General features: G+C 33.0%; 10 protein-coding genes across 19 annotated transcripts; 4 read left to right on the forward strand and 6 right to left on the reverse strand.

Annotated features, from left to right (window-relative positions):
* Positions 1-49,457: 49,457 nt before the first annotated feature.
* LOC124533642 (7SK snRNA methylphosphate capping enzyme bin3-like) lies at positions 49,458-53,071 on the reverse strand. Its single transcript, XM_047109048.1, has 5 exons — positions 51,703-53,071; positions 51,327-51,517; positions 50,724-51,079; positions 50,342-50,566; positions 49,458-50,105 (listed from the first exon to the last, which is right to left on the reverse strand). Exons 1-5 carry the CDS (start codon positions 52,752-52,754, stop codon positions 49,560-49,562), a joined length of 2,370 nt encoding a protein of 789 aa, XP_046965004.1. The 5' UTR covers positions 52,755-53,071; the 3' UTR covers positions 49,458-49,559.
* A 593-nt stretch (positions 53,072-53,664) lies between these two features.
* LOC124533861 (protein claret segregational) lies at positions 53,665-56,880 on the forward strand. The gene is made up of 2 exons (XM_047109409.1): positions 53,665-53,770; positions 54,005-56,880. The coding sequence occupies exons 1-2, from the start codon at positions 53,762-53,764 to the stop codon at positions 55,895-55,897; spliced, it is 1,902 nt and encodes a 633-aa protein (XP_046965365.1). The 5' UTR covers positions 53,665-53,761; the 3' UTR covers positions 55,898-56,880.
* Positions 56,881-57,842: 962 nt separating this feature from the next.
* Positions 57,843-128,120, reverse strand: LOC124533585 (inositol-trisphosphate 3-kinase homolog). 4 transcript variants are annotated; one of them, XM_047108960.1, is made up of 5 exons: positions 127,767-128,120; positions 125,824-125,925; positions 125,473-125,526; positions 59,216-59,377; positions 57,843-58,975 (listed from the first exon to the last, which is right to left on the reverse strand). In XM_047108960.1, the coding sequence occupies exons 1-5, from the start codon at positions 127,839-127,841 to the stop codon at positions 58,055-58,057; spliced, it is 1,314 nt and encodes a 437-aa protein (XP_046964916.1). In that variant the 5' UTR covers positions 127,842-128,120; the 3' UTR covers positions 57,843-58,054. The 4 variants fall into 4 exon arrangements, with proteins under 4 accessions (XP_046964916.1, XP_046964919.1, XP_046964917.1 ...); XM_047108963.1 differs by lacking the exons at positions 125,473-125,526; positions 125,824-125,925; positions 127,767-128,120 and adding an exon at positions 80,027-80,235; XM_047108961.1 differs by lacking the exons at positions 125,473-125,526; positions 125,824-125,925; positions 127,767-128,120 and adding an exon at positions 78,181-78,440.
* A 1,591-nt stretch (positions 128,121-129,711) lies between these two features.
* On the reverse strand, positions 129,712-162,559 carry LOC124533573 (rotatin-like). Its single transcript, XM_047108944.1, is given in 33 exon segments — positions 129,712-130,051; positions 130,292-130,395; positions 130,778-130,979; positions 131,472-131,641; positions 131,921-132,119; positions 132,530-132,708; positions 133,982-134,251; positions 135,432-135,596; positions 135,891-136,045; positions 136,922-137,144; positions 137,690-137,798; positions 149,097-149,227; positions 150,148-150,310; positions 150,907-151,127; positions 152,379-152,648; positions 153,586-153,758; positions 153,878-154,118; positions 154,619-154,831; positions 155,184-155,320; positions 156,180-156,397; positions 156,921-157,045; positions 157,382-157,531; positions 158,018-158,162; positions 159,106-159,564; positions 159,674-159,881; positions 160,091-160,260; positions 160,584-160,799; positions 160,873-161,010; positions 161,178-161,431; positions 161,489-161,550; positions 161,659-161,855; positions 162,041-162,228; positions 162,306-162,559. Coding segments are annotated over 33 exon segments (6,042 nt in total). The 5' UTR covers positions 162,349-162,559; the 3' UTR covers positions 129,712-129,907.
* Positions 140,296-143,679, reverse strand: LOC124533572 (probable cytochrome P450 6a13). The gene is made up of 2 exons (XM_047108943.1): positions 142,188-143,679; positions 140,296-141,130 (listed from the first exon to the last, which is right to left on the reverse strand). The coding sequence occupies exons 1-2, from the start codon at positions 143,500-143,502 to the stop codon at positions 140,964-140,966; spliced, it is 1,482 nt and encodes a 493-aa protein (XP_046964899.1). The 5' UTR covers positions 143,503-143,679; the 3' UTR covers positions 140,296-140,963.
* A 614-nt stretch (positions 162,560-163,173) lies between the features above and the next one.
* Positions 163,174-167,457, forward strand: LOC124533903 (tetratricopeptide repeat protein 37). Its single transcript, XM_047109479.1, has 2 exons — positions 163,174-163,334; positions 163,428-167,457. Exon 2 carries the CDS (start codon positions 163,428-163,430, stop codon positions 167,244-167,246), a length of 3,819 nt encoding a protein of 1,272 aa, XP_046965435.1. The 5' UTR covers positions 163,174-163,334; the 3' UTR covers positions 167,247-167,457.
* Positions 167,458-173,486: 6,029 nt separating this feature from the next.
* On the reverse strand, positions 173,487-175,198 carry LOC124533904 (tRNA (guanine-N(7)-)-methyltransferase). The gene is made up of 6 exons (XM_047109480.1): positions 175,002-175,198; positions 174,458-174,576; positions 174,164-174,348; positions 173,961-174,074; positions 173,767-173,868; positions 173,487-173,684 (listed from the first exon to the last, which is right to left on the reverse strand). Exons 1-6 carry the CDS (start codon positions 175,073-175,075, stop codon positions 173,559-173,561), a joined length of 720 nt encoding a protein of 239 aa, XP_046965436.1. The 5' UTR covers positions 175,076-175,198; the 3' UTR covers positions 173,487-173,558.
* A 353-nt stretch (positions 175,199-175,551) lies between these two features.
* On the forward strand, positions 175,552-229,359 carry LOC124533677 (kinase D-interacting substrate of 220 kDa). 7 transcript variants are annotated; one of them, XM_047109101.1, is made up of 28 exons: positions 175,552-175,755; positions 177,010-177,314; positions 207,422-207,556; positions 208,258-208,455; positions 210,172-210,281; positions 210,835-211,055; positions 212,794-212,951; positions 213,580-213,783; positions 214,422-214,565; positions 214,713-215,010; positions 215,809-216,016; positions 216,535-216,672; positions 217,773-217,943; positions 218,075-218,191; positions 218,454-218,661; positions 218,738-218,917; positions 219,572-219,766; positions 220,367-220,649; positions 221,301-221,466; positions 221,578-221,756; positions 222,288-222,403; positions 222,545-222,835; positions 223,811-223,975; positions 224,285-224,387; positions 224,469-224,566; positions 225,098-225,115; positions 226,366-226,480; positions 228,191-229,359. In XM_047109101.1, coding segments are annotated over exons 1-28 (5,337 nt in total). In that variant the 5' UTR covers positions 175,552-175,754; the 3' UTR covers positions 229,003-229,359. The 7 variants fall into 7 exon arrangements, with proteins under 7 accessions (XP_046965057.1, XP_046965061.1, XP_046965058.1 ...); XM_047109105.1 differs by lacking the exon at positions 177,010-177,314; XM_047109102.1 differs by lacking the exon at positions 175,552-175,755 and having other exon boundaries at positions 176,833-177,314.
* A 612-nt stretch (positions 229,360-229,971) lies between these two features.
* On the reverse strand, positions 229,972-235,304 carry LOC124533679 (late secretory pathway protein AVL9 homolog). The gene is made up of 7 exons (XM_047109107.1): positions 235,093-235,304; positions 234,672-234,869; positions 234,345-234,561; positions 234,070-234,259; positions 231,919-232,637; positions 231,662-231,845; positions 229,972-231,511 (listed from the first exon to the last, which is right to left on the reverse strand). The coding sequence occupies exons 1-7, from the start codon at positions 235,159-235,161 to the stop codon at positions 231,187-231,189; spliced, it is 1,902 nt and encodes a 633-aa protein (XP_046965063.1). The 5' UTR covers positions 235,162-235,304; the 3' UTR covers positions 229,972-231,186.
* An 811-nt stretch (positions 235,305-236,115) lies between these two features.
* LOC124533925 lies at positions 236,116-241,045 on the forward strand. The gene is made up of 4 exons (XM_047109520.1): positions 236,116-236,512; positions 237,541-237,597; positions 238,977-239,418; positions 240,366-241,045. Exons 3-4 carry the CDS (start codon positions 239,071-239,073, stop codon positions 240,966-240,968), a joined length of 951 nt encoding a protein of 316 aa, XP_046965476.1. The 5' UTR covers positions 236,116-236,512; positions 237,541-237,597; positions 238,977-239,070; the 3' UTR covers positions 240,969-241,045.
* Positions 241,046-243,793: the final 2,748 nt, after the last annotated feature.

The raw sequence follows: 243,793 nt of genomic DNA on the forward strand, positions 1-243,793 counted from the left end.
TAACGCCTAATGGTGGCCGTTATCAACACGTGTCGACCCCTGACCCTATCCCTCTTTATACAAGTGTTCGAACGAATCGTTTCTTAAAAACCGTTACGTAATAAAATTTATATAAAAACAAATTGCTTAGTATTTAACAAAGTCAAGTTGACGTGACGGATACTGAAACTTGTACCATAAACAAACGACACGGTTTTGAAACTCGAAGGCAGGCTCTGAGTTTCACAATTTATCTTACACGAAAGGAGCTTTTGCAAAGAAAACGTGAAGCGAATTAAATTTGTTATATATTCACCAATTCGTATTTTGAAGTGTCGGTTTCTCCGTGGAGGTAAAATTGATATAAGTAAATTTTAAGCTCATGTTTTCACTAAGAACTACTTTAAGAGGTTACATTTGTGTGATATTAAAGTAAGAGAAACTGCTTAGGAATTTAAGAACGTAAAACAAATGTGTTTAATGAAAGGTACATTTTTTTATACACTTTTCACTTGATATATGCCACTACTAATAATATTAAAAACAAGTCACATGTCAAAATTCATAATAATCAAAATCATTATAATATAATAAAACCTCCAAAACTTCTGCCTTGCTTAAATATTTTGTATGTGGTTAAGTTTTTTTATTTTCAGGATAAAAATATCATGCTATTTATAGGTGTAGAAGTCAAAAGTCTAAATTAGAAACAAGTATTACTTTTTCAACACATAATGATGTCATCTTACGAAATTTTCTCAATTTCAGTTAATTCTCAAGTACATTTGTTTTCTCAAGTAATCTTTTGATAACATTGTTTAATTAGATTTGTGAGTGATCCAATTTGAAATTATTAATTATAGCCATATTTCATTTTCAATCAAGACTTTATTCAAGAGTAGAAATATTTTAAATTAACATGCCAATTCGACAACCGTGCGCGTAAACTAGTCAGAAAGTTAATTGGTCACTCGTTTGAATGCATTTATTTTTATAGTAGTTATTGTTTATAATACGTGTGTTATTATATATAATAATTTACCTTTTTATTTAGCTAGGATATAAAGAAATTCAAGATAAAATAAAATAAACATACACAATATGTCCATTAAATGCACAATACTACACGTTAGAAGACACACACGTCCACGACTTAATCTGTGTTCATACTCAAAAAACAACAACAACAGCCTGTAAATTCCCACTGCTGAGCTAAAGGCCTCCTCTCCCTTTGAGGAGAAGGTTTGGAACATATTCCACCACGCTGTTCCAATGCGGGTTGGTGCAATACACATGTGGCAGAATTTCTATGAAATTTGTCACATGCAGGTTTCCTCACGATATTTTCCTTCACCGCTGAGCACAAGATGAATTATAAAGACAAATTAAGCACATGAATCAGCGGTGCTTGCCTGGGTTTGAACCCGCAATCATCGGTTAAGATGCACGCGTTCTAACCACTGGGCCATCTCGATTCAGAATCAAACTGAAAATCAATTTCCTTTATTCAGTATGGAAACATTTTACTTATTGATAGTCAAATTGAACAGTATTACCGGTACGAAAAAGATAAATATCCTGAACTGACATGAACCGGCGATAGAATCTCAGCGTTTGTTAATAAGTATATTTGATTATTTTTTTTAAATTTAGACATCCATCTTTTATTATTCGCACTAATATAAATAATATTACTAAATCTTATCGTATTATCTTGGAAAGTTTATATATGTATAAATAATTCGGTTTTTTTCATAAACTAGTAAAAAAGTAAGCAAACCAGAAGTAAGTAACTTTTACAATATTTTTTTTAAATACCCTTTCAGTTGAACTAAAATAACGCGCAAAAAATATTAATCAAATTCCGACAGTCGTGTAATTCGTGTGCATTTTGTTTGCACTTTCCCAGCGACATTAAAAGCACATTTATTATTAAAAGTACCGCGAATGAACGTTGGATTTAACCAGAAACCCAACTTTACTGTAAAACTTGTAGTAAGTCGAAATATCAACAGCAGTGTTAACTTTAGAACACAATGTGTTAAAAATATTTGATTCAATATAAAAATAAATAATCTTAAATACAGGAACAATGTATTTATTTACTATCATAGATTAATACAGTATATACACATATTCGAAAAATATTTCCATAAAAACTTAACTACAACGAACGAAAATCAAAATGAAAAATAGTTACGGTTATCGTGATCGCATGTTATTGTGACATGAATGCATCATTTAATAATCGAATTGCAATACCGATAAAAAAGTATTACCATCAATTGTGAAAATTAGAGCGTTAAGCTGCTTATAAATTTATATATACCGATATTCTATTAGAGTGATCTATTATATTTGCTTACATTTCTAAAAAAGCAATCTGTATCTAAAAGTACCAAAACATATATAATTCTATAGAATATCACAATCAAGGTATTTGAGGTATACTGATATGTCATATAGGACACTGATTCTATTCGGATAAGGTAAACCAACAATCTCGGACCGACGAAAACTCGGGTCCCATTCATCCCGTATCACACAATAATTGTGTCAATCGAAATTTATTGTCAGCATAATATACTTAAATGTGAAAAAACATGTCGGAAAAATACGACTACGTTTGTCAGAGAGAAAAGCTATATATTTATATATACGATTTATGCAAATTCATCGATATATGCGATCATACTTTATCGTGATAATTTCAATTACGTCATACGTCAAACGCATGATCGCTCTCATGCCTGTGTATGAATCATGAAACCAATTTTAGGTTTAGCATATAATAAAAGGAACATTTTTATTCGAATCGCTATCACGTTAAGCCCGCATGGTTTTGGCAGCGTAAAATAGAGCTAACTCTCAACAAATGGGTGTCGTAAGAACGTACTAAAATTTTCCTGAGCGCATTTATTATTCGAGTACTACAGTGCCTTGCATGTATGTGTAGGTAGAGCACAAGCTCTACCTGTGTTGAGGTTAAGAACCATTCCACCAGCGAAAGCATCCAAAGAAATGTTCGTGTCGTAGCTGGCAGTTATTTGTAAAATAAATCAATTAATAATATTTTTTCAACTGTTAAAACAACGCAGCAGCTGATATATTTATTTTATTTAAGATTATAAATTAACATATCCATACTCAATTTGAAAACCCATTCTAAAATTGGAATGATACGCGTTATAATAATATTTCTCAACCAGACCGCTCATACCAAAATTCCAATATTACGTGTGTGTTCTATTCTATCTGTACCTATCTGTACGTATGTAGATGAAGAAGATCCTACGAAATAAATTAAGGTATTACGAATTTACGCACGATGTGTAAAATCGGCCTAATATTAGTTACATTTGTGTGACCTTTAAAAGTTATCGAGCGACGAAAGTGGGACGCGAGCAGGTAAAGTTAAAATTTCAAAAATCTGAAAATACAATATATTTTAGTCCATAATTGTGTTATGTTTTTTACATAAAAAAAATAATAAACTTAAAAAAATATAAAAAAAATATCGAATACTAGCGACCGCCCCGACTTCACACAGGGGCAATATTAAATAGTCTACAGAATTTGAAGAACATCTAAAATTATCAGTGTTTCTTTACTATACTGTCCATGTGTTATATACAAAAACCCTCCTCTCGAATCACTCTATCTATTTAAAAAACCGCACCAAAAAGCATTGCGTAATTTCAAAGATCTAAGCATACATAGGGACAGACAACGGTAAGCGACTTTGGTTTATACTATGTAATGATATAATGGAATCTAGTCAAAAGGCAAAAGAAGTAGAAATATATCTGTTTTGCAACGGACTTAGTGATATATCATTATATTTTTATGATTGTAACGCCAAAAGACTAAAAATTAGGTATTAATTTATTCCCGAGTTTCGTGAGGTTGTATGATTATGGTTACGTGTCTAGAACAACTATCAGATTACAAGCGCATGCACTCTTATCTCTGTTTGTTTTGAGATAAACCTCTGAACAGCAAATATCGAAGCAAGATCACAAAGCGACGCCAGGATGTTATATCTCAAACACTATCGCTGATTTAATAAAAATGTAGTTGATAAAATGAAATTAATCAATACTTATATCACTGTCGTAGAATAATGAATGGCTTAAAAAGGATATGACGTAAATACCTTTTTAAATGATAATAATCTGGCAAATGTTCATTAAATTTTACATTTACTTTTGTCGTCAATATTTGCGATATTAAAAATTAAAGGTATCTCTTTCTCGCAGCGATAATGAATTTTCTCTGTATTTGTATTCAACGTTTACACAGACTAAAACCAATTAAAAGTGTCCAAGAAAGAGGACTAACATTTCTTGTTTGACAAAGGCAAGACAGAGTTTTTAAATTGTCTGTTTCAGTTGACTAACCTGTACCATTTAAACTTAATGTCAAAAATTATTTGGAAAATCTCTTTTATAACATTTTTTTCAGAATGTTATATCATGGTAAGTGGCAAGCCATTGCCTAGACCATACGCATTGGTAGCATAAAAAAGGTTGATCATGTGCCATTTTTCTTGGTAGTAGGGTATAGCTAAGTCGTCTGAGCAGGTACCTTTTTTATTATGGAATAGGTTGGCGGACGAGCATATGGGCTACCTGATGGTAAGTGGTCACCATCACCCATAAACAATAACGCTGTAAGAAATATCAACTATTCTTTACATCGTCAATGTGCCACCAACCTTGGGAGCTAAGATGTTATGTCCCTCTTACCTACAGTTACACTCGCTCACTCACCCTTCAAACCGGAACACAACAATACAGTAACAAGTAAACCTCATTGGTTATTTTTCCACTGTCGCTTTATTATTTGTATCCCAGTTTTAAGGGTGAGTGAGTAAACGTAACCATAGGCACAAAATGCATCTTAGTTCCTAATGTAAGGAATGGTTAATATTACTTACAACACCAATGTCTACGGACGGTGATGACTGCTTATTAATCCCTGTCCACAAACCAATGTATATAAAACAATCCTATATTTGCCGCCAACGCACCGCATAGGGAACAAAAGTGGTATGTCGTTCTAATTTTATTTGTTCACCCCTTTAACCGGAACACAAGTTATTGCAATTTAGCGGTAGAATGAATATTGATTAGGTACGTCGGACACAAAGCGCTTCCGAGTATTAAAAACAACCAGGCGAGTCTCTTGCTACGAACCCCACTTGGGCTACCCGATTGTCAATTTTTCGATGTATTCCTTTGTGTGCTACGATGCGAGCCAGTACAGGCCGATGTATTGTATCGTACTCGAACGTATTGCTTTGGATTTCTACCTAATCTCTACTATCCGTGTCTGACCTATGTACAACGATGCTTGAAGGTTTATAGACGCTACAAATAATTAGACTATTTACCGATGTTTAAATGACTCGCTTATATTTGAGTTACTTTTACGGTATTATGAATTACGGAATTGTACATTGGGGTAAGGCAGCTGCTATCCATAGAATTTTCTATGGATAGCAGCTGCCTATGTATGTACTGCAGAATGGCTATTCACGCAAACTTGATCTAAAAATTCATGGAGGCATAAATTTAAATAAATCAAGATAACTCATGACTCTCAATACATACATGTATGTTTAAAAAAATGTTAATGGTACAAGGCTAAACAAACTTATTATTCCTGTAACTCGACTGCATCGAGTCTGTAACCCTTTTGAAGGAAAATGTATACAGTTTTAAAACAGGATGCCAGAAAGCTTTAAAAATGCCCCTGTTGCCAATTTAAAAAAAATGTTATAGCAACGCTTGTGTGCAAAAGGTTATTATACAATTAGTAACTTTGTGTAATATGGTGTGTATTTCGCGAATATTACACTATGAATACAATCAATCGTTACGATCTTTTTTTGAATAATAAATCCAGAATATGCAAAAGTATCCTACTTCCGGTATTTTTCCCTTACCAAGTTCTTTATTTTAAGACAGTCGATAAGAAAACATTTAGTTCATATCTAACACATAGATTTCAAGCGTGTGACCTGCTTTCTAGGTATGTACGTTCTAATAAGAAATGTTCTTATTGTTAACGATTTTCATAAGAATTCCTTACATTTCCGATGAAGACTGTGTATCCATACTTGTAATAACAAATTAAGTTTTATATTTGAAATATTAAATAATATTAGGTTGGGGAAAAAGTCTTTTCGCATATAGTATGTATGAACTTGTAATAAAATCTCTTTGGCTATACCATTTGTATCTGGCTGGTTTTGGTATCATTAAAAAGTTTTAATTTTAAAGAAGGCACTTCCAAATTCAAATTAGGAATTTGTGTGATTTTCATTCGTTTTTGTTGTTGTTAAAATGAGTGAATCTAAAGAAGAAATTCGATACATTTTAAAATTTTACTACAAAAAAGGTAAAAATGCAACTCAAGCCGCGAAAAAAATTTGTCATGTTTATGGACCTAAGCAGTATCTGTGAGAGTAGCGCAAGTTTGGTTTAAGCGTTTTCAAGCCGGAAATTTTGATATCAAAGATGTATCTCGCTCTGGTCGCCCTGTTACGGACAAAATTGATGCCATTTTTGAAAAAGTGGAGCAAGATCGGCATATTAGTAGTTACGATGTAGCTGAAGAACTGGCAATTGACCACAAAACGGTTTTGACTCATTTGAATAAAGCTGGGTACACCAAAAAGCTCGATATATGGGTGCCTCATGAACTCACTGAAAGAAACCTAATGAACCGTGTACTCATTTGTGATTCTTTATTACGACGTAATGAAACCGAACCATTTTTGAAGAAGCTGATAACTGGTGATGAAAAGTGGATCACATACGACAAGAACGTGCGAAAAAGATCGTGGTCAAAGGCCGGTCAAGCTTCACCGACTGTGGCAAAACCCGGATTAACTCGCAACAAGGTAATGCTGTGTGTATGGTGGGATTGGAAGGGCATCATTCATTATGAGCTGTTACCGCCCGGCATGACCATCGATTCAGAACTGTATTGCGAACAATTGATGAGATTGAAGCAAGAAATTGAGAGAAAGCGGCCAGAATTGATCAACAGAAGGGGTGTGGTTTTTCATCATGACAAAGCTAGACCTCACACATCTTTAGCCACTCAACTAAAATTACGAGAGTTTGGCTGGGAGGTATTAATGCATCCGCCGTATAGTCCTGACCTTGCACCTTCAGATTTTCATCTGTTACGGTCTCTGTAGAATTCCTTAGGCAGTGTCAGGTTAACATCACGAGAGGACTGCCAAAGCCACTTGTCGCAGTTTTTCGATCAGAAGCCCCAAAATTTTTACAGCAATGGGATCATGTCACTACCAACAAGATGGCAAAAAGTTATGGAACAAAATGGCACCTACATACTTTAGTCAAATGTAAATAAACTATAAAAAAAAAACTTTTTGAATTTTCATATAAAATACGAAGAAACTTTTTCCCCAACCTATTATGATACGATCATTGTGTATAACGTATCTCAGAAATTACTGAATGGAATGAATGTAATATATGAACGGAATGACAGATAAATGAAGAAATACATCATGTTACGGGTCATTGGTGCAATATATAAAACAGTCTAGGAAAGGTTATAAAAATGTTCCAAGAGGATATTCATAAACTGTAAATCCATTTTCAATATCTACTACGATAAAATCGGGAACAAAAAGGTTCGAAATTTATTTCATGGACCAACTGATTACTGTGTAAAATATTCGTCGGAACCAATATATTGGATTCGTTTAAAGGCTACAGATATTCGGTTAAGGCTTTTTTTAAATATTTCACTGTATGAGATTTATTACTATGCAATTCTCGGACGAGGGCACTTTATAAAGCAGCGGGCATGACACATTATTTATTGCTTCCGTACGAGATACGGAGAAGTAAATCCTTGCGTCGGTTGTCTGGTTGAGGTTGATCAAGCCACACTAAATCAGGGGTTAGCCATCACTATAAATTAGCACACTAACACTAAAATGTAGTATTCTACACGAACACTTCACATACAACCAACTTGCAGCTAAACGTCTCTCTCCTGCCATTTATTTCCTCTATCTACAAAAAGCAACATCACACTACCTAGAAGTAAAATGATACAAATAATTACAGGTTGATTTTTGTTTTGGCGGACAGGCATATAGGCTTCCCAATGGTTAGTGATCACGCGGTCATAGACGACAGCGTCTTTTTGTAATAATTTCTTACATCTTCAATGCATCACAAATTGAAAACTATGATTTGATGCCTGTACCACTGACTTATTTACCTTTCAAACTGGAACAAAACTGTAGTAAATATTACTGCTTTGAGGTATCATATATGATTAGAGTAGGTAGGTACCCAGACGGATTTGCACAAAACACTAAGTTTAGCTTGAATAGTTTGATTAAGTTTAGACTCTTAAAAAAGTTCGAATAGAATAGAGTTGTCAAAAATATAATGAAATATCCATGCATATTATTTTATCTATAGAAAGATAAACAAATGTACAACAACAAAGAAAGCAGCTTATTGGTGCTATTTTCGGTATAAATCTATTATGTAAAATATACATTTATATTATATGATTCGTTATTTATCTACGTTTGTATATAATCGTATGTGTGTGTTTCCGGACCGCAAGCGAGAGCAAAGCGTTGTTAGAAGTTTCTAGATTTACCCGATATTCACTCATTCGAAGGAAGGGCATACGAACGTTTCAGCCTTATTATTGAGCCTTAACTTTGAAACGTAGTTCGCTTTAGTTAAATATTCTGCCGATACTCTATTCGATATGAACTTTGATAAATGCTGTATGACTATTTTATACTTCCCATATATATAGAATTGTTATGTTATGGTATGTACGATCAAATGGACACATATTATTATACGTTTATCCGTACTGCAAAGTTGTCAAATAACTATATCAAGAAAAAGGTATAAGTATTACACACTCGTGTGCTATATGGTTATTAAGCTGCCATGGCACAAACCAGTCAGAGGAAACCAACATTACCATAATATGACTTAAAACGAATATTTGCTCATTTAAATAAAACTAATTATAACGGGTAGACCCGTGACCACGAACACTGCAAAGTGCTCGAAACGTCGGGATGTTTAAAAATAATTAATATACGCGATTCATCCGTTATTATAATTAGTTTTATTTAAATGTGTAATAATCGCGAAAATTTAAGACAACATTACGAATATTTGCTTTCATTTTATAAGTTTTATTTAGGTTAGATTTTTATTATATGGGTAGTGTCTCTGTACTAGGCTATATTTATTATATCCTCGTACTTATACGTTACATACCTTAAAGTAGATAGGAATATTACTTCAAAAATTTGTTTATTTATATTTTGGGTAAATTTTGTACAAAAACTCATAACAATAAATATTTTTTTACTCATACATAATGTTGTAATGCAATCTGATTATTTAAAATTTGAGGTACATACATATGTTATGTTATATATATATATATATATATATATATATATATGTTATATAATACAGTTAATACCACAGCAAGCGAGTATTTTCTGATGAAAACAGTCATTTATAACGACAGTGGAGTCTCTAACTAATTATAAAGTTAGTTAAAAATCAATTATAAATATCCACTTTCACGGATTTCGCCCAAAGCGAAATAAATAAGGGATTGATGAAAATGAAACTTATCTTATTACAATTAACCGTTACATTCCGAATTTAAATATAAATGAACAGTTTAAACTTATAAAAAGCTATATCGAATGTTAATAAACGTACTTTTAAACTATTTTCAAGTGAATTCGAAAAGTAGAATAAAAAGAAGGAATCTCAAAAAAATTTAAATACAGATTTAGATACAGATTAAATACATATTTAGATTTTCATATTTAATCATAATTTATTAAAGATGTAAATCTATTATGATTAAAGATGTAAATCTAACTCTTTTACTAGCATTCAATTCCATAGATCCGGGATAAATCGTTATATAAATCAACCAGCTCAAACCGTTAATGCGCTACTCCGAAAAATTGGCCGATTTACGAACCAGACTTAGCACATACATTCATGTTATCTAAGAAAGTGTTATTCATTCGTTTTTACGAATAGCTTGAAGGAATGGGAGCAGCTGGGCGGCATGAAGGTAAGTGGCCACTTCTGTGCTAGAATATTGCTTTTAAAAACCAATACACATATTACGTTTTTATATATGTGACCTGCATTATATAAGATCGTCAGTGCTCCCGTTAAAGCAAGACTTTAGCAAATAAATAATCTTAGACCATAATAGGGTTAATAAAAATCATTACAAAATAAAGAAAAATTATCGATTTAAATTATGAAAAAGATTTTTTCTAAGATAATATAGTTGATACATTCGAAAAAGAAATAAATAAAAAGCAGCGCCATTTATAAGATTAAACAATTGTGTGACTGTGATAGCGAGTGTACTTTAAAACTCCTTTTTAAACTGTTAAGTTAGTATCTCCTTCGAACTTATTACATTGCAGTTTTAAAGTAAAAATCGACCATTCATTCTTTAAAAAAAAAACAGTATGTTTTATACTTATACTAACTAATACATGTAAATGTTATTTTTAATGATTATAAACCTACTATTTGTAATTGTTATTTACTATTTCTTTGTAAATTGTACATGCTGGTTCCTTTTAAGTTCATAGTAATATTGGGAAATACTAATAAATAGGAAATAGAAATACTTAATTAACAGATGTAATTTCAGTAGTTCGGGATGGCCAAAATAATATTATCGTTTTACATTGATGCTTCAATGTCTCTATCTTTCGTTAGAATGCCCCACGCTATAGTCCAATTGTTTTATAATGACAGCTCAATAATATTTTAAATAAGAAATAGTGTTACATGCCAGTATTAAATGCTATGCCATATAAATAATATTAATTACAGTTTTACAAATTATTGATCAATTAATTACAATAATAATTGTAATTAAATATAATAAAGTAAATTCAATAGCTCCTGCTATATTAATAATGTGATATAAATTATGATATAGAATTAAATGTCATCAAACCGTATTGAAGGCTAAGGTTACTCTCGTAACACAGATTAACAAATGAATCTTGCATAAACTCCTGAGTTTTGTGAGTAGTTACGTGTATCTATATGTAGTTGTGAACCTGTTTATATGCATTAGCGAGCGAGTGAACGAGTGAGTGAGTAGGTGTTTTAATTTACCTTTAGTACATACTATCTATATCAAAGAGAGGGTTAGCGTAAAAATAATTTTAAATAAGACTGATAGATACTAAGGTAATCAATTTCAAACAAACCAACAACCTTTTTATATTCTGAACATCCGACATTTTATTTTTTTATTGAATGGATAAACAATTTGAACAAGTCAATGCTTATTGCATAATGCTGTAATATATACCTTATATATTATTAATATTTCTTTTATGCAAGTTTATAACTTGAATACAACAACTACTCAAAGAAAAGTATTGAGTTTCTCAGTGGCTTTTGCAAAAGGTCAGCTTACTGCGAAACAAAGCGATCTTCGAGTTTATTTTGCCACTTACTGTTATTTCAAAACATATATTGTATACGAGTACAACAATTATATATCTAAGTTAAATAATGCTGATGATTTTAGTCTATTTATAATTTTAAAATACATTTTTATATTTCGCACATCTTCATTTAATATTAAACGTTCAATTTAAACATTTCAACAATAAATCAGTAGTCAGATAACATTCAAGTACAAACATTTTACTTGCTTTCCTACGATAATAATAAGGGGCTTGAACTGAAGTGAGGTCTCGTAGATGAAAGGTTTTCATACTGTTAGTAGACAAAGGTGCCTATACTTCAGCGCGTCGTAGTCCGGCTTTATTAGGCCCGGTACTGGAAGATTCTTATAATCTTGAAGACAAGTACTACACGAAGATGAGACAGATAAAAACGACTTTGGCTCATGAGGGTTGCGCCATGCCGCACGTAATACCCACTGAAACAATCCCCTTCGTTATATTCGTAAATGGATTACCATCAATCAGACTTGCTGGAATCGGTTAGGGTCATTCATTGGTTTCTCTACCTGTTGCCCTGACCTCCAGCCGTCTTGCCTATATGCTGGGGTAAACTTCCGGCCGCTGCAAATATTTCTTTATGTAATTAATATGTGCTATTGACCGTCGAAATTCGACTGTAATCAACGATAATAAAATATTAAATGCGTTTTTTTTTAAAATATATTCAGTGAAAATTATGCTCAACCAAAAAATCTAATCTAATATTAAATAAAAATCTCATTGTATTTCATTTTTAATATGACGTGTTGTCATTGGCAGTATGAATACGTAAACTTTGACAGTTTCGTATTAAATATTATCTTGATAAACGTGTACGAGTTAAAAGTATTGCAGTGTGTGTAATGTTTTTTGTTTTAAATTATTTTAATGTATTTCTAATCCATATTTTATTAAAATATTATCTTCTTTTATAAAAACCTTAACATTATATAAGAGCGTAAAAATTATAGGGGTCTTCAAAATTTCTACGAAAAGTCAGAAAATGTATGCAACTACTCTATTTAATAGGCAACTCTATTTAATATGGTATCCCTTTCCGATATCTTCGGAATCTCTGGCTAGTGTACACTTCTGTCTTCGATTTTGCCTCGTAACCCTTTACTATGTAAGTCTTACTACATGATGTCTAAATAGGCTCGTAAAAATATACCTAAATTGATTCTCCTCAAAGCTGGTTACCACGATTTCATGGTTTTGAAAACACACACATAAATGGACACCGTGTAAAGCACGGTAACAAACATTGCTTCAATTTTAAAAATAATTTATTTCCGATCACATAATTTACAATTAATATTTAAAAGCAGAATAACTTCTGCCGGGTTTCACTAATATTTTCTCATAATGTAATGTAATATATTAATTCATATACGGAAGGGTGTTATTTTTTAACAAATTATTTACCCCGAAACTATCGTATATACAAAAGTACGATCTGAACCCTATTTAATATTCATGTCAAGACCTGCTATCAATCAGATGGTAACTTTAGCTTTAATTTTGGATCGGATACTCACAAGGCTACCCAAAGTTTATAATTAAACGTTAAAGCCTTGCTCTATCTCTCGATAAATTGTATATAATTTCTATTGACCTATTCGTCTCGCATGTACTCCACAGAGTCGAGATGGCCCAGTGGTTAGAACGCGTGCATCTTAACCGATGATTGCGGGTTCAAACCCAGGCAAGCACCGCTGTTTCATGTGCTTAATATGTCTTTATAATTCATCTCGTGCTCAGCGGTGAAGGAAAACATCGTGAGGAAACCTGCATGTGACAAATTTCATAGAAATTCTGCCACATGTGTATTCCACCAACCCGCATTGGAACAGCGTGGTGGAATATGTTCCAAACCTTCTCCTCAAAGGGAGAGGAGGCCTTTAACCCAGCAGTGGGAATTTACAGGCTATTGTTGTACTCCACAATGTATTGGAAATACCATAATTATTTTCAAATGGTAAAATATAATTTAAAATCAGTAAGTTCCATAAATATAAAATGAGGAACGTGTTCTCTAATAGTATGTAAATAAGAATTCTTCGTCTTAATAAATTTACGTTTAGCAATGTCGCAAAAAAATTCAACCGCCGTTACTTGAAGTCATTTAGAAGATTGATGTCGGCTTCGTGACTATTCGAATGGAGGGTAACAAATAACAGAAGTTTTCAAAGACAGGCTAGTGTTGAAAATACATTCGACAGTTAACCTTATCGAAAACCATCAACCCATTTTTGATTATATTAGGATATTATGGTGACATCTTGTTTTTTATTGACAACAAACAAAATGGCGCATCTGCTTGGACGATTTAATTTGCGTTATCAATTTAGTTTTTCTTCGAATTTACTCTTTATTCTGATATTTTAATTTCGGGTTATTTTTCCATCTCATACATGTTAACTTTTTAAATATTTCTAAGGTTGTTGTCTGATGGTGGTTAGGATATAACTAATTTCCATATTGAAATAAAACTAGTTATAACGGATTTGAATCGCGTATGTTAATTATTTTTAATATCCCGACGTTTCGAGCACTTTACAGCGTTCGTGGTCACGGGTAGACTGACGTCGGTATGTTAAAAATAATTAATATACGCGATTCAAATCCGTTATAACTAGTTTTATTTCAATGTGTAGTAATAATCGCGAAAATTTAATTTCCATATTATTTTTCCTCACGTAAGTTTTCAATTAATATGATAATAATAGTTCACGATGACGGGATTTAAAGTAGGTGTTCCGTGGGTAAAATGAACATAGCTATTATCATCGTACATAATAGTAATATATTAATAATGTAATATAATAGAACTAGGGTTAGAATGACTTAAATATATATTTTATGTTTTTTATTTATCTAACATTTAAAGTAATACAAAAAAAGTTATCAAATATCATCTGGCAGTTTACGATTGTCCAGTGGTCAGTATGTTCTTATATGTATTACTTAATTAATTCAGTTTTACTAAAAATTACACGATGAATGTTCAAGTAATAAAAATATAATAAAATCGGTTACCTAAGTTAACAGTATTGGGATCTACTTTAAATATAATATGAAATTAAATTTATATACCCAACTCACGATAATTATAAAATATGATAAAATCAACAATCAATTTTGCTTAAAACGGGATTGTGTCCGACAGCTGCGGGATTATACTCATATGTATTTGTGTATTTATATACACTTGCATGTACTTAGCGGGCATTCGGCTACGCATTATTCAATACCATTTCATAATCAGATTTATGATTTCCAGCCCTCTCTATATAGGCAAATTTAATGTCGGTTTATATATATACATATACCATTTCAACGTTTTAGTCAAACCAAATTAAAAAAGAAACGAAATACTTTTCATTGATCAAACTTTTTTACTTTTTTGTTTTAAGAATAACTCTGATCGAAATAATAACCACCAAACTTAGTACATTTATTACAATTTCCGTAATAAGATAGAATAATTCATTACGGCCCATTATTCTCTTTATTTAATAAGCTTTAATGTATATATAAAACAAAGCCATTTTGTTCCACTCGGGAAAAATGTAATCACTCGTAATAATATCTCGACATTATGTATTCTTTAATGTACCGAGAGAATAAAGTAAGCATAAAAAGTGAGTACCTAAACGACATAATGGCTATTTCGTTTCTTAAATTAAGAAATAGAGATTAAATTATATGATTTAGGAAACAAAACATTACCTTCGAAAGTTAAAAGTGCAATACAAACACGTATCACATTTGTTTGGTAACAACCTGATGTTCTACTAAAGTTATTAATTTCGGGATATTTACCATGTTTTTTTATTTTTATTTGGTGGAGCTCGATATTTCGACATTATCTACGAATGTCTTGTTCACGAGACTCTATATAATATAACTTTATAAACCTGATGTACTAAATTTGAAAGAATAGCTTGCAAGACATTTTTTTTAGTGTGTTACGTGTACCAGGAATGTATAACGTCCACGACAGTTTCAAACTTAAAAACTACTAAAACAAAATGATAAGTGAATCCTAGTCAAACACCGCATGCAATAAAATTAACAATTAAATTTAATTAATAATTAAAATAACTTAAACAACTATTAAATGAAAATGAAAAATCATATTGAAAAAAACACAGAAATAATATAAAAACCTATAAAAATCGACACAAAATAAAAAAGTACGTAAAAATGTTGTTTTTATTCAAAGCATCCATTAGCAAACGTGGGCGAGAATATACATGTATGAAAAATACATGAAGCCTAAAAAAATAAGTTACTTGCACTTCTGATTATTATATGATCCTCGCGGTCGGCCGCAGCATTAATCCCTATCTGCATTTCATAAAGATCAATATACTACTCTTTATAGTATATCATTGAAATAAATATTTTCGAAAATATTATAGATTTAAAATGCAGAGACGTTTTGTATAGTCTAATAACAAAAAACTATGCTTTATTTGTAATACCTGTAGTATATTCAGCATCAAAATTCCGCCCATGCGAAACCAGGGCTGGTCGCTAGTATATTATATAATAAGGATAGCGCCTGAAAAATGCTTTTCTAATGTTATAGCTAGAATGACTACAGTTCCTCCATTTCAGTTAAGAAAAAAAAAATAAGTGTAAAGTGTGTAGTGATGATGATAACAACATATTCACGATACATGCGAGAGAACGAGTTTACTAACACATTTTTGTTGTAAAAAAATGAGTCGAGCTGTGAACACACTTTTTTTCCATTTTATTCGTCGTTAGCGCCGCGTCTTCTTTTAATAAAGCAACCCTTGAAACATATTTACGAAGGCCAGGGGAAACATTGTTAATAATACACAAAAAAGTCTGTATATTTTATACATATATGTTTATTACAGTTATACTAACAATTTGACATTGTCTTTACATAAATTATATCATTTTGTAATATATTTTTTCATTGGCACGTTGCCCAATTCAATTTTGTCAATATTGGAATATCGTTGTAGGCCAAAGAGAGCTTTGGCAGAAGGGTTTGGAAATATTATTATAATTCAAGATTTTCAAGCAAAAAATTATTTGTTTTTAAATCTTTTAATAAAATTTAATAAATATAGTGTACTTGAATTGGACCAACAGTTAAGTCTTAACTTGTAATAGTAGTCGACTATATATATAATAGCGATTGCTATATATACTTAATGTAACTAGCTACCCGTCCCGACTTCGCAAGGGTTGAATAAGGGTCAACATGAAACTCTTGTATTGAGGGACAAATATACAAAGAAAATGACCTTTTTTGGACCAGTACCCAGTTCCCTGACATAATGACTCACAAAAGGTTCATGACAATCGGGCGAATGATTTAAATTTACTTATTTATATCTTATCAATTCTTAGAAAACGCTAGTAGATACCGAGTACTAATGTTCAGATTTAAAAAAATTCTTCCAGGTTAGATGGCCTATTTATCGAGGAAGACTTTAAACGCTATATCAACATGCGGAGCGGAATAGAAGGGAAAAATGTTACAGAAATGGTAATATTCTTTTCAGTTCTGTTGCGTGCACAATGTAATTTAGCAAAAAATCGTTTATGACACAATTGTTCCCATTTATAAAGGTATAAAGCTATGTCTATCTTTCAAGGTTTACTCACTATAACCTTAGTTGTTTTAAATTTTATAACTAATTACAGGTGATTTATGAACATACATATGTTCGGGCCCACAGCCACAAGCTGGTTCCGGTAAATCCTATATCCCGATTGTTGCAGCAAAACCCATAAATATGTTTTTCAAGTGGAAAAGTAACGTTATCGAGTACTTCTAAATAATAGTTACCCTATATAATACGGTTAAAAGACCCATAGCCATACACGTAACGTCCCACTCTGACTTATAATAGCATGATGTACCTTAAACAACATAGTAATATACTGAGACGTTACATATCTTCAACTTATACACAAAGTCACCGGCAAAAGCTAGTAAAATATCTATTCCATCATTCATCAAAGCGATCATGAATAAAAGTTTATTATTATAGATTACGAATTCATCAAATAGATTAGCATTGGCACTTAAAAGCTTGGATACATGCCAAATTTAAGAAATTTTATAAATAGCTTACTATTCACGTAAATCCTAAGATAGAGTAAAATCTCACTGTGATGACTTGTATAATTAATTATATACTTATGATAAAAACAAATTATATTTATTTTCTAGGCTTCATTTTGTCGCCATATGCATGTGATATATTGAGATACAGGGCTTAAAATAGCATTAAATCTTTTTAAATCTATGAAGCTTCATTTCTTCACACGAAAAGAAATTTGTACATTTCTTTTACAAACCAAATCGTGCTCATATAATGTTCAGCTTTGCATTGTTTTATTTTAAAGAATAATAGAAAAAATATAAATTTTCTGTAGTTCGTATATTATACAATACAAAGTTATTAAAGTAATACAGGCATAATTTTAAACTTAAAAACAAAAAAAAAAACGCTTTTATTTTAAAACCACCGAATAATAGCCACCGACTTAAATTACCTTTCTGGAATAAACACCTTTTGATAAATCAAACAAGTGTAGACAAAACGTCTTAAAAATACATGAGCAATCTTTTAATGGTATATTCATGTTATTGTTACTATAATCTCGTAAGAAAGCTAGCCTCGCAGTCCCGTTTCCAATTTCCACTTTGTATAATCTCACTTCCGTAAATACAAACAGTGCAATTGAAATATTATATAAACAACTACAGACTTGAAATGGAATCTCTTTGCTGAATTACCTTACTTGTATTGCATCGTTGAATTATATTTTAAAATTCCACACAGATTAAATGAATCCATCAGTTTCGGATTATAACAAGCCACGAACATCAAAGAAATATTATCTCGAACATATTTTCAAAGTAAGATTATCTGTAGAGAATAATTTAGTATTCTACAGCATATGTGAAAAATATGCGCTTATAAACTTGTACTGGTTTTATTAACATTTTAACTTTTCCAAACTAATTTTAATTGTTTTATCTAGTACATCCAAATAATGCACTTCTAAGCCTTCCGATTGTTAAATATTAATAAATATTGACGCAAATTCTAGGCACTAAACACAATTACTATTTATAACTTATTACTCATTAGACATAGATTTTTGCTCACTCGTGCTTGCATAGGAGCAGAATATATTTAGATAACTAATTAAGCCATAAATATACTACGCTCGCTTGCTAACCGCACTCGCAGTAAAGATCTACAAACAATCTGTTGCAATCGTTTTCAATTATATACGTAGCACAGTTATGATCGAATAGTTATCCATTAATGTTTATAATATGCATAGACCACTTTCCCGGAAAAATTTGAAATATTTTTCTCGTGGATATTGAAATATTTATAGAAGAGATCACTTTTTAGTGATAGGATTGCCCTTTCTATATTAATAATAATAATTCTTAAAATAACCTTTTCCGAAATTTGAGTATACTTTTGAAATACTCTTAGTAAGAGAACTAAGTTTATTATTAACTCTGATACGTGGGTAGTATTAATAGGATAGCAAGTATTTAATTCCTATTAAATCAATTCAATAATAGATCAATCAGAAACTAAATTATTATTAATAATAATAATTTACGGATAAAATAAAAATATTCCAATGTCTCTTCTTTTCTCATATATGTATATCTTATTAGGTTAAACGAGATTACTGTAATAGAACATTGACTTTACCTGTGATATTCTTTATATAGTCCAGTTATAAGGATGATTTTATTTATTTTAATTAAGAGTCCCCAACAAAAAATACACACTAAATACGCATTCTTAAAATAAAACTATATAAGGGTTACACAAGTTATGTGCTCCTTCAATTATAGGAGACCACAGCATGCATAGCAAAAAATATTTTATCACAATTAAAATAGAAAGTGAGTAAATAATACATAGCAATAAAAATACAAATTAGAATCTTAAAATTAAGACCGAGCTTATTTAATAAATTTTTATATTAACATACGTTCAGAACTAATTCAGTACATCCGACTTTTCCCTTTCGTGTAATTTCATTAAACAATAACACACAGTTGAAATTCCATCAAATCTCAAACTATCACATTGACGTACAGCATGCATTTCCAGATCTTATAAATAACACCAACATGAGCTTGTACGTCATAATATATTATGAGGCTACACTAGCGATACGTCGAATATAAACTCACTGTATACATATTCGTTGTACAATATCATATACAACAACAACAACAACAACCACAGCCTGTAAATTCCCACTGCTGGGCTAAAGGCCTCCTCTCCCTTTGAGGAAAAGGTTTTGGAACATGTTCCACCACACTGTTCCAATGCGGGTTGGTGGAATACACATGTGGCAGAATTTCTATGAAATTTGTCACATGCAGGTTTCCTCACGATGTTGTCCTTCACCGCTGAGCACGAGATGAATTATAAAGACAAATTAAGCACATGTATCAGCGGTGCCTGCCTGGGTTTGAACCCGCAATCATCGGTTAAGATGTACGCGTTCTAACCACTGGGCCATCTTGACTCACAATATCATATGCCTCATTCTAATTAATCTGTTGAATAGTAAAAGCATGAACAAAGCGCTTTCTTTTTTAACATTTTAACCCACAATGGTCTAACGGAAACGCTTAATAAAGCATTTTTTTACCATGAAACCTAACGGTAAAAAACATTGCTACAAATACATTGTTTTATTGTAACAAATTTTATATAGCAAAAATCTTTTATTCGAATTGTTTTGCAAATAGCTTGTATTATTCTGGTAACTGGACACGCGATGCTATATGATCACCATAGCCCATAGACATTGGCGCCGTGAGAAATACCTTACCCACGAACCTTGGAAAATAAGATGTTGAGTCCGTTATGCCTATGAACACACTGGCTCACTAGCCCTTTAATAAATTCACAGAAATATTGAGTATTTCTGTTTAGCGGCAGAATGTTGGCCTTTGGTTTTTATTAATTTTATCTTTTCATTTTTGAATAACCTATATTCGACGATCATGCATGTTCACTCTGGTGTTTTAAGTTTCATTTTCAAATTCGCCTTGTTAAATTTGTGCACATCTGTCTTTCTTGAAGGGATATTATTCGTCTTGGTAAATTGGCCGTTTGACGCTATTGCAGTATCGCACAGATAACTTTCGTATTGTTAAAATATTTTTACGTATATATACGTTCTTAAAAAGTGTACATAAGGACTAAGCCTGTAAATATGTCAAAAAAGCAACGTAGAATTTCAACTCATTATAAAGTAAACACTAATGCTTGTATCGCTTACATTCTGATACCTAATTAAGATGATCAATCATCAACGTACTGTGCTCGTTGGCTAACTTTGCGCACGCACTCACAACTCGCAACGAAGATCGACAAACTATTGGTTGCAATCGTTTTTCAATTACTCGAGCAACGCAATTATGTTCGAATCGTTGTTTCATTTTTAATCCAATCGATTCTTACTATTGTGATTGAGAGAGTATTCGAACATGGTGGCGAATAGCAAATTGTATCCTATTATCATAAATAAATACTAAAATTGCGCTACAAATTGAACGTTGTCGATTAAACTAACAAAGCGTTAAATACTAGTCTAAAGAAATAATTACTAGAAAGTAAAGATCATTTTATCTTAAATTAAAACGAATATCACCAAACTAAATTACAATTTCGAGAGAGCGCTATGTCAGCGCACATTACAGCAAAAGTCATAGTAACAGTCAACGCTTCAGAAACGGAATAGGATTTCGTACAGACGAGAGACGAAACAAAAACAGAGAAGAGTAGGTACTTTAGGTATTCGTGTGTCAAACACACGCGCAATATATTATAGGAGCACTATTTTATACGGGCTCTCTAACCTTTGTATATAAACTTACTACTCCGTAACAATTCTCGGTAGATGGAATGTTGCCATTTATATTATATTATTATTTATATTATATTATGTTATTTCTATTACTTCTTTGAATCAAAATATAAATTAAAACATTTTTTTGTGATTTCTTACGCTTAAAATATATTTTTGGACTGTTTTGAATAATTTATGAGAAAGTTCGTGCTAAAATTTTTAAGTACTTTTAACAAGTTTTTCTCATTTACGACATCCTTTTAATAATCTTTCTTTTCGAAATCTGAGTTTATTTCGACAAACTTTGCGAATAAATACTTATAAATATTTTCCTTCATATAGTAACAATTTTTATATTGCTAAGATAGGAATTAAGCTTATTTACTTTCCAAAAACATATAATATCTTACTCTTATTATAAATATACTATTTATATGAATACATAAAAATACACCTATCGTTTGTTCTCTGAGTTTATTGGAAATACGAATTAATCTGTAACGTAATTACTAAATGTCATTTCAATTAAACCAATGTTATATTTTACGTACTTATAAAAGAAAATATATATATATACCCAGTACCAATACACAAGATTTAAATTTGCAAATACTCTTTTCCAAAACTATATTTCACTATTCTGTTTGGAGGTTACTGGCATTCTGAATTAACAATGGCGGTTAGGTTATTAGATGACCACAGTTGCGTTGGTAGCCATTTTGAATTTATGAGAGATTGTTTCTGTTCTGTGTAATATTCAACTTTTTCATGATAACAATGTTCTATCTACACTACAAATTGCGTCTAATTTTGAGTTGATATGATTTTGAAAAAAGTCTCCAATTAAAACTAACGAAAAATTTCGTTTAATTTTTATTATCTATTAAAAAAAAATGAAAGAAAGTTGAATAAATATATAATGGCCGGGTAAATGGTACTTCCTAGATAAAATTCAGTAAAACTTTGTAATTGTGTTTAATCGATATCATAAAAAATGTTCAGTGTAGATTTGCTTTATTTTTTTCTGTTATAATATATTTGTGTCTTTGACGTCTAACTTACCGTTTTTCTGATATTCAAAGAACCTTTTATTACATACAGAGATTCTTTTGAAAACATGTAATCGAACTCTGTGTAATGGAAATTCCAATAATAAAAATCACTTCAACTACGTCCAAATGTTAAATGAAATGAACGTTTTTCACACTAAAGAATTTGTAGGACTGCGTTGATTTTGTAAATTATTTTTTTAATTTCTTATTCGAGCTCTAACAGACGATACATCATTTCACCCAATTTGCGTTTTGCTGAGATCTTAAACATTTCTCATTATTGCGGTATTCTAAACATGTTTTGTTGTGAGTACTTTTTCGACTTCCAGACCACTCCAAAACTGTAGTGCACTAGATATCCGCGCTGCCTACTGATTAGTCTTGATTACTTAGCTAGCAACAAATATTGCCATATTGTTGGTTACATTGCAGATATTATTTGCAGCAACATACCGTGACAGTGGTGTATCGATAACATTGATTTATTTTTGTATAATTTGTTCATGACTGCATTAGGTACTATTTTCGAAATTTACAAAATCCAAGAAGTACTTATTACTGACGTTTTTGTAATATTTTTATATGAATTTTTGGTATAGATAACATTAATGTTTCTTTAAGGATAATGACAGCCGTGCAGGAGGCTCAACTGATCGAAAGTGACTATTACCGCTGATCGATATCTGCAACACTGGAGGACTTACCGGCCCTAAAGAAATGTAAAGAATTAGAAACCTTATAAGTGTTTAGTAAGTATCGGTAAGATAAACATTAACTTGATAAAAATGGGAGCCTGTATCAAGTTTAGCTGATTTAGTAAAATCTTCGTCTTCTTCTGCCTAGCATATATAAATCCTGACTGTTGCCAGGGTCTGCCTTCCTACTAAATCTACTCTACTTTGGACAGTTTTTAGTGTCGCACTGTTTAAGTCAATTAACTCCCTCGTCCTTGCACCACCTCATCCAGCTATCACTTCTAAAGGAGTCCATGAGGCCCAGTTCCAGGTAGAATGATATCAAGATACTTTCGTCTGATAAAAAACGTTAAATCCACCTATTACTCAATACAATTAAGGTTACATGACATCATCATTTCTTAATAAACATGATATGATTTTTTTAAAGCAAAATTCTAATTTAATATACATGAGTGAGTATTATATTACTTTTTCTTTATTCAAAGAGATTAATATATATTGGAATTGACAAATTACTTGAAGAGGTTTTTTTCTCGACTGTATCACATACGGCCCGATAAAATATGCCACGTTATATTTTCTTCTTTTAAAGATTATTAACTTAAGTAGGAGATTATAACAATAAAAAACAAAAACCCAAATTTGAAACGCTGCATTTACTCAATAGACTGGATTAAATCAAACCGTAAAGATATAAACTTTGTTTCTGTATGAAAGGTGAGTATTCATATAAATATATATAATATAAATTATATTCAAAAATTCTTGGTCGAGGAGGAGAAGGTCGAGAAGGAGAGCCTCAAGCATAAAACATGATTATTTTTTAACGAAAATCAGTGTACTTACTACTTTAGGTGTCTGAGTTTAGCAATTTGAAAATGACTATTTACTGGTAACAGTAAAATTAGATTACTGGGTCAGTCGGACGGACATATTTGTGGCAGACGAGTGCGCCGAGTTGCAATTACTAAAGAATATGGTATGTTGTATATGTTATAAGTACTCATATAGCTCGAAATAATCTGATATCCTTTTGGTAACCGTTTATATTGAATATAAGATAATTAAAAATATCATATACCTTAAACGTGTAGCATGGAAAGAGATGGTTATTGAAAAGCTATATAAATAATAATAATTTAATAATAATAATAATATGAAACAACATCACATACATTACTCTGATCCCAATGTAAGTAGCTAAAGTTCTTGTGTTATGGATAAATAAAATTTTAACAAAAAGAAAAACCGACTTCAAACAAAACAGTATTTTAAAACAAATTAAAATGCACTAAAAAGTAATAAAAATAATTGCTTATTTAACATATTTTTGAGAGTCCTCCTAGGTAAAATGAAATGAAAAATATTAGACTACTTAAAAGTCGATTTACGATTATATAACGTAGTTATAGTTATTGTTATATTTGGAGCCGGTGATCCATGATCCAGAACCTTACCAAACTTTCACCAAACTACCCTTAAAGTATATCCTTTATAGTAAAAAAAGAATCATCAAAATTGGTTAACGTGATTTTGAGTTATTCGCCTATTTGTCGCGCATATACATAATGCAAATTTAAGACTTATGTCGTTTTCATACGGATACCATCATCGGAAAAAAATAAAAAAAATGGGACCCCACGGGAAGCACTACCTTCAAACAAAAAAAAATTATCAAAATCGGTCCACCCAGTAAAAAGTTATGAGGTAACAAACATAAAAAAAATAAAAAAAAATACAGACGAATTGATAACCTCCTCCTTTTTGAAGTCGGTTGAAAATCAGAAGTAACGAAAGTACCACAAACACCTGGGTGTTTGTGGTACCTTCGTACGTACATCTTGGTGGTGGTGGTTTTGGTCTGGACCCAAGATAAAATAGAAAACTAATGATAATCTATATCGACTCGGCCGGGAATCGAAGCCGGGACCTCGGAGTGGCGTACCCTTGAAAACCGGTGTACACACCACTCGACCACGGAGGTCGCCAAATAATCAAAGAAAACCATAAATAATGAATGATAAATTACCTTCTTTTTAAAATCATTTTAATATTAATAATTACCTTTTGTACAAACGCAAAGGACGAGAAAAACAGGAGAGCAATAAGGCATAAGAGAGCGTCATTCCCTTTGAAGTCAAGCCATACAAGTATTTCTTACCCCCGAGGCGAGTCAATGTTTAATATCTATACTATAATAAAATTCGAGTGTCTGTTTGTAATATGAAAATAACTGCTTTTTATTAAATACACGGCACATATACCAAACAAACAGTTTTCAATTTTTTTTCGGCTGGACCGATTTTGACGGTATTTTCCCTGACAAAATGCCAATATAATAAGATGTAACTTAGGCTACAACAATAACTTAACAGCTTGTTAAAATATAAAATTTTCTTATATAAGAATCTTTTATACCTATATGTGAATAGTGTCAAATTTAAAATCTCTTTACAAATATTTCACCTAAACTATTGAGATAATGCTTTGATGATGCATGATGATGTTTACATGAGTAATTTTACTATTATTAAAAACGCTTTTGTTTTGCTAGGACAAAAATAAGATCTATACACATTCTGTTTCATGTGTACGTTGTTTTTATCGTATCCATTAAATAATTGACGCACGCGTTGTGAGACATACGATATTTATAAAACTCTGTACTGCATATTCTATAAAAAAATTTCATTACAAAATATATGATGTTACTAGATTTTTATATGATCTTATAATAATGTTAAATTGTACCTGTTACCTACATATGTATTGTAATAAAGTATGGTAGATAGCTTAACATCTATATATTTCCATATGTTATAAGGTAAGCAAGAAATTAATACACTTTTTCGTTACATTGAAATATTGTAAGAGCTCTTATTACTTTAGACTTACTGGCATATACGAATAGAACCTACTGGCATTTAAAATAAAGGGAGTTTTCATTTGTAATTAGTGAATTGTTATATTGTTTTATGTTAGTATTAGCCGCCTACCCTCTACGTGTCACTGTACCTTAACATGATATATTACATTAAATTATCGTTCCGTTGGACGGTAGGACCGACATTAAACTGTATTCAAACACGCACAATATCGTTAGCAGTATTCCATGATCAAGATCGCAGAAAACACGTTAAGTGAAACTCAAAAGTAATTATTATTACTCTTTTAATTGGTTTAGTCTACCTCTGAATCTTGTCACTCGGTTTATCGTCGAGGAGTTTTTAACGAGAGTTATATAATTAATCAGAGCTCAGCCCAGCACTCACATCGAGCTTTATAAAACATAAAGTGTTATATTAGTGTGATAAGAGCAATTTGCTCCGTAGCAAATTAACTGCTAATTTAATAATTTTCTCCGTCTAAGTAAAACGAGGTTGTCTCTAAATTAAATGATACACGATTCATAAGTTCATTTAATTTGAATTAGGAACGTTCCAATTTACGTTATTATTGTTAATGTAATAACTTAAGAGCGAGTATAAAGCAAAATTGATAATCTTTAACTAGATTTCGGGCCGATATAGTTAAAGATTATTATCAATGTTATTATCAAAGTTACAAATGAAACAATGTATTTACGAGTTTAAGTACATAAATCTCTATGGACGGTGACGGTGGTAACTAATTATCATCAAGTGTCCCATTTGCAACGTAAAAAAAATTTTATTCTTTTTCTCTTTCGCTCATTTTTTCGTTTTTGTGTCTTTTTTTTCACTTTTGTTATTATAGTAATCAACATTAATTAATAGTTTAATAAGCATGTCGTGTTTCTATTACATTATCCATGGATAATTGATTATTTATATAAAAATAACAAATGTAAAAATCGCTAACAAACCTCATAAATGAATAAATCATTGAGGCAAAACCAGATAAATGTTTTAAAAATAATAACTGAGCTGAACTTAGGTTTATTTTTTGTAAATCCCGCTATGGCTCTGTTAAAGAGACTACGGAAAAAATATGACAGTCCGGCCCTCACCGTTGCTATATAGCGTGTTACTAAAGCGTCAACGTAATTCACTCTCTCGAAGCTCGTAGAACTTCGAGGAAATACGTCGTTGATTTTCATCATATCCGTAATTGGGTACAAATTGCTATTAGCTCTATGTAAGATGACCCCTCAGGGCTATTTATAATATGACAATGAAAATGCGTAACTTAATTTGTACCCGGTTTGTACGTATGGTTCATATTATTCAAAATTAATTCAAGCAGTACGAATTCCCTCAAAATTGTATAGACCTAACAATTGATGAATTATATTAGAAGATAATTTAAAAAACATACATTGCTACAATTTTAAAATAATATTTCAAGATAATAGAGACTCGTGATAGTAGGGTCGAGAAAGAGTGCTTTATTTATATTTCTAAATTATCTAGGGTTCGGCGTTGAATTAAAAATTAAATTGATTTCAACTTAATTATAACACATCTGAAGCCACCAAGACCAACCAACTCATGCGGATCAGCGTTATGAAATAAACCGCAAAATTTCTGAACAGGAGAGACGTCTTATCCCAGGGGATAGGAGTGGAACATTTACTGACTTTTGCTTATGGTGTATCAAAAATAACCGATTATTTATTAAAGAAAGTATTAAAAAAGTTCAAAGTAATCAAACAAAAGAAAAACGTCCTTTACGAAGTACTTCAACTAATTTGAAAAAAAATTATGTTTGCATAATGTAAGTCAAATTATGGTTAAACCGATAGAGCAAAGTTCAAACAAGTTTGTCGACTTCTTGTAACTTTATACGTTCTATTGCCAAAAAATACATACTTACATAGCAAACATGTAACTTAAGAATAAAAAATGAAGATTTCAAACCGCAGTACTTGGAGTTTCTTAGCTATATCTAAGCTAAATTATTAATAAAAATGCTCATAGGATTGGAATAATAAGTACATTTTAAAAATAAACTCCAGTGGTGAAAATTATATCTTTTTCTAAACTTCTACATATCAAAGACACGGAAAAGAGAATGTCATAAATATTAAAATAAAATTTTTATTGCTTACAGCTCGTTTTTACCTGAACTTTTCTCTTCAAATATAAAATATTTTCCCCTGGCAAAAATTCAGTTCGACCGGAATTGACGTATAAATTACATATCAACTGAACCATTTTGTTTTAATTATAGCCGAAACCATAACATTAAAAAAATAAATCAGGTAAATTTGAAAAATGAAGACATTGAAAACTTAGGGCGTGTACTCAAAAGGGTCTGAAGCCGCGCTCTACTTTTATCGAAACAGCGAACGCGCAATTTCATTGAAGCATTCGTTACTTGAGAGCCTACTTCGAAATAATTATACTCGTCAAAGAACACAACGGTATTACAACACATATCTTTTTACAAATCTTTTATAAAAAAAAAAATATACCCAAAGTTCTTAGATTTAAAAAATAAATCAAACAAGAATAAACACGTAAGTACAGTTAGGTACCTACATTTAAACTTTAATGTTATTTCTTCGTTATACTTTAAGTGCCAGTGAAGTTTACGAGTTCGACGTAACTACTATTAAAGTATGACTTGCAATTTTAAAAAAACTTTCGCACTATTCAAGCTATTTTCATAATAAAACCTTGGTGAATCTATTGACTTATAAAGCAGATTTTTTTCAGTTGAAATTAACAGTGTTACTACACCGTAGCCCGTAAAACACGTAATAAAAACAGTGTAACGAATTATTATTATTAGTCTGTGTTTGCACACAGACTCATGTGATCTCAAATCTGTCTAGAGAAAACTTCTAATGAATATTTTGAAAATAAATAAAGCTAACGTAGTCAATATGCAGTTTGGAGATTATTTGTCAATACACAGAAAGATTTTCGTAACATTTTTATCAAAGTCAGAGTTTCTACAGTTTCTACCTGATTTTAGAAAATGAATATAAATAATTATAATATTAATATTATATAATAAAGGATTTATTATATAAATAGAAACCTATTCTTTCGTGGAATTTCAACACAGCTAATATGTTTATATATTTACTCATGTGGTAATAGTTTCCTTGTTTGAGTACATGGTTAACATTAAATACCGCTCTAAAGTTCTTCAAGAGGAATAATCGGTAAATTGTTAGATTATACAGATAAGGTCGACCAGACCCTTAATTTGCAATTTAATTTAGGTACTATCTATTTATGTTTGCAGAACGAGAGACAGTTTATGCAAATTAAATTTGACAATAATGCTACCGTTACTTCGCGTGATAATTTGATTATTTTTTTTATTTTAATTTAGTGTTACTTTTATTTTAAGTCGTCAATTTTATTAGTTATAATATATAATATCGTTTTAACAAATAATACATTTGTATTGCAAGCTAACATTTCATACTCATGCCTCTCATAAAAAACACATATACTTGCAAAAACTAAACACGAATATTAAATTTGTTTTTTGTAGCACTTATCAAATCGATTGAATCGATAAACCTTTTAACACCACACACATCCTTCAGCTTTCCAGGGCCGCCGTAAGCGGGGGTGCGACGCGTGCACCGCACGCGGGCGGCACGTCCAGGGGGCGGCAAATTGAGCAATACATCACGTACCTAATTTAAGTCATTATTATAATTCCCACAAATCCTTAAGTAAAATAAATTATTCAAAGCATCGAAAAATATCGCACTCAGTAAAGTTAAAAGTCCGTCGTCTGTTATCCTATGAAAAACAATACTGTCGAAGTTACGAGAATCCCCTTTAGCTTCCTTATTAATCGGTAGATTAGGTATCCGTTACTTGTAGTAGGGCGTTGTCGTAGGGCGGCTTGAAGGGTATCACGCCGTAAGTTATATTGGTGGTCGCTCGAAATAGCAGAGCTACGGGCACCGTTAAACCGGGCGCGGAGGGCATACGTTCGCTGTCGCAGGCGCAACGTGCTCAACGCAAACTTAGAGGTACAGCTGTGGGCTGCACATCGTCAGTTGAAAAAAGAGTTAGAAAAGGCGTTAAGTAAACAGAGAGCAAAGGGGCGCCCTATCGTGGTTTGCGAGGGAAGCTCCGAACATACGGCGCTCCTGTTACGGAATAACACTGATCTGACTGATCGGGGAGCTATTTCCGGGGAAAAGGGCGGGTCATTCAACCATCGATGCCCTAAAACACCCTGAAGACCCGGACAATGGAGGCGGTGGTCCAAGGGAACGTATTCCTAACGGTATCACCGGACGTGACGAACGACTTCAATAGTCTTCCTTTCTTTTTTTCTTAATTTAATTTACGGCATCCACGGGCTCATAGGCCCATGCCTTTTTTATATTTAACATTTATACACTTTGGCGTTTTATACTTTTTATTTTTACTTAACATCAGCAGATATTCGCTAGACTTCAAGCTCGCCGTCTTTCTTTCGAGACCATAGGACCATTTCGATATCACGAGTTGCCTAGGAAGGCAACTCGTGATAGCGATATAGGAATCTCAGAAAGCCGTTGGGGCATACCTCCAGGATCAGGTGATCCTTTGGGAGGGGGCGATGGACGACTTGTCCGGCGTTTGAAGTTGGTTTGACTGTGGCTCCTGCGGGCACCGACCTCGCCCGGGATGGGTGTGTTGTGTCACGGTGACGGGGCGAACCTTTCAGGTGGCGGCTCTGAAGTCGGAGTGTCGCTCACAGTGGATCGAATCGAGATGCTGGTCTTGATGGTTTCTCTAACTAAAACGGAGGACCTCCTAATCCACGGTCCTTGCTGAGGTCTCCTCGAGGAGCGTCTACCGCCCTCCAAGAGACGGCAATTAAGGCGCAGACACATATGAAGGATCAGGGCCTCATCCTGGATGGAGCTTCGTGCAACATTTTGTCCAACTCAGCTTAAAGCTCATCAACGTTGGCATTGATGAGCAAACCAAACACCTTGCCTGCGTGCGCTCTATGGTATTGTATTTTTTATTTATTGTAAATAAATAAATCTAATCCAATCCAGCCCATTTCCGGTCACTGCTGGATATGTCCAGTCCTCTCCAATTGCACGCCACTGAGATCGTTCTTGGGCTCCTCGCATCCAGCTCCTACTAGCCGTCTTGCGTAAGTCGTCACTCCACCGTGCCCGAGGACGTCCTACACTACGTTTGCCGAGACGCGGTCTCCACTCTAGAACACGTTTTCCGCAACGGTTATCGGTTCTGCGACAAATATGGCCCGCCCACTGCCACTTCAGCTTATTAATCCGGTGGGCTATGTCGATGACTTTGGTTCTCTGGCGGGTCGCCTCATTTCTTCCGATGCGATCCCGCAGAGAAACGCCGAGCATAGCCCTTGCCATAGCACGCTGAGCGACTTTAAACTGGTGGACCGGCCTTGCCGTGAGTTTCCACGTTTCAGCTCCGTATGTCATGACGGGTAGGACGCACTGGTTGAAGACTTTCGTCTTAAGGCACTGTAGGATCGACGATGTAAAGATTCGACGTAATTTTCCAAACGCTGCCCAACCCAGCTGAATTCTTCTATTCACCTCGTCCTCAAGGTTGTTTCTACCTAATCGCAAAGTGTGCCCATGGTAGATATATTTTTGAACAACTTCGAGGACGGTACCGTGTATCGCAATCGCTTCCGGTAGAACATATTCATTGAACACGACCTTGGTTTTATCTAAGTTCATCCGTAGGTCGATACGCATAAAAGAATCAGCAAGCGTCTGCAAATCTTAAGTGAGAGATGTATTCACCATTGATGTTGATGCCATGTCCTTTCCAGTTCAGCGTCCTGAACATATCCTCCATTGAATTAGTAAACAATTTGGGGGAAATAACGTCCCCTCGTCTCACACCTTGACGCAATGGTATGAGATTTGTTTGCTGATTCTGTACTTGGACGGAAAATACACCTATTTGGTTGGACTCCCTTAATGCTCGTAACAAGGCTCTTATCTTACGGGACCGTGGGAACAGTGCTGCTGACCCGAAGAAGACCAGTAGAAGGGGTCTTCACTATGGATGTCTTCTCCTCCCGCTATAAGTGTCCCGGGGTTAAGGGTTTCTGTACCCTGAGAACTCCCTAGGAAGTGGAACTCCGCAGAGGCGAGCCTACCGTTAGGACGTCACGGTAGTATGCACAAAAGATTTCGTAACATCCTCCAAAAAGACAAAGTGGGTCGCTAACGTTGGTTTTTTAGCAGGTATACACAAATGTGGAGGAATAGTGGTATGCGTTTTTGCAGCGAAAAAAGGGCGGCATAATAGGTATTGCACGCGGGCGACAAAACAGCTAGCGGCGGGCCTGCAGCTTTCTGATATCAAAATATCATATAATTAATACAGTTTCTACTTTCTTAATATCAGCTATAATTTTTTTACAAAAGTGAATATTACTTTTCATAATTGTCGTATAATACTGGAATAATTTATTTTCGAACTATTTTCTTTTAGCTTCAACGATTACCATCAATGCTTTGCTTTTTTTGTTTGGTTAAGTAGCAATTACTTTAAAAAGTACTGAATAAAATACGCAGTTTCACAAAGGATTGAAAGTAACGCAATAAAATAATTAAAATAGCAATCTGTTGGATAACGACGAGGCCTCGTGCTTCCTGCGACGCTTGCGTGTGGGTGGTACGTCAGTTATCAACTTGCAAATTAAAAATACGTTTCATTGCGAAGTACAAGATATTTTTTTTTTAAATACTAAACATTTTAACATCACATTTTCAAGACACGCGACAGGTTGTTAAAATTGGAAATGATTTTAGCGCTACACAGAATGTTACATGAGGAATTCCTCAAGGTTCGATTATCGACCCTTTTTATTTATGATTTACGTAGATTATTAAGGTTGAGTGGAAGGAGACCTCACAATATAATATATTGTATGAAAGATATTTTTTTATTAATATTATTTTTTATATGAAACGTATTTTATAAGCAAACAATTAATAAAAAAAATCGTTTTGTTTTCAATCTTTTTATGTGCTTAGTAATTTATTCTCATTTCAAGAAACTTTATTTGCTTTTATTTTTTTATTTTAATATTTTGATTGTGCATCAGAGATTAAAAAACAATATAAATGTGTGTTTCGTTGCAAATGAAACCTTTGTTTTTATGTGAAACAAATTCTTTAAACCTTAATAACGTTAATAACATAAATGCTTTTAACATTCCGGGAATTACAAATTAATAATACGCCATGTTTATGTTGCTTTCGTTAATATCAGTAAGAGGTTTTACCCGATGGTGCTTTATAGTACTATAGTACTAGTGATCAACTTGTCGCTTATTTATTAAATATTTATTGGTAATCAAATAACTTTCTAATATTACTAAAGTGATTAATTTCGTGTCTTGTCTCTTGATCAAGACATTCGTAGATAATGCCGAAATATCGAACTCCAACGAATAAAAACAAAAAACATGGTGAATATCCCGAAATTAATAACTTTAGTAATAAAAATAACCATGTTAATTTAAAATTTCTGATATTAATCTGTAAATTAATTAATTATTTTCTGCAGTAATAAATAATAATTATTACGTTAGTATTATACATATAGTACATATAGTAAATACAATTCATCAAGATGAGATGAGATATCTAAGCTTATTTACATAATTCTACCACCAAGCATCTATTCAATGTATTCTAGCTCAAAGGTTGATAAACCCAGTAATATTGCGGATTAACGTCAATATATATCGTTTAGTCATATACAAAACAACAAACAAAAGGACTAAAGCAGACTTATACCAAAATACATCTCGTCCACAAAATACAGAGTACTAGATGGTATTTTTTTGTAAGATAAAGTTTGGAGCTTATGCCGCCGCGTTGTTCCAATGTGCATTGATGGATACACATATGACTTACATCCGACACATGAAGGTTTTCTTACGATATTTTCCGTCACTGCCCAACACGAATAATAACATAAAAACACAATTTAAGTACACGAAATGCAGTAATGTTTTAACAAAGTTTTTACTGTTTTTATGAATACGTTTATTGTTTTTTCATCAACAACAGTAAGTAAAAGTAAAGTAAAGTAACAGCCTGTAAATAACCCACAGCTGGGCTAAGGCCTCCTCTCCCATTCAGAGGGTTTGGAACATATTCCACCACGCTGTACCAATGCGGGTTGGTGGAATGCACATGTGGCTCAATTTCCATGAAATTAGATGTTTTCCTCTTCTTCACCGCGCAACACGAGATGAATTATAAACACAAATTAAGCACATATATATAGTGGTGCTTGCCTGACTTTGAACCCGAAAACATCGGTTAAGATGCATGCGTTCTAACCACTGGGCCATCTCATTCCAGTATTCGTATAATCATACATTGCATAAATAAAAAACAAAAACGAAAATCCAATAGTTTTAGTTATGTGTTAAAACAAATCACAAAATTTTGCATAATAATATCGAATAATAGTCTAACCTCAAACCGAATTATTAGATTATTATTTGCCTAAATAGAAGCGACTATTGATTTTACCTGAAACCCGCATAATGAAGAGTCATTACATTCGTAGAACACATACATATAATATGTATAAGCGTATTGTATCCGCTTATAAAGTCAGAGCTTCAGATATCTCTGTATCTATCTTATATTAATTTATTTATAGATCCAAGAGACATACACGTTAAATATATTATGATATTGCTATTTTCTCTATCAGCTCACGCACACTTGGTAGTAGAGCTTTTGTGAGCTTTTTGTGAACTTAACAAACAGTGTTAGCTGTAACTAAAAGCCGATTTTTGCCTCTTGTGTCTGAATTTTATATATGCTATATAGAGGCTATATAAAGGATAGTTAATATATCACAAACACTTGGTTGTTGTGACCACTTACCATCCTATGATAAAAGAACGGTATACATATTACATATAAATATATAAGTATATTACCATTACATTACAGCAGTATTCTCGATCAGCTTTTTTTATTTAGCAATCGTTTATCACATAACACCATAAAATATAAATCTTTGTTGCACACTAATTACTCTATAAAATACAGATAAGGAAGATTTACTAGAGGCGGTACCACGGACCACGGTAATTGGTGTCGTTATATAGCACCGTATTCACGACGGTTGCTACGGATAGCATTTACATAGTCTGGTGAATAATGTCTAGGTACTCCTGTTAGAATACTAAATTGAAATATTTTGTAAATATTTAAGGCAATTTCTAGTCACTTGTTTGTAAAAACTCGGAAAATCCGAAGCGTTTTTTATTTAGCCATTATTGATTGTACTATCATGACTAATGATAAAAAAATGTTGTATTTTACACAGTATAAAACAGAGACGTTTACCGCTGTCTCTCCCTATATATGCTTAGATCTTTGAAATTGCGCAAATGAATCTGAAGTGGTATTTTTTAATAGATAGATTGATTCGAGAGGAAGGTTTACATGTATAAAACATGCAAAATATAGTAAATAATGACTGACAAACTGTGAACATTGTAAGACATTCTGAAGTATATTTTGTATGAGCACTGCCACCGTGCAAAGCCGGGCGGATCGCTTTTTATGTTAGAAATTGGTGGACAAGCAAATGGTCCATCTGATGTTAAGTGGCCCACCGCCCACGAGCAATAGCGTTGTAAGGATAATTAACTTATACCTTACATAACCAATACGCATCCAACCTGGGGAACTGAGATGTGAGACCTTGTGCCTATAGTAACACTACTACTAGGTACTGCTGTTTGGTGGTAGAATATCTGATGAGTCAGTAGTATCTACCCAGACGGGCACAAAGCCCGACGACCACCAAGTAATTATATTCTTTCTTTTATTACAGCTATAGATTTCCCATGTATATAATCTATATTGATATATGTGAAAATGTAAAAAAACCTTGCTTAAAATTGGAATGGAACTTATGGAAAATTAGAAGTAAAGACAGTACCACTAACATCTAGACCCAAAAAAAGACATAAAAACTAAGGAACATTTTCTACATCAACTCGATGGGGACTCGAACCCGAGACCTCAGAGTGGCGTACCTATGAAAACCGGCGTACACACCACTCGACCACTGAGGTAACATTAATTGATGAATTAGATTGGATTAAATCTAAAAGAAAAAAAGAACAATATATAAAATTTGACATTATTCGAAGTTAAATATGTTTTAATATAATTACAAAAGACACACACAAATGTACATCGAGGCGATGATATGCTTAAACGACCCGACACGCCCAATTATGACTTAGAAGGGTTTTTCTGACTCAGTACCTACATTTTCGTAAGTTCGTAACGTTATATAATAGAGGATAATAGACCCCTTTTAATTAATGCGAATGAATTTTGCTTTCTACAATATATCACATTAATATTATTTTATCAGCTTACGTGAAAACTCCGCACAATTCATTGATTTATTGTTTATCTATATATATAAAAATAAGTTGCTGTTCGTTAGTCTCGCTAAAACTCCAGAACGGCTGGACCGATTTGGCTAATTTTGGTCTTGAATTATTGGTGGAAGTCCAGGGAAGGTTTAGAAGTAGAGTAAGTATGATAAAAATGCTAGGAATATAATAAAAAAAACAACTTTGTTTTTCCTTAGAAATAGGTTAATTAGAGAATTACCATTGATTTTCTATGATTATCGATGTTAGACAATAAAACATGGATGTTTTAAAATTGATTTTGCATTATTTAAAACATCTCTACGTCTATTTTTCGGATCTATTTCTATAAAAATAAGTGGCATTTTTCGATGTCACTTTATAACTCAAGAACGGGCTCATCTATCCAAACTAAATTTTCAGGGTTTGTTTGATCTATTTAGTAGATGGTTTATGTGAAGTTTGCTCAAAATCGGTCGAGTGGTTCTTCATTAATCACATTTTTTGTAACAAATGAATTCAATAAATGGCGGGTGATTTTGTTAATGGAGATTTTTCAAACGAGGAATTGTGCTGTTAAATTAAAAGTAAGTAGAAATTAAAAAATGAGTACAGTCAACCACCAGTTTCAATAGGTAATACGTCTTATTTCAATTTATTATTTAAAAGTAGAGTGTTTGCATTTATTTTCATGTCTAAATATACAGAATAGAGTTACTGCCATGAATTTTTATTTGTATCGATTGATGGTTCGTCCACAAGCACAAAATTATATTTCGAGATGTGGTAAACTGTATCATCAGTACATCGTTGATATGTATGCCAAAATAGAAACTGGATGTCTTAATATTAATCATTTTAACCAAGCAAAATTAAGATCCAAATAGGTATATGCATTTGCAAGATGCGATAGCGAATGATGCTAATGTAAATGACATCGGGCGATTGACTTTATTGCCATCTTCGTTTATTGGTTGCCCACGGCATATGAACGAATATGCACAAGACGCAATTTCTTATGTACGAAAAATGGTCGACCGGATCTATTCATTACATTTACATGTAATCCGCAGTGGGATGATAACACTAAAAACAATTTATTTGAAGAACAGTCGACAACTGACCGGCATGGCATTACAGCACGTGTTTTTCGGCAAAAATTTAAAGCACTTATAAAAATAATGTATATTTGGAGAGGTGCGTTGTCATATTTACTCCAATGGCAAAAAAGCGGATTGCCGCATGCACATGTATTAATTTGGCTGGTACATAAAATTACTCCGGATCAAATCGATAACATTATATCAGCTGAAATTCCCGATGAAACTCTTGATCCAGAGTTATTTCACGTTGTCTTTAAAAATATGATACATGGTCTATGCGGTGAGCTACATATGAGTTTGTTACATCTATTTCTCAATTTTAATAATTTCTTCCAGTCGCAAAAAAATATCGATGTTATCGATTAAAGATTATTGTTCCATAAACATCAATAATCAATGTTCGGTATTGATGTCATTATCAACGCCATAATCATGCTTTTGTAACATGAATCATCCCTACTTTGTCAAACATTTGATGCTGCCCCCGTAATGCAGAAATCAAATTGAAAGAATAGTTATATCTTTATAAGTACATGTTTAGGAGGTACAAAAAGAACCTTAATTTTAACTAACTTCAGTTGTTTACTGCCTATCAAATCAATTTTATGTAGATAGATTGTTTGATAAATCTTAAGTTTTGTCACATATTACATTTATGAACGCCAACATAGAAGTTTCCCTGTTTCACGCATGGACATGGATACGCCAGAAATCATTTTTGTTTATTTACGCACCACAAAACAAAACAAAAAAAAAAAGTTTATCAGTCTTCTTTAAATTGATTAACAAAGTGTATTGTTACTGTGTGTGTCAATATCACTGTAATTAAAAACTTTTAAATAGCCAGTATTTTAGACAAACTTTGTTTTATAAGTATCTACGTAATTGTTGTTATGTGACTATTTTTGAGCAATATAAAGTAGAGTCATTAGGGCCAAGTGCACACACTGTTTTCAGCCTCACTGCGCAGAACTAAAGCAAAATTTGAGCAATAAAATAGTGTCGAAAAGAATACTTATTCAGCTATTCAATTTATACCCGAATAAGTATTCTTTTTCATAAAATATCAAACATCCCGTTCAAAAAATATCCCGTAGCAAAAAAATTTACATTTTGATAATAAGTCGGAATGCGGACAGTTGACCCACATTGAGGGTAAGTGTGCGGGCACCCGTGGGGTAAGTAAACGCAACAGGTTAAAAGCGCATTCTATAACTAATCAACTTATAACAGAGAAAGCTGAAATTAAACAGTTTATCCAAAAAAAAATTATAAAGACATTATCACAAATATTTAGTTTTCTTTTAAAATCAGTCAAACTAAATTATCTTTCAGGTCCCCAACGTCGTTTCTTTACTCCTTCTACCACGATTCGCAGTCTTGCGCAAGCGCACAACGAAAGATAGCAGTGGGGACTTGAAATCATTAGACTGAGGAACTCTATTTTATCCAATATATATAAACAAAACCCTGCTGAAAAACTATCGTCCCATATCCCTTCCGAGCCACGTCTATAAGCTGTTTTCAAGAGTGATCACGAACCGTCTTGACCGCAGATTCGACCAATTCCAACCCCCGGAACAGGCCGGGTTTCGGACCGGATACGGCACCATATACCACATCATCATACACTATGGTAGATTATACAGAAGTCCCATGAGTATAATCGGCCCCTGTGTCATGCATTCATGGTCTGTAAGTAGGACTTTGACTCGATTGAAATCTGGGCTGTTCTGAGGTTCCTGCAACGTTTCCAAGTTGATTAGTGACACATCCAAGTGATGAGATGTCTCGAAGCTACCACCGAGTACAGAATCAGCAAACAAATCCCATAATATTGCATGGAGGAGTGAGACAAGGGACGTTATTTCCCCAAAATTGTTTACTAATGCAATGGATGATATGTTCAAGGCGCTGAATTGGAAAGGACGTGGCATCAACATCAATGGCGAATTCATCTCTCACTTGATATTCGCAGACGACATCGTCATCGTGGTAGAAACGCTGCAGGACCTACAACAAATGCTGAACGAGCTAGCTGATTCTTCTATGCGTATCAGCCTACGGATAAACTTGAATAAAACCAAGATCATGTTCAATGAACCGTCCTCGAAGTTGTTCATATGTATGTCTACCTCGAGCAGACTTTGCGATTAGTTGGAAACAACCTTGAGGACGAGGTGAATAGAAGAATTCAACTGGATTGGGCAGTGTTTGGGAGGTTACGTCAAACCTTTACATTGTCGATCCCACAGTGCCTTAAGACGAAAGACTTCAACCAGTGCGTCCTACCCGTCATGACATACGGAGCCGAATGTCTGAACGGGCTGATGATGATGATAATGATGATGTTGTAAGCGTGTGCATGCGCACATTTACCCACGCACACTTTACCCAGAAAGCCTAATATCAAACAAATGACGGCCAATTCCCAAACGCTCAACATAACCTCTAAACACACTACAATCGAAAGAAGAATGTATATTTGATAAACGAAAGCGTAATTTATCGTAATTACAGAATAGTTTGAGACGTATCAGTGTTTTCCAAAACACTAAAAAGTTGAAAGTAAATCAACGAAAATACTTTTTTAGCAATTACTACAAACAACACATAGTGCGGCGCGCAGGCATGTCGCAACTAATTTACCATTTAGGCCCCACTGATTGGTCGAAACAAACCCTTCGCCTCCCGCACCTTATTCCGGAGTGCGCTCGCTTACCCACTGCGTTCGGTTACCACCTACTACTATATACACCATAATAAAACTTGACCACCAATATTTTATCTGTGTTGTATTTAGTGAAATTATATTGATTGGTATTGTAAATGAGTTTCAAATTAAAACTTATGGTATAGCCAGTTTATTATAATTGGTTTTGCAAATTTTATGTTGTAAGGACTTAATCATAGCAACATGGCAATTTATCACGCAACCTCATGATTCCTGTGTCATTGAAAATATAGAAAAAAATATTGACAGTGTCGTTTTTAATGTATCAGTTGTTTATTGTTACAGTTCAGATCACCAGTTTCGCTGCGTGCAATGGTTTCTATGCACATCACATTTGGACCAATTTAAGCATTTCGATTATGGCAGTACGAAGTTTGCCGGGTCAGCTAGTATTTAATAAAATAAATATATAATAAATATTAGAGTACATCACACACATTACACTGATACCATTGTATGTGATCTGATCTGTAAGTAAGCTAAAGCACTTGCGTTATGGTAAAAGTAACGATGGTACCACAAACACCCAAACTCAAGACATAGAAAACTAATGAACTTTGTGTGGCGTACCCATGAAAATCGACCCACCACTCGACCGGCTGTCAAATATATGCTGTCGATTAAAAAAATATTTTTATAATTGGTTTCGACGAGTCTCGGCTTGGACGAAATTATTATAATGTTCATCCAACAAGGCCAATACAGTTTGTTTTTAAATTTAATCAGATCAGCAGTATTGTTCAAATATATCACGAGTATTACCACAGATTCATAAAATTCAGTATAATAACCTTAAGTATTTTGTATAATATTTATATCTATATTTATATCATGCTTAAAGGAAATTTATTAATTATTTTTTCGTAATATATTAAACATATATCCATCATTCTTTTTTATGCCAAATTTGATCTCAAAATCAAAAAAATCTAAATAAACTTTATTCAAGTAGGTTTTTACAAGCACCTTTGAATCGTCATTTTACAGTTAAGTGAAGCTATCACCGGTTCGGAGAGCAGATTCTACCGAGAAGAACCGGCAAGAAACTCAATAGTTTATTTTAAAAGGCCAATAATTAACTGGCACATGTTTCATTTTGATGAAAAGCTATCAATAATGATACCCACAAGTAAACTACAAGTACAGTACAAGTAGTAATTATGTCTTCTTTGGATAAAAATCTTTTTAAGGGTGAATGTAAATAACAGACTTAAAAGGATTGCCTACCTACACCTATTTGTCGCTATAATAATTTCAACGATGAGTAGGTATTTTTGAATAAAACAGATAGGTTCGTAGCAAGTGTACCATCAGTTATTGAGAATATTTTTTTGTCAAATTTGAATTACTAAAAACCTCTAAACTTATCCTAAATCATCAAAAGGCTTATCCCAAATTATCAGTCAAGAGTTCAACGAAGTTCACGGTGACCAATCTTATCAGAGTCTCCGGGCGATAATGCAATATTGCGGATTCCGATCTATGTATTAAGAATTTCTGAGCGCACTACTTTTTACTGGCCTCTCTTGGAAATCGAACTCAGGACCAAAATTATACATAGACGATGCCCTATTTAATATTTACTATTGTGAAAAAAAATTAACTGTAGAATTAGTTTAATTAATAAACTTGAATTCCATTTCGTTTAAATAGCAATATTATGTTTACATTTTTGTATTAGTACTCTTGAAAAAAAAATTATTTTAGAGTAATTTACTAAACGTGTATGGAAAAGCTCAAGCTCGATAACTCAAAATCGATTTTTTTTTATGGTATAGATTGGCGGACGAGCATATGTGCCACCTGATGGTAAGTGGTCACCATCAGGCATAGACAATGACGCTGTAAGAAATATTAACTATTCCTTACATCGTCAATGTGCCACCAACCTTGGGAACTAAGATGTTACGTCCCAGTTACACTGGCTCACTCACCCTTCAAACCGGAACACAACAATACTAAGTACTGTTATTGAATACTGAATTAACTGAGTACTGAATTAACAATACAGATTTTTGTTCAGCAGAAACATTTGTTACTTTATTTTAATTTCATTTACTTCGTAAGATATTTTCTTAATGTCACTTTTTTCCATTAAATAAATGCTCAAATTATTCAGAAAACAAAATTAGTCGGGTACTTCCTCATGCAAAACTCATTTTGGTCACCGATATGCAAATATCAAGCTTAGAGCTGATCACCGCAGTAATTGGAAGATTTACGTGTCATACCTTTTTTTGTCTCGTCAAATCCCATTACAAAATAAAAATTATTCAATAAGAAATCACTTTTCTGTACTATTACAAAATTAAAACAGCCTATAAATGTCCCACTGATAGGTTTAGAACTCCTTTACTTTTGAGGAGAAGGTTTGAAGCCAATTCCATATCCAATATAAATCATATGAAGTTTGAATTCTATTATAATACAAAGTAGTAACAAGAGTTTTAAAACCCCGTTTTTAAACAACATAGGCAAAATTGGGATATAACATAAAATAATATAAATGTACAGTATAGAAAAACGTATTAACTTGAATCATAGAATATATTGAACGTAGTTCAAAATGCAATTTTCAAAGTGCTATTATGAAAAATCAAAGAAAATATGGTGAAACAACAAAAAACTCGCTGCTTTGCCTCAACGTAGAAGATAAAACTAGACATCAGAATCATAAAAGGTTAAGTAAAGTAGGAAGTAAGACTGTTTTAAAAAAATATAATTTATACATTTAATATTCAGCAAAGATTTTCTTGCCTTGATTATTTTTAAAAGATAGAATAAACGTTCTTTCTAACTTCCGTTTCAGACGAGATGTTAGATACAAAGAATAATAAATAATAGACGATAATAAGACGTTAGATTAATTATTTTTCTTATTCCTTCATCAATACTTAGATACTTATTTTGGTTAGGCTTGAAATGTGAGTTAACCGGTGTCTATGAGCGTTACGCACACCTTCTCAATGCCTCGCCTAAATAGGAAGGGACTAGGGGAGTTTTAAGCACTAGGGATCCCCCTACTAATTGGAGCCGCTCATAGATGGGCCGGCCGTCAGGATGGTAGCAAGCGAAAGGTATCCAGATCCAGACCGCCTAAAAGAGGTAATTGCCGCTGGATTTTTAGTGGATATTCCGGTATACTAGGACGCACTAGGCTTCGCCTGGACACTAGCGAGTCCCACATGGCTACCATTTACCATTGTGTAGCCCATTTGCCAGTACCCTATATACATTTTTTATACAAAAAGAAATATATTTTAATGATATATTTTATTTACTTCGATTAAATATGTACTTAAATATTACAAAAGGTTGGTACATTTCAATTTAAAAATGTACTGAAAATCTATTACGATAGAGTTTATTTTCATAGTGCGCTCAATATTGTTGAATATACTGGATGCTTAGAAATCACTGGAGCTGCACTTGTTACCAATTTAATGACGGTTTGAAAGAACTCATACATTTTTCGATGTTTGCACTGCGATATATTTTTGCGAAATGGATAGTTTAAATAATTCGACGACTTTGGCTGAACGAAAATTATTGATCACTTTATATGTATTTGAAAATCTTATTTATGTTGATAAACATACGTTGCCTGACCTTAACATAAATATTACTCGAAAACCTTTAAAAAAGAGGCTTATTATTCAAGCCTGCAAGCAATTTGATCTTAAAACTTAGTAACAAAAGGTGATTTGTGTTAGTTGTTAGGTGGCCGTACTTTCCGTCTAAATTGACGCGTGCCCGTCTGTCCACTATTCCAAACAATACTACAATAACTATTTCAAAACTGTCTCCTAGATTTAAACACTTTTGGTAAATAGGTATAAATTACTAATTTTGTAAAGAGAAGTAAAATTGTCTATTGAAATCAAAATGAAATTGCCTTTGATCCTTTGACAGTACGCCAGGCTATGTATGAGCAGGGCCTTTGTCGGAGGACTTTGTAATAAAAGTGTAAAGTGTAATAAGTAGTTAAATAAAAAGAATAACTTAATAGTGAAATAATAAAAATACTAACGTAACTTAAAACAATACACATTTATACATAAATCCGACCAATTAATACGTAATTCAAGAGATTAGCGTAACAGCCAGAACAACACATATTTTATTTATCAAAACTATCTTTTGAAACCGGTCGAAATCGATCGAATCGATTTTGGGGCTACCCTTGCATTTTTACTATCACAAATTCATTTTTAAATTTCACTTAACTTTTAATAGTTATAGTTACTTAGATTAGACGCATGGGAGATTACCTTTATAAAAAATAAAAATAAATTATATACAGGACATTTTACGTAACATATAATATATATTTCTATTATATTCTTCCTGTTATACGACATATCGAATATACTTTATATCCTTTTGTTCTTCCTCTGAATTAATGAATCTGTGTACCTGATTGCACATTCTTAACCCACCTGAATTCTTTTAATATAACATTCACTCACCTTCTCACTTTAGCTTTTGTTTCTAAAGCTATTTTTAAATTTAATTTCATGTTTAAAAAAAGACAAAGTGAACATAGTCATTGACTGTGTGATTTTAGGACGTATATTTTATTTTTATGTCGTAGGTTTCTTACAAACAATAAACATGTCTATCGGACCTCTAAAATAAAATTATTTAATATAAAGGAATAGGTAGCATTTAATGTCGTTTTCAGCCCAATACTGTTGTAGGTTAACCAGCCGTTACTAATAGATTTTCGCAAGGGTGCGATTAAGGTTTATCCCTTCCATAATAAACGAACACAACATATGGTGTTATCGATCAATAACATAATATTTATAATGCAATTAGTAACGCGTCAATAGATCTTCACATCCATCCGGTAACTCTAATACGTATCAATACGTCAGGAGAAGATTATCTGTATTCAGTTTGGCTTAATCTTTTCCTAGGTATTATTTCAACAAAACGTTCTTGGGACTATAAAAGTCGAAGCTTTATGTAATGATTTTGTGGACATTCCGGTACATATTTAGAAGACCTTAACATACATAATGATAAGGTCTTCTAAATATGGCCTTGATTAAAAAAAAGGAACTGAACTATTATTATTATAACTAAATGTAAATGAAGAATTAAAAATCAAACCTAAAGTTTTGATGATTGTAAGATGCTTCAATATAGATAATAATAGCCCACCATCTTGCCGTGCTTCAATCACAATATGTATGTTACGGACGATAGCGCAAGGTGACGAAATGAAAGAGGCGTCAGGCCGCAGGCGTGGGCGACATAGGCCGCCTACGACCTTGCAGTCCACGCATACAATAAGTAGACAACTCATCTCAAAGCCCACCGACTAGCAAACATCTGGCAAAAAAGGAACACAAGATCATTATTTCTTTAAACTAAATACACTCGTCTGATATTTGCGTGCACATCTTTAGTGTATAAACAATAGTTTTGTTTTACTCTTACATGACGTAAGTTGAAAAAACACATGAAATACTTTAACAACAAATAATCCGAGCATAATTTATACCATATCTAAATCTATAATAACTATCATAAAATAATTATAAATAAAATGATTCGTGGAGTATAAGTGACAAAATATATTCTATTTCGCTCGACTGCAAATACACAACATTGTCGCAGCCGAAATGATCGGTTTGGAATTATACTAGAAAATTATGGCAATCTGCAAATAAGCTCAAACCACGTTTGTATAATGTCTGCCTAGACGCGATGAATTATAAAGACAAATTAAGCACATGAATCAGCGGTGCTTGCCTGGGTTTAAACCCGCAATCATCGGTTAAGATGCATGCGATCTAACCACTGGGCCATCTCTGCTCATTCATCATTCAATGTCTGTCTGAAACTGGACAATTTATTGAACAGCTTTTCCGATTCAAAAAGGAAATTAGATTATGACAGTAGCGATAAATAAACAAATCAACAAAATCATAATACCTTTAAATAAAACTATTTATAACGGATGAATCGCGTATATTAATTATTTTTAAACATCCCGACGTTTCGAGCACTTTGCAGTGTTCGTGGTCACGGGCAGACTAAGATGACATTTGTCTATTTGAAGAACAAAGGAAATATTATTAACAACTACCGCCAACGATTTCTCAATTGATATCTTGAGTAACGTTCCGGTTGCACGCAGAAGGCACTAACTGTATCTTTAGGTCTTGCAGTCTGTTGGATTTGGGATTTTAAATTTTTAATAAGTGGATCCCAGGTGTTAGAAAGTCTCCAACCATCTTCTCTATTGAAGTTCGGATGTTTTTGAATTTCAATAGCCTCGCGTATCATTCTAGGAATGAATCTGTGTTCTCTAGCGAGGATCTGTGGTTTATCAAAATCGGATAAAATGGTTAGGTTTATCCAGAGCATGTTCACAGACTGCAGACTTAGAAGAACGCCTATTTTTGACATCTCCTATATGTTCCTTGACCCTGGTACCGATACTTCTCTTTGTTTGGCCTATGTAAGATAAACCACAGATCCTCGCTAGAGAACACAGATTCATTCCTAGAATGATACGCGAGGCTATTGAAATTCAAAAACATCCGAACTTCAATAGAGAAGATGGTTGGACACTTTCTAACACCTGGGATCCACTTATTAAAAATTTAAAATCCCAAATCCAACAGACTGCAAGACCTAAAGATACAGTTAGTGCCTTCTGCGTGCAACCGGAACGTTACTCAAGATATCAATTGAGAAATCGTTGGCGGTAGTTGTTAATAATATTTCCTTTGTTCTTCAAATAGACAAATGTCATCTTAGTCTGCCCGTGACCACGAACACTGCAAAGTGCTCGAAACGTCGGGATGTTTAAAAATAATTAATATACGCGATTCATCCGTTATAAATAGTTTTATTTAAATGTATAATCATCGCGAAAATTTAAGACTACATTATCATAATACCTACTCTTTATTATTGTACACAATGAAAGTTGAGACACATAGCTTTGTCACTTTTAAGATGGATAAGAGTTGGCTTTATCGCTAAAGCAGCTATCTCTTCCAGGCAACCTTAAGGTGGAGGAAAGAAACAGATATAGAAAGAGCGTACAGATGCTTGTATTGTACATTGCTTGTACATTTTTTTTATCATTTAATCAGTGATCCGAAATATGGATTGAAGATTTATAACTTTTCAACATTACTTTTGACTTTTCCACTACGTAAAACATCGAATTTGGTGGTTATAGAAATAAAATATCGCCGTCACACGGAGATCGATGTTTGAAAACATCAAATCTAATGTGAATATATATTTTGAAAGGTATCATCGGACCTTTAGTTTTGCACGTGTAAGTTTATATGTAACCCTTTGTCGTTGTTTGAAAGGAAAAAACATACTAAGAATATGCTATACAAAATACATTTTATTGTCATGCGTAAGTAGCCTGTAGACCTTGAAAGCTTTATAAAAATAACTATTGAAGACGACTCAGTGCTTGAAATGTATTTAGACAGACATAATACATATGTGTCCCTTGAAAGGGTTAAAGCGACAGTTTTATGGTAATAAGATTTAAGGACCGGATTCAATTTTGAAATGAGAACGACGTACTAAACTAGGCCTAACGAATCTTAAACGACAAAATCCTCATAAACGTTAAGCCCTTATTATGTATTATATTTACTGAACACACGTAACCTTTACCAATTTAAAACGGTACACTTGAATAGTTGGCTGATAATGCCTTTAATATTGTATTAATAATATATAATAAAGAGGATACACATTATAATGATTGAATTTACACATTTTACCAGAACTCAGAACTGTATTCTATCTCAAACACATTATAGTCTCAGTAATCTATCACTATCCCTCCCGTGAACTCTCCCACGAAGAGACCTTTTTGTTGCATTTACACTATAAATCATTTACCGATACTTGGGAGATACGCCAGCAAATTAGTATTGTAATGATTCAAATTAATCTCTCGTAATATTTTTTATTATGAATATGGAAATTTGCTACAAGCATGGAAGAAGATGTACTTTACATCTCGTTCGTCTAAGATAAAATATGAGAACGAATGTTGACGATGTACATTTTGGATATCTTTGGATTTTAGAATTATTTAATAATTATACTATATAACTGTTTTCTTTTAAACGATTTTATTGTTATCAAACTAATTTCGTATATAAAAGTAATCGCGGTTTTGGTGATAATAAAACCAACATACCATAAAAATTTTGTTTTCTTGGGCGAACCCATAATTTTTGCTGACCACCTTAATCAAAGTTTCATCACAATCCTATTAATAGTTAAGGACCGCATAAAAAAGCAACAAAATAAACATTCGCTGATTATTAAGAATATGATAATTTTCAATATAAATATAGGATTATCTGACCATATTTCTTTATACATATTTTAATAAAGAAACGTGCGAAACGTGTATAAAATGTTAAGTAATATTTATATATAACGACATCCTGAAAAAAAATTGTGATAGAAACGAAGAGGCGTAGTACCAGTGGTTTTACGTTTCTGTAACTTCCAACTTACAAGACTCTGGCCTGCTACTAAGTACTTTTTTACAAAAACCATAATAATACCCGTAGATTTTTATTGGCCAGACCTCTACAGTTTGAAGTGAGGACCTCGGAATCAGCGGCCTTTTATATAAATACACAACTCCAGAGGCCATCAATCCATCGCCGTAGGTGACCACCGTATTGCCGCTTTAGTCTGCTAATCATACAAGCTGTGTTAACTTATCTGTATGACATAATCTCTAATATTATCTTCCAAAGAAAATCCACATATAGCTCGCTCTATTGAAACCTTTCATTTCAGGACTATTTTTAAGGTTACTCTAATTAATCCCCCACATGTTTAGAACGTACGATAAGTCAATAGATAGTTATTTTTATGAAAGTCTAATTTTATTGCTGAGACAGATAGTGATAGTGAAACAAAAACTGTTAGTCTGTATGACTAATTAGGACAATCAGCGGCTTTACCCGTTTTGTAAAATCCGCTCTTAGTGGATGTCTAAATCCTATAAGAAAGCTTCTGAGGTTTCATAATTAATCAGTGAGTTACATTTACAGAAAGATGGGAAATAAAACACATCAGTAGCTTAATACGTTACGAATATAATATTATAAAATATTTTCAGCCTATCGAAACATAATCTTAGGGGATCTACAATTATTTACATAAACGAGAGGCGGACGTTCAGTCGTCGTGCGTCGGGAAGCCGCGCGCCGACAGCGGGTCGGGCGCGGGCGACGCGTGCGGCGCGGGGGACGCGGCCGGCGACGCGGCGGGCGACGCGCTGCCCAGCGGCGACGGCAGCGTGGCGTACACCGTCGGCCGCTGCGGCTGGTACGACGGCGCGTACGAGTCGCTGCGCGGGTTGTAGAACGGCGAGTCGTCGGCGTAGCACTCCAGGTTGGGCGAGTACGGCGTCACGGCGCCGCAGGACGGCGCGTCGTCGCTGGGCCGGTAGGCGGGCGCGACCGGCGCGTACACCGTCCGGCGCGGCGGCTCCGCCTCGGGCCGGTGGTGCGACGACGGCGCGTACGCGTCCGACCAGCGCGCCTTGCTCGGGGTGAAATCGCCCTTGATGTACAGCTGTATAGGCCTCCGGAAACCTTTGCTTGCGTGTTGTGGTACTCCCAAAATGCAACATTTGCTGAACCCGACTTCCGGCGAGAGGAGATATTCTCGAAATTTGTTAGGAAAAAGCTCGATTGAATTGAAATTTTCATAAATCGTTGGCTGTAACAAGCAGAATAGTAATATTATTTTTAGATATTATAGTACCATAATCATTAAGCTTATAATTACATAGATTGAAAAAGTATACAAAAGCCAGTATATATTTCAGTTTGGATAAACTTTATCTCACTTACTCTTAATACATTTGTTTTCAAATTCATAATGTTTTCAATTCTAACTATGAAAACCTTCAATCCTATCTTTCCTATTATGATCAATGATGAAGGATTACTTACTGTTAAGCGCTTCTTCTTCTTATAGCTAGCCCAGTTCTGGGCTTCTAGCACAAGTTTGCCTCCAGGACGAAGATCGGCAAACATTCGTCGAAACGCGCGTTTCAGGCCCGAGTCACCCCAATTGAGGTGAAGCCATTTTGTGGTAGACAGGCATAGAATCAGGTCAAACTGTGGGCTCTCCATTCCAGATCCTAATGCTACATCCTCACGAGGTACATAGTTACCCTGAAAGTTAGAAATATTTAATTAATTAATTAAAAAATATATATTTCTGTAGTATCCATAAAAACTGAAGGTTGAGAGTTGGAAGAGAGACAAAGTCATAGTTAATTCTATACAATTCCGTAAAAAGAATATATAATGACATAACATATGTACATACCTGTTTAAATGTGACGTTATAGGGAAACCCAGGCATAGAATCTTCGGCCTTTGGGTCGCCAAGTGGACCAAACATCATGGACATTGACATAGGGAAGAAACATTGCCCATGATCTTGTTTATGAATTGATTTTCTATTCTTTCTCGGCTTTCGTAATTTTCTCCCGGTTAAAGTCTTCTTAGGATCATCTTCCTTATCATGTTTCTGATCAGTAGAAATACAATCTTCACATTTCTTTTCTTCGCATTTATCACAATCAACCTTTTTTTCATCTCCTTCAGTTTTCTTATCATCTTCTGTCTTTGGTTGTTCTGATGGAACTGGTATAAAAGATCTTAGGTTTTTTCTCGCCCTCCCTGTAAAGATAATTATAGAATAAATTTAGTATGAAGCATATTATAGACGGTTAAAAAAATTAAATATTTAAACAAAACAAACAGTGTTTATTTTAAAAAACTCAGATCCTTCAGTTTCAATTCAATTTTTGAAACCTATTTTAGAAAGCAACTTATACTAAAAAAAAAAAACAAAAGTTATAAATAATTATAATATTCCAATTGATATTAATAATAAAAATAATATTTTGACAAAAATTATACAAACCAATAAGAACTGGGTCGATATCCATTCCAACGACTGATTTAGCACCAAGTGTGCGTGCTACCGCTATAGAAATATGTCCTACATTGCACCCAATGTCTAGAACATCCTTGTTCTGAAATAGATGCCGGTGCATTTCAAACACTTGCAGCCTTATATCCATCATGGCATTCAAGTTACGATATCCATAATACCTGTAATGATCAAATCACATTTTAAATAACATTGCTATGGCTAATTAAATTTTTAATTAAATTAGTTTTTTAAAGAAATTAATTTTATTTAATTGTTTTGTAAATTTATCTCTATATATCGAATAATTGCATAATATATATTGTATTTTTTTTTTATATTAAATGACAACAAATTTTCTCATTACCTATCATAATTTCCATATTGATATCTTGAATTTTTTGGATGAAATGTTGGCATCTTCTGTTCTTCTTCTGATACACTTTTAAGCTTAGTTCTATGGGGTGAAGCGGGTCTTTCTTGTGTACCTGCCCTCTGTTGTGGTCGAGCCCGCATCCAAGCACCAGGCTGTGGAACTACAGGACTAACAATTTTATCCAACGAGTCCATCCGTCGCAACTTTTTGCCATCTTTTCCCTTCTGTAAGCTATTTTCACTTTCACTGCAAGATCTTTTCCGTGATTTTGAAATAGACGCAGATGTAGATGGTTCAGGTGGTAGTGGCTCTTTAATGCCTTCTTCTTTTTCTGTTACTACTTCCACTGTCGGTAGGGTTGTCTCAGTTGTACGGCGTCTTATTCGTGGTTTCTTACGAGGCTTCCGTTGCTGCATTTCCAGTCTTTTCTCATATTCTTCATTATCTAAGGGTTCCATTAGATTAAGAGGATCTCTAATATTAGGTGGTATAATAACATCTATCTTAGCCTTGTGCCTTGGTGGTGTTGGAAGAGGTGAAGATTCTGGTGTAACAGCATTCATTGCTCTATTCACGTCTTCATCTTGCAAGCTATTAAGATTTAGAGGATCAGATATGTTACCACCGAGGAGAAATTTAGTAGGAGGAATAAAAGCTTCCTTGCGCGGCCTTTTGTAAGGTAGAAAGAATTTTGATATAGAAGGAAAACTTTGTGCTCGTTTCTTACTTTGTTTAAATTTTGTGCCAGAATGATGAAGCCTTCGTACGGTGCATCTCTCCTGATTGTCCTTAGAAGGAACGTGACCTTTTTTACCGTGTCTGAATTTCTTTTTCGTTTTCTTTGAGCTTCCAGCAGCAGAATTATCTATCTCTTTTGAAGAATTAGCATCGTTTGGAGGTACATTTGATGATGCACTCATATTTAGGGATTGTTCCGTAATGTCTGTGTTATCATTTTCAGAAATATCACCGGCGTCATTTTCGACGACTTCACACTCACTTTTATTTTCACTAGTAATAACATTTTCTTCTGAGCTACCCATTTTTATTCAAAATAAAAAAAAATTACATGTTAAGTCTAGATAAAAAGTAAAACTTAAATTTACCGCCACTTCGTTTCTTGCAAAATGTACAAGGACATCCGTCAATGGTGATAAACAGGTCTAACGAATGTATATATGCTTGATGTAAAATATAATACGGGATTGATACATCACAAATATCATTCGCTTAAACTTTACCTGACGACAATATTTTTCCTATTAGACAAAATATAAAAACAATATGATTTCGTCAATTATTCGCCACACTACACACACCGAAACAAATAGGAAAATGGCAATTTGACTTTCGTAAAGTGTTGCAAAGTTAAATAATCTCATGTTTACATAGATTACATATGTAATTATACAGTAGTCTACAGATAAAATAAATTTGCAAAATAAAGATATTAACAAATTATAAAATACACTACGTTAATTATAGTGTATAATAACCAATATTTTACGACAATCATATTATCATTATATTGTATCCAATAATATCACAGTCTTGTCAAAATTTTGATAACAACGTCATTATACACGTGCAATATGGGAAATATATAATTGAATATAGTGAAATAATTATATTTGTAATTTCTGACTACTGTATTTTGCATTATAGAAGTCGTATGGTCAATATTTCTTTATAAATTACTGAGAATATTTCTATTTGTAGAACAATGTATGTCTTTTAAAATAAAATAAGTAGGAAATGATAATACTTAGGTTATAAATGTAAGAATATTTTAACAACAATACCAAATAAAATATATATTTAAAGGAAATGAAATTAAACATCAATTTTATAGAAAACGTAAATTTAATACATGAAATAGTAAAATTTTAAATTAATAAACATCTATTTATTTTAATAATGGCAACACATACACGAACAAGCGTAAATATTCGAATTTTAAATTATTGCGTCCGTTTACTAATCTGACAAACGAAACAATTGTTCGTGTTTCAAGTGAATGTTATTTTAATTTAATGTAATATTTAAATAAATGAATAAGGTATGTGTCAAGTGAAAGAAAGTTCTTTAAGTGTTTTCAATGATGCTGTAAAAGTGATTAGTTTTATTGAATGCTACAGTTATATAGATTTTTTATTCGTTAACTTCAATTTAGTATCGTCATATTTTGTAGCTATGAAATGAAAATAAAGACTTACTATGAATAAAGAATTAATAGTAATAGGAATAGATAGTAAGTACTTATACTATTTTAAAGTAATTTCATTTTTTTCAGATGTCTCGCATTCCGAAATTTCCTTCTGCTACAAAAGAAAATAAACCAACATTTACAAATGGTCGCAATACAACCCGAACATTGGGTATTGGGCTCAGTGATGCTGATAAAAAAAGTTTAATATTAAATCATACAAAACCGATGCGAAATACAGCATCCGCTACCGTACCAGCGCCCCGCCTTAAAAGATCAGCTACAGCACCTTCCTCGGCTACGGTACCTAATAAAACAGCTAAAGTCGAAAAAAAGACAACAACTGTAGCACCTAGAATTGCTCCTTATGATTACAAAGCTAGATTCAATGACTTGGTGGAAAAACATAAAGCTATGAAAAGTGAATTGAATGATTTGAGGGACAAACATTTGGAAGTATCAGACGAATATGAAAAAGTTAAAGAAACAGTTGAAGGAAGTATTACTGAAAGAGATACACTGAAGGATAAATTACTAAACACTCTCAAAGACTTGAGACAGAAGTCTAGCGAATATGAAAGCCTAAAGCTGGATTATGAAATACAGAAACGAGAGAATGAGGAACTACATAATAAAAGTAAACTTTTAGATGATGTAACTAAAAGCTTGAAGTTAAAAATCATGGAATTTGATAAACTTAAAACTGATTTTGACGACTTAACTCGACGTCACAAAAGTCTTAATGAAGAAACTGAGGCCTTAAGGGTTTTGACTGATCATCTTAAGAAAATATCTGTAGAATATGACAAATTGCAATTAGATTATAAGGATGCAGTATCCACAATCACAAAAAATAAAACTGACTCTGAGGCTTTGCAAAATATTTTAGCTACAATGTATAGAGATCAAAGAGTTTTACGGAACACAGTGCAAGATTTAAAGGGTAATATTCGAGTCTACTGTAGAGTACGTCCTCCACTTGAGTCTGAAGCATCCAAGCCTTTGTACAATCTTAATGTCCTCGACGCATGTTCTATAGAAGTTGAAAAAATTGAACTTTTAAATTCTGCAAGAAAAGGAAAATCACAACATTCTTTCACATTTGATGGAATATTTACTCCACACTCGTCTCAAGAGGATGTTTTTGCTGAAGTATCTCCAATGGTCCAATCTGCACTGGATGGTTATAATGTGTGTATTTTTGCATATGGCCAAACTGGCTCTGGTAAAACATACACCATGGAAGGTGGTTGTGGAGTTGAACAGTATGGTATTATACCACGAGCTATAAATATGATATTCACATGTATGGAAGATCTTAAAAGAATGGGATGGGAATTGACAATTAAAGCTTCCTTTTTAGAAATTTACAATGAAATAATTTATGATTTGTTAAACTCAAGTAAGGAACAAGAAAGTCATGACATAAAAATGGTTAATTCGAAAGGCACAGATTTGTATGTATCCAACTTGAAAGAAGAAGAAGTAAAGAGCTCTCATGATTTCATCAGATTGTTGATATTTGCTCAACGTAACAGACAAACTGCGGCTACATTGAACAACGAGAGGAGCTCCAGATCTCATTCAGTTGCACAAATTAAAATAGCAGCTATAAATGAAAAACGTAAGGAAAAGTTCACTAGTAATTTAAATTTGGTGGACCTAGCTGGGTCTGAGAGTGGAAAAACCACTCAAAGAATGGATGAAACAAAACATATCAACAGATCACTCTCAGAACTTTCAAAGGTGATATTATCTCTACAGACTAATCAGTCCCATATCCCATACAGAAATTCTAAGCTTACACATCTACTAATGCCAAGTCTAGGTGGCAATTCAAAAACTCTTATGTTGGTTAATGTTAATCAATTTGATGAAAGTTTCAATGAGACTCTTAACTCCTTAAGATTTGCCACAAAGGTTAACAGCTGCCGAACTGTAAAAGCCAAGAAAAATCTAACAATGGTTGACTCATTATAATTTTTTCGTTGACAATATTTTGCTTTAGAATGTAGTACACATGAACACTTATAGTTATACCATCTACTGTGAATTTAATATTATCAGTATTCTGCTTTAACATACATATTTGTATTGAATACTATTAATAAGTGGTATAACTAAATGTGCGTTACTATTTTGTTTTATAGTTAATTTTTACATGTAGTACTAACTTCCCACTGAATATTCCACCGAGAATTTTTTTTACTGTTGCTCTATAGTATTTTGAAATATTGTGGGATTTTAAATAGCTCTTATATTACGAATTTCTCATAATTTTTTTTACAAAAGTTATATTAAAGTAACTTTTTGGAATTGTTTAACTATAATTGTGAAATTAGATATTATTAAATAAAATGAATAATGTGAAAGTACATATATTTTCTACAGAAATTTGTGAGTTGATATTGAAACAATTTTTTGAACTATTGTTTTAACTGAACTGAAATAATGTCAAATAAATTTCCTTCCTAGTTTTATAAATACTATGGCAATAAAATAATATAAGTTTACAGATTGCCATAATTTGAATTTGATCCCATTAGGGCAGGTTTTGGAGTGGCAAATGCAGTGTTACAGTTGACTTTGTTCACTTTAAATTTCGTGCTTAGAAAATGCCTTATTGACTTATTAAGTAGATATTGTTATTTTTTTTTTTTACAAATTGGTAGGCTGGATTTGTTATATTAAAATTTAAACTATTGGCTTGATCAAAAAATACCAAATGTGCTTCTATGAAATCTATTAGGTACCTTAAAAACTACGTATCTTTTTTTCCTATTAAATTCAATTTAATATTAATTCTTAAAAGATTAATTTGAAGCAATCTGTTTAGTAAGGTGTTATTTTTAATTTTCTACTTATGTACATGTAAGAATTTAAAAATGTAATCTGATAATAATGTAGTATGTTAATTTAATCTGTAATTATAACAATTTTCAATGAATATACATTTCTTTTTATTCTTTTAATTATTTATACTATATCTGAACAAGTCTTGAAAATCGTCTGGAAATACAACAATAAAATACTTATTCCATTAAAATAGGCTAATGTTGAGCATGTGTTACGTTTTCGCTGTTTTCTTTTGTTTATCCTATGCTTTTCCGCTTCCGGTTCTTTGACGGTATTACCCAAAAATGTTCACGCAAGTATCAACGTCAAATAAGGTTTCAGAGCCATCGTATATTTGAAGCGTGAACATACAGATAAATAGAAAAACATCTGTGCATAAAATATAGGTAGTTTTGATTGGATTTAAGCCAATCTAAATATGTAAATATATTCTTCGTACGGTCCTTAAATGTAGAGCAGTTAAATTTGCGTTTAAATATTTCATTTGTTAAATTAACCTACAATATAATAATCTTGTTTAATATAAAGCGTAAACGAAATACCATGTTCGAATTTTGGATTTCCTATACAGATACTAAATCGCAGATAAAATACTTTATGCTGAAACCATTTGGATAGTCATTAAAATTATTATAGAAGAATTGTAATAATTTGTGTCTACCGAGCATTTCAGATATTCTTATTATAACTACAAGCATAAATTTAGGCAACTTTGATACCCACTCAAAGTAATTAATATGATAATAAAGATAACTGAGTACACTCATAAAAAAATATTAATTAGTATTTTGCTCAGGTTAATATTTCGACTGCTAATGCCATCTTATGCTATTAGAGGAAACCATTGTTTTTCTAAAAATATTCTAGATGGCGCTGCTAACTTAAACTTTCAAATTTATCTGTTAATTCATAGATATTTTTTTTATTTAATCTTACTATTTAGCATAACTTTATCGTTACTTTAAGGGTTACTTACTAAGATTATGACTAAATAATTGTTATATAAATTAGTTAAAATAAAGTCTTTTACTATTTTACGCCTCGCAAGGAAATTTTAAAAACAACACAATTTAAATCAAAAACGTATAATTAAATATTTTAGGACTAGATCAAATTAATAAATAATACATCGCATTCTCTTTCATATGAACAAACACAAACGTAGTTTTTCTGTACATCTCCAAGCTTCAGCTTTGGCGCTATGGGAGTGGCACTGGGCACTAAGGCCAAGCAAATGGTGCAGTCAATGCAGGGCGAGTCCAACTTCCTCTCGCCGAATGTTCAACGTGACACATCCGGTTCTGTCATCGCTTCAGAAAGTCTCGCTGTTTCTATCGTATTTATTAGCCTATCTAATCCATATAAGAAACCTTCTTCATGATTTCCCTGTTGCCAGGGTTCCCTGTGGGTCACTTTTATTTCATTTGGTACACGTCGAGTCTTGGCGAAATCGATAAGCCATGCGCCAACTCGCTCGTCGTCGTAAATAATAAAAATGCTGCTACCAACAATTTCATGTGTCCGAAAGAACTCAGACTTTTCAAACAGACTTCTAATCTCACGAAGACGAGTAGCTATTGCGCGACGAGCTCGTTCGTCGTTGCCAAAGAAACGAGCGACTGCCGCAGTCAGTTGTTTTGGTTCTTTCACCTTTTGGAGATCTGTGAGTGGCGGTTGGCCAGGGAGTTTCACAGCTTCAATGCGAAAACCTTGTTCCGCGGACGATGAACACTGTTCACGGAATTGCATGTAACGTAACTTGGTGACTGCACGTGCGACGTGTTCAGCTTCGGTGGGTGCGTTAGGATCTAGGCGAACCATTTTCTCATAAAGGTCTGTTCTAGCACGAGCGTTACTGACTTCGTCTTCTAAAAACGTGCGAGTGCCCATTTTGATATCCATTACATGAGGATCGCGGAAACCATGGAGAAGATCTTGCAACTCAATAAAATGTTCGCCGCCATATTCTAGTTCTCTGTAGAAGCGAGGAATAGCGGAACGCATATGAGGACACGCCGCTAGAGCTTCATAGGCGTCGCGCTCAGGGTTGTGTGCGGGGTGATCGCCAGCTGCCCTTCGCTTCCAAACCGTACCGGGACCAGCGGGTGCCAAGGACCCTGGGTGTCCGGACAATTGGAACCATTCCGATGATCGCGACTTAAGTAGCGCATCAGATGCTGGCGCTGAGAGCTCTAATGCATTCTGTAACAAAGAAAAACACGAATTAAAAACAAAATAAGAAAAAGAAAAATATTTCGTCAAAAGTAACGTATTTTTATTTCTAAGTTATTAAAAATATTGATATTTTGCATTACTCTGATTTTTTTAACTGAAACAGTATTTAGTACATGTAATTTAGCAATATTTTTTTGTAATTTAAATAACGAATTCATTCTCTTGTATTTTTTTTAGTTATAACATTAAATAAAAAAAGATACTTACAATAGCTAAGAATTTGAGCAAATCAGAAGGTTGTGACGATGGGGTGGTTGGTGCAGGAGCGGCAGGAGTGGTCTCCACAGAAGAAGTAGTGCGCTTCCAGCGCTTGAACAAAGCTCCTTCGTTCTTACTACGCCAACGGTCTTCATCTTTACCAGCGGCAACCTGAGAATAATGGAAAACACAAATTGAAAACACCAATCGCACACAAACACATATTATCACTATAAAATATCGTCACTTCCATATAAGATAATAAAAACACCACACAATGCGATGACGTACCGCTAGGATTTTATTTGCGGCATAGAGTAGCCCGCCAGGGCCGAGCCGGCTCAGCACCGACTGGCGGGAAACACTGTTCATCTTGCTGGTGACGGTCATGATGTACGAGTGCGTGCGGAGGAAGTACTAACACGAATGAGCGAATGAGCGATAACGAGTAACGCGCGAGGAGCGATCGACGTGCGTGACTTGACGTCTATTGCTAGCTTGCGAGTAGTGCCAGCGGGAGGGTTATGCGTGCTTATATAGAGACCTCGGCTTTCTCGTGACGTCGGCGCCGCGCCCGCGCCCTCACCGCTTTCCTTCCTCAGGCCGATACATTAAGTTTTCTTGGCGCCGTTTTTCACTAAGCCTAAATTCAGTAAATGACAACATTTGTCGTTCGGTGATCAGTACAGCAACTTGTGCCCGGTTTGGTAATAGAGAGACTTACTATGAAATTTGTTTGTTTCTGTTTAGCAAACGTGCCCATTAATAATAGCCGAAAGTGAAAGTATGTTTAATTGTAAGTCGTTATTAGTCATTAAGATGATACATAGATATTCATTTCATATAAGTATATATCGATATTAGAACATAATCGTAAATAAGTATCAACAAAACATTATTTTCTCACGTAGGCCAAAAATATTGATTATTTTTTTAGGCTACACGAGGAAAAAATAATAAACACATCCTTCCAAAGCATAACAGGTAGGTATTTAAATATCATTAAGTATCGCATAACAAAAAGTATTTGTAACTATAAAAATAATTTATATAAACACATATAATAAAGCTTATGAACCTGTGTATGTATCATAATTCCTCGTAATCGGTTTTAATAATTTTGATAATTTTTTGTGTGTATTTGATTGAATCCCTGGAGGGTTTAGAAAGACCTTTTGGGATAAATAAATTCTTATTTGCAAGAGGACGGTCTAGACGGCCATTTAGTTTTTATATATGATGTATTTATCATTAGGCTAAAAATATTTTTTATATTTATTGGTGTATTGTGTGGTGTGTACAATGTGTTGAGTAACATTACTTAATCATTTTAACAATAATAAGTTAGAAATATGAATAGTTGTATTCCATATTTTATTCGCTATATGAAATTGTTATTTATATTTTTTATGTAATTAAAAATAAGCAGAGAATAGAAGCGAATATTTCAAGATAGTTGCTTATGTAATATCGAGAACATTGATTTAGTTGTATTAAGGTTCAACTAATCCATAAGTATGACATGATTGTTATGTTAAAAAAGCTATATAAATACAAGTATATATAAGTACTTGTAATTATACTTTCATAGGGCCTACAACACAATACAATGGATTCATTAAAATTACGCAATATTAAATGTGTTAACAAGTAATTATCGCCTAATTGACTAAGTGTTTTATTAATAAGTAAACTCTAGATGTTTAGTTAAGTTTTGTTTATTTACTTACGTGGGTCATCACTTGAATAATTTGAAACATTAACATATAAATAATATTAGTTTATTAGATCCGTTATAACAGATGTCAAAAAAACAAACCTAACCTTCAATCCGAGATTATGGTACTTATAAATGATTATAACGATGGAATCATTACTTTATATCTTTGCAATAGATAACTTGTTAATATTTTTTTATCCAATACAACCAAAAAAACAAACGGTCTACAGTCAACAGCTTCAATAATAAAACATATGACGTTATTATTTTGGACTTTTAGGATACCTTCTGGTATACATTAAGTATTACGTATTAAAGTTATTGAAACGGAGCATTAACGTGTGACGTAAGGCCGTGTCCTTAGAATATTATGACGTAAAGGGAAGATACGAGTCCGCTCGCATCCAAACATGACGCCCTAACTTCTGAGGCTCGACTTTGGCGTGCACATATGACGTACCTCACTCACATTTGGACATAAGCGTGTATATAAGCACTTATGAATAGATTTTTCGGACCCATGACGTATTTCTGATTGTAATGCCGCTGCCTTAAACGTGACTGGTCTTTGAAATGATTCGTTTGAAGGCTGCACAATGCAACTACTTTATAAACGCTTATGGCTTAGACGGCTATCTCTACTAATTCAAATATTTTTTTCTATATTTTTTATATTGACATTTATAAATCACACCTTCACTTTGTTCGATTGTACCTAATTTAACTATAAATATAAAAAAATAAAAACATGTTCGTTTTTCTCTATCGTTTTAAGGTCGGAGAAGTGTGTACAAAATAAGTACTTAGCAAAATTTCACATAACTCAAGATATATATATATATTATGTATAAGAAAAATGTTTATTTTCAACATATAATAAGTATAACGGTTGGCAGCTGTTATAGTTTATATGATGCGATAATGTTACGTTAACGAGAACAAATTTTACGATAAGGTTATTAAATAAACATAAATATGTTAAAAGACAGCTATTGGCGAATATTTGATATGTTTAAAACAGATTCTCTTGACCACGTGGATCATACTTAGCAAATATTATGATAAATATAATAGAAAAAAGAATAATCGATGTGATAGAGTGATTTTCACCCCCCATAAGATATTCTACCCCCATACAGTAATATGTATTGTTGTGTTCCGGTTGGAAGGGTGAGTGAGTCAGTGTAACATTCACAAGGGACAAAGCATCTTTCTTCCCAGAATTTGTGCATTGATGTTGTTAGACATGGTTAATATTTCTTACAATACCAATTTCTATCAGCCCCATTGGCACATAGCTAGCTATTGTTTTCTAATTTTAAAATTTTTGATATCCTATAAAGATATTAATCCCATGCTTTGTATGCAACTGCCCTAAAGGAGTTTAATGTCTTCAGGGGTCATGCATGTATGTAGGTTTATTAATTCCGCTATAACAATAACAGGTTCGGATGTATGTAGTATCATTAGATTCTTACTTCATACACGAGCGACACTTAGATTTAAATTAATTAATTTATTAATTCATTCCACGAGTATTGCTTTATATAGGTAAAAAATTATCAGCTTAAAGCCTTATCAATCAATATTTTTTTGAATTTCAACACGTATTTTTTGCCACTGTTCACAAAAAAAAGCCGGATGACGATAATGTCTTCGACTACCTTATCTCCAACAATTACAATGTCTAAATTAACATAATAATAAGGATATATCTATGGTATTACAAAATAGTCACTCTTCCGTAAATTTTGAATAATCAGAAAAAACAAAGCGTGCCTCCTTATAGTTCAAGTATGATTATAATAGAGACAAATGATATCACGCTCTGCAGACGTTAAGATCATTACGTATAAATAGAGAACACCTACATGGACGGTCATCACACGACATTAAGAATCATTACACTCGTTATAATAGTGTGAGGCAGCCATAACATACTAACAGAAACTGACAGGGTAAATCGTGAAGAAAGAAGATATTTTAATGACTTCAATATCATATCGTCTTATTAAAGCGTTGAAATATTAAGTACTGGTGCGATAGTCACTTCATTCCTTAATAAAATAATAAAAGTAATTACTTATTCCTATAACGCCCATTGAGAATTTTTAGTACTATATTTAAAGTGTTAAATTTTTTTTTTAAATTCTAAAACGAATTAATTTTGATTACAACGCTTTGTAACATGCCAGTAATCATAGAAATAAATGTGAATTGAAACTGACTCTAATATAATCAGCTGCAAAAGTTGTAGAAATCGTTCAAATCAAACCAATAAAATACATCGTACCTAGCAAATAAAGGAATCAAGTGTTAACTGTTAGTAACCGCAACGTCTACTTATGTAAAACAAGGAACAATGAGTAAGTTGTTTACTTGATACACCGTCCCCTGTTGAACAGCTTAGTCAGGTCAGGGTCACCACAAGAAAGTTACATAGTTGCAGAATGCATATATTGCCTTTGCGCAGTGCATTATGCACAGACAGCGCGTGGATTTAATGCACTTCTGAAGGCCAAAATTGCATATCGATTTCGCTGCACTATATAAATTCACGTCCATACATTTGATATGCTTATCGAGTTTTATCGGCTAGTAGGTCAAATAAAACATGAATAACATATCCTTGAAAAATATATATAAGTTTAATCGTATTAAAACAAACAATAAGCGATTACTTATAATATAAACATAAATTTCTCTTTACGTTAAATTAAGCTATTACAAACGCACACGACATTAATGATATATACACACTTATGTATATGATTATTATACGTTCACAAACTCCAGTGCATATTTGAAGCGTTCGTCAGACGATGATCTAAACTAAACTAGAACAAAATGAATGCACGATGCCCTCCTGTTTGAAAGGATTGGGTAACAAAAGATGCGCGAATGCATTGTCATAATGCGCCCGTACTTTTCCGATGTTTATAATGGTCGTGGTCGTGTCGGTATGTTCAAATCAAATATGTTTAGCACCAGCTAATAGATTATGCCAGTTTGCTCTCGCAACATATATGAGAAGTGATAATATATTAAATCTCAAAATGTCACAAACATCCGAAAGGCGCCAGCGATCTTCAATTATTTTTGTACTAATTATTTTTAAATAATTAAGATTTTATGTGCCATGAGGTGTGATAACAATCTACTTATCTAACTAATATGACGTAGGCATTATTAAAGTACATATTTTTACCGGTCACTGCTCATGGTCACTTGTGTATTTATGTCATTAATATTGTAAGGTTAAAATGATACCTAATGATTGCTTGAATATAAAATACGTACACGCAATATTAAATGCGAGAAAAGAAACCGTACCAATACGTTCAAGTTGTCTTATTTTGAATCAATTATTTAATTAGTAAATCCGAAACAGGTATTTATGAATTATAATTTTAATATATACATGTATATAGTTGTTGTTAACCGCTGATCATATGACGACAGCAGATTCATTATTATTTCCTGCTAATTTATGTGTGAATGATAAGAGTTATTTGCGCTGGCAACATTTTAATGAAAACCGTTAATAGTTTTTGCACAAGATATGGAAAAAACATTATCCCACTATTGCATATTATACACATTATGTTTGTACACCGATTTTGCTTGTTAGCTATTGACTTTAGTGTTAATAATAAATATAGATATGATTGGTAAATAAAACCAAAAAATACCGTGTTTATATAGGGCAAATTAAAAAAGGCACGGGTGGGAATTATAAGCGATTTATTACTAAAACGTCATCGTTAATATATTCTTTACCATTACATGTATAATATTGATCCAATCGATAAACCCACGTCGTCATAATATTTGCATCACCACTAACCGAACGCTCCAATTTCAACCAACTAACCAAACGTACCAAACGCTCTACATGGCGTGAAGGCGTCGCAATGCTGTGTCACCATCTCTATTTATGTCAAATGTACGAACTTATTTTCAGACAGGCAGAAAGGCATTATTTTTAAAACTTAGACAAGGTATTACATTGGAATATAATGTATATCATGAAGGAACTATGATCAGCTTCATATGTGTGTTTAAGCTGACGATTACCCAATATGATTTTCGAAATTTAAAATTCACGATATTATTAAAAAATATAATTGTACAATCGCATTCATAAGCTAATTTTGTTAACAAATAAAAAGTTTCTATAACGTCAGAGCGATTGTTTTGGCGAAAACCTCTTACAATAATATATTTACTTACTGAGAGGCTGATATTGAATGGGACTGTTGTAGATGTCGAAATATGACGCAGGATAATCTGGGTACGCAGGTGGTCCTTGTTGACACAGCTGAACAATCGTTCCCAACAACCATATTAATAAACATTTATAAACGTTTTAGTCTTTTGCTGTGACTCATTTTGTAATAACACATATGAATAGCATTCAAATACGAGTATTAACTTTGAACTACATTACTAATAACGAAAATAAAACCTTTAACCTAGAAATAATGCGGATTTAACTGTTCATTATTTCTATAATTAAAAATGATTTGTCATTTGTAAAAAATCTTTTTAATGTATAAAGTAAGTAAAGTAACAGCCTGTAAAGCTAAGGCCTCCTCTTCCATTAAGGAGAGGGTTTGGAACATATGTATTTCACTACGCTGTTCCAATGCGGGTTGGTGGAATGTACATATGGCAGAATTTTGATGAAATTTGACGCATGCAGGTTTCACTCACGATGTTTTCCTTCACCGCCGAGCACGAGATGAATTATAAACACAAATTAAGCACATATATATAGTGGCGCTAGCCTGGGTTTGAACCTAAAATCATCGATAAAGATGCACGCGTTCTAACCACTGGGCCATCTCAGCTCTGTCATAATAATGTATAACGTATCATTAAATAATGGAACTTAGAAATTTGCTATTTTTTCCTAATATATGTTATTGTGTTATAACTCTAACCAAATCGTAAATATTATACATTAAAAAGATTAACATAAAAATCGGATAATAGCAATAATGGTCACAATGAGACAATATGTAAATTTAACAAATTTAAAGCAACAACAAAAGGATGAAAAGTTTAAACAATGGGCATATAGCCGGTAGGAAGCGAGCGTGCAAGAATGCACGAAAACGAAATAAATTATAAATACATATATTAGGTAGGTTTTGTTTTGACATGAGAAGACTCTGACTCTGTAATACTAAATCTCTGTCAATAATAACTAGATTGTACCCAAGTGCGTGTGACTGAGAAACAGCACTAAAATCGTTACTACATTAATATTTTAATGTACTTCTGCTTCGCAGAAACAGGATAATGATCATCCTGTTTCTGCGAAGCAAAGTCAAATAGGGAGGAGTATTTTACATTATTGAATGAAGTCCTCCAACATATAAGGAAAACTATTAGAGGTCTATGCCACGACTTTATTACCCTCGTGTGATCGGATGTGAAACTGTTGGATTCTCTTATAAATCTTTTAAGTTTCCACACAACATTTTCCTTCTTCAACGATCGCCTCAAGTTAGTGGGCTTGATGGTTGGGCTACACTTATGACCTTTTCTACGTGAATATTTTAACATTATATGAAATACGTTCGGGCTGATTTATTGCTATATTTGGCACGCTATTTTACCACATCCTTAAAAGATAATAAAATGAACTGAACATCATTAAAGTTAATGAATGCAGCCTATAACGTCTTTATTTGATAATATTAACAAGCAAGATTGATCTCTTATCGTTCGAGGATAACCATCACGACTTGGTTTGTCAGCTCATTCAATTCGGGGTCAAATGTTAATGATATCGGCAAGCGGAAACCCGCACTGGCGAATACAAAATAACAGACCAAGTGTTGTACTGCTGCTCGAAGCGGAACTCTATAGTACCATGGCTTTGGCGTGAGGACACGCCGCACGCCGCACGCACCAGTAACCAAGTCAAGGCACTGGGGACAGTTGCAATGTTACCTTATAAATTCTCTATACATGTAACACAAACGATAGGAAAGATCTTGTCGTTTTAAGTATGTATGAAGTATGCATATTTTGTCATTAATTAATTCCATCTATGATCAAAACAACCTCTTCTGAGCCTTAGAACAACTTTTTTTTTTATTTAATTTCTTGCATAATTCTAAATCATTTGTTACAATGATTATAGCAGCTAAATACGTATGGTGTTATTTGTCTGGGTTTAACCACGAAATGATTTATCCTTTAATGAGATATCCTTACGATTAAATATAACATAAAATTTATTAAAGTCTTTAGTAATTCAACTGATGCTGTCGTGTTAACACAAGCCCCATTAAAACGTATAACACACGCAAACACACACAAATACACATATTTCGATTTGGACTGTAGGACATGTTCTTTGTTTCCAATAGTTTATTTATCGTGTATGTATTATGATTGAGATAGATGTCGAAAATATCATCGATATTTGATATTGACAAAGAGAATCACTAAACATAGGCGCAGTATATGGCGGTATTACCATATTTTAAAAATTAAAACAATAATATAAAGAAAAATAAATTGTTAAATAAACATATTCTTAATCCTTCAAAAATTGGCAACTCATAATTGGCATGTTTACTTATATGAAACATAAAATAATTCAATCAAAATTCAGGATACGTAGCGGAAGAGGAAGCAATGTTCATGTTTATCCTATGTGTCCTGTTGATCACCTCCAATATATATAAAGAGACAGTTTACCTCCTAGCTCATTGTCCGATCAAGCCTTACACGACAACTTAACTAAACTAAACGTAAAATATATTTAAATATTATGAAAAAACGCGTAAGTTTATAGTGGATAACTCATTATTTCCCATTTATATGTACGAGTAATTATATAAACTTTATTTACCTACATAAAAATTATTAACATTATGCCCTTAACTAAACACAAGTTTTTAATTATAAAAACAGTAACTGTACAAATCATGACCGCGCGGATGAGGCAAGATAACTAGCAGCATTTCCCTGTCAAATCACAAGTATCTTGACAAAATAATGATCCCCGCCCTGCTGTCACCAATGGAGCAGTAGGGCGAGAATAATAAAAGTGACAGTTATGGTTTGAAAAAGCCTTTCTTATGTCATTAAAAAGATTATCTCTTTCTAAATGTAAATTCTGTAGTTGACGTTATAAATTCCTGGACTAGGAACACAAACTATTAATACTATACCGTGTTTTTTTTCAACACTTTTCAGTCTATAAGAAGATTCATCGTATCTCACTCGTGTTTATTTATCGAAAGGTGATTTATAGTTATATGCTTATATGCTTTTTTCTTGCATGCAGTTTTCGAATGTTACTATAAAGACTCCTCCCCATATGATTTTCACCATTTGGAAAATTATATCTGCGATGTATTTCGAGTTTATTCGCGAATAATAATTGTGATTTAATAAAGGATAAATAAAAAATTGAGAACTGCTTTTATCTGCCCCGGTCTAGTCTTGTCTGATCTGATCTAGTTTGATCTTACGGTCTGTTGGTAAGTTTTTTTACATCAGCTCCATTATTCATTATCCATTGTTTCGCAATTATTCTTGTATTTATATCATCGCTTAATACATATTATATTAAAATGAATATACAATGTACTTTTTTAACAATGCGCTACTATTAATTCACTTTAAATTGAAATTTCCATAAAATATTTTTTATTCATTATTAATTAAAACTTTTTATTAAAAGATTTAGTTAACAATGCCATTATTGGGCTTGACGCACACAACGTAGAAAATATTATAACTTCATCCTAACCCAAATTTGTACAGGCCTTAGAGACCACCACAAAATCCTGACTTCGCCAATGTCAAAAATATTATGTAAGTTGTATTATGATTACTTATATAATATTGTCTTCTTCTTTCGAATGTCAAATCAACTGCGTAAGAAAGAGAAAAATCAGTAATACAACGTTTACAAGCAATGCTGTCAATGTACAAGATGTTATTAATGCCAGTACGTAGCAGGTAAACTGCTTTGTCAATGCCCATTCAATACAAGAATGTATAATTTACTATTACAAAAGTAATGTTCCCGTGCCTCGGTGATCACGTGGAAACTACTGGACTGATTTTGATATTGTTTGACTTAAATCAATTGGAACATTATAAATTGTTGATTTTGATACAGAGTTTATTTATCTTAGAAAACGGATTATTTTGTTCTACGAACCTAAAAAATATACGCTAATAATTAAATAAACTAAACCTCTCCTAAGATACAAATACGAAGAGGATTTCGGTTATGCAGATATAATTTAGTATACATATCTGCATATAATGTGTCGTCAAGACAGCCTGTTTTTTTAAATGAATGCCTATGTATATATTTTTCTTTGTCTTTGTACAATTGCTTGTTATGAAATAGAGCGCATCTCCGCAAGGCTATAAAGTGCGTCACTTTTCAATAATTCAAAACTTGTTTCGACATTTTCAGACTTAAATTTATTGACTGGGCTCATATAAAGGTTATAAATATTTATTTGTTTTTTTATCCCTAAAGGCTTCTTCATAACGTCGATCTAATGTTGAAGATTCCACAAGATACATGTTATGGTGTATGTATGTAGATATTGAACATTTAGCATCACTACGTGAAATTTAGCTTGTGGCGTGTTAATTACATTTTGAATTGTCATAAGTTAGCTGTCGCGAGAAGCTCTTTAGAAATAAATTACTTTAAGTCTAAATTTACTATTATTATCCGGTTTGATAATATTATTTTAAAACCAGTAAAGTGATAATATTTTAAAAGTTTTTATGCTGTGTTATATTACGAAAAATTATAATAAGTAATTCAAAAGGTAGTTAAAGATAAAGTTTTACAAAAAAACACATTTCATGTCATCTTTTTGGACGAACCTAGTATAAATATAAAAACAATATGTTTTTATGGTATTGTGTAATATGCTTTACTTTTTTGGAATGTGATATTTCGTAACATTTTTTTTGGTGTTTTTCTTCAAAGTCGTAAAATATTCAATTGATCGGTAAAACCACTCTGCTGTATAGCTTATGTTATTTTGATTGTGTAATGGGTACACTTGTCGCGTCCTTCAAACGTGATTGCACAACCCATGGGTGCCGCTGACATGCTTAATACCTACAAATCTTCTACACAAGTGACTGACTGATTGCACTGTTTTGGAATGATCTCATTTTTAAAAAGTTTTAATGCTCAACAAAAACTATCGACACTTAATCTTTTTTTAAAGCATTTTCTGTTATTCAAAGTAGAGTTATTTTTATAAGTACTACAATGAAACAGCAGAAATGACGTGTGATAAATGACCTAAATGAATCCATCCGTTTCAACGGCACGACCACAAGCTTACTCGAGGGTATTATTTCTTGAATCGTTGACCCATTTTATAATTTCATTGAGTGACTTGTTAGTTTACATGAAATTGATTCCGTGATTTAATGGTAGACGCTATTAAATCTTCGTACGGTTAAAATTAACAGAAATCATTGTAACTGTACAATGCTTATTTTATATATATAAGTTTAAAAGAAAAGATTATGATTTTTCTACAACATCGATAACCAACAATACAATAATAGATATACGTGAGTATTTCTGACACGTCTGAGAGAAGTGAACACGGCGCGTCATAAACCACAGATGTGAAATTACAGTTATAACTTATCGACGTCGTTTGTCTTGTGTAAATCACCTACTTATCGAGATTATAATCAAACCTTATCATAGGAGTCGTGACTTGTATCTAGTATTAATCAATGACGTACGTATTTAACGACTGAAACGAAAACAAAGCCTCAACCAATACTAATCATGGTCGCCTTGCGATGTGAAAGTCATGTGTTCGAAACTGACTTCTAATCGATTTCGGCTCTCCAACTTATGTTTACTATTTTGCCAAATAATTGTTGTTATTTAATACGGGATATTTATACCCTGTTTTTTTTTTATTTTTATTTTGGTGGAGCGCGATATTTCGACATTATCCACGAACGAAAATAATTCAAAATCTTATTTTGCCAATAATTAAATCTTAAGGAAATACATACAACAGCAGTAACTTTTACTCATTATAAAATATAAGTATAATATTTAGTATTGACTACTGTTATATTTATAGTCATGTTTATTATAAATATATTTAATAAAAAGGGAGTTCTAGCTTTGTTTGAGATCTATGAGTAGTATCTTATATTATTATTCATAGGTTATATAATGAAGTATTTTTTGTCATTTAAAAAGTTGTTGAAGTATATACCTCAACAGCTAACAAAAAAATGTAAAGCTCTTAATGTAATGAGTCACTATATCGGAGCATTGGCAACCATACTCTATTGAACTCTTAAGTGATACGTAATACTTTACGGTCGCAAACATTTTTATCACCATAAATATTATGGTGATATACAATATTTTAAAGCATGCTCGATAAATATGTACAGATAAAGTCTGCAAACGTTCTTTTTTAAATATTTATCCGTCATTTTTGACATTTAATTTTTTCCTTTACCTAATATGCAAATAATTATGTATATATCATATTAACGGTATACAATGAATATATTTTTTTTTATAATATTTAATATACATAGTAAACTTTGTTATCCATGCATACATGCGTATGTATATATCATATGTTACAGTTAGATAACGTCATGATAAAACCCGGGAAGTATCGGTAATGTGACTTCCGTTATTTATATTTCTATAATGTAAAGCCGTAGAGACAAATATATTTTTAAATGATTTACACGTGTATTTTAAATTGTCGGCTATTTATGCTAAGAAATGCAGTTTCATTCGTCTTAATACATGACATATTATGTACATTGCATACGTAACTCTTTTGTAATATGCCTTGCAAGTACTTGAACAATAATTGTTAGAAGTAGAATTGTATATTACATAAAGGTCGAAGTTTGAATGTATAATATGTTTTTTTTAAATTAAATCCTAGGGTAAGGACATATTAGTTTATATTGCTTTGAAAAAAAGTGATATGCTAAAATATGTTTTTTTATATTTTAATTAAGTATGTACATCTCTTAGCATGGGCAATGTAACGAGGCGATAATAGTAATTAATTAAATAGGAAATGTAAACATTAACTTAACGCCCGCACCGCCGTCTTATACCTTCCCTATTATGACGACAGTCATACTCATTTTCACTTAACCAACGATAGTCATTATTTTCTTTTTATTGTATAGTTTGGCGGATGAGCATATGGGCCACCTGATGGTAAGTGGTCACCATCGCCCATAGACAATGACGCTGTAAGAAATATTAACTATTCCTTAAATCGTCAATGTGCACCAACCTTGGGAACTAAGATGTTATGTCCCTTGTGCCTGTAGTTACACTGGCTCACTCACCCTTCAGACCGGCAGTGTTGGGCAAATTTTAATTGCAATTAAAATTAAAGATTACCAATTAATTAATTGTTAATTGTTACTACTACAGTTAACAATTAATCAATTGTAATTGTGGAAAATCACAACTAACAATTATTTAATTGTTAACTGTATTAGTAACAATTAACAATTAATTAATTTTTAATTGTTTTGTTAATTTTAATTAAAAATAACAATTAAAAATACTGCTGTAAAATATAAAGACTTGAGCGAAAACGACGACTTGAAATGTTTTTGTTTTATACCTACGCTGAAGAAATATTTATCAATGCAACTTTATATTATATAATATAAAAATAAACACTTTTTTTCTGTGGAAAGAGACATTTAGAAAAAATAAGCTTAAAACTTAGAGTCTTTGACCACATTTTTATTCGTCTGAAGTCCAATACTTATAGCTTAATTTTCCTAAAAATTTACTAATTACATTTTGATGTATAAAGTTAATTGTTAGTTTTAATTGTTTTATAAAACAACTAAAAAAGTTAATTGCAATTATTTTAATTGTAAGTTGCAATTGACATACGTTAATCAAATTAATTTAATTGCAAGGTGCAATTAAAAGTGTAATTGCGATTAATTTAATTGTAATTAATTTAATTGCAATTACTTTTTTAGTCAATTAATAAAATAATTAACAATTGCTTGATTAATGCCCAACAATGCAGACCGGAACACAACAATACTGAATATTGTTATTTGGCAGTAAAACATTTTAAGACATTTTCACTTTTTCAAACGAGTTTTACCAACTTTTGTTCTCATTTATAAGTAGTCATGTGAAACTTTCAAGTTAATTACTAAGTTAGAACATGATTCATTAAAATTGAAATTAGTCTTAGATCATTATTCTCCTTAAAAACTGTGACCTCAGTATGTTTTCAGAAACTAGATTGTAGGTAGTCAAAAACAATATCTTATTCTCTTGTATTATCCGTTTTATCTCTGCATGAAATAAAAATTCTTTGTAGATAATATCAAAAACGTACGTCATCGAATGCATTATAACGATATAAAAATCGGTGTTACCTAAACCGCAGGTAAAAACATTTTTAAAAAGTATATTTTTATTACAATTGAACGCGTAAGACGGATAAATATGTTTTAATTTGATTAAAGACACTTAAGACTATGCTAATCAAACAATGGTAATTAATTGACGTCATCTCGTTTTATATTTAGTACATATCAGAGGTTATCTTAAATTTTAATTCGTTTTTAAAGAATTGAAACTGGTCTATTTTAGTCGATAAGTTATATCACCACGCTTTACATTATCGCGTGATGTTTTATTACATAAACAGAAAAGTTCTTTAACACTTCTGGCTGATGAAATTAATTATTTTCATTGTGACAATCCTAGATAACATTTTCAGGTATAAATGTATAAATTATAAACAATATTTACTTATTTATATTTATAAGGTGAATAATAAGAAAAAACATTTAGCTAGCGAACGATTAAGACAGGATAAAACTGGTTTTATTCGTAATATAAATGAATATTAATCAAGTTGCTTAGTAATACATACTATAATTTATTCACTCAAATTATATATCTCAATAATCAATTTTTCAAGCTGCACCCTCATAATAATGTTCTGAGCATCACTTGTTAGACTATGAAGTAATTAAAAGTGGTTTCACTATAAATAAAATCAGCATAAACGTGTTTTTATTCACGTCGACGACTTGCGATTCGCGAGACAAAGATGATTTTTGGGAAGTAGAACAAAATGTTAATGCTTCTTTGTATTTAAAACAAGTCTTAATTCCACACAGCGAAAAAATTTTGTGAATTTTTTTGGAGACATGACTATAGACTACTATTAATTTTGAAACTGCGATCAAAATTATAAACGTCTATGCTAAGGTATAATATAGTTATATTATTATGTTAGAGATTCATCTGTAGTTTAATTTATTTAAAATGTTTTGTTGATGTCAATGTGTATGGGGTGGTCATCATCTTACTATCAGTAGCATAGTAGTGTAAAATAGCAAGATTTGCAATACTGATTGTTCGAAAATGTCTTTGAAATAAATACTTCATAAATGCAAATGTATTCGGTAGTATGAGTTCAGCATTATACGATTGCGTTCTCACCATAACAAGTGTCGAGACGCTCGAAATAGATAACTTCACACCTTATATCTCCATCTCTCTTACACATGCAAAAAAAAGCGAGAAACTTATATTCGGCCATTTTAATTGTATTTGACATTTGTCTCAATGTGTCTATCTTCAAAGGTTCTCATTTTACAAGGCTTATTGTAAAATAAGATTTGATCTGGTGACCGATTTGTAAACCGCATATTTATTATCATAGTAAGTTATATCGTCGAATGCTGTCAAAAGACGTTTAAAGTTATTAATAATAAATAAGTTTACATTCGACTTTTAATAAAGATGCATTCATCTGAATGAAATACACATTATTCAGAATGATATAACCTAAATTGAATCAAACTCAAAGCGAGCATGAAATCACAAAAAGACCATAAAATTACACATCGTCACAACGAAATTTCAGTCTACTTTATCCAAAATAAAAATAATCAAAAATAACGGTAGAGCTAAAAATAAAGTAACGTCGTATCTGTTCCGAATTTAATATTTTTAGTTCATGTAAATGACATAAGCATAAATTACCTCAATAAATAACATATCGACTATAAAAGTGTTTCACTTTAGTTTTAGTGACGAATATGTACAAATATTTATTTCGGTATTGTTCGATTAATACAATGCGGTAATCGATAACATTTACGTTATTCTTATTTGATATGTTGAGGTAGCTTCGGAACTGGGTAAGGCTGCAATACTTGTCGATTTTTGATCAATGCTACATATAATAACTTGTTTTAAAACACTTTCTTGACAAAATTCGTTTAGTTGGAAAAATATATATAAAGATATTATTAATAAAAACAATATTAACCTTTCGAGTTATTGTCGCGGTGACAGGTTAAGTAGGTTTTTTAAGTCATTAATCGATTTTATGTACAGTAAAATGTTAATTTAAAATTAAAATATCTAAAATGTTTTATGTGCTTAACGATCTATCGCTTGACGAATGTCAAAAAAAATATTGTAGTCTATGGTCATCTATTGCTCCACTGATTGAGATTGATCAATCTTCACCTCTCGTTTATCCATAGAAGCTTATTTACTAACACACTAACTGACATCTAATATATCGGAAATATAAAGCTCATGTTTCGACGAGTAAATTGCTTAACGTGTATGTAAAATATTCAATGACCTTAAGGCTGGCCTTTCCTGTTAAAACAAATGTAGAGCATATTCATCTACTCTGAACGTCAGTTTAAAAGGAATAATATTTATAAATGCGAAATTTGAAAATAAACATCAACAATAATGTTTTTAATTTGCAGTGAAAATATGTATTGCAGTTACAAATATCTTAAAAGAAAAGAGAGTACTTTATTTTGCATTTGCGTCACAAGTGAAAATAACGGCGTGTACTTTCTAAACGATAAGAATAATAAGTCGAAAGCTGCAGGACAGAGTCAGGAGGCGTACCTAGTGGACGCAAGTGTTCTCGCGCCTTTATTTATCACCTCGCCTCATTTATACTAAATGATTTCGCTAACTTTAATAATTATGATAATTACATATACATGATCGAATTTTGAATGGCAACGTTACGCACTTACGTTAAAAACTTATTGAAATTCATTCATTACACATACATTGTATGCTAAAATGTCTAGTGAATAGTAAGTATTAACAACTAGACATTCCTTACTAGTTTTCGTAATAAGGGTTTTATATATAAACTGGCCGAGTGGTAAACGAATTAGCAGACACAAACAGGCTAGACTGGAAGCCAATTCTATTAAAAAAATTGTCACTTAATCGCAATCGAATCGGAATGTAACCGTCACCGTTCAATAGTTTTCCTAATGTACAAATATAACAATCCCTTAGTAAAGAATAATCCCTAATAGAATAAAGAAATAATAATCCAGTTGCTGTTTGATCGAAATTGAATCAGAATGGGATCGTATCCTAGCCGATATAAATAAGTTAAATTGACCTTCAGTTTTGATTAATCTGATTTATATTTCTGTGATTATTAGTCAAAAAAGATCGGAATCGGGAACGTATCATAATCGTTATAATAGTAGAATTGCCTCCAAGTCCAAGTTAATTCATTGAAATAAATATGTATAGTTATTTAAAAAATGACGCAACTTATGAGATTATAGAATAAGAAAGTGTAAAGGGTACAAAGATTCCGCGATATACAATCGAAAGTTTAATGTACAAAGCTCAACATTATAATAACCTGTCGTTGACATCGGTCAGTATACGATTAACAAACAAATGTTCGTATGATATGCGTCTCGCGCTTTCATTCGCGTATATTTATTTAGATTACTATTAATGTCTGTTTCATACATATATTCTAATTTAACGTTATTAATAACGTTATTTTATAGAAATGAATACAAGTGGGCCAATGAGTGTATCTTTAGAAGAAGAAAGAATGACTTCCCTGTAATTTTTTTTAAATATTTTATTATGTTGCCATAACACGTACGTTCAATAAGTTTTTACTGATTATATAAAACGAAACTGGACGTGTGTATAGGGCAATACTGTAAAGTATTATTGATTATATTTCTAAAAAGAAACCGTCGCAAATCTACTGTACTGTTCGATTACCCTAAAATTGCTTGAAATAAAAAAAACTACGCATAAAATTATTCTTTCGATATATAAGGTCATCTGTTATCGTAAGCTTATGGAGCCTCAGAGGCGTCTGTCCGCCGACGCTTACAACCTTGACTACGTACGGCTCAGTACAGTGCTGGACTCTCATTGCAACGTGGACCTAATCCCTTAGGTAATAAGAGTTACATTTCCATAGATGCCTACGAGAGGCAAAGCTGTGTGGTAATCCTCCTTGATAGTATACTATCTTAAAACCTAAAAATTACATACACAAATACTATGTACATACATATATCCTTAATAAGTTTGTATGTTTCCTTTTAATTATGCATAAGACTCATTAAAGTTATTAAAACACAGTCTACCATTAATATTTAATGGACGTAAAAACCTTTATATATTTCTGCATAGATTACATTACATACCGACGTAAAATAAATAATTGAATAAAATTTAACTGAAAACTCATTTTCATAGTGTTGTTTGTCTATGTTAATTGATACATATATGCAAATATAAATAACATTATATTCGTATAAAGTTACTGTGCACTATGTTGATAGGGTTTGATTAATTAATTTAAATTATTATTATGATGACATACTGAATGTTTAAATCAATCAATTTTTTTTTGTTTTTAATTAAAATTCGATTATACATACAGTTTTATTAAGCTGGTAATAAATAATACATATAGACATACATAATACATGTACAAATCGTTTAGTTACACATAAATTGTAAACGGCAACCATTAAATAAATCAAAATGCGTACAATTACTCATATAGTGTAAGAATTTATTAATTTATATATTGCGATTGTGTTGTCACAAACAGACCAGACTTTGTAATGTTCGTTAGTATGGTTAGTCTTATCAAAACATTTACAAGAGATAAAAATGAAAACATTATGGTAATACAAAATTATAAAGTACTAAGCTAATCAAACAACACGGGAGAAGTACTCAAATATACTGCAGCCGAGGCTTATTTGAATAGTTTCAACCTAAATTACTTATGAATACGAGGTTACTGAACTACCGATGAAATTCCATTAAATCAGGCACGTCCCGACTCCAAATGTATAAGCGATGCAACTTATAATATGCAACGACATTTCCGCTTACTTTTTCCTGGGAGAATCGCTTTAAGTCGATCAGCTTCTGATATTGACGGAGCGCGCGCATGTACAGCCGGACGGGGAGGTCGGTCGGCATGGACACTGTCTCGGCGCCCCGGGACTTCACACCCGTACCACTCATTGTCAACAACACGCACACAAACACTTTTTATCCATAAGTACATCCAAGAGCGCTAACATGGATCCCCGGCGCTATTTGCGCGTCCGAAGTGAACGTAGGTTCCACGCAACACTGACGTATCGTACGCCCCGCGCATGCGTACCCGATATGCCGCGTTTGCAAAAAGAAACTATACAATTATTTACCCACGCTCGACTGACTTTCCCTGCCCGTCCGACAGGCCACCGACCTGACCCGCTTTTACTATAAATAAATGTTGTAATGCAATACTATGTATACTTACTCACACCGATAGTAGCTTAATTCATAACTTTTTGCCTACAATACGAGTAGCTTTCGATAGTCACCCGCAATTCATAAACGTAGTCAAAAAAATCTATGACATAGAATATTAATAGTTGCCGTTTCAAAAGTGTAGTAACTAATTACATTGAGGTGAACTCGTTTTGATTTTAAATATTCAGGAAGAAATAGAATATTATACGACATAATTACTAACTAATTATACTACATAAGTACAACATTTATTTTTCGAAAATGATTGTTGTTTGGTAATATTCAATGAGTACTTATTTATCGCCAACCAAAAGATAAAACATAATTACTTTAAAAATTAACGTTTATTTTGATACAAAAATAAAACAACAATATAATTTCTTATAGATAGTAAAATAAAGCATTACTTAACCTACGACGACTTCTATTTTGCCGCTTTTATTTTTTCTCATTGACCATTGCACATTTAGTTAAGCAATTTAAATTAATGACATCATTACTGTACCGAGGAAAAACACTTAAAAAGATAAATATACTCTACGATACGCCTAATATGATACGTTTAAACGTAAATTTATTTTTAAATTTAAAAATAAATGTAGATGTTGTAAATTTTTAAAATCAGTTTGCAAATAAAATTCTATATACGATAACTTCTAGAACTTTACGTCACACATAAATACCTAAGCGTTTATACTATAGAATAAGACTGGTTTTTACTCGTGAGCTAAAATTTGATTAGAATACAAACATTTTAGATAGACTCGTGGCAGATAAGTATTTAAAAATTAAGTAATATCACACAATCGAAATTAAATAATAATGTGTTTTGATTGTTCTTTACTGTGTTATATTAAATACGTAATCCTAAATGTGAAAGTTAGTTTGATTGGGTGTTTGTCGATTTTGTCCTTCAAACACGTTCGAATGGCTGGACTAAATTCTAATAAAATTTGGCAAAGTTATGTTATTTAGTTGATGTCGCGAAACAGGTCATATGTATACTTTTATGTCTCATTTGTACAAAGAATATTATTTTTAATGTTGTTTACCGAGAAGGATATCAAAGAACACTGCTTGAACATAATTTAGAAAACAATAAATATTCGAAACGATAAATACTTGGTAACTTATTGCTCCTTCTAGAAATAACACTATTCTCAGTATTTATAAGGATCGGAAATTTTGAAACAATTTGTTTTAAAATAACAAAAAGTAAATTTAAAATAAGAGGCAATTATTTTAATATGTGTTTTAAAACTCAATTATTCTAAATATGGAACAAAAACAATGATTCGTGGCGGACTTCTCATTATACTAAGTAATAAACGTTGAGTATTGAATGTTCCAGAAATACATAATCACAAAGCATTATGACTAATATCGTAATTTTAAAACTATATAGTCCGAAAAATCATTAAATGAGTTTACTTACTGTCACACACAAATCCTTTGTCAACATAACCTCTTGCGTATTGCGTTGATAGTTGACAGCGTTTACGTTTTGTGTACAACACAATTACCTACATAAGATAATATCACTAAGTCAAACTACTAATGAGTATTAGAATTATGTATAGGACTTTTAGATAAATCTAGAAACGACGAACACTTCTATAACGTCTAAATAACCCGTTTATCCCTCCCCCGCTTGTCGGAAGCGTCCTGCGTACTATGGCGGTAATTCTTATTATAGAGATACGAATACTCTGTGGGTGAGACTTGCCAGCAACACAAATTCAGCGAAATTAATCTGTATCCTTAAAACGGAAAGGGCTAATTTTGCCTGTATTCATCTTATGATGCATTCTCAGTTCTATCGGTCAAATTTCAAGAGGGAGAATTTATATGATGGATTCATATTTAATTTTCTAAACGTTTTATCTAATCTTGGTTAACATAATGAGTGTTTGGTAGGTCATGGCTGTTGACGTCACAGGTTTAATGGCCGTTTAGGGAAAGTGACAAGCAGATCATTAAGATAAGTACACAAAAGGAAATGTAATGCAAGTACATTATAATCTTATTATATTTTAACATGATAAATAGTTGTTTACGACCTTAAAAAATAATGTTCATTTAAAGAAAATTTTCTATTTATTTGTGTAAGTTTGGCAGCATTTTATAAATAATATTCTAGCATCAAACAGTAATTTGTTAGCTTTATTTTGATGTCCCCGTACTGAAAAGCATTTAGTATTGTACTATAAAACCAGAATACCAGATACTTAAATGCGTCGAAAAAAATGGTTTGAACGCAATAAATTTTCGACGCATTTATGATGTTAGCTTTTTTATTCGCATTATTGAATTGCCAGTGACTATGAAAGGCGATTGCTTAGTAGCCAGAGTCAGTCTTTATTTTAAAGATAAAAAACGTACGCAAATTTCTCTATGCATATAAAAAAAATTCTATCAGTAAGAATTTTACCACTGAAAATTAATTCGTTTTGGTGAATTTATAATATGTAAAGTAAAGCAATGTTTTCAAGAAAGCAAGTTTTTATCGCTTATAGCATGCAAAGCGATATTAAATTAATGATGATATATTATGTAGTGTCGGAAATATAATTAATAACCATGTCAGATGCACGTCAAAATGAACAATAATGAAGATTCTGATCCCAAGTACAGTGTAATTTTACCAACGAGCATAAAAATATAGGTATCTTATGGTATACAATTAAACGTTTAAAGAGGGATCCCTTCGTTACCTTTAAATACCATAGAATTCAATAAAGTTAAACTTATTTTATTACTTACGACGTCCAGCCTAAACTGGATGATAAAAATCATATTTTAAAACATAGGAGCATCTTAAATGATACAGATAAGCAATATAGTACCATTGTCGACTTTCATCCCTTCAATTATGGAGAGTTAGATAGGAGACGAACGTTTTTACGGATGATCGCCAATTTTTTTATTACAATTTTGATGGAAATTGGTGATGAAATACAAGTTAGTTTTGTAAATACGTTTGGATTTATTTTCGTAATTTCTTCACTTAAACCTTTGATCTTTTAAATATATATTTGCCTATGCGAACCGATCTTACAACTGATACAAAAGGTTAAGTAAGATGGCAAACGCAAAGCAGGTTTTTCAACAACTCAGATAACTCCTGAGATATTGCATACGATCACTATCTACACATTTATTAGAATGTGTAGATAGAGATTAAAAATATAGAATTGAATTGTATTAAAATTATCTAACAAACTTCAGAATAAACCGGAACCATTATTAAAAATAATATTAAATACAAAAAAAACACTGCGACTAATACACCCCTTAGTGCTATTTAAATACCACCCGTATTTGAATTGGATCAAGTTACCGAAATACTAAAGAACATAGTTACGTAAAAAAATACAACCGAAAAAGAAACGCCTTTTAAAACTGTATCAATAGAATCATATTTTATTTATTACTAGCAACTCTGCTTCGCACAGGTAAAATAAGGGGGCTATATAAAACATTTACACAAACAAGGTATATTGAAGTACAAAAATAGGATTGTTTTTAACAGCACAACTTACCAAACTTTCATCGAAATTGGATGAATGGTTAAGGAATAATAAGTCCACGGGATTAATCGTAGCACCAAAATACCACGTCTAATAAAAATAAATTTTTAACCTATTATATTAAGGCTTTCATTATGGATATTCAGAATCTAATACGGGTAGGTATTCCTAAGTGATTATAATTTGTATAGGTTATTGTTATATGAAATTTATTGAAGTGTTTTTAAATACGTTACGAATTCCCTTACTCGATGACTTATTAACGACGTCTACCGATTATTGATTGAAACTCACGACTTCTAAATAGCAATGACAATATTTTTTAATAAATACATTTTGCAATTAAATAAAAGGCCACGCGAAACGTGGAATTTCATGAGCGCCAAGACAATGTGGAATACAAATAACTTTTATTGCACAGCGGCGACAATACGAGTATGGGTGTGTTATGTGACCGATAGTTGCGTACTTGCGAGTATACAGCGACCCTGTAGCTGCTTACGTCAATAGCTCGTGATCCTCCTTTGAGATAAGTACGGTCGCTAGTATCAAATTATTTGAAACTATATACAGCTGTTGCTTTGTTAGCGAAAACAATTACGAGAGACCTTAAGGCCAATGGCTTTAATCCTTTTGTATATTTATTTCAATTAATAAACACATTAAATATAAAAATGGGCCATGTCGACCATGAACAGATCCGGTTTATAGTAAATTATATATTTTTTTTATGTGTTTAGTTCGAGATTGTATGCTAATACTTATAACAATAGTAGATAGACAAGATGACTTGTGAAGGTATTTACATAAAATAAGTAAAACAAATAACAAAATAGCCATTAAAATTATGGCAGTTAAAAAAAGCTATATATTTTTTAAATACCCAATTTGTGAAAAGTCGTACCCCATCCGTGAGCAAGCCACGTTGCGTCGTTTCCGATTTTTTTTGTTTAATTATTATTTATTATATATAACATCGTTATTTTACATGTTTATTTATTTATATTTTTTACGTGCACTGCATACTTATTCCATTTTTAACATACCCTGGACCCAATTACAATTCAAATCGAGAAGTAATCGTTGCTGTTCAGTCATTTTCGAATTTAATACGACGGGGCAGTTGAGTTCGGTCGAAGTGAGATCGAAATATAATATATATTCGATAGGAAAATGTTATACATAAGTACTTCTTTCTCCAATTTAACAGAGATTTATGTTTGTGAGAAATATCTGAAATTGTTTCAGAATAGAATCGAGAACGTATACCGTAAGATTCTAAGAAATAGTGTAAATTAATAGTTTAAAAATCGTTATCATGTTATTAATATTACGGTAATTTTGAGGTGTCAGTAAATTATTTATAACAAAGAAGTGTAATGATCACTTTGGCCTGTCGCATTATATAGTTGCACTGGCTTACTTATTCATTAAACGGGAACTACAATACAAAGTTATAGTAGTGTTGTTTGGCGGTTGAGTATACATAATTATGTATGTTGTGGATTAGTGGTACTTACTTAAACGGAATTCTACAAATCTGTATGTCTTAAAAATGTTTCTACGCAATTAAGTTTTTTGATATACCTATACCGAAAAAAGTGATCCAGGATGTGACGATCGATCTATAAAGTGCCTGATGTAAGAAGAAAATACATTTTCATATAATGTTTCAGTTTACAGAGTTTTGACCTGTTTCGACGACTTTCGAGTTTCTATGCATATTTCAATCAAAACATTGGAATTATTCAACATAATATAATAATTATTATCTTGGTTAAAAATATGTTGAAAAATGTTTTTGGCAGCGAACGAATTCTATCTGAGAAGCATGAAGTTAATAATATTGAGAAAAAGCTTTAGTTTTAATTGAAAGATTAACTTGAACAGCTTGACGAAGCACGGGAATGTAATAACAAATTACTACAACTAACAGTTAGACTTGTGCCTACCTGCTACTGATAATCTTTCGAATGACCTACCGAAAAGGCAATTATAAAATAGTACATGTGTATGTACTTTACTATTTTATATATTACTATTACAAAAAAAAAAAACAAACAACAACCTCTAAATTCCCACTGCTGGGCTAAAGGCCTCCTCGCCCATTTAGGAGAATGTTTGGAACATATTCCACCACGCTGTTCCAATGCGTGTTGGTGGAATACACTTGTGGCAGAATTTCTATGAAATTTGTCACATGCAGGTTTCCTCACGATGTTTTCCTTCACCGCTGAGCATGAGATTAATTATAAAAACAAATTAAGCACATGAATCAGCGGTGTTTGCCTGGGCTTGAACCCGCAATCATCGGTTAAGATGCACGCGTTCTAGCCGCTAGGCCATCTCGACTCCCACTAGGCCATCTCGACTCATTACTATTACAATTCACAAAATATTAATTTGTGCTATTAAAGAAGTATTCATGACAACAAGTGCTGTCAACAAACCCCTTTCGTATCTTTGACGTATTTTTGTCACGTACCGTCGAGCGTCAAGAAGTATCATAGAAAATTGCAAAATAATTTAATATTATCGTTTTCTAGCTCTGTTTTTAGAAAACGTTTCGTGGTTTATCTTTTACGTTTAAGCAATAGTCTCACATACATATTCATATCAACGTCGTTGCGGTAACTATTTACGTGGTCGTTTAAGTAAAGTTTAAGTATCAGTTCAGTCATTAAAAATATGAAAACGGTGCCTCTACACTTACTGCACCGATACATTAATTTAAAAAAAGAAATAATAAATCCTTTAATGATAAATTCCTTTAAATAGATATAATAAATAATATTAGGTGTCATATTCACACATTTTTTTATATTTGATCTGTAGTTTAATTGTAAAAAAGTGTCTTCTAAATAAATAATCAATAATAATTAGCGTACGTTCACTACGTACGTGTTTTTATGTAGCTTGATTTATTGCAGTAATCGAACGATATAGCAATTAAAAATTAAAATAATAATAATAAAAACAATGCTCCTATATGTTGATTGTATCATTTGAAATGGTTACCTGTGGACAGGATATTTTTAAACCAAAATTTTCGTCAGTCTTAGAAGTTGGCTAGACCTGATAACTTGATTTATGTTTTGGGACGAAGATGAGGCAGACGCATAAGGTCACTTTGTTTATATTTTTTCAATCCCCTGATAGAGGTATGTGTACGTAATCGCATGATCTAATTTTATGCACGCAATAACAATGGTCTGTTTAATATTGATCGGGAAAACAACAATTAAAAAACGTTGTTGTTCATTGTTCAGTAGTTGTATTTTTCCAGGGAGCACATTGTCCTGTACGCTTATTAAAATATTTGTGGAAATAAACTAATAAGCTTAGTAATACATAATAAAAATGCGAAAGTAATTGTCTGTCTGTTAGGTATGTTGTCACGAGAAAACCAGTAATACTAGGTGATTTATAAAGAAGGAACATTGGGGGGTTACAATTGTAGTGTTTGTGTTAAAGCTTTTGGCCGTTGGCTTTTGTTAGTTGTTCTTATTTAAGTTTTTATTGTTTAATGAAAGAATATATAACCTTTTTTATTGTAAATTAATAGTTTTGTAAATACCTGCAGTGGTATATAACACTGGATAGGTCCGTATATTTTTGATTCCATTGGTTTTTAAATAAATAAAAAAAAATAAGTTAAGTGTTCATGTTTACTATTTTCAGAATTTACGAAGAAAGTAAATTTAGTATATATAAAGTCACATTAAAAATACAGTTTTTATTATAACAGTCGTTAACGTAAGACAACAATGGCATACAAATATTAAAGGAAGCACAATTTGGATAAAAATTGAATAAAATTAAAAAAATAGAACGTAGATTATAGATTATAACTTAAAATTTTAAGAAATCATAATACTTTGCATATTTACAACAGATATTATTTTTTTCTCTTCGTACGAAAGCCCTTTAATTGTTATAAAAAAATATATATATAGATCTGACTGCAGAAAAGGGTACTGAACTGTTTTGCCTTTGCCTATTTCTTATGAATTAAAAAAAAAATACAAACGTGTCGAGTCTATCATAATAACACAGATCGCTTGTACATATTTAAAATAAACAAAAGCATTCCTACAAAGTAGATAAAACCGGTTGTCTATCATCATTTATTATTGCATATAAGTGACCGCACGATCTGAGGTTCAAATCTTAATGTCCGTACTATTATGTATAACTAATATTTATCCTCATGTTATTACCCTTTAATAGCCGTTGATATTATTAATTAAAATATTTATTAAAGTTTGTGAAAATATCCTCCTATGAATATGAGACGATCCATTGCTTATAATACGTGTTCAAACCCGGGATCCATTAAATTGTCATGTGGTTAATTTATATTTATTTATTCGCGTAAATCCAGAGCGGCGCTATTCTACCCGGTAAATAAAATGTCTTGAGGAAAACTCTATAGGGCGGATGAGCGAGAAATTTGTACTCGTATTGGACCTTCTCGAAAATGTTATAAATAATTGCACATGTTTTTATATAAATAATTTTTCCTCAAAGTAATTTGAGTGAAACAGTTGTAAATTCCCGTTTTTTTTTCCGTGTTTTACAATTCTTAGAACATATTGAAGTCGGAGTCAGATATACATACGAGACGAACATCTGGTAATATCTTTCTCATGTAATGGAAGTAATTATAATTATAGTCAACCGTATCATAAAAAGAAATATCCTACACTTAGTGTTAACGATACTTGCCATTACATAATACTTTAACAAAGTTGTAGATAAAGTGATTATTAACTTAATTGTTTTTATAGGTTGATCTCGTTGTTCAAGTGACTAGCCTATATGGTTGCAGATTCAGAAGTCATGGCCAAGCGAATATTTTATAGGGTTGATTGAGTACTTTTTTTATACTGGGTCCATCCATTTCCCACCACTAATATTTTTAACCTAATAAGTATCAATTTAATTTTTTAGTACTTAGTATTTATGCAAGAATGGAGTGGAGACACACTCCGAATTCGTCATCCCTCGTTTACACTATTTCTAACACAACTATTGCTGAAAACAAAATATAACCTAGGTTGAATTCGGCTTATCTTTTATATTATGTGTGTGCTTGCTTACAGTCCTTACCCTAACGTAAGTTTTAAAATATTTAAAAAACTCTTTCGTCATGTATTTCGGTCAACTTCAAAACTCCATACTTTCTGAAATAATGGGAATTGTCAGCGATCGATAAAAGTACACAAATTGTATAATTGAAAAAAAAAACAGCATTAGCTCGAAATTTGAATTTTGGCAGTATTTACAATTCCTTCTAGGTTAAGCCGTTGATCATTTTCAAGTCCTTCTGGTCAATCACTGGTGTGATATAATGTCTCCTGCACAATCGTCGGCAGCAGTCATTGTTACGGATGAAAAGGGACTACAAAACTTTGATAATATCTAATATTCATAAAATAAAGCATGTTAAAAAAATTATGCAATCATTCCTAAATATAAATTCATTAATATTTTTAATAATTGTAATTTACATAATTTTACATTCACATAAATCTCTACACTGTTCTATTTTAATTTTAAATGTTACATTGTAATTTTCCATCCGATAAAATATTTGTACTTTGAATCGTCAATAAAATGTTATCGTAAAAACTCCTAAATAATTCCATTTATTTAATGTCATTAAAAAACGAGGGAGATAGATTTTATCATATATGAATAAATCATTCGGTTAATTTTACGATGGAGTCCAAGAATGATCCAGAATGTGAGGTAAACGTCCGCTTAAAGCAGGGTGGCGCATGGCGTAGCGAGACGCAGTACGAATCGCCGAAGCGGCCGGCCGGGAACGGATGCGGCAAGTGCGCAGCGCGCCTCGCACGCGGACGCGGGGCAGGCGCGGCGCACAAGCTCCTAGCGCGCCACGCTAAGGCCGTTGACGTCAATCGGTCACCTCGCTATACATATTTATTAAAGAGCACGTAATTATTCGTTTCGGCTTCCTAAATAAATGTCGCGGAGTTCTGTGTGACAGGTAAATTTACATGGCATGCAACTTGTATAGACTAATTCATGTCGTGTTTTCATTGAATGTTTTGGAGAATATCTATGAATAACATAGTAGTGGATAGTAGTGTTGCAGATATATGGATACATATAATAGGTATACAATTTTAATTGCCTCAGCTTTCATTTAACTTAACTTACATATTTATTTTTGTTTTCTCGGAGTCAAGTTTTGGAGCTGAATTTTAAATAAATTCCGTCGGTTATTGATTTTTCAAAATTTAGAATATTTTTTTTTGTTGCCTGGAGTTTCCTTTATACGCATAAAGGAATAGTTTTGATTTAAGGAACTTACTAAAATTGTCATTCTTTCAGAAGACCGAGATAAAATAATTTACTCAGATTGAACAAATGTGCCTTGCTAAAAACTTACTAAGTATAATAATAAATATAATGTAATTTATGCAAAATAGCTATTCACATAATAGCCCATTTTTATTTATTTTTTGTTATCACTTAGATATATTCCGATTTAAATCCTAGCCTCTCAACATGCTGAGATATATGCTATGTGATTAACATTTAAGACGTATACACACAATTAACATTAAAAGCTCAAATAGGTATAAGTATTAAAAAACGTCAATTGATAGAAAAATAAAATATAAAGGCACTTTGATTATTATTACAGTAGTATTATACTGAAATCGTAATATTTTATTCCTAAAGCAGTGGGACCAGCTTACTATGTGGAACATTATTTGACATGACCAAAACAGTTCAGTTGAAGTTTCAGTTCAAGTGAAAGAGCGCCGGAAAACTCAAGAATGTTTGGAGTTGGAAGACACGTTGCTTTTTACAGACCCCAGGCTGCTTACATATTATATATTTCACGACATTTTGAATATTAATGTAACCGCTTAATGAATTCCTTTCGACAACATAAATAAATGTACATTGGCAAAATATGTGTAATCCTATTGTAATTTCACACATAATAAAATTGTTATTTCTGTTTATAATATTGAAGTAACCGCTTTTTAAGAAATGCATATGTACACGGTACACATACCAATATAATTTATTTTACACTCTTTGCCTGTCTATCTATTGGTTTGTTCCGGCTAATCTCTGGAAGGGCTGGATTGACATTGACGAGACTTTAACTGACAGATAGCTGATGTAATAAGGAGTAACTTAGGCTATTTTTATTTTTGAATTATATACATAATAGTTATAAATTATAGTAACATTTGCTAACTAAACAATATATTTTTAGTTAAATAGAAACGCGCTCAAAGTCGCGGGCACAGCTATTATAATAAATAAAATGACTATACAAACTAATTGGTCATGGCATTATCAACTTGCATTATAAATCAAGTTATGATTTGATCAAGACCGGTTTATTAATTTAATCGCACTATAATAAGAGATATTGTATATTATATCACTTTGGTTATTTCTGGAATCTTATAAGTTATAACGATTGATTTATTTGACGTTTGAACATATAATTTACAATGCTTATACCGTTACTTATCATTACATCTACCTATAATGTATATGCACATATATATGTACATATGTATATACATAAAGCTATCCGCTCATACATACTTTATATGTATGACAAGATTACATAAAATCATTAAAAATTGTAGCTTACGTTTTATTCTGATTTATATCTAATAATACAGTAAAATTTCACCAAAGTCCGGCTAATAGTTTTTTGCTGAAAGAGTAGCGAACATACATCCTCACAAACTTTCGCATTTATAATATTACTACTTATCCCCCGATTAGTAGGATAGAGAAAAAATAAACATATGTAGTAAAAACGTGCAACACGTTTGCAATTAAACGTTACGCAAAACGTCATTTAATTATTATTTAGTTAGTTATCTTTTAGTTAGATAGAAATTTTAAGTTTAATCTGTAAATCACTAAGGACGTTAAATTAATTTACAAGTTATTTATAGTTGAACAACTTTCGTGCAATACGAAATATAAGCAACATCCAAAATTAATATTTACGTTTTATATTAAAGTTATGACGTTCACGATTTATGATAATTTTTGGTTTTGACTTTAGAAGTGGAGTTGATAAACGCGTCCTGTGTTTAGGCCGTTTAACTATTATCACTAATGTTACATAGATAACAATCTATATTTAAAAGAAAGTTACATCGTGGCTTCGTTTCTGAATCATATATAAAAAAGGAGTTTTTATACTTATATATTTTTATTTTTAAAGAAAGCAGATTCACTATAAATAAAATACATAAGTGTAAACCTAATTTTAAAAAAAATAATTAAATAATTCAGTGAACATTCTTGCATGTCGGAGTCTTATTCGACATATCTTTAATTATTTATTTAACAATAACGTGATTTTAAAAACAAAGTAATATTTAGATAACACTACCGTCTCAATAGTGCAAAATCCATTTTTATTATAATTTAAGGAATAATATTTCTATCGTTCATTGAATACACGATGAAGAAAAACAATCTTAGGTTTATAATTTGTGGAAATCGACGTTAACTTATACAATCGTTTTTTTGTGTGGGAATTTAAATGTCTTTACTTTTGCCATTCCTGGTCGCGTTCCATTTCACGTGAATCGACAGTTTAATTGAAACGTCCGCTTGCGATTACTCATTATCGAGTCGATAGCCTGCATTTCTCACGTTTTGAACGCATTGTGAGTGGGGTGACCAAATGTCTCGTGTTTCCTAGTAGTTTCTGTATATGTGTATATGTATTTTACTTTTCTATATGCCAGAAAAGAGTTACTAACTAGAGAAATATATTTTTGGAATGAAATTGCAAAGGCAATAATTATAATTATATTATAGAATGGATAAGAGCAAAAACGAACACTATAGCCGCATTCGTGGTCACAATCAATTAATACGTCCGCGTCGTACGTAAACATACAACGTGCAAACGGAAGATGTGCACAATAAAGCGTGCGAATGTTTATTGTTGACAAAGACTTCAACCACGTCGGTAAAGTCAGAATTTAATTTATCTACTATATTTTATAGCTAACATTCGGTTTGTTATAAAATGTTGCCTTCGTGGACCCCTGAACTATAATCCTAAACACAATCAGTACAATACTACAGAGCCACGTATATTGCACAATAGCCTCACAGCACAGGATCTTGTAATGATCCCACACAAGTCTTATAAGTAAGCTGAGTAAATAAAATACTCTTATAAAAGTAAATAGTGTTATGGCAGTCACTGCAGTAGGGAAATGCACTCTCAACTATGCTAAGTTTTTTACTACAGAATAATTTAGCCAATAATATTGTGTTGTGTCATTTAATATAATGTTTAATATACCAATAACGGTCACTATGGCAACAAAGTTACAAACGCAGAAAACCACATTTGCACAACCTGTTTCTAACCTGTCAGATACACAAGGGTCAATTTCATGCACTTTTAAAGGTGTTAAGGTAATAATGTCACATTTCTATAATGTGTATGACATTAGCTGTCGGATAATGTCATGATAATATACATAAAGTGTATGGCAACGGTACATTCTATGCACATTTTTACACACAATTCCGACGGTTTTGTTCCTGCATTTCATACACGAAGGTATACAATATTTTACTGTAAATGTAAATTTAATGTTTAGTTGCGCCCAACAATAAATTTATAAGGCAAATTCAATAGCCGTCCAACGATGGAAACTTATGCCTTACTGGACATTATAGTGTCACAACAAAAATGATAAAATCACACGTCACATTTTTTATACATATGATAAAGCTTGTCGTAGGTCATCGTGACAGTAACTACCAGTTCTATTTGAATATTTGTCTTTGTATTTGAAATTCCTTTTGAGGAAGTTTAAGCCATGTCACTGCACTGTTTCACTCATAGAAGCGGTCTAATATAAACGTCGATCAATATGTATATGTGTAGGGTCCGCAGCGAATAGTTTATCAACAATGCTGATGCAATCGCTACCTATGAAATAGTACATTGGTATAGTTAGTTAATAATCTAATATTGTTTGTAATTTTACTATCTATTCCGAATGTTTAAAAAGAAATGTATGTAATTTTAAATTGAGAAACATTTATTTTTTTAGAAACAACAGAATCTCTAGTTAAAAGATTGTAAGCTTCACTGGGCCTCTCATATACTGTAGAATGGAATGAGCTCTGCAATCATCGCGGCAAAAAATTAACGTATGACCGATGTAAATACGGCTCGCCATATTTGTTTTATTAATTTTCACATTAACATGAATTTATGACCTTTTACTTTGGGGTAAGGTAACCAATACGAACAAGATTTTGTTCTTCAAAAGAAAACTATTCCTGAGAAAACGGAGACAAAAGGTTTTACGTCACGACTGCCGCTTCTCAATATAATTTTAATAATGTAGGTGCATAAAAACATAAAAGATTTTTCTAGAAATTGTTAACACTAGACACAGACAATCTTGTAACTACCTACTGTTACCCGGTCACATCGAGTCAATAACTCTTTTGTGGGATAATGTATACGCTTTTATAACAGGCCATGCCAGACAACGATCAATCAAAAGATATTAAACTATTAAATTTAAAAGAATAGTGAAAAATAGTCAGTGTGCTGAAGAATATTAAAAACTAATTACTTTTTAGAAAATTGGAAATCTTGGATTCGAAATATCGCCTCCAAGCTATTTCAAATAAAAAAATGAGTGCTATTGAAAGGAAACCTGTATTTGTTAAATTTGAGTTTCATTCGCTTGTGCTTTTCTGGACCGAGGTTCTTATTTTTGAAGAGGTGGTAGATTTTAAAGGCAATAAGAAAGTTTATATTGGTTTTTTTTTTTGGATTTTCGGGTTGGTACAACAAATAGCCATTAATATAAAATTGAATTGAGATTTTCATTTCTGAAAAAAATTATATCGTCTTCCTTGATGGAAGGTAATGATATCAACGACCGACCGAAGTCACACATCCGAGTATTATATCGAAGTACAAGTAATTACGCAATTATTTTTTTCGATGTGTGTAGACCAATTAATGCTATATTAAAGCTTTTTGTACACAAGCAAGGTAACTGACGGGTTTTTATTTCATTTAAAAATAATTACGGTCGTAACCGTAACTAAAAATTATTGATAATTCCCGTACAACGATAAAAAAGAACAAAGCAAACGTAAAGCAAGAAACACGTGATTATATAAATTAGGAGTTTATTCATTAATATTTAAAAATAAACTCTTTTATACTCAGTTTTATTCATATCATACCTAAACCTTTCCGATGTTACAGCGAGTGAAATCGCGCAACACACATAACATAAAAATATAGCAGAAACATTTTTACGTACAATTTTACATCTGTATTTTGATTTATTTATTTTTAAAAACCGCCAATACCCTGAAATACACCAATGCCAAAAAAATGATTGGTAAGTAGGTAATATACAATAGGTAGGAAAAAATATATTTTAACCAAAATAACTAACCCTAATAAGGACAGTTCCATATTTAATATATAAATAGGGCACCAGGCTACTAAGATTAGTTGCAGTGATAGAATTCTGAGACGATGCATTGAAAAGAGCCCAGACCAGCCTGATAACCCACGTATAAGTCTGTCGTAAGCGCCGGGTCACTGAGTACACGCAGCTGGCGCCTGGGCACTTGTACAATAAAAATATGCTAATAATGTATGTCTGTTAACATATCGTTTACCTTTAATGTCGCAAATAATAAATCGATATCTATCGAGTCGGCAAAGGATTTATAAGAGTCCCTTTTGCAGTCGCAATTATATTACGCAAGACAACATTTTGACAAAATAATTTTTATTATAGGTATTTTATTCATACATAATAAAACTGTACAAAGATAGAAGAAAGAAGAAAGGATAACGTGATAAAAACTGTTGTTGTGTAATTAATTAATATTAATAATTATTACATAACTTAAAATTGATTGTTCAGCGATTGGACTGCAGTTGGCATTTATAAGAACAGATATAATTTAGATAATGAATTATATAATGATAAGTGGTAAAATCATGCTGATTGCCTTTGTGGAACATGTCAACCGCTATTCGAAAACTTTAAAATTAGTTTGTCTTCACGCTAAATCTATTTATATAACAAATAAAATTCCACATGCAGATGATAAAATCACGGCTACTTGCGAGGTAGCTAACAGTCTTTGTTGTAAACCTAAAAATATAATTTTGCTAATGGAATAAATTTTAAAAATAGATATGTACATTTCGCTTTGGAAGTAGCAAATTCCTATGTAATTTATTTCGATATAATACTTACCGAAATAACTTCCCATATAAAATCATCTGCTTTAAGAGCCAATTACTAACAAATAATCTTTGCAAATGTAGCGTTGAATTTACATTTGAATGATGTTCTGCATTATATATTATAAAGATGATAACTTATTATTGTTTTAAAGTTGAAAGAAGGTAATTACAAAAAATATACGAAATGTGTTACATAAGAAAGCAAAATTTAAAATTTTAAACTACTTTGATACAAAAGTAACTGATACTACAGTATTTCTAGGAATCACTTCAGTGGAATTTATCATTCCTGGCATTCCTGTCAGGAACTGGACTCAGCTTTGCAGCTTACGCGGTTAGAAAAAATCAATAGTGCCTGTATGAACCAACTTAATAAATAACAATTTTATTTGATTTTATATATTCCTTATAACAATTGTTGAACAAACATTTAGTGCCATTGAGTCAGATATATACTTTTTACTACAGCCTGTATAGCTTTAGAACCTTTATAATACCTGCGTAATATTTATTTATTATCTATAAATGTAATAATTATGTAAAGGAAGAAGTGGCTATTATTTCCTGCTGTGTCTTCAACTTTAAAAGCGAAGTTTATTAAAGCATAAATATAATTAAGCATGTCTCATTTTTATTTATTGAATTTAATGTAATTTTTTTTTTGCACTCTTTCGTTTTTCTGTATAATAATCAAATTTTGTCTGTACTCAATAATACAATCTTAATAATGATTATTTATTGACTCAAATATATATAAAAAAAAAAAACAATGTAATGCAACGTGCTAGTTACTAGGCTAAACAAATGTATTGAGAAAATATTTAATTTTTCTTCATAAAATGTAAGTTATTTATTAATAAAACAATTAGCAACAATTGAATATGCTGGGTGCGTGTAAGATTAACGTCATTACCAGAGGCGAGCTTTGAGCCAGCTCCATTAGTTGGTGCGCATCTCGCGTCGAAGCGCGCAATAGACGTGACTCGCTTACCTCCGCGCTTGCGCAGACAGATCATTACGCAACCCATAACTTATCCACATGTTGTTTGCCAAGAAGGAAGAATTTCTTGCATATTCTTCTACACATAAATTTGGTTTCATTAAACACATTAACATTTACTGAAAGCCCAACCCAAGTAATTGTTAAAAATTACTACAAATAGATGAATAATAAATTATTAAAATAGAGCATTATTTAAATATATTTGAATAAGCGAAGTTTTTATTTTATTACTGTATTCTTGTTAAAAGGGTTTTAACATGCAAACAAAGACGTCCAATGTACAATTATAATCATAATTTTAATCTAAAATTAAGTTTAAAAAAAAATAACTCGTATCTGTACGGCTTTATTATTAATAGTAAAAAAGGACAATCGTCACTAACAAAAAACATACTAAAATTAACATACGTTGAAGGAAAATACTTTATAAAACAGAAATATAAAAACACATAATAAGTTATGTAACACGACCTGCGTCACTGAAATGTCATAAAATCAAAAATGTTCTGTCAAATGTAAAGGCCGTTGTAACAATGTGCTAAGTCAGCGATTACCTTTATGATGCGCAGGCGCAATACATTGTGGAATTATGAAACGTACTCTGACGTCAAACCCTACCGCTGCCCATCCTATACTTGCTCAAGAAAAATCATATATTATTCTTAAGTAATTTCAAAATATTATTGCAGCTGCAATAGATGTATATAGATAATTGTTTCCAACAACAAGACGGTTTTAGATAAATGATGCGTCGAGGTTGGTCAAATGGAAAAATTCACGATCTGATGTTTGCTGACGAAGCCCGGTGCGATCTACCAATTTACCACTGATCACTAAGCAAATAACGTGATGAACCGATGATTGAAAAATTATATTATACGTTGGTGCGCGCACCAGTTGATGATAATGTTGCTTAAATGTTATTATTAGATATATTAACCTTATATGGATTTTGCCCTACCAACGACTAGACTAAAAGCCGCAATTGACCGGTTAGCCAAACTTGATGAATATATTTTATTTTTGAGACGACTATCTAGATGTGAAAAATATATTTAAATAAAAAAAATTAACAAAAAACACCGACTTCAATTAATACACTATTCCAAAACAAATTAATATGCACTAAAAACTAATAAAAATAATTATTCGTATTCAAAATATTTTTTAGAGTTCTCTTAAGTAAAATGAAATGAAAAATGTTTGACTACTTAAAATTAGATTTACGATTATATAATGAAGTTACAATTATTATTATTTTTGGAGACGGTGTCAGCTACGGGCACGCGCCAAAAGAAAGAAGCGATAGGAGTCCCTTGATTGACACAGTATATTGTCTTATAAAAGTTCATTTCTGCATAACATATTTCTTAAAGTGTTCTCGTATTATTTTTTGCGAGATATATTGTAGACTTTTCTTGCCTAACACCGACTCTAAAAATGAAAATAATTAAGACACAAATAATACCTAATTACGATGATTATTTTTAAATTTATTGGAAATGAAAATAATGTTTAATTTCTTTTAAATCAATTTTAATAATAATTTAATTCTTCATTATTTATTGAACGTTTTAACAGTGCAAACCAGTGAACGTGATATGATACCTTGGATTTAATTGCTAAATTATCAATATAGTTTTGTACAAATATATCTAAGTAAGAGATTAGTCGTCGGGTCACATCTCATTATTATTAATTATATATACATACTTACTAATAAACATTGTATAGTTAGTTAACCAATGGGACGACTTCTTGTATCAAATGTCACATTACTGCTGACATAAAGAGAGAAATTCGTTGTCAACTACACGTTCGAATTTTCTCTCTACATTATCTCTGATCGTAATTGTAAAGAGTGTAATTAATAATCATGCAGATTACTTTTATGTGGACTTTCACGTTGACTGTAATCAAACTACAAGATAATAACATACAAATTTAGTCTTGCTATTATGTAAATATGTATTTTTAACAATGAAACTAAAAAGCATGAAGATTGATCACTTCCACACCAAACGTTGGTTATATTCTAGAGTCTTTAAAATATCAGCACATGAAAACAACATATCACATCTTTATATGCGTATATACCTTTTTTTGAAGCGCTATCAATTGACAACACAGCTTACAATGGTAGCGGTACGTACGTGGTCCATAATGTTTATTAACGACTACGTCGCCACAATGCTATGTTATGACACAAATAATAATCAAGCGGCTAAATCATATAGAAATATCCAGGTCTATATACGTTATTTTTTAATTAATGTAATGTTTCCAATTAATAGACAGATAATTGATATGTTACAACTTATTTTACGATACAATGAGGACAATATCTATATTTTGCCATTGAAATTGCGGCCAAGTGCACAGGAATACCCATTAAAAATCAGAGGTACCCTCACAGCCTCTTCATATGACGAAACTGGATCGCTTTCGCTCCAATTCTTAGGGATTCCCATTGTACCAAGAACCCCCTAGTCCAGGCGGGGTCTAATGAGACGGAACAATGCTACCTACAGTAATTATTACTTGACTGCCACATTGATCCAACTGCATACGGCATCTTATAGTGTAGGGGTACAGGGTCTCTTTGATATATGTACTTTGATGTATTAACAATAAATATATTTGATTTGATTTGGTTTCATACAGCGAATCTTTGAGTGTAAAAAACCTATTGTGTTTCTGTAAATAATTCTCAGTCCTGGGCTAAAAAATAGCAAAAACAATTTTATAAAAAAAGCTACTAACATGCTAATTTAGAGAAGTTATTTCAAGAATACGTAATATATTTAGATTAGATTCGTTTAAATTATTGTGCGTAACAAATTTTTTTGCCAAGGTTCACGAGCAGATATTCTATGTCATAAAATTGCAAGACGACAAAATAATGGTCAGTTTTAATTATTATAAGAAGATTGAAGATTTCTATGCAATAATATTAAACTGAATACATATATAATCAAATCACTATTTAACTTTTTTATTATGCAACAGTGCAAACAATCTTACAATGATATATATAAAAAACACAAAATCTCCGCAAAGTAAAAAAGAAATTACAAAGTGACTCAAATTTAGTCACAAGGAAGAGAAAACAGATCGGCATTCTTTCGAATTAATAAAATTTTAAAATATAATCAATTATAACAACATAAATATAACCAGCGGAACCCGTTTCAGTGACATTCTTCTTTAATATATTTATATGACGTCAATAGCCATGTACAATATAATAAATGTATAATGGAAATTAGGTAATTATATGTAAATTAGATTATATTATAAATACATCAACAATCATAATTTTATGCCATCATCACGTGACAGATATCAATTAATGAAAATAGATTTTAAACAGATTTATGAGAGGAATAGTCCTACTGTTAATAATTAATCATAGTTTTTGCACACTTCGACCACGAATCGAAGATGTGGTGCCCTATTATTCGCAACGACAAAAAATGAAGTAGTTATTAAAATCATTAATTAAATTTTTAATATTTATGATAATTACTCGTATCTTAATATGTTATTCGACGTATAGATATATATTTAATAATTTTCCAATGTTCCTGTCTGATGATGTATCAATCTCATATATTTTTAAAAGGCGCTTTTGCATATAAAGTTATAGTCTCTTAGTGTCTCACTAACTCGTGTCTTCATCTCGAAAAGATATGTAGCTTTTTCAACAATGCTCATCTGTTTTTGAATACTGGATACACATGTAGGAGATTATCATGCGCTAAGAAATTAATTATAATTACGAATTGAGTATAAGAAAATTAAAAATTGATGGCCCGCATTTGAACCTAGAATTTTAGTTTTAAATTCACCTTGTACTAACATCTAGGCGATTTTCTCTATTTTATGTGAGTTTATATCTACACGTATAAGCAGTAAGAAAAAGATTATTAAAGACTAAAAAAAATTGGTGTTGTTGTTTTATTTAACTTTTTAACTTGTAATTTGTAAGTTAGCCAATAAAAAGCAGGAAAACGATACAAGTTTTCGAGTAAGTCAACGAACTGTATACTTATATATGTTTATGTCAGTAATATGGACTTTATCATTCATATATAAGCTTCAAAACTTCTCAAAAGATAAGGAATACTTAGCCAAGCGGTCGCACAGTCCGTTACTGCCTATACTTGATGTAAGTAATAATTAAAAATAATTGTTTTTATTCAGTGATAGTATCTTATTGTAGTAATATGTAATTAAATTGGAGTAATTGTATGTGCTTACTAATCGAATAACAAATTCTTAAAATATTGTAATAAATATTTCAAAAAATTGCAAAAATTGTGTAGGATGTATAAAAATCAATTTGTTATAAGATAAATAGAAAGTTTAAGGGTAAATCAAGATATACTACGCTGGTTCCTTTCTGGTATAAAAGGCAAGTAAAAAATGTTTGACATCGAATTGAAGCGAAGCTTGAATGATCTATGATATGCATTATGGTTTCTCTAACAGTCGAGATGGACCAGTGGTTAGAACGCGTGCATCTTAACCGATGATTGAGGGTTCAAACCCAGGCTAGCACCGCTGTTTCATGTGATTAATTTGTCTTTATAATTCATCTCGTTCTCAGCGGTGAAGGAAAACATCGTGAGGAAACCTGTATGTGACAAAATTTCATAGAAATTCTGCCACATGTCTATTCCACCAACCCGCATTGGAACAGCGTGGTGGAATATGTTCCAAACCTTCACCTCAAAGGGAGAGGAGGCCTTTAGCCCAGCAGTGGGAATTTACAGCCTGTTGTTGTTGTTGTTCTCTAACAAATGTCATGTGATTTTTCCTGGAGAGGAGATTACGTTAAAGAATTAAAATATCGCTGAATATCAAAGATTATAAAAATAGCTATAAAATCTCTTAATTAATAGCCATTAAACTTTCTAATTAAAATTAAATAATGAAGAAAAATAACAAAAACTTAAACCGCTCATTGTGTTTGTGATTTATATGTTCCGATGTCATTTTAAGATTTTTATCTTCGGAAAAATAAAATGAATCTAGATCATCAATGACCTTGATGTTAAAAAAAAACTCGTATGACTCGCCTAACATGACCTCTCAGATAAACGACACGGGTGACGCTACTTGACGCGGATTGATGTTTTAGCGCGTTCCGCATAATTCCCGATTTATATTTTTTAATAAACATTTTTTTTATTCTGCACATAGCATTAAACAATTCACTTATATGAGAAAACAATCATTTCCGGTACGATAAATATTTCAATCTTATAAATTTTATATAAATATTTTTTCACTGACTAGACTTTTATAGAATTTTGAAACGATGTGTTGGAAAATTCCTACATGGAAGAAAGTATATACTATAAAGTCTATGTTAGTTCAGTGTGTATTCTTTGCAGATATTCGAACAAGATATTATATTCTAATCACGCCCATTATTTCAGATTTAATACTAATATAACAAGATTCGGATTTATTAGAATATTTTGAAGTTATATTAAAATTTGATAATATAGATTGTTTATGTTCCAGAGGAATTATTCGATGGCAAATATTAATAATAATATCCCCTTAACCGAAACGGGACTAAGGTGGCAAATTTCAGCAAAAGTGAGATTATCAGCAGGAGAGATATAATATGGATGAGAATAATAGTGCCGTAGTATGTGTGCAAATAAATATAAAGTAGGAGTAAAAATCTTTTGTTAAAATGACCAAAGGGCTCTCTATTTGCAACCGGGCGGAGATGAATCAGGCGAAAGACCAGCCTTTACGTTATTATAGGCACTGTGTAATAATGTGAATTTACTCCGTGTATAGCTACTGAGAACTTTACAGAAAAACTCAACCTTTTCCTGGCCCGACCCAGGATTTCCATTTGAGACTATAACAATAAGTGGTAACTTGCTTTTCTTAGAATTCAAGCATTGAATTTTTTAATGAACCTATGCCCTCAGTATACAACATCAACATGGGTGGGCTCGAGAGACAATTGTTTATATTGAATTCAGTAATGAAGCAATCTGTATGCATGAGGTGGCGCTTTGTAGTAGAAGACAGGTAAGTCCGCTAATCCATGTGATGTAAGAAAAATATATAGATTTTCTCAGCATCATAATAATATATCAAGTCGCAACAAAGTATTATTTTATTTTAAAATAAACGTACACAACGCAAAGTTCAATTTAAAGCAAATATTTTGCATTAATATAAAATACTTAATTTCTAACAGATTACATAATAGAAAGGAAGAACCAAGATAGCTCTGTAGTAAGAGCAACGTAATCCTTACCGAAAATTGTGGGGTCAAAACTAGGCAAGCACCGAAAAATTTCTAATTTGTATTTACAATTCACCTCGCACTTGGTGTTGAAGGAAATCATTGAAACCTACATGGGTTGGATGAAAATCCGCTACATGTGTGGCGCCACATTAATCTTCCAATCCGCATTAAAGTGGCTTCTTTTAACTTTTTGCAAGAACAGCCATCAAACATTCATTTGGACATTTACGAGTTCATATTTTTTTTACAATTATTTTTTAATTATTGTTCTCAAATGTTATTATTACAACCATAAATATTTATGATCAGCTTTAATAATTAAATTTAAAACATAATTATACTATTAATGTTGTTACCTATTATTTTTAAACGCGGAATACGTCATGTCTATTAAAAGGCGGTTTACTTAATACGTGTAAACTAATTATTCAAGTACGTTAGTTAAGTTATCATAAAGCAAGTTACGAAATATTATATTGCGATGTCAACACATTTTATATTTATAATAAACTTCATATTTTTATGCGCGGATTACGTCAATGGTAACATTTCGGAATTTTATTAAAAAAAAATAATCACTTATATAAAGTCGCAATTAAATCTTGTTAAATATAGGTAGCAAAATTATATTAACAAGTTTTTTTTTACACGTTTTTTAAGGGAATTGTTTGTCGTAGGGGTTTCGTTCAACATTTTCCTCAGTAGCAAGAATTCTTGTGTGGTCAGTTTTAATATTTATTATTATTTATGTGATAGAATAATTCAAAAGCGTCGCTTATAGTTTTTTCTCCGTGGAGCATTGAACCCAACGTGCTCCACCGGGAGTCAAAGATTGAAAGTAACGTCACTTGTATATACGATTAACTTACTAGTATGGATACACGTTATATATAGTTTATAAAAAAAAATTGTTAAAAATAATAATCACATATTATAGGATATAAGACTACTAAGACAAATATTGACTTTGATAAAAATAGGCACGACTACAGTAACCCAACTTTTATATTAGGCTAATATGTGTTCATTATAATGCACCCAAGTGAGGGGTTGTCCAAGAGTCTTGAGTGTTCGCTTTCATACCGACCATCGTGACTCGCCGGATGACCGGTCCATGGCCGAGGTCGCGCTGAATATGCAGCAACCACCTCTTTAATATTAATATAGAAGCTTCTTAAAATACTACCCGCGGACAATCACTGTGATAATCAAATGTAGATGATTACTGGGGCGCTTGACCTCCGCATGCCCGACCGCGTACACGTAGGGATTCCAACTCAGACGTGTTTCCGAATTTTTGAAGTATGACTTAAGATTATTTGTTTTTAATATCAGATTCAGAAAGATTAAGTTTATCATTTACTTTACATATATAAACATTATATTAGATCTGCAGTATTATTTTTTTACTATTATCTATCCTAATACGTACATTAAATAAAATATAACGATTCTGTTTCACTTAATTTTTCCAAAAAATAATATGGGATACATTTCATTGTTTAGATGTTGCCAAACGCGTCTCTTGCTCAAATGAATAATTCTCATTTTACCTACGCTCAAATGCGTCAAAGACTGAAGAATTTTAATTCGAAATTTTCATTTGCAAAACAAGCCGTACCCTTTGCATGAAAAATCTTTGTGTATATACTAATTTCAAATGGGCAATTTACATAATGCTACCCAAAAATGCTAATGTCAGTATCAGCGATTGAATCAGCGAAACCATTAAAACATTATAATTTATAATTTCTTGTTTGTATTTTACGAAGTTATATTTCTTTTTTGTGTGATGTGTATAAATTAAGTATTTTTTTATAGATATTTCTCACATTAGTATGATCCTATTACATTTAATTTTAAATCGCGATATCAATATTACTACATAACCTTTATTACTTCAAACAAATTACAATTTTGAGTGAAAGCCGAACCATGACATCGTGTAGAAAACTGCTTTTTGTCGACTGAATCTGCCACATTTGAATCCACGCATTGGTGCATTGTTTTGAACTGAGATTCAAAACGCGATCTTCGGTTACGTGTTCTCAGTGCGGACCGAGGTGATCCACCTCGGTTCTCATGAAATACTTATATCTACATTTTAGGTAGCTAAAATTTAATGACAGTGATTGGACAGTCGGTTATGGATGTCATGAATTCATTAATGTCAATCCATTATGGCCAGTTTATCTGTAATATAAATAGATAATACGTTACACAAACTATTAATGGGTATACAAAAGTGGTTGTGATTGGAGCGGGCAGTGCGCAGGCGACTCGAGGGCGTCGTTAGCACGCGCTCTCGTTGTGACTGATTGTCCGTCCACTTGGCGCCCACAGACTCACTTCCCACGTATTATTTATCCTTAAATATAAATAATAATACTAGTTTTTTCAAACTAGGATGTCGTTATTATAAATTGGACTACATCAAATTATCTCTAGCCCCTCAAAAACCTATTTTGTATGAGATTCAATAATTATTACCAACATGAACTTGATAAATATGTGAAAATAAAGTTTTGTTACAGGTTGTCAGCGCCGTTGATGGTGAAATGTTTCTATCATTTACGATTATGATTAAGATGATACTTAAAATTTTAGTGAAGTTTGTCTCAAGCAAAAAAATAAGACAGTGAAGAGTGCGTAGTGCGCCTTCGTGGCACGCGCAGGAGCCGTGAGTCGGACGCACATCATTTTATATTTAAACTGCCCGCTGACTGCTGTCGCACCCAATTATGATTTAACCTACGTTTAACCCCAATCACTCACCGATCACTCTTTTTTTCGCAAATCAAACCTGTTCCAACGCCAAGACATTTTTATAGAACAATTATTATTTTATTTGAATTTATTATTACATTTACATCTATACAATATTTTAAATGTTAAGAGTTCAAAACAGTAATTAAAAATATAGGCAATTAAATCGGTCGAAAATGTTTATCACATCTTAATAAACATAAGTAAACGTTTGTATGTATGGGTGTCATCTATACATTGCTAATTCATTCATCCTATTGTAGTGAAACTTAAGTTATTCTTTATTTTATTTTTATTTATAAGCTTTTTTCAGTTAATACTGAGTTTCATACGGTTAAAAGTTTAGCCTGTTCGTCTACAGCATAAGGCGCAGTATACATAGCTTTTGTTTTGGATAAATATATTATATAATCTGTCGAGTTAATAAAATTGCATTATCATTAACATAACTATTTTATTTTTTAAGGATAAATAAACCATTGTAATCTATGCAAAATATAACTGAAATTATTTCAACAACAAATATTTCTATTACATCAACGCAAAACTAGACGCAGCAAGTTCAACGACAATGTAAACTTTACTCGTAGCGTAAGTTTTCATGTCGATTAACTCAAAAAAAAAAAAAAATTTGATTGATTAAAAGTCTATTATTATTTTAAAATTCCAAGGCGTTCAATGACGTCAACAATCTTAATTTAATTTGATTAACGCCTACATCATTAAACATTTGTTTTATATTTATAAAATATATATTTTGTTTAAGCAAAGGCAATGGGAATGTTTTATTTGTGAAGAAAATACATTTATATATTACTGAAAGAAGGTTTCAGTCATATGATACGTGATTTCTTTTTCCATAGTGATACGAGTACTTATACAGGGTTTAATCTTTTGTAGATTACATGCTGACGTTACTGTTGATGAATAATGGTTGTTTCTTGCTCCGTAAAGGTAAAATTTAAATATATGAAGAATTCATGTACGGATATTCTGCAAATATTTAGTTATTAAGTTGACGGTTTTGAAATCCTGTCATCGTAACAACATTTTTTATAACGTAACTGAAGAATTTTTATGATTTAATAAATCTGTATATCCGTAAAAGTGACCCGTCGTTTATTTAGTAATGTATGACTGAAAAAAATCTGCTAAAAATTAACGTCAAAGGTTACCCAGTCGGCTATGGAGCGAACAATGCTCGGAGTACCTTTGAAGGATAAAATAATAAATTTGGTTATCCGGAGAAAAACCAGAGTTACCAGCATGGCTTACAAGATTAGCAGACTGAAGTGGCAGCTGTTCTAACAGATGAGTCCTGGAGTGAAAACCGCGGATCGGCAAACGCAGCGTAAGGCTCCCCAGACAGGTGGACCGATGACCAAGAGAAAGTGTTGGGACCCAACCGGATATGTAAGGCATGTGATTGACTGATGATTTCAGAAATATATAGTAGATCTTTTACGTTTGGGTAAAGGTACTTTTTCTTGTATTTTTTAGATGATTTTGAGCTTGACGACTTTGATCATGCTGATGGTACTCCAACGTGGATTGGCGGATAGCCATGTAATTGTATTTCATTTGAGTCTTGCAAGTTTCATCACAGTGTATTTCTTAATGCCTAAGTACAAGATGGATTATCAACACAAATTGAACACATGAAAACTCAGGAGTGCAGTTTGGTCCCGCGATCTTCGTTACACATTCACATTTCCTAATCACTCGGCCAGTCCAACCTCGCCCCTAATTGACATAACTTTTTTTTTTACAATACTTAAATCAAATCAAATCATTTATTCCATATGGAAGTATTACACTCTCTTATTAATTGCCAAATTAAACACTACCACCGCTTCTGAACATAAATTATCAGAACCTAAGAAGAACCGGTGTAAGAAAGTCAACGGGTTTATTTTTAATTTTTTTGTTAATTGGTAATTGTTTGCATGATATATTCAATATAACAAAGCTCAAAAGCACAAAAGTATAACAGTACAAATAAACTCATTAATTGTGTAGTTAAGTACTTTTACACACGAAATTAAATTTAATAACTAAAGCGTTCTGTCCATTACATAATCGTATTCTATATCAGTTCTGTATACAGATTAAAAATATTTTGTAACGGAGATCCACGTATAACTTTAATGTACTTTATGAAAACTTAATTACAGATCAGACGGATAAATTTAGCTTGACTGCACGATATTCCATTCCCATCAACATTTTGGAAAATTTAACTTTTGTTATTACTTCTTTTAGTACTAATAAAATATAACCTTTGTGATTTCTAAATGTGGAGAGGTAGGTATATTCTAATTTGCAAAAAGACTTTGTATTAATTGGACAAAACGTTGGTTACATTAAACGAAGTCAGATACAAGGGGTCAATGATACACCTTCTGAATTATGCATCTACGGGATAAAGTCCGTTTACCCCGAACGTCTGCATTCTTAGCTCGGTCCGAGGTCTGAGCGTTGCCCTTTACCCTACACTGGCAATACTCAAACAATGCGACATCAAAATTTATAGTGTATCGTTTATAATAAATAAACTCTGAGTGTATACGCTCAGACGGAGGCTTCTTATTATTCCCGTATAATTTATCGATCTGAGACCACTTTCCGGAAATGTTAAAACACATGATGACACTTAATTCCGATTTCGAAATAGCCTCTTGTTATATATACTTCTTATTAACCCGTGAAGTATGATCATATTAAATTGATGTATTTCTGTACAGCAAATTAATGTTCTTTCCTAAATGCGAAGCGACGTATACTATTATGAAAATTATACATACAAACTTGCAGATCTCGGAAAAAGATATATTTTAAAGATCCTCTTTAAAATTCAAGTTTTATCAAAGAACCTAGCAGAACATGTTGAAACTCTAAGTAGATACAACAACAACAACAACAGCCTGTAAATTCCCACTGCGGGGCTAAAGGCCTCCTATCCCTTTGAGGAGAAGGTTTTGGAACATATTCCACCACGCTGTTCCAATGCGGGTTAGTGGAATGCACATGTGGCAGAATTTCTATGAAATTTGTCACATGCAGGTTTCCTCACGATGTTTTCATTCACCGCTGAGCACGAGATGAATTATAAAGACAAATTAAGCACATGAAACAGCGGTGTTTGCCTGGGTTTGAAAGCGCAATCATCGGTTAAGATGCACGCGTTCTAACCACTGGGCCATCTCGACTCTTACTCTTACTCTTAGATACAAATTATATAGTAATTTGAAAATATATCGTATGTTATCCAAATACGTAATAATATAATGTTTACTATGTTAAAAATATTATTTCCTTTTAAAGGTCTTTCTTTTATCCGTGCGATCCGGTTTGCGAAACAAGTCCATAGTTATATACTATAAATATATTATATGTTATATGTATAACCCAGATCTTTTAAGTTTTTATTTTCATAGTAATGTAAGTAAATTCTATAAATAAATATTTTTAGCTGTATTATTAAAAACATTCTCTGTCACTTATTTAAAGATCATAGTTTTTTTTTAATATGGAGCGCATGATAATGTTGTAGTTAAAAAAAAAAACAAAATAAATCGGTTATTTTTCGTTTTTGCATTTGGTGTCGACATATAGTAAAGAAATATTTATTTATAAGAAATATATTTTTAAGCCTTATATTATTTATTCAGAAATAAATTTTCTTTTTTTTACACTTCATGCTATAAATAAATTTATTTGTGTGATGTTTTATATTAAATATGGGTAGATCCACTCATGTATGATGTAATTCAGACCGGTGCCGTTTAGACCTTATAATTTGCCTTACTGATGAACTTATGCTAAAGTTCTTTTTTTTATTTATTTATAATGCCAAATAGTATACATATCATTACAGGACTGTGTCCGAATTCGATACTACAGCAAGTTAAATAAAAATATTAAAAAATATCTATTTATGTTATAATATAATACTCTCTAAGTTGTATATGATACATTCCAAGCAGCAATTATTCTGAGTTCACTCAGGCTGCAACAAAACAAATCCACCCTGTCTATTATTATATTTACAGTACTCCTTTCTTAAAGGCCGGCAACGCATCTGCAAGCCTCGTGGTGTTGCAGATGTCCATGGGCGGTGGTAGTCACTTTCCACAAGGTGAGCCTACTGCTCGTTCGCCACCTATCTCATAAAAAAAAAGTACGTAACGTGTGCGTCAGTGGTGCTTCGTTGAGCAACTTGGTACGATGAAAAATGATGAAAAGATAAAAGTAATCGAACAAAAAATACATCTGTAGTGCGAGTTTTTTAAATCTGTGAAGCTTAGAACGTAATATTCCTTATTCTAAAGTCAACTAAGAGTTAAGTTTATTTAAAAAACGATGTGTAATAAGTTAGTACAGCTTAAGTTATTACCTAGGCTGTCAGTTGACGAGGAGGGATATCCTCTAAGTGACAACTCTTTTAACACGTGCCCAAGTTGCTCCCCCTGTGCTCTCCTCGCAGTGTGTATAAGGAAAACTAACAGAAATTTAAAAATCTATATTAAAAAAGAATTAAATCGCGATTAAAATGTTCACAAAGCAGCCATTAGTCGTTGACACAGTTGGATTCAGTCACGTACGCTTTGAATTAATTGGTTTACATAAATAGTACTATCACTTCTTAATTGGAACACCAATCATAAAAAAATCACACTGCCCCTAATGGCATTCTGCAATAATTATAATTAACAGCCGTCGTTTAATTAATCATCACGTATTGACGTAGTAGTTTTAGGTATCATGAATTTGTTATGCAAAAAAAAATACCTTGTGATTGTTCTGGTTTACTTTACTTTGTCGAAAACAAGAATGATTTCATGTTAAAAATATTATATGAGTAGTTAAAATTGGAATTCAACTCCGAATATTTCATATGAGGACTAGCTACGAAGCTTTCGTGATTTACAGTAATTTTTTTTTATTTTTAATGGGATATACATAAAGCCATAATATAATTAATTCTTTCGTAAATAAAATGGAGTTATACTTCCGTAATAAATATGTATACAAACCAATGTTAATCAATGCTTTGTACGGATCTCCTTCTTTATGCAGATATACCGCGCTTTTGCAATACTTATTTACTCACTTATTCTTTGACCAAATTTAATTCTACCCTTTGTTAAAGCAGCATGATGCTCTCTTTCACCCCCGAACCCAAGATGAATAAAAAATACTACGCTAGTGTCTGCAAAAATCAATCAACAAACAAACCAGATGAAACAAGTAGTGCTGTTAATTGATAAAGATAAAATAAAAGATAAGTGTTTTATTTTATCTTTATCAATTAACAGCACAACAACAATAATAAGTCACTGACAAAGCCTGTAAATTTAATTTTACCAAAAAACACTCCGCAGCTTAATTTCAATGTAATAGCGTTTACTCAGTGTCAATTGATTTTCCCGTTAACAATGACAAACATTATGGAATACCTGCAGCACACGAGATAAGTATTTATACGGAAATAGCCATATTTATATAATGTGTAATTACGTTGTGGAAATAAAGAACTGATTTGTGTCGCTTGAGTAAATAAATGATTTTATTATTTATTTTTATAAGTTTTTTTTTTTATAAATACAGATATGGTAAAAATTACACTAAAATTAGTAGAAACAGTGTAAAAGTGTTGTAGGCGCATTAGCGTTGAAAGGGATGGTTAACTTTTCTTACAGTGCCAAGGTCATTCATCTATGGAATGATTAGGTGGACATTTCTCCAACGTACATATTAAAATGACGCAAAAAACGTAATACTGTATAGTAAAATTTAGTAGTCCACATTCTATATGAAACTGTAGTTTTAAGAATTTATCGAGAAACATTTAATATTTTAAATTCACATAAAATTCATCTATTATTATGCAACAAACAATATTATCTATAGTTCCTATTTAGTTTATTGTAGTAGTTCCTAGTGACTTAAAGATATATATTCACACACCGTTATATGAAATATTTAATTGTACGGTTTTGGAAAAGAATTTTGCCGTGGTCAATACAGAAAATTTCGTTTGAATGCTTTTACAATCGGGATCATAAAGTAAATATTATTATTAAAAAAATATCTGAACGAAATGTGTTTGAGTTTCAGAACGGTAATTAAAAACTTATCCTATTAAATTCAACGTGAGTGACCAAGCTAGTGGGTATAAAGTCGCTTCTAACGTTTATCTATTTATGCCTTTATAAAATGCGAAATTTCGTTAGGCTTATTATGCGATCAGGTGACTATACTCTTAGATATAGCCTGTTCACGCCATAGGCATATCCTCCGCGGTCGGATAAAATAAATCGATAGGCATTCCTAGAACTAATTAATTGTTGGTTGCAATACATTCCGTCTAACATTCGTAGCATACAAACTGTATTGCATGTATAACCTTCGATAACTAACGTAGGGCACGTGCCTTTTCCAAGCCGAAAAGCCTACGTGACTGCAGGCAGGGAACGATTACACATTTTAATCGTTCTAATAATTAACCAATTTGATGACCGGCTTCTTAATGACGATTCGTAATTTAATCTATTTTAGAGGACATTTATGCGTTCAAAGAACTTATGCTATTAGCAAGCACCTACGTAAAATCCATTACGGATTAAACGAGCCGCTAGAATCGTAAGGGCTCGTGTAATTATGTTGTAATAAAATTGAACTAAATCTTATGTGTACACTGCTTTTACATATATAACCGAGGTAGTGAAAGCAAGTGTGGAACTTCTACTTTTACTGGTCAACATTACTTTTAAGTGGAACTTGAGTATTTATGAGAAAAGGTGAAAGTAGATTTTGTGTTAAGTACCTCAGTTTTTATTTTTAAATGAATTTAGGATTACAGACTTGCAAATGTCTAACACATGGACATTGGCGCAGTAAGAAATATAAATAAACAATTCCAACACCGTAAATGCGATACGGGATCGAAAATTTTAGTTATAATGTATTAACACTGTCACCAACAATAATAAAGTAGTAACAGAATGATTTATATTATTAGTAGTAGTCGCCCGCGCCTCGGTTGCATTTTAGGCTGTTGGTTGCCATGTGTTGGGCACAAAAAGTATATACATATGTCCTTTCTCGGAGTTCAAGTTTGCTTCATAACAAATTTCATCAATGTTGTCTTAAATTTTCGCGATTATTACACATTAAAATAAAAGTAAAAAAAAGTAAAGTAAAGTAACAGCCTGTAAATTTCCCACTGCTGAGATAAGGCCTCCTCTGCCATTAAGGAGAGGGTTTTGGAACATATTCCACCACGCTGTTCCAATGCGGGTTGGTGGAATGCACATGTGGCAGAATTTCGATGAAATTAGACACATGCAGGTTTCCTCACGATGTTTTCCTTCACCGCCGAGCACGAGATGAATTATAAACACAATTAAGCACATATATATAGTGGTGCTTGCCTGGGTTTGAACCCGCAATCATCGGTTAAGATGCACGCGTTCTAACCACTGGGCCATCTCAGCTCATTAAAATAAAACTAATTATAATTATTTTAATGTGTAATAATCGCGAAAATTTAAGACAACATTATGTGAACCAGTACGGACTGGAAACATCAAATCAAATTCGCCGGTTGGAGTACCTAAAAAATTCATCAAATTCCGTTCAGAGGTTTGGCTGCGATAGAGCGACAAACAGACAGAAATAGTTATTTTTTATATTTATTATTTATTATATTAGTAAATTGTAACTGATGTACGTATATTGAAACATACATACATCAATATCAATTTAGTGTCGCTAATTAAATGAAATATATTTTTAAATCGTTCAATCCTTTATGCCTTCCCTACAGTTTGACACGTGTATGTTTTTTTACCTGCATATTTTTATAAAAATGCTTCAATTGACAACCGCAATTGTATTTAATAATAACATATAGTTATTGTTGTTAATTGTATTGTTATAATAATAATAATCGCAGCTCATTAATGTCCATTATTGGCTTGTAAAATAAGTAAATAGCAATCACTGCTTACTGCTGGGCAAATACAAGAGGTATTTAGCTTTAACCGTCATACTAGGTTTAGAGGTTATTTCACAACGCTGCTCCTCTTTGGTTTGGTGGAAACAATAAACTTCGACACGTGCATGTTTCGCGGTATAAATGAATACAATTAAACTCTTAATTTTATTCAGGCAGTCAGACAGTGATTTCCGAATTTCATACAAGCCAATATTTATGAAACATACTTGCTGACCCGTCGAACTTTGTTCCGCCTTAGAATTTTTAATGATTCTTTTTTGGTCAGGTTTTTGGGTGAGTAGGTTACACTCTTCAGTGAAGCGCCTTTTGGTAGAGGACATTTTTTTTACTTTTTCATTAGGGGCAAGAACAAATAACAAAGATTATCTTCCGATTCATGATCATGTGACATATAATAGAGCATGAAAAAACCTGAATTTTCAAGACTGAAACGACAAATTTTCAAAGATTGGCCTTTTGTTTTGTAAATGGTCCATGTTCATTTGAATGAACCATCATTCAAATCGTTGAAAATCAAACATTAAATCGGTTGGGGTCGGGTTTATCACCTTCCAATTTTCCTTTTAATATCGTCGCATAAATAATATTATTCATCAATTTACTTACCACCACTTGGTGGTAGGACTTTGTGCAAGCCCGTCTGGGTAGGTACCACCCACTCATCAGTTATTCTACCGCTACATAACAGTACTCAGTATTGTTGTGTTCCGGTTTGAAGGGTGAGTGAGCCAGAGTAACTACAGGCGCAAGGGACATAACATCTTAGTTCCCAAGTTTGGTGGCACATTGACGATGAAAGGAATAGTTAATATTTCTTACAGCTTCATTGTCTATAGGTGATGGTGACCACTTACCATCGGGTGGCCCATATGCTCGTCCGCCAACCTACACCATAAAAAAAAACCAAACGCATTCCGTTGCACACTTCAGGTTAGTTTTTGTTTTTTAAATTATGATACTACGGCACCAACGTTAAGACTTAAATTTTGTAGTAGTAAGCCAGGCACATCCAAGGAGTTAAAAAAATCTTTTGGGTAGTTAGGCAGCATCACAGTCATTCGTTACACAGTCAATAAATTTCAATGAATGCAGTGTACCAATGAACTCATTCTGATTTATTTAGTTAAAGTCAATTACATCTTAATTGTTAGCTGCCAAAATTGCTCACTTACTCACGCTTCATTATTTTTGGGAAATATTTTGTTGATGAATCCATCTTTCGATGTGACAAAGTTACCGAAATTCTGAAGAAGTGAAATTATTACAACTGATATGTAGCGATAACTCAGACAAATTGTTAGCATATATACGATACAGCAATGTAACTTATATTTATTGTCAGCACAATTTTCTTCATGGAAATCATCATCTGGAATGTATGACTATCAATTAGCAAGCGTAAATCTTCTGTATTGAAGACGATTTTTGAATTAAGTAAAAAAAAAAATACATCAAAACTAAGCCCGACATCGTTTTACTGGCCGTTATCAGGCCCTCCTGGGCACTTATTATGTGAATTAAGAACAACAATACCTATGTTATACCTTCATCTTATACTCTTTTATGAACACTTACGTCACAGTATAATATTACCTCATACAACAGTCTAATTTTTACTTAAATTTTGCTAAGAAATAAATATATACATATATAGAATCTACGATAACGAATACAAACTACTTTTAAAGCCAATACAAATTCGAAACGCCTTTCTCAGTTTATCATTAAGGAAGTAATATAAAACATACAATGAGCATTGTTCAGATTATTAAAGTAAACAGTTACCTAATTATTCACAAAACACAATCGCAGATCCCTTGTAAGCCAAACTAAATGTTTATGTATATAGTACCGTAAAAGTTTAAATATTTTTTAATTGATCATAAATCAATCTGGCGAAATTGTCGACTCCCTAACGATTGTGAGCCATAACAATTATAGTACTTGGCTTAGGTTAGCTTGATCTTTTTGACAGAAGGGCTAGTCATGAAAAACAGAAATCTAGTAGTCCAAAAATAACGTTTTAAAATACTTGTAACTGTGATGAGATGATTTCATACATAATACCGCAATGTATTATGTATGATTTTTTTATATAAGATTTTAAATTAACATGGTTATTTTTATCATTACAGTTATTAACTGCGGGATATTTACCATGTTTTTTTATTTTTATCCCGTAGTTAATAACTGTAATAACGTATGAAATTATTTATTGCACTAGGCATATAAAACATTGGATACATAAGTGACAGTGGGTCAATATTAATAATAAGTACCTATTTAATATTACATTTTTTATGGTATAGGTTGGCGGACGAGTATATGGGCCACCTGATGGTAAGTGGTGACCATCACCCATTGACAATGACGCTATAAGAAATATTAAATATTCCTTACATCTTCAATGTGCCACCAACCTTGGGATAGTTCCCAAGGTTGGTGGCTGAAGATGTTATGTCCCTTGTGCCTGTAGTTACACTGGCTCACTCACCCTTCAAACCGGAACACAGCAATACTGAGTACTGTTGTTTGGCGGTAGAATATCTGATGAGTGGGTGGTACCTACCCAGACGGGCTTGCACAAATCCCTACCACCAAGTAAAATTTATTTATTGCAATATTTGTTTGGGTTCATTTTGGTTTGTGTTTTTAATTGGTCCAAATTGAACATTATAAACTATCGGACTTTTATACGTCCTATTGTAATTCGTTCGCGAGATAAAATATAATCTAACAATATTAACAGTTTTACCGTGACATTTATACAGATACAGAAACAGCATTGATATTTAAAGACGGAGAGATCATAAATAATGGTCGACAATAGCACGGTAAGTTCCCGATTATCAAGTGAACTTTGAGAATTTTCAGAAAAACACAAAAATGAAAACAGAAATGTTTAATTCAGAAGAATATAGCACACATACCAACCAAATAAGAACAGTACAATGTAGATAGCTGAAATCGCGGCTTCACCCGCGAGGAATTTAGCTTGTCACGATAATCAATTACCATAGTAACGTGTACGGTTATTTTATAATAATAATCCAAAAAAACTATAAAGCATTAGGAAGTAACGTGAGTCTAGTGTGGAGACTGATGTACTGCGACTTAAAGGTTTTGAACTCAGGTCGTGCGCTTTCCGTTCTGACTTATGACTTATATATTGTCTGCAACTACCACAGGGCAAGCATCGTAGATTAAGGCCTCACTATTCCAATACTGGCTAAGAAATCCGTCCGTCCCTCCTAGCTCGGAATTACTTTTATCGGTATTTAGTATTTATGTAAAAACTGTGTTTATGTGGAAACTGATATATTGTCTGTATCAAACCCTATTTAATAATTTTAGGTGGATGAACTTCTTAAAATTACGTTATGTTTTAATGTTTACTTAGATATGTACATAAATAAATGAATTTATACATCCCCGAAAATTAAGATTAACTAAATCATCCCCCAGTTTTTTATATGTATCGAAAGTTTAAATATTAGTTTCCATATTTGTTTTCTATTCTATCTTCTACTTATACATACATAGTTTAACTTATATATTGTAATATATAAATAATATGATGTTAGGATATACAAACACGTGTGCTGGATTAATTTTATCATCAAAACATTTAAAAAAGACAACCAGCTAAAATTATACTTTTCAATATGAGTTCCACGCACCGCCCCAAAATTAATAAATGCTCTATACTTTACTTTAAAATGTCCATAAACCAAGATACAGTGTGACGAAATATGTCGTGAATCGCAATTCGTATTAAACAGATTGACGTCACGAATTGTAAGCATTCAAATTTCATGAGGCAAACAGAATTGGAAGTTATCTGTGGACTCATGAAAGTGAGGCATTCACCTTAAAACCATTGTAAGGAAAACTAAGTTTGGTTGTTAAGGTATTCGACATTTGCAAGTTATATTTAATTTAAATTAAAAAAGTTTTTCTTTTTTTGCTATTTGACAGAAACTTCAATTGGTAGTAGGATTAGATCAATTCGTTTTGGTACCTGCCAAACCGTCATTTTATTTGCTTCTAAACATTTCACTACTTATTGCTAGTACTTTGGTGTAGAGGTTTTAACAGGGAGAACATCGATGTAATATGCTTAAAGATATAACTGTTAGTTGCCAAGTTTATTGATACGGCAAAATTACAATTAAATAAATATTTAAACTCATAATTTAAACACTGATGCTATATCCTAAAATCATTCATATCGCGTGCTTCTCGTATAGCTATTATATATATTGTGATATATTATATTTTTTGTAACTTATGTTAAACTCAAACTACGCACAAGAACGAACAAATTATTTGAAAACAATACCATTTGTTTGTACAGAAAAACCCACATTTTTATTCTGAAAAGACGTATTTTCCAATAACAGTTTTGTTATTGTCATAGAATTGAAAAAACATTATAGTCTTACATAATTGATAATTCAAATATAATTTTAGAAAAAACCTTATAGTAAACATATGATTTGATTCGAAAACAAACGTAAGATAGAAAAATTATATGATATTTTTTCAAATTTAAAGAATTTTCCAAATCGGTTCATAAATAACTTAGTTCTAAGGAAACAAAAGTAAAATATTTCCTTTTTTAAAATCGCTTTCTAGAAAACTTAAAATCAATTTTCATTACATTGTGTAATATATAATATCAATAGACCATATTTACTAAATTACACCAAGCGCCTGACAAATTTTTGTAACTCTCTGGAAGCTGTACGAACGATTGCAACAAATTTTGCTTACTTAAACATAAATATTGCATTTCGAGGCGATTATTTTATTAATTTTTTTTATATCGCAACACCATAAATAGTAACTTTTTTTATTCGAATCTTCAATAAATTCTGATTTTACCACCACAGATTCAAATATACAAAAGATACACTGTTATGTTGTCTAATCCAGTAAAGATTTCCATTGTTTTTGATGAGATAAATAACAATTTTATTAAACAGTTTCTACTTAAAAACTATAAACCGAATCAATCGTGATTTAGCTTATTCCGCTAATATAGCATATTCCGGCATGTAGCTTCGCAAGAATTTCTAAGTAAAGGGTTGAGAAAACAACGTAAGTCATGATTGTTTTATTTGTTTTCTTATTTCGTCTCTCTAACCAATCACAACTAAATAAATCTAAAATCGATATCGATATTGGCAATAGCTTTTTTTTAAGTGATCAGAAATATTATTTTTTTCGATCTTGCCAAATTGGCCTTGACCACGCCTTTGAAAGTAAAAACTTATTTGTCATACACAACTGAATATATATATGCTTTAATATAACTTGAAACGAAGTGAAAATATAAATTATTTAACGTGCGGAATTTTAAAATTATATAACGAATTTAATGTTAATTCTTATCAAGTGTGTGTACGGGTGCAACAAATTACAACTATGTATAAATGTAGCTATGAATGTTTTTATCGCCTGTTTAACTAACGAGGAGTTATGTTTGTTTTGATTTAATATAATTATCATGTGTGGCGCTTAGTTTATATGTAAAGTTTGCGCAGACGCCGGTGTAGAGGCGCGAGATGCGAGGCGGCGTGCGGTGCGGCCGCGCATCGCATAGCATTGTCAGCGATCAACGCTCAAGGCATCAGCGATTCCGCGCTCGTAGGTATCGGCACGCGATCACGTGACTCATTGACGTCAATACTGACCTCTGCCAGCATCGGCTCGCCTCCTGCCTGCTTATCTGAGCCGAAATAGCCCTACATAGCCGATCCGTCTGCTTCCTCGCTGTTCGTAGCGCACTCATATTACAAGGTTTAAGTTATTCGTTGTGCTAAAAAGCGAGTTTTTAAAAAACATTTTACTTGTGAATTAACATAAAATACGTCAATAGTGTTATGTCCATAATCAGTTAATATGCGTATAAATACATAAATATTATATTTATTGAAAAAAATATTTGAATAACTAGATGTGTTTTAAATTATAGCAGTGAAAACTTATTCATTTGTTATTTTATTTTGTTTCATCTAGCACATCATTTATATGGTCACCTCGTACGACACCATGGTTTTCAAAGGATGTTACATACCCAGTTTAAATAAAGGATTCCTATAAACAGAAGGTTTGGATCTTATTCCACGAAACCACTCCTATACCCACACACGTGTGGCAGGATTTTATTCGGCACATGCAAGTTACCTTACAATGCTTTCTTCGAGCATTAAGCACGATACAATTTAATAAATAAAATAAAAAGAAGTGAAGAATTTAAATACAAAAATGATCTTAAAATAAATCAATTTACTGAGTTTCTCATTTTTTTTTTCAATACAATACTTTATTTAAAATGAGTATTTAACGACCCACAACATTTTAATTAAAATGTAAAAAAATAAGCTCACATTAATTTGCGAAAATGAAATTTTTAGGTATGCTATAAATCCAAATAAATATTTTCAAGCCGAATAGGGTGCCAAAAGGGGGTGACTCGGTTCGTGAGCTTTATTTCAGTAAAAGCTTCAACAATGAACTCACAAACAAGTTAACGTTTAAAATACAAAATATTATGGCGTTGCAGAAAATGAATATTGAATACTTTGTTTTCAATTTGTTCATTCTATTGATAATCTATGAGCTGAAGACGGAATAACGACGAGAATTTATAAATAAATAATTAAGTTAGGAATCCTATTTCGGCAGTTTAGCAACATGCAAAACACGTGGAATTGTTTAACCTTAACTATCATGCAGAATATTTTAATTTAAATGTGGTTGATACAAAATGTATGCACTGATATCCTATAATCCTGAATTACTGATGAGTTTATTGTTGACGTCTCGTTGGATTCACCCGGAAAAGGATTAAGACATTGGTCAATGAAACCTGGCTAGATAATTATATCATTTAAATATCCGTTATGTCCAATATTTATTAAATAAAAAAATTAAACTTGTTAAAATATATTAAGTTTTCTAATTTATTATAAATACCATTTAATATCAAAACGGTACGGTTTTTTTAATGACTTGATTACTTTGTCTACAAACCTACTATTAATAATATTTTCTAAGCACAATCCTCTTATTTTATGTAAAAATAACTCGGCAATAAAACTAATATTTTTCTATATAGTAAAATGTATGACTTACAGTCTAGTTAATTCGAAAATAATGAAACATTTTCATGTTCACTCCTGTGTCTGTATCTCCTAATTTCCCCCAAGACTACAACAACAACAAATTCTGATTTTGAATTTTCATTTTTCTGATGATCTGATAAGATTGTTGCTTGTCCGCCATGAATGTCCACATTTGCCAGTCAATGCGGTTTACCTTTGTGGTAATTGTTGTCAGGTTTACAAGGGGGTAGGCCTTTGTGCAAGTCTGATGGGTAGAAAGTAGAAACAAGGGTGGTTTCTACTCTACAACATTTTCCATTGCGAAACCCTGATAATTATTATTATTGTGGTCTCGTTTGAAAGGTCAATCGTTAAGTGTAAACTACAGGCGCAAAGGACATAAAGTCTTAATTATAAGTTTGGTAACTTGTTAACAATATATGGTATTTATTACAGTGCCAATATCTAGGGCTGGTGCCCACTCATAACCTAGGCTAGTTTGCCAGGAATTACTTACTAGTATTTGAGTCAAACACACTTAAGCGAGCCTGCACAAATCCCTCTGTGCTTTAAATTTTTATATTCCTTAATTTTGGTCACTTTAAGTAGTATTATTTTTTTATATTTTTAAATGTCATTGTGATGAAATAAACGGAAAAAAACAAATACTTCGTTTAAAACAAAATAAATGATTAAAAATAAAATCGAATAGTACGACATATGTTTTTATCGTTGTTCAAACTAAGCGCCTAACCAGTAAACCTATCTTTGTAATAATTATTCAAATGTCCGACAATACCTTTCATTCATTCATATTAATGATAATTCAAATTTAGAAAATCACGTTTTTGAAAGTATCTATCCCAACGTGACTTTACAGGTAGAATGATATTACTTTTGAAGTTCACTCTCTGAATATAAATATTTTATTTACAGTTAATGTAGATCAGTAACAAGGCAAAGGTAAACGTTTAAAGGCCGGGTATCACTTTCCGAATAAATTATTATTATTATAACGGAAAAACAAATCATATTCTTATCCTGTCGGAGGATATGACGACTTCCTATCGTTTTGGTCATAGCTATTAATTGTTTGAATCGTCATTATTAGCTTAAAAAACTAACATGTTTTTAATATGTTAGAATATTTTAATACGTTTTAATAAATCGATTTTTTATCTGTGATTTTGTTTAAATTTAAGTATTATAGAAATAATATAATATGTTTGCGGGTATATTTACGTATTATACGTATTTTAGGTATAATTGACAATATTTATATGCCATTTATAAATCTATGAATCGAACTTATTCTTGAACTTTCACGAACTGTATTGCTTTATAAATCTCATGCTCATCTCATCTCGTCCCTTATCAAAATCTTCTCTTTTAATCTTTTCTTCTTCTTTCTAAATTTATACTGACTATATGTTAGCATATGACACTTTGCTATTTGTTTTTTGTTTTTTTTCTGAAAGTCACATTAATTTTCTTTAAAAAACAACTTACTACGATATTTTTCTTTAAGAATTTATATAATATATTAACTTTACAATCAAAACAAATAAATTACTAATGAAGAATGGAATTTTAACTTTTATACCTATTTAAATAATCAAAATCAAAAGATCAGGTTTAATTGTTTTGTTTTCTTATAATTATTTAAATAATTGAATTGTTATTTAGGAAAATTTTTAAAAAAATATTAATAAAAGTAGGCTACTTACCTACTTTTATTAAAAGGATTAATATAGTCTAGCTAATTTGAAACAATTTTGGTAGGCATGGTACTTTATTTTTCAATAGTTACCGTAGATTTTTCATGAACGTTGGAACATATTTTACGTAACAAAGTTACATAAAAATAGAAAAGTTACACAACAGTATTATCACACTCTAGCGAGATTTACAATCGAATAAATTCATAGTTTTTTTTATGTTTTTCATGTAGAGATAATAGAATATGAATACAAAATTTATGTATCGTGGTGACATAATGCCCACCGTAACAGAGTACATAACAACATTATATCACATCGATATCGTCATGATAAATTTATAGATATATTATCGTAACGTAAAGACAATTAAGTAGCGTAATCACTACATATGTATTATAAAACAAAGCCGCCGCGTCTGTCTCTCTGTGTGTTCGGGATAAGCTCGGATTTTCATGCGGTTTTCACTAATAGACAGAGGTATTTATGAGGAAGTTTTAGGCGTATCATTTGTAAGGTTTTTGTGTAAATAAGTTCGAATAGAACGTCAATTGTTAAACATGCCAGAAAAACGCATCAAAATATATACTTATATATAAAAAAAACAATTTTTTTTTTAAAAAACCTTATGTCTTGTGCGAAGCTGGGACGGGCAGCTAGATTTATCAATAAAAATAATGGTTAAATAAAATTTTATAACTCCAACACTATGCAGTCTGTGTAAATACTTTAAATTTCGATATTATCATCGTGGAACTTAATTAGATATCGTGACATGTCTGTGTCGTTGGAATACAATGCTTCAGCGGGAGTCTCACTTCTTCAGCGGATTACCCGCGTAAAATATAAATATAATAATTAGTTACCAGTCACTTAAGCTGTGTCGTCGGAAAAAGCATATTAATATTGTTTTACCACGAACGTTTGTCTAACTCCATAAATATGTAATATCATTTTTATTTATCAGTAAGACATTTTAGTCTGACTAATTGGATATAATAACAATTGAGAGAATTAAACGACTCTAAATATTAATTTCACAAATTAGTTTTTGTGCATCTTGTCGATGTTATAAAAACTTTTTTTATAATTTCGTAATTTTTAAACTATAATTATTATAATAGTTGGTACTCATTGCCTTATAAGTATATAGTATAAATGGATAATATGAAGTACTTTTTTTTAAATAATGATAAGTATTGTAAGTATTATCAAAGCTTATAAAATAAGCAGTATTCAGTATAAAAATTGTTATGTCCCTGTTTGAAGAGTGAGTTAGCCAGTGTAACTATAGGCACAAGGGACGTAACATATATATATATATATAATAATATCTCGTAATGTCTATAAAACTACTGAATGTTTTCTTTATTCCATTAAACTACGGATATAGATTTATAATACTGAATATTATACAAAATAAAAACATGGTGCTGAAACTTTAAACTGAAATAATGTGAAAGTTTCATGTTTAAATTAAGAAAAAACAAACAGACAAAATGTAGCCGTGTTTACAATATAAAGTATGACATAGTTTCCCAAACACGTGTTCCCGGCAAGTGATAGCAAATTAAAACACTGACAAAACTAATTTAAAAAAAAGTAGCGACATACACGTGACTCCGAGCCCACTTAGTATTAATGTTTGTGAATATTTCCTTTTCTTTTTAAAATCGTCGCAAGTCATTGACAATTATAATAAGATAGATTTGTTTTTTCGGATTATGTTTCTACTGAGTACTATGCAATACACATATATATAGATATATATGCAAGAAGAAATGTAATTTGAAATCATTGTGTGTAAACATGAGTTTAATTTCCCGCATATTGTTGGCAGAGCTTTCACTAGTGTTTCTGTAAAAGCTCGTAAGCTTTAGTCTTCGATATGAATAACTTTGATTTCATAAATTACACTAGAACTTTTTATAAGTTATCATAATCTTAAAAAGTAACAGCATTTTTCTGTTATGCAATAAAAAGTTTAACATATTATTAAGTATGTTAGAATAATTAAGTTGAGTTTTTGTATACACGGCCTAATGCTCTGAAATCATATGCAATCTTATAAAATCTTTAGACACTACTTGCTACATTTGCATCATAACATCTTTGGGTGTATTTAAAAAGAATTATGGTGAAAAACAATTGAGACACGAAACTAAACATTACGTATAATGTAAGAGTATTAGTAAGTCGCACAGATAACCATAAGGACCAGTTAGATTAACAAAAATATATGAAATATAATGTAAATTCTTCTCAATTTTTTGTAATATCTTAAGTACCATTTCAGTATTTAACTTGCAAATTACAGAAATTAAATACACCTACACACCTCACCTCATTGCCTCCACTTGAACAGAAGGGCTGGTTCGTTTTTTGCACAGAGGATCGGAATTGCGATGCAACGGGGAAATGCTGTTAGCATTCTTGCCACCATTCCACGCGGTCAAGATTTGTACAGTAACTAGTTTTAGATACTGTACAAATTAAGCATTTAATGTTATTTCATATAATAATTTATTATAAGATTACTTGCCAATAGTAACATTAATATGCTTTAATAAACCACCAACCTAATCATTGATAAAAAACTATTTAATAAGGAACAAAATACTACATGACAATCAACAATTTTAAATTTCTTGTAACTAATAATTCAATTGCCAAGTCACGTTTTCTATTTATAATTATAATTACTAATTACTAAGAATATACTAAATGTGTTGTTAACTTATTGATATACCTACCTAGCTTCTTAGTTACATATTTATCAAAATTTTTGTTACATATGTAACATTTCACCTTCCTTTATATAATATAAATTATTCAATATCACAACACTACCACGGTAAACATTTTTTGAGATATCATCACTTATGCAATCACGTGAAATGGAAGAGATGAAAGAAAGGAAGCGATCTCAGAAGATTATTAAAGAAAAAAACGTGATCAGCCAGCGCCGGTGGCCGGTCGCCGGTCGCCCGGTCACTCACCGCTCGCACTCGTAAGTATAATCCAGGATTTTTCCAGAATTAATTCTAATAAAAAAGTCATACATTTCCCGTCAGATGTATAATATGAAGTTCTTACATATTGATATATTTTTCAACCTCAAAGTCAAAAGGACAACAAAGCTTCGAGACTAGAACACTCTACACACTCTACCTACTCGATTTACAATTGATTTGTCGACGTCTACTTTTTAAATTCAAATATTGTTTATCTTTTCTTTGTAAATGGTAGAAAAACAACGCCTACTGATTCGATTCGGTATTTATTTATGGATTAGAGTTATACCAACTTTCAATCACGTTTTTACATATTGATTACAATTTTTAAATAGTACCTATATACGAAATAATTTGAGTTGTTTTATTTTTTATAAAATATTAATTTTGTTATTTCCTACCATTATATTATACTAGTCTGGTTAGTGTAATGGGTTGTTTTAAAAAACTGTAGAATTGTCACAGAATGAAACCATTAAACGCCATTGCGGTTTTCTGCCAAGAAAATCTTTGTAGTAGACCGATTAGAAAATCGGGAGCGAAACACACCATGCCTTCGAAAGCACTTGAAGTGCTTACAGCCTGCCCGAATGGGTCTATACCGTCAACGAACGCTGTAAAGTGCTCGAAACGTCGGGATGTCCACAATAATTAATATACGCGATTAAAATCCGTTATAACTAGTTTTATTTAAATGTGTAATAATCGCGAAAATTTAAGACAACATTCTATACCGTCAGTTATTTTGCTTACCGATCGAACTATAACTGACTATACATTTATCTCTATTTAAGAAACAACACAATCTTCAGAATATAACTTAGATAATTATGTTAAGTTTAATTCAGCAATATGAGTTTGTAATAAATAATAATTAACAAAATTATTACAAAAGTTATTTACTTTAACTTAAAATATATCGCCTGTTTGAACAAGCCATAAAAACCATAAAAATTTCAATATTTTACAAATATAATTTGTTTCCAAATTATATCCTAAATTTATATTAAAATAGTTCAACGTCATACAACGTTTTGAATAATTCTTGTTATGATGGCAAGTTTTGCGTCATCGTATATTAAAAACTTTTTGATTTCATTCGAATATGATAAAACGAAATTATGACGTTCTTACCTTAGTTTTCCTTGCTTTCTTCTCTTTTCCGATCACTTTGATGCTGTTTGAAAACTGAAAAGAAATAGGGAGCATTATTGCTTTTCTTAAATGTATGATTAATATAATCTAATTCGAGGAATTATAAGAAGCTTATTTTTTTATGATCATATCAATAGTGACATTAATATTCCATCTTGTTAAACATATTTTTTTTTCTATTTATATAAAAGCCAGTTTATTCAAAGGCCAATTAACCAAAATCTTATCTCATTATTAAAAGATAATTGAGTCAGCATGTCAATCTAAATAAGTAACATAATAATCGAAAATGTTTGGCTATCGTATTTAAATAACAATAAAGCTACTTACAGCGCAATGAAAGCAGCTGAAAAGTGAAACCGGAGGCGAGCTGGCACCCGTAACGGGTGATACTGCCTCCTCAGGTTCATTTTTCACCGATTTGTAGTTCACCTATTGAGAAAAAAAACCATTTGAATATTAATATTTCACCATTTGAATATTTATATTTCGCCTGAAGGCGAAAAATGCTTTAAATTGTTGAGATAACTCGTTTCAGTCAGTTTAGCTTTGTGTAAGGCTCAGTTTCTCAACTTTGTTCAGTAGACTAAATCAGGAGCCTTCTCAAAAGGAATACGGTAAGTTTTACAAAAAAATTTAAACCATTGTACGTAATTTATAGAAAATCTCTAAACCATAAGTTGTTTTTTTTTTGAATAAATATTAGAAAACAATACCGTTCTTTGAAGATCCACATACCGCGTTATATAAATTAAACAAAAAAGAAGACTTCAAAGTAAGTTTTATACTTTTACAGATGTCTATTTTAAAAAACATTTTTATGATAGGAGTTTATCAACGCATCATAAGTTTTGTAGGTTTTTCTATTTCTGTTTTAAAATAATAAACCGAATCTTCAAACTGTTTTTACAATTTACACAAGCAATGTTTTGACGCTTTAACAATAAAATAAGTAAATGTAGCAAAATTATTAGCAAAGTAAAAAAATACTTTATTTAATAACTTGTTTTTTTAATGATTATTGTTTTTCAATACAATTAACAGATAATTGAGAACATCTATCTATAATATCTCTGTAGCTTTGTAAGTCTTATTTCGAAGCACGCTTTATCAATTAACATTCAAAAAAACCCTTCATCATTATTATATAGGCTTTGTAACATTTATATTGATAATAATTAGTCTTTTAGTCGAGAACATTTTAATTACAGCTTCTGACATCAAATAGTATCGATATCATTTGGCTCGAGCTTCAGTTTGTTAAACTTTTCTAAGCTCTCTGAGTAACTTTTAATTTAAAATTGACATTTTGATGATTTGTGCAGCTTTTACAGTATTTATTAGGTAACATTGAAAGAAAGCTAGCTTAATATAAGGTATATGATATAATTTATATAAATCACATTTGGAGAAGCTTTATATGAAATTATTCACACCTTAATAACTTTATAATTATGGGACTTTTGATTTTTCATCTTATTGCGTTATGTTTAAGTAATACAACAATATGGGACTCATTTTATTATGTTGCGTACCGATACACATAGGTAAATACTAAAGATTACTATTAAAGAGATACAATTTTAAATCAATTTATGATTAAATTATTCATTAAGACAATTAAATAAATATATGTCTTGAGTAGTCATTGGTACATATCCAATAATATTACGTAGGTACCTACACGTGTGACACATACAATAGGGACATAACACGTTAAGCGTTATTATTTATTATTGTACGTACCTATTTGCTATAGTTATAATTACGACAATAATTATATGCTTTAGTTAAAACAGATATTTATAAGCGTTTGTAGCAGCTAAGTCAAAATACGATAATGTAAACATCTACACCCTATTCCAGCTTTATGGACACAATCTACGTCTCATAACCTTGATTGAACAAAAGAACAAAGCATATGTAGCTTCCGAGTTGTGTCCTCACTATTAATACAAAAATGTCGTAACGAACTAGTAACACTTCTTATCGCAACAAATAATGGAAATAAGAAAATTGTTTTAAATATCATTGTACAAATACATGTGATAAACATGTTGTGGAAATAGTTTACTATTTTATTGAAATTACTCGATCAAAATATTTTATTTTGAATACTGAACGATGCACGTAGGAACTAATTTATTATTGGCATATTTGACAAATGGAGTTGAATGCACTATTGTGTACCGTCGTGGCCTTGACGGCGCGCACACGCATGTCGCGTATCGATAACGTCGCCACTCGCCACTCTCGGCCACAAACATACTCACATTTACACTCGATACATCGCTGGTGTAAACGGCGGAATAACTCTCTGGCGGAAATTGAAATCGCGGAGACGACATTATCTCTAATTCAAATCACAATTAGCCGTCACCGGAGAAGGGCGCAATACAGCTTCGTCGTAATCCCACGACTTTAAGGGTCAGATGGCAGTCCGCCGATCGCGACCGTCTCGCGGATTCATTGTTCCTTATTGATCAACTTCGTGGACGCGTACTACACTGCACTAGGACAGCGCGCGGGTGCCGCGGCAGGGGCGCGATCTTACTGACGCTTGCCCGGCGGCCAGACAAACGCGAATTATCACGCTTTATGGCGATAATGAGTAATGTAAGCTTCCCTTCGTAAAAATCGCATCGATCGTCGTACGGACCGGTATGTACGCGAACGTCGTTTGGCTTATCGCATCGAACAAGGCAAGATAATCGGAACATGCCAAAGTTGACGATTAACCGTCACGGTCATCCGAGACGCACTTCCTATCATTACATATGTTGCGTCTACCTTCTTTATTTAAAAATTATAACCAATTGATTTAACTTGTCATATTTTATAATCATATAAAAATATACTATGTATTTATGTATGTATGTATGTAATGGATAAGTAAATGTATTACAAATATATATATAAGTAAATAATATATTTTGTAGTTGTAATTCAACTCATACGATAAATTATCCTAGTTTTTATAAATGACATATAAGTGGTGATAGGTATGTTGTAAAAAATATTTAAAGCACTTTACTAAAACAAAACTATTTAACGGCATAGGAGTTTTAGATTGCTACATAAAAAGGCATATCGTAAGCCCACGTTGTCCTACTTAAGTATGTAATAAAAAGATGCAAAGTAGTTTTGAGCCCAATATATTATAACAATATATAGTATGATGCAAGATTTTTATAAATATTTTATATAATAATGTAGCATAGTGTTTTAGCAATATTTTAGTGGCCATAAACTAGCGATTCGACACGGCTTCGCACAGGCGCATTTCACTAACAAACGAAACGAAACTAATAAAGGACGGAAATCTTAGATTGTTTATTTTATAACTGTTTTTTGTAAGTATAAATATATACCTTGTATGTCATAAATGAGAATTATGAAATTTAGCCCACTTATCATATAAGTTTTAGGGACAAGTTTAACGGCCAAATGCAGACGTCATAATTTTATTGTTATCCAACCACCATGAGTAAGGATTAGTAAACGAATTTACGATTACGAAATCGAATCGCAAATAACCTTAAATTTAAACCACTGAACTGAATTTGGTATAAAGTAAAAATTCCAAGTAAAAATATAGGTTTACTAACTTACTTTAAACAACAGATAGCTACCTAGCCAATACCCTCACCGCCTCCTTAAAACGAGTGCGAACCCGGGGCGAAAATAATACATAATAATAGTTATTGTCTATGAACTTTATAAAACAGACACGTTATTGCAGACCTACAATTTTCTAGTACATTGTTTTCATGTGACTCTTAAGGTTAACCCAGTGTTAGCTACATAAGCGTACGATATCAGTATTTTGAAAATAAAACATCGCCATAGTTCTGCTTTGAACCCGATATATTAACGATATATGTACACATTATTTTTCCGATTATTATTGTTTCTTCTAATAGTGAATATATAGAATTCTAGAAGTAAGCGGATATACAATCAGCGGCTGAGAGGGACCTTGTTTTATGCTATTTTTTAATTTCATACTTCGAAAGGACTATAATATGGTACTTTATATAAAAAAAAAATGTTCATAATTCACATTTGAAGGACAAATGCCTCTATTCCTTTTGACATACACAAGCACGCTGCTGGGATGTTGGGTACATGCATTACATAATCATATAATGCTTTATCCGTACATTAAATTAACATTCGTCACGAAATTGTGAGGGTAAATAAAACAGCTATTTCAATTTTATTCAATCTTAATATTTAAATTTATATGAAAGTATAAAAAACTACTTACAATATTCCCTTTTCTAAATTACAGTACATACATATAAATAAAGGTAAAAAAATGTATATTTCATATTAAATTCGTAAAAAAAATACAAAAAGATGTTAAAATTAACTTCGTATATGATCGACCAAATAATTTCCTTAATGTTAATCACGTAGCTTGCAGGACGGTTTGCGTATAAGTAAGAAGTTGGATGGCGCGCTTTGTTGCCTCGTCTGAGGCGTTCTTTTGCAAGCGATGTAGGGACGACTGCACAGCTACTGGCATACCCGCGCTACGAAGGACTAATTTAGCCTAATAAGAGAAAAATATAAATTATTTTACAAAATAACGACATTATCGTTACAAAATATTCAGATATCAAAATTATCTAATAAACCCACATACTACACCATCATATTATAATAAGATATATGTAATATTTCTAGTTTAAAAGACGTTTGGTAATTACTATTCTTGGGGTGTTAATCGTAGCTTATTAAAGAGGACAGATTTGTTCGGTTTGTTAATGATAAAATATAACAACATTAATACCCTGTGGTTGTTAGCCGCCAACGCCCACACAGCCCTCGCCGCCGACACGATCTCCGAAGTGTCGCCGGTGAGCAAGCTACTCGACAAAAGTTCCAAAAGATCCGCTGTTTTGAAGAAAGATTTAGGGAATTATTTTACAAATTTGTAAAGTTATGTCTTTTTTATGATTTACATTTTAGATATATTTATTTTCAACATTAAATTTCATACATAATTCCAATTTTAATAAGCTATACTAATAATAATAATCTGTTTATATTAAACTGACTAATAGTTATTTACGTTTTATAATACAATTTTTTAAATTCTAAATTTGCTTCAAGCTACGAAAATTGAAAAGCTTCTTTAAAACGAACTATTAAAAAATAGTATTAATGCTTCATCGTAACGTGCTTCATCGTAACGTGCTTCATCGTAACGTGCTTCATCGTAACGTGCTTCATCGTAACGTGCTACATCGTAAGTACAGTGCGCCGCTCAACTCACGCGACTGCAGGAAAGCGAGGCGCTGGTGGTGCGCGGCGTGCGCCAGCGCGGGCAGCAGGCGCGCCGGCGCCGCGCGCGCGCCCGCCAGCAGCGCCGCCGCGCCGTCCGCGTGCCGCGCCAGCGCCTCGCCCAGCCGCCACCACGCCGCGCCCGCGCCGCCGCGCCGCCCGCACACCTTGCTCATGCGGGACAGGATGTCGTTCTGGAATACAAACGGACCATGCCAATATTAGTACCGATTCGAAATGTACAAATATTTATGTCATAATTTTTTATGAGGATTATATAATATATCTAGCTGAGATGGCCCAGTGGTTAGAACGCGTGCATCTTAACCGATGATTGCGGGTTCAAACCCAGGCAAGCACCGCTGATTCATGTGCTTAATTTGTCTTTATAATTCATCTCGTGCTCAGCGGTGAAGGAAAACATCGTGAGGAAACCTGCATGTGACAAATTTCATAGAAATTCTGCCACATGTGTATTCCACCAACCCGCATTGGAACAGCGTGGTGGAATATGTTCCAAAACCATCTCCTCAAAGGGAGAGGAGGCCTTTAGCCCAGCAGTGGGAATTTACAGGCTGTTGTTGTTTGTTGTTATATAATATATGATCTTATCGATTCCATTTTAATTAATTTGAAAATGTAACAATAGACTATGGATGTAATGGCAGCGAGCGACCACCGCGTACCTTAATTATTATAGTTCTACAGTGCTGATGGGCTGCACAGTGTCTCAATATCCGCAGTGAGAGCTGCAGGAGGGAAGTGGGGCGGGGCCGCGAGGCTTCACGATTGACGAGCGAGCAGACTTCGTTTAGCAGACTGCGTCCGCCCACACAGGTGCACATGCTGGACCATGCTAAAATTATAATCATCATGCATGCAACTTACAATGACATATTACAAGTAGTATAAATAGAATCCACACAGATGATTTTGCTGGCCGATATTCTATAATAGTTTTTTAGGCGCTAAATGCTAACAATATTAATGGAGGAGCTACACGTAAAATCCCGCGCCAGGCTAGTACAATGCCAACCGTTTGATATATTAAAGTAAAGTAAAGTATTTTCTGACAAAAACAACACGACAAATAAACTTAAATATAATTGTTAATGAAATTAACCACATGTGTTACCTTTTGAACAATCATTGGTGAAGGTGACGAGCAAACTCATAAGAGAATCTCTCAAAGCTTCAGTCATCATACACCACGGCCACAGTCTGATGAGGGAGAGGGCCAAATCCTCCGCAAATAAATCTTTAGCGGGCGGACATTCGAACATCGAGCAGGTGATGAGCGTCAGAACCCAGTTTAAAGTGTTCAGAGTCGGCTCCTGAAATATTAAATAAAAATATTTTTACTCAAATAGTCTGGTTCATAATACAAAAAAGGCGCAACGTTTATTAACGTTTTTTTTATGGTATAGGTTGGCGGACGAGCATATAGGCCACCGGATGGTAAGTGGTCACCATCACCCATAGACAATGAAACTGTAAGAAATATTAACTATTCCTTACATCGTCAATATGCCACCAACCCTGGGAACTAAGATGCTATGTCCCTTGTGCCTGTAATTACACTGGCTCACTCACCCTTCAAACCGGAACACAACAATACTGAGTACTGTTATTTGGCGGTAGAATAACTGATGGTACCTACCCAGACGGGCTTGCACAAAGCCCTACCACCAAGTAAAATAACGTATCATTAACACATAAATATTGTCATATATAAGCTACGAACATGATCAGCGTTTTTAATAACGTCGACGGGTTTCCCTCGCAGCGACAGCGCGTCGCGCAGGCTCTGCGCGGCGCCGACGAGCGCGCGCGGGAAGCGCCGGTGCACGCCGAACGCGCGGGCGCGCCCGCTCGCGCGCTGCAGTGCGCACACGCAGCTGCACACTAGCGACCACGTCTCGTCTGAAACACTCACTGTATCTAGACTCTCTGGATACCATTGATATTTATAAACATTTGATATCCTGATCATAAAATAGTCTTCAGCGACCGATCTTCGATTAATACTTCTGTAGCGAATTTTAAAACTGACAATGTTATCTTTATCAAAGGTGACTCAAGTCTCTTTGTGACACTGGTTTTTCCAAATTTTCCTAAAATAATATTTTCTCGTAATACTAAAATTATTTCCCGAAACATCAATAAACACCGCTGACATATCCGATATTATAGATGATAAAAGATAATTTAAAAATTATAAAAGTAGAGTGACAGTCACGTTCACTATGTAAGAAAGAGTAGTAACGAAGAGGCTCAATGTAAGAAAAAGGGGACCAAAAAAATAAATAAATTGTATTTGTTATTGCGCACCAATAATTTCACGCGAAGACGGGAGCCTCTTTGCGTGTAATTACTATGGTAGTTGTTATCTGTCGACCTGTTATAATGATATCGGTGGGATATCCAAATGACTTTTATCGCATAATAACGTAATTTGAATTGTTGCTTCATGTGTTGATATCGTCTAATACGTAATTTTAGGATTATTACTAAAATTTATTATTTCTTCTTTATATTTCACATTAGTCAAAAATAAATTAACAAAATAGCATTTTATCACTATAAGCATTGAACTCAGCGAGTTTTCTCCACTTCGTGTTACCGTATTAAATATAATTAATATGTTACTTGTTCAGGTTAACAATGTGTATAATAAATTAAAGTAAGTTATTTAATGAAAATGCTGACTATTTCTAATAATTTAGAAAAGTAAAAAAGATCTTTACAATGACTTTAATAGATCATAATAAATCATCATGAGTCATAATAAATCTACGAATGCAATTTTTACGCCATTTTATCATATGCTAGGTATGTATGAACTTATTAATCCGTTCAATTTTTTTTCTAAGCTTGATATATTATCATAATTTGTTTAAAAACAGAACTATAGGAAATGCTTGAAGAAATTAAATTAATCAATGATTATTGCCAAAGTAAAAATAATAAAGGTGATCCTATCACCAACTGTTTTAATCATGTAATACCCTATTTTTCTCAAATCTGCAATGTTTTAATTTCGTCAAACTGGTAATGACGTCAATTTTGGGAGAAGGGGGGGGGGTCATTAAAAAATGACGATAGGATGATTGTAGGGAGTGGGTCTAAAGTCTGAAAAAATCGATGACGTAATTTATTGACGGCCCCTAGGCAATTGTTTACATATTTGTTATACCTTGACTGGCAAGACTCTTCTTTTGATCCGTGATATCTTGATACATATTCATGAGTATCCTACAAAACTCCTCAACTATATACTCCGGCTGACAATCGTTCCTCGCACCGTCGCCGGCGCATAGTCTGTCATCGGCTTCCCGTGGGACTGGTGATAGGAAGTCATTGAAGAAATCCACGTGGCATTGATCATTGGATTTATCGTTACATTTTTTGTGTGATAGAGACCGAGCCAGCTGCGCTATGCAGTGCATTGCTGCCTCTTGTAACTCTGGAATAATATAAAACAGTAAACATTAAAAACAAAATATTCTAAAATCAGGTATAGTACGACACAACTTAGATGTAGCATCGGCAAAATTCGTAAAACCGATCACATTCGAATTAATTACGCCATTCCAAATTATCAATATTTATTTCTTATGTAAATATGATCTTTACACAGAAGTAACAAGGTGTAATATCATATGATCTAATATATTCGTCAATTTGACACGTCAATTTGCTTTCGGGTTGAACTGACGCGAGAATCAATAGCACCGAATAGCGTCGAATGGCGCGATAGGGAGCTATTTCTATTGTTTGTGTAAATCGACAGTAATAGGTTTTACGAGTTTTACCGTTGCTATATCTAAGTTGTGTCGTACTATGATGCTAACACCAAGTATAATATACTTAGAATAACCGGCAAGAAACTAAGTAGATACTATATTTTTTACCACAATTTTATTTACAGAGTTTATGTAGAACTAAAATTATACAAATATGTCATGCATAGTACTTAACTAATACTGATTGCAAGACTTTTTATCATTTATATAATCTGGTATTGATTGATATCCCTTATTTACCATCATTTCATGATAAATATTTTTTTCGAGATAGCCCAGTGGTTAGAACGCGTGCATCTTAACCGATGATTGCGGGTTCAAACCCAGGCAAGCACCGCTGTTTCATGTCCTTAATTTGTCTTTAAAATTCATCTCGTGCTCAGCGGTGAAGGAAAACATCGTGAGGAAACCTGCATGTGACAAATTTCATAGAAATTCTGCCACATGTGCATTCCATCAACCCGCATTGGAACAGCGTGGTGGAATATGTTCCAAACCTTCTCTTCAAAGGGAGAGGAGGCCTTTAGCCCAGCAGTCGGAATTTACAGGCTGTTGTTGTTGTTGTGAATATTTTTTTACAAAAGCGATTCACGAGCCTTTTAATAAGAATTGTGTTAAGTGCATGCAATTTAAATAGATAACTATTTTGTTACAATACAAAATCAGTAAGTTTGTATCCCTTACACATCTTGCTTAATGTATTGGAATGTCGTAATTTTCAATCTTTCAACACATTTAGAAGTACTTAGTACATGTAAAATGAATTATTATGGGATATATATCTTATTTTTAGTTTTAATATATTATACTGATATCGATAAAAGAAAAACAACCACATACCAAGTTCGTCACTTTCCAAAGCCTGAAGCAGCAGATGGAAGAGCATCAAGTTATTCTTCTTTAACTCCCACCACACCGTGTCACTGGCCGTTCGCTCACTCAGCAAGGCGGCCAGGAGATGCAAAGCTTGCGCACGCGCATATACACAATCTTCGCCTGCTTCTTCTAAAAAATAAATAAAGAACACCTGTATTGTTCTATTATAAATAATTAACATAAAAATCATTGATTGTTCATTTACCAAATCAAATCACCCCTTACCAAAATTAATATTGGAGGTCTTCCGTCTACATTTACGACTATTACGGGTATTATATTACACGGCTACATACAAATGCATTTTTAACTATTTATCCATCAATTGGCATTTTCTTTATTATTTATTACAACAATACCAATAAAAATTTTATTTAATTATTAATTACTTTATCTACGACGATTGAAGAAATAATAAAGTACCTTCATTAATAGGTGTGAGCGTGACCAGCAAGTTGTAGAGGCAGTCCTTGGTTGACGCGAGCGAGGTGCGCACGAACTTGTGCGCGGCCGCCGCCGCCAGCGCGCCGCACGCCGCGCCGCGCACGCGCGCCCCCGCGCCGCCCCGCGACGCGCATCTGCACACGACACACATGTGACAACCCGGGTGCCCACAAGCTTACGGGGTCTGACGCCGGCAAGGATAAGATAAGAACTTGTTTAATGCATGAATTAGTTTTAAGTGGAAACTTGATTGGTGTGTGAACGAATTAATTGCTTTATAATGTATGTGGTGTATACTGTATGTTTCCCAATTATAATAAAAAAAAAATACTTAATTGTTATTAATAATATATCTCATGCTTGACGGTGAAGACAAACACCGAGAGGAAACCTGCATGAGTCTAATATCAATGAAATACGTGCGTATCCACCAACCCGCGTTGAAGCAGCGTGGTGGAATTAGTTTAAAATCTTCTCCTCAAACGAAGAGGAGACTTAAGCCCAGCAGTGAAAATATTTGGAAACTGTTTATTTTTTGCTACATGACACAACCCGCAGATTATATTCGAATAAAGACAACAGAACTAGCAATATGAAATAGTACCTACATATAGCATTAAAACATATATTTGTAAATTTAAAATCAAAGTATGAGAGACATCACAATGTTTTTGTTCTCACCAACAAAAAAGCAACATCCGTTACTTATTAACGTTTGAATGCTATAAAAAGACATATGACAAACATCCGGTATTTTTTATACATAACAATTATCATTGTCCATTGTCCTATTTAATTTAGAAAAAGAAATAAACTATTATTACTAATGTACTCTATCGTTCATTACTACAGCCCAAGTCTCGTCAAGTTCTATGTAGAGCGCTCCCTTAAACTTCTTCGTATGCACTCATTCTACAATCAATACGTTCCATCATCATCCACCCTACACATATAGTATACATAATACAATCACATACAAAATGTGAAACAATCCGCATAATTCAACATACCTGAACAATACCCTATAAAGACCCTGTTCATTCCACGCTTTTACCGGAGCCGTTTTGTAAAGCGTAATGTTGTGAATGACGTCAGCCACCGCGACGACCAGCCCCGCAGTGGGCGGAGGCTTTTGAAATGGTAGCAACGGTGACAAGTGAATTTCGTTGCTTTTTTGCGCACGCACCTCCAGTTCCGATCCACGTTCCAACACCGATAACGGTACATTCGGTTCTGAAATAGCAAAAGATTGAAAACGTTAGAAAATTTTTGTTTTACAATTTAAACGGTTCAACTTAAACACTCCAATAAGATGCCCAGTAATAATTCCAAAAGATACAAAATTTACACGATCTAATGAGCAATCGACAGTTTATACACTTTTTATGTATCGTACCACCATGTATGTATGTCAAATGTCATTGAAACATACAGCCACAATATGGTGGTTTGGTCAATTCCTTCTATCAGGAGAGCTTCGTAAGGCAAATCGAAACTATTTAAAGCAAAAAGGTAAAGCCATCATTTAAACATGTATCAAATACAGATTATAAAAACAGCCTTTAATACTTAAAGCAAGTACGTGACAATACTCAACAATATCGATTACTGTCATGTTAAGCTTAATGAAAATGACATTTGATATAACAAGTGTTGAATGAAATGATTGTATTTCAAATTGGATTGGAAAGCTATCTGTTCTTATAGTATTTACGATAATTTATATAATCCGAAAGTATCAGCATATCGTTCGTAATATTTTCCATGTTTTGACTCACCTAGATAATTTTTATAATCTTTATCATTGAGGAATTCCACAAGTATGTTCATACAATCTTCCAGGAAATACCCTTCCTCCATAGATCGCAAAATATCATGTTCCAAAGTCTGTAAAAGAAGTAACAAAAACATTTAAGTTATACATTTCATCATTGCTCCATTGTGTGGGTTCTTGTGCGTGTATGTGTTTATTTGTGACCTCGGTTTTCTAGTCTATGAGACCACAAAAATTTTAACAACGTATGACACGTGAAACCATAAATATAATTTGGTCGGATTACATTTAACACAGCAGTTATATGATAAAAAATGTATACTGCATACATACATACATAATAAAACAAAGTAAAGTGTTGAAAGTTTTAAAGGTAAATCAAATGTGAAGTTGATGAAAGCAGACGAATTCATCGTCTAGTATATAATTATAGATCCATGAGAAACCTAACAAAAGAGATTTACTAAGCAATACAACTATTTAGCTTAATAATTATAACTTAGCTGTAATTAATACTGCATCTATACTAATGGTATAAATGCGAAAGTAACTCTGTATGCCTGCCTGTTTCTGTTTGTTGCTCTATCAAGGCTGTTACGAAGGACTCCAGTTGAACTCCAACAAAACACAAGGGCTTTATTATGCTTCACACCTGACGGCAAAATATTAGGACGCGAGCGAAACCGGACAACTAGTGCCAGCGTAATAAAACTTTATGAAAAGTATAAAATATAATTAGGAAAAAATAAAGGTATATTGCAAAGACGATGATCGCGTAATCAATAAAAATATATATTACGTTATGTAAACAGAATTTTGAAGGCTTTATAAATATATAACGAGACTTCATTTTGATCACGTAAATTATAGTATGTAAATATGATTATATTTATCAAAACATATATTAAAAACTAGATACTGATCATACATACACGAGTTAAATACAAAATAACAATTACTAAAATATAATATACCACAGATTATAAATTTAGTGTTATACTAAAAATACATTCAAAAACAAAACAGAGTAAAACAACAACAAATCCATTGGCCACATTTGCTATTATATAAAAAATATGATGACTCGAGTATACAACGATTTATTAAGCTGATGTTTTCAAGTTGTTGTTATTAACAATCGTACTGATAAGTAATCTTTGAAAAATTTATCCCAACGAACTGATAACAGCCGAACACATTTCAGAGACGCAAGGCACGATATTTTCGTCGCATCTAATCTTCAATCATTTTTTTTCGATTTCATATTGATAGGTGCAAGGGCAATTGTACCTGTGGGTAATAGGCTATTTGACAATGCGAAAAATAAATTGTGAATTATTGTAATCAGTGTATATTATTAGTTTAAAAATGGTTATTTACTAACGAAAGTCGAAAATAATACTTAATTTATTCAAAAATCCATAAATAAAAATGATTTTTTTCAAACGTTTGTCAAGTGACACAAAACGCTCCTGATTGGCCGGGCTTATGATGAAGTCACTTTCTTGTAAACTTTGCTTTTCTACTATATGTACCACAGAATAAAATACAAGAAAGTGACTCGACCCCATTGCAGCGCCATGTTGTTCAAGTAGCATTTTTGCGCGCTATTTAAATATGGAATTTTTAATATGATATTTTTCGGCAAATATGTACTAGAAATAAAAAACACAACTTTTACTGGGTTCCTTAACTTCTACTAAATAGTATAAAATGGATTTTAAAAACCAGTCAAATAGCCTATTGGGTAAAAAAATTCACCAAATTTTGTGGTTTAATTACAAGTAAATACTAAGTTTCTTGCCGGTTCTTCTCGGTAGAATATACAGTCCGAACCGAACCGAAATGACCATTCAAAAGTGCTTATAAAAACTTACTTAAATAAATTATATTTTGATTTTAATAACTCATATCAATTCTAATATTATAAACTTAAGTACTCAGTCGCGTCTGTTTATATGCACGTTCGTGCTAATCTTAAGTGACTCGATTTCAAAGATAGAGAGAATGATGAAAATAAAAGTTTATATATTTTTAAATATCGATAAATAGGTTGAGAACACACAACCACACACACATTGTTGACACATTTAACCACAATGTTAAGTTACCGTCCATAGATATTGGCCCAATGCGCTGACAATATTGAAAATTAATATGTTATGTCCCTTGTGTCTGTTATAACACTAGCTCAATCTCTAGTATTTGGAACAGAACGATATACAATAAAGTGTACGGCTAACTATGAGCCCGTGGATGTTGTTAAAATATTTTTTAAAAAACGAAACACAACAATACAGTATTACGGTTTTGTGGTAGAATACCTGCACCAAGACATCTTAATATAAACATTTAATCGGGTCATTGAAATTTTTAAGATTAAGTTTGAGCGTTGCGTCGTTTTCGATTTTACTTTTTTTTATTTATATTATCTGTGTTAAAAACACATTTGAACATTCAAGTACAGAATGAGTGTTAAAAATGAATTCCGGGTAGAAATAAGCAAATATTAACGTTGAAAATAAGAAACTTGAGCTTAATAGGACACTGTATTATTGTGTTGTGGTTTGTGTCACCGATCACTACAAAGCGGCGAATAAAACAAAAGTCGAGATTGATAATTATCTTATTATTAAATTAAGTCTCCTTTTAAATGTACTACAATAATCTACAAAGTATAAACATAGCTTAAAATTACTTAGGTACATATTCAGTCCTAATATTTTTTTCATAATTTTACGTAAAAATCAATAAACTTCGATTAATTATACTCTTTGCCAAAATAAGACCTTTTTAAATCGCAAAACTGATAACTAATGTAATTAATTTATATTCAATCATAAACGTTCATCATCGATCGATTAATTTCTAAATAAAAACAATGTTTCAGAAATGCCAGATAAGATTTATCTTTATACCTACTGCTGGTGTACATTATCGAGGTTTATTAGAGCAATAATACTGAAAATATAATAAATACGTGATGTAATTTATCCACTATAAATTTTAATTGAACTTTAAGCTACCACTCATATTTAAATATATTTTTTGTTAACAATCTTTACGTGTGTAATATAATTCGTCTTGATTATTTATCCTTCGTATTCTTTGTTGAATGTCACGTCCATTCTCTCTTGTCCAAATGTTTATGAAATCTTTGGTCATATTTGTGATTTCTTTTTGCGCCTCATTCCTTACTTCATTCCACTTGTCAAATAAATCCAAATGTTTTGGGTATAATATATAATATTTAACAGATTTCCTCATTGCATATTCAATTATTCGAGCGGTCTAAATCTTAGCCAAATGCTACCTTTATTTTTGAGCATAACGCTCCTAGTATCATACTGAATATTGGGTGTAGTTTTTGCGCACGGTTCCACAATGAAATTTTGAAGGACTGTTGCAAGACCAGCTGTCACCATCAACTGGGCGAAACGGGCACCTGAAAATTATTTTTTTTAATGTCTACAACATATTAATAATCTGTATATTAATACGCTTTTATTAATTTAAATTTTGTTTGTCAAATATTCTAATTAAAATTTTAAACTAGTTCCATTATTTTTTTTGGAATAACAATACAATCAAGAGTACTACTAAACTATTTACATGAAATTAATAAAATTTGATTTGACTTGATCGTTTGTTTTTTTCTAAACAGTGACACATTCGTACGCAATTTGTACCAATATAATCTGTACCTACAATATACGCTCAGTATCAAACAGATTCGACTATAAGTCGTGATATTCATGACTTCGCTAGCTTACGTAGAGTGCAACTAAGGTTAACGATGTAGTCTTACAATTAAATCGTTCACAACGATTTGTTTATTCATTTTCCAATCATTAAACAAGTAACATAAACTATATAAATACAGATCGCCTTCATAATGAGTATATGAAATCAATTAATTAAATAGATTACCTACGTATAAAAAGTTCCAGATATAGAACCGGCTTTATTAGATTGATAACGGTTAACTATCAAAACAAACTGTACGACTATTATATTCTGACCTCCTTTAACTCATAACACATAGTGTTACTGATCACGCATTTCTGCCATAAAACTCAATAATTGACAACGATTGAGTTTTTTCTACAAAACTACTTTCATGTCATCTAAAGAATTTGGGTTAGATACGTTATCAAAAAAGTGGGCCTCAAAACGACACTTGAAATGTATAAAAAACTATAAATAAATCGTAAAATACAAACACAGAATTTTATTATCAAAAATGTTTAAAAACATTCAACGAAAATAAAAGGTAATTATTCACAAGACTTCATACAAATTAATTATTCGCATATTAATTTCTACATTCTTTACCGTTATTTGAATAACCTGAGCATTCAGAAATTTTAATTTGACTTTCAATTGTGTAATTCGTCGCAGTTGTTTAAAAACATTCAACGCTTAACCGATATCATTCGAAATATTATCACTCTCGTGCCTAACGTGATAAAACCGTTTATTAAAACAAAACCGGAACATACCTGGACAGCTCCTAGGTCCTTCACCAAATGCAATGAAGCCCGACGGATTTAAATCATCTTGAAACCGGTCTGGATCAAATTTATCCGGATTGGAAAAATACTTGGGATCCCTTTGAATACAATGTATTGGGACGAGAAGCGCATCTCGTGCTTTCATCTTCAAATCGGTACCAGGCAATGTGCAAGGAGCTGTACAAAGCCGGGTGGTGAGTGGTGTCGGTGGATGCATTCTTAATGTTTCCAAATATGCTTGAGTGACTAAGCGCATCCCACAAACAGCGTCATAATTTAAACCATTATAACGATCTAAGCATTCAACAATTTCATTTCTTAACTTGTTTTGCAGATCTTGATCTTGCGCTAGCTCATACAAACAGAACGATAATGTAGTTGCCGACGTTTCTAGGCCAGCTAACATAAATATAAAAGAATTTGATGTTATTAATTCATCAGTCATCGGAAATCCTGTTTCCGTTTTTTGCACGTTTAGCATGAGTTGAAGAAAATCACTTCGCTGCTCGCCGGTCTTTCGTCTTTCTGTTAGGACTCGTTTTATTATATTAGTAAAAAATACTTCAACGTCCGACGAATAGGTTTTGAGATTTAAAAGTTTGAATATTCGTGGGAAAAATGTGCGACAGTACCGTTTCAATATAGTTGTACGGTCGGCTTTGAACATCTTTTGCGACATAATTAAAAATGGTGATTGGCTGTCTCTGAGGGATCCGGGATCAACGCCGAATGCACAACTTCCAATGACGTCGGTAGTGAAGCGACTCATTAGCTTCGGAACTTCTATATCTTGAAATGACTCGAAAGCAAGAGTGGCTTTTAGTGTTTTAGCACAATCGGCCACTAAAGGGAACATAGCTTTCATTTTAGCTGAGGAAAATGTGGGTGTAATAATATGGCGCATTTTATGCCATTCAGGGCCGCTCATGTTGGCTACATTCCTCAAAAGTGGTTCTCGACGAGTGTCTGTTGCGACTGAAATTCGATCACTAAAATTTGGAAATTCTTTTGACAGCACTGTCTTCACTAAATCTAAATCTATCAAAAATAACGCAGGTCTTCTCGCTTGGAAAATGCCGACGTACCTTTTATCTCGAAATTGATCATACAATAACTGTAGCATTTTCGTATAACTGCGACGCATTGTTAATGTTGCACCAAAGTTTCCGAATATTGGACAAGGTTCTCTGTATGGAACATTTCTGACGTTCCAGTACTTTCTTCCTTTTGTGCCATAGTGAAATAATGCAAGTGCAATCACCAACAAAAGTACAATCCCAAATAGATAAACACTGACACACATGTTTACTTCATAAACAAAATTCTATAAACAATTAAAATTCGTAATACACTCGGTGTTACACAGCTATCATACTGCAGAAAACTAAATGTTAGCGGCTATTCGTATAGTAAACAATAAGTACGCGTGCACGATTCAATTTATGTGGCAGTGCGCGGCGCTTGTGGCGGCCGCGGTCAGAAATCGAATGAGCATTTATCGTAAGTGAGCGTCAAGATAAGCTCTACGAGTAGCTTCAAGGTCACATATGTTGACGTACCATGTCCGTGACTTGCATATACCCCACCCGCATGCCTATCCTTAGGGCGATTTTTCACATTATGAATGAGTTCAATCGTCACCTCCGAATTAAAAGACTACTCTATTAATAACTCAGATTCTTACAGTCGTAAAATATTATTTGTCGTTTTTTGTAGTTTTATTAGTATTATTTTTTTATATTAATTTAAAACTATAGGATATTTCAGATAACGATAACGACGGGTAATGTTATATTTGCATGCTTATATTCAAACACTGCAATAATATAACATTCTACATAGTTCTTTATGCAATCAAAAACAACGAAGCGTGACCCTGAGTGGGGAACAACGCGCCGAAAAAGCTTAAACATTCCTTATTTATACCCAAAGGAACATAGAATTTATACTCAAAACGAGGAAACAAAGCTTACAAGGCTAATAATACTGTTTTGTTATCACTCAAGTTATTGGTCTTGTTTTACAGTAGTAATTAGTAAATTACACTGTTTGTTTACTGGTAGAAGTAATACTACTTATTTCTCCGGCATAGATATTCTAACATAGCCGACAAGCGTACAGTCCAATATTACACATCTAATAATGAGATTTATACATTAACAATTGCACCACATTTTACTAATTGTTCTATTTCTAAAATATTACAGATACGCTTATCCATATTATGAGAAGTTCGCTATAGATTTTATCCGGTCTTTGATCATGGTAGACAGTCGGTTTTCATAATCAGCTAGGACTGATAGTGAATAAGACTAACTGATAAAATATTTTTAAGTTGGTTTCATTTGAAATTGATCAAATCGATAAAATATTTGACATTCCATCGATTCAGAGAATCAATCTCAAGGAATCAGTACATAAATTAATCTACATATTATAAATGATTTTGATTTCAAAATTAATCCTCCTTTCATTTATATCAATCTTTTGAATGTTATTGTTAAAAATACATATTGTAACCAAGTCATTGGAAATATATTAGTTTGTGAGATGATTAAAATATTATTTTTTTTTGGTAATAGACAATCCATATTCTAAAATTTCGAACGTAAAATGTTCCGTTTCATATGCTCATTCTCCTTCCCACTCAGTAACCATCAGTTTTATAACTATAACGATGTATACACGTTTTTATAACATCCATTGTATTCCAAAACAAGAATAAGTAATAAGAAACAAATTACGCATTCCAGATGCCGGACAGTTTATCGTGTGCGCTTTTTGTTAATCTGTTTAATTAATTTTCGTGTCATAACCACACACATCATGCATTTATATGACAAGACGTTTTTCTACTTTAGCATACCTTATTTTTGTATTACACGTCACACATCTGTCTGTCTGTCCCTATGCATTCTTACATCTTTAAAATTACACAACTGATTTTGATGCGTTTTTAATAGATAGAGTGTTTCGAGAGGAAGGTTTTTATATATAGCAAATGGACAATATAAGGAAATATAAGGAAGAAACACTGATAATTTTAGAAGTTTCAAATCACAGTTTTCATTATCAGTTTCACTGATAATTTTAGAATGTTGTAAGTAAACAAATTCTATAGTATGTTTAGTATCAGCATTGCATCCGTGCGAAGCCGGGGCTGGTCACTAGTTTAAGATAATTATATAAAAAATGAAAGTCGAATGAAGCGAATCATTTGTACTGTAACACGTTTGACTAAGATTATCAATCATCTATTTTCATTCGGAAACAATGGACGATAATAATAAATATTTTATATTTCACACATTGTATTGATATATTATTATTAGACTACTTTGAAGTTACTGAACAATAACGGCTAGGTATTTATGGGTGCCGGCGGTTTGGTGTTTATGATAACGTCATTTGTTTTCACTCGGGAATTACCCATCAGAATAGCCATACACAATGTACATAATACGAGAATACAATATTTAAAGTGCATAAAGTCTAGGTAAACTCGAACAGAAATAACTTAGCACATGGAAATGTAAACATCGTCGCTTTTCACGCTAAAATTGAATTGCAATACATCGACATTAGCGAAGATATTTTTTTGAATGTTTTCAATTGCCTAGTATGCAATATTGTTACTGAAAAATGGATACATGGGTAAGTTTTTATTAATTATATTGTATTTTTAAGGCTTTATATATATTGAAAAGAAATGAAATAATAAAATGATATCGGAACGCAATTCGATCCGATACATTATAAAATCCATAAACTGAGTAATTAAAGTCAAACCATAATAAAAAAGTAAGAATCCAAAACAATAATGTTTACTCTATGTGTTCGTAACATTCAAAACTGTCAAGGCAATAATAGTTATCAAGTAAACATGTCATTTTTACTGACGCACCCGGTCCCATAAAGTGCTATCTCACATCACCGACGTAGGTGGTCCTCAGCATTCAGTGCGCGTTCAACTGCGGTTACTATAATTTATATATGATTATAGAACATCCTATTTAAGAATACCAATAAATATTTCTGCCTTTTGTTCTCTAAACGTCTCTGAAGTAATAATAGCAATCGATAAAATATAGCTAGTACAACGAAAACTCATAGAGACAATTTAAATATTTTAATTGACAAAAGCGAATCATAAACATTACACGTATATTACACCGCCTGCGGGTAGTTATTTAAATATATAATTAATTTCTAGTTTCTTCTGAATCCTTTGGTCACTCTCGTACTTATTTCTAGCACAACTATTACAGGCAAAAATAGATATTCTAGTTTTTTTAAAACATAAATTGGAAGTATTTAAATTGCGTATAATTGAAATATAGAATCAATTCATTCGTACGGAAACTAGTTTATGACGGTTACTTCTTTATATTCATATCAGGATGGCAGATGGGCCGTCAAATGCCGATAGCCGATGGGCAAATTGATGGCTTGGAAATTGCTCACCTCTGCTCATTTACATTTTAATAGGTATAAGCTGTTTATTATATTGTCATTGCACAACCAAGCAAAGTTTAATATGAAGGTGGTTTATTCTTTGTACCTATAATTACTACATGCTAGCTTAGCTAGCTAGCTTATACGGTGATGATCGCAAAGAGTTAAGCCGTGTATGTAAATACGAACGAATTCATTTTATTAAAGTAGATACGTCGATAAGTAACGACTTTGTTTGCGTAGATGCCACTAACGAACATTGAATTTCAAACATGTTCCTGATTTAAATAATACGTTGTAGTGTTCGATGCTCAGAAAACGTTGATAAATATAACGGAAACAAAATATTATTTCCTTACTAATAGGGGTTTCGGCTGCGTGCATTTATTGCTCTTGGAGTGGATGCTATAAGTCATGCCTATTTGAATAATATACTAAAACAAATAGACTTTTAGATGATTTCAAACTACCAACATTTTATAAGGTAAGATACGAGCAATATTAAAATAATTATAACTTTATTATAAACAAAACTTCTCCATTGAAAATTTGTTAAAGATCAGATGCTGTACTACATCTTGCTGTATATGTAGTCATGTTAAAACAGGCACATAGTCCAATTCAATGGTTCGGTCTGTCCCAAGTGTGTTGGAACTAAGGCTACCTAGATCTGTATAAATGACTGTTATTCGCGAGCTCGAGTCGAATTATGACCGCATTTAATTTTGTCATTTTCATCCACACATATTAAGCAAATTTTTGTTTCGATGTTCGTGTTCTTACATCATAGCCAACTGTGGGGTTGAACCTAAGATTGAGCTACACAAAGTTATTGAATTTTTTTGTCAAAAAAATCGTAATAGCCGCCCATAACCTCACCGTGGTAGAAGTGCACAACTCAGAAATCGAGTCTATTCCAAATTTAATTTATATTTAAAAAAATAATAATAATTAATTGTAGGTACTTGCACTTGATTAACTATCGCGCTGTAAATCTGAAACTCGTTAAATAGTAAACAGTATAGTTATGTCGTAAACCAGCCGGTAACAGGAAAATAATGCGGTAAAATTATGACACATAAAATATATATTCATTTACCAAACGCATACGTAACATATACTTGAACATGAAGCGCCGAATCATTCATGAAAAAACATGAAATTATATCCGAGAACATATCTAAATAAACTTTATTTGTTGTAAAAACTTTAACTCAGCAATTAGAATCGAGACAAAGCAAGCTTTACACGTTTAATAACCTAATATGCTGCGTGTTGTAAGGTAGTGGTAGACTTAAGTAACTCGATGTCGAATAAGATGATCATATAAGATGCCCGCAGAGGTAGAAAAGCAAATGATCTAATATTATATAAACTTAAGCTCAGAGTCGGATTTAAAGGTGTGGAGGCCCCGGGGCCACAAACACCCTAAAAATTATATTATTATGAATTAATTAGTTTTTTTTATTTCAATCATTATCAAAGTAAGCTATGAATTGTTTCTTATTTGTATCGGTAACGTTTAAAATATTAAATAGTATCATTATTATAATTTGACTATATCTCAGTATTTGTTAACTTGCTGAAAACTGTGGCCCCCTCTCATGTGGAGGCCCCCTCTCATGTGGAGGCCCCCTCTCATGTGGAGGCCCCAGGGCAGTTGCCCCGGTTGCCCTCCCCTAAATACGGCCCTGCTTAAGCTGCTAAACAATAACATTGGACCTCTGACGGCACTTAAAAGGCGAAGAATTTACAAGCCAAACATTATTATTTTTAATTGCCCTGCTAACGAATAATATAAATAACATAGCAGACAACTTAAAATAAAGGTTATAATTATGCGCTAAAATAATTTTTAATAATAAAAAAAAAACGAACTTTTTGTTATGCCTTTGCTAAATCAAGGTTATATCAACTACTTTTATAGTATTAATGCGCCGCAGCTGAATTTTAATAAAATCAAGTACTGAGTATTAGTGAAATGTCAGAGTACAATGTACCAGTGATATAAATAAAGTAATAAAATATCTACGCTTTATTACATAGTTACACAAAAATAACTTCAATGTCAATTATTTATATAAGAGGTTTCTGTGCTGTGTTACTAGTACACACAGTTCAAGTTATCAGAGTTAAGTTAGATTTTAAAAGGCCACTAAGGCCACTTAGGGCACGTCGTAAGGGTGTTCCCTATAAAGTAGCAGCCTGTAAATTTCCCACTGCTGGGCTAAAGGCCTCCTCTCCGGAATACACATGTGGCAGAATTTCTATGAAATTTGTCACATGCAGGTTTCCTCACGATGTTTTCCTTCACCGCAAAGCACGAGATGAATTATAAAGACCTTCTAACCTTACGAAGTTCCCTATAAGAACAGCGATTGCTAAAGAAATCATGCCAAGTCATACTGTGCATATTATGTATTTGGTCAGGAACACACTAACCTGAGTATGAGAGGATGTCCTCGAAGTGAGTGTGGTGAGCAAGGCAGCCGCAGCCGCTCGCACGAGGTTCGCTTCACCGGGCCGGGAGAACATCTCTATGGCGTACTGGCACAACGATTCCTTTTCAATATCTGCCAACATTTTTAGATCTTATTTTATATCTTAGTTCAATTAGAGCTGCATCATAATTTAGAGATTAACGGTAAAAATACCTTCATCTGATATAAATGTGATTATATTTTTCTGAATTTTGGCCAATGTTTCTGAGTTTTTTAACACTTTTTTTAATATAACGTTTGAGCTATTTTCCTGTGCTCGCCCTACATATATGAACCATGCAATAGGCTATTTGACAATGAAAAAAAAGTGAATTATTGTAATCAGTGTATATTATTAGTTTAAAAATGGTTATTTACTAACGAAAGTCGAAAATAATACTTGATTTATTCAAAAATCCATAAATAAAAATGATTTTTTTCAAACGTTTGTCACGTGACACAAAACGCTCCTGATTGGCCGGGCTTATGATGAAGTCACGATGAATAAAATGGGTTTTAAAAACTAGTCAAATAGCCTATTGCATTAAAATTCATCCATTGATTTTATTGTGATGCGTACACAAATGGACAAACTAAATAACTAGCCCGATCTTCTAAGAATAATGTCTCACACAACCTGGGTCTAGCTAAAATGTCTATAATATTTATAATAGAATTAATTAGAGAATTTCAGCAATCTAATAAGTTATAGAGATTCCAATACTATTCTAATCTTTATGTAGACAGAATAGTAAAAAAGCTCAACGGCAACGGTTAAGTTTCGGTTCGATTGCGATAAAATGACATCTCGTTGGTAGAATTGGCCCCTGGTCACCGTCGGTGGCAGGAGACTTTTTTATTTTATTTAATTTACAACATCCACAGACTCGCAGATGCCCGTGCCTTTTTTTCTATTTATATTAAATATTTTGGCGTTTTATATTTTACACTAAATATCAGTAGATCTTCGTTGGAAATCATTCATGTGGTGGCAGGAGGCTAGGGATGCTCACAGTGCAGTATCTGCGTGTGTAGCGGCGCGTGGTGCGCGAGCGCGGCCAGCACGTGCAGCGCAGCGCCGCGCAGCCCCGCGCCCCCCGCGACCCCCGCGCCGCCCGCGCCCGCCGCGCGCAGCACGGCCCGCAGCGCCGCGCCCTCCCACGCCTCGCTCCATCTCTACGCACGGACCACCCGCTTCCCATATCAATATGCTGTATGTGCAACTGACGAATGACAAATTTAAGGAAGTCGCCACAAATGTTGATGTACTAAATATGTATTAATAATTACTCCAGTGGAATGTATTGAACGATAAAATCGTGTTAGCAACCGTATATTATGCTTTTGCAGACGCCTAGCGAAATATGAATAAATAGGAATAATATACAGAACAATATATAGGAATAATATTCCTATGATTACCTGGCATATACATATTATAATCAGACAAAATCGATACTATATTTAATACTTTTACACAGAAATAGTCAAATCAAAGATCTGAAAGAAAGATAACGAATTAGTACTATCGGAAATTAATATTTTCGGATATTTGTGTGTTCAAATCTTTTTTGTAAATGGAACCTCCAACATAACGGATAAACATAAAATAATATTAAATTCCACCTTCCTATAGAACTCCTAACACAAACAATCTTCACTAATAATCAATACAATACAATTATTTTATGAGGGGATTTCATAACAATAACAGAAAGTGTTATTTAATAGTATCGTGTGTATGGTACCCGTTAGTGTACACAGTGCGTTACCTGCGGCGGCAGGGCGGCTCGCGCGGCGCGGCGCTGCAACGACAGCAGCGCAAGCAATGCGTCGCGACGGCAGGCGTGGCCCTTACGCCCGACACCGGACGCGCATCCGCTCAGAGCGCTCGTCATCACTTTCAAGCTTCGGACTAGAGTTTCCTCCGATAGCTCGCAGTACCGAGAATGCGTCGCGTATCTGATGCAGCGTATCAGCTCGTTGAGATATCCTGGAATACTCGCACGTTACGGACGGATATCGTAATCGACGCTATTAGAACTATGTGTACTGAAACGTATGACTAACATATGGATTAAATAATATCCTAGTCGATAGAAGGCGAAATGATTTTCTATATCAGTCAGAGTCAATCGATAAATTAATTTAATTATAATATTAAATGAATATTAATTATGAAAACTTGATATAAATAATTTAATTAGTCCTGTATTTGTAATACAGGCTATGTCATATTATGGTGTATATCCAAATACATAAAACATAATTCACATTTTATAATGTGTATTATGTACCTAAGTACGTTTACCTTATGGAACATATACAACAGATAAAACCCGTGTACATATAAGCGATAATGACCTATCTATATAGATAATTATCGCTTTGTATTTACACTGCTAATATAATTAGCGATCGGATGCAACGGCTAATATTTCTTGTTACACACCGACACCATGCAGAACACATGGCGAAAGTAACGCATAATAGTGCAAAATGAAGTCATTGTTTGTGTGAAATTTGTAACATATGTTTTTATTCATTTCCGTTTTATGTATTATGCCGTATTACATTAACAAGATATCATCTTATGTTACGGAACCAGTGTAAATGATTTTATAAAATATTGTAATTAGTAAGTTATTAAAGCAAGGTTTTCCTTTTTTTTTCTCGCTGGAAAAACGCATTACGCGCTTCCCCCACGTGATGGAAAGCACACGTGTTTACCCACTAAAAAAACAGCTGTACCCTCTCCGTCTTTCGGCGGACGCTACGGGATCGCTTACGCATGCTACCGTGACGGAAAGCAAGGTTTCCTTTAATCTATGAACTACAGTTTATTATTTTTTCACTTAACTTATATGACACCATAGTAACCCGCACTATGTGCCAATATATCAACTAAATCGGATGAACGTTTTTTTTTCCAAATTTCACAGCATAATTAAACACATACGTAAAAGATGTTTAATTTCATTAAAAGCTTGTGATAAAAAAAAAACTTATCCATAATTATACTACATAAAATACAAACGCGGGAGATTAATTTATGAAAATTTCATAGTATTTATTAAAATAATAATCTTTCCAATTATATACGTTGTCAAATTCTTGTGCCAAAGAAAATTTCAAAGAGAAAACGCCAAAACATACAATACGAATTTCGACCGAAATTGATTTTTAAACTAACCGAAACAAAAAGTGAGTATCATAATTCATTCAGAATATTGTGCAAACTTACCGAGCGTATGAAAATTTCTCAAATCGATCCTCTCCAAGCAACTAAGTAAAATCTTCAGGAGACTCTCCATCCTGCAGCAGCTAAAGTCACCTTGCTGCTCCACGAGTAGGACACATCTCAGCAGCACCTTGACGATGTGAATGCGTAACTGGGTCAGCTCCACATCCTCTTGCGCCGTTTGGTGAGGGTAGAGACGGTCCCGACCCAGCAGGGATATAATGACGGCGTCGCTGCCGACGAACGAAGTCTTTATCCAGGATAATGAGACGTCTAGTAGAATTGCAAGAAAGCGAAATGAATACGTGAATCTTAACCGAAAAATGCATGCTTGAAGTGTCCTTCACCGTAATACTCGCATGTGACGGATTTATGACACATGTTGATGGACGTTTGTTGGTCAAGAATAAAGATAAATGTTTATATTTTAATTGAATCGATAAATAAACATACAGTTACTTAACGTTTTACTTGAACAAAAGTTATAATTTACTACAACTATTGTTCTACTGCTTATCATAATTAACATAATTTATTCAACGTTGTGGTTAGAACGCGTGCATCTTAACCTATGATTGCGGGTTCAAACCCAAGCAAGCACCGCTGATTTATATTAATTTGTCTTTATAATTCATCTCGTGCTCAGCGGTGAATTAAAACATCGTGAGGGAACCTGCATGTGACAAATTTCATAGAAATTCTGCCACATGTCTATTCCACCAACCCGCATTGGAACAGCATGGTGGACTATGTTCCAAACCTTCTCCTTAAAGGGAGAGGAGGCCTTTAGCCCAGCTGTGGGAATTCACAGGCTGTTGTTGTATACAACGTTTCTATTTCGTCAATGTGCGATGATGACCACTTATCATTTTTTATAGACATATGGATACACAATAATTCATTTTGTAGCTTAAACTAATGTAGTATTAACAGATTTTGAGGTGACAAAGAAAAGGCGAGTTATGCTAGTTTGAAGGTGTTAAAACTTAGGACGGCCGCAGAAGACTCTAAGCACTAAACTAAGCAATGAGCGTAGCATGCCCCAAAGGAGTCGCAAATGCTTTATAATATCGACACTATCTCGCAGACTGTAATCCGTGTAGAATACACAAATGGGCGTCGCAGTAGTTTTAGCGGATAAGAATTATATATAAGTATAATGGGAACGAGTTTCCGAAGTTACTTCGAAAATAAGCCTTGAATGTGTTACCTTCTTTTGGCATATTGTCCATGTAAGCAATAATAAATTGCAGCAGCGTAATCAACAGCGCAGTGTCCCGAGAGGACGCCGGAGGAGCGCTCAGGAACCTGCGCGTGTGGTGCCAGGGCAGCTCCTCCAACTCTGTAGCGCAGGTCGGAGACGCTGGGACTAGGTAGGTATAGCTGAGAGACAATAATACATCCTTGTTACATATGGGACTCAAAGTCTTAAGCAAACGTAACGTTAGTGTATTCGAATTTCAACAATCAAACAATACTACAAACAGGTGACCTGAGTTTACCTTTGCATCATATTCAAGGCGTCGACGACTTGCGCGTGCGACGTCGCATTCTCCAACGCCAGCAGGTGGCCGGCGCAGGAGTGACTCACACTGGCCGACCTCAGCAAACGGACCTCTCGCTGGGGCGGAGCCTCCGGTCCCAGGGGCGAGGCACCGCGGAGCAGCGAAGCGCTACCGCGTCGCGTCCACCACCAGCAAACCTGGATCGCGCTCCGCCACGCGTCCTCCGTTAGCAACCACTCTGAACAAATACATCACTTATAGTACGACACAACTTGATGTCGCATCGGCAAAATTTGTAAAACCGATCACATCCGAATTGAGTACGCCAGCCCAAATTATCAATATTTATTTCTCATCCGAATATGATCTTTGCACAAACGTAATAACTTGTAATATCATATGATCTAATATATTCGTCAATTTGACGTGTGGATTTACATGCATTTGCTTTCTCTGACGCGTGAATCTATAGCGACGAATAGCGTCGAATGGCGCGATAGGGAGCTATTTCTATTGGTTGTGTAAATCGGCAGTAATCGGTTTTATTTTCATTCCATTGCATTTGCCGATGCTACATCTAATTTGTGTCGTACTATACGTTATAACTAAATATGACTTGAAGCTACAGAATATATTACACATAGTAATTTTATAAGGCATATATGTTTTACTAGGAAAATCGTACTATCAAATATAAACGTGAAACGCGTTGTACTGCTAAAAACGACAGCGACTCACCGACGGACGAGTGGTCTGCGTTGGGGCTGGTGGCCCAGTAGGCGGTGGCGCGGAAGGGCAGCGCCGTCCGCTGCGCGACGCTGAGCGGCAGCGCGGGCAGGCGGCGGCGCGCGGCGTCCAGCTCCAGCAGCGCGAAGCCCGCCCACGCCAGCAGCGCCAGCAGCTGCGCGCACGCCGCCACGCTGCTCTCGTTTGCGGGGAACACCAGAATCACTGTGAAAGGTGCTTTCTATTAATATATTTATTACTAATTCTTTGTAAATTATCGTTATGTACCGTTTTTAAATATTTATTTACTAGTTTCGTATTAGGAGGCAATAAATTATAAGTTCCTATTCGGTTTGTATGTTATTATTTATATCTAGAACACATTATTATTAAATTAAAAAAGACTAGTGAACCATTACTCTTATAAAATAACAGATTCACATTTTTTTCTTTGATTTAAGCGCATAGCTAGCTATATAAAAGTTTTCCACTCGTTGGCAAAAAGGCTCAAATAGACAAGATCTTGTAACTTATCAATCGCTACGGGACTTATAAAATTAAAACAGTTTTTATTTACCTCTAATCAGTAGTAAGGGTAAATCCGATATTTTCACCAAATTATGTCGACTCACGAAACTGATACTATTCAGAACCGACACACAGCTGATGGCGCATTCAGGAAACGCTAGATAATCGTCCACCATCAAAGACAATCTAAAACAAGAATTATAAATTAATTAACCTTATACAAATAATATTTCATTTTAATAATTGCTGTTATTTAACTGCTTATAATTTAATCGTTACGAATAAATAAAAGTATTTTTTATATAAATCGTTAATATTTCATTTCACTATTATTTTTGAAATACTACTTCTGCTTTTCTACATGAAACGCTTTTGTTTGATTATACAGAAGAGTCGTAAGTTACAACCGTAATAGGCTATTTGACTGGTTTTTAAAACCCATTTGATATTATTTAATAGAGGTTAAGGAAAAGTTTTTAAATGTACCCTAAGACAAAATTATTGTAATTTCTTATTATAAGTGAACTTTTGTGTTATTTATGAGAAATAAATGTCTTTAAACCGAAGGAACCTAATAAAAGTTGTTTTTTTATTTCTAAGTAGTACATTTTTTCCGAAAAATATCATATTTATATAGCGCGCGAAAACGCTACTTGGATAATATGGCGCTACATTGGTGTCAGTGACGTCACTTGCCTATTTGATCTGTGTACATATAGAAGGCGAGCAAGATTAACAAGTAAGTGACTTGATCATAAGCACGGCCAAACGCAGGAGCGTTTTGTGTCACGTGACAAACGTTTAAAAGGTGCATTTTTATTTACGGGTTTTTGAATAAATTAAGTATTATTTTCAACTTTCGTTAATAAATAACCATTTTTAAACTCATAATATATACTGATTACAATAATTGACGCTTTATTTTTCGCATTTTCAAATAGCCTAGTAAGCAGTAGCAGTCGTTAGCCCAGCATATAGCCTATTAAAACTATTTTGAAGAACATTCTCATTTGACTTGACCAGCTTCATAGACAAATTCACAAACCTGAGAAGAGAAACAACGAGATTGAGTCCGTCGCTTTGAAGAAATGTCTCGTGCAATTCTTGCTGACGCATCATCACGGCGAGCTGCTGCAGCGTGCTGCGGCGCAGAGACGGCTCGAGGACCGGCCGGCTGTGACCTTGAGCCGTGTACTCCAATGACTCTTCATTCAGAACTAAGTCTTGTTTTAACACGTCAATAATCTGGAGTAGACCAGCCGTCTGAAAATGTATTAATTTCATCTTTTAAAAAAGTAAATTAACACATGTAACAGAATTGAAGCAAAAAATACATGAAGAAAAATTGCGCTCGAATCGCACCTAAAAACATAACTACGGCTTTGCAAATAATTTCAAAAAGCAAGATTCAAATAAATATTTTTTCAAAATATTTACTACCTAAAACATACAACAACAACAACAATAACAGCCTGTAAATTCCCACTGCTGGGCTAAAGGCCTCCTCTCCTTTAGAGGAGAAGGTTTGGAACATATTCCACCACGCTGTTCCAATGCGGGTGGGTGGAATACACATGTGGCAGAATTTCTATGAAATTTGTCACATGCAGGTTTCCTCACGATGTTTTCCTTCAGATTACGAGATGAATTATAAAGACAAATTAAGCACATGAATCAGCGGTGCTTGCCTGGGTTTGAACCCGTAATCATCGGTTAAGATGCACGCGTTCTAACCACTGGGCCATCTCGATTCCTAAAACATAGCTTTTTACTAAAAAAATATAACCTGTGGATTCTTCGATGGCGAGCTGGATTGGTCGATATTGAAATCTTGTATTTCGATGCGTCTCAGGGCATTCAAAATGACATCGGAACGTAGTGAATCTCGAGGTGGCAAAAATCTTTCGTCATCTGTAATACAAATTTTAATGCTTAAAAGTAATAAACATCCCATACACACACTGCGTACAAACTTGGTGTCTAGCATCGGTTAAGGCACCATTTGCGAAGCTTGAAGTGTATAAATGCTCCTATACGTGGGATATTGTGCACAAGTGTGAAAATATCTGTCTCACAAAATGTAAACACTGACCAGTGCTGCTATTTCTTATTCACATAAAACATCCGATATTATTTAGTAACTCAATATGTCGTAATCTGTAATATCTTAATGGAGTTGTTAGATCAGATATAATATCATAGCAGAAGTGTAATGTTTAATTTCTTAAACTTTTAAATGTAACTCACCTAATTGTCTACACAGAGCGTATGCAGCATCCAATTGTACCGGAGCGCAGTTCACAAACAAAAGTCTAATAAGGCCTGCGATCATTTCTGACTTGGAAATTCCCATACAATCAACTATATCGGACTCCAAAGATTTACAGATAGCTTTTCCTGGAAAAATAAGTTACAATTATAAATTATCAATATGCCGTGCGACTCTATCCACATATGACTGACGCACTTTATATATGGAATTAAAATTCTCATACTATTAATATACATATAGAGTAATATACCGAACCGGTGGTAGTGTTTAAGTTGACCATCAATAAGTAAGTGTAATGCTTCTACGAGTATGTCGAATAAAGGAATATACAATATAATTTGGAAAACGGTTTAGACAAATTTATACCTTAATACGTCAACATTTATATCATATTATATTATATAACAAATTTGTTTATTTTGCATTCGTATTTTATTATTTTTGGTCACGGTAAACAAAACTAAATAATGTATAGTGTATCTATATATCTATCTATTAGAAACCATTCGTAAATCATCTTACCATAAAATATCGTTGTACTACTAAGATATGCATACATACATATATAAATAAATATGCATACTGATTATCATGATGCAAAACCAAATTACCTAACGGTGTGTCGTGTGCGGCGTACACGTGCAGCAGCGGCAGCACCGGCAGCAGGCTGGCCAGCAGGCGCCACCAGCAGCCCGCCGACAGCACCAGGCGCCCGCGCAACACGTACAGCACTAACTCACTCGCGACACCCCCCACCTACAGTACGACACAAATTAGATGTAGCATCGGAAAATGCAATGGAATGAAAATAAAACCGATTACTGCCGATTTACACAACCAATAGAAACAGCTCCCTATCGCGCCATTCGATTCTATTCGTCGCTATAGATTCACGCGTCAGAGAAAGCAAGTGCATGTAAATCGACGCGTCAAATTGACGAATATATTAAGTCATATGATATTACATGTTATTACGTTTGTGCAAAGATCATATTCGCGTGAGAAATAAATATTGATAATTTAGCATAGCGTATTTAATTCGGCTGTGATCGGTTTTACGAATTTTACCGATGCGACATCTAAGTTGGGTCGTACTATACGCACGCGACACTCAACGTTATTCTCTTGTACTTAAACCGACCAGTAAGATGCATTAAATCTCTCTTTCAGGCATATTATTTTATGCCTTCTCCGTTGTTATACATGCAGTGCAGGGCAGGGCCGTATTTAGGGGAGGGCAACCGGTGCCAGTTGCCCTGGGGCCTCCACATGAGAGGGGGCCTCCACATAAGAGGGTGCCACAGTTTTCAGCAAGTTAACAAATACTGAGATATAGTCAAATTATAATAATGTTACTATTTAATATTTTAAACTAATACGAAACTAATACGAAACAATTCATAGCTTACTGATTGAAATAAAAAAAAACTAATTAATTCATAATAATATAATTATTAGGGTGTTCACGCTTCTGTTTGTCTAGGGCCCTCATTGCTTTGTGGCCCCGGGGACTCCAAACCTTTAAATCCGACTCTGTATACATGGTATGCTACATTTTCAATTACCAATTATTTGTTCGTCATTCCAAGTACAACACCTCGAAAAGAAGGGAAGCGAGAAATGTTTGTTACATTATACTAAGCCAAATCAGAGTAAAGGCTTACATTTAGATAAGAGTTTTTTTTGTGTGTAGGCCTACCTTCTCTGAAGATAATCCATGGCAGCATATTTCAGTCAAAATTCCAACATCGCATATTAAAGTCAGACATTTCTCATTTTCCGATTGGTACTCGTCTTCTCCCATCAGAACCGATTTCACCATTTCGTTTAACATTTCATAAAAGCTGACCTGAACCCATTCCAAGCTGTGTGCCATCAGCTTTAGCGCAATACTTCGTGCTATAGACCAATCGCTGTCACAAAGATCTAAATCTTTCGATTTTATCAACAAAATTTCTGCAATATCTTTTAAGTAATTATTACCAACATTTAAGTATAATATTGGAAGAGCATTTTTAATACAGGTAAGTATATTCTTAGATATTCGGCTAGATTCTTTTTGCTTCATGAATTGAACGGCATAATCCATACTGGCGAATAATTTATTTAACTCCCTATATTTACTTTTGTACTCTTGATCCACTAATGACTTGGAGTTCTGTAATGATAAATGTATTTTACATTATAGTACGATATTACAGGTACATACATACATAAATTAGGTGTTGTGTGTGTGATAGTAGGTTGCTAGTAAAAAAAAAACGTACAAATATAACGGCGGCCAATTTTTTAGCAAGTGTTGGATACAGAAGTTCTAAAGCTGGATCAATAAGAGCTGCTTGTAAGGCTACTATTAGCGAAGAAGGGGCCAAAGCTGAGTTTCTAGTCCAATTCAGAAGGCGTTCGCCACATGACACTGCGCGCAGCCACGCCACTCTGTGATGCGAGCGCTCTGGATCTCTGTTACATGACGCCCTAAAACATTCATATAAGTTAGCAAAGCACCTGTATAGTATAGAAGATCTTATTTTAATTTAATCAAATACCTAAGCATAATAAAATAAAACATATTATAGTTATACAAAAAGGCTAAAGTCATATAGACAAAATAGACAATTTCGTACACATTTAAAAGGTCAAATTAATGTGATGAAAAATTTTTTATATTTGTCTTCATTACTTACTTTAATTTCGTCATTAATTCGCCCAACATCCGCATGACCATACATGCTTTATGAGCGATATCTCTGTGTATTTTCGATGAGTGGTCTTGAACCCAGAACGTTTCACTGACACATCTTAACAATAGCTCAATCAGACCCTCAACGAGACATAAACATGTGTTAAAATCATTCTGCAATAACATAATATTCTATCATCACTATAATAATTAAATAAAGCATACTTAAATATTTTCTCAATCTACAGTAATTTTAACCAAATTGTTAAATAAGCTTCATTTTCAATTACACAAATTTTTCTCATGACAACTTTTAGCAAAAAGGTACCCCTATTTTTTAATGGTTTAAAAGTTAAATTAAATAGGATTAAAACAAGAATTTCTGACACTTCAATTTTTGGCTGAAAACCAACAATTGAGGTATTTCTTCTATCTTTGTCTTTTTTGAGTCAATCTACCATGTTTAAAGCTAACACAATAAGACAAATTAAAATTACCAGATCAATGACACCATTATCATCATTGGAGTCAACTAATAGTACACTACGAGTCATTATTGTCAGTACAGTTTGTGCAGAATCCAATGCATATATTGGAACTGGCAACTGTCTCAATGTAACTAAAGCATCATCCACTGGTTGTGAAAAGTTGCCTGCAAATTGTTCTAGTTCTGCATTAATATCATCATTACTTTCTTTATAGTCATCTGAAATCTAAGAAAGGATTATTTAATAACATTTTCGCTCTAAAAAATTTTAAGTAATGTAAGAAAAAAAAATTAGAAACCTTAAATGGTTGTGATACCAAGTCCAAAGAGAATAAAGTTGAAAATCTTGTATGCATTGATTGTGTTATGCATAAAAGTGTGTGTAAGGCTTCTCCTGGATGTCCTCCACTTTGTCCATCACATATAGCTAATAAAGTCTATAATTTAATACATTTATTATTAGTTGCACTTGCTAAACATTTTTAATTTTAATATTATTACACTTTTCTTTTATTATTTCTCAACTTTCCATTGTACCATGCAAAGAAAAAAGTTTAAACACATTGAATTATGTTGTCATAAATTAGAGATGACTTAAACTTGCCTTAATTATAACAGGTCGATTTAAAAATATCTCTACGGGAAAATCTCTTAAAAAGACATCTCTTATGAATCGACAGCACCGTCGGATTGATTTCAAAACTTTTAATGAATCTCCTATAAGGACAAATGTTTTATAATCAGATGGACTCAAATCCACCCAAGGTAAAAGAAGTATGCTGACTCCATCATGATGACAACTAGAAATAACAAAATGATTTTATAAAAATACTGTTTATATTATTACTAAGACATATTCTATAAAAATGTATGCTTACTTATCTGGTTTATATGTATCTATGTCTGGAGTCCCACTTGAAGACATCTTATTTAAGCCTATATTATAACAGCTGCTGCCTGATCCATTACTAGCTGAGCTATAAAAACAAATTTACATTGACATTTATGCTGTATAAAATATAATAAATATAAATACATTTTGAAAAATGTAATAAAATTTAATTTAAAGAGTTTAACACACAAACCTTGTCTCTGGTGTTAGTTTGAGATGGGGAACATTAACATTTGCTTGAGAATCAACGGTATTCATAAAATTAAGAGTTTCCACTATATCATCAAACACATCAATAGCATTTGGTATTAACTTAGGTTTAATTTTATTTAAAGTCCGCAAAATTTTATCAACACTTATTTCTTTGGCTATGTATGATCCAGCTTTAGTCTGAAAATTAAAAATTTACTAATTAATTTTTATTTAGTAAAATTGACTCATTCACTTTATATCAATCACTCAGTAGCTAATTAACACCAATCATTTTATTTTTCTTTATATTATGAAATAATATGTACTGATTGTTTTTAGTTTAACACACGAATGATCTAGGTCTAATAATGTGAGCAACATACTTTCACAACAGTAAGTAATAATTCCAAAGCTTCACGTTGCAATGAAGGTTCTTGCACATGAAACCAAGCCAGCAATGCTTCAACTAATTCTCTCGTTCCGCCCAACTCATCCTCCAGTTCCCATCCTAATCGAAGCTTCGTTACTAATAATTGTAATGTTCTTTCTCGTATTTCTTTTATAGGATGATCTATGTAAAAATAATACATTTTATTATACTTTAATTTAAGAGAGAAAGTTAAAAAAACAAAACATTAAAATACTTACTTAATTTTCGAATATAAGCTGATGATAACTCTACCGGCGACATAGTACATAAATAATATTTATAATTCGTAATTGTAGTTTGTAAAGTTATTATGTCTCATTTACAATGATTTTATTTCTACTTCTAATTCAGTTAAGAAAAATAAATGTATCTATACATTTTTCTAATTATCGAACAAAGCCTTTATAATAATAGATAAATTTATTTGATATTAATTAATTATTGTTTACCAATTCAAAGAATATATAAACTACGGAAGATTCAAATTTCAAAAATTGACATTAGGTTTTTGTATGTTTGAATTGCTCCATCTACAGATTATACATTTCGAATGTCATAACTTTACCTAGAAATCGTAAATTCCGTCGTATATTCTTTTATTTAACTAAATTACAGTCTTATTATTGATAATGGTATGAATAATAATTTTGTACCTTCTATTTTTTTCTGTTTTATATATTTTTTGAGCTCTAAATTCACATTTAGGGCTCAAATAAATTAAATATAGATAAAAAAATAGAAGGTACAAAATTATTATTCACATCATTATCAATAATAAGACTGTAGGTCTTGCATATGTTATTTATTATTTGTCGTAGTTATTCGTGTTAGTTATAGATCCGAACTAATCAAATACAATGAAATTTAGATTTTATTACTTTTTCCCATAAATTAGAAATTGCAGGGAGTGCTCTAATCAGAATCTTAGGCCAAGTTTAGTAGTACAATTGGAAATTCTTGAAAATTATTACTTCTTGAAGATTCTACTATTCATTAGTATTAGTAAATAATTACAGTCCACCAATGTATGAATCTATCTTATATTTACTGGCGTAGGCTACAATGTGTATAAGAGCCAGTTTGTTCCATAACACATGTCAAATGTCAATATCGATCGGAAACCTTATAAAACTACAAAAAGTGACTATATAACATCGAATAATTATTTCTGCCGGTTAAGATCTTAATCATAAAAACAAATTTTTCAGATGCATTTATAATTTTGTTGCATTGTATGTATTGTTAAGGTATGAAGGAGGTTGTTAAATAAATCTAACATTGTATGAACTAATTTTGCAACAGCTGTTAAATGTTTATATCAAAAATATTTGTGATTTCAGATGGCTGACTTAAAAACGCTTCTTAAAGAAGCAAGAAAATTAATTGACGAAAAGAACTACAAAGAGGCACAAGAATGTTGTAAGAACATATTAAGAAAAGATAAGCAGAATTATTTAGGACTTGTTTTACTAGGAAAATCGTTACAGGAATCTGATCAAGCACCATTAGCTTATCAAAACGCAATTGCAAGTAAACCAGATGTTCCATTAGCATGGCAAGGCCTTGCCAGTTATTACGAAAAAAAAGATGACACTGCATCTAAAATAAAACTTTTAAAAATTTATGATGAGATGTTAAAATTACAAATAGATGAGGAAAAAACATTGGAAATTATAAGTAAGATTGGTGAGCTTGGATGCTTTCTCAAAGATAGTAAAGCAATTAGTATTATATTAAATTTTATTGATATAAAGCCTGATGTAAAAATGAATGTAATTGCTGAAAAGTCATTGCTTGAACTTGTTAAAGCAGATATAACATGTGAACAAGAATATATTTTAAAACTAATTGACCGTCTGAAAGTTATTGTTTCAAACAAATGTGAAGATTCTGTATACATCTTGTTAGGAAAAGTAATTTTACAAAAAAATAATTATGTTGAAGCAATAGAAGAAGTCCTGCAATTATCTTATTTTGAATCTAGTGTTGTATTTCGTGAATGGTTATGTAAATATTTATGTACAGATTTTATAAAACATGAATCTTTCCGTGGACTGGATGTGGAAAGATATAAAGACAAAATAATTCTAGGAATTGAAAATTCTAAATATCCTGCTCTTCTAAATAGTATGATTTGTTACAACAAAGGATTATATTTAGATGCTTATAAACAGTGTGTTCCATTGGTTAATTACCAAGAAGCAGATGTTACTGAGGCCACATTTATTATAAAATGTTCAATTATGTTGAAAAAATGGTCAGTTGCACAAAAACTAGCAACAAACTTTTTAATTAAAGTTAGAGATAACAATTTTGCTGTGATTTTAAAGAAGTTTTTATTCTTATCACTGGCCGAACAACAGAAATGGAAACAAGCAATAGCCATTGCAAATGAAATACCCATAGAAATTCTTAACGTAAATGAACTGGCAACACTAGCAAAATGTTATATAGAGGTCAATGAACAAGCTGATCATATCATGAAAAACCTACAGACCACAGAATACTATATTCAGCTTGAAGCTCTTTCCCTTTTAAAGCAAGAAAAATACAATGATGCAATTGCTTTGTTAGAAAAAATAATGGACACCCCATTAAAATTATTTTACATTAGCAAAGCATATTGGGAGTTGCAAGAATATGATAAATCTTATCTAAATTTGCTTAAAGCAGCTAAACTAGATTCTGAGCATGCTGAAACTTTTTTGTATTTGGGAATGTATTATCATCATTGTAAAACAGATTTTTCTAAAGCAAAGAAATGTTATGAAAAAGCTTATAGTCTAAACAATTCAGACAGCAATGTCATAAAGCAATTAAGTGATGTATATATAAAACTACAACTAAAGGATAATAATTATGATTTATTGTATAAAGCTAGCCAGAACACTATGCTTAATCATTCATGGATAAGCTTTCGATTAGGACTTCACTATATAAACAGCAGAGAGTGGGAAAATGCTATCATTCAGTTTAGAAATGTAATTAAAAGCAATCACAATGACATAGTTGCTTTTGAATGCTTAGCAGATGCCTACTTTTCAAGGGGATCTTTTACATCTGCTTTAAAAGCTTATAATAAAGTAATTACGATGAATTCTAATAAAATACACTGCCTCACAAGAATTGGTTATATACATTCTATATTAACACAATATGAAGAGGCAATTTTAACTTTCAAAAAAGTTCTCGAAACTGAACCATACTCAATGTTAGCTTTAAAAGGAATAGCAGAAACATATATGAGAATAGCAATGAAAAAATTTAATGCTAAACTATATGGCAGTGCTCGAGATACTGCTCAATATGCAATTGATTATATAATTAAGGCTTTATCTAAAGAGAAAAAGTTTTTATGTTTTTGGAACCTGCTTGGAAATGCACTAATATTTTTAACTAAACTACCTAAAGAATTCTGTTTTGCATGGCTACAAACTGACGAAAACATGGAAGTATCAAGAAAAGAAAAGTTAGATATTTATCCTCAAGCTTTAGCATGTTATTCTATGATTGCAAAACAGAAACTTCAATTTACATCATATGAGCTAGCCTCTACATACCTTGATTACTATCTTGCATCAAATAATATGATGCACTGTCAGATTTCTTATCAATTAACAGTGGCTTGCATTAAATTGAAACCTTCCGCGTGGCGAAATTGGAACTTGCTAGGTAGAATATGTATTTTCAGGAAAAAGTATGCACTTGCTCAACATTGTTTAATTAAGGCATTGTTAGTTACGAGAAAATGGTCTGTGGCAGAAGTATGGTGTAATCTTGGAACTCTTTATTTGAAGATGAATCAACATAAACTTGCTAATTATTGTTTCTGGCGCGGGCAATCCACTTCGCCTTCCTATCCTCTTAGTTGGATTGGTCAAGGATTAATAGCAGAAGTCATTCGTGAAGAAGAAGCAATGGATCTTTTCCGACATGCGTCTCGTTTAGGCTTCCATCCTGAAAGTGCACTTGGATATGCTGATTGGGTATGTCGCACTATTAAACATGATGATTACAAAAATAGTTCTGAATTAAAATATGTTATAGATAGTCTGGATGCTATACCTTATGCCATGGATTTAATGATGTGGTTTTCTACTTATGAACCAAACAATGCTTGTTCTTGTAATATTCTTGGTATTCTACAAGAAAGGAGTGGGCTTCTGTCTACAGCTTTAGAATCATACCAAAAAGCGTTAAAGTATGCAGAAGAAGACTACCAAAACATAATTCTATTAAATATTGGAAGAATTTTGCTACGATTAGAAAAATATGATGAAGCTATTAAAGTTTACAAAGCTGTTACAGAAGCTAGCTTAAATTCGGCGTGTGGATTAGCATTTGGATTATTCAAAAAGGGGCTGTATGAAGAAGCATATTCCGCATATGACACAGCTTTGCAATGGCTTAGCAATACTGATGATGATAAAGCAGATCTTTTGGTTGCAATGGCTGGAATAGTATACATGTTTAAAGGTATGGATGATGCTAAAACATTGCTCTTTCATAGTATTCAAGTATCACAAAAGAAACCAACAGCAAATAGTTTATTTGCTATATGCTCTTTAGGATTAATTCATGCCGATCAAGGTTTGTCAAAATTAGCATTGGGTGAACTAAAAAAGTATGAAAAAGATAGTAGATATGGGTATGATATTGGATTTTTGAAGTCTTATCTTGTAGTGGATAAAGATTTAAATCAAGCCATTAAAATAATGAGTGATTCTCTTCATGATCACCCTGACAATACACTTCTATGGTTTTGTTTGGCCCAATATTGTCTAAATGTAACCAATACAAAAGCTAAAATCGCTAGCTGTTGTGCACAAAGAGCTTTGTGCACTGCTTACAATTGTGAAAACAAAAACTTTGCAATAACAGCAAAAATGCTTGCTACTGCCAGTATTGCAGAGCATATAGTAGGAGACAGAAAGAAAGCAATGTTATTAGCTAAAGGAGGTCTTCACATGTATCCTTGCCAATCAGATATTTGGGCAGCATTACTTTTCTCTGTTTTAAGCAATAAAATGTGGTCAACAAGAACAAATTGGATTTTAAATAGAGCTGGTCACATGCGAAAAAATCTTGAAACAACTAGAGTGCTTAGTAGGTGGGTTAATCTTTTAGAAAAAAAATTAAATAAACAATTATCTTCCTAAAAACAGAAATGTTTTTATTTATAATTTTTTAAATTGTTTGCCTTTGAATTGTAACAACTTTTTAATTTATAAGATGTTTTAATTTAAGTTTAATGCTTAAAATGAATTTGTATTTTTATATCAATAATAATATAATATTACTTAGCCTTTATAAACATTATGTTGAATGTTTAATGAGTAAAGATGCCAAAAATACATTTCTTATAATGTTTTTGTCTTTCCTTTATTTTTTCTAGTTAAATCTACAATATTCTACAATTATCGCAATGCAAAAAATATTGTGATATATTTTTATTTTTTTTAATACATGGCTTTTATTTGTGCCAAGAGAGCACAGATTATTTCGCCAATGTCACGTGCGATGGAGAAGACACGATGGAGATTGAACGGTGCGGTCGAGATTGCAGGCTTAAATTAATTTTAAGGGCACAATAGTAGTAGACTCTCTGTTAACCCATAACCTAAAACAATACAATATATAAATAATTAGAAAAACATATTACAATATTAGTAAGACATCAAATAAGAACGATCACAAAAATATTTACAACTTAATTTTATTACGCTCAATATATTTACATAAAAATTTACAAAGTGGACTAAACACACACATTAACAAACATTCAACATTAATAGGGCGAGGAACTTTGGGAGGGAGAACGTCATATACGGGGTGGAGGAGATTGGGGCAAGAAAACAGTATATGGGATAAGGAACCTTCGTCAAGGCCACATTCACACAAAGAGTGATCTCTAACTCTAATTTTACAAAGATGAACGGGCGTACATGCATGTCCAAGGCGTAAACGGCAGATAGTTGTGGTGACCCAACGTTTAGCTTGCATGTGATGAGAAAACCAAGGTCGCCTCGGAATAACTGGTTGTAGACTTGCGTAAAATCTACCTTTAGATTTTGATGAAACTTCCCAAACAGAGTTCCAGGATTTAACAAGATGAATTTTCGGTAGAGCACACAAGTCCTGTGTTGAGTTTTTAAAATGATCAAGAGAGCCAGTTGATATAGCAGATTTAGCAAATGAATCTGCTGCATCGTTGTCGGGAATACCAGAATGGCTTGGTATCCAGACAAGCGATAAATCTAGCCCTTTTTGATGACAAGAAAACAATGCTTCCCTGATCTTAAGGATGATGAAAAACTTTCGTTTACTACGAAACGGATTTTCCTTAATTGCCAACAGACAACTCAAAGAGTCTGTCAAAATTATCGTGTGTCTGAGGTCATGGGAGTGGACAAAAACGATGGCTTCTAAAATTGCAATCGCTTCACCAAAGATGGATGATTCAGGAGGGGATTTAAATTGAAGGACAATTTTGAATTTGGGGATCCAACAGGCTGAGCCGACGCAGCTTTCAGGGGATAGTTTAGAGGTATCAGTAAATATAAGTAAATGATTTGACCAATTTTGATGAAGAAATCTTTGAAATTTGGAGTTTGTATCAGGGGCCCCTTTAATAAGACCAAGATCTGTAATGATTGACGGATTATAGACTAGAGATCTAAATGGAGTGGAAAAAAGAGGATTTGACTGGAATCTTAAGATAGGATGTGGGAGTGTAGTAAATTTTAAAAAACTGTCTAATAATAAGGATGGACTTCTAGAGCGAACGCAGAGTTGGGACAGTTCGCTTAGACGGGACCAAAGAGGATGAGAGGATAACTGTAAAGATTTTACTACAAAACGGTCGCATAAAAATTGTCTTCTCAGTTGAAGCGGAGGATCAACACATTCAACCTGCAGAGCGTTAGTGGGAGTAGTTTTCATAGCTCCTAGGATTATTCTGAGGCATTTGTATTGAATTTTATTAAGTTTTTCAGAAACGGATTTACTAAATGGTTCTAAGACAAATAGTCCGTAGTCTAAATGACTACGAACTATTGCATTGTACAGTAGTTTAAGAGAATAGGGGTGAGCTCCCCACCAGACTCCTGAGACTGCTCTAAGGACGTTAATACCCTTTTCACATTTTTTAATAACATGCTCAGAGTGACAAATTCCATTCAGTTTGTTGTCGAGAATAATGCCTAGAAATTTCGACTTGTTGGCAAAGTTGATGCGTTGATCCCCAAAAAACAAGTCGAAGACAGGAATTTGTCTTTTTCTAGTGAACACAACTGCCTGAGTCTTATCAATAGACAAAGACAGGCCATGGTCAGAGAGCCATAGGTCAAGATAATGTAAAGCAGAGTTTAATCGCAAAGTTAAATTTTCAACAGATGTAGATTTAAAATATAAAACGATGTCATCAGCATATTGAAGTATGTTACAGAAATTATTCACAGACAATTCGAGATCATGGGTATAAATGCTATAAAGCAGAGGGCTAAGGACTGAACCTTGCGGGAGACCTTTCCAGACAATCCTGGGGGGAAGAATACAATTTTGGTATTTAACAGCAGATTACATATGAAATGAGTAATCCTCGGAGGGATACTCAGCTGTTGCAATTTTTGCCTGAGTACCGGAAGAAGAACATTATCATATGCAGAAGTAATATCTAGAAAAACACCCACAAGGTACTCTCCGTTAGAGAAGGCTATTCGAATGTCTGTCGTAAGAATGCTGAGACTATCAGGAGTGCTCAAACCCTTTCGAAAGCCAAATTGAGAGGGCGAGAGAATATTTCTACTTTCCATTATCCATTCCAAACGGTTTTTTAGGAGATGTTCAGTAACTTTCACTTGTGTAGACGATAAAGCAATGGGTCTATAAGAATTGGGGTCCAAAGGGCTTTTTCCCGGTTTTAGTATGGGGATAATAATTTGGGACTTCCAAGATTCCGGGACGATTCCTGTTGAGAAAAAAGCATTAATTATATTCAGATAGACGCATTTAGCTTTATCACTGAGGTTTATTATAAAGGAGTAGGGCACGCCATCTTCTCCTGGTGACGAGTCCTTCAGTCCGTTCAGAGCTGTGTGTAGCTCTGAGATAGTAAACGGACTATCCATATCATCTGTGGAAGATGATTGAGTAAAATTTATAAAACTATCCCGACATGGAACAAAGGGGGGAGCAAGTTTGGTAGTAAAATCATTAAGCCATACGGATGGATTATAGGCGTTTGGGTTATCAGAATCGAGGGAGCGGCGAAATCTCTTAAGATTTCTCCAAACTGTTTGAAGGGGAGACCGAGGACTAAGGGATTCACAGAAATTGGTCCATCCCTGTTTTTTCTTTCTGGAAAATAGTTTTTTAATTTTGGCATCTATACGCTGATATTTGATAAAATTTTGTGAAGTCATAGATACATTATATGACTCTTCGGCTTCAGATCTCTGTTGGACCAAGGAATTACACTCTTCATCCCACCAAGGCGGAGAGATGCAAATTTTTTTATTAAGATTTTTTTGTGGGAATGGGAATCAGCAGAGGATTTAATAATATTAAAAAAAAGCTCGTAGTAAGCAAGAGCATTTTCACCGTTCACAAAATCAGGGAGAGAGCTTAACATGACATCAACAGAGTTAGAGTATGCTAACCAGTTAGCATTTTTAAGTTTATATTTAAGGAGAGGGGAGGATTTGGATGGAGCAATGGATCTGTTGTTTAATGAAAGAAGGATAGGGAAATGATCACTTCCAAACGTAGATGGAAGGATATTCCAAGATATTTGCGAGGAAAGGGATGGGGATGCTATGGATAAATCAATAGCAGAATTAGGATTCTGATTAGGATAAACCCTACGAGTCGGCGAACCATCATTGAGAATGCAAAAGTTTACATCATCAACAATGTCCACCAACAAGGGGGCAAATCCATCACAGAAATAGGAACCCCATAATGTATGGTGGGCATTAAAATCCCCCATAACAAGAACAGGGCTTGGGAGGGAAGAAAAAATGGAGTGTAATTCAGGAACAAGTGAAGGGTTAGGATGAGGAATGTAGATAGATAAAAAGGAGATGTTGAAGGCTTTGATAGCTACAGCATTGATTTGCTGGCTAAAAGGAGGAAAGGAAATTTGGGAGAAGGGAATGGAGTGCCTGATCAAGATGGCACAACCTGCATACCCATCATTTCTGTCATCCCTCAAACAGGAGAAACCCGGTACCCGAAAACGAGAGCCGGGAATCAGCCATGTCTCAGAGATGGCAATAATGACAGGTTTAAATGAATTAATAAGTGAGAGGAGTTCAGGTTTCTTACGACGGACGCTTTGACAGTTCCATTGAAGGAATCTGATTGGGGCCATTATTAAGGATTGTAAATAGCTGGGATAAATCATTGGCAACGTTGGACGGTAATGGGACATCATTACATGTACTGAGGATATTTAGGAGGATTTTGGTGAGTAATTCCAATAAATTAGGATTATTATTAGGTGGGGAAGGCTGAGGGACGTTTAGAGCGCAACCATTAGGAGAGGAGGAGGGGCAATTGGCAACTATGGCCTGATGGGCATGTTTATCATACCCCTTTCCTTGAGGAAGTCTAGGGGAGGGAGAGCGGACAACGGTTTGTCTGTAAGATTTAGTAGGACTAGGGATGGACCTCGAAGGACCAGGGATGGGTGGGACGTATGCAGGAACAGAGAACAACTCTTTTGCTACCTCAGCATAGGATCTGCGGACATTAGGGAAGCGAGAGGCAGCTTCCATGTATGAGACATTATCTTGTGCCATTACAATTTTAATTGATTGCTGACGAGAATACTCAGGGCAATCCTTATCTGTGGCAAAGTGTTTGCCAGAACAATGTAAACATGTAGAATTATCTTTAATAACCTCACACGAATCACCCGTATGAGATTGAGAACATTTAAAGCACCTGGGAGTAGATCTACACTGAGTCCGAACGTGGCCATAACGACAACAGTTTAAACATATTATTGTGGGGAGATTGTATATTTCAACGGGAAGGGATGTATGAAATGAATATATTTTGCTAGGAAGGATTTGACCTTTAAAAGTTATGACTACCGATTGAGTTGGTACCCAAGACACAACTCCTTCGTTAATAGTCTTCCGGTTAAGACGCCTCAATTTTATTACTTCCCCACATCCATGAGGAAGTTCAATTGATTCAATGAGATCCTCCATAGACCAGTCCACTGGGACGCCTTTTATTAGTCCCATTCTGGTAATGTTATAAGTAGGAAGGCTAGCCGTATACTTACACAATGCTAAGACTGGGTTCTTTAAAAAACTATTTGCAGCTTGTGCTGAAGCAAACTGAATTTCTATTTTGTTCCTTCCAACATTTTTGACACCATCATTCATAATAGAACCAATCTTGTGCTTATGAAGAAATTGTCCGAATTTAATGGCTCTAATTGAATTGCCTGCAGCTGGATCAGCTACTTCCCGAGAGACGTGGACAATGAAGGGACCTTTGTCGTCATCCGTGTAACTTTTTGGGCCATCAATATACGAAGGATTAACGTAAACATTCTGGATAGAGGGACTAGCGGTAGATGGGTGGATTACTGTTTTCTTTGAAGAGTCAGGTGAGCAAGAAGACTTATCGCCGGAGCGTTTGCGAGAAGAGGATGTTGAAGGATCAGATTGTAATTCCGAACCCCCGAGATCAGGCGGTTCGGGAGGCGGATCGACATCCATTATACACTAACTACTGTAACTTAACTAATATACTATATCTATAATCAAAAGAAAAATAACACTTACCGAAACCGAATTATGTTAGTAAAACCCAGAAACCATAAAATGAAACTATTTGCACTGAAAATTCACAAAATAGATACAAAGAATTGATATAAAAACACAGATATCTCACTAACACGTGTGTCAACCAAAGCTAACGCAAGCGAAAAAACTATTGTGATATAACAATTATTAGTAAGTACATTTTTTACAGTTTACTTTTATTTTTCTAGATTTATCAAAAACTAACTATAGTCTCAGTTAACCGGTTGCATATTACATAGCTATTTTCGACCATAACTTCAGTTTCGCGTTTGGCCATATACCTCCTTCTAAACACTAGATACTTGAAGTTTCCGCGTGGGTCCCAAAATCGATCCTTAGTTACGATATAAAATTTTTCGATATGATAAGATTATTCAAAAAATATTAATAATAATAATATCTAAAACATAAAATTAGTTAAAGAGTCTGATACCCACCAAAATGTGGGCGAATACGTTTTATTAGGATTTTTTTTTTAAGAAAAGCATCGGTAACATTGATCACACTAACTAATATAACATGGAAATAGTAAATAGACCTAAGAACTAAAAATTTACTTGTTGTTACAACATATATATTTTTGTAACTGCTTAGAAGGTAAGTTTAAATGAAAAATATTTTTATAAATGCATTATAAATTATATATTATTGTCCCATTACATGATCTGGTATTCTTTTAAAGACAGCTAGAAACTTATCTCCATTATTTCTTGTAACCTTCTGTCCTTCTTCTGTGCTTTCATATAGTTTTTCAACAATTTTATCGTTTTTCTAAAAAAAGGCATAATATTGTAAATTAAATATATACAACTTGATACCTACTAATATTAAATGACAATTTCAGAAAACTTACTAAATCTTCATCAGAAATTCTTTCAAACAATGGATGTTCTTCAAAATGTGTTACCATCCATTCATGTAAATCTTTTACGTCTGTTATTGTGTAAACAATACCCTACAAAAATACAATATGATGAGTACAATACATTTAAAATATTTAAAAAATATATCTGGTCTATACTTTGTAAATTACAATTTGAAACTTACCTGCTCTGCCAGTACATAAGCATATTCAGAGAGTAGCCATTTATTTATAATTCTCCATTTGTGCTTAGCTTTTTTAAAATGTGGATCTGGATACAAAAAGAACATTTTTTTAAGCTGGAAAAAATAATTTCTTGGGTCAATTTTGATGCAATTTATAATAATTTTTTTTTTTTTTATTTAAAATAATTTAAAAAACATATTACCTGACCCTTATGGAAAAAATTTGGTAAATATTTCATAGCATTTGTTCTTAGAACTGCAATGTTTTGATATTCATCTTCACATTGAGATCTTAAGGCTTGTATTCTGTCATTCACATAATCTGAGACTTTAACACGTATCTCAAGACCAAGCATAAGATTTTCCGGAAACATTGGTGAAAGAGTAACTGTAAATTAATTTTATACATATATTGTTAAAAATGTTTTCTTTTAAAATAGTTTCTTTTATAATCATTAATATATATTTTCTGAAACATGAAATAATTAATATAATACCTAAAAGTCCACCATATCCACAACCAACATCTAAGAATTCAACTTGTTTGTTCGTAGTACTGTCTTTCTTTATAACTGGATATAACTCTGACCAATCATATTCATCTGGATGAGAAGGGCTATAAGGAAAGAGACGGCTTAGAAAGTATATATTCATACTAGTAGCAATAAATTATCTGAATAGTTTGCTGAGATGGACAGGTGATTGCAATAAATTAATTTAAAGAATTTGAGCTCAAAAATTATGTAGCATGGTGAACTAAAGTTACTTTAAGTTAACTCTAAGTTACTTTTAAAGATAAATCTTTATCTGCTTACAAGTAGTAGCCATAGTATTCGCCTTTTATTAAATTTTACAGTACGTTTATTGGAACTTTTATAAAAACATTACAATGTAAGATCTTATTTGATTTACATCACAATTTGAATTTTAAAGCGTCTTGTCCAAATATTACCCAAGTTGCATAGTTTTTGTAAGCATTTATATTAAAAAAAATTGTAAAGCTTTTAAGTATCGATAAATGATACTGTTTAAATAACTCACTATTCAAAACAATGATCCGCGATAGGATTAGAATGAGCGCGTTGCCTATAGTATTTCTTTTGTGGAAGAGACATTTTAATTAAGGCTATGTAACAATCGTGTAATCGTTTGATAATCAAAACTTATTTTTTTGAAAAACACATGTGGTATTGTTGATAACACATTTTGGCACTATAAAGTATATTCTATATTATGAGGATGACATCCACATGTCAATAGTTGTCACTAACAAATTAAAACAGTTTTACCAAATAAATAACAACAATAAAGATATTAATTCGATGCCTATTTTTCCTACCTACCTACATACGTAAATATTTTTTACTTTTTATCGCGCTTAAATAAAACTGAATTATATTTTTTTTTACATTTCTTATTATGGGTCTATAAAATCACAATAAAAAGCTATAATTTTTTATATAAATAGATTGATTATAATATCAACTTTTACTTTCTAGGCTGATTCTATTTTTGTCGTAATAACTGTTTGAACTTCGGCTGCATTTCTTTTCTACTATTGCCAAAAATGCCAAATGTCAATCATCTCAATGTATAAGTCAACTGAATTTGACACTGAGATTGGACTGTTTCTGTTTGCCTTTTCAATTTTTCCATTTTAATGTGGATATATTGAAAATCCCGAACCATAAAAAACCTTAAGTATATTAAAATTAGTATTGTGTAGTGATTTTGAGATATGTAAATCGCAGAGAGCCTTATACTCATTGTTCTTTAAACGGAAACTGCAGTTCAAGTAAGTGCAAGTTTTATTGAAAATATGAGTGTATTGTATTTCTAAATATTATACTCCCACACTATAGATTTGATATGTTTTAGTTTTATTTTTAAAATTCAATATGGAATCAGTAACAATTCCGTTGTTGAATTAATTCCAATATTATTTTGTAATAGGTTCCTTGAGTCCATGGATCACAGTAAATTAGAAAAATATAAAACCACCTTAAGGTAAATTATATTCCCAATAAACATAGGTTGTCCTCATGTGTTAAGATTATTCATATAGAATATTTTTCATGCCTCACTCATTTATAAACAACATTTTAAAACCTTTTTCTACCAGGCCCTATCTTCTATGACAGTTTTATTAATTAGGAGGCAAATCAAACATGTTTGTGACTTTTACAATTTTACATCTTTGGGACTTTAAGATAATCTCTTAACCAAATATCTTAATACTTAATTGGACACATCATAAACATTTAGTAATGTTTCATTATCACATTTGTGTTAATTATTTTCTTGCTCCGATTGTAATAAAGAGTAGTTTCTAATACACTTTGTACCAGGAAATTAGAGATCAATGGGAGAGTAAAGTAAGAGGGAAAGAAATCTCACTTAAATTATTCTTCAAGATCTAAAGATATATTGTATATTTTTGTACTATCAATATATTTATCATTAACATAACATTTGTAATTTGATTTGCTACAGTTTATACACATATAAAACCAAGACAATTTTATATATTTCATATGTGCATTGTTATAATGGTTCTTTGCCTTGCTAAAATTCTTTACTTTCCAAACTACAGAATATTAAAATTTTTAAAATTAAAAATTATATCAATTATTAAAAAGTTAAATAATTCAGAGTAATGTAAATATTTCTTTTAATTTTTTAATAGTATTTAAAGCCAATAACAAAATAGAAACATCTATAAATAACATCTATAAACATTCATCAGAATTAAATCCCACCAAAGACCAAAATTAAATTTGACGCGAATATTCGCAAGATGCAGTTGTCACTCGTGGCATACGAAAGTGCGTTGTTTTGACGTCGGAACTTCGGCACCCACGTGCGTTGGGCAGCGCCGCACCGCGCCGCAGTCTGAGGCTGGCGTCGCCCGCGCCACACGCCCGCCATCCCACTCATACAGACCGCGCTTATCAAAACTTCGCGGAATGTTATCAACGTTTGCGAGGCGTTCATAACATTGTACTCCGATCCGCGTTTGTTGTTACTCATTTAGTGCTTGTTTTCCTAGTGCCGTGTAACAAAATGAAGAAGGAAGACTCTCAATATAGCTTGAGCAGAGGCGCTTCGAGGTCGGCTCGATTGCTCACAGATAGTATTTCGTCTGATGAGCCGGAGACCGAAAGGCTGCTGAATTCACAGCCTCCGGTCGTCGTAGCTATGGGCAGTGAACGACGACAATCACTCACTGCACCGCCGTCCCCCACCGATTTTCGCAAGAAACGCGACAATCGCCATCACAATTATAAGAACCATCTTCATCACCTTATTCATTGGAGAGATATTTGGGGCGGAGAACCGCATAAAGCTAACGAGGTATAGATATTAAACCACAATGTTTCTTTCCTTCTCTTCTTTGATATTTTTACGCAAACTTGTAAATCGCTGTTGTATTGCTGGTTGCCCCTATGACGGCTGTTTTTATGTCATTGTGTCATCTGTAACTTTAAACTGATATCAGACTTGGTTTAATTTAATTTAAAACAAAGCGATGAACTTTCTTCAAACATTTGGGAAACGAGATGCTTTTACCAAATTGATATTTACGCAACTGACTCTTTGTCTCTGTAGCCTTGGTCTCCTTTTTCTTTAATCTAACAATACCGTAACCATAAAAAAATCTAGGTCATTATCTCGAAGCTGCAATCAATATAACTGAACTTGTGATTTTGTTTTTATTTATAGCAAACGTAATATTAGAAATGCTGAAAATGTCATAAAAGTATAACCATTTAAATATTTATGAAGGTAAATTAAATTATTTTAACAAAGAGTAGGTCATTTATTTAAATACGTAATAGGTTTAAGTATTTTTATAATATGAGTATTGGTATATTCCAAACATTTTTATGCGTATTACGTCAACAGAAATAGTACTCACATTCATTATTATTATTGTTACTAATTACTAAATGATAAAACATATCCATAATAAAGTCAGTAATAATCATTTGAGTATAATGTAATTTCGTTTATTTATCACCAGAAAATAAATTGATCGTTGAAAATTTAGCTTATCTAATATCTTAAAAAGTTTTTAAGCAAATCAAATCAAGATAAGATTGTATTGTTTATGCTTTAATAAGATTTCGAAATGTATTTCACGTATCATTCTGTATTTCAAATCAGTTTTAACAATCGTAGTATTTTGATTTTATAATTTTATTTTTTGTATAAATGACGAGATGTTCAGAGGAGGGGTGTTCTGGACCAGGGATTTTTATATAATAACATGCTTTTCGCGATAACAACATACAAACTATGGACAACTACGTAGAATTTATCGGCATAAAACCACATTAAAATTTAACTGTCATGGCCCTAATTTTTGAACCCTCGACCTTGTAACAAATAGAACAAAGCCGTTACGTATTAAATATGACTATATAGTATAATAAAACAAAGTCGCTTCCCGCTGTCTGTCCCTATGCTTCGATCTTAAAAACTACGTAACGGATTTTGATTTGGTTTTTTATAAATAGAGAAATACTGATAATTTAAAAGGTTTCTAATGTGATATCGTAAATAAACGTATATTTTTGCGCGTACATTGACAAACGCTGGCTGAATCCTACAAAACACTGTACTACAATATTATACACATTAAAATAAGTCTACAAAAATACCACTATGGTTATAAATTAGGAATAACCAAGAATGTCTTTTACGAGAAATAATGGCTTATTTGCGAAGCGATTTTAGTAAATAAACATATAAAGATTCTATTCTTTAGTATATTTAGTATCAGCATTGCACTCATGCGAAACCGGGGCGGGTCGAAAGTCTTTAATAAAAAATCATTGTTAGAAGTTCGTGGTGTATTAAAATTATTAAATGAAAATTTTTAAAAGCCTAAACCTTTTTCCAAACGATTTGAATAAATAAAGTTTTTGAAAAGTCGCTTATCGTATCTTTTCGTTTATTTCAATATTTTTTCTAAATAACTCGTTGAATTATTTTTTAAATTAATTTACTCATTTTAGTAGTTATGTGTTAACGCCACTTCAGCAAAAACTTTGCGAATAGGTTAGATTAAATTTATTCAATTTATTATTAATAAAAGTAAATGAAGATGTTGATATCTTTGATATAAAACGATTTTCTTTTATCATAAGCGTTATAACAACTATGTATATACATAAATAGAACTACATATGGATACTATATATGGAATTTATAATATACTTAAATACCGTAATAAATAAATATGTTTAAGAGTAGGATTTATTATTTAGTGTGTTAAATTTCAATTACATGATATTTTTCATCATCAACTTATATCAGTTCAATTGAAATTTCATAGGTCATTTTCCGTTGGTTACGTAAACGTTCATATACTATAGTACTCGTCAATTTGATCAATCGATTTATATCAATGACAATATTAGCTTGAGCAATTTTAAGTTTCTTAAATTACAAAAATAATTCATACGGGTATGTAAAACGGTGATCTAATAACACTCGAAAAAACGCCTTTAATGATGTTGTCCATATTTTTTATTGCACTTTTGTGATAAAAAAATTACTTAGCAAGAGAAGATTTCATTGAATAATTCTCACAAACTATAGACTTGTTTTTTTTTTTAATGTGTTTTACACTCTACGAACAGCTTAATGATATTTAAAAAATACTGACGTTTAAAAATTTCATTCATGTATAAGAAAGTTATTAAAAACAATATTTTTAATATTTAAAATTAAACTTGAATATGAGAGTCATTTGACGTTTGTAATACTCCACAAAATTTTACTTTAAACTTTTTAAAATAAAGCAAACAGTAATGTAGTATAAAATAACATGACAAAATTACCTTTAAACTTCCAATGAAGGAAATCATTATATATTAAAAATCCGCATTGTTTCACAATAGTGTGTGCTAAATTTGATTACTCATGTTATGACTAACTTTAGAAAGCATTAGGTGCTCATAGTTTAAAATTTTGCCCGTACTTTCAGCCTATTCGTATAAAACAAACTAATTTTTCATAAAAACAAATTAAAGTTAGGTGAACCTGGATGACGCGTGTTTATTAAATATATATTTATATAATATTATAATATTCTGAAAACCACAAACTGAGCGTAATTTTTTCTGACGTACGTCGTTGCTAGAGGCTGTACTGGTGTTCCCAAAGTCAACATTATCATTTTAATAATACTTAAGCATTTATAGTATGTGTAGATATATATATATATATATATATATATATATATATATATATATATATATATATATATATATATATATGTAATGTATACTAATTTTATAAATGAGATTGTCTGTCTTTCTGTTGCTGTTTCATGTCCAAAACTCCAAGAAAGGGCATAGGTCATGCCGTATATTATTTTACATTAACACTAGAGTTTTTATTAACACTAGTTTGTTTATTTAAACAAATTCGAAAGAATATTATGTAGAATTTTAAAGTAAAAGTAGGTACTTAATGTGACATAACTTTTTCTGTGTTATGTTGCTATATCATCATTCAATGGTAAAAAAAAAACACACACAAAAAAGGTTTATTCTAACGTCTTCTAAGAATTTATTAAGAATATACTATTATATCTATTAAACATTCTTTACGTCAGAAGTGTCGGTAGAGTATCAATGAGAAGTCAAAAGTCAAATAAGCTATTTATTTGTGAGCTTAGAAATTCAATACTTTAATTGGCATATAAGTAATAAATAAAAACTCTTTTTCAAGGCCTATGACTAGTGGTTTTAAAAGTAAATAAACTACTGAATGGATACAAATCTCATATTATCTAATATTAAATAATTTAAAGCGTTTAGATTGAAAAAGGGAAAGGTGAAAAACAAAATTATATTCAGACGATTGAAAGATAATCAAAATCAAGCGCAGGTCGATATGTACTTTATCTTTGGGTTTCTAGGATAGCAGTGACGTCATGAGGCTATGACTGGCGTAAAACTAAAAATGCGTACGTTTCAAGACAATTTGGCGATGAAGTCGGCCGTTTTTCCGTTGTTACGGTAGGATGTAAACACTCATGATATCATTTCTGGAACTACGCATTCATTTTGGTCTTAAAAAAGTCGATAATTATAAAAACGATTAAATTACTTTATTTATTTAATATCTATTAAATATTTTATTTAGCATAATATTTTTCATATTTCATGTTTTATCTCAGTTACCTGTTTAACTTTCTGAGAAACGGTGATTGACAATGGCGCCAATTATTATAATATGAAGTTCAGAAAATTTGCTCACAAATGTATCTTTGAAATCGTTAGGCGACGCATTACTGAGGCTAGCTTAATTAAGGTTTCGGTGTAGATATTTATTTCGTCAATTCTCAAGGTTTTATTCTATTTTTGTATATCGAACTTTAATTGCCATGGCGATGATACATAATAACACTGAACTCTCAAGCGTAGGAACAAATTTTGTTAGTTATAATAACTTGACTTCCCTACACTATATGGGTTAGTTTTTTGATTAGATAAATAAACATTTAATATATCTAAGGCCTCCAGATAAACAAAATGATTTATCTGTAAACTAAGTAGTAGTATTTCTTAGAAATCTACAAATCTCATATACAAAACTTTTTGAATCTACTTCAGTTTCAACCACACTAATTTGAAAAAGGCATGGACGCACTTCGTTCTGACTATTCTGAAAGTTGCTTTAAGCTTAATACGTACAAAATTTTGCGAGTCCACTCTGAAACTATTGACTATTTTAATGTAATAGTTCAATTGGTAAATAAGTAGTAACTCCGAAAAAATAAGCGAGCAGAACTTATGTTTTTTATAATATTGGTATATTTTATAAATTTGATAAAGTATTGATTCATTATTTATGTTACATTATTATAAGCAAATTTAAGAGCTATGAAGAAGTGAAAAGCTTATTGAATTTCTATATTCGCAATTATGCACGAATTCTTTAGTAAAAACTTTACTTAGTGGTAGGGTTTTATACAAGCCCGTCTGGATAGATTTCTTTCTCTGGACAGTATTATTGTGTTCCGGTTGGAGGGATGAGTTACCCAGTGAACACGGTTATAAGGGAGATAATATCGTACACAAGGTTAGTTTTCAAGCGCATTTTTGATGTAAGATATGGGGTAAAATTTCATACAGTGCCATTTTCTGTAGGCGGTGGTTATCACTTACCATCAGGTAACATTTAATTTAAGGTGATCCATTTACTTGCTTTGCAAAAGAAAACAAAACAAATATAATTTTTTATCTCTTGTTGACGTTACTGAATTTAGAATCAAATTGTATTTCAATGATAAATGTTTTATTTATACAGACTGTGATATTCTTCACAGCTGCGTGGAATGAGTGATTTGTATGACAACGCTGATCAATTACTAGCAATGAGTCGCGTCCATTCAATTTAATCCTGACAATTGAAACTGCAGTCGCGGCTACTACATTACGACGAGCGACCCTCTATTACACAAGATGCTTAAGCTATTTTAAAATTATATGCCGACTACCGCACATATCCCAATTTCTTACGAGTAACATCTATACAAAGTTATCCTCCTATTTCTTCCTTAAATCTGAAATTTCCAAAGATCTTTTCTTAGTGTATGCTAATGCTTTAAAATAAATCTATGTTCCAACTTTCAGCTTTCCAGTATAGGCAGTTTTAGCAGCGCGTTAATAGCTAGTCAGGACAAACGATTTCATAAGTATCGATAGCTATACGACTAGAAACCAATATTTCTAATCGATTAGGTCATGTATTAAAAAAAACTAGGTTATCTGTTTTATGTGTTTGCACAATTACAAATTGGTCGTTCAAAATCAATCAAAATATCACTTAAATTGTCATTTTTAGTTAGGTTAACCTTACGAAATGTTTGACCCAATAATTACATACCATTACCAAAAGTTCACGGCGGGGAAGAGGTGGGGTGTTCTATATCTTCTGTTCTTTGTTCTTTACACATTTGGTACTGCTACCTCTGATTTACCTGCTTCTCAATTCTAGATGGTGTTATGTTAAATCTTTGATATTTCTACATCGCGATGCCAAGATTCACTATTAATTTTATATAGTGCATTTGAAAGATACATATATAATACATTTGGTTACAAGTGGCGTCTTATTGTTTTATTAGTAAACGTAATTCGTAAAGATCTATAGAGCTAGTTGTTCAGCTATTATCTTAATTGGGAAGTCGTGAAAGTTTATGTACCAAATTTTAACGTTACGACGTCATTCCTTTGGTAATAATAATAATTCAATTGACAACTGAATAAACCTGCAGAGTATCTTTAAATCAGGTTGAGAATCTATTGAAGATGACCTCTGCCCTTTAGGACCGATTCAAGCCACCACTTCAGACATCGTTGAAAATTTAATTTCAGATATATCCTCTAGCGATTTTTAATTTGTTTTAAACTTTCGAAAGTGATTAGAGTAATATATTTTTCAGACAACAATGAGTCAAGGAGGTTTATTTATTTGGAGGTTTGTGTAAGCGTACCACCCACCCATCATATTATACTCTCCTTCAAAACGGCTTATTAATAATAAACTTAATACTTATTATTATTGAGTTTCGGTTTGCAAGAAGTTTGCGTGAACTAATGTACCTTCAGGCGAAAGCTAAGGCTGGTGTTGCATTCACGTTGTAAGGGATGAGAAATACCTTTATGAAATAAAAAAGTCTTTCGATTCGATAGTTAAGTCGAACCAAATTAGGTTAATAGTAAATAGTTTTGAAGACGTTGAGAATTGACATTTTGACTTAGGATTCATTAAATTCTAAGGAAACATACATTTAATTTATAAATTTTGATATTTCACTCATTCATTCGTATTATATTTATAAAATTGCAATGATAATAACCGTCATAAAAAATCTTCTTTTTTTAGTTTTGTGTAATATTTCAAATAATTTAAGAAGTGCGTTCCATCTGTATTTTTTTAAATGGGTAATAGGTATTATTATAGGTCATTAAAGCAACTATATTTCTCAAATAACGGCTCTATTGTTGTTCAAGCCTTATCTTTATGCCTACATACTTAAACTGACTTTGCAATTATAATTATGAAGCAAGCGTAACTAGCACTTTTAAATCTTTTATGACGTCAACCCTAACTAAATCGTGCGATTATTACGCTAATCATTTATAGAGTGTATCTAATGCTCAATTATTCTTTGTTTTTTTTTTAGGTATAAATATATGAGATTGATCATATTACTGTACTTACAAATGATGCGTAAACTATTAGTCAGGCGCAGACCTGTGTGTGTTTGTGTGTGTGTGTATTGTATAATTTCTGCAGCACAGGGTAATAACACCCACACTTTGAAATTTCGGATTGATTCTACGAATACATGAGGTTTTAGTATCTGTATATAAGCTGATTACTAGACCTTACGAGACGGGTGCCGTTGTACTTTAGAAGTGGGTTAAAGAAACAATTACTAATTTACCTACTTACATAGGAATATTATATTAATCTAGTACTCAACATTATGAGCTCATGTATATATGTTAGTCAATATGCGAAAAAGGAAGTCTATCACTAGCAATTGATATAAGTAACGCATAACGCATGTATTAGTGAAGACATGTATGAATAAATGTAAAACGGAGGAAGGCTCGGTTGCTCTTCATATCGCTTGATATTTAAATTCAAATTATTAAAAAAATGTAGGTTCCGTTTAATAAAAACGTCATATCTAATTCATTAGATATCACTAAACTGAGGTATTGATAACTGACCTATTTTACCTCAACTTTCCTCTCAATAGCCTGTGTGTTATGTATAAGTACCATTGCCATTATATAATAAAGAGTAAGTAAGTAAGCAAGTAAGTAACTACAGTTCAAACGTTTTTTGTATGATATGGTTTTCTTTTTGTTACATTCAGCATCATTGGACAGGTGTTGACCTGAATTGGTGCCTTTTCAACGTTGCATACGGTGGTAGTTAACTTATAATGATATAAATTTCCTCGTTGGTCACATGTGACTACTGGTTGATAGTATAAATTTATACTTCTATACTATTATTATTAATGTGAAAGTAACTCTGTCTGTCGGTCTCTCTTTCACAACCAAACAGTGATCAGTGAACCGAATTTGATGAAGTCTCTTGTGAAGCAAGTTTTAACTCCAAGTAAGGACAAAGGCTACTTTTTTGACTAACTCGTAATGAACCAACAAGAACGCCAGCGAACACTGCGGGCGACAACTAGTATAATATAATGCTTAAAAAAAGTCACTTAACTAATTTAGTAAATTGTGTAATTAAACAATGTGTATACACACATACATACATAATATGTATATTTTTCTTATATTTATATTCAAGACTTAAATAAACTGTACAAAAATATATATAATTATTATTTTATCATAGGCGCACATGCCTGTAATGTTTCGAAATAGGTTTTTAAACGTGCGTGTAAGCGTTTTTTAATAAGTTTAGTCTAATCCAACACGTGAGCTCCAGATAATTTCGCGAGGTATCGGCCAACCAAGCCATATTCATAAATCAAATGCGTACCTACATCTGTTTGATTTTCACGAGAAAACTACTTACTCTTCCAATAGTATTACGTATTTACACTATAGTATTACACTAAACACAGGCAACTTTTAAAATATATACATATATCTTTGTCTAAGATAAGAAACTATTTTGAGCAACAGTAATAATATTTATTTGAAATAATATTGAAGTATATTTCAATACGAACACGTAATTTTACTAGAAAACTATAGTGGTTTAAACTAGTATCATACTAATGAAGTACTTGATGGGTTTTAAAATGGATAAAACTGTTCGAAGGTAATCTTTTTTATTAGTTAAAGTGAAACGAACATCAGTCTTGTTAGGGTAGCCTTCCGTGAATAATCTAAAGTGACTACACGGGTAAATGTCAAGGACGCAGGCAGGATAAGATAGCGTAAAATGAATGGAGTATTAATAAACATGCATTTTATAATAATATTAAATGTACTCTATGAATATACGTTCATAAGATTATTTTATATATAAAGGTTAAGCGAGTAATGGTAAAGTTATGACTATCCTAATTTATTTATTATGTATTAGTTACATTAGTTTGCAGATACAATCAAAATTAATGTGGGGAACTAGGAACGAAACATTTGTTATTAGTTATATATAACGTTATGTACTCGTACCGATTACAAACGTACACTGTGTCTTATTTGTGTGTGGTCTTTTGAATTGTTAAAAGACGCGAAGTAATTCTAATTATCTATCTATCTAATTGTAACTAATATTTATTAAATCATAATTAATTTCAATTTTTTGTGCATAGTCAAATTAAAATCAGGGCGAAATTCTACTATCTTATAACGGTTGTGATTATTTTTTGAATAAAATACGTGGTTATACGAGCAAAGGGGCCACCCGATGATAAGTAAACATTCCTTACATCGCCAATGCGCCAACAATCTTGGCAACTAAGATTTAAGTCCCTTGCGCACGTAGTTATACTGGCCCACTCGCCTTTCAAACCGTATCACAGCAGAACTACTGTTTGATGGAAGATTATATGATGAGTACCCTATGCTTAAAATGATATGTTGATATGGCATAAAAACAGATCATAGTATTTCGTAAGTGATAATCGTATATTTGGGGCATTTCTATTTAGGTACATATATCGACAGATTTCGATTATATTCCGATAGAACATCGTCCAAACAGCAAATGGATCGGTTGTGTTAGTTGAACGGTAACAATAACGTTTCGATTCGACTGCGATAAAGTGACAATTTGTAAGTAAAATTAGTGCCCAGGTCAACTCATTCGATTGAATTTTTGCACACATTGTTCTGGCCGTAATACACCCAATAATAAATACTCTAGTAAATGTAATAGTGTATTTAATATTTTTATGAAACACCTAAGTATAGGCTTGTTTCTTTTTTTTTAATTTAAAAATAATGTACTTTTAAATTCCGTATTTTTGGCCTCCATTCTTATCCAGGTTTCAAGAAGCTATGACAATAATAGCAAGCGATTCAGCCATTTTGGTTGCTAGTCTAATAATCAACAATTAATATATTGTTATTCCATTTAGAATTAAACTGATTTGCATTTATTTGATACAGCGAATTAATTGTCGAATATGACAAATTACTGATAACTCGTAATCTGTTAAGCTGCGATTAATCGATACGTTCGTCTTTTCTGAAGCAGAATATATTTAATAAAAAAATATCAAAGTAAAACTATTTAGGTGATAAATTTTATGTGCATGAACGAATACGGCATATATACATATAATGGGCAAACCTCTTTAACACTACGGTACGCTGTCTGAGTATCTTTTATATCTATAAAAAGATCGCTGTTTTTATTTGAATAAATGAACTTCACGCAAAAATCACTGAATATTTTGTCTATGTGAATATTTTTACCATGTTCAATGTGTTTCAGAGATGTTTTTTTGCCCAAACATCATAAAATGTAATTACATATACATATGTGGAACGAAGCGAGATGGCCCAGTGGTTAGAATGCGTGCATCTTAACCGATGTTTGCGGGTTCAAACCCAGGCAAGCACCGCTGATTCATGTGCTTAATTTGTCTTTATAATTCATCTTGTGCTCAGCGGTGTAGGAAAACATCGTGAGGAAACCTACATGTGACAAATTTCATTGAAATTCTGCCACATGTGTATTCCAACAACCCGCATTGGAACAGCGTGGCTGGAATATGTTCCAAACCTTCTCCTCAAAGGGAGAGGAGGCCTTTAGCCCAGCAGTGGGAATTTACAGGCTGTTGTTGTTGTTGTTATGTGGAACTAACAGCGTGACTGCTAGTAGCACAAAAACAAATAAGGTATTTCTTTTTTAATGATTACCGAAAATAATGATGTATTTTTTTTTTTAATAAAAGAACATTATAACGAAGGAGAGATGTAGGATAATTATACATATATAATATGTATGATTATATTTTGAATGGAAACAAAATTGAACTGAAAAATTTGGAACGAGAACAATTGGTAATGATTTCAATATTAAAAAAAGTCAGAACATTATTTCTAGTAGAAATTATTGTCTAGCCTTGTCTATATTTCTGGAATTCAAACAATCCTTTTTAATGATTGTGAAATGCACTTTTTTTATTAATACAGGTTAAATGAGATCTTCCTACATATATTGCGCATTATATCAATGTCACTACCTACATATTATATGAGTATAATATATATACTTGATCAGAATAATTAAGGTTTATAGTATCATATAAATTTTCATTGCAATGCCTTGATAGAGTTCCACGCGTATTGACATAAGTCTCAAGTACCTACCTAAATATTATTCTAAGCAAGTAATACTAATACTAGTGTAATCAGATAATGTTGGCATAATAAAATAAACACATTATGTGCAATTTACTTATAGAAGTGCATAACGTAACGCAACCTGTAAACGCATAATGGAATCTTATTTTTGGAATACCTATTATCTGAGACACATATTCGAGCGTTTCTGGATATTTTACCCTAAGGGGAAATACACACTTATGTGGTATACAAAGATTTCTTAAATTAACGTAATATTAGAAATTAATTTGTTATTATATTCAATTTCAACGCGAGCTAAGGCAAGTAACAGCTAGTATTACAGGGAGAAATTATATTAAAGACACCTATTAATTCGCAGTGCCGGTAGTTACTACTTACATACTTTCTATTAAACAGTAAAGTTATTTATTATCTATTAAAATAGTTACATGTACCTATTTCAATTGACACGAATACAATAGAATTATACACGCGTTTTGTAGAACGCAACACAAAAATGTCTGTCTGTAAAATGGTATAAATTTTAAATGAATAGTATGATTTGAAATACACAACTAGAATAAGTGACAGGCCTTTGAAAACGATTTAATGTATTATGAGTTGTTTAGTCTTTTAGCTCGGTAATAATTCTGAGCGCCTTGTACCGATAACCCGAGCGTTTTCTGTTTTATCTTTTAACTCACATTTTATATGAATTTAAAATTCTCGATAACCATGACATAGAAATATTTAAAAGCTAGCCAATTAATGAATTAAACTATTTCTTGTACACATTTTAAATTTATAACATTTAATTATATAACCTTAGAATAATATTACGCTGTGTGATAATTGTGTTGCGTTCATTAACCTCTTTTATTTAATTGAATTATATTTGTTGTATAAATTACAGTCATCATAAAAATTCTGATAAAATATACGACTTTGAAGTATCGCGGATCAAAGATTCACGCATTGTTCACGTTTTTATATGAAAAGTGTGTAATTTACAACATGATAAATAATTAATTTTATATTCGTATCAGTCAAGTGATTTTATAAAGTGTACTTTTATTAAGATAATAGTAATAGCCCGTAAATTCTCACTGCTGGGCTGGAGGCTGCTCTCCTTTCGAGGAGAAGGTTAGGAGCATATATTCATCACGCTGCTCCAGTGCCGGTTGGTGGATTCACATGTTTTTTTTACATCGTCAATGTGCCACCAACCTTGGGAACTAAGATGTTATGTCCCTTGTGCCTGTAGTTACACTGGCTCACTCACCCTTCAGACCGGAACACAACAATACTGAGTACTGTTGTTTGGCGGTAGAATAACTGATGAGTGGGTGGTACCTACCCAGACGGGCTTGCACAAAGCCCTACCACCAAGTACATGTGACAGAATTTCGCTTAAATTAGACACATGTAGCTTTCCTCTTGATGTTTTCTCTCGTCGCCGAGTTCAACGTGGGTAATCACTACATATTATAAAACAAAGGCCCCAAACTGCGTCTGTCTGTTTGTATTTTATAATATCGATAAACTCCAAAACTGAACTGAAATGAATACTGAACGGATTTTCAAGCGGTTTTCACTAGTAAAATTATAAATAAAAATTAAGCACATGAAAATTCAGTGGTGCTCGCCTAGGTTTGGTTAAGATGTTCGCGCTGAAACCACTGAGCCATCACGTCTTCAAAAAGATAAAAATTTTAATAATTTATAAAAGCATACATAAACTTGGCGGGGCGGAGACGCTAATATAGGTAGGGAGAATGTTAGTGATCTACTTGAGTGGCTCGAGGTAGTCATAGTTAGCTACGTAGTTTAGATTTTTATTAAATAACCAACAACAGCAACTTTGAAATTTGCTGTGAACACACATTAAAAACTTTATACGTGTTCAGTTAAATCATATATATGACTAACTGATGACACTTTTGGTCAGAGAAAAGGCTCATTGAAACTCGTTATTGTAATTGCACTATAAAAATAATTGTGCTTTTTGATTAGTGGATTTATAACCAATTATTATAATTCAAAATAGACAGAGTTCTGGAGATAAAAACTAATATAAAACGTCACACAAATTTATGAAAAGATATTTATAGAATTTATCGAATAACTATGTTGCCTATAAACATGTTAATACGTAAATATTACTTACAAAACATTCTTAAATATACATATGTTGTACATAGGTATTTACGTATGGGATAATACTAATACAATACATAACATTATCTTTATATATCAATAACTCTCAACTGTTCAATCGAGGGCTTAGATATATTTTTTTCTATTGTAGAAAATAAATCGGTGTTAAGCAAAGATAAGTCCATTAGTAAACTGCAATAAATAACAATTACGACGCCTGTGCTGCAGGAACAGTAAACAAAGCTTTCGTAGAAAAATAAGAAACTAAATGTATATTGAAATAATAATTTACTACTTTATTTCGTAAATGTTTTTTTTTTAACAGTATTCGTACCTGTCCCACAAAAAGGTAATTTTATAATACGAGTTGCCATTCGTCCCACGTCTTTTTACATGACAGCCTAAAATAGGAGTGTTATTGTTTTCAGGGTTTGCGAGAACATTACACTCCCTATTTCGGTGTGTGTTTATTGATTACAGCATAATTGTAAAATACCTCATACATATTATGTTGACACATGTGGTATCGTTCGAATCCTCAAATATTTCAGAGAGACACTGAGTATATTAAATGTTTATTAATTTTAATGTTAGCAAAGAGTGTTTTTTTAATATAATCCTGTCTTAAGCTTGTGATTTAAAATACTATAGGAAAAAGGTATTTCTTTTTACTTACAAATTAATATTCTCAGACCAAAGCATAAGATAAGACGGAACGTGTAGAACAAACAAGGCACATTATTAAGCTGCTAGTATTTGTTAGTGTGTGTGACGGTGGCATATTTACAATGTTTTCATCGTGTGCGTAAAGTAAGCAGTGTTTGGAAAATACTCTCGGCGAAACGGATTAATATTTTATGAGTTTACAAATGCTCAATATGTTGACGTAATAAATGAAATAAAATTAACCTCACCGTGAAACTTTATTTTAAGAAGGTGTTTACAAATCTATTAATTCAAAAATGTCTTACTCTTAGTATTAGATAGAAATTAGAAGTAAATACTGGTTGTTTTGCCTTAACTTTTAATAATGTAATTGAAAATGTTAATTTTTATTTTTGAAATGTAATGCAGTCTACTCTACAATTGCAGATATTACGGTACGAATCTTGTGATTATTACAATATTAAAATTAATTTGTTCCCCCCTAAAATAGGTTTAAATCGGAACCTGAAAAATGCAATGAAAGCTTAGTTCTAAAAAACATTTCTCATTTCGTTTTCTTTATTTTACTTTTACTTGGATGCAACCTTTCTTTGGAACAAGGTTAATCACCACTTCCTTTTACTGACAAAAGTCGTTGTACACCGTATGCCTGAAATGAGAGTTTGTGTTTTTAGTTAACGAAGAATAAATACAAGTTAGTACAAGTATGTACATTGTATTTCTAACAATAACGTATGCAATTAATGTATCCTTTTTGTAGAAATTCTGTTGTGTTTCTTTGTTGACGTAAAGCAACACAGCTAACGTAGGAATTGCAGCGTCCCAGAATTAGATAGTTAAAACTTTAATTTGACTGTAAGAAGGCGTGCGCTCACAATCCCGCTCGCGAACAGCGGAACTGCCTGAAATTACTTTGCACTCGGTATTTTTATGTTAGCTTCTTTAATCAACAGGGCTTGCGTGTCCTGCTTACCTATTCTCAGGCCTGTAAATTAATTTAAATACGTTTTCATGACAGCCGAAATTCACCCAGATTCATTTATCACTAATTCTATTAGTTTTTGAAAACTCATAACGATAATTGCGACTTATCTAACTGGAAATTAATTTTATCCAAGTAAAAGGTATATCATTTTTTAACGTGGTAGGTACATAAGAAAAACCTGCAAGAATATTAAATAATAACAAAAGAAAAGTGAAGTGTATTAACTAAGATACTAAGATATTCATTAAGATTAAGCCTACGATGTAAGAATTGTTAATATTCTTAAAAATAATGCATTTATTTTTGAAACTGTTTGAATAAGTCTTTGCTTTATAATACTAATCCTACCTATCGAGTGTAGGATAAGGCGATTTACTTAAGATAAGCTTAAAATTTTATCATGACTATAAAATTATTGTATTCAATTGATCATGCTTTTGTCATTCTATCACTAAATATCTTTCACGACTCACGATATACGATTGAAAATATATGAAACGTAAACCATACCAATGGAACGTAACCGTTAAAATAAATATTTTATGTTAATAATTTCGTAAGATAACTTGAGTATATTTTGAGTTTCGAGTGGCCTCGATAAACAGATCCAGTGACCCATTGTTATAAAGCTATTAATGTAAATTGTATATAGCACTATTTTTGATTTTTTGTATATGTAATTTTGTACGAATTGATTAATATAATATTATATTATTTATATATTAACCACGAAAGAAACTCCCGTCACTTCATTTGCACACAAGGCCTGGTTTGCACGGAGGGGGTGTGAGAGGAGCTGACTCAAAGTGAGGTCAAAACGTTTTTTCATTTTACGGCTTGGTTGATTTTGTGTTACATCACCTTGTTCCATTTGCAACGCCCTTAACTCTTGACAATAGCTGAAGTTTGATTCATTGGCTGATTTTAATATGATGAAAAATATATAAAAAATATACTTTAAATTCGATCTGAGTGTAATTGATTCCAATACTTGACAATGCGTTTGCTATTGAGGAGCACAATACCTTTTGTAATGGCAATGTCTATTCATGGTTTCTCAGTGAATTGATTTGCTTAACTATCATCCCTTTGATTGTAATTGGATCATACATGTATAACGAGTGAAATACTTGATTTACTCCCTCAAGATCTTAAAGTTTTCCATATATGTGTTTATAGTGTCGAATGAAAAATGATTAATCTTCATTGAAAACGTATCAACGTCATGTTTATACTGTATACATTTACGTGCCTATTACTTGCGATGAATCGAAGACAAATGGGCGATTTTACAAATGCAGAACATGAAATAGATAACATTATGATGTGTCCCGAATACGAACTGTGTCCTCTGAAGGTTAATGGCTAATGTATACGTATAACTTTCCTGTTTTACGGCTGTTTTAGACGATAAACACACATTTTCCACGAATCACAAATGAGGTCGTATTTGCCTACAGGTAGTATATATGTTTCTTATGAACTGTTATTATTAGTCAAGAGCATTCTTGTTGATCGTTTATATTGACGTAGCTTAACAAGTATGATAGTCTTTTATTGTGGCGGAAATAGCCTTAAAGATGTATAACATTTTGTCTTCGTTACTGCACTCATTGTTGCACTTCAATAAATCCCTTGTGCCTTGTGAAAAGATGACCATGGAATAAACGAATTGCAATTACGGCTATTGATTGTCGTTGTAATACAAAAAACGTTGCATTTTCGACTACGCTTTTAAATCACATTTCTAGAACAGTTTTTATAATTTTATTAAAAGTAGGTACTGTCGTTTTTTGCTTGTCTAAGTTGCAGATCGAGGTTCTTAATGCAGTAATGATGAAATCGTTACTAGAAATTCTGTATTGGAAGTTGTTAATTTTTACAATTTCATGCATCGAAAACACAAAATACCAATACTAAAATATCTCCTGCGGAGTTCTCTATTCTCTGTTGAGAATCGCAACTGGATTCTACATCGAACAAGGATATGATTATTTAATTGAAATATAGAACATTGATGATTAATATTGTTCTATTTAGAACGTATTCATTTTATTTAAAAAGTTCGGTGTATCAAACAAAGAGAAACTAGTAATCCCAGCTAACGTCACAATCGTGTGAGTGAATTATGATTCCTTGTTACGCGATTTCTTAATTAAGGGGAACGGCTTCCAAACAGTCTTGCAATCGATGGAATGAAGCCAAGATAACTTTGTAAATTATCTCATAACAATTGTAACTTAGGAATGATCGACCTCGACATTCATTGTTGCTACAAGTCATACAAGATTTATAAAATAATAATTGATATGTTCCGTAGGCAGAAAAATATCACAACACGAACGATATTTTTTTTTATCATACGGCTATCTGTGAAACAATGACTTCGATCTTATCACGCTTTGATACTTTGTCATGTCTATTATTAAGACTCATAAATCAGTGCCTTTCAATGGTTCTTGATATTGATAGACGATAGGTCGTTCCTTATCGCAGTTGATAGAAATTCGTAACCTTGTTTTAATTATATATCTACGTGTTAAGTTTTTCTTAAATAATGACGGGCCGATAGAATATTTTGTTGCTATAATATAAGTAGCTACGAATTGTCGAGTTTCGAAATTATCTCGGCCGCGTATGCTTAGTAATAGCCTACGTGGAAACCCAAATAGAGAAATGGACCCATAAATGTGCCCTGTTGAAGGAAGGCGCTATATGTAGGAGATAGTTAAAGTTAAAGTTTTCAATTTAAAGTTATTTCATCAAGATGCTCCTATGGGTCGTGATATTTATTAATGGTACTCTTTTTTATAATGAAATGAATGAAAATTTAAAAGTATTCAGTACTGGCCTTGATACGACAAAAACCCGCCGACCTATTTTAAATGCAGCTTTGAATTTCCCAAATTCTGTAGCTTTCGAGTACGTCCTACAAAGTTAATTTAAAATTACAAAAATCTGCATTTTTACGTACTAGCTGGTCATTCCATAAAATTAACATTATTTTACGGAATTTTCTTAAACAGTTATATAGTCTCTTTGCTCTAGATATGGCTATTGATCGGGAATTATGTGAAACATTATTTTATTACAAGAATGTGAATAGGTGTCACATCTCAAGTGTATTTTCTGTAGCTCTATTTATATCCCTGCAATAAAATGTCTACGGCCCCCAGATACAATTGTTGACGTTGATGACGCTAATTATTTATTTATCTTCACATGTCATTATGAATATAAAATGTACAAAATATCAATAAAAAATTTAAAAATCATTGTTTTATAGTTGGACAATAAATAACATAAACCAATTCATTTAAAAAATCGTTTAATAATTTGTTATTGATGTAAACATGTTTTTGATTTTATTATGTAAATATTAATTACGATTTACAATAAAAGTTCTTCGGTACTTGGTTTTTGGGTTTGTCTTTGTAGTCAAGACTTTGTCGCTGTAGCGTGATTACTTTCGTCAATAAATTGCGATAGGTAATTATTGAACTGATCTCCCTTGTGTGTAAAGTTAAACAAATACATTAAATAGGTTTTTTTTTATTATAAATATACTTTACTCATACGAATGTACTTATAATAGTTTTATCGCGGCCTTTAATAGATTCTGTGTTTGACAATAACCTTTAAAAAATTAGCTAACATTGCGATACTAATATTACTACCACAATGTTATCTAATTTTTTACTATTATATTTTGATAATAGTTTCTTAAGCTTACACCTTACCAAATTGCTTTAATATCGGTTCAATCATTTAACAAACAAACTGACATACTTAGTAACGATTTTATTATATGTTACACGAATTATGATAAGACGCAAGTCTGGATCCCGACTTGTCGTCGTATCATAATTCGGCATACGAAATGAGTTGCTATACATGAGAGGAGATTGGAAAGTTAGCACAAATAATACTTTCACGAGTTCGTGACGTAAACGCTGAAAGGATCCGTCGCAGAAAATCATGATATGGGCATCTCATATTACAAGTGTGAGGTCAGAGGTTTAATAATGGATGGCTAAAAGGCAAGACAGAATAATTGCATGCAGCCCCTTTGTGACCGTGTGAACGATCTACAAGAAAATAGTGATTTATATACGGAGGAATAGGATAGAGACATATGAAAGGAAAGAGATAATACACAGGCCACAAATTTAATAAAAAGAAACTCTTAACAATATTTGTACTAATAACACTGTAAAGGAATTTGCGCACGAGTATTATTCCACATCAAGTTTTCTGTGCTATTTTGTTTAGAATGTTATAGGTATTTTATAAATACATGTTTCCTTATAGCAATTTCGTGAAAAGAAATAAAATACAAACGTTTGTCTTTTAAATATTATCTTTGAAATATGAATAAAGTAGGTCTATGACTCTTTATAATAAAGTTAATATCTTATAGCAGTCCACATACACTCCCTCAGCTTTGTTAGAGACAACCGCTCGCGCTATCTGTTTGTATGGCCCAGGCTACCTGCCCGCCATCCCTGACAACAACTCGATAGAGATTTCGAACGGGTGTTATTGTTGATAGGTTGAATTAGTTTTACTTCTTAATATTATACTAAACAGTTTAATACCTGTTTCGCTTTTCTTTATGTTTGATAGTTATTTACGATGTGCCTTGTCAATGGAAAAAAAATCAAGAAATAGGTACTTATAGATAAAACTGATAACTATTGAAATCGAAATGTTTAAATTTTACTGTTTGTCTTATATTTTCAATAATAAATTTTTATAAATAAAAAAAAACCGCCTTCAAAAATGAACTAAAAAGAAAAAAATAATAGGTTACATCTATATCCAATTTACGATTTTTTAATCACCTCTCAAAGTCGGTGCCAACATTGCTAATATAGGTACATAATACATACATACAAAAACTAAATCTATTTGTTGTATAGATGACACCATTAGACAAACCTTACTATCGATACAAATTGAATGATTTCAATATAGGAATTTATTTACTTTGTTGGCACCGACTTCAAAAGGTGATTAAAAAATCGTAAATTGGATATAGATGTAACCTATTATTTTTTTCTTTTTAGTTCATTTTTGAAGGCGGTTTTTTTTTATTTATAAAAATTTATTTACTGCTTTTCAGTGTTGTTTTGTTATTTATAATTACAATTGGTAGTGTTTGTCATTCACTTTATTATACTCAGTACATTTCGGCTTTACTAAACATAACTCAACGCCGTTTCAATACGACGTGGACTGCAACTCAAATTAAGCGTTACCTAAGTTACAATAGCCTAATGTTAACTGCTCATCGACAATTAGACAATACCATTCTTCCCGATACAATGCCGTTAATCATTGAGGAGTTCTCCTGGTAGTCCACCATCAGCTAGACTTCATCTTAGGCATGTTTACTAACATCAATTTCTTGACGACTATCTTAAAGAAATAGAACTAAACCCGTAAAATAGTTACTTACTAATAGTTTCTGATTACCAGTTGTAGTCTTCATCATCAGTTCCACTTCATCAAATGTCACTTTTCGTGAGCATATGACCGAGGCACGTTGAATAAAACCAAAATCACTATAGGTGTGCCTATAAAATTTGAGGAGTTCCCTCAATTTCTCCAGGACCCCATCATCAGATCCTGATCTCCTGACAATGGGACCACCTGTAAAGCATGCCCTTTCAAACAAAAAAAGAATTGTCAAAATCGGCCCAGCCATCTTCGAGTAATTCGGTAACATACATAAAAAATAAAAAAAAAAAAAAAAAGGCCCCGACGAATTGAGAACCTCCTCCTTTTTTTGAAGTCGGTTAAAAAATACGCTCCAATTTTGATCACCGAGCGAACTCTTGTATATCACAATTTAAATCAGGCTTATAATCACAACAATCTGCGCTAGTGAGATATAAACTCCCAGTAAAGACGGGCGGTATGTGTCAGCCTTTAGAGAAATGTACATACATAATATATATGGTGAGAAAAACTACAAAAACCAAATCCATTTTAAGTACTGTCTGTATCTTTTAAAATATAAGAATAAATTTTATTATTATTGCATAGCCCTAATTTTTTCTTTGTTTTTGTTGATTATTCTTGACACCCGTCATATCAAATAACAAAAATTAACGTTCAACCTAGAAAATCGTGAATCGCGTGTTAACAATGAATCCTTATCATTTTTTTTAATATTCGTAATTCAAAATAGAAGTCACTTTAAACTATAACGTATTCATATAGGTAAAATTAACTGTATTATCATTATTCCTTAAACCGTTCGGTCCTTTCCCAACCTAGACAGTAGCCCACTAAAACTCAACTCATTTATTCAGTATAGAATCATTACACTTATTTATTGATGGTCAAATTAAACACTACCACCGATTTGAAAAAAGAAACCCGACCTGAGAAGAACCAGCTAAAGAAACTCAGCGGGTCTTTTTTGTCAAATTATCCCAATCGTACTAGGTATACAGATTATCAAATCTTAGACAAATCTTTCATATGTTTTGCTAATAATTATTGTATCTTTATTGATAGTAAAAAAAAAACAATTACTGCTCATATAATTTTACTTGTAAAATTCCGATAACAGTTTCGTCGACGTTCAAAACGCATTTTTTTCGTAAATCCTCGGTAAATATTATCATTAATCAAGCTCTCTACTGATGATATCGCGTTAACTTGGTGTTTGATGTTGTTTGTTTTGCTTTCCTCTGCTTTAGCCCGCATCACAACCTGCCTCCACCCTCATTTCGCTTTATCTCTTAAATTTGATTATTTATTTTCGTGAATTAAAAAACTAAGCAAATGTATTCAGTTTGATATATATTATTTTCGCAAAATATATTTTTATTTTTAGAATACCTTCACTTTCATTTATTTACGGGCATTTAAGCCCTAGGCATGAGTTACGGAAGCAAACACAATTTAACCGTCAGGAAATTGTTAATTTAGTGTCAACGTAGGTAAACGACTTTGTTTAACATTTGATAAAGTTTTTTATATCTGATCTGTCAACAGAGTTATATATAATAGATATATCTTTAAAATAATAATAAATAAGAAAAACATTGCGTATTTTTTGTATGTTTCCTTAATTTAATTTATTACAACGACCGGCTCTAATTCACATGGTTACAATTTAATAATATAGGAAATGAGAAGTGCGCTTAGCAGAAATATATTCAATAGGTGTATTTATTTTATAACGTTTAAGCATGTCTCAAATGAAAAACATTAATTATATGAAAATTGGTCTGAGTTGTGATTTTAAAGAGTAACAGGGCAAATTTAGTTGATTTTTCGCCACAATAAATTCAGAATTTTAACGTAACAGTCATCCGAGCGCTCATTTCTCAGCGAAGGATATTTTAATAACATTAATTAAAATTAAGTCTAGTGCTATCTTTCCAAGTATTATTTCGAACGATAATATGTAAAAAGACGATTTTAATCTGTATTTAGACAACTAAAATATTTGTCAGTTCTAGTTTACCTATTTTTTTACTACTCTATAATATGTATATAAATTTTATATACTTATTATTATATTTCGTACATTATTTTTATTTATATACTAACTAAACCCTATGATATACACATCAAAACGAAGTGCTTGACATAAAATATTTACAAATTATACGTTCAAAACTTCGCTCTTTCTACTTGTGAAAACTATCGATTTCGATAGTTTTGCGTTGAGTTCCTTAGAAGCGGAGACAGACACAGAGAACGACTTTGTTTTATACTACTTTCTTATTATTATATAGAAAAAGATAGATAATTTTATATTATCGTCAAACTCTGTCCCTTTTTGGAACGAACTTCTTTAACGCGACATACAATGGAATGAATTGACCGAAATCGTCACATAATGAAAACGCCATATCCCCCTCCAGACGACCTTTCCAACTCTTTCTTTTTCTCTCTGACACTTTTAGTATCAAGGTTTCATACCTATAACATTATTCAAACTATTTTCTGTTAACGTTTTAATTCTTCCCGGCTTCTTTAATAACTCTTTTACTTCTTGTCATTTAATTTAATTATTCTTGCATTGTTCCTGTATTTAATTTGTATTGATATTTAACACAGCGAAATTCGTTTCAACTGGGTGTCCTTTTGAAATATGTTATATCTCCTGTGTTTCTTAATTTTAATTATTTTTAAATAATTCAACTCTACATGAACTCGTAAATTTTTATCAACAATCTATTTTAATTACACGAGTATCCGTCACCATCGTTTTTACTTTCACGGATATACAACAAAAGCGTGTACGATTGATACTTTTAAAATAATGTAGCTAGTAGCGCCATCTGCGTGAATTATGCGTTATTAAAATATCTTTCAGGTGCAGAATGCTCGAATCAACATCGTTCGATAATAAATAATTTAAGATAGTATAAACGTTCGCCAATAGATGGCGTTGTGTTATTTATAATAATTATTCTTGCTTTACATTTCATTAGAATAAATATCAGTCATTTTAATGTAAATTAAAGATTTTCCATGTAAGCTTATTATGTATATTTTCAATGATAGTTAACATTTTTGAAAGTAATCTAAAGTATCGTTACTACACCCAAAAACTTATCAATTTATTTATTGCCATAATTATTTGTTCTTATAAAACACTTTTAAATCATTAATAAAAATTTCTTGAACGTTATATTTTAAACGTATCACGTTAACATGCAATATAACTAACACGCATTAACACTGCCTACGTGTAGGACTCTGCAAATAAAGTGATAACCGTGATAAGCACTCCTGTTTAATTTAATAATATTACTTCAATCAATTCTTATCAATACAAGTGGCACGACGGTGGCCGCAGGATCGAATCACTTGTAAAGTCCGTCATATATTTTTTATTATGCTTACCCGCGTTTATTAAAATGCGTTTATTATTTTGTATTGTGAGTTGACATATAAGCGAAGAGTGCAAGTGAAAATGTTTTAAACGAGACTATGTGAAATGTCTGCTTGGATGGATAAGGTAGCGGCCTCTTCTTCATCAGATTCTGCCGAGCGGCGTCCTATCGTCATCCCGTTTAGAGTACCGAGGAGTTATGGAAGCGTGTTTCCATATTACAGATTCATGAGAGATGCGTTAAGCGAGACAATAACAAATGAGGTGATTGTCTATTTATTTCTTTGCTTTTCTGTCGTAAAGCTGATATTATATTGTGTTTTAGGACTTCATGGGCAAAGCGTTTTAATATTGTTATTTTCAAACTGTTAGTCATGTTTTGTTTTCGATGATAGTTTTTCAGTTAGAAATTGTAAAACGTATATTTTACAGATAGTATTATTTATTTATTTTTTAATGAACTTTCGTAACATGATTTGTTTTAACTTATAAGATTTCTAAATAAAATACTAAGTTTAAAAGCAAATAAACATTCACAGTCACAGACCAAATTTCTAACCTATTATTCAGTGATAAAAAACAGACGAGCCTTCTCTCCTCTTAAGCTCGGATCAGTGGAATTTATACCAGTGAATTAATTCCACAAAGCTGCTGCGGGATACAAAATCGCGACTTAGATTACTGCTCGAAATTTAAAATTCTGTTACTAGTATGTACTGGCACCTACTATTACTTTATATTCGGCCTATACGATTTTATAATAAAATACTTACTACACGTAGGACAATCGTTTTCAAATACAATCCTTACAGTTTGACCTTAAATTTGTCGGCTCCTCTTGTTTATAGTATTATGATACGATTGTACATATGAATATGTTATATATTTTTTTATTCTAACAAACATCCGTTAAAACACTGAGGATATGTTTTTGCTATAAAATATTTTTTTTTCAAATAGAATTATTCTATAAAATAAATTATTTAACAAGCTTTACGTTTGGTCTCTTAGATGAGTACGTATAATAAGCATTAGTAAAATTTATTTTCTTTTTTTTTTGTACCATTTTGGAACCATCAACCCGCTCCTTAAAAGATACTTAACATACCTATAGAGATGATGTTTACAAAAGTTTCGTTGTATGCACCTTATACACTCATAACAAAAAATAAATATTTAGCACATCAAGAGTCCCTATTTAATATTATAAATGCGAAAGTAACTCGTGTTTACTATTTTTTCACGCTTAAACCGCAAACCGTTTTAGATGATTTTTGCCATGTATATAGTTTGAGTCCCGGAAAAGGACATAGGCTATAATTTCTGTCACATTTACATTTTTTAAGTAAGTAATATGTATAACTTATTATAATTTAATTAGAAGATAATGTTTTTCAAAAACCTTTGTACATTATGTATGGTCAATGGGGTCATACATACATATGGTCAATCTTAAAAGGTGGAATAATTTCGCGCGGGTAAAGCCGCGGATTCAGCTTTTATAAAATATGACACGTGTATGCTTTATCGGATTCGACGAAGCTGTCGCTCTGAAAACACATTAAATATATTTTAATTATTTGAGTATGCATTAGCGACTGACAGTTACGTGAAATAACTTTTTTTAAACATTAGAAGCATACGAAAATACTACTAACTCATAATAATAAAAATAAGGTCAATCGAGCCAGTTTTTTGTTTACTGCTGTGTAAATGTTTCCTGAGTAAGCAAACATTTTTGACAAGAATAAATTAATATTAATGTTTTGTATGGTTAGTTAATGCCTCTTCTGTTATCACAATTCATAATCCGCCATTATCCACCACGGTGCCCCACTTTGACATAACCAATACACATGACATATATTTCGATTTATGTCGGTTTCATTGTATAGTGCCGAACATTATGTTACTTTAACTCCTACCTCAACTAACCACTTTAATTAACTAATATCATTTTTGGACTCTAATGAAAACATAAATTAATTTCGCGAAATTAATTAACTAAACATTTAAATAAGTAATGATAAATTGATGAATACCTTTTTTTTAATTATTAAAACAGACGCAGTGATAGATAGAAAATAAGCAACTAAGTAGTATTTAGTTAACAGGATAATCGCCTATAACCTGTTGCTACCGTGTAATTGTATCTGCGCATGAATCCTCACTAGCGTTTATTTTAACGGATAATGGCATTGAAATTCATACGCTAACTATGTAATCAGTTCACCGAGGTTTAACGGTAAACTATATTATCTTAGGATATTTTATGGGCCGCGAGTAAATTATGGTGCAAGAAAACGTCCGATTATCAGATAAACCTTTTTGTTTAAAGAAAACGACTTTATCCGACAATAAACAATAGCGAGTTTACCGAGCCACCGTATAAAAGTTAGGAATATCCAGTAGCATGTTCACTGTGTTTTGTTTTAAGTATCGAATAGGAAATGAGAACTTTTGCGTATACTATAAATCTATATATATGTGTAATAGAATAGTTAATAGTTTAAAATAGCATCGAGCGATTATCGACTGATGACTCTTGGACGAAATGCTTCGTGCGGCTTCTTTTATACGGACTTACGGACAGGTACAACGAAATTATTTTATTTTTGACGATACTTTGTGTACCTTATTTGATAACCACCTTATATAAATAACGAATGCGCGCCCTTACACGTTAAATATTTATACTATTATCGGTGTGTATCAGTGCGAGTACTCAGAGTGAAGGCAGCAAAAAACTAATTTAATTATATTTGTATTATTTCTTTATAACGCCGAAAAATTTGGCGGTGGGGCGCCTTTGAGCGAGTAGATCTTGGTATACTGATATAAATTTAAAAGCTTTATGCTTAAATGACGAAGAAATCCACAATTACATGGATTAAAACAAACTTATCGTAATTTCTGAAATAACATATGAGCTTGTCAGAAAACGAAGTCATTTCTGCTTGTTACAATGGAATAAATAAGTAATGACGTCTCCCATATATACTATACATATGTTCCCATATACACTATACATATGTTCCCATATATACTATATATGTCTGTATATGAGCGATCGCGTCAGTTATATTTACAGTAACTGACGCCATTATTAATGACGTATAATTAGTAGCCTCGGTTATCTTCCCAGCTGGAACATTGCCCTCCAGAATTTCAATATGTAATGTTTTTATAAATCTTACAAACAAAAATACTTAATTATTAATAGTGTGTACAGAAAAAAAAAATCGTTTAAAAATATATTGCTATTGTATCGTATTTTTGATTATCATCTACGTGTCCTTTTTTATGGCGAAACAATCAACAGTTATTCAATTACTTTGAACGTCTTTTCCTTTTTGTTTTGTTTTCGACGATGCCATCGAGAGCATTTTTTGAACAACAAATTTTTTTCAGTCAGTTTCCAGTCTCAAACGTTTATATTATATCATTCGATCGTCTTTTATATATTACATACTACATAACCAACCATTATATATTTAAAAGAAAAAAATGAAAATTACATGCTTGACCTAAACGATACTGTATTCACCCATATTTTTAACACGACATTATATTAACCTATAATAGAAATAGAAATATATTAAATAAAAATTAGATATGCTTTAATTGTTGTATGAATTATAAATATGAAAATTCTGACAGTCATTTATTATTAATAGTAGTCAAATATTAAATATTAATTACTTCCTTTTACGTATTTACAAAGGTTAACTGAACTAACAAATTGTAGTTTCTTGTTTAGGATAATTATCTTGATATAGAACAGTATTTTAATTTTTAATATTTATATATTTAAACTTACATATATATTATATTACATTTACATTTCAAGATTGCGATGGGTACTTTTCTCAGGTAAAGTTTACCTATATTTACCTTTATTAAATATACATCTTTTTATATGCTTCTTACATATGTATTTTAATTTTATTTAGTAATGTCCGATAGATTAGTAATGTGTATTTTTTTAAACATTGTAGGCTTTATACCTATAATTATATCTTAACACACAACACGATTACACGAAGAACGTAATAGGCGCACATTTCCAGACGAGTGGTCACAGCATGGCGCTCGACTGGGCGGAATCCTGTAACCCCGTTATTCTTTTTACCTTCGCATGCGTTGCGGATCTTCAACTTCAATCCTTTTTGCTTTTTCTCTCTGTTACCACTAACTAGATCTCGCGAACTGGTTATTACGAACACAATGAGTATGAAGTAAGCGATGACTACTTACAGCATCGGAATGATAAAGTACATTGACTTTAATTGATTCAAGTTCAGTCGAAGTTTCAATAATCATTTGACCTCTCGCGTAACATAGGCTTATACCTATCGTAGCTCACGAATGCGGAACGACATGCCGGACACTGTTGTATTTTATATCAATTTTAATTAGCATTATTTTGTGTATATATATTTTTTTGATGTTAAAATTTAATTTCAGTGAAAAAAAGTTAACATATTTTTTGTGCAATCACGCTTATTTAAAATACATCATTTTCCTCTCAGCTGTTCACTGTAGGCTAACCCGTTTTGTTTTCTTTAAACATGACGTAGTGATTCCTATATAACAAAAAAGCTATTTCATTCACATTACGATCTATAGGTTCCGTAAAAAACCTATACATGATATTTAAAAAAACCTAGAGAACAACAGCGTCGGTGGGGAGGGCTTTGACTCGGACACTGGTATCAATCTCATAGCCGACTGTCGACTCACCGACACAGTGTGCCCGGACACCGAGCGACATGCTACCCTCGGAGCGAGTCGTCCATCGCACCGCCTCCGCGATCTTCAAACGTCTTTCTCTAAGAACCTACAGTACCTATTCTCTAGTACGTATCCGCCGCGTTCATTCATTGCATCCGCCCTCCGCCCGCCCTCACTACGCTGCTCTCTAAATAGTATCCGCCCATCGTGATCACGCGAGACAGTCCGAGTTCCCCACGCGGCTTAGTCACGACGCTCGCAAATCTGTCACTGGACGTTTTGCTGCGCGCTCGTAGTATTATGTGTACCGCCGCGATATGTCCCGTATGCCCGAACTGCCCATACCATCAAACACCGAAAACAATGAATACGTACACATCCGCTGCCTTATTGCAAATATACACAAGCCGCGAAATGTGTCCAGGCCACCAGCGTTACCGGATTCGCTCCAGGAGGTGGCTCAAGAGTCAGCCTCGTCGTCGGATACTGACCGCAGTCAATCAGATTCGATGCGATCAGATAAATCTGACAAGCCCGATGTAGCTGAACAGGATAAACCGGAAGAGGGCCCTGCAACACAGCGGGCTAAAAGTAACAGCTTCGCGGGTGCAATGTTGGCGCCGCCGCTTCTGCATAAGCTTCGACGGCCCTCATTTATGCATCTGCAAATTGGCAGTGGCAACGAACACATAGGCCCCTTGTCTGCAGGCCCACACCTCAACGTGCCTCGGTTTACCGTCACGGCGCCGCCAGGAGAGCATCGCCGGTTCAGTCATGGGTTCCCATTCCATGGTTTCGCTCTCCGTCGACACTCAAATACGGTCTGCGCTGAAATCATTACTAGTGTTGTGCCTTCCGATTAATAACAACACTGAGTGCCTGTGTTTGAGAAACACAACATCCTTGTATCTACTAACTTATGCATGATTTGTTATTTTATGTCATCTTTAAATTTCCTAAAAGAAAGTTATTTAAGACCAAAATTGAATTTATCAAAATAAATATAATATAGAAATGATTTTTTACTCGTTGAAGTAGACTTATCTGAACAAATTTTGCGGTGATATGCAAGGATTTGTATTAAGTTAGTATATGTATATCAACTGTAGATTAGCGTATCAGTCCGGATACATAATTAATATGAGGATATAAATACTAATAAAACGTCATTACAGCCTGTAGACACTATTGTGTGTAGTTTATGGAATTGCCTTGTGATATCTCTCTTATCACTATATCTATAATTTGTATTCATTACATACATTCTGAGTTGTAGTGTGCAAACGTTTACAAGTTCTCGAGTATTTTACTTGAAATAAATTAATTAACATCTGAAGTTGATAAGTGTTGTGGATATGTTACGTTGGAGCTTGCAAGCGACTGAGGTGTTGTTTTAATCAATGCATATAATACAATGTTTACTCAATGTTACCTGCATGATTTTAACGTTTTGAGCTTGCGTGTAACATAAAATTCGAAAGAAAATATTTCTTATTACTGATATAACCAATACCACGTATATTTGATATACAATAACCTTAACAAAATCAGCTTTTGAAAAAAGATCGTGTAATAAGTTACTAAAACGTTTTTTCTTTTCTCCTTTACTTACATACTTTAATTTTACCCAAATAAATATGTATTGGTTTTGAACAGCGTAGTGCTTTCAGAGTTTATGTATGTAATGATATAAATTAACGATGTATATTTATTCTTATTGCTTTGACAACAGAGCCTCCACCGGAGCGAGTCGATGGTGTCCCTGGCGTGCTTCAAGACGCTCTCTCAATTGGTGAACAGCGACGGGAATGAACTTCAGAACTATCTGTCATCCAACAGAAACATCAATGTCGACGATAGAGACGAGGTTTTTATACTCTCTACATATTTACTAGCCGTATCAGTAACTTTGATAAATGAGTACTTAAAAAATATGAAATAAATATAAAACGTACAAAAAGTTAGTTGTTTGTCAGTTATGCGAACGACGGAGGTACTCGGATGATTCCAAGAACGCTAAAGGTACAATGTTGTCCTTAATCAAAGCAGCAATGTTTGAATGTCAAAATGTGTAGAGCCTTTGTAATTAAAAGGGAAGAAAATAACTTTTATTGTTGTTTTTTTTCTGTTTGGCAAAGATAAAATTGTAATTAACCTACTACATTGATAAAATATGTTTTTGTTGTTGGAACAAAAACACGAGGTTTTTCATTAAATTACGTCTCAATTCAATATATGACTATATTACTGCTTAGTTTTTAAATTGATTATAAATTTTAGTAAAATTTGTGTATCATATCTTAATAGACTTATTGCTAATATTATAAATGTGAATGTTTTGATGGATGGATGTTTGTTACTTAATTTTGCCAGTATGGCTGATCTAAGCTGTCTGAAATTTAAAACAATAAATAGTAGTTTGGAATACCACATTGGTGTTGCAGATGTTATGGATAAAAAGTAATCTATTTTTTATACCTGACAGATGCATCAGCCCAAATGAAAAATTAACATATACAAATAAGACGAAAAATAAATGAAAACTGATAAATATGATAAATAATTTAGAATGGCACAACGGCGCTCATGTGCGCAAGCGAGAATGGGCGCGTTGTGGCCGCGCGGCTGCTGCTCGGAGCGGGCGCGGACGCGTGCGCGGCTGACACGGACGGGTGGACGTCGCTCGCCTTCGCCGCTAGAGGGGGACATCTATCAATTGTTCAAGAACTTCTCGACGCTGGGGCCCAAGTTGATTCCAGGGATTGTGTAAGTTACATCTATATATTGTGATAGATCTTAAAGTCTAATTTCATTGAAATTCTACCATGGACACGTCCACTAACCAGCATTGAAACAGCGTGGTGGAATATGTTCCAAATTTTCTCCTCAAAGAGAGAGGAGGCCTTAGCCCAGCTGTGGGAAAATTACAGGCTGTTGTTGTTGTTGTTGTTATTGTGATAGATGGCACATCTGCTGTTTGGACCTACAGAATATATAACAATTATAAAAATAACTATTCAAGTAGCTAGTCCACGTGGCTACGATTAAACAATGGAATTATCCAGCGAGACCGTGCCTAACTCCGGCTTTAATTCTGCATGCTAACCTAATACGTGATCTTTTACTTGTCACTTATCTCCAGTAATGCTGATGCATTGGAATGCGAACTTAAACCTATTATAAACTATTCGAAACGATATGTAATACATACACATTATACTAAGTCTTATGAATCCAATTATAAAAACACACGTTACTTATAGTTACTTATATTACACTTGGATACACAAAACAACGATGTAGTTACTATCTATTATACCTGTGATGTATATAGTTGATCTAAACATATAAAGTAACTTTCATTTGTTTTTTAAATAACTACACTGATTTTCACTGCGTTCTTACATTTAGATCTTGTATTGCCGTACGTGTTAGTCCCTCATTTATTTCTCTAAATAGTGAGTCCTCGAACGCACTGGAAGAAATATCATTAAGATATAACCATGACATATATATTTTATTTACTCAATTCAATTTTGGTCTATTTTTAATCTGTTACATATATTATGAAATAAATGGGTGACGTTCAACGTAATATCCGATAGCGCGGAATATTTTCCATATTTTCGAAAGCTTTGAATTATGTTCAGTTTGAGAGATGTTATGACTGATTGTGACCCAAATAACTATAATAGAGCAATGACCATGTGTATTCTGGACTGTGCACCAAAAATTTGTATATTTATACTTGAGGTGGATCATTGCCAAGAAATCGGCGACATCCCCACATTCTTAAATCTGGTTAAAGTATACTTATAATATATCTTCTTTCAACAATAACATTGTATTTATAGAATGTTTTACCCGCCTAATAATGACGACCAGATGCATTCCGTATAATGGATTCTTTGTTCTAAAGCAGTCTTGCATTTGAAATGTGTCGCCCATTGAATTACCCCAACAATATTTACCTCAATTTAATTAAGACGATTTTAATAATACACATACATATTTTATTGTATGGAAAACGACTGATTGAATATAATCGACCTTGATTTCTCGTACATAAATCAATCTGTATGCAAATCCACGCCCCATTTAATAAATTCGTTCCATGTACAAATACGTGCGTCAGGTCTGTGTGTAAAATTGGAGAGTCCGCTGTTCATTTGTTTGTTATTTAAACCAACAATAGTTTTGTATTGACATACATAAATAAACAGTGTTCTATGCTACTGCTTCGAATTTTGACCAGTTTATTACAAATTAACTAACATTACATTTCTTAAACAAAATGCTGAAATTATCATATTATATAATTTTTACAAACTTATAGGATTTCTGTTAAAGCAATTAAATCGTTTTAGTATAATACAATGTCATTCTCTCATAATAATTTTAGGAAAGTTATCATATTGGGATACTTTGAAAATAATTGTAAGTAATAAGGATTAGATTTTAGCTGACAATGTTTTATTACAGGGTGGATGGACGCCGCTCATGTGGGCCGCTTACAAAGGACACGAGGAAATTGTTGCACTGCTCCTCGAAAAGGGAGCCGATGTTCATGCGCATGGAAACTATAATATCAAGTACGTATTGCGAACTACTTCATTAGACTAATGGCTAACCTCTTCAGATGTCGTCAAATATGAAATGTATGTCAAGTAATTCTCGGTAATGATCCCGAGATATGAATATTCGCGATGTTTGTACTACCGTGCTCAAAAGCATCTATGGTTATTGGTACTGTGAAATCTACGTTCGTGTCGGATTGCCACTCCACTGGACTTTAAGATTGAGGAGATAGATGGTAAACCCTGTTTGCACTCACACTAAACGGGTACTATTATATGTCTTGCGTCAGTGTCAGTCTGAAAAGTCACTATATTCAAAAAAAAAATTAAAATCAAGGAGAATAGTAATTAATGATTTTCATATGGTAACGTAACAAACAGTAAAATTACTGATATATTTTATGGCACAACTAATTACTAATACAGATCATAAACAAGCTACCTATAAATTGTTGAAATTATTATAGTATTGTTTTGTTAACGATCTGGGTAATCAGTTATTTGAATAAGTAGGTATATTGTCAATTCAGGATGTAACGCAGTGTAATCGGTTTGACCGTTGTCGCAGTTCGCTAGTGTGGGCGGCGGGGCGGCGGCACAGCGGCGTGGTGGCGCGGCTGCTGGCGGCGGGCGCGCGGCCCAACTCGTGCGACAAGTACGCCACGTCCGCGCTCACGTGGGCCGCGCGCGCCGGCGACGTGGCGTCGTGCGCCGCGCTGCTGCGCGCCGGCGCCGAGTCCAACACCTCCGGCATGTACTGCTGGACGCCGCTGCTGCAGGCCACCCACGGTCAGTACTCAGTGCACGACACGACTGCACACGACGCGACTCGACCACGACCACCTTTAATTATGGAGTTTAACCGTTTTTCACGACCAAGCTAACAGCTTTTCCGTCGTTTGTCATGACTAAACTAGAATTGGAATTATAAAACGTACTCAGTGCACGCCTTTACACGACTGTACACCACGCGACTCGACCACGACCACCTTTAATTATGGAGTCTAACCATTATTCACGACCGAACTACTATTCCTTCGTTTCTCAAGACTAAACTAGAATTGGAATTATAAAACGTACTCAGTGCACGCCTTTACACGACTGTACACCACGCGACTCGACCACGACCACCTTTAATTATGGAGTTTAACCGTTTTTCACAACCAAGCTAACTGATTTTCCGTCGTTTCTCATGAGTAAACTAGATTTAGAATTGTGAACCAAATTATGATTAAGTAACTAGGATTTATGTGTTTATAAATATTAAAATATATTGCTGATTTTATTTAGCTTAAAACATTTTGGCAACAATAAATAATTACATAATTGTTTCCTTCTACGATAAATATTGTTTTAATGTAGACAATATTAGTCACCTTTGTGACTAATATGTTCGATTGCCAAATATCGGAATATAACAAGATTTTGTCTTTGAAGCTCCAGGAAGACATTTACTCTTGACAGCACCGCGGAAAACTTACGCCAGTTTTGGTTGGTAGCCAAACTGAAAGTATACAACTATATACAATAAGCTAGAATAATGATATTTCTTTACATTATATAGTGGAAATTGAATAATAATCGTTATATGGGTATATAACGAAATATTATGATAATGAGAATTATATTTGTTTAATTTTGCATAGTAAGCAAAAAAAAACGAAGGAGCGTATCATTCCGTACAAGATAAATTCTCGTATATATACAACATACATGAGCTGGTAAAACTGATTTCATTCGTAAAATATTGATCTCCTCAACTTGCCAACGGTCTGTTAAGGCGTGGATGTAGGTACATATTACGTGACTACCTGAAATATCATAATTTCAGTTACGTTGCCTTTTTTGTTATCAAACATTGCCTTAAAATATATATTAACCTGTATAAAATACAAAGCGTTCCAAAAAAAATTAAGAACATTTAAAAGGAATAACAATTTTTACATTATCACGATATGAAATGAGAATTCGGCTTATTTTTGCAGAATTACGTAATCAATATGCGTTAATCGCGATGCTGGTTGCATCTTTGTCACCTTATAAATCATTATTAGGCGTGATCTTGTGCTGAATGGACTGGTGGTTTTACTCCTCAATTATAGTGTACAGGGGTTGTCACGATAAGTATAATCAGTAACGCTCAATCCAGCAAGGTCAACGACGTATTGTATATACCTCTTAATATGATAAGACTACAATACTACACAAGTATTTATAGGGAAAGAGTCGTAGTAATAGGAGATGAAATGCGCTTTCTAAAAAAAATAATAATATTTACATATAACTATAAGTTTAATCTTTTTTTTTTAAAATCTTCTTTTGAAAAGCGGCTTTAGTCGCTGAGCGACTATGTCAGCCCCATCGTTCTAATTTACAAATCACTAACTTACCTTAATTAATTTGATTATCATAGAGTACACACTAATGGCCAATTTGGATGAAGGATTTGACAAAATCAAATTACATAACCCAACATCATGTAAATTAATATCAAATTCTAATTCTAATGTAACGTTTAAACTTACAGGTAACCACTTTGAAATAGTTCAAATGTTGTTGGAGCATAAACCGAACGTAAACGCATTGGACAAGGACGGGTGCACGGCGTTGGCTATCGCTTGCAAAGAGGGCTTCTACGATATCGCACTCGCTTTGATAAACTCAGGAGCTTACATTAACGTACAGGTAAATTCTTAACAATCAAAGCTACTGCTAGACTTACTACTTGATAAGATTCAATTAATAGAGTAATGAATGGTCGTTCTTTGAACATTTACCTAAGTGTATATTTTTCTAACAATCTTTTTTTACTGTCTGTAGTTTTATTGATAATTATTATAACTTAAATAAAACCAATTACATACGTTTTTATTGCTAATTAATTAATAGTATTTCTATATAATTAAGTAATTTATCTGTGAAGGTAATTAGGTAATTCTGTAAAGCAATTACAGTCCAAATGTGTTAGATTCAATTTGTCATTAGCATTAATTATGACAGCCCCAATGACCTTGTAATATAAATGTGATGCCAAATTTAAGTCTTTAGTCGATAAATTAGTGACATTACCGTGTCACAAATTTTCCGGTAAATACGTTATGACCTATAAAACTTGACACTCATCGTTTGAAGATGTTGTGTTTTATTAATAACAGACTCGTATAATTAATTGAAACTCATTTTAATGTAAATGAAATAGCACTTTATATCAAATGTTATACGAAGCACATTTGCACTACCTCATCTTTACTAGATAATGTAGATCAAAATTTTGCCGCCTTTCGTAGTATAATATCTCTGTAATTCTTTTCAGGATCATTCAAAAGACACTCCTCTGATATACGCAGTGAAGGGAGGATATAAGAATATAGTGGAGGCGTTGCTAAAAAAGCACGTAGATGTCGACCTTCCCGGGAAAGAAAAGAAAACCCCAGTGTACACGGCCGTAGAGAAAGGGCATGTTGCCATTATGAAATTACTTCTGGCGTCTAATCCAGATCTGGAACATTGTACTAGCGTAAGATTTGTTTGGATTATATAAAATATATATAGTGATTAAAAAAGTGTACAAGTGTGTCACTCTATCCGTATTACTTTCAAAATCTCACCTGAACGGTCAGTTTTAATGGATTTCGGTATTTTTCATCCACCGACTTACCGACTGTTAACGATTTTTAAGCTCTAAGTTTATATAAAATTTCTTGGAAAATAATAATCGATCACCAGTATATATTTTTGAGCCCTATTTGAGATTTCAACCCAAATTCGTCCTTCGCAACTAGTCATTACAAAGTGTTTTAATTAAAGTAACTTCGTAAGTCAAGATGGCCCAGTGGTTAGAACGCGTGCATCTTAACCGATGATTGGGCAAGCACCGTTGACTCATGTGCTTAATTTGTCTTTATAATTCATCTCGTGCTCAGCGGTGAAGGAAAATATCGTGAGGAAACCTGCATGTGACAAATTTCATAGAAATTCTGCCACATGTGCATTCCATCAACCCGCATTGGAACAGCGTGGTGAAATATGTTCCAAACCTTCTCCTCAAAGGGAGAGGAGGCCTTTAGCCCAGCAGTGGGAATTTACAGGCTGCTTTTAAAGTAACTTCGTAAGGTTCAATAAATGAACACGTTGCAAATCGTCCGCACTCCACAGAGCGGCGACACGGCGCTGCTGCGCGCGGTGCGCTCGCGCAACGCGGAGGTGGTGGCGCTACTGCTGGAGCGCCGTGCACGTGTGGCCGCCGCAGATAACCGCGGCGACACCGCGCTGCACGTCGCCATGCGGGCGCGCTCCAAGGTCAGTCTCCCGTGCAAAGCGACACTTTAAATTCACTTAGGTTATGCCTCATTACTTACTATAATATTAGACTAGTATAAAGTTTAAAATATACATAGTTTTTTAGTATTATATTTCTTAATACTGATTTATTGTTTGGTTTTTTAGCAAATAGTGGAAATTCTACTAAGAAATCCAAAGAATAGCCAACTTCTGTACAAGCCTAATAAAATGAACGAAACGCCATACAATATAGACATGAGCTACAACAAGACAATATTGGGTCAAATATTCGGTGCGCGGAAGTTGAACACCAATGAAGACAATGAGAACATGCTCGGCTATGAGTTGTACAGCGCAGCTTTAGCCGACATGCTCTCAGAACCTAGTCTATCCGTCCCCATCACCGTGGGTCTCTACGCTAGATGGGGATCAGGAAAATCATTTTTGCTCAACAAGCTCAAAGGTAAGTAGCTTTAAAATCAAATATGGGACAACTCACTCACAATGATCTATAAGTTAATTTTCAAACGAGACATTTAAATCACAAAACTAATCCGCATAGATTGATGCGATCACAGGTGCCACCGTCGTACGCTTAATGAGCCAATCGAGACTCGTGACGGGTGTCAGCGAGCCTTGCCAAATACTATATCACTGAAAACGATAAAACATCCGACCTAAGAGACCATATGAAGCGGTGACTTAACGCTTATAGTATACTAGTATTCGCCCATGGATTCGCTCGCGTTTTACAGTATTTGTTGCCATGTGATAGGCAAAAAAGTAGCCTATGTTCTTTTGGGAGTTCAAGTTTGCTTCATACCAAATTTCATCAAATTCGGTTGAGCGGTTTGGTCGTGAAAGAGCTACGGACAGACAGACAAAAAAGTTACTTTCACATTTATAATATTAGTAATTAATATATATTTGTTGGAGTAAGACCCCGAATACTCGATTTTTATGGTAGGTCTTACCTAAAGTTGGGTAAAATATAAGACTGCGCGATGCGGTGTTCACCACGGTCTCATATACTAACGTTGCGAGGAATATACTCCATTATTTAAACCGCACATAGGCTCTAAAATGTTATATCCGTTGTACCCGGCACCGGCACCTTTCAAATCAGAATGAGTTTATGAACAACGCACCTGCAAGCCCCCTGGTGTTGCAGATGTCCATGGGCGGTGGTAGTCACTTTCCATCAGGTGAGCCTCCTGCTCTTTTGCCACATATGCCATAATAAAAAAGCGACGTTCCTCAGAGGAGATGAAGAACTTCGCCCGGCAGTGGAGCGAGACGGGGTGGGCGTGGTCGTGGGCGGTGTCGTGGGCGGCGTGGCACGTGTCGCTGGCGGCGGCGGCCGTGGCGGCGGTGGCGGGCGCGCCGGCCTACGTCGCCCTGTGCGTGCTGTTCGCGCTCTTCGCCGCGCTCTACCTCTCCTTCTACTTGCTGTGGTACCTGGGTAACAGGTGAGTGTCGCCGACTATGAGTCGTGCCTCTGGTTATTGACAGGCAGTTTTTTTTTTTCAATGTTATATAGGTTCTTTTTTTTATACTAATAGATATAGACTATTTACCTGGTACATATAAAAAATACTTAATGTACATAACATATACTCAACAACAACAGCCTGTAAATTCCCACTTCTGGGCTAAAGGCCTCCTCACCCTTTGTGGAGAAGGTTTGGAACATATTCCACCAAGCTGTTCCAACGCGGGTTGGTGGAATACACATGTGGAATTTCTATGAAATTTGTCACATGCAGGCTACCTCACGATGTTTTCCTTCACCGATGAGCACGAGATGAATTATAAAGACAAATTAAGCACATGAATCAGCGGTGCTTGCCTGGGTTTGAAACCGGAATCATCGGTTAAGATGCACCCGTTCTAACCACTGGGCCATCTCGACTCAACATATACTCACTCAGTTGTTATTATAAAATAATCAATTAAGAACTTTAGCAATTTAAATCTTTATTACTAGATACGAATGGTGGTGGGCAGGTGGAATGGTTGCGGCCCTGGGACGTCGGTTCAGCTCTCTGTTGTTGTTGCTGCAAGTGATGTTTTGCCATCCGCCCGGACCCGACGACCCTCGCGCCCTGCCCGCGACGCCCATAAGGTAGCCTTACTTTGTAATGCCTGTAAAACTATTATGCTATTATGTTAGCGGGATTCATTTGGAGAGCTTCATTTTGATAAGCAGTGGGATACGGAAAAGGGACAAAAGCTTTTAAAAGTGAAACAATAATGATACCAGAATAAGCCGACAAAATACCTAGACATTTCAGTTTAGTTATTATTTTATATATTACATAATTAAAAAAGCAAGTTAAATATTTAGAAAAAAAAACTAAATACTTAAGTAAGTCAAATCGAATATAATAATTATAATATGTTTTTAATAATTATTATTAGTGTATAATGTAACATTGTTATTAGTTATTAGCAAAGCGGACGGCATATGTAAATCTAAGATTTGTTTATTGTAAATAAAGTCAGAAACATAACGAAGTATATTTATAAATCATTTTTGTTTATTGGCATATAAATATGTTTATTTCGTAATTTGCTGTCGGAATAAAAAGCAATGACTTGTTGAAGAATAAATATTAGTCATCAATATTATTTACACACTATTTAGGCAAACATGCCAAGTTAGTCACTACAACCACATGACTGACCTATAAAAAAACATTCCCAGCTTGTTGATAAACATAAAAATATTTCCAAGCAATGTTCGTTGTTTTAATTTTTATTATACATTTTGATGGACAATATTTTGTATTATACTATTGCTATTATTAAATACACAATTTACATCGTCACAAGACCTCATTTGTTCGTGATTTATTTACATGTAGGGCAATACATTTCAGTTGCATATTTTCCTAATTCTTTCTTTTTTATTATGTCCATCTGACAGTACGTGGTCACTGTCACACCACCCCTTACACCGGCAATGCGATAACAACTTTGGGAACTAGCATATTAAGTACCTTCCACCTGCAGTAACCTATTTCTTGTTATTAATTTATTATAATAGATACTATTATTCTGACCCTCGTGCGGTATGTTCGGCGAGTGTATAAGCAGCACCTTAATATCTACGAAGTTAAATTAAGGTTTGCAGTGAGTCGTTGTAGACATACATATAGATGTATTAAGAAAATATTGTTAATAATTTCGAATGGGAAATTTATTGAATACTGATTATGGCAGGTTTCACTTCACGGAAGGCATGAAAGGCGGCGCGGGGCAGGAGGGCGAGGCGATGGTCGTGCAAATGATCGGCAGCCTGGCCGAGGCGCTGGAGTGCCAGTACGGCCGCGTGTGCACGCGCCTCGCGCGCGCCTTCCGCCCGCGCCCCGTGTCCTCCACGTCCGGCTGGAAGTCAGTACCCACTCCCGCGGGGTTTTACCTGTTAAATCGAATTCGTCATTTATCCTTTTATAAAATTTTTCAATATTACACTAAAGATTTAAAAATGCCGGTAAATATAAGTAACTAAGCTTTCGTTTCAGATGGCGCCGAGCTTGTTGCATTCCGCACATAATAACATTCGAATTGAGCTTCACCTGCGTGCTCGTCGGAGTTTGCGTACTCATTATATACTTCACGGACAGTGAGACGGACGAATCGTAAGAATACAATTTACATAGAATAAAAATTTTGCAATATATTTATTTTATTGTTTTTATTGCATTAGTACTTGTGTCGTGTTCATTGGAAAATTGACGTTGCATGATTATTTTCTCGTTAAGAACTATATATACTAATAGCTACGTCATTTGTCATCGGTTCGAGTCCGACTACTTTCTGCCATAAATCCCCGCCTCGGCCGCGGCGCTCGCGGCCCGTGGCACGCGAGCGGCGAGACTGAGGCGGGCCGCGGTGTGTCAGGCGGCGTGACGTGCAACAGGGGCTGATGGTGGGCGCGTGCGCGGCGGCGGGCGCCGTGCTGCTCGCCAACCTGTACGCGGGCGCGCGCGCGCTGGCCGCGCTGGCGCTGCCGCCGCGCGCGCGCCTGGCCCGCCTCGCGCGCAACATCCGCCGCGACCGCGCGCACGCCGCCGCGCTCCGCCCCGAGGTGCAGGCGCTCACGCACACGGTGAGGGCTTCGCGACTACCTCGCGCTGTCGGGTAGCCGACCGTCGCTCGATACTCATCGTCCCGACCCCCGGTAGGTGTCGTGCCTGGACGCCTTCACGGGGCAGCAGACGCGGCTGGTGGTGGTGGTGGACGCGCTGGACAGCTGCGAGCAGGAGAAGGTGCTGGCGCTGCTCAATGCCGTGCACGCGCTCTGCTCGGACCCCAAGAGCCCCTTCATACTGCTGCTAGCCATCGACCCGCACATTATCAGCAAGGTAAATACAAAGTAAACACCAACATATATCTTTGAAAGGCTCATCCCTTTCCTATTAAATTATACTTCTATTTGTTTCTAGTATATTGTAAATGAACATAATATCTGTTACATTTTTCTTCAATCACAACCTATCGTATATAATATAATAACATCGAGTTCCGAGCACATTAGCAAACACCAGTTTATTTCACAATTTTTAAACACATTTTTAATTAATTCTAATGGCAATTCAAATATTATAAAATATGATTATAAAATAGGCAATTTATCAAAAATTTCAAATGCGCAGGTTGCTTGGATGGAGGTTAGTTAAGTGTTGGGTGTGTTCGTTAGACTGTCCGACCGCCAGTGTTGTGCCCACGGGCATCGATGTCGATGTCTTATCGTGTGCTTGCATGATCGGACTTATTTAGATTTTGTTCCCGTTATTGTGAATTTATATTATTTTGCCTTTGGTGTTGCATGAAATCGTTTTAATTTTATAGAATTATCAAATTACCAAATGTAAATATTACCGTTATACATTTTCATAAAACTCCTACTTATTTCTATGAGTAATACGTAACTATATGGAACGATCAACGCAGCATATATAATCTGTTCGGTGACCCAAACTTGTTGACGTACAATGTCCCCCCAACCCGTCATTCAGGCAGTAGAGATAAACAGCCGTCGCGCGCTGTCCGAGAGCAACATCGGAGGATGGGACTACCTGCGGAACATGGTGCAGCTGCCCTTCTACCTGCAGAACTCCGCCCTGCGCCGCGTCAAGGTGGCGCAGCAGACCGCCGCGCGCCGCTTCCAAACCCTCGCCTCCGACGACTTCAGCACATCCTTGCAGCGATCCGTAAGCTAATAGAATAGAATAGAATATACTTTATTGTACACCACAAACAATAAACTTTACAAGGAACAAAAATATTAAATTAAAATGTACAAAAAGGCGGTCTTATCGCTAAGTAGCGATTTCTGCCAGACAACCTTTGATTTAGGGAAATTGTGCAGCGAAAAGGTAGTGGTGCCTAATATATACAATAATACATATATAAATAAACATACATACATATATACATAAATATATATACTAATAAAATAAATGAACAATTACACATATAAATATAAATGAATATAATAATATATAAGTCGTCTCAAATTTAATTATGTAAACACAAAATTTTAAATAAGTCACAGTAAATAAAAAAAGGAAACAAAATAAAATTAACAAATAAAACATAAAAACTATACAAGACCATATAGTGACTAAGTTTCCATAGCCAGATAGTGCTCTTTTACCAACCTCTTAAAAGACAATAGCTATATTTTTTGATACAAAAGTGTAAAGCTTACATAGACAAATACATCATAATATAAGTAGATGTTTATATCTACAACGAGTATACAAAACAAATGAGCTAGAAGTAAATGGTATTGGTGTCTCGCGCGCTAGGTGTCGGCGCGGCGCCTGTCGTCGACGTCGGAGCTGATGTCGAGCCAGGAGCGCATCAAGGGCGCGCGCGGGGAGCGCGGCGAGCGCGCGGAGCGGGCGGAGCGCGCGGGGCGCCTGCGCATGTCGGAGTCGGTGGCGTCGTCCGTGGCGTCGGGCCTGCACCGCGCGCCGCCGCCCGCCGCCGGCGCCGCCGACCTGGGCCGCGTGCTGCTCACCGACGACTACTTCAGCGACGTCAACCCGCGCAGCATGCGCCGCCTCATGAACGTGCTCTACGTCACGGGTCCGACTCAGCCTCCAAACTTGCTTTGTGACGAACGTCATTGTAGTCTGTTCGCGTTAAGAATGCAGTGAGTTGTCATTGTTTACCGTCCTTACTCTGCCCCCTGACCAATCAAATCTTTTTAACAGAAGGGTAAAGGTGTTTGTATATTTGTGTCAAAATTCCAACAAATTATATTTGTTTTAAAGGCTAAGTGTAATGAATTTAAAAAAAAACACATTAACGTAAAAAATCGAAATTAAGTCATTAATATTTTAATCACTATTACTAGTGTCGTCGTTAGTTCCATAACATTATCTAAATCCCACATGGCAATTTCTTCTTGTAAGATGTGGTCGCAGCATTTCCCGCACTTTAATTTTAACAAATTGGTGTTGTATTAATTTTTTTTAAATATCAGTTAATAATAATAATAAAAAAAAATTAAATTATAAAAATATCAGTTAATAATTAATTAAATACACAACCGTCACGTTCGAACTTATGTCTTTACCTGTTCAATGTGAACTTGACTTTGTAATTTGAAAAGGTTTAATTGGTCAAAGGGGCCGGTAAATAATGACAACTCACTGCATTCTTAACGCGAACAGACTATAGTCTGTCACGTAGTTTTCTCGTGGACGCAAATAAGAAGTTTACATTGAATTTCAGGTCGCCTTCTGAAAGCGTTTCAAATTGAGTTCAATTGGTATCAGTTGGCGTCGTGGGTGAATCTGACAGAACAGTGGCCGTACCGCACCTCGTGGATTATTTACCATCATGAAACATACGAGGAACACATCGACGATTCGACTTCTCTGAAACATATATACGAAAAGTAAGAATAAAAGTAACTAAGTATAAAAGAGGTTTCCACTCCTTAATATGTGTGGAAGAAGTCGATAGATTCCCCCTATTCATTACTTAAAAAAAATAACCTAATCCACAGAGTAAGACCACTAATAGGAGGCCTTCGGGAGGCGAGCACCCTGATGGAGTTGGACCGTGACGAGCGCAAGCTAGAAGTGTTCCTCAGTTTTCACCGCGCAACACTCACCGCCGCTGACCTCAAGATTTTCCTGCCCTTCACAATTAATCTGGACCCGTATATTAAGAAAGTTATTAAAGGTACAGTAAACTTTCATCAAACACACTAATCTTATTCACCGATTCATTAAAATAAAAATATTTAAATTATTCACTCCATTGAGTGTAGTTTGGTAGCACAGTAAATGTGAATTATATATCAATTAAAATATCTTTTTATCATTTTATTTTGTTTGTATATTATGTTTGAATGTTGCCAATGACTTTCATTGAGAATTAATAAAAAAGTAATTAGTAAACTCTATCAATAATTAAATGTTTAAGCTATATCATTTTAAGGTGTTTGATATAGCTCAAAGGATTAGCCAGCTACAGTGGCGGTGGGCTGCCCATCTGTCGAAAAACCGACAGCCGTTGTGACAAGAATATTCTAGAATAGGGACCGCAAATCAGCAAGCGTAGAGTAGAATACCCTGTGGCATGGTAGAGAGTTATGTACCGAAGATGGCTTCTAGAAAATGAATGATAAGGGCCGAAGAACAGCCTCAGTAGCCCCCCTTAGGGAGGCCTATGTGATCATGATGAAAATGAAAGACGTAATTTCAATTTCAGAGGAGCAAGTTCAGGCGGGCGCTGAGGAAGACATAGGCGCAGGCGGCGCCGCTACCGTGCAGTGGGGCCCGCACGGCAACCGACCACCGCATTCCAAACCATTCCATAAGAAACAGGTACACAATAGCGCATTGTTATATCACATAAAACGAACAAATTAGTAAAATTTTAATATCATCCATAGATTTTGTTTAAATAATCGTTATTATTAGCTTGGAAACTTTAGAAAACATCGAATATATGTTATTGTTAAACAGAAAGTCACAACAATTGCTCAAGCCACAACAACGGGGACCACGAGTTCATTGGTACCAGCACAGCCGCCTTTGTATGTGGGATGGGCGAGCACCTTCGGGCCTCCCGCGCAGACACAACCTTACTCGCAGGCACAGCCCTACTCGCAGACACAGCCCTACTCGCAGGCACAGCCCTACTCACAAGCGCAGCCTTACTCTCAAACACAGTCGGAGTATGCGGTGCCCACACAGATAGTCCCCCCCGTCGCAGTCAACCCCACTGTGCTGCTTCGGACTGCTTTTCCTGGACTGGTGAGTGAAATAATTCTATGCTATATACGTATCATATAAGTTGACTAATGTCCAGCTACTCATTTTATTCCTTTCTTATGGGATAGAGGTGCTTTCGACAGGGCAAGTAATTTGGGTGCAAGCAGCCCGTATCGTCTCCGTGCAAAACTGCCTAAGGATGAAATCTTGCCATTTGACTTAGCCAGAATATGTATCTTTCATTAAAAAAATATTGAATAATCTATACTATAATATTATAAATGAAATGAAATGTGAAAGTAACTCTGCGTCTCTGTCTGTCTGTTGCTCTTTCGCTACTAAAAGAATGAAAGGAATGTGATGAAATTTGTTATGAAACAAACTTGAACTGCAAGGAAGGACATTGGCTCCTTTTTTGCCTAACACGTGACCTATAAAACGCGATCGACAAACAACAGCTATAGTCTGTTCGCGTTAAGAATGCAGTGAGTTGTCATTCTTTACCGGCCTGACTCCGCCTTTGACCAATCAAATCTTTTCAAATTACAAAGTCAAGTTCACATTTAATTAATTATTAACTGATATTTTTATTTTTATAATTAAAATTTTGTTTATTTATAAATTTATATTTAATTTATTCAAGCTGTACACGTAATAATTAATGTAACCTATAGCTACAAGATGACGTTATGTCAAAATATGTAAATTTCTACATCGCGATGGCAAGATTCGCAAACGATTGTATATAGTGTTAAGAATTTTGTTGATTAATACCCCGATTGGTTTTTTTTATTTTTATGTGTATTTTTTAAATTCATTATACTTAGTCTTTAAAACAAATAAAATTTGTTGGAATTTTAACACAAATATGCATACACCTTCACCCTGCTGTTAAAAAAGATTTGATTGGTCAGGAGGCGGAGTAAAGCTGGTAAACAATGACAACTCACTGTATTCTTAACGCGAACAAACTATAGTAAGATATATAAGAACACAATACGAGTGGCGTGCGCGCAGGGCGACACGGCGGCGCTGCGGCTGTCGGCGCTGAGCGTGGAGCGCGTGTGCGCGGTGGCGCGCGCGGCGCTGGGCGCGGGCGGCGGCGCGGCGGCGGCGGCGCTGCAGGCGCACCGCGTGTGCGGCCTCGTGCTCGCCGTGTGCCGCCTCAACGACCTCAAGCCCGTGCGTCCCTTTTTTTGTTTTTTTTTATCGCTGGAAAAACGCGTTACGCGCTTCCCCCCCGTGATGGTATGTGGGGGGGTGTGTGGGACTCCCCGGTTTCCTTGACGCCGAGTGCGCCCAGGTCCACCGGGTTTACCCACTAAAAAACCAGCAGTACCGTCTCCGTCTTTCGGCGGGCGCCACGGGATCGCTTACGCATGCTACCGTGACGCCCTGACGGTCGGCCCGAGCCCGTGCGTGCCTGCGACAACACTACTCTTGGAAATACCAACTAACACACTAATTGCTCATGCATTTATTCACTTTCAGATATTAAATTTACCGTTTGGTGACTGGGAGCTGTTTAAAATGCTCATAATGAACTTACGCGAGCTGGAAGCGAGCGTGCCGATTACGGCGCCCTCCGTCACCGGTGAGTTGTCAATACATTATTAGTAGTATTATTAATCAGCGGAGAGGGTCGGAGTTATATATTTATTTTGTTTATTTTCAGTTGTAGCAGATAAATCGGTTGAATCTGAACCTGATTCCATCAAACCTCGACCAGTATTGGAACACCAAAGGAGTCGCCCGTCTAATGTTGAAAAACAGGTAATAAAAAATATATTTCCTCAAATCAAATCAAAATAAACTTTATTCAAGTAGGCTTTTACAAGCACTTTTGAATCGTCATTTTACAATTAAGTGAAGCTGCCACCGGTTCGGAAAGTAGATTCTACCGAGACGAACCGGCAAGAAACTCAGTAGTTACTCTTTTTTAACATTTAAAAAATACAAAGTCATGTTAGTTAAATACAATAATTAAAATTAATATATCCTGCTTGAAGGTCAACAGGTATTAACTCCATGCTTTTTTATCATCTATAAAATCTTGTATCGAATTATATGCTTTTTCTACCAATGTATTTTTTTAAATGGATTTAAATTTACGAAACGACAAAGTTAAAAATGTCCTGAAAACACTATCTAAAGATAGAAAATAATTATATCACAAAAGCAAGAAATGAAGGGCTAAATAAATAGTCATAAGTTTTTATTTCAAATTCTGAATATGTTACGTTAACGTTACGATATCGGTTGTCCGGATACATTGACTTATTTTCTGTATTTTTGCCCTTGCAGCATTTTGCGGAGTACCAGGTTAGACGTAATTAATTTATATACCATAAAACTCTCATTACATTTATTTTATTATTGTTTCGTTTGTTAAGCATGGTTTAACCACGGCACCTTCAAATGACACGAAACATAAATAAACAAAAAAGTCGTTATTGTGTACAGTGCGTCTCACTTTTTACTGAAAATCTTTGTCTATTTTTTGTTCCATGTTCCGATAGCGAAGATAAAAAGGTTTCGTTCTGGATTTAATATTCGTTCCTTTTTCAGTAATTTTTTTTTAATTTAAAAAGTACGTTACGTGCAAGCGAAAATGGTGCCGAAAAGGTCGTTTAATTGTTCCTTTCAATAATTTAATCCTGAAATAGTAACGTATGGGTATGCCAACTTGGTCTTATATATTAACATGATATCCTCGCAGTAAGTGGGGCGGTAACTCAAACATTGCACGCGCTCATGGGTTCAATCAAATAGCGTACAAACTTTTTTTCAAGAAAGCACTCCCATAGTTTACAGGAAAGCGATAAAATTTTTTTAAACAATCTTACTCATATGCGTACAAAATTTCTTGACTGAGAAGCCCAATTTTATCTGCTTTACTGTTGCTTACCATAAAAAGGCACTGCCATTGAAATTTAAGCAACAAGTAACGTTTAAAATCCTTTTAATCCAGCTTGCAAAACTACATAAACTAAAGTTTGGTTTAGTCTTTGCCATATACTCGTATTCATGGTATTAGTCAAACATCGCACCTGTTTACCTTTCGTGTCATTTAAAATTGTAGTAGTTATTTTAAGTTTGTACATATATCATGTTTTTAGTGTCAGATTTCATTTAAAATTGATAATTGATATTTACATTTAATATAATTTAGTATATTATGAAATCCCCACAGATATGAGGAAATTGTGTCTATTAAATTATGTCTTATAAAAGTAGATATGAATATTTATTATTGTATATTGTATTCAATCTATTTTAATTTTATATATGTATGATTCAAGCTTAGTTTAAAACTTAATTACATAGTTCATACATTATTATAAACGTTAAAAAGTCCTATAAGTCTGCGTCAGGTTATTTTTGATTATATATGTCTTATTAGCTGATACAGAAATTATCTACAGGTACATAAATGTTCATACATACACATATATCCAAAAAGTAAAACTATATTGCAGGATATATATAAAAATCGATATAATTGATAGTAGTATTACTACATATTATGTTAAGTTACTAAAAATAGTAAACAAGTTATTTGTATGTTACAGGTGACACTCGAAGAGCAAATGATATGCGGTGCGCTACAAACCCTCAACGAAGAGGCAATGGAAGACGTGCTCCAGTCGGAGTCCTCCGCCCTCCCCGATGCTCCTGCCCCCTCAGGTGAGGCTCTGCGCACCATCCGCGAGTTCCCCCCCGCGTCACCCCTGCGCGCCCTCTCCGCGTCCCCTGCACCCACCGGCAGCCCCTCCGACCCGTCCGACCCCTCCACCGCCTCCACAGCTTCACACAACGACACCTCCTCCGAGGAGGGCGAGCCGCGCCCCGAACATGTGATAGTCAACCTTTCCGATGACGTATTTCTGTGATATTAGTGCCACGATTCTTTTTGTATCGATTTTGCCTGATTATGTTAAGAATATATCACGTCCCCGTGAAAAAATATAGCGTACTTGATAAATACTGTAGTACATATCGATACCGGTAAATTCGTTAATTGTTGTAGTCTCCTTATATGGTGCGCTACGCGTTTTTTTGTTCATTTAAAGTTAAAAAGTATAAGGTGCGATTACATTTAAATTTTACTTATTTTTTTGTACTTCATGCATTGTAACATTTTTTTTACTAAATGTAAAATAGCTTGCCTATTTTTCTAAGATACTAATACCAATTTAAAGAGTCTTACACATGAAAATACCAAAAATAAGTTTATTTTCACCGTAATGATTATTCCTAAAATACACACACATAAGAATTATAGCAAACATTGTGAGTGTTTCCATTTCCATTAGCCTTTTAAAAAAGCTTAATTATTATTTACTTATAGTTTTAATATTAAAACATGGGAGACTTTATACAAGATCTCATTATGCCATCATAATTATTTAGCATAGCTATGTTTACTTCCTCTTGAATTTATAAACAGGTATTTTGTATTAAGAAATATCAATAATATTTAATGTAATTGTAATATTTAACTATGAAACTTTTTGGAGGTTTGGACATTTATGCTAATATATTATTAAAAAAGTACGAGATAACTTCTTTTATAAACATTTTCACTGTTATAATGCCTACAAGTTTAGATTCCTCTTTACAAATTATAGTATACTTGCATGTATTTTGAGGCTATATTAATAATATTGTATTAGTTTTTTTATGCTTAGGTTAGTTTTTATTTATCATTCCTATTTTTGTTGCAGTATGTAGAATGTAAGTTTTATTCATATATTTTGTTGGTTCTCACCTCTACTTCCGGTTGTGATGTGCACATTATATTAGCGTTCATTGAATGTCCTGTTACTATTTGGATGAAATATGACCACAATTCTTTACATTGTGAACCCAATCAACTGTTTAAATTAAGGAATTACTTTAGGTTCCTTGTTTTCTTTAATTTTGTAGTAACCAGTTATTCTCGATACTGTTATTTGATTATAGAATTGTTTCCTGAGTGTAACCGATGTCGTACTTACTTAACATGTTAACGTATTGAATAAAAGTACTTATAAAAGACATTTTAAACGCTTTGTAGTTCGATTCCTTTACTTATGTAAAGGAGTCCTAGTGATATTTCGTATACTGATTTTAGTATTGTATTAGATCTGATCTTAACGAACATATCAAACAAAGTAATATCGAAAGAGTTATAAGATAGCTAGATTCCTCGCCATATAGACTTCCAGTAATTATATCATTCCGTAGGTAGTTAAATTATAAATTTATAAAAATAAACGATTTCAAAAATCAAAGGTTGTTTTATTTTCCGATCGCCAAAGTAGCCTCATTCCGAGGATTCCCAGGGTCGACTACCGCCCGGTCGCGGCGCTCCGCATCGCCTGAGCGTCCTCGCTGACGAGCCCTTGCTTTCAGACGAGGCTCGCGAGGCGCGCCCGCCCACCGTCAGCTTCAGCGTGGAGAACGAGGACGAGGAGGCGCGCGCGGCGCCGAGCGTGCGGCCGCGCCCGCGCCGCGCGCTGGCCCGCCCGCGCCCGTCCTCGCTGCGCCTCGCCGACGACGCGCCCGACGCCCGCCTCTCGGCGCGCTCGCTCTCCGTCGAGGACTCCACGCGCACCGGCTCGCCGATCCTCGACCTCAAGCTGCGCGGCCTCCGCCGGACCGCCGACGTGCTCCGCAAGGTAGGCTCCGCGGAGCGGCTCGTCAGGCTCAAGGATAAGATCGTGTCGCGCGCACCCGCTTCCCGCGATCGGAGTCCCCCGCGAGACGAGCCCGCAAGCGACGACGAGTCGGCGCCCCTCGTCGCGTCCCCGCCGTCCGCCGCGCCCCAGGGCTCCGTGGACTCGAGTCCGTCGCCGGCGTGCGCTTCCCCTGCGAGCTCGCGGCACGGCGACGCGGGCGCCCCGCGGCCCGTGGGCGTGGAGTGCGGCAGCCCGCGGGACGCGACGGCCAGCACGGACTTCTCGCCGCGGTCGGATGCGACCGATTTGGAGTCGCCGCGGGGCAGCGCCGCAGACTTCGACCTGCTGCCCGAGAGTAAGGGCTGCGCGCGAGCGACGTCGCGGACGCGTCTCGGCGGGGAGCCGAGCGAGGCATTGTACAATATGGTGGAGCCCTACAACATGAGGCTGCTGGCGCACGGCGCTTCGGAGGGGCTGCGTGGCCTTTGGCGGCAGGACGCACTGGACTCGGACCCCCCTTGGCATGAGCCGGACTCCGCCGTATGAACGCGCATCGCTTCTGGGTTTGAGTTACCAGTCGCCGCTGAGGCTTTTTAATGGAAACGTTGACATTGATGAGCGTCGAAAGCGTGATTCCTGTCATCAATCAGTTTAATGCTTAAGCATATTTGTGCTGTTAAAACAATGACACGTTTAATAAAGCTTATAATATCTTCGGTATCCATAATTTTGAATGTTAGTTATTCTATGTACTTAATTCGACAGTTATTGAAAATCAAAACGCTTAGTAAATAAACACGTAGATATAAAACTACGTCATCTTAATGTGCTAGTTAAACTAGCTCACCGTAGATTCTGTTTACAAAATAATAAAAATGTAGCCTAAGAAATATCAATAACATCGTATTGTTTTTTATTTTAATAACACCTAAATAAAACATGCTTCCTATTCATAATTGATTTGGCATTAAAGAATACAGATTATTTAATCAGTAAGACTTCTAAACTAAGAACTCTATTAAACGCACAACATATTTCAAATTTTCGAAAACTTATTAATTTGTTTCTGATGTGGTCCTAATATGTTATTGTATATTAAAATATGTGCACTACAGACACTATATTTGTTTTAAGTAGTCGTGGAGAACGAGATTTTTTTTGCATCGTCGTGTTCAGCATAAAAGGCCAATACCATTGACTCGAAATGTAAGGTGAATTGAGAAGTTCTAGCTGTATATATTATTTGTTTCTAAATCTATTATAATCAGGTAAATTTGTGTCCGTTTTGAAATCAACGAATGCCAAATTTACGCTATATTTATTATATTAAAATATTATATTACGGTGTATGCTTTGCTTATTAATATTTTGACGAAAACTTTTAACAATAAGCAAATATAAAAATATCTGCGGAATCGTAGAAACCAAATACAATCTCAAATTCCATATTCATTAGATAAAAACTGAATTTTTAATACGTGTGTGTATTTTCGGTAACCAAACAAAAATACAATATGCTTTTAAATTAAATTATATTTATTGTTTACTATAAATAAAATATCAACAATAAGTATATATTAGAGATCACAAATTATACATACGAGCGGAATCACTACTTGTCTACATTATATATAACAAAACTTATATTACTATGTATTCTGTCGATACAGAAACGAAGAGTACACGCACGTTGAAGGGTATAATTTCATTGAATTAAAACTTTTAACACTAAGTTATTCCCTGTAAAATGGCCATTATAAAAATATGTTATAACTACACATCAGTTATCTAATCATTTCCCTTTACATATTTATATAAATTTAGATTGTGACCAATTTGTTATGTGGTCTCGCCAATTTTATGTCAAACGGAACACTAGGCTTAATAGAGAGATAACGATTGATTACACCAATAAAAATATTGACAAGCCGAAACATGATAATATCAAGCATTTTTTTTATTTTAACTTTCGCTAATTCAGATATACAAATGGTTTAAAAATGTTTCGCCGTTATTTTACATTATTTTTCTTATATACATTAAAATATAATATGAAGAATGCAATTTGCATTGTTAAATGTTGATGTTTAGTTATAACACTTCAGACCAATTAAGATATTTAAAATTTCTGGTATGCTCTCTATAAACATTGCATAGATTTAAATAATATTTAATATTAATAACTATGGCAAATTAAATGTAAATAAATTTTAACAATTTTCAAGTAAAAAAAATACAATTAAATTAACATAAAACATAATCTCTTCACATTATAACTTAATAAAAGTGGCTAGCACTTAATCATTTCCTCATTATACAAATATTTCGGTTACGCAGTTAATTTATTTCTTTTGGCATAATTTTAAGTACAGAGCACTATTAGTGGATTATAAGGGATTGTTTACGACATTCTAACTCTTGCGTCGTACATTACTGTGTTTATAAAAAATCGAACTATATCGTATTTACAAAGTACCATTATTGAAATTTACGATTCAGTTATTACTTTTAATTATTAAAAAATATAAATTAAACTTTGTCATTACTAACTGGCTGTACAACTAACTAGATAAGTGATTACTATAATTTATATAAAAAAGAGTAAAACAAAAAATTATGAAGATTCATAATCACACCGTGGAGCAGTCGGAAGCGACATTAAACTAAAGTAGCTACACTTAGACGACGTCAGGGAACGATTTAACAATTGACTAATATAAGTATCACACTTCAAATGACTCGTATTTTACTAATACTCGTGGCGGTATCGTCCTCGATGAACTTGTCGGGCGGGTCCGCCTCCGCGTCGGGGTGGCGCCGGTTGTCCTCGCTGTCGGGCTCGTAGTCGTCCGCGTCGGACGCGTCGCACGCGTCGCACGCGTCGGCGTCCAGCGCGGCGGGCGCGGGCGCCGTGAGCGCGCTCCACCAGCCCGACAGCGCGCCGCGCGCGTGCGACAGCGCGCCGCCCACCGCGCGCGACGTGCTCGCCACCGCGCGCCCCGTGCTGGCCACCGCCGCCGACACTTTGCGCCCGCCCTCCGTCGTCGACATCGTGCTGCGAATTAAATATAACCTGTATCTTTGCAATTTATACAATGATTACATTTTTTTTAATAATTGCTCTTTAATCAAGCCCCGACTTTATTACTGTCATATAAGATACGGCCTGTAAGAATATAATAATAAGAAAAGTATATATAATTACTGTGCCAGTTTAAGCTTCATATCGGCGACCGACAACTGTCCAGAGAAGGGGTGCATTGGAGTGAGATTTATAAAGGATTCAATTTCTGCATTGTTTGTCTCTTTTAACCATTTTTCATACGCTGGTGTTGATTTGAAAGCAGCCATAAATTGAGTATTATAAGACTCGATTTCCCTACTTCCCTCTGCAAAAAAGGAAAAATATAAATTAGCTTCAATTATAAAAAAATATTATGAAAAGAAAATTTTAATGTTTACCTGGCAAAAGTGATGTTCTCAATAAGTAAATTAAATAACTAGCAAATTGATCTCGTATCCAAGTGTCACCTTGAGTAGAAGCATGACGCACTACATGGTCTGCAAATCTAAGATCTTCTGTGCCAAGAGTTAGCTGCCTTCTGAGGCTCATATCCGCCGTTTCTATCCTCATTTCATTGACCTCTACTAATACATCAAACAATTGCCTCTTCTGCTTGAACAGTACATTAGATGCACCAACAACAAACCCTTGCACGGCTGGGTCAGACAATAAATCTAAATATTGTAGAGACAAATAAGGTAAGCAAATATATCCATCCTCAAACAATGGTAACGGGAAACCACATTCTCTTTGATCAATCTGACCAGTTAAGTTGTATAACCCATCAACACTCATATCCCTGGCCATTGTAGGACTTTGCTGAGATTCCACTACTGACTTCTGTATTTTATATTTTTCCCCAATGCTGTGGCATTTTTCTCTTCCACTTGATAATTCTTGGCGGTCAACAACATCTGACAATATTGACTCATCAAAGCTTTGTCTGCTAACTCTATCTTTTTCTTCCAACATGTTTCCAGTCTCTTTTGGGGACAGTTCTTCATCTAATTGATTTGATCCATTAACAAGAGCCTCTTTGAAAGAATCTGTGTCAGCAGTATCTAGTTTTTTTTCCTCCTGTATCACAGGAGGAATTGGAGATAATGGCCTTGAAAGCCTAAAAGAATTCAATGCCTTAGATAATCAAGCAATTGATATATTTAATGGTATATTTCTTTAGGTACAGATAGGCGAGTTGTTCCAATCTCATTGTATCACATTTCACCCACTCATCACATATTCTATGTAATGTATGTATCTTATGTAAGATGGGTGAGCAAAAAACAAGGGACATAACATACTAATTCTCAAGGACAAAGTCTATGAGTGATGGTAAAGTTGATGGTCAATACCATCAAACAATTCATTTGCCAACATGCTTATCTATTCTAAATATATGAAAATTATCTTTAGAAAAAACTTGTTGTCACAGAAAACCATACAGTATAATCCCTTTACTAAGGCTCCCGCCTACTCAAAACAACGACTAATAACTTCTTATAATGAAACATTAACACATGTACATTTAAAAGCAACATTGCTTTTAAATGTACAATTTAAAAAGAGACTAAGGTTAGATTTTTACAAGGGATTAAAAGAAATTGTTTACTATTTGTTAATGCATAGATTTGGGCTACAAATAACACTATAACATGATTAAGGTTTTGTTATCAAAGTCAAAGGTAGCAAATAGATTCTAATGTACAACAGACAACAACTAAAAAATATTGAGTAGGGAATTTTCTTATCCTATCTTTAGGCACTTTCTATTTTTGATTAGGTTTTGATATTGTAAGTGTTACATGTTCTACAATAGGCTATTTGACAATGCGAAAAATAAATTGTGAATTATTGTAGTCAGTGTATATTACGAGTTAAAAAATGGTTATTTACTAATGAAACTTGAAAATAATACTTAATTTTTTCAAAAATCAATAAATAAAAATGCATTTTTTTAAATGTTTGTCACGTTACACTAAACGCTCCTGATTGGCAGGGCTTATGATGAAGTCACTTGCTTGTAAGCCTTGCGTTTCTACTATGTGTACCACAGATTAAAATACAGCAAAGTGACGTCACCGACCCCATTGCAGCGCCATGTTGTCCAAGTAGCGTTTTCGCGCGTTATTTAAATATGGAATTTTTAATATGATATTTTTCGGCAAATATGTACTAGAAATAAAAAAAAACAACTTTTACTGGGTTCCTTAATCTTTACTAAATAATATAAAATGGATTTTAAAAACCAGTCAAATAGCCTATTGCATTATGTATTTCTTAAGCCTATTAAATAAAATAATAGTATTATTATTTAATTCTACCATTATCCAATCCAATAAGAAAGTCTGCTTATATCTAACAATATATTGTATTTTATTTAATTGACATATAAGTGGAATAAGTTAAGTATACCTAAAGAAGCTTTTGGTATAACCAGTCATGACTTAGTATGCCTATGTTGTAATATGGCATTTTAAACAAATATATTAAATTAATGACTCATTTACATTTGAATAACTGACTTCAGGCTAATAATAATTTTTACTTACACAACATTTGCTGATTGAGATAATCCATATTCTAAGCAGCGTGGCATGAGAGATATAAGTGTCAACAAAGCTGCTGACAATGCACCGGCTGGGGATCCATATATAAGAACTTTTCTTCTCAATAGTAACAATTTAAACAGCAATAAGGCTTTATGTCGCCAACTTTCTACTAATTTTTGAACTGAAAAACCTACAAATAAATTGAGATTTATGATAATTTGCAACAGTTTTTTACTCAACCTTTACTTGAACCATATGTATATTATTTTTCTTACCCTCAAAGGCTTGATCTATTTGAACAGGACAACTATTAAGATGTTTAAAGGCATCCTCAAGAAGTTTTGTCTGCGAAAAATCACCCTGCAAGAACCATGCTCTTACAACTAACTCCATTTTCACAGCAAGACGACCAAAGAGAGGCACTCGACAAATCACACAGACACTTTTTTGGACTGAACTTCTTGTCATGTCTTCTGTTTTTTGAGCCACTTGCTAGAAAATATATAATTGATTCGATTTTAATACAAATTTCATAACAAATACACCAGCAATATCAGAAATTATTGATAAATTCATAATAATAGTAAAAATGATATTCTTACCTCCAATGGTATTTGTCGAAAACAGGATATACCATAAACTGTATGTGCTGGTTCGGTCAAACCTGGTAAGCTAAAAAAGATAGTATCAGAAAGGTAGTTGTGAGATCCATCTGGCAAGGCCAAAGCTGGTAGATAGCGCCACGCAGGTGGAAGTTCCGAGGGACGACCGGCAACCAGTTCAGGGTAACAATGCTCCACCTGTAGAATTACCAAGTTTAAAAAAGCCAGTAAAACATTATAACCAATGAATATTATATTTTTCTTTTACGAATTTAATAAAAATGATACTTTATATATTTTGATATACTTCGCTACACATTTACATGATGATAAAAACAAAACATTAAGGTGCCTTGCTCCTGAAATGTTTGTTATATTTTCACAAAAACAGTATTGATTAAAGAATATTCATGACGCCTACCTGACAACCTTTCTTATGGTGGAAACCCACCACTATAATGTTCAACACAGGTTCATTTATAAACGACATTTTGATTAAATAATTTCTTTCCAACTTAATGAAAACATAGTTTAGCAAATATATAATAAATTCAAGAATGATTTTACAGTAACATTTACGAATAACTTTGCGTCACAGAGCGACTGATTTGACTTATTAGTTATTGACATTAGTTAGACATCGTATGAATCAGTGTTGGCAACAACAAATTAGTAACTGCCTGCTGTAAATCCAAAAACTCTAAAAAAGTTTCGTACAACTATCGATTGCTTCAAGTCTAAAAATGATATAGTATATATCTTTAAGCATTCAAATATTTTTATCAATCATCAAGGATAATAGAAATGCAATGCATTATGGAAAGTTTACTTTATATGGTGTCATACTGATTGAGGTCACATAGATATCACATATTTTAATTAAAGAAAACATAAAACAAGTTAAACATTTAATTCACAAAATTCCTATTTTTCGTTTAATATTTAAATATTTTATGTGACTTTCTTCAAATAGTTACTATTCTTTAAGAAATGTCTACTTCTATTTGATGCAATTAAAATATTTTCAAAACAAACACAAGCCGAGTTTGGAAACTGTATATATTTCCAATAAAATAAATAATCTCTAGAAAATACTGATTAACTTTACTTAATATAACAAGACACGATATAAATTGGTTTATTACAAAAAATAACATGTGAGTTATTTACAGAGGTATTATCAGACATTTTGCAGTATGAATTATCCTAGTCATTTTAAAAGTTTTTATTACTAACTGACATTAAATTACAGATTAAGAACATATAACATTCGTGTTATATTCTATTTGAATGTAAACTTATAATTTTTTTACAAACAATCTTCCAAATATATCTGTCTAAGAACCGCTATACACTTTTGCAAAAAAGTTTTCTATAAAAAGTGTTACCATTTACTATTATTATATAACACCAAAATAACACAATGCCATTCAAAGTGAAACGTACAATATTCGTAATCTGTATTTAATAGTCATTGGCCATCTATCTCAATACCTATCATTTTGTCGAAATCTGTACTGTGGTTGCAAATTTTGATTTGCAAATAAATATTAGTGTTTTTGTTACTTAGTATAGACCTATTAAATTATTAATTAACTATTAAGATAGTAATTACTTTTCTGTTACTTAACCAAAATAAATGTGTTTTGATGGTGAATTAGAGAACTATTATTGTTTACAATAAAATCCATGCGTCGCCATTTTCGCACTTATTGCAGTGACATTTTATTAAGTCGTGGTTTAGAATACTTTAATAAATGAACAGTGTGATTGATATATTTTACTTTGGTAGTATAGTGCCTTTACGAGGATTTTTCTTGACTACTCACGTCCCAGAAAAGGTTAGAAAATTAATTAAAAACTTATTACGAAGTTACTGGTATACTTAAATTTTATTTCAGGCTATTTTTTTAATTATTTTATTTACGTAGTATATTTTGTTTTAAATATTTCAAATGAGAAATGTGGTCTACATGTCTCGTTCATAACGTTGATTATCTAAATGTCAAAATTATAATATCATCTCGTACTTATTTTTATTGGTATTTAAATTTGGAAGAATATCTATATCTTGTGCTTTATTGTTTGTAGAAATCTTTATACGTTTGTATTTAAAACCAAATTTAGTAAATTTTATATTCAAATGTTCTTGTACTTTTGCATATTGTCGATTTTTCAAGCCTCTGTTAATTTTAATTGTTTATGATTTTAGTAAGTACTAAATAATTTATTTATCTTCATAACACTAATAAGGAAAAACATTGTACAATTTTTATGCAAATTTATATTTATAAAAGGTTGTAAATTTTATAGATAGTGAATAGTGAAAATTGCCACATCAAATATTGTAATGAAATATAGCATTATTTGTTACTTACCATAAGGCAAATATTTCTTCTCAGTGACTGTCTGATCATCTAACATATTTTTATACGTTTATCTAAAGGTTATATATGTTCCAATGTGTGTCATTGCTGTGGACATTAAGAAACTATCACATTTAAAGAAATATGACATATAATTGATGATTTTTTTTTTATATAACACTTCAAACTTGTTGTTGTGTGTAATATGAAAAACATCTAGGAAACAAATAACTGATATTTGTAGCTGCCCAAGTGCAACCCTTACATACTGGTTAATTTATTGCTTCTGGTTTTGTGGGAACAAAGTTATCTTGAATATAATTCTTTTATATTCAATATTACTTTCAAAATGTTCCTCAACCAACATACATTATACAATATGATACTTTGTAAAGCTGTGATGCATAACATATAAACATTTCTACTTATTAATATTGAGAGTTTTGTTCATAAACTATTTATTTTTTAAATATATTATTTATGTTTACATTGTCCATTTGCAGGATTCAATGGATAACATATTAGACCCGTCGGCATGACTGAAAAGGTGCTATACCCAGGTAAGTAAGAGCACTAAATCTATTTAATATTTAATACATATATATTACTCATATTAGTCATGTACTTATCAAATAAGTGTTGGTTTTATGATTTCTAAGAAGGATGTCCATTGAGATTTTATAAGTTAATTATATTTGTGGCAAAAATTTTTGATTTCTTTAATTTTATTTCAAAAAATAGTTTTAGGGCTTTGTTAAAGAACAATTGAATTTTGATCAGTAACTATAGTGAAAATATTTTAAGGACAGCCATAAGTGTTAGCTGTCTCTTGTTATTTTGTTTTCAAACACCATAAAGAATCATATTTAATATGACAAATAACAACAGTGTTTTAGTTAGAAAATAAAACACCAGTGATAGTATAAGGTGCATTTTGTAATAATAATTTCTATTTATATAGAGATAACAAAATACAGCTTGTTTTCTTATCTTTGTGCGACATAAAACATAAAAATTTATAAATACACACATGTCTATAAATTGAAATTAATATGCATCAGAATATTTTTTAGCTCTATGAAGACTTTATTTATTATTTATTTATTGTTAAGCAAAACATCTTAATAAAAATATTAGCTTTAGGTAAATATTATCTTGACACTAAATGCAATTTATTAACTTTGGTAATGTATGAAATATGCTGTTTTATTTATGTTGCCTATACATAGTTTTTTTTAAATACAGTAATTTGATTGTTAATTATGTCCCTCGCATATTGCGGCACTCGCTTCGTGGCTGAGGTTTGCGAAAATATGGTTGGCTTCTTTATTTACGGCAGATATTTTATTTATTTTTCCGTATACACACTTGTTTTTCATCTTTATCGCTTTATGCGTTGTCGATCCATAATGTTTTTTCTATAATATTGAGTTTATGACATAGGAGGTATTAAAAATAATAAGTAAGAGTTATACGCCAATGAAAAAAAGAAGACATAAATAACTTTTACTTTTTAAACGATTTTGTCGTAATACATACTTAGTAATGCGATACCTTATTTGTTTTAAACATTACAAAACTATAGTCATTCCATAGTTACTTTGAGAACAAGTTATATCGATAATGGCGGTTTGGTTATAAGTATGAGTCTATGTACCGTTCCCAATGAAATAGTTGGCAGTATCTGTGTTTGTTATTCTTCTAAAAGTCACGAGCAATTAGAAACACTAATAGTTTTTGTTGACAAATTAACGTAATTATATAAACTTGTGTTACCAACGCGTTTCAATTTTCCTGTGAACTTAATCGCCGATGTCTACGTCCTTTTGCACCATTAGTTACGCGTCACCATCACGCGTTGGTGACAAAAGTATCTGTAGTTGCCTAAATTGTCAACAAAAATTGTAAGCAAATGTCGAGAATCGTGTTTCCGTTTTAGGCGGTAAACATCGAAGGAATACGCGCGTTGCTGCTGATATTTAATTACTGTTTGTACGCTTGCCCAGTTGGGAATATCAGTTGGAAACAGAAACATGTCGGTCACGTGGACGAACGAATTAACCGAAACTTTAATAGATTTATATCACAACCAAATTGTACTATGGGACTCGAGTGATGTACATTATAAAAATAAAAATAAGAAAAAGGACGCATGGAAGTCTATTAGTGATATTATGGGGCTACATGAACTCGAAATTCAAAGGAAAATAAAAAATTTGACGGCACAGTTTTTCAGAGAGAAAAAGAAATTAAAAGAGGACAATAAATCTGGCTCCTCGACTTCGGAAACTCCTAGGTGGTTTGCCTACCAACGGCTTCTTTTTTTAACAGATAGAAATGAACCCAGATTATGCGCTGAAAGAGGATTAAATGAATCACATGTAAGTATTGATCTATATTCTTACAATTGTTTATTATGTATCCAACACCGAATAATTAATATAAATACAATTGCATGAGTGCAGTATAGAGTATTTAGTAATAAGATTTTATAAACATTAGTTTTCTGTATAAATTTCAAACAATGCGTTTCCGAACAGTCAATTGACAGCTTATTCTAATATGTACATATCTATTAGTAATTATTAAATATTGTGTTATATTTTAATTAGCAATGATTCAGTAACATAATTTTCTCCCTTATCACATTTGTTGGAGGTCGGTGGACTACGCTTTCGCGTCTATACATACATGTTTTTACGCTCAGTATGTAGCTTCAGTAACACCCTTTTCGCTCGTGTCATCCATCCTATCCATCTTTTTAAGATATTCTCACTTTATTATCCATGTTCATATGCACTTCTTTAAAGAGTACATTCATATTAAGGAAAGATCCTTTATTAAATGTCTGATGTACAAATATATGGAGTTTCTTTTAGGCTTTTCTTTTTTTCGGAAGATATTTTATAATTTCTCCCTTATTTTGTGAACGTTATTCATTACAACTCCCCTCGGCAAATTATTCGCCTTTTTTCTGTGAACCTAGTGGCTAAACAGTTCGATATATTCAAGACAACAGATCTGATGTTAGTTTCGAAAATGTTTTTATTAAATTTAAGGGCACTTCTGAGACTCCCTATGACCTGTTAGCATTGCATCCTAGATAACAATGAAAAAATATCGTACCACCGTTCATCACCGCCAACATTAATATATGTAACTGAAAAAATGGCTTTCGCAATTAGCTGGTGATTGAACCATAACATGTTTTCAATCATACATTTAGTTATTGTGAAAAATCCTTAATAGTTATAGTGCGATGTCAATACTCTTCCTGTTTGGTTTCTTGGAAATCTTTAAAATATATTTTAATATTAATATTTTTTAGGATTCTGGTCTAGAAAAAAGTGCTGGCGAAGAATGTTCTCATAATCAAAGTCCATTACGAAATGAAGTGAACGCAAATGATATCACACTATCAGAAACACAACCAGGATATTTAAGCTTGTCAGATATCAGAAGAAGTATAAAAGGTTCAAAAAGGAAGATTTCAAATTATGACCAACAACAAGAAGGGCCTTGCGATATTTTAAAAGAACTGCAGACGAAGAAATCTCGCAATAGATTCGCGATTTTCGGGGAACATGTTGCAGCAAAAATAGAAGCCTTAAAATCAAGTTATGCACAAAATGTTGTAGAGCATTTAATATCCAACATTTTATTTGAAGCAAGCATCGGAAAATATGACTATCCTGCCCCTAGACAGATGAGCCCGTTTTCAACACATTCATCAAATTCAAGTTTCTCGCTAATCCATACACACGCCGCTCCATCGCCACAGTACGCATCGCCGCCTTCACCTCAGCTAGAATACCCAACACAGACCACACAACAAATTCAGAGTACACCACTCGCCGTACTACAGATAGAACATGAACCACTCACACCAAAATGTCCTGCAGCAATTTCACCAAAAGTGGAATACGTATAAAAATACGTCAACGTCACGTGGCATGAGGCTATAAATATTACTTATATTACATTAAATTTATTTTTTATTTACCTTGTACGAAAATATTTTAATTAAATAAAACATGTATTACTAAATATTTTTATGGTTATTTTTGTGATCGAATCGAATCCAAGTCACCCTTAACGAAACCTTAACGCTTATCACGATGTTTTTGTCTGTTGTGATACCGTGAAATATTTTGAGAATAAGTTTCGGCAATGATTGCATTATTTTACTTGATGTAAAGTGATTGAGTAAATAAATAATATAGGATAAAGGATTCAATAAGTCACCTATTTTCAAAGTTTTTCAATAGCTCACTACCTTAGTAGTGTGTTTGTTTTGAAAATTGGTAGATTTGTGGAGATATACAATTTTTGAAGAAGAATTATTGTTACCGTTTTTGTTCTGTTGTTATTAACTGGAATTTGCGTTAGTTTATTTTAATTGGTAACAAATTGAAAACAAAGATTGTGGTTTTCGCAAAAAGCAGAGACAATGTGTCAACTATTTATGTGGCTTTTTAAGACTTAAAGTCACCAATGGAACCCTAATAAGGCATTCTGTCATCATGCATTGTTGCTTCATGCATGCATGTGATCGTTGTTGCGACATTTTCGAAAAAAGATTTGAAATATCAATTAATCGCATTAATATATACCCCGAGGTATTATGCACTTGCACTTTTTTGGGACTATATATTTTTATTCTCTGTGATTCAATACAACGAATCAAGAAACGTTTAAGAGTGATAAATCCATGCGGAGTAAATATAGTTTTTTTATTTGAGAAGACCTTATGATAAGTTTTCACCACCGCCCAAATATATTAGCGTCATTACAAGTAATAAGCACTCGTTACAGGGCCCATAATATGCCACTAACCTAGGGAACTGAGATGTCCCATGTGCTACAAGCATTTTTTTATTTGTTTTCTAAACTTTTAAACTGGCGCTCAATACTAAACTAATTGCTGTTTGACGATTGAATATATGTAGAATAGGTGGTCTTTTCGGAGTAAAGACATGCTTGTAAAGTATCCACATTTCACACGCAAACAATATTAAATTATTTAATTTACCGTCAGGAGTTTGTTACAATAATTTTCATAAAACATAATACTAACTAAATAATATCAAGTCGATGTCGTCGATCTAGATAAAACTTATCCAAGACCCCAGAGGTCGACCACGATCTATAAGGGGTCAATGTGAACGAAAAAAAAATCGGGGCCCGTGAGATGTTAACGGGGGTTCACGTTAATGGATCTCGTTTAAGGAGCGCCTTTAATTTTTATTCTCACTATCCGATCGATCGACAACGATAACTTTTGTACTGTTGTAGGTGTTGAAAACAAAGTTATTTTCGCAATATTTTAATAGAAATAGTGAATCTCATAAATCGTAAGGCGTGGGCGAAGTGAACGGACCTAGGGCCCCGGAATGGTCTAAGTTAACCCTGATCTTGCCTACTAAATTGTATATTTTGTTAATATATATATAACCTAAGCAGAGGGTCTACGGAAAGTGAAAAATAAGTTGTGAAACAAAAAAGATGTAAAGAATAATGGAACAATACAATTTATGCTGATAATATACATATTATGCTGATATTTAATTTTAGTGTATCTTTCCTCATCTTAGCAGGTGTTTTAAATGTGGGACAAGTAACCACATTATCGTTAATAAAAATTTAAATATATTCTTGTTAATTACAATTGAATAATAATAATACACGATTAAAATAAACAGTATGTATTCACTCACGTGATAAAACCGTAAGTGCACGATATAAACACGTTTAATCAAGTGTTTAAATTCGTTAATATGTCGTCTTTTTTTAATATAAGTATAAAGACGGGCGACTGTGATCATCCTTGAACATAAATAGATTATTAAAAATAATATATGCATCCACTGTCAATTTACGTTGTTCGGCCTAATCCCTAAAATGTGTGCTCTGGTAGAAAAACCAAGCTGAGTCGGTAAGTAGATGTGAAAAAGCCCTAACAAAAATATAAGTGTAGATGAATTGTATGAACTGTATTGATGTAATCACCTAACAGCGACTGATTGTGTGGATACAATACATGCTACTTACTATTATTGCGTTTAAAAATTGTAATAAGCAACATGATAAATTCAAGGTTAACGAGCAGCGTATCGATTTTCATTTACCCTACGACGCCTTCTCTGTAAATTGCGCCTCGCTATAAATTGATAATAATACCTCGACATATCCCCTTAACATAATGTCACGTGGTTACAGCGTCATGGATGAGTCGTCACCCGAATCAATAAAGATTCTAGATTGTTCCAACTTGACTATTGATCTATAGTCTCTCCTTATTCAGAATAACTTAAAGTGCCAATTCGTATGGTGTCGCTAGATGTAAGATTCACTGGAGGATATCTACATGGCTATTTTTAAAGTATGTGTGTTTCAAATAACTCGCTTATTGCGTTTGTTACTTGTCCTTTAACCTTTATGTTCACTTAACATATGCCATTTTAAATATTAGTTATGCAACATTAAATATCAATAAAATTAAATATATATATCTTATTTTTTATAAAAATAAAAAGTATAATATATTTAATATAGATATTAATTAACTGAAACAGATATCATTTCATCACTATTTTTAAAATCAGTAAACTAAGTATCACTTTTATCGTCTTCAAAAACGAAGTCACAGCGAGTCGTATATTTGTTGCTTCTGATAATTTAAATTCTAAGTCGTGTTTCATCACGGAAGCCCTAACTGTTTACTATTCGAACATATAAGTGTATCCGATTAAACAA

The sequence above is a fragment of the Vanessa cardui genome, chromosome 11, assembly GCF_905220365.1.
Source record: "Vanessa cardui chromosome 11, ilVanCard2.1, whole genome shotgun sequence".
Lineage (NCBI taxonomy): Eukaryota > Metazoa > Arthropoda > Insecta > Lepidoptera > Nymphalidae > Vanessa > Vanessa cardui.

What these genes read in the sequence shown, in the direction of transcription:
- LOC124533903 (XM_047109479.1), top strand. Translation starts at nt 163,428, where the DNA reads ATGGCTGACTTAAAAACGCTTCTTAAAGAAGCAAGAAAATTAATTGAC.
- LOC124533677 (XM_047109099.1), top strand. Translation starts at nt 206,007, where the DNA reads ATGTCCCGTATGCCCGAACTGCCCATACCATCAAACACCGAAAACAAT. An exon ending in TATTAAGAAAGTTATTAAAG is followed by an intron (nt 221,757 to 222,287) that starts GTACAGTAAACT and finishes TTTCAATTTCAG; the next exon opens with AGGAGCAAGTTCAGGCGGGC. An exon ending in TACGGCGCCCTCCGTCACCG is followed by an intron (nt 224,388 to 224,468) that starts GTGAGTTGTCAA and finishes GTTTATTTTCAG; the next exon opens with TTGTAGCAGATAAATCGGTT.
- LOC124533679 (XM_047109107.1), bottom strand. Translation starts at nt 235,161, where the DNA reads ATGTCGTTTATAAATGAACCTGTGTTGAACATTATAGTGGTGGGTTTC. An exon ending in TTCGACAAATACCATTGGAG is followed by an intron (nt 234,562 to 234,671) that starts GTAAGAATATCA and finishes TATATTTTCTAG; the next exon opens with CAAGTGGCTCAAAAAACAGA. An exon ending in TCTCAATCAGCAAATGTTGT is followed by an intron (nt 232,638 to 234,069) that starts GTAAGTAAAAAT and finishes GAATTCTTTTAG; the next exon opens with GCTTTCAAGGCCATTATCTC.
- LOC124533585 (XM_047108960.1), bottom strand. Translation starts at nt 127,841, where the DNA reads ATGTCGTCTCCGCGATTTCAATTTCCGCCAGAGAGTTATTCCGCCGTT. An exon ending in AGAAAGCAAGGAAAACTAAG is followed by an intron (nt 59,378 to 125,472) that starts GTAAGAACGTCA and finishes CATTATTCTCAG; the next exon opens with GTTGCCGCTGGTAAAGATGA. An exon ending in TGCTCAAATTCTTAGCTATT is followed by an intron (nt 58,976 to 59,215) that starts GTAAGTATCTTT and finishes TCTTTGTTACAG; the next exon opens with AATGCATTAGAGCTCTCAGC.
- LOC124533925 (XM_047109520.1), top strand. Translation starts at nt 239,071, where the DNA reads ATGTCGGTCACGTGGACGAACGAATTAACCGAAACTTTAATAGATTTA. An exon ending in GAGGATTAAATGAATCACAT is followed by an intron (nt 239,419 to 240,365) that starts GTAAGTATTGAT and finishes AATATTTTTTAG; the next exon opens with GATTCTGGTCTAGAAAAAAG.
- LOC124533642 (XM_047109048.1), bottom strand. Translation starts at nt 52,754, where the DNA reads ATGGGTAGCTCAGAAGAAAATGTTATTACTAGTGAAAATAAAAGTGAG. An exon ending in ATAACGTCACATTTAAACAG is followed by an intron (nt 50,567 to 50,723) that starts GTATGTACATAT and finishes TCTAACTTTCAG; the next exon opens with GGTAACTATGTACCTCGTGA. An exon ending in AGAAGAAGAAGCGCTTAACA is followed by an intron (nt 50,106 to 50,341) that starts GTAAGTAATCCT and finishes TGCTTGTTACAG; the next exon opens with CCAACGATTTATGAAAATTT.
- LOC124533572 (XM_047108943.1), bottom strand. Translation starts at nt 143,502, where the DNA reads ATGTGTGTCAGTGTTTATCTATTTGGGATTGTACTTTTGTTGGTGATT. An exon ending in AGGACCTAGGAGCTGTCCAG is followed by an intron (nt 141,131 to 142,187) that starts GTATGTTCCGGT and finishes AATAATTTTCAG; the next exon opens with GTGCCCGTTTCGCCCAGTTG.
- LOC124533904 (XM_047109480.1), bottom strand. Translation starts at nt 175,075, where the DNA reads ATGTCTCTTCCACAAAAGAAATACTATAGGCAACGCGCTCATTCTAAT. An exon ending in CTTATGTACTGGCAGAGCAG is followed by an intron (nt 173,869 to 173,960) that starts GTAAGTTTCAAA and finishes GTATTTTTGTAG; the next exon opens with GGTATTGTTTACACAATAAC. An exon ending in GAATTTCTGATGAAGATTTA is followed by an intron (nt 173,685 to 173,766) that starts GTAAGTTTTCTG and finishes GCCTTTTTTTAG; the next exon opens with AAAAACGATAAAATTGTTGA.